The sequence below is a fragment of the Archocentrus centrarchus genome, chromosome 1, assembly GCF_007364275.1.
Source record: "Archocentrus centrarchus isolate MPI-CPG fArcCen1 chromosome 1, fArcCen1, whole genome shotgun sequence".
NCBI classification, from domain to species: domain Eukaryota; kingdom Metazoa; phylum Chordata; class Actinopteri; order Cichliformes; family Cichlidae; genus Archocentrus; species Archocentrus centrarchus.
The window spans coordinates 5,830,081-6,118,438 of record NC_044346.1 but is presented as its reverse complement, the minus strand read 5'-3'; the positions used below and the strand labels follow the sequence as shown (position 1 = coordinate 6,118,438).

Here is a 288,358-nt window from a genome sequence, read left to right as displayed (position 1 = left end):
TCAGTTCTGCCAATTTGAAATCCTTCAAATACACATTCATTTTCATCAAGTGGCATGAGGTTTCACACGGATCCACCACTGGGTTGCATCACAGGATCGTCACAGGATGTGGCAGAAGTTTGTTTTTGTGTTTGCGAGGTATAAAAATCAGACACATTTTTTTTTTTTTTGTGACATATGCAGAGCCTGACACGACTAATGGAGATACTTAAATTAAATTTAATATTCAAAATAACCCTGACTACAAAATGCACATTTGACAATTGTAGTGAGTTTGATTTCTGAAAATTTCCTAATATTTAATTTCGTACGCATCCCTTTCAGTTTAATCACAATATGCACTAAAGTGTTCAGTGCTGTGGGGAGCAGCCAGCTGTGGTGGATTCCTTCTCCATAAAGATGTAAACCAGAGAGTATTACATGCCTCTGAAGCAAGGAGTGTTACTTCTGTTTGCTCATTGCACAGCTGCAGCATAAACACCACCAGACTTCAATAATTTCACCATCATGTTTCACTGGCGGGTTGATCCACTGTGTTATTATTCCACACCTTATACATTTCCGCTTGTGCGTTAAGCACAAAGCCTCTTAATATACAGTGCTTGGCTGAGGCGCAGATATTTTTAACAGGTGAGCAGTGATTGCAAGTTGAAACAGCCTCTGATGATCTGATTAAATTCATGTGAATGTGTTTTTAGGTTTAAGGCCAACTTTTGGATCCCACTGTGAACATTTTCAAATGATTTGTGTGTTCTGAACATTCACATACTGCATGCTTGTTTTGGTCACACGTTTCCTGTGGTAGATATGATCGGATCATTTTGAGCTTGCTAAATAATTTCATGCCAACAAACAACAGTTTTGAAAGAAACTACATTAAAATGGAAATAAATGCTAAATGTGTTTCATTTAATGACTTTGTTAAAATGGGTGAAGTACTTGAACTCATTTGAGTTGTAAATGATTAATCATGCTTCTGTCCATATGCAGTCTTTTCCTTTGTATTTAAAATAATTGCCAATACATTTTACAGATAAAATCTGTTAAATAAATCCAAACATTTATGTGCATATATATATATATATATATATATATATATATATATATATATATATATATATATATATATATAAATTTATTTTTTTTAATTTAAGATTTCTTTAATTTTAATTTTAATTTTAATTTGACCGGGTTGATTAATTTCAGGTGAAAGTGTCCATGGCAGCAGGTCGGGAGATGTGGGGACACAAATGTCTGACTGCTAGAGGCAGAGAATGTGCATTACGTGTTCCACACACCCAAATGCTCACCTCAACCTGCCTCAGGTGTTGAAGTCTAAATATAAAATTTAAATTGGATGAATATCTAAATAAAAGACAGATGTACAAATTTCGAAATCAGTATCTAAAAGTCTTTATTCTCAATTCATTGTGGGTCTCCTTTCACCCTGACATTACCATGCCTCTTGTACCCAGAGTGTGTCTACATCTGATAAAGCTAGACAGCATTTAGGCTACACCTGGAATGCTAAAACGAAGCCCGACTTTACCCTTCGAAAATCCACCTACTTTTTCTCCTTTTGATACTTTTCCTTCCACTGCCAGCAGCTTGGATGAAGTCCTCCCTTTGGGCATTTATGCTGCTAAAATCTCAGTAAGTGGCATATCTTTAGTGTCAGGTGGTAGAGCCGAATGTCCTCTAATTCCAGGGCTGACAGTGCCCTACGACATGGTCAAGTGTCCTAAATTGCTTCCAGTCAAAGTCTAACACCTTGCATGGTAGCGCTGTCACCCTTGGTGTATGTGTGTGCCTGTAAATGTGGAAATTATTATACATTTTTGCCAATTCCCCTGAACTTTTGGGCAAAGGCACCAGTGCCTTTTAGATGGAAATGCATAGAACTTTAAAATAACATAATACTCCATGCTATTATCAACAGTTACTAATAAGTTATTAATTTATTTTGAGCATTTGGGAATTATGTTCTCTGCTAATACTGAATAAGCAGTCAATAGAAATATCTGTTTGGCCTGTGACAGTGATTAAATGTGATAAAACTACTTTGTTTTTTAATATTTCCTGGAGGCCTTGATATGATCTAGCAGCATTCCCTCAGAGACTAGCAGGAACACAGTTTTCTTAGAACAGATACAGGAAGTCTGTGACTGGGAGAGGTGAGGAGAGCTGATGATAAATGCAGTGATAATCGAAAATGTGTGAGGCAGGCTACATTTCAGATCCAACTGGCGTGTATTAGGGTTTAATATTTTCCCGAAAATGACATGAATCAAATCCCGGGAAATGACGAGCCATTTCCCGGGAATCCCGGGAAAAAGTTTATTTATTTATTTATTTTAATTAGGCCTTCTGTAGCCTGTGTCGGCCTTAACCTATTGTGATATTGTAGAGGTAGCTTTCCAGCTATGTCCTGTTATGCCCAGTAGGGGGCAACGTTGGCTTGATTAACGCAATAAAACCTACATCTCGGCATTTGAGTGCTCGAGCTATGCGGTGTTGTATCGTTCCTCAACACTCCCTTAACAAATATAATTCAAATATTCCTCCATTGTACATGGAATTATACCAAGATATTTTACAACTGCTGGTGCAAAACAATACGGTTCATCTCCACAGCATTGATAATGGCTCAGCCACGCTGTCGTGGCGACATCTGTTACACTGTATCTCCACCAGTGGAACGCTGTAATAGTCATTGAAAAGTTAACTACCGTACTACACTATAATATGGCATAACACAGGGCCTTGAGTAATGCACTACGACTTGGTCATTGCCATTCTGGCAACAGCAAATTTATAACACCGTGTCTGAGGGTTAAAGTAGGTTCGCTGTGAATCGTCTTTTGAAAAACTGGCCAATCCTTATAGCCTAAAAAATATACATTTTACTCAACTCCATTTTAAAAGCGAAATATGTTAAAGCAATCTATTTCATGATAATTTCTTCACCCATTAGGCCCGTATCCTAATTCATGGTTGTTAGTAAGCGGCTGCAAACGAGGAAAAGAAACACTCGAAGTTAAACAGATATTTCTTTATTGTTCAGGGCAGGCATATTTTATAGGCTATATAATGCAATATAACAATATATAATAATATAAAATTATATAATACAAAATACCTTAGGGTAAACACATTGCCTACGATTTTAACAAATTAAAGAGGAAAAAAGTACAACTGTGTAATACCTCTATTAAAACGCTTGCGATGAAGGCTGAAGCCTTAAACGGAGGCTGAACGTGCCTGAAATGAAGAGTAATGCTTTTCGCATTAAACGAACCCTTCTCTCAATATTTCCTTAAATTTAACATTCTGAAGCTTTCTTTTCTTTCTGAAAGTCAAATCGACGCGCGCGACTTTTTTCCCGGTTTCCCGTCTAACGTTTCCCGGGAAACGGGAAATGGTTCTGATCGCATTTCCCGGGAATCCCGGATCCCGGGATTAAACCCTAGCGTGTATGGCACGGTATGTGCGAACACACAGGAACACGCAAAGAGATCAGGACAAAAATGTTGATGCAAATAAGCAAACGTACGACCCAGTGCTAATGTGAGCATATTGCTTTGGGGCAACTAATGAACGCTTTGCTTCAACTTTCCTGAAGGTTCTGTAACTCAGAGAATCCGGTGAATATTCCATCATGAGCTATTATAATCAACATGAACTCTAAAGAGCTTTTTTGTGTCCTCTAAAGTAACCGTGAATTCACAAGGTTCCTTAACACAATACACATATTAAATTGGTTTTGTGATCAAGAATCAAAGCATTAGTGAGGAAGAACAGAACAGATACTTGGGAGAGAAAAAAAAAACACGCCTTCTTCTTCAAAAACACGTCCTTGTAAAACAGAAGTACTCCAAAGACAGCAATTCCATGCACACATTGAACCTCAAACTAGTGCATACATGCATAAACAGAAACTGCAGCAAATGAAGTGAGAGAGCTACAGTATAGAGACACAAAGTGATGCACATAACATCACATCTGCTGTGATGTTTGAGAGAACAAAGCCACAGAAAGTACTGTTTGGGGGGTTTTTCCCTATTTTTTTTTTTTTTTTTTTTTATACGACTTGTGAAAAGCAGCAGCAGTCAGACAGTCTTAAATATTTATTTGTGGGTTTTGGAGCCGGATGAGCTCTGACTGCATAAACAGATTAGCTGCCATTCTCTGCAAACATTCTTACATCCACATACTCTACATACACACAGGCAGATCTTTCTACATATACACCTCACTACACACATGCACTTATGTAATATTGCATCCGCAGTCACATAATTGCATTTCACTGTTGCGCTCATACACCAGCGTCACTCAGCCAGAAAGCTCCATTTGGTGATATTCTCAGCATAAGGCAAAGCCAGTCTGTTCTTTCCAAATATTTGACCGTGTCATTGCTGGTTTTCTCGGTGTGTTTGTGCGTGTCTCACAGTTTGCCCTCCTAACCTATTGTCCTCTGATGCCATCTCCTCCATTTTTTGAAACCATCATTCCTCCACCTCCCTTCTTCTCCTGTTCTCCTTCATCTTTTGATATTTTCGTGTTAGCCCCTCCCCTGCTCCCTGTATCTGTTACCTTCTGTCTTCTTGTTTGGTTTTGTGCGCTTAACGTCTTTCTTTCTTCTCTTTCCCCTCTACTCTTTTCCCTTTTCCACCCCTTCCTTTGCAACAATCGACATCTCTTTCCTTTTCTTCCCCCCTTTTCTCTCAGTCATAGCTGATGTGAAACAGTTTTTCCTCACACGTTGGGTAGACCCAGATGACAGTGCTGCCACACAGCCAAGGCGGAAACTGATACGGCTCACAGGCGTTATAGCTGGAGATTGTTTCACTGCTCAAATTTGAGGGAATATGCAGGTGGAAAAAAAAAAGTCCTGTTTTTTAGCTGAAGTCAAAGCAGCTGGGCAGGTGCGTGTAAGACAAAATAAAGCAGCTGTTTGAATTTTCTTTTTTTTTTTTAAGAACAGCTGTTTGTTGTCTTTTTGGAAGAAGAAACCAGACTTCAGTCCATATTGGAAAGAAGAGTTTCTGGCTCATTTAACAACTAAGAGGCTGGCAAAGAGTTTGGGAGGACCTCTGAGATTCAGTCCCATCATTAGACACCTACATATGGCACCAGTGATTTAGTTAAGGCTCGAGTATTTCATATTTAAAGCATGCAGCTGATATATGATTAGGAAAAAGCAGCTACAAGAATTGTGAAATTAAAGTTAGAGAAAGACTTTGGTTATGTTTATTACAGAGTTGAATGCATCTGTCCATCTCCTACACAAAAGGCTGTTTTCACATTACCTGCATTAGAAATTGTAAATTGTGAGGTGGCCAGTTGGGCACAATAATATGTATGGACATCATTTTCAGGGATAATGGGTTTGCTGTAACATTCAGAAGTGAAATCGACTGTGGAAAATATACAGTTGGAGAAGTAAGAGCTCTGATCTAGATGGGATGGTGAAAAGGGTACGAACTCAGAAAGAACAAACGTGAAATTTTGTGAATTTACCATCTATAAGAGTCGCAGGATTTGTGTAAAAATGTGAGCACAACTGATCTGAATTCAGTGTTTGAATGGCCGAGGCAATCACAGGTCTTTTGTAATCTTATTCGTGTGCTGAACCTTATTGTGGCCAGAATACTAAAAGCAGATACAGAGTGGCAGGTGAAACGTAGAAAATTGATCATCGTGTTACATTGCATTGTTCAGCTGGGAAACCTTGGGTCTTGGCATTCATATGCGCATTACTTTCACATGTTTTGCAGACACACACACACACACCCCCCATCCCCCCCAGCTAATGTTAATGACAAATTGCTTGATATTGTATCTAACATAGTAGATAGCTGGCTATCCTTAGCTTGCTGGTTCTCTGATGTAGTCATAAGCAAACATACATGGAAATAAAATGAGGCAAAAACAGAGTTTGTAAAATTCAAAGCAGCTGGAACGTCAATATTTGGGCTTATTATTCAGCACAGCCTGAACTCTCTGAGGCAGCTTTCTTGCCATTTCTTTAAGCAGTCTTCAGGAATAGTTCTCCAGACTTCTTGAAGGACATTCAAAGCTCTTTTTTTCTGTTCTCTGTCAAGATGATCCCACGCTGCTTCAACAATGTTGATGTCCGGGCTCTGGGGAGGAGAATCCATGACTAATACTGTTCCACTGTGTGTTTTTCTATCCAGGTGTACTTTCACTGTACTGGCAGTGTGTTTGGGATCGTCTCCATGCTTGTCAATCAGATGCATTCCAGATGGTACTGTATGGTGAATCAAAATCTGATGGTACTTTTCTGCTTTCATAACTCCATCAGTTTTGACAAGATCTCAACACCACTGGCTGAAATGCAGCTCCAAAGCACGACAGAGTCTCCACTGTGTTTTACAGATAGCTGTACACACTTGCTGTTGTGCCTCTGTCCTATCCTCCTCTGGACATACTGATGAAAGAGAAACTTGAATCCAAATTTCAAATTTGGATTCATCGTGCCATAAGACCTGTTGCCACTAATTTTCAGTCCAGTTCTTATGTAATTTGGCAGTAGATGGATTAACTGGAGGGTCACAGGTTTTGTGTCTGGTATTTGCTGGATTTGTTTCCTATTTCTTAAGAACGTGACTTTAAGATATTGTTCATCAGCTTTAGTTTTTTTAGGCCTGCCACTTCTTTTGTCCTCCAGTTGTCCAGTTTCCTCAAAATTTTTAAGGACGCTCTGCACAGCGTGCCAAACTATGCCAGGTGTTCAGCTAATAGCACTTCAGGAATCACTTCCCTGGTGTAAAGCTACTTTCTTTTGTGCCTTTCAAACTGTGTTATCTTTTGCATTTTACATAAATGCAACTAAAGCACAGATGATGTGTTTTTGCAGCAGGCTGCTAGTGAGTGCCTTAAGATACAATTTAAATTTTCTGTTATGTCTAGACAACACTGAGTTAGGTGCCTTTTTATGCTTGGATAATTCATAGTTCAATGTAAAGTGGTTCAACACACACAAAAAAACATTCCATTGAAAACGATCAGGTAAAATAAATGGACTGAAGATGAATCAAAAACAGCCAGTGCCAACGGAAAAACTCGGAAAGACCTTCAGAAAGGCTGGAAAACTATTGCTCACGACCACTTTTAAAAATGACAAGAATGTCCGGCTCCTTGGAAGCAAAATATAAAGAAATGAGGGGTGACTCAAGACTTTTGCACAGTATTGTAACCCATTCATCACACAGTGAATAAAAATAGACATTTGAAGCCACATCAGGTTTGCTTTTGTCCTAATGTGGACTTTGCATTGCAGTCTGTCTTGTGCTGGGAACTAGCCATTTGTTGACATTAGTGATCAGTGAACTAAGCTAAGTTAGCTTGTGTAGCTCACTGCTGGTGTTATGTGGCAGAGACGCTGACGCTCAGGAGTGCACATAAATGTCACATCCTTATCCAAAATCTGCATAAATTAGTCCACAGGCTGTTAGACTTTTTTTTTTTTTTTTTACAGTCTGTTTATGACAGTCATTATAATCTGCTACTCCTCCTATGTGAATAACAGCAGTAAATTGCACAAGATAATGCATATTGCTAAACTTTTTCACTGTTCATCATCAAATTGCCTGTTCGAAAGCTGAAATACGCTTGAAAGCCACCCTCATTTCTTCCTCTGTCAAAACATCTTCCGCATCTTCCATCTCCAGTCTGCAGTCCAGTTATTTCCTTCTTCATTCTTTTGTCTTTGCCTCATTCATCACACAATTCCTTCTTCATTTCTCGCTGATGTCTCCCAGCTCCTGTTGTCCTCGCTCTCTCATTCCTGTTTATGCCCATGCTGCCTTGCTCTGCATCTCCCACCTCATTTCTCTGTTTGAGTTTATATTCCAATCCGTCATCCTCTTCCTCTCCCTTTCTCTTTCTGTCCATCTCAGCTTCCTCATTCCATTACACTCGGCAGATTTCTCGATCTCGAGATCCATCTTAAACCTCAGACCTCATCCTCTCTCCTTTGCTCTCTTCGTCCGCTTCCCGAGCTCCCTTTCTCACCGGTGTCTGTCTCACTGCCATATCCTTTTTTCATCCCTTCACCACATTCTATATATTCCTAGACACACACATTTATATTCCCAACTTCTCTTAGATATTCAGCCATTCTCTCTATTTTTCACTTCCTCCTTGCTTCCAGTATTTCATGCGTGAATAATCCATGTCAGTTTAATCCTTTTAGCTATTCTCCCCTGTAGCCTAATGAGCCTATAGTGCTACTGCACTGTCACACACACACACACACACACACACACACACACACACACACACACACACACACACACAACAGCTATCAGTATGCTTAAGAACATTAATACCACCTTAACAGGATTTATCTCACTTTGCAATCCCTCTCCATCCTCTCCTCCTCCTCTCATCCTCTCTCCGGTCTGATCTGTCTCTCTGCTCCCCTCAACCAATCAGCGCTCTCCTCATCCATTAATTAATCACACTTATATCTTATTTTAATGCCGTAATTGCCACATAGGCTTTACCAGAACTGACATTTGCTAAGTGGTCTAGAGGCAAGCTCACAAATCTTCTGTTACAAGCCTGCTGGTAACAATAAAGGATGTCCACTTGAGATTTTATGGAGTACATGCGGCAAGTAAGCAGGAAATTTGACTTTGAAACTGCCTGAAAAAGTGGCCTCCACAAGCATTAAGAGACTAAACCGATTCATCCATTCAATAAAACTCTGATATTTGAGCCTAGTTTTTGAAAGTTTAATGGAGAAAACATCACTCAAAGAAATGCACAAAAACGAAAACTACACACATGAAGGCTTTTAAAGGCAGCTCCGTACAAATGTGGTCATCTAACAAGACTGGAAAATTGAATAAAATTGAGGAAAATTACAAAAGCCATAAAAAACGAACAAAAACAAGTCAAACAATTGAAGAAAGGCAGCAGTAAAAACCCTGTAAAGCTTTAGAAACACCACAATGCTTTATGAAGTTAAAATGTTCTTTTTCATGCAAATCAGTGCTTAAAAGCATTCACTGTGGAGGACTAAGCTGAACTCCACCAGCACCAAATATATACCTAAATGGAAACTTCTGAAACCCAACAAACATATTTGAAGCAGATGGCATATGGTGAGTAATTTAGTTATAAATCATATTTATTACAGCAGCAGGGGCACATGAGATACTATGGTGATTATGGGGGTTTGCATGCTTGTCTGTAAATTGTAAACCGCACTGGAAGAAGATAGTAATGTCTTCTGCAGCAATCTGTGCAAGAGCATCGCATACATGTGTGTAAGGGTGAGCGAGTGTGTGTCTCCTGATATGTGACTCTTTGATTTCCTCCATTCCATCACCTTGAAAGTGCTGTCCCTTCATCTGCAGACGCAGCAGCTGCAGGACAGAAAGTTTGCTGTTTCCCTCCATCTCTATTTGTCTCTCGCTGTCTTCTAATCGGTCTCTGTCATCACCCCCCCCCCCCCAATCTCCCCATCCCCTTGTCCATCTTTTGCCTCGCCTTTGTTTTCAACCTCGATCCCTCCCTCACTCCATCATTCTGTCTGTGCTTCCATCTGCTCAATTGCTCCTCAGTGTCATGCGCACAGACAGTTGTCTGACAGCTATATGAATTTTACACACTCACAGAGTACAGTTATGTTCAGCTAATTAGCTCAAATGGCAGCGATGGGCCACATCGCTGCCATTTAAGAGCATTTAATAGCATACTACCATAATCTATGAAACGTTAGTTTGTTTAACACTCTTGACGGGGGAGTGTGTAGAACACACACATTTTAATTATAAAAGTGGTAGGTTTGAACATTTTGTTCATGCTTCTGTTCATTTTCAGCTGGTGAAAAATGTTTGCATAACCCTTAAAGTAACCCTTTCACCTCATGGATGTTATGTTATGTATGTTACAGGTTTATATTAAATACCATCATAGTTTTGACCAGGAGGAAGTTTAAATCGTAGTTTTTTTGGGGCGTGGTGAGGCTGGTACCTGCTTTTTCAGAGCAGCCATTTTGGCATCAAACAGCAGGTTAAAACAGGTGTTACTAATCACATTAATGGAAGTTCTCTTTTATCTCTTTTATTTTAGGCTTAATTAATGTGATTAGTAACACCTGTGTTTGCCTACTACTTTATATAGAAATATCTGTTGTGACATCTGTCGCTTTTTTTTTATCTTCAGTTGTCATACTCGTACTGAGTACTAATTTTCTGCCTTCCAGATAACAAAATGTAGTGAAATACTGATGAGGCAAAAAATGGATCTTCTATTAAACAACCCCAATTCCAAAAAGGCTGGAATGCTGTGCAAAAACTAAATGAAAACAGAACTCAATGATTTGCAAATTTCTTAACTGAGAAAATGCAACATTTGAAGAAAAATATTAGCTCAAATTTCTCAGAAACTTTGGGACAGGACCATGTTTTTCTAGCTGCTCAACAGTCCTGGGTCTCCTTTGTTGTATACTTGTTTCATGACGTGCTTCCAGTTGGCAAAAAGTCTGCTACGAAGCCATGCTGTTGTAATAGATGCGGTATGTGGTTTAGCATTGTCTTGATGAAATATGCAAAGCCTTCCTGAAAAACAGGTCATCTGGATGGGAGCATATGTTGCTGCCTTTCAGCGCTGATGAAGCCTTTCCAGATGTGCATGGTGCCAGTTCCATGCCAGGCACTGATGCACCCTCATACCATCAGACATGCAGACTTCTGAACTGAGTATTCAGAACAATGTGAGGACTTGGTCTATGTGTCTTCCAAAAACAATTTCAAAATTTGATTTTTCTGAACCCAGAACAGTTTTCCACTTTGCCACATTTTAATTGAGCTTTAGTCCAGAGAAGACATCAGTGTTTCTGGATCATGTTCAGATAAGGCTTCTTCTGTGCATGATAGAGCTTTAACCTGCATTTGTGGATGGCACACCAAACTGTGTTCACAGGCAGCGATTTCTGGACTTGCTCAGAGTCTTGCTCGGGTGCATACCCCACACTTGCACACGGTTGCCATCTGGATGCGTGGCCTTGGATCTTCTGAGCTCCTGTGAGGCTGCGGATGGCCTTGGTCCCCTAGTTATTTCTCTCTGCCTCTGGCTCCTGGGGGGGGTGTTGTTGTGGCTTCTCACCCTCATTATTAGATACATTTCATTACAAAGACACACATACACACACCACAACGCAACAAGATTGTGCATCTGTGGGGTTTTTTCTCATTTTTTTTTCTCTTTCTGGTGCTGTGGGGTTTTAGTATGTATTTATTATTATTATTATTATTTTAAGAGCCACAGCAGTTGGTGAACCACTGTATGTTTCTACCTGTGCTCTGTCCCCTTATTCTTATATTTTCTCCATTCTCTCCCCCTTTTTCTTTTTTCATTCTTTGTTCTTTTCTTCCTGCTTGCCTGAACTGGCAATATCATGTTAAACATGCGCTTATGTAAATAATAATAGAAATGAATAAGTAAACAAAAGAAAAACATTAACAAGAGGATCCTATAAGGAACTTATAGAGCTCTTCTTGGAAACGCAAATATGTCGGGACAGCAGTGCATTCAGATCATGATACTAATTGCAAAAGCTGATAGATAGGAGAGGCTTTATAAAAAGAAAGCACTTAGACATGGAAAGTGCTGGTATGAATGTGTGTGTGAATGGGTGAGTGAAACATGCTGTATAAGGCGCTTTGAGTGCTCATGTAGTGTAGAGAAGTGCTATAAAAGAAGCAGTCCATTCATCGTGCCTCTTTTTAATGCAGTGCCAAATGAAGGCCCATCATAAGCTCATATTGATTTGCAGTCTTGTCCGTTGCGCGCAGAGATTTCTCCAGATTATTGGAATCTTTTGATGATATTACCTACTGTAATGATGAGATATACATTCATTTTATGTTGAAGATCACTATTCTGAAAGTGTTTGTAGATGCAGTCTTTTGCAGATTAGCAAAATTGCCAGTCTTTCTAAAATTTCTGAGAAACTCTGCCCGTCTTTATACCCAATCAGGTAACTGGCCTGTGACCAGTTATAATTATTAATTATAAAATGTTCCTCCAGCTGGGTTTTTTTCACCCGTCCATGCATTTTCTTAATTTTCCCGCCTTTTGTTGCCCCCATTCCAACTTTTTTCATGTAATATCAAAGCATTTGATATGTTTGAATAAAAATGGGTTTATGAGATTTCCAAACCATTGCATTGTTTTTATTTACATTTTTCACTGCATCCCTACTTGTTTTGGAATTGGGGTTGTATATACTGTTCATTCCCCAAACATTCTTTACCAACAATTCTATGGGTTGCCAGACTTAAGGTCTCGATTGTGGCCTGCTCCACTGCAGCAGTGGAAGAAAGCGCAAAGAAGTCAAGCTCAGCCACAGTCCCAGCAAACCAGCTGATCTGAAGGCCAGCCCACACCAGCTAAGACCATTCCAGACATCCAGAAGGCTAACCTCATAGTTGCTGCACATCAGCAAGCCATTTTACAACCTGCCTCCACTCCAGCCCTCCTTTCACGCTGTATCTGAGTTCATCAAAGTCATATCGACTGTCTCAGATACCTGCTTTGTTCTGTGCTGCACTACCTGTCACCAGGTTTCCGTGCATGTGTATGGAACGCTGGGCATGTCCCAAAACAGAGACATGTACATGTACAGACTGCAGCTGAATTGAAGTAGTCCCATGTGTGGATCTTGGCAAAAGTATAGCAGGACAATTCTGAGACAGTCCCAGCAGACCAGCTGATATGAATACCAGCCCACATCAGCTAATACATGTCTAGGCCCTGGATTGGAACAAGATGGAAAACAACACCTGGCTCACTGCTCTTCTTTCAAACTCAGCTGAGCACCAATTTGTATTTATTAAATAATAAAAAAAAAAATAAGTAGAGAACTGCAACAACTTTCATCACTGATTGGCAAATTTCTAAGAAAATAAACACTGTCTACTTAAAAATGAATTAACACACTAAGAGCTGATTTTTAACACCTGGTCAAACCCATCAAAAAAACAACATGAAGGTAACACAACTTCAAATGTGTAAATAAGCCCCAGTAAACACTGTAAATGAACCTTATTATGGAGGGACAGCACATCACAGTATTGTATGCTTACAACCCATCCACTTAGGCAACATGAGCAAATTACATCTGACTGATTAATAGAACCTTGAAGGTGTCAGAACACATGTGTCCAAACCCAGTGCAACTAACAGAGGCAGCGAGATTTGAGCGATGTGTTGTTTATTTAATAAGCAGGTCGGCTGGAGCATTTCAATTATTTCTGGGTGCTCGGAGTGATGGAAGGAGGGAGGGTGTGAGGACGACTGTGGGTAAATGGAAGCTGAAGCATGAGAGAAGAAATCTGCAGAGGAACCTGGGTATATGTGTGTGCATGATTGGTGATTGCAGAGGCCCTAATAGATACCAGAAGGGGAGCCATAATAAACACAAGGGAAATCAAATGGTAGAAATTACAGCGCGCTCCAAACATTGCACCGAGCATGTTTGCTATCTGTTCTGTATCCAATTACACAGCGGAAAAATATTTTTCACTTTTTAACCTGATCAGTATTTAACTGCATTGTGTCATTTGCTAGGTAAGAAATTACTCAGTACTGGAATGAGACAGCTGAAGGTTTAGACCGCTATCTCTTGAGCCACATGTAGCCGGCTGGCAAGGAATCAAATCCCTGTAGTACCTTTTCTCCAGCGTCGCCTGCTGAGCCCTTTGCTGTAAATCATCCCAGTCTTTCAAAGAAGAAGAAGAAGAAAAAAAAAAAAACAATCCCACAGGGTGTTGACTGTAATGCTGTTTGAAAAACCCTAACTGCGTTACATTTGTGCCCAAGAGTTCATTCATTATTCAACCTTTGCTGTGCAGTCATGTATAATTGCGTCTCAGGTTGTCGACTCATCATTTATTGCTGATGATGTTAAAATGTAAACTCAATTTCAATCTCTCTGTCTGAGCCTCAAATGCCTCAGAGGCAAAACACACGATGTTACAGAGGACAAGGCTGCTGCTGTGGGCAACAGCCTCTGCAACCCTCACAACACATCAACAGTGCAGCACCAAGGAGCAGCAGCTGCAGAGCACCAGTCTGGCTGAGGAAAACTGCTCAACCCACACATCCCGCTTTGCTGCGTGCCACTTTGTGAAACTCCTGAAGTTAAAACACTGTTTACCTTAATGATGCCGTATGTGTGAAGAAGACAAGGTGTGACAAGTAAAGTGGTCTGTTTTGTGTACTATTTGCTGTGGGCGAGGCTGCTGATGAGCCAGCCAGTGGTGAAAAATGATAAGAAGTGAGTGTACTGCAAGCTAAACAAGCAAGTGTCACACTTATGAAAACAACATTAAGATAAATGAATCATTTGCTTTTTAGTCGTGCCAGCAGCATGAGTCTAGTGATGACAATGCCAGTGCTTTAATTCCAGAGTCCTCACCAAAATATCTCAGTAAAATTATGAGCTGAATCCTATTGTGACGCCTATTCCATATGATTCAGTGCACAAGTTACAGGCAGGGTGTGCCAGGTTGGAAATAAACTGTTTTTTAGTTAAGGAATGCTTTCTTCTGAAGCCACACATTGTTTTTCATTTCTCTTTGTATTTGCATTTCACTATTAAGACATACTGTGCAATTGTTTGTTTTGAAGGTGGTGGGCACCAATTTATAGGCTAAGTTAGGCTACTCATATTCCATTCTGGTGTTCACATATAACACATGATGCTGGCATTAGAGTATACACATAGAGTATACATATATATATATATATATATATATATATATATATATATATTAGGGGTGGGACTTTAACGCGTTAATTTCGATTAATTAATTATGGGGAAATTAACGCGTTAAAAATTTTAACGCATTTTAACGCACTTTGCACCGTGGAACGTTTCTCAGTGCGCGAGTTCCCGGCATACAGATTATATCGACGCACAATGTCTAAATTAGGGGCCGCATCCTGCGAAGGACCTGGCCCACGTCTTTCGCAGCCCACGAACACCACAAAGGCCGGAAGTGAGCAGCTAGCCTTCATATCAGCTGCCGTCACCTCTCCGTAGCTCATGTCGCCTAGCAACCGTGAGTGTGAAGCACAGCTGTGTAAAAGCAGCTGTTAAACGGAGAACGAACTTTTTCTCCTTTTTGTGGTTTAATTTTAAGTCTTTAATTCAAAATAAGCTGTTAAAACAAGCATAACACATTTCAACATCAAGGAATACAGCTGAGAGAATGATTAATTTCCAACTATATCAAGTGAGACATTAATGTTGAATAAAACTATCCAGTTATGATGCTTAACTTTAATTTCAGGAGTTTGCTTATCACAGGAGCACTTCCACCCTTCATTGGTCTGTGTAGTAGACTGGTGGGAAAATAAACTAAATTTTGAAGTTTAAGCTTATGTATATTGATTTATTCATCAACTAAGCTTAAATTAATATTTATCATGTCAAATATTGAAATGCGATTAAAATGCAATTAATTTCGATTAATTAATTACAAAGCTTGTAATTAATTCGATTAATTTTTTTAATCGAGTCCCACCCCTAATATATATATATATATATATATATATATATATATATATATATATATATATATATATATATATATATATATATATGCAAGAAAATAAGGAGAAGCACAATAGGCCCTATTGTGCTTCTCCTTAGCACTGAGACTCTGTCAGGGGCTGTAGTGGATAGTTCATGGAAGGATGGAGGCTGCACCCTCCGCTGTCAATTACCCACACTCCCTCCAGCTAAAACCTTGCTTGGCAACATCAGTGTGTGTGTATTTGGGTGTGCATGCAAATACAATACGTGTGTCTTCTCCTTTGGGCCAAGTTTATATTTACCAATTTTTTTTCTGTCTCTGCCACCATCCATCAGTTTTACCTCCCATCAGCTGGCTGGGCCACCATTTTGATTTAGGGAATTGTCCTGAGAAAGGGGTGGGGTGAGGGGGGGCTTTTTTTTTCTCTCAGAGTGTGCCACAAATAAGGCCGATAATGCCTTAGCTTAGTGTTAATGGTGCAGAAAATTAAATTAAGGCCAAAGTTGGGATAGAAAAATGTCTAAGTGCAGAGCAGGAGGAGCAGAGGGAAGAGAGTTGGGGTAATCGAAGGAAGGAAGGAAGGAAGGAAGGAAGGAAGGAAGGAAGGAAGGAAGGAAGGAAGGAAGGAAGGAAGGAAGGAAGGAAGGAAGGAAGGAAGGAAGGAAGTGAAGTTGTATTGGAAAGATGGAGGGGAGAGATATAGCTATGAGATGATGAGGGAGAGGATGCTTACCTTTAATTGAAAAAGAGGATTTCAGTACAGAGAAGTAGGAATGGGACTGAGATGGGGAGCAGCAGGGTGTTTTAATGTCGGGAGGCAGTTTCGGGAGGAAGATGGTAATTGTCCAGCTCAACTCGATAAAGAGGCCTTTAAAAAACTATTTCATTTTCCGTCCACAAACTCATACTGTTAATGGGATTTCTGCTCTCTGCCCCTGCTGTCATAAACACACACACACACACTCACAGAGTTACAAACAAAAATGGCCTTACTTCACACGTATACCAATTTTCATCACCAAACTCTTATTGAAATAGCCATTAAACACATTAAACACAGCCATGGCCAGTGATTTTTCACACTTGCACACACACAACCACATGCACAAGCACATAAAAACACAAATGGAAATTTTCATCTCGTACCGTGATACCGCCAAAATTATACATTACTTTCATTCCAACAAATGTGAACAAAGCTGAAATAGAATCTGAGATTATGAAGTGTTACATCCTGCTATTTTGCTCATGGCTTTTTAAATTACACAATGTCCTCCAAAGAGGCTCTGTGCTGCTACTCAAACCATGGAATCAGACATTTATCAGCTCCATGGATAAGCGAGTAAACACTCTAACACAGCAGATGTTCTGGGGGAGACAGGTGTGCGCATGTGAGACAGAGAGAAAGCAGCGTGGTCACGTAGGCCTCTGAGGGTGTGCTCGCATCAGTTTTGCAGATCAACCAATCCATAAAAACCCCGAGCTTAGTCATGCTGATGATGTCAGTGGATGTGCGTCTGCAGTCAAATGTATGCGTGTGAAAGTGAGATAATTCTCATTTCGAGGAAAGTGAAAAAAATTCCTGGCCCATTGCTCCAAATGACCATAATCTGTCCAACCTTGATGGGGTTTTTGATTGATGACGGTGACTCAGCAGTTGCGAAAGGTGATTCTGTGTTCTGACATGGAAAAGAAAACACTCCCTTGCCAATGAAATGTGCAAACACTCCCAATCTCATCCTTCACACATGGTTTCCACTGCAGCACTGGAAGAAAGTGCAAGGAAAAAGCACCCAGTAGCACAAAGAAAATCTCACTTATTAAGTCTCTAACGCCTCGTGCTTAAACTAGAAATCAATTTGCGGGTCATTTTGTGTGAGTCATCTTTAAATGATCTTTAGCTTGTTTTATTTAAGATTTAGCGACCAGATCTTTAATTGAAAGACCTAACGGTTAGCATGTATTAGTCCCAGTTGCTACTGGTGACACTGGCTCAAAATACATTTTAGAATTGATTTCAAAATTGCTTTTTTAATTACCTACCTACAAATGTGTGGCATATTGAGCACTGTACCTGTCTGAAATGTTTAAAAGTTACCAAAAGTCTAATAGAGATTAAGCTTTTGTAGCTATATTAGCTTCTCTCTGTTTTTTTCCCCTTAGTTCCTTTTATTTTACTGTTTTCATTCATGCACTTAGGACAATGTGCATGTTTGAGCTTTCTCTCCCTGCTTCATCTGTAACTCTATCTTTTCCTTATGAATTTTGCACTGAATTTACCATGTATAAACTCAAGCTCACTAATTCTACCACACTGAGCTACCTACCAAGGCTCTGGCCTCACCGTGGGGAGCGGATTAGACTGAATGGGCATTTTCAAGTACATGTGAACAGGAGAAGTTTGGGATCAAATTAATGGACATCCTCTACCTAATCACTGTACTGTTGTTTTAATAGCAAAAATGATCAAGCTCCCACAGGTCTTAACTCTGCAGTGTGAACACTGATGAAAATCACCAATCATTTTCTGTTATCTTGGTTGGACATGATTCGTGTTTTTAGGTAAAAACATTTATGATCCTGAACTGGGCACTGACAGCTATTCATTAACCAGTTGTGAGTAACTACCAGGTAGTTGTAAACTAGTCATTTATTAAATTGGGTTGGACCATTAAAATGTGAAAGGATTTTTGCTAATAAATGCGTAAATGAATCACAGAATAACTAGGAAATTTACAATTACGCTAACCTGAAATATTATTTGATCAAATCCATCCATCCATCCATCCATCCTAATGTTATTGGCATAAAATATTGTTCTGGTAAATTTAATCTTACAATCTTCAAACAATTCAGTAAAGAGAATGAAAAAGATCAAATTAGCACAGTTTTTCTCATCTTTGGACTACTTTTTTCCTTTTGTTCTTACTTTTGTCTGGGGTCACTGTCACACTGCTGGATACTTTCCTGCATAACCTAAAGTGTCTATAGGACTAACACAGTATTTAATGTGTCAACCATGTTCCATTTATAAGCGTGTGAATTGGTGGCATTCAGCCTACGTTAGCTTAGTCCTGCTTGAATATCCATTCTGTTTCTCAGGACAGTGTGGCCAAATATCATCGACTTGACATTCCTTTGGCCTTGTAGACTGGCAGCTTATGTTACTCTTATTACTACAGGCACTTTAATGATTTCACTACATTTCAAGTGTAGCCTCAAGCAATGTGAAGAAGAAAAGAAATTTAGTCCTTAATTCAAAACACCTGTGTTGCTGCCGTTGGGCTCTGGAGCGGTAAAAATCTGTTTTCACGGTAGAAAACACGAAATACCAACGTGGTGTTCTTTCTGCAAGTCAGCCAAGGATAGAAATCAACCAACCAGCTATTGTTTGTTTACTGTTCAAAATGTCACCACCTGCTACTATGCATATGTGTACACATAAATTCCCATGTATACAGCCGCACAAGGGGTTGAAACATTATGAAATCTGTATATTTCAGTGTAATCCTTTACACCAGGACTGGAAATGGAGGAAAGTGGTTCAAAATTGGCAATCTTTTTACTTTTATAGATTAGAGAATATGAGAAAGGACTAAAACTAACGCACACAGAATACACTGTGAATGTCACCATCAAAACTACTGTGCATCCATGCACCTAACCATGCTGCAGGTCTTGATACCTTCGTTGAAGAGTCTGACAGCTCATCACAGGCATAATAATAGAAACAGAAGTCTTTTTTTTTTTCATTCTTTGATTCTTTTGAAGAACATGAAACAGCCAATCATATGGCAGCAACTCAATGCATTAGGTACGCAGACGTGGTCAAGACAGCCTGCTGAACTTCAAATGGGGAAGAAAGGTGATTTAACTGACATCGAACGTTGCATAGTTGTTGGTTCCAAACGGGCTGCTCTGAGTGTTTTAGAAACCGCTGATCTACTGGGATTTTCCCAACACAACCATCTCTAGGGTTTACAGCTGGGGTATTCAACTCCAGGCCTTGAGGGCCAGTGTCCTGCAGGTTTTAGATGTGTCTCTGCTTCAACACACCTGAGTCAAATATAGAAGTCATTAGCAGGACTCTGGAGAACTTACTGAGGAGGTAATTCAGCCACTTGATTCAGGTGAGTTGGATCAGGGACACATCTAAAATCTGCAGGACACCGGCCCTCAAGGCCTGGATTTGAGGATCCCTGGTTTACAGAGAATGATCATAAAAAATATGCAGTGAGTGGCAGTTCTCTGTGAGAAAATACCTTGTTGATGGCAAAGGTCAGAGGAGAATGGTCAGAGGGCTTTGAGCTGACAGGAAGGCAATAGTAACTCAAACCACTTGTTGCAATCAAGGTAGAAGAAGAGCATCTCTGAATGCACAACATGTAAGACCTTGAAGCTGATGGGCTACAGTGGCAGAAGACCATACTGGGTGCCACCCCTGTCAGATAAAAGCTGTGTGGGGCTACAATTTGCACAGCAAAAAACTGGACAATAGAAGATTAGCAAAAAGTTGACTGGTCTGAAGAGTCTCGATTTTAGACAGACAGTCATGGTCAGAATTTGGTGTAAACAACATTGAAAGAATGGCGCCATCTAGTCTTATATCAACAGTTCAGGCTGCTGGTGGTGTAATGCTGTGGGGGATAGTTTCCCGGCACAATTTGAGCCCCTGAGTATCATTTAAACATTACAGCCTCCCTGATTGTTGTTGCTGACAGTGTCCATCCCTTTGTGACAACAGTGCACTCATCTTCTGATGGCTGCTTCCAGCAGGATAGCACACCCTGTCACAAAGCTCAAAACATCTCACACTGGTTTTTGAACATGATAGTGAGTTCACTGTATTCAAATGGCCTCCACAGTCACCAGGTCAATCCAATAGGTCACTTTTGGGATGTGGTGGAATCGGAGATCATGGATGTGCATCTGACAAACTTGCAGAAAATGTGTGATGCCACTGTGTCAATATGGACCAAATTTTCTGAGGAATATTTCCAGCATCTTGTTGAATTCATGCCATGAAGAATTAAGGCAGTTCTGAAGGCAAAAGGGGGTAAAATCTGGTACTAGTAAGGTGTACCTAATAAAGTATCCAGTTAGTGTGTAACATAATAGAAAACATTTTTTTTTAATTTAATTAAAATTAAACATTTCTTTTAACCAGTGCTTACTTTTTCTTCAGTCATGAGTTATGTGGCATAACAGATCTTATCCCACATCTAAAATATGAAATATAAGTTCAATAAATCATTGTTGGATTGCAATAAAAAATCAAACAAATATTTGACATGGTGTAAGATGAAAAACTGACTGAACATACCTCCAAGGCTTTGGCTTATTTTACCAGAAATGAAATCTGCTTGCTGCTTCATCTACATTGTTCTTTCTACCACAGAAAGATGAAAATGGAAAATGCAAATTCAGTTTGGTAGCTGGTGGTGGGTCAAACTACACATTTTCTCTACTTACCCAATTCTCTCCCCAAAATATGATGTTTATATTGTTTTATCTTTTTTTGTTTTTTCCACAATGTAATGATATATTCTGTTAAATTTAAAAATTTTTGGTACCACTTATAGAGAGATACAGTGCTTGTATAATGCTATGCTTGTATTTCCAGTCTACCAAACCCGTAAAGAAGAACAAAATGAAACTATTTTTTCTTCTCATTGAGGGTGCATCAATGACATAACAGCTTTTGTAGTGACCAATCACTACAGCAACCCCCAAAATGTTACCTGCAAAAATATTTCCCAGAGTAGAACCACAATGTAAGACTATAATATAATTTGCCCTTTAAACAACCCAGATGACAGATGTTCCTATCAATCTGTAGCTCTCAGAAACCTGTTGTTACCCATATTACTACCCAGTTATTTGATTGTTGTAGAGAGCTGATTACAAAGTTGCATCTAAATACAAATAGACTGACAGGAAGTATGTGCCCAGAGGCTGCAGTATGTTTTTTAAATCAATACTTTCCAGTGAACTGATAATGATGAACGGTTAAACTGAGTGAGAATTTAATTGATTGATGAAATGATAAAGATACTGAATTTACAACTATATGATAACAGATAATAGGATAAAATCCACATACTTTAGAAGCTTGCGTTGAATACTTGCCTAAGGTGATTAATTCATTTTCAAAATGTATGTTAATTAGCATCAACACTTAGACAAAAGTCAGCCCCTACTGACCCATCTTTCATCCCACCTTCTTCGTATATGTTCTGTCTTGTTGCCTGTAAGTACCCATCAGGAGCATCGAGAGTGAGTGTCATCACGGTACTTTGCCCAGAGCCCTAGAAATCATACTCCTACGCAGGATACTACTTCAACTCTGCTTTTTTTCATTAGCAAATGTATCTGGGTAAATGCACATTGTAAGCATAAAATCAACTGAAATTAAGACTTTACAGTTAGACAGGGTCCAGTACAAGGTAGTAACTCTGCTAGCCCTCACCTCCGTGTGAATATGTGAACTTATGATTTTCCACTTCATCCTCTATGTAATCTAACACTGAGTCAAGTAATGGGTATTTGTAGATCTACCTTTCCTTATCATGGGATCATTGTCCCCAAGGCATTGCTTAAAAATAATCACAATCAATTACATTCTCATTTCAGCTGTTACAGGGGAAAACCTCCAAAATAAATGTATCATCACATCCAGTGCTGCCCCGTCCTGGCCTTCTGAGTGTAGTGTGCTGACTGACATTGAATTAATTACCTCTGAGACCCTCAGCTACATATAAGCAATCCAATCTGTGCCAGAGGATGTAAGCGCTTGTAAAAGCAGCACCAAATGTACCTGTTGACCTGTGCTGCAGCATGAACAGCAGCATTCAGGATCTTTATTCTTGCTGTAGCTTAATGGATAGAGCATGACTCAAACAGTGCCTGGGTTAGGAGTTCAGCTTTCCTCTATAGTCACCCACATTAAGATTCTATAAGCAGCTATGAAACTACGAGGAGCTTGGGACCTAAACAGATACAGGCGTGACTGAGAGAGAGGGAAGGAAGGAAGGAAGGAAAGAAAGAAAGAAAGAAAGAAAGAAAGAAAGAAAGAAAGAAAGAAAGAAAGAAAGAAAGAAAGAAAGAAAGAAAGAAAGAAAGAAAGAAAGAAAGAAAGAAAGAAAGAAAGAAAGAAAAAAAGAAAGAAAGAAAGAAAGAATATTCCCATGCATGAGTCACATCCCATCAAAATCAGATTGTTGTGTATTGTGCCCCCTAGGCAGTAGTTATCCAGGTTTTAAGTTTGTCTTTGGACACTGGCTGCTTTTTCATTCATTGTAAATCCAGTCCTTGTACCTGACCATTTTCAAACGAAACCTTTTTGTTTGATGAGCCACTTAACACTGGCCCATGAATCATTTAAGTATAAAAAATTCAAGGGATGAACCAGTGTTGTGTCTACGCATAACAGACAGCTTAGCAAAGAACCAATTTTAAATTGTATCTGTAAGCACTTTGTTACTAGCAGCCGGCCACAAAAGCACATCATTTGTTCACATTTCTTTAGTTGAAACTATTAAAAAATGCCAAAGATAACAAAGTTTGCCATGCATAAAATAATACTGTTTGCACCAACAAGGTGATTCCCGAAGAGTCATTAGCCAAAAACATCTCACCATTGTGTGCAGTCACAGCATCTATCCTTAAAAAAATTAAGGAAACTGGAAAAGTGGAGGACAAAAACAGGCCTAAAAAGCTATCAGATGAAAGTCAAGTCCTTAAGAAATGGGGGGAAAAAATCCAGGGGCAGCACAAATATCAGCCGCAATGAAATTCTCCTCAGCTCTGTAAGATATTTAAACATCTTGCAGCTGATTGTTTTGGTTTGGTGTCTCGACACTATGTTGTTTTAGTTCTGCCTCACAGCCGTTATGGTTTATTATATAATTTCCAGCCACAGCAGGCAATTGCATTCAGCAATAAAAAAAATTTTTTAAAAATGAGCCCACTGATCACTACCTGCCAGGCACCAGCAGCAGGTGGCAAAAAAGTTTGTATGAATAATAATACTGACAATACTCTTTTTTGCTGGATTAACATTTTTGCCTTTCTTTACCTGTCATTTTAACAAAGTAATCAGCAAGTTTTCCCTATGAAGCAACTTATATAATAACTCTGAAGTTTGAAACTCTGAAAAGTCAGTAAATCTCCTGCCAAAGTTGCTGAGTTGGCAGTAATGAGGTGAACTGAAGCACGATGATCACTGCTGAGTGAGGGAAGTGTCAGTTGCTCACATTTATATTGTGCCACATCAAAGCAAATAGCTGAATAAAAAAAAAAAAAAATGCATCAAATAAATAGTCACGTCTCCCAGTACAGCCCTAGAAATTAGGCATCATCCCAGTGTGACTAAGCATTTCAATACATTCTTTGTTCTTTTCTCTCAGCTATAAAAGTCAAATATATTCCCAGACCTGTATCACTTTACTGCTCTGCAATTCCCGGACACCCTCACACTCTTCCTTCCTTCAGAGGGCTAGGAGACCCAGAGCCAGACAGGGGACTGGCAGTCAGGCTAAACCCTCGGGAAGCCTTCATACTCCGGCATAACTTGGCTGGGTCACCTCCCCTGCCTCCCCCACTATTCCTGTGAGGCCTCCGGGAGGAAAGTCACAGCATCTAATGGGCACAGATGGTGCAGTGTCATGAGCCAAGTAATGTGTGAATGTCTGGTTCCACTGTTACATTCCTTCAAAGGCATAAAGTCAACACTGCAGTGCACCATCTCATGACAGCACAAATGCTAATATTGTGCATACAAACAACCAAAGTTTATTCTTGGACAGGCTTTTATAGCTGGACCTTGAAATCAAAGTCTCAAGTCTTTTGTTCTAAAAACTACATCCTGTTTACTTCCCCTTGCCCTCATTCCTTGTACTGATCATTTTGCATGGGCGTGAAACATTGTGGTGACCCAAATGTTCTTCCCTTCTCCTCAAATAGAAATTTTAACCATCACACAGGAATCAGAGTCTACTTATGACACAATATAAATAACTCAAAAAATGCTGCCCAAAACACTGCGAGTGAAATTAAAAATTTATACACTCCTCTCGACAATCATGTAGAGAATCCAGTACAGTGAGGGAAAGGATGGCTATTCACACCCCTGGCATCATTCACACAAAGAAAATAAAATTATTCAATAAATTCTCCATTGTTCCAATTTAATATGCTTTTTAAAATGACACTTTTTCCATGTTTTGGTACCAATGAAGTGTCAATACATCTGAAACTGTGATCAAGCTCTCAAGTCTATACGAAGTACCAAATAAACATATAAACCATAAAATAAACATTTAGTCATATTTAGTGGTAGAAGTCCAACTTCACCAGCCATTCTGCAACTTTATCTTTGAGTTTTGTTTTGCGCAGGTAGTATTGAGCAGGTTTATCTGTTACTTCTGTCATTTCTGAACTACAAGCTACACTATTGACTCTAAAGGTAAATAGCATAAACCATTAGTACAGAGGAGATTAAATTCAAAATGAGGCAAGCTGAATAAGGCAGTGATTAACAGTAAGGTATGTGTAAATAAACATTTACAATATATGTAAATGTGAACACAGAAAGTGTAAAAATGTGATTTATATCCTAGTATGTAGTAGCACCTGTGAATATTCATTTGTGCATGTTCACCTGACGGTTTGTTAGCTCTGCATTCAAGCAAGATGGGCAAGGGAGGTGTGTGTGTGTGTGTGTGTGTGTGTGTGTGTGTGTGTGTGTGTGTGTGTGTGTGTGTGTGTGTGTGTGTGTGTGTGTCCTGTCTGTTTATCTGTGTGTGAATGCTGTGAACCTTTCTGCCACTCTACATCTACCTGCCTGCCAGATGCCTGCTAACAAGGACCTAGCTCCTTGCAGGCTAATACTCTACCTGCCCATCACACACACAAGCACACACACACACACACACACACACACACACACACACACACACACACACACACACACAATCATGCACAGCATACAAACTAGGTGACGACTGAGCTGCTTTCACAGACCGGTGCAAGACTGACTAATCAGTGTGACTCACACATCTCTGCGTGTCCAAGGCTTGGCCTCATGCTTAATGTAGAATGTCAGGAAGTGCCCACACACAAGCAAACACACACACACACACTACCGCAGAGGTGAAACCTATTCTTTATTCTACGTGTGCACTTGTTTTAGTGTCAGTAACATTGTCTGTCTATGGCTCTGAATCTGTCTCTATCAATTATATACCTCAGATAAGACCATGACAGCTCTGTGTGTTGGGTGTTTCTCTTGTTGTGTTAGTGTGTGTGCTTAGGTGTTATTGCTGCCAAAACAGTGCAAATGTCACTTATACTAGTATTGCCCTCTAAGAAAAGTGGAATCAAATGGACTTGGAAGAAAAGCAAAGAGAAGATAGACAGAAAAGAAGGACAAAGAGAAACGGTGGGGTGATAGAAACAGACAGGTGGTGAGACAAAATGGAAAGAGTGGCAATATGGCTCCTTCCAACGTAAGTAACATCCCTTTTATGCCAAAGTAATGCCCTTTATTAACTGACAGACACTTAAACCTCCATTTAGCTATTTCAAGCTAGCAAGGTTTCACTAAATTACTTCTTGGCAGTGAAAACAGCACCAAATCTCATACGTTTTTCACTGCTCTGTATTCTAGATTTGTAACAGCTATCCATGCCCATGTTCATAAACAAGGAACTGGTGAAGACAGTCAAACATCTAGCTTCTAAAAAACCAGGTACCGTATTTTTCGGACTATACGTCGCTCCGGAGTATAGGTCGCACCAGCCAAAAAATGCATAATAAAGAAGAAAAAACATATATAGGTCGCACTGGACTATAAGTCGCACTTTTTTGGGGGGGGGGGGGGTTTGATAGAATCCAAGACCCAGAGCAGAAATTCCATCTTGAACAGCAATTTAAAATAATAATGGATTAAAGAACAGGACGAACACGGTTACGCCTACGTTATGCTAACGTAGCACATTCAGCTACATGACGCACAACGAACACGTGTTCGGTATGTTAACGTAACATTAAGTTATTCAGATAACCATAGCATAAAGAACATACTAACAAGTTAACCAAACCATCAGTCCATTGAATTCTTCATCCTCGGTGTCACTTCTAAACAATTCCGTACACTCCGTAGACGAAGCGCCGCTTCCTCTTCTGTGTCGCGTTAGTCAGACTCGTCGTCAGCTGCAGTTCCAATTATTCCAGCCTTTCTGAATCCCAACAGGATGGTTTGGTTGTCACTGAAGCCCATGTTTTCTTGATCCATCCAATGACTTCCAGGAAAGTTGGGTGGCGCAATCTCCCAGTTGCCGTTAAGCTGTGCTCTCCATCCATCATCCACTGCGCCCACAGGTTACGCAAGACTGCCTTAAAGCTGCAGTTCACGGAGATGTCAAGTGGCTGGAGTATTTTGGTTCATGTGTTATAAATGTCACATATACGTCGCTCCGGAGTATAGGTCGCACCCCCAGCCAAACTATGAAAAAAAGTGCGACTTATACTCCGGAAAATACGGTATTTGAACATAATTACAGCAAAAAGTTGGGCTTAGATTTGCATGGGTATTGAGAAAGAACTTAGGACATGCAGTGAACGAATTCCAGCTAGCACCCACCTTCATAAATGAGCACAGACAAGGTCTTGCATTAAATTTACTTAAATCCATCCGGGAGTTTGCGTAACCCATTTGAATGATTGGGTTAGATAAAAAGTGTGAACAAAAATTAGGAGATTGAATCTAACAAACCAGCTACAAGCACACTGCACAGACTATTTGACATCAGGCTGATGTGTTATTTATGATAACAGGATGCGAAACTAATAGCACATGAAACTCTGATTCACCTAAGCCACTGCCAAAATATAAATCAGCATCCATTACAAGTTAAACAACCTGACACAAGGCTGAGGTGAAGCTACAGGAGCATCCAGAGCCTCTTAAATTCACTATAGGCCTATAGTCAAATTTTTTGTCCCACAACACTCAGCAAAAATGTAAAAAAAATTAACTCCTTCACTAGAAACAATATTTTCCGAAGAGCTTATAATTTCATGTTAGAAAAGCTGTTAGCATCTAGAAGTCCAAAAATAAAGATTTGAAATACAGTTGCATTATTACTATAAACATACTTCACCACTGGCATCAGAGCTCGACTGAAAGTAGGAGGTGGTATCGGTATCTGTTTTTGCTAAAGCAGTTATATATAATTGATGCACATGATCCTGTATGAGCAATTGCTCAGCTGTAATACAGTGATTGAAAAGCCATAAAATATAAAACAATCTGAAACTTGGGGGAAAAAGGAGCACTTGGCATGAGCCATTAAGCTGAATGTTTTCAAGGACGCTACTTTGCTTTCAAATGCCAAGTGCAACCTCAGCAGAGCCTAAACCTTCAAGCCACTCAGTTGATTTTCATGTGCACATCTTTGGCAGGTACAGATGAGTTAGCAGACCAATAATAAAGTGTTTAGCACTGAATATTTAGCAAGCCACACACTGCTGAGCAGACGCTCCTGCTGAATATGAATTCAGGAGCAACAAACTTGCCATCTTGCAGTACTGCAAAAACATGTCAGGACTTGGATATTTATTTAGTGTGTGTCTGTGTGTTTGTCAGCTCTCACTTCATTTAGGCAGAAGCACAGCTCCTGAGAATACTGAATTTAACTTAAGTCCTCAAAGCCCCCTTCAGTTCCCCAACTCTTTCTCTCTCACACACGTTCTCACACCCACACACACACACACACACACACACGCAGACCAAACAACATATGAAGCTATATTAGCCCCACTATTTCCTACAGCATAGATGCATTGATGTAGCTGCTGCTGTACATCTACCACAGGGCTTGCCTCAGCCAGGGTGTCAGCCATAGCACTGGTTTATTTATATCTGCAACTGGGCGAGCATTCACACATAGCTATAACTGGAGAATGCAGCCATGCAGATGCACACTGATACAGTATAGGGCTAATACCAATGGCACAAACACAAGCAAAAAAAAAAAAAAAATGTGTGATATAAACTTACAAAACAGGACATTCTAGCTATTGAATTTACTGTTCCTCTTAATTCAGCACACACTCAAATGAACACACATGCACGTACAATACTATGGCTGCCTAAAGGTGGATACCTTAACAGTAACTCTGAGCGTCTTAGGATGAGCATTGGAGTTGCAAGAATGGAGAGGGCAGAGAATTATAACCTGGCAGTGCAGGAGTTTCTGTTATCCTCATCATAATTTTTTTCAACCCCACAAATACATACATATCCTTGCCATGCATAGCCCTGAATAATTGAACCCACATTTAAACTGAATGTTTGTGGAGAGTGGCTATGAAAATGCATTTAAATCCAACTTCGGCTGTCTCCTAATGGCTGTGATTGCATGATTTTTGGCTTTCAGCCCAAAGAAATGCATGGGAATATTTATTTACAAACAATTTGACTGATGCTTCTATTCACTCAGTATTTTTTTTTTTTTCAATACAGGATAAGGTACAGGGTTCTAGTCTCATAGTCAAAGTAAAAATACATCCAATCTAGCTAGCACTAGCGAAGGGAGGATAGGGCATGTATGAGTTGTCTTCCATTATATGGTAGTTTTAAATACACTGTTTGACAGTTGTCTGCCTGAGAGACCAGTTTATGTATTCCATAACTGAGTAAAACTATAAAACAACAAAGCTGAGACATGATGAAGTGACCAATGCCAGATACATGTTGTGTAGCTAAATTACACATAGCTGGGTAACCACCCCTGTGTTGGTTATTAGTGTAGAATTCTAATACTAGATATACATCTTTGCTTTGTGACACTACATGAATTAATGTTTGCTAAAATCAGTTCTACTTAACATTTTCTATATATTAGAATCATGGCTCATGTTAAATGTGAAGTCATTTAGGAAGCTAGCCAACTAGCATTTCCACTCACAAATAATTCTGCTAGCTATAAAAGGTTAGTCAGGTCTTATATCAGATGCAGGTACCTGTACATAAGTTACAGGTAGGAATTATTCTATAACATAAGTATGGTTGGAGGATGGATTAATTCACTAAAATTATTCACTCAGGACAGTAGCTACTAGATAAAATAGCTCGCAAATTGTCTGTGTTGGCTGGCAAGCTAGCATTAGCTAACATCAGATTTAAACCAGAAAGCAAAACAACCCCACCAGTTGGCTCAAACACCTTCTTCAGCACAACAATAACACATCCCTCATCTAAGTCATATTTCCCTGCAGGCAGACAGGCTTCATTAGATAAAACAGGAAGCTAGTTGGCTAACCTTAGCCTGCTTGCTAGCTAGAGTTGTCACTTGCAAAATGCTATCGGAAGGGGTCAAACGACAGGTTAGACAGCATGACAACAAAGGAATTGTACATGTAAGCCTCGAATTTTGACTCTTACTGTGTGTGTATATATATATATATATATATATATATATATATATATATATATATATATATATATATATATATATATATATATATATTAGCCTAGAATATTTATTGGGCCCAATTATATGTCTGCCATGGTCACACGATACTGTCAGAAAATTATATACAAAGCAGTAACTTGTACATCAACATGTGGTATATCTTAAAGATTAAATGGAGAAAGAATAAGATAATATGGACCCTTTCATTCAGTAAGGTCAGCTGGACACAGACAAGTAGGACAGTCTTAAAATTTCCCATTGCAGGAGTTTAGGAGACATTCTATACCACACACTTCATATATAGCATCACACTACACAGGCTGTTAGAAGCACCCAAGAGAATTGGGAAAGGTATGTTCAGATGCTGGAAATCAAAAATATCTATGAAAAAAGCTGCATAGTTAAATTTGATTAAAAGAGCAGGTGATTGGCCATACTTTACAATAGTCTGCAATATTTTATAGAGTGCATGTAGCTACTGTAAAAAAAAAAGAAAGAAGAAGAAGCTACAACTTGTTACCATACTTTGTGAGAACTTTTCAGCTTTTACAATAGATTTACAAGCTTTCATGCCTTTCCTGTTCACGCTCTGACTGGCCACATCTGTGACTGCAAGTCTCGTGGCTGAGAGCTCATTGCTGGATTTCAGCACCATGGACAGATGTCTGCAAAGCTGAGCTCATCTAGCCGTGAAGATTTTTCAGCACCTTGGACAGAGACACACTCACACCCAGCTGTGAGCGCTCCAGTCTGCTGGGAAACTTTTCAGAACATCACCCTTGATTTATTCAATCTCTTTTCCAACCTTTTTTTTTTTTTTTTTTTTTAAATGGGTCGTGAACAGCTGAAGCCTATTTGGTGAAATACTGAGAGACACTTTGGACAGGCCACCAGTACATCACGGTGCTAACACAGACATGTAGACATTCACAATCATCCCTGTGGGCAGTTAGTATTCAGCTGTGCTACGGTGTGTTTCAATAGTGGGTGGAATCCACAGCATTAGTGAGCAGAACATGCTACCTCCACAGCTTGAAAATTGAATGTGTGACCAAGCCAATGACCAGTGTTGCTGGAAAGTCACCTGCCAAAAATGGCCTCACATTATCTGGCTTTGCTGCTCTCAGACAGCATGTTTTTTTCCTCACCTTTTCTTCACAATATTTTTTTTTTTATGTAGTTATAAATCATAAGAAACAAAATTACAAAATCCATACTTTCTCTCTCTGAACTTTCTGTGAACTGGCCACAGACAATCATACTGACAGTTCATGGGTACAAATAAATAAATAAATTGGGAATATAAGCCACTTCTCTGCCAAGGATAAAAGAACATCACAAAAGTGACATATCTGAAAAAGTGAGACTATCAAACTGAATCTGTCTGACCATGAAACCTTCCCCAGCTGGCTGTAAACATTTGCAGAACCCCACAAGCTGATTTCAGATAGCCCCGGGCAAACAAAAACACTGGCTTTCAATCTGAATAAACTCTTTTCATTTTATGAACATAGCATAGTACTTTTTAAAAAACATAAAATGAAGTGCACCTGATGGAAATTATTTATTTGGACAATCAAACATTTGATCCTCTTTGAAACAGAACCCAGAGATGAAGGTGATACAAACACAAGGGAAAAAGCTTTTCGAGTCATTTAAAAAAAAAAAAAAAGATTATATACAGTACCAGTCAAAAGTTTCAAATAATTCAGACATCTTTTCCAAACTGCTTGTCAGTGTCATCGGCATGCATAAGCTTTGTTTCTGAGGTTCTTAGAGAGCTCTTAAAATCTTGGAATGATGTCATCAGACACTTCAATAGCAAAGAACACAGCAGACCCTTGATGCTAGAGGTTTGAATTTGGCACATTCTATTTGGCACCCTGCAGGAAGTTGTTTTGCACCAAGGAGCCATCAGACAATTAGACTGTGTGAAACTGGAAACGCCACTTGCTTTCAGACTACAATAGAAAAAATAAAAATGGAAAGAAATTGTTGTTACTGTTCAGCAGTCTCCTGAGATGTGATACAAATCGAAATACACAAAAAGGTTTACACTTGTAGACAGTAGGCCTGCGTGAAAGAGCCTTGGGCTTTTTCTTTGCTGTCTTTATACTCTTTCCAGCAGCGTAGTGCAGAGACTGACTGGCTGACTGTGGCTCGATTCACCTTGATCAACCCTGATCAACAATGCGGACAGATCCCCAAAACAAATTTAAAAAATAAATAATGTATTTTAAAACTTCTTGGGCTTCTGGGTATTTCAGCACAATTCAAACCTCCACTCATCTACAGTATTAAAAATACATGTGGCTCATTGAAGGATGGCTTTGCACAAGAGCTCATTGTATACTGCAGCATTCACTGAAAGGCCCTGAGTTTTGAAAAAGTCTCCTGAGACAAAAAGATTTTATCATAACAATAATCCATCCTATCTTTTCAGCCTTCAGTTGTTGTTGTTTTTTCCTTATGCACTATGATAACTTTTTGTTTTGTTTTTTCGTTTTATGTTTTAATGTATGGTTTGGCTTGTTTTCTCACTTGTTTGCTACTAGTTTATAATTATAGGATTACAGTATTTTTTAAAGCCTCCATCCCCACTGCTTCTAAATGTAGCTGCTTATTATTGTTACTTGTGTAAAGTTAATATGCATATACAATCAGTTATAAACTCATTATATTATATAATGAGAACAGTTATATCAACTTGTATAAAGCACTTTTGACTATTCCTGGACAGGACCACCATGATGTCAGCCACCTGTTTGTGAGCTCTGCTTTTTGGGTGCACCCTTGTTGGTTCTTTGGAGCCATAAGTGACCATATTTGGATGAAAGCGTAGATTCTAGCAAACACGAGGAATCTTGGTTAGCAAGGTGCATTCATAAACTGTGCTCCTGCAGTGTACAGACACACATATCAACTAATTAGTGCAAACTAAGAGCCTAATAAAACTCTGGAATTTCACTCAACAAATCTGAAGTCCAAGTTTCTCATAGCAGGCCATATTATCTATTAGATGAATCCATTAAAATGCTCCAAGGCACCAATACCAACAGGAACATGGTGCAGAGGTTCATTTCAGTGACTGGAATTAGTTGAAGTGAGGTGTGCAGTAGCAGACAACAATCAGCTACAGCTCCCCGTGATAGCACACCTGTCAGTCAAAGACATTTAACTTTGAAGTTAACTGTGTCCAAATTAAAAAATCACTACTATACTGTTATTACAAAGGCGAAAATCAATAGAGACCAGATAGTAAACAGGCTTTTTAATGTTGTTCATTTGGGTATTATCAAATGAGTCCATAAGAACTGACTCACTTTTCAAGTCACTCAAATAAAAAATAGTTTTGGGTTTCATTTTGCAGCCCTGTAAGCTGCCACTTGGTCTGTACAAGTAAAGTATGGAGTGTGCAACTAGTTTTTTTTTTACCTTGTATTGAGAATCAGTCACAGGAAATGCAAAATATTGATCATAGAGATTAGTACAGCTGCAGTCAAAAATTCAGATCACTTGTGAATTTATTCATTTGTTTTTAATATTTTGATGGAGTGATGGGACAACAAGGGGCTAGTCAAGTGGAAGAAGAAACTAACTTAAGCTATATTTGCAAATGAGACGCATATACGACCTGAAAAGCCCAGAGCAAAACAGTGAATCAAGATTTATCTAAGTTCATTAAACTCTAAGAATGGCAGAAATTTTTACCCATAATCCCCAAAACATGACATGGTGACATGTGCAGAATGCCCTTAGTGACCGGCCCTGATTGGTGCAGACTACAATTTTCAAACTCTACAATTAAAATGATTGAAAATGTAGTGTTCTCAGACCTTAAGAAGCACTACTTTTTTTTCTCTATAAGTGCTGCTAAGAAATTACAAAGAAAGAGGATCAATGTGAGGCTTTCTTTGAGCACTGTCTCCTTAAATGAAAAAATTCACTCAAATGTGTGCGCAAATTGCAGAGAAGAAGAAGAAGAAGAAGAAGAAACAGCCTTTATTGTCCCACAGAGGGGAAATTTGGGTGTAACAGCAGCCGCAGTTATTAGAAATATAAATAAAGATATAATAATTCACACTATTAAGAAAAGAATATATATAAAATCAACAAACAATATTAACCTTAATACTACTAATAATAACACTATATACAATGTACATGATGTGCCTGTGTGTTGAACCTTAACAGGCCGGACTATTTACAGTATATTATATATTATCCTACATTGTGTAGGTTATTGTGGTTTTTGTTGGGAGCAGTGATGGTTATAAAGTCTTACAGCTGCTGGGAGGAAGGATCTACGGTAACGCTCCTTTGTGCATTTAGGATGCAGCAGTCTGTCACTGAAGGAGCTCTCCAGCTCAGCAACAGTTTCATGCATGGGATGGGAGACCTTGTCCATCAGTGATGTTATTTTGGTCAGAGTCCTTCTGTCTCCCAGTCGAGAGGACATCCTAGGACAGAGCTGGCTTTCCTGATGAGCTTGTCTATCCTCTTCCTCTCAGCTGTAGACAAGCTGCTGCTCCAACATACTGCTGCATAGAAGATGGCTGATGCCACCACAGAGTCATAGAAGGTCTTCAGGAGTGTCCCCTGCACTCCAAAAGACCTCAGCCTTCTCAGCAGGTAGAGTCTGCTCTGACCCTTCCTGTAGAGCGCATCAGTGTTATGAGTCCAGTCCAGTTTATTGTTTAGGTGAACACCCAGGTACTTATAAGAGTCCACTATCTCAATGTCCACTCCCTGGATGTTCACCGGTGTCCGTGTGGTGGGTCTGCGCCTGCGGAAATCCACCACCAGCTCCTTGGTTTTAGCGGCGTTGATCAGGAGGTGGTTCCGCTGGCACCAGTCCACAAAGTCCTGAGTCCACTGTCTGTACTCTGAGTCATCCTCACCTGTGATGAGGCCAACTATGGCAGAGTCGTCAGAGAACATCTGCAGATGGCAGCGTGGGGAGTTGATGGAGAAGTCTGCAGTGTAGAGGGTGAAGAGGAACGGTGCCAGCACAGTTCCCTGTGGGGCCCCCGTACTGCAGACCAGCCTGTCAGAGACACAGCCCTGTGTCCTCACGTACTGTGGGCGGTCAGTGAGGTAGTCCAGTATCCACTCGGAGATGTGGTGGTCCACTCCTGACAGTTCCAGCTTGTCTCTCAGAAGTCCTGGCTGGATGGTGTTAAAAGCACTGGAGAAATCAAAGAACATGATCCTCACAGTGCTTCCAGGCTTCTCCAGGTGGGTCAGAGCTCGGTGCAGGAGGTAGATGATGGCGTCATCCACCCCGATGCCAGGCCGGTAGGCGAACTGCAGCGGGTCCAACGAAGACGACACCATGAGGCGTAGATGGTTGAGGACCAGCCTCTCGAGGGTCTTCATTAGATGCGATGTCAGGGCTACCGGCCTGTAGCTGCTAAGATCCTTTGGATGTTTGGTCTTTGGTACCGGTACCACACAGGAGGTCTTCCACAGTTGTGGTACTTTCCCCAGCTTCAAGCTCAGGTTGAACATGTATCCCATGATGCCACACAGCTGATCTGCGCAGCACCTCAGGAGCCTGGAGCTGATGCCGTCTGGACCAGCAGCCTTTCGCACCTTGATTTTACGTAGCTCCTTCCTCACATGATGAGTTGAGAGGGACAAGATGGAGGTGGGGGATGGGGGTTGTGAGATGGAGTCCTCAGAAGTGAAGGGGGTGGGTGATGGCTGAGAGCTGAGAGGTGTGAGGTCCCAAGAAGAAGAAAGGTTGGCAGTCATTAAAGATGGTGGGGCTGACAGCAGGGGGGACTGGGCTGGGGGAGGGGTGGGTGGCTGGTCAAACCTGTTAAAGAACTGGTTCAGGTTGTTAACCCACTCTAAGTCTCCCACAACCCTAGGGCTTGGTTTGTGGCCTGAAATTGAGTTCAAACTCCTCCAAACCCCACTGATGTTGCTCTGCTGTAGCTGGTCCTCCATCTTCTTCCTGTAGATGTTTTTTCCATCCCTGATTTTCCTTCTCAGATCCTTCTGCACGGCTCTCAGCTCCTCCTTATTTCCTGATCTAAAGGCTCTCTTCTTCTCCTTCAGGAGAGCCTTTATTTCAGAGTTGATCCAGGGTTTGTTGTTTGAAAAACACCGTACCCTCCTGGTGGGCACAGTGTTTTCCACGCAGAAATTGATGTAATCAGTGATGCAGTCCGTGATGCTGTCGATGTCCTCCCCATGAGGGGCACAAAGCTCTTCCCACACAGTGGAGCTAAAGCAGTCTCTCAGAGCTTCTTCAGTCTCCTCAGACCATTTCTTCACTGTGTGTGTCACAACTGGTTCTCTGTGTACCAAGGGTTTGTACACAGGCTGGAGATGAACCAGGTTGTGATCTGAGCCCCCCAGGGGAGGCAGAGATGATGAGCTGTATGCCTCCTTGATGTTGGCATACAGTAGATCCAGTGTGTTGGTATTCCTGGTGTGGCAGGTGACATACTGGGTGAAGGTGGGGAGAGTGGAGGACAGGGAGACGTGGTTAAAGTCCCCTGAGATCAGAAAGAGGGCCTGTGGGTGCTGTGTTTGGAGTCTGCTGGTAGTAGCATGGAGGACATCGCAGGCTGCAGCAGCGTTAGCAGAGGGCGGCACATACACAGTTATCACAATAACATGTGAAAACTCCCGAGGAAGATAGTACGGTCTCATACCAACAGCGAGCAGTTCAATGTCCTTACTGCAGAGCGTCTCTTTGATGGTTAGATGTCTGGAGTTGCACCATCTATCGTTTACAAACACAGCCAGACCCCCGCCCCTCTTCTTACCACTCTCCTTGGTTCTGTCGGCACGGATCAAATGAAAGCCGTCCATGTTTATGTGTGAGTCCGGGGTTAGCTCGGTTAGCCACGTCTCCGTCAGGCACATGAGGCTGCTCTCCCGGTAGCTCCTTTGATGTCGCGTTAGCGCCGCCAGCTCGTCCACTTTGTTGGGAAGAGATCTCACGTTTCCCATGATGATGGACGGGATGACGGGCCTGTACCTTCTCCCCTGGCAACGACGACCTATGCCCGCACGTCTCCCGCGTCTCTTCCTTCTCAGTTCGCGGGGAATATCAAGTCGTTCTGCAGGAGTAGGCACAGCGGAGCGGAGCTAACCATTTATAAGTATGTGGTTCATGAGGTACAGACAGAAAATGGAGCAGCAATGTCAACAGCAGTTTGAGATCTTAGGGATAAATAGATGTCTTTGTTTCAGTGTTAAATCATTGTAAACACAAGTGAGGGTATTTTCTGTTTTAGTCTAAGATGTGTGGTACAGTTTTAATTATAGCAGAAACAGAAACGAGATACAGCAATCACAAGATTACTGCCCATATTTTGCTTTGGGTTTAGCATGTAAAATGAGTTAAACTTCAAACCTAAAGTAGCTCTTTATTGTTATCACTGATAATTACCAAATGTGCGTCTTAACAGACTCACTGCTCAGTTAAATTACTGAGCGGCTCCTGGAGGAACAAGATTTGGTGGAATACCACTTCCTCAAAGGTGCCAGTTTACTGATTGCCAGAAATTGTGCTGAAACCTATTCCAGAAGACAGTCTGCTGTGGATTTTAGCAAACAAAGCTGGTAGATGGCCAAATAAACTGCAATAAGGAAAATTATTCTGTATATGTGTGTGCATGTGCATGCTCACACACAAAGTGTGCCGCACACTGGAGTCTGAAAACAAACATTTTAGGCAGAGCTTGCCTGGAAGCAGAGATAAGCTCAGACTTAAACCTCAGTGGGTGGAGAAGTTTCTCCAGTAACTGGTTAGACTGAAACCAGAAAGTGAAAACAGAAAGGTTATAGTTAAAGAGAGTATATACTTTTGTTTTTGTGCCATTTATCAACAATAACCTGGCCAATATGAAGGCACTCTACATTATGCTGCAGAGTTTAGAGTTTAATGTTCTTTCTTGATGATGAAAATAACTTCCATTTAAAGCTTGACTGTAGCAGCAGATGGGCAAACCAAGCTACTGCCACATCTGTCACATCACTCTTTTAACAGCCATCAATAAAGTACCGTGAAGCTGTAGGAGTTCGTTGCGATACCTGTGTGCTCAGGAGTGGGCGCAGATTTGTCTTTGTTTAAATTTAATCACTCTGTGAATAACTGCTTGAGAAACTAGTTTGTTGAATTAAGTTTGGTGTTAATAATACACAGATTACTGTATCCTGTATTACAGACAACTTCAAAGGTTTGCAGCCTGACTTGAAGTCAATACCCCCCACATCAGACAGACACATCTGAACCTAAGCTGGGCTACTATTGGCACTTACAGCTCAGTTGTAGCAAACTGCTGATTAGGGTCAAAGGTCATGAAGTAGTCTTGATGCGAGTAATGGCACATATTGGGTTGACCAGATGTGACCCAAATGTCAGGATACACCTGACCTCTGGCCATTAAAATGTGAACCTGTCTCTGCGTTTGGGCAGCTACACTCACCCTGAGTTAATGGCATCAATAAAGGCCGAATGTGCCCCTTAAAAAAACTGCAGTTGTAGGCCACATTTGAGACAAATATTAATTGTAGATGCTAGCAGTAAATCATTTTTCTCTAAACTATGACAGAAGTCGATGGATACACAACGTTTAACCAGAGCATAATGTGTACTCCATACATTCATCCATTCATGTTTCTAGCGATTGTTTTGGCAGAGGTTACAGGGTCAGCAGTCTAACCAGAGCTTCCCAGACCTCCCTCTCCCCCATCACATGTCTTTCTGTCTTTCCAGCCCAAAGCATCTCACACAGCAGTCATCCAGGAGGCAGATGACCAAGCAACTACAACTCCTTTTGATGTGGAGGTTGAAGCAGCTCCACTGAGCCTGCTACTTAATAACTGAGTTCCTCACTCTGTCCCTAAGGGTGAGCCTAGACTCCCTTTTGGAGGGTGCTCAGTTCTGGGACTTGGGTCTGCTATCTTAATCTTTCAATCAATACCTGCAGCTCATGGCAATAGGTGAGGGTAGGCTTTGACCTCTGGGTAAAATTTATGCTTAGTATTGACAGGTAACAGATGAGGCACTATGGTGATTATTTCCAGACACTACAGCATCATGGAGTATTAGTTGGTGATAATTTGTGTAATTCGTGTTCTTTATTCTGTGTGGCCATGATAGAAATTAAATGACTGTTCTCAGAATAAACAAATTATTTATGGCTAACAGAACCCCTGTGCCCAATATTTCTCCCTCTTTAAAAATGTATTAACTAATGTGACTAATGTTGGCTCACGGGCGAGACGTGATTCATATTTGGATCTCAGAGTCACACCCGCACAGACCTCTTCTTCTGGTAGCAGCCATGTCTGTGTCAGTCCCTGCGGGGTTTAGCACTGTGACTGTTAACTCTTGGTAAATGTGTGAACACCCTGCGTAGCAGGGCACCATTTTGTGTCAAAGTGTCACAGTGGCAGTCTTTCTTGGCTTTGGCGACAAAAAACTGGGCAAAAGGGAAAAACCCAGGCACCACGTCGAGTCGAACTGCCACAGCTGCAGTCCAAACTGTTCAATCAGTCGGCTTGGCTGAGAAACTGGAGGAAAGCAGCAGAAACCAAGCAACATTTTCTTTTTATCAAAGCAGTTTATTCAGTATTAAGCTAATTCAACTCACAGGACTTTCATAGGAAAAGTAACCTCTCAGCACTACACTAACACTTCCATATCAAAGTATAACATTTGAAAAATGAAACTAGTTTTGTAATTTCTGCATTTTTGTGTGAACTTAAATTGACTCTTCATCTTTTCATTTGAAACTCAACTCATTAATATACAGTACCAGTCAAAAGTTTGGACACACTTTTTAGAGTATATGTGTGTAAAATGTAATGATTATATATTTTCTGCTTTAATCAGGTTAAGATTCAAAGACCATTCTGAGCTCATCTTAAGCTCTCACACATCATCTCCCATGTTGATCGACAGCTCTGTTGGATAATTTCACTATAAAAAGCAGTTTTCATTCTCATGTGTCAGTTCCCAGTAGAGGACAGACTTCAGCTTATTTTTGGATGATGGATTTGGCTTTTAAGTAAATGACAGGAGACTGTTTTGGTCTGATAAACACTCGGCAGTCACTCTTGACAAGTAGCTGGAATAAAAGCGAGGCGCAATGCCTTTCAAATCAGAGACAAAACAATGTGAAGACAAACCCGGACAAGATAAAAAAAAAAAAAAAAAAGGGGGGAGGTTTAAAAAATAGATTAATTGGATGTTTGGTGCAGAAATTTATCATTTGAAACATTTGAGGTCCTGCTGAGTCAGTGCAAATTCACTGCTACACAGTTTTCCACAAACACAATCAAATATAGAAACACACTGTACAATGAGAGTACAAGAATGCAGAGGCATATTTAGACAGTATACACAATATGCGCACACATGGTGCATTCACAGGCTGCAGACAAATAAAATACCTGTCAATATTTCTGGTACTAAGCTGTCAGTCTCCCTCTCTCTCCTCTGTCTGCCTCTCTTTCTCTCACTCACACACACACACACACACACACACAAACAAGCAAACATAGCATGCACACATGTACAGAGTCAATACTCAATCTGTAGTATTTTACCTAGACTTTCCTCAATCCTTACTCAACTCAAACACAAACTCATTCACACATGTACCCACATCTGCAAGGTCAATAACCCTGTGTGCTGCCTGTCTCAGTGAAGCTATCACTAGACCTTTAACTGCCTCCCATCGTACACACACCCCCTCTCTTTCTGCTCACTAAGCAGCCATCACATTCTGTCATTTATGTCAATCATCCGCTATCATGGCTTCCTTTATTAAATTCTTCTCATCCTCATTTCCTCCTGTCACTCTCAGCCTAACTGTACATACAGCAACTTTCTCTCCCTTCTCTTTATGTCCCTTTTTTTTTATTTGTTTGCTTTTTTGTCACTTTTCACTCAACTCTCAATTAGTACTTGAATGCCCGGCTTGAAGTATAACAAGGTGCTGCAGAGAGACTATAAATTCATTCATGCTGGTTTTTACCAGGGCAGCACAGTGGTATTTGCACGTTCTCTCTGTGGCTGTGTGGGTTTCCTCCACATGCTCCAGTTTCCTCCCACAATCCAAAGCCATGCATGTTAGGTAAACTGGTGATTCTAAATTGGTCAGTGGTGTGGATGTGAGAGTGTGTGGTTGTCTATCTCTTATTTAGCCTTGTTATGGAGCAGAAAGTTTCCGGTCTGAGCTTGGGGTGATAAAAAGAAAACTGAACAAAATGCAAAAGAAACCTCAGCATATCCAGTCAAAGAGCTTCCCTTCATTCCCCAGTGACCCTGTTTTGTTGCCTAATGCAGACCTAGTTTTTGGACTTTGCAGTAATGTTCTTGGTTCACTGTAAAGCTGCAAAGGTCCATCCAAGCCTGAAAAATCTGTAATCTGTTAGTCCTGATACATCATGCCACGGAAGCACTCGGTGGCCCAGAGATAAAGTTCTGCTGCCTCGCATGGCATGTCACCTGACCAAGCTGGCATAAGTTTTGAATGCCCACACTCAAAAGTGAGGATAAAACAGCCATTTCAGGACGAGTTTGTTTGAAATTGTGTTGTATATTGGTAAAATTGTGTCATTTCTTTTTCTTTTTTTTTCCTACAAAGTATTCACAGTATTGCAGAATTCTCTGTATTTGATTAAAATTCCCCACATCCCACACAATATGCATATTCTGTTAATATCAAAGGGAATGACTTTAGAGATTCTCATCCTTTCATATGACAGATGCTTTTACCTAACTGATCCCTTTCAGATGGGTTCTGCCAAACTTCGACTCAAAGGGAAGTTGCTTTATTTTTTTCATTAATGTGGTGGGGTTTTTACCTTACAGTTTAAAGAGCCTTAAAATAACTGTTCCTGTCGATTGGGGTGATATAAAGAAAATTGAACTGAATGCAAATGAAACCTGAGTATATCCAATCAAAGAGCTTCTCTCCATTCCCCAGTGACCCTGTTCTGTTGTCCAGTGCAGACCTATTTTTTGGTCTTTGCTGACAAAGGCAGCTTTAGCAGGTTCAGCTCATTTGAGACAAAGTTTAATAAATAGTACGTTCCCAAGTCCAAATCCCAAGACAACAGATGCTAACTCGCAATAATACCGTGTTCAAAGCGGGCAAGGATTCACTTGTTTTTCCTGTGCCAGCATTTAACCAAAACACTAACATATGCTCAAAACACTAATTTATATCATAGCCAAAGCCACGTACTGCTCAAATTTTTGAAATGTAAAACTGATGTACACGGGTCTGTATTAGGGTTTAATATTTTTCCCGAAAATGACATGAATCAAATCCCGGGAAATGACGAGCCATTTCCCGGGAATCCCGGGAAAAAAGTTTATTTATTTTTTTATTTTAATTAGGCCTTCTGTAGCCTGTGTCGGCCTTAACCTATTGTGATATTGTAGAGGTAGCTTTCCAGCTATGTCCTGTTATGCCCAGTAGGGGGGTAACGTCGGCTTGATTAACGCAATAAAACCTACATCTGTACATTGGAGTGCTCGAGCTATGCGGTGTTGTATCGTTCCTCAACACTCCCTTAACAAATATAATTCGAATATTCCTCCATTGTACATTAAATTATACCAAGCTATTTTACAACTGCTGGTGCAAAACAATACGGTTCATCTCATTGATAAAGCATTGATAAAGGCTGAGCCACGCTGTCGTGGCGACATCTGTTGCGCTATATCTCCACCAGTGGAACGCTGTAATAGTCATTGAAAAGTTAACTACCGTACTACACTATAATATGACATAACACAGGGCCTTGAGTAATGCACCACGACTTGGTCATTACCATTCTGGCAACAGCAAATTTATAACACCGTGTCTGAGGGTTAAAGTAGGTTCGCTGTGAATCGTCTATTGAAAAACTGGCCGATCCTTATAGCCTAAAAAATATACATTTTACTCAACTCCATTTTAAAAGCGAAATATGTTAAAGCAATCTATTTCATGATAATTTCTTCACACATTAGGCCCGTATCCTAATTCATGATTGTTAGTAAGCGGCTGCAAACGAGGAAAAGAAACACTCGAAGTTAAACAGATATTTCTTTATTGTTCAGGGCAGGCATATTTTATAGGCTATATACTGCAATATAACAATATATAATATAAAATTATATAATACAAAATACCTTAGGGTAAACACATTGCCTACGATTTCAACAAATTAAAGAGGAAAAAAGTACAACTGTGTAATACCTCTATTAAAAACGCTTGAGATGAAGGCTGAAGCCTTAAACGGAGGCTGAACGTGCCTGAAATGAAGAGTAATGCTTTTCGCATTAAACGAACCCTTCTCTCAATATTTCCTTAAATTTAACTTTCTGAAGCTTTCTTTTCTTTCTGAAAGTCAAATCGACGCGCGCGACTTTTTTCCCGGTTTCCCGTCTAACGTTTCCCGGGAAACGGGAAATGGTTCTGATCGCATTTCCCGGGATCCGGGATTCCCGGGAATAAACTCTAGTCTGTATCTACAGTATTCCCACTAGAAGTTCTTACTGAACTTTGCACTGAAGCTTCAACTCTCCACTCCCGATGGAATGACACAACACACACACACACACACACACACACACACACACACAGTGTTAGTGCTGCAGAAAACACATAACATTAGATCATTCACGTCTTTCTTATAACTTTGGTTTCTGTGCTTGTAAAGCTGCACAAAGCTGCCGAGATCTAAAAGGACCGTTTCAGTTGATGATATCTTCAAACTGTTTCTTCCTTGGTCAATAACATTTTCTGATCAATCTAGAAGGCAGGTATACTTTGCAAGTGATAGCGGTTCATTGCCGGCTGTTATAGAAATGCAGTATGAAAAAATACACTTATAACCTTGATGATAGCTAGGCTTATCACTAGATTCCTTTTGATACTAATATTCTGAAAATTTCTGATGGTATCCTTTTTTTTTTAGTACCAAAGGTAGTGAATGTCTCAAGGCTGCAATTCTTCCAGAACTGATTAATGCTTAACATAACATTTCAGTCTGTGCCAACTAAATCTAAATAAACAGTCTGCCACCACCATGTCAGTGATTTAAAGGGACTTCCATGTTTGAGTGCATGGGATAACTGTTTTGTTTTCTTTTTTTAATGCGGCATCAAATTGCATATCAAGAATTGTGCAGTATGACTACATTGATGGTATCGTGACATGCCTAACATGTCAACAAGACAGGAGTAAAATGTAAAACACAAATGCTTTGGGATTTCAACAAAGAAGAAAATCCAGCTGAGTTGGGCCAGCAGAAAATGATGACTCCTATAGCTGTTATCACCATCAACACCAAGGAGGACCAAGAGCTGAACCAAAAAGTGGAGAAAAGACATCAATTAGTCTTGGCCCCAAATTAGTAAATGCTATGATCATACAGTCTACATGCACAAAACTTGATGTCCTACATGTATGCATTGCGTGGACTGAAATAAACTAATAAGAGTGCAGTGAGAGTGTAAGCATATAGTGTATTGCCAAAAGTATTTACTCAACCATTCAAATCATTGAATTCAGGTGTTCCAGTCACTTCCATGGCCACAGGTGTATAAACCAAGCACCTAGGCATGCAGACTGCTTCTACAAACATGTGTGAAAGAATGAGTCGCTCTCAGGAGCTCAGTGAATTCCAGCGTGTGGTACTTGATAGCCCAGTGTGAATTTCCTCGCTACTAAATATTCCACAGTCAACTGTTAGTGGGATTATAAGAAACAGAAAGTTATTGAGAATCACAGCAACTCAGCCATGAAGTGGTAGGCCATTTAATATCACAGCGGTCAGCGATGCTGAGGGTCATAGTGCACAGAGGTTGCACACTTTCTGCAGAGTCAATCACTACGACCTCCAAACTTCACGTGGCCTTCAGATTAGCTCAAGAACAGTGTGTAGAGAGCTTCATGGAATGGGTTTCCAAGGCCGAGCAGCTGCATCCAAGCTTATATCACCAAGCACAATGCAAGTGTGGGACACGGTGGTGTAAAGGACGCTGCCACTGGGCTCTAGAGCAGTGGAGACGTGTTCTCTGCAGTGACAAATCTGTCTGGCAATCAATGGGTGAGTCTGGGTTTGGCAGTTGCCAGGAGAACAGTACTTGTCTGACTGCATTGTGCCAAGTGTAAAGTTTGGTGGAGGGGGGGATTATGGTGTGGGGATGTTCTTCAGGAGTTGGGCTCGGCCCCTTAGTTCCAGTGAAAGGAACTCTTAATGCTTCAGCATACCAAGATATTTTGGACAATTTCATGCTCCCAAATTTGTGGGAACAGTTTGGGGATGGCCCCTTCCTGTTCCAACATGACTGCACATCAGTGCACAAAACAGGTCCATAAAGACATGGATGAAAGTTTGGCTGGCCTGCACAGAGTCCCTGACCTCAACCCGATAGAACACCTTATAACAGAGACTGTGAGCCAGACCTTCTCGTCCAACATCAGTGTCTGACTTCACAAATACGACTCTGGACGAATGGTCAAAAATTCCCATAAACACATTCCTAAACCTTATGGAAAACCTTCCAGAAGAGTTGAGGCTGTTATAGCTCCAAAGGGTGGGCTGACATCATATTAAACTTATGGACTAAGAATGGGATTTCACTCAATTTCTTATGTGTGTGAAGGCAGACAAATACTTTTGGCAACATAGTGGATTTGGGAAAACTTAAATTTTTTTTGGTCATCTTGGCTCACTTAAAGACATACATTTAGCATTTTATTTCTCAGGCATCAACACTGAAACGGTGATAATAGTTTTCATTTAGATTTCCTGTTGTTTGATCAGCTATCATCACGCAGTAGCATGCTATTTCTGTTCATGCTTTTTTGCATTTCCTCACTGTAACGCTTTAAGAACAGCAAACGTTAAAGCTTTTGTGTTTATCTGTAGATGCTGCCTCCCTGCTGTGTTCTATTAATCGATAACAGTGTGCAGTAACACTGTAATGGATTTCTATGAAAATGTCACGGGTTATATATTACTTTCAGATTGAGCGTGACATCAGGCGGGGATGTGATTTCAGAGAGCACATTCATGATAACTGCCAATGTGCCTGAGCTAGTCAACCACGGTGATTATCTGGCTTTGCGGAGAACATAAAGAGTCAGAGACCCAACCTCTAAAAGGCAATCTCATCACTAAGCCGATCTTGTGTGGTGAATTATACGGCGGAGAGGTTTTGCGGCTAAGATGTATCGAAAAGCATGTTTTAGATCAGCTGAGCATCTGCCGGGATGAGGTGAAGCCACGTACAGATCAAAGAGATGAATGGCTTTGGTAAACATTCATGACTGCTCACAACTACACAGAAAGAGATTAAAAAGGTAAACACGAGATAAAGAGATGCAGCAAATTCTGATGCATTTGGGTTTTTTTCTAAGTTTGCTGATCAGAGTTTAAGGCTTTTTTTCCCTCTATCATCGGCTTAATGAAATGCACAACAAAGAGGTTTGTAACAAGGAGAATCATACTTTTAGAAAGACATTTGTTCATTCGCACAAATCCGTGTTCAGATAAACAGTCCCACACACATGTAAACAGTCTCTGTCACTCCTTATTGCTTCTTCCCTAACAAAAAAGCACAGCGAAAGCATTTCTCAATGCTGTCACCCTGAGCTACCTGCCATCTGAATTAAACCGCAGAGGAGTAGGCGAGATGTGAATTACAAAGCATCACCTGTCAAGGTCACCTCAACTTATTGGCTAACTGCTTTCCAGGCAGTGTATTTTTCTCCTGAAGATGGTTTCCTATGATCCTGCTTTACTGAGGCCTGTCATAGCACTTTGTGTGTGTGAGTGTGACTGCTTGCTATTTAAAGCATCCCTGCTGTGGATTATCTGCAAAGGTGCAAAAGTCTCAACAAAATTAAAGCAGGAAAGCTGAAAACAATATGGAATGTTTGTTTTCCTTTTGTTGTGGAGGAGCCTAATCTTCTTGTACAGGGAATCCAGTCATTCCTATCCAACAGCAAACAGCCCTATCATGCTGCATCAGTGCCTGGTCACTCTGATGTTCTTTTGCCTTGTTAGGATTTGATAGACACCAGTACCAGGATACCAGTGCCATAGACTGTAAATAAAAGACTCATGTCTGAAAAGTAGCATGCCTTAAACCTGCAGAAGGTGTCTTGGAAAAAGACATTGTGTAGTGTACATTCTTCACTCTGACTTAAAAAAATAATAATAACCCTGCAATAAAAAAAAAGAACATTAAGTCTACTGTTGGTGCAGAGATGGGCAGCTCTGCTACACATAAAGCCTCAGTCACAAGGCCCTAGAAACCAGCTCTGGCAGCCCCACTGGTGTCTTCCATGCAAACCATTAGTGATGGCAACAACCTGCTAGTGACCAAAGCAATAGCAAGGAGTTTTTCAGTATAGCACTGAATATTTCGTTGCGAAGAATTTCACACTAGTGACTGCCAGAAACCTCTAGCGACCACTCTCCAACCGGGCTGCAAAATAAACATTACTCCAGCAACCAGTGGTTTAAAAAAAATGGTCACTGACTGGTCTCCAGGCCTGCGTGAATGGGGCCTTAGCAATTAATTTCTACTCACTGGTCTGGCAATGAACATTTTTCCTTGAGATCGGTGGTTGCCAGCTCATCCCAGGGCCTGAGTGACTGAGGCCTAAAACAGACTGTAAAGAAGAAATAACTTTTTGCTCTAAGATTCAGTTGATAAAACCTGACATTTACAGTTGAGCTTATAAATCTGAAAGCATGCATCTAAAACTCCACTGCACCTGTCGTAAAAGTTAAAGTATGAAATTTCTGACAAATGAAAAAGGAAAGATGCATTTTAACAGCTGATTTTGTGGTTTCTGGATTATTGTTGAGGACGCGTAAGCTCGCACAGTGCAGAGAGCTCAGAGAGCTAAAATTCTGAGAAGGCTGCTTTCAAGCAACACATGCACAAAAACAAACAGATATGAATCCATATCCAAGGAAAAGCTGTTTGAACCAATCTGAAGAAAAATTTTGAAACAAAAAAAAAAATATGGAAATTTTAACAAGGTCTAAAACCTCATCAGATATTTGATTGTTTTGTTCCAAACACAGGCTGGCAAAACGTAAAAAGTTCATCTATCCATCGGTCTATTTTCTTGTGCTCAGACTTGAAAAACATGAAATAAGGTTTCCAAAATGATATCAGCTCTTCCTGGTTGGGTGCGCATGGTAAAGAAAATTTAACCCCACTATAACTGGAACTTAAGTCACACCTTAAAATTACATAAAATAATGCTGATCGCATGTTGTGAACATATGCTCTGCCAGCTGATTGCACCCTCTTGCTCTGTACAGCCAACCCAATGAGGAAAATATCACACACAGAGGGGACAGTGTCGACATTAGCATGTCAGGCCAGCAAACCACTGGGGTACCTGACTCAGACACCCTCTCCTCCACACAGTCCTCTTTCATAAAGTGCTCTACAAACCCAGCATTACCGCTAACAGATGAGTTCTCCCATTTCAGTGCAGCTAGCCAACAATGAGGAACCACTCACTGCTTAAGAGACAGAGAGGTGAAAGTGGCTAATATATCCTTGGTTTTTATTATAAGTTATTGCTGCAGCCAGGGGCAGAACAAAAGTATTAAAGTGCTTTTGAGTTTTAGTTTCCTTGTTTTCCATTGAGTTATTGATTCTGTCACTAGTTAGCTAACATAAACTAATGTAGGACTATTACAGATTTGCTGTACTTTAAATTTACTGAAAATTACTAATGAAAATCAGATTTCACTTTTAAATTGTGGTTCAACAGAATTATATTTAAAACCAAACTAATCAAACTGGCCTGGACAAAAATGATGGTTCCCCTAGAAAAGATAATAAGTTGACCATAGGGACATGTCAAACTAAGGTGTGTCCTGTAATTAGTATCATAGGCATCTCTAACTTATAATTAGTCAGTCTGTCTATTTAAAGGGTGAAAAGTCATCACTGTGCTGAGCATGGACACAGAAAGCTAAGGAGAAAGCTGTCTCAGGATATGAGAAAGAGAATTATTAACAAGTGTGGTTAAAGGTAATGGCTACAAGACTATTTCCAAGCAGTTTGATGCTCCTGTAACTACAACTGCACATATTAGTCAGAAGTTTAAGGTCCACAGGACTGTAGCCAACCTCCCAGGACAAAAAGAAAATGATGACAAATTGAAGAGATGGATAATACGGATGGTAACCAAAAAAAAGAGCCCAGAATAACTTCCAAAAGATTAGAGATTAGATTAATGGAAGCTGACTGAGGAAGGCACCACTGTTGAAAGCAAATCATTAAAAAAAACGAGACGGGAATTTGCCAAAACCATATTGACAAGCCAAAAAACTTCTGGAAAAATATCCTATGGACAGATGAGACAAAACAAGCTTTTTGGCAAATCACATCAGCTCTATGTTCACAGACACAAAAATGATGCATACAAAGAAAAGAGCATTGTACCTACTGTGAGACATGGAGGAGGCTCAGTTATGTTCAGGGGCTGCTTTGCTGCATCTGGCACAGGGTGTCTTGAATCTGTGCAGTGTAGATGGAAATCTCAAGGACTTATCAAGACATTTTGGAGCAAAATGTGCTGCCCAGTGTCAGAAAGCTTCAGGTCATGGGTCCTCCAATGGGATAATGACCCAAAACACACAGTTAAAAACACGCAGGAATGACTAAAAACAAAAGCGACCTTCTGTCAACCCTGATCTAAGGCCCTGTTTACACGAGAATGTTTTCAGATGAAACGGTAAAGTGTTGATGCATTTCCGTACATGAGAACAGATTGAAAACGATACTTTCTGGAAACAGGTTCCAAAGTGGAGCATTTTCAAAACACTCCGGTCTCATTTCGTGTAAATGGTGAAACACTTTTTTTTTTTTTTTTTTTGGAAAACAGGGGCACTGACACATGTGCACTACGGTTGCAACTCCTATATCCACACCGCCAACTTGTACAGCGTTTTCAACGTCTTGCATTTTTGTGTAAACAGATCATTTTTGAACGTTTCCGTCTGAACGTGTTACTTTTCAAAAACCTTCTTGTGTAAGTGAGGCCTAAATCCTGTTGAGCATCTGTGGAAGGAGCTGAAGCATGCAGTCTGGAGAAGGCACCCTTCAAACCACCTGGAGCCATTAGCTCACAAGGAGTGACAGGTGCAAAAGTCTCACTGAGAGTTACAGAATTTTCTTGATTGCCGGCATTGCCTCAAAGGTTGAGCAACACAATATTAAGTTAAGGGTACCATCATTTTGTCCAGGCCAGTTTCAATAGTTACAATTGAACTACAATTCAAAAGTAATATGTGATTTTCATCAGTTTCTTTTCAGTAAAATTTTTATTTATTATTACTTCTGTCAGTTTCAAGTCGTTTCAGTAACCACTGTGGGTTACAGAAAGGTACCCACAATTTTTTGCATGTCTGTATGTCCTCATAAGATGATTAGCAAATACAAAATGTTGTCTTTCTGTGTCCTATCACCTTAGCACTACAAAACAACTGCACAGGTGCAGATCAAGCAGAGCTAATGTCAAAACAAGAGCTCATTTCACAGTAATTCACAGCAATCATAAGACTGTAGGCTCCTGAGCCAGAAATCTCTAAAACATGTCTTGAATGTGATTCAGGCTTGTTCTTGAGGATGGGAACAGCAGGTCACAGTGAAGATGCATGTGTGTGTGTGTGTCTCTCTCTAGAATTACACACAGTCCACTGAGATGACATCAACACCCTAAATAATTTGGATAGAATACACCACTTCAACTTTAGTGGTTGGCAAGAAAATGTCCAGTTCCAGGTTACACGGTTCTTAGATTAGATGAAATGAAAGTTAATGATCGCTGTTGGAAATGGGGACAAGGGCCGCAGCAAAAAACATTACACAATGAAAATGCAATATTTCATCTTGTATGTCATTGCCAACAAGACTTTACAACTGATTCATATCTTACGTCAAATGCCTAAAGTATACGATCCACTTATTACTGGGGCATACGTACATAGCTTTACATGGCTCACCAGATTGGACACTCAGAGCACATTCCTTTAGTTTTTTTTGAGGGTTCGACAGGTATTTAGTTACGGTCTGTCCCAGCTTCCCCTACGGGCTTAACAGTATCTGTCTGAATTAGAGTGAGAAGCAGGGAGGAAATGGTTCCTGAGTTATCGTCACACAGAGCTGAACAGTGGCAGACAATTTGCAAGATAAGGTCAGTCGTCCGTAGCCAGACCTTTCTGCATACTTTGTTTAGCACTGTGAAAGTGAGCAGAAAGCGGGTGAAGTGGGAATGAAGTCAGGGGAAATCTCTCCTTTTTCAAATAGAAGCACTTCAACTTAACTTAAGTGACTGTTAGCTGGCATCGGAACACCTTTACACCCAGTTATAACAAGTGAAGTGATTGGTCTAAATGCAAGGACATGATAAGGACTAATACAGAAAGAAATGGGGTGGAAACTAATCTGCCTTCATCACCTACCAGCTGTGGAGTGGAAGTGGAAATTGGTATTTTCCTGTGAAACATCCAGTCAGTGAAAACTAAAATCAGACGGTTCAAGCAAAGGCCAAATAATTTTTCACTCTTCACCAACTCTGGTGTGGAAAGTGGGAATCGTTTTCTCTGTAAAACATCCACTGAGCCAGACTAAGATCAGATAAATAAAGTACGCCTCGTGTTCTTCAGCTATTCAAAATGTAATTACCCAGTGCTGTATCTGTTCAGGTCTGCCTACAGGCATGTATCTGTCTGAATGAGAGGAATGAATAGCAAATGAAATGTAATTGTTCACGGTGAAGAGCAGAGTGTATAAACTGAGAAGCTTTTATTGGAGATTTAAGTAAATGTGTAAACAAAGTTTCTAGACTTTCACTAAACGCATGTACGGTACATGTGCTGTATTTTCAAAAGTTCCAAATTTAGATGTCAAACTAGAAAAATGAATCTGATTGATTAAAACTGCAAGTTTTCAAAGAGCAACATTTATTGATTGCCAGAACTACAATTTGAAATGAAATGTTGGGCATGAAAATAAAGCATATGAAAAAAGATGTGCGTGACGGTAAAAAGTTCCTTTAAATTCATTTGATCCCTACAGAGAAGCAAACTTTTTTTAGGATGCATTTGCACAAAAAAACGCCTTAAATCTTAATTTCCATCACATAGATTTATTTTCCATTGAGTTTCATAGATATGTGACAAAACACTTTTGCAGATTTTTACAGTTCACTAACATTACTGGCTTGACAGTGACACCTTTCAGTACTTTGTCAGTCCAGGAAGTATACACGAAGATGACATCTTTGGGGTTTTTGTTTGTTTGTTTGCTTGTTTTACTGTCAGAGACCAATTGCAAGTAGTTGCAGCAACTAACTAGTTATCCAGAGATTGAGGTTTTGATCTCAAGGTCATTGAACTGGTCGCCTGACGGGAGGCTACCTGTGTGCAAATAATGGCAGTCCAACTCCGACTGACAAAGTGGTGAAGGTTTGCAGATAAGAGCCGTCTAATTTCTAAACACATACATATTCCCAACATGTTGAAAGCAGTCTGTTTCAGTCTGCGCCTATGAGCGCACTCATGTGTGATGTGTCTCTTTTCATTTGGGGACTCATCTCAGGCTGGTTGCAAACTAGTGGCATTCTGGTTCTATTTCTATAAAAAGTCCTATAAAAGTCCAAGCGTCCATGTCACTTTGCTGTGAAATCACCATCCTGCATCAACTGCATCACTATTTGTAGGGGAATTTCAAAATTCCTGTTTCAAATCTATGAGTTTCTGGCTGGACTCTGAACATACAGTAAGTATTTAATGTGAATTTCTGTTTAATGTGAATTTCTGTGTTTGTACATGTATGTCTTCAACACATAGGGACACATTTGTGATTTTTGGCAATTTATGAAAGTTAACTGCCGTATTATCACAAATAGACTTCTTACTGACATTTTATCAGTGTGCCAAAGATGGCGACTCACTGCGAGTGGTCAAAGACCTGGTCCCCATGTTCACTGTGCATGGTTGCATTGGTCTCAAACTACTGTTTTCTCCAGTTGGACCGTAGCTTAAAGGTTTGACTAACTTTGTGGTGACATTCAGTGACAAAAATAGATACCTAAGCTTCTTCTACATCATAACTAACCTATTTCAAAACCATGTCTTAACCCTCAATCATAACTTTAGAGAGATATGAATAAAGGAGAGTCACCCAAAAAAGTTCTAACTTTGATGAAATTTCATTATTCTGATGGTCTCAAACTGCCTATCTTCATCTCACAAAGAGAAGTGGGCAGGTTCTTTTAATGCTAATTATTTTTCACCTTTGTTTTTCTGTGACAAATGACTTCAATCACTCACTTTAATTCCATGAAAGATTTGTGCTTCCCACCTGATTAACTCAGATCCAGCTATTTAAAGAAATTCCTTAATTAATTACAGAAGGATACATGACTAGAAGACAACCCTGGTATCAAAAGTACAGAAAAAGGAGACCTTTCATAAGCCATAACTGGTTTTGACCAGCCACCTGTCCCACATGGTGATACAATGCTTCAAAATTTACCCAAAATGCACTTTACCCTAAACAGTTAGGGTACCTATACTTATTTCTATTGCTCTATGTCATATATAGGAAACTAATTCAGTTTTGCTATTGAAACTATAATATATCACATGATACTGATGATCAAAGATGGTCATAAAAACAAAAAAAAATTTTAATTTTGCTTTAGATTGTGGGTGTAAGCTCAAAAATACTGGAATTAATAGACTGAATTTAAAAATATCTTTAGACACATTTTAGTAATATCAAGGTAAAATATTGCATGGCTTCATTAAATATCCTCACATTATTATACAAAAATACAGCTGAATCTGGGAGTCTCAGCTGCTGATGCACAAAGAACTTCATGTAGTTTGGATGAGCAGTTTTTCAATAAGCTACAACCCACAATCAGCCCATGCTGCACAGCCATGTTTAGAACAGACACTTGGTTTCAGTGAATGTATTGTTACAGCAGTCTTTCTGAAGCCATTTTACCTGCATATGAAGCATTTCAAGTAAAGTTGTATCAAAAAAAGAAAAGCCTGGGTTACAATTTCCCCAAACAGGCGCTGCTCTAGCAAAAATCAAACTGTGGTGACAAGGTGATACATTTTCAATGAAATTGCACATTTATTTTTGTATAAACACTGGTCATTTTATGCATTTGGACAAAGGTTTTTCTTTTTACAATGACAGCCTTGGTACTTGTGTATTCCAAAAGTTGGGTGACAAACAAAGAAGAAACTGTCATTAAGCGTCTTTGTAAGGTGTTGGGCTGCCGTGTACCACCGGAGCAGCTTCTTGCCAGTGCCTTGGCAGTGATTTTTCATTTGTTGTTTAGATGATTGCAGAGGAGAGAGCTGTCTGATATCAGTTAATTCACAACTTAAATCATTTTCATACAACCATTCATTGACCTCACACATGGCTGCTCACATTAGCTCCTCTGTTTTTGCTCACATACTGCACTAAAGCATCACGAGTTTATTGATCCCAGTACTCACTGTTCTTGCTGGAACACCAGCCAGTTGGGCCACACTGACTGAAGCAGTCACCTGCATTGCTTCCTCTTATGGAATCATTTAGTTCTGCTTAACCTTTTTTTATAGTTTGCAGAATGTGGTTGGATGTTAATTGTTTAATTCTACTGTGCAGTGCACCTCTGTGGAAATATCTGCACCTGTAGCATTACTCCACTATTTTTTCAGGTTTCCTCTCATCCAGCTTCATTTTTTAATATTTCCTTTGGATATTTTTTCATTACGAGACAGAAATATCACTTTTCTCTGAATGCCAATGTACCGTGGTGCTCCTTTTTTGCCAGAAGAACAACTCGGACCAACTAAAATGCCTCTAATTGACACGTGTGTCACTTGTACTACTCCTCTGACCTTTGAGAAAACTGTTGTTTACTGCCAGATTTTGAGAGAAAGGATGCAGCTTTTTTTTTTTTTACAGCTCTGCTCCTAAAACAGTCTCTGCATGCTATTGCTTTGAAGTAATTGCAAACCATTCGTCTTCTACAAACATGGTTAATAGATGTAAAAAAAAAAAAAAAAAAAATGTACCATACGAGTCTGTCAAGCCTTAAGAATCTTTTAATGGGATAAGTTCATCACCATTCACTTAACACAGGACCACAGAAACTTTGGAGCAGAATTGAATGCATGTGCTTCAAGGTAAAGAGTAGCAGGAAGGTGTGTCAACTGAAAGTAGCTTTACATCAACACATCAACCATATACGGCCAGTACAGTACACAGTGAGAACAGACTACATAAGACAGATGCTCCTCTAGTGCTGTGATGATTCATTGTCCAGTTTTAGTTAAATCTGCATGAGATTTAACAGAACTAGAAGTACACAGACCTACAAAGGACCACAGTGCATAGAGTGCACATATGCAGGCAGGACTAGAAATTACAGCATTTACCAATAGATACAGCGAGATGTCAGAGAGACGTGACAAAAGAGCGGAGCTGGAGTTTCTCTCACAGGGCCAATTTTAAACTGGTGGTGAGGCTCTATTAGAGCATCAAATTTGCTGTGCTGTGACAGCAAGAGGTGCACTACACAACATTGTCACTTCTGAGTCTGAGGCATTTGATAAACATGGGCCTTAGACTGTGGTGCACAATAATGCACCACTTCAGCTTGAATTTTTGAACACCTCAGGTGTGGAAAAGAACACTTCTATGCTGTAGAACTGATGGCACACTGAAGGTTGTCCTCTACATATTTAAACAACCAAGCTGTTGCCCCGCTGAGTTTATGTGAACACAGAAACAATGTGAGATAAAAGCAAAAAGTAATCTACGAATCTATGATTTTTTTTTTTTTTTTTTGTGGTATGAACTGATTTGATCCTGCTTTGCCGTGATGCTTTTTTTTTTTGGCATGTGAAGTTCTGACAAAGAATTTGGGGACTCATTGTGCAAAAACAATCCTCTAAAGAAATGCTCTGCTTTGTGCTTTGTAGCTATTGTTGCTAAATCGTATGTTTTGCTGCTTGCTTTGTGGAACTCCTGATGCGCTTTGGCTGCAGCTTCAAAAGTACTGTTAGAGGAAAATCAGTTTTGCTCTCTTATAGGTCTACAGAAATAAGAACTAAATACCTGGTTGAGATGTTCACAAATTAGACAGAATATTAATATTATGTAGGCCCCACTTCTGCAAGCAGGTCAGCTGACTAATAAAGGCAGGGACGTGACAACTAAATTTGATTTTTCTCTTGCCTCATGCTCCCTATAGATAGATAGATAGATAGATAGATAGATAGATGATAGATAGATAGATGATAGATAGATCGATATAGCTCATCGCTATAGATCTGATCGCTCGCTCGCTCGATCGCTCGCTCGCTCGCTCGCTGCTCGCTCGCTCGCTCTATCGCTCGATAGCTCGCTCGCTCATTCCCCTTCCCCCTTCGTTTTCCCACTTTCTCTATTGCCACCGTCTTCGCTCCTCTGCCTTCACAGACATAAGAGCTTGAGTGGCATAGCATTGTTAATCCATAGGGTTAAATACAAAGTTGGCCCACCCTTTGCAGCTCTACAAGCTTCAACTCTTCTGGGAAGGCTTTCCACAGGTTTAGGAGTGTTTATGGGAATTTTTAACTATTTTTCCATAATCACATTTGTGAGGTCAGACATGTTGATGATGTTGGACGAGAAGGCCTGGCTCACAGTCCTCCGCTCTAATTAATCCCAAAGGTGTTCTGTTGGGTTGAGGTCAGGACTCTGTGCAAGCCAGTCAAGTTCTTCCACGCCAAACTCGCTCATCCATGTCTTTATGGACCTGCTTTATGCACTGGTGCAGGAAGGGGCCAACCCCAACTCAGTTGCTGAAGCTGTCTCACGGAGCTGCAGCTGCAAGGTGGTCGGTGTCTGTTGTGGTGGCTACCACCCCGAACCAGATGGTGGACACCAGAGATGAAGGGAGCCATCAAGCTAAACAGAGAGTCCTGTTGGGCTTGGTTAGCCTGCGGGACTTTAGAGGCAGCTGATGGGTACCAGCAGGCCATGCAGAATTTGGCTCAGGCAGTGGCCAAAGCAAAATCCCGGGTGTTAGGAGTTCAATGAGGCTGTGGAAAAAGACTTTTGGACTGCCTCAAAGCAATTCTGGCAAACGAGGTTCAGGTTTTTCTCCCATCCCCGAGGTTGAATCTTGTGTTCAGTGCTAAATTGTTGCAAGCATGTTTATGATTTAGATTTAGAAATCATTGAATTTTCAACAATTCTCAGTTTTGTTTCTGGTGAAATTTTCGGATTTCCATGGGCCCCTCCTCTGAGAGGTTCTTTCATTTTTAAAGTCCTGGTAACACTACAGTGGTTGTTCACTGGGGCCTTCATGGCTCTAGCTTACACATCCATCAGATGTTCAGTCACAGATTGTCTGGGAAGTTGTAGACCCGGCTATAGTTGTTTAAGCCATTAATTTTGTTCGTTCAACCATTCATTTGAATTTTTATGGTTTGGCTGGGCACATTTTCCTGTTGGGAAATGTTGTTACCCTCTGCTAATGCTATTGCCATTAGTCTGCTTGGCCTGCACCACTTTTCAGACAGTTGGTACATGTCAAAGTAAGCTTCATAACATCCATAAGAGTGCCAGAACTTCACTTGACGAACATTTTGATGTGTAGAGTTGCAGAAATTTTAAATTGGCGATAATCATATCTGTTGTCGGACTCCTTCTTGTTGCTGCTGAAAATTGTTCTGACTGTATGGCTGTAAGACTGTATGTAATCAACACTGAGACCTTCTTTAAAACACTGCTGCTGACCCCAGGAGGAGGAAAACAACTGCACCAAAGGCCACAGTCGTCTTCAGGGACATTTTATCTGCTTGACTTCACTCTATATGTTATCACAGTAGTTTGTTGATTGAAAAAAAATATTTCCTGGGATTAATAGATTGCTGTATTTTTGTGTTTTGTATCTCAAAGCTCTATCTCTGTTATTTTTGCTCCATTTCAAGTTGTCCTTTACCTTTTCAATTCACCACTTTGCTTCATTTTAGAAATGTGGAGACAGAATCGAGCCAGATAAGCAAAGTGACCTCTGCTCAGCGAGGAGTGAGTCATACCACTTCACATGAGCTTGAAAGTGTTTGCACAAACTGTGAAGTTTGTGCAAACAGAATTTCAGCATTTGACTGAGGAAACTGAAATGTTGTGTTTTCTCATTTCACTGCACTTTTGCTGAACTTCTGCTTTTCTTAAACTTTGTCCCAAACAGGAATCTTCAGTATAAACAGAGTTTTGCTGCATTTTCAACCCTTCAGAAGGAAATGCCTCAGGGCTGAATATTAGGAAATGTGTGAGAAATCAATGCTTTGTGTTACAAAACAGTTTAGTAAAAGGGGCTTCTAAATTTCTGAATATTTCGTGTGTTCTGAAATCCAGAGCAAAGTAAAAACAAAGCAAAGTATATAAAAGGGCTAAATCAGAGGCAGATTCTTTAGGCTAAATTTCTCTTCCTTAGTGGGATATGAAGGTCCTTTTATTTTATCACTCTGCAGGAATTTGCATTTCTATCTATTTTCCAGTCACTTCAAATTCATTTTTTAGTCTGTACTGCTGGCAAAATGGCAGTACATTGCAAAGTTTCAGCTAATAAGACCAACTGTAGAAAGCAGTATTACTGGGAAAACTACCAAATAAAGAGGTGTGTGTGTGTGTGTGTGTGTGTGTGTGTGTGTGTGTGTGTGTGTGTGTGTGTGTGTGTGTGTGTGTGTGTGTGTGTGTGTGTGTGTGTGTGTGTGTTGCATGTACTGTGTGTGGGTGTGAGTGTTTGCCAAGAGAGAGTGAGCAGTCCCGAAGCCAAACAATGACTTTATTCAGCACATCATCAGCTCCCAGCAGATTCACCTGCATTCATCATAAACAAGTTTGAGAGCAACTCAGTGGAAGAAACTTCAGGTCTTTCTGCAGGCCAAACAGAGCAACACGCAGAGGCACGAGACACAGGGAAGTCTGTCAGCCATCGTTTTGCAAGTTGGATTGTGCTGAACTTTTCTGTGACAGATTAAAGTTTCATGTTTTATAATAAAAATCAATTTCGAATTTTTAAATGTTTAATACAAACTTTTTTTCGTCCCTTGGCTAGCAGACACAATGTGTGACAAATTACACCGAAACAGTTTGTGTGTTGATAGTTTGTTACTCTGTTTGGAGTGCTGCATTTGAAATGACCTGCCACTTAAAACAATGTTACTTAGTTTATGCTCGCTCCTCTTCAGTAGCACTAGCCAGATGCTTAAGTGCTGTGGCCACCGATTATTGGCATCTGCATCTTGAACTCCATTTCAGATCATTCTAACTCACTTTAAACCCCTGAGAATAGTTAGATGTTATTTTCAACTCATTGTTGAAGGCAATGTGGTTTAAGTGTCTTGCCTAAGGACACAACGCAGCACAGGGACAGGGGCAAGGGCAACCTTCCGGCTGCAAGGCAAGCGCCTACCCACTGCGCCACTGCCACGTAATAGTGCAATAAATGATGCATGATCTTTTTTCTTCACAATTCTGCATGATATATAATGACTTCTTTCAACATTTCATGCTAATGTTGATCCAAAGTGTTTATTGATTAGGGCTGAAGTAATAGAGTATCTATATTAATATCCATTCGATGCTGACGCCCTTTTGTCATGCTGTATGCTATATGTCAAACTCAACCTCAAGCAAACAAGCATGCGAACACAGAGCAGAGCCAAAAAATAAAAGTATTTCAGCAGAGATGGGAAAATGAGTATTTCTTTGCTGAGTGTAAAGAGGGGATAATACATCCAACTGCCTCAAGATAATCTCTGTTTTCAAAGAACATAATTTGTGTTAACATTTTGATCATGTTGTCTAAAACAACAAAGGCAATGATACAGAGCATGATCTGTTTATAATAATCTCTATTGCTATATTTTCTTATTCTATTTTGACCTGTTTTTCCTGTCTTGTGTTGCGGTTAACACACTCGCTTATACACTGAAAGGTTGCTGGTTTGATTCCAGCTGGCGACACTCAGGACATCTGGCATAAAACTCTGCCCCAAATCAAACATGCGGAGCTACTTGATCTCTGCTGTGGTGACCCCTTGTGACGGAGGGGGCAGTTAAAGTAGCCTTCTTGCGTTGAGTTGATGTAACAAGTAAATTTCCCCAGTGTGGGATCAATAAGGTCTCATCTCATCTTAACTACAGCACAATATGTTGCTTTGAGTCAAATCTGAAAGAGATGGAGCTGTAAAAGGCAAGGTTTACTTTTATATGCCACCAATTTTATGTCGGTAAAAGTAAACTCATAATGAAAGTGCTTTTACTTTCATGTTATGTTTATATTTTAAGGTAATCTAAAAATTGGGTTACAAAAACTGTCAAGGTGATTCTAGATTGGCCATGGGTGTGGAAAGTGGCTGTGAATGGCTGTCTGTCTCTCTGTTAGTCCGTGATTGACTGGCGACCTGTCTAAGGTGTACCCCCACCTGTCATCTTATGACAGCATGTGTATATCCACCCATAACATTTGAATAACACAAACTTAGCATTTATTTTTTTCAGGGACGTTTCACGGTGTGAAATAAAAACAAAATATCACATACAGATCCTGTCTGACAGAAAAATTTAAAATTATCTAGGACATTACACATTTTAAATTTCCACTTTATCAAATGTCACTTGCTGAGTTGTCCTTTCAAAATAATCTCTCATCTTCCCGTCCCCTCGTATTTACAAATGCATCCACTGGACCTTTAGCTAGCAGATGGCTTTTGTGCCAAACTGCACGTTGTGTGTTTGTTCACTTTGCTGAGTCTTTGAAACACTGCATTTTAAATTACCACCCACCCCTGAAAAAATAACACCATTTATGCGCACTCCTCTTCTGTAGCGCTAGTATCACGACCACATCTCTACTGACATCTGCAGCATGAAGGCATGAAAGAGATGAGAGGGGAGAAAGATGTGTGCAGAGTGTGCAGGCGGTACCACAGAGGGAGACATCACTTTCTGATTATTTAAGTGAGCATCTCCATAGCAGCATGTGGACAGAAGATGAAAAATGAATTTGCTTAATATTATTATGTATTAAACTGCCCATTACTTGGTAATTACAGGAGCCAAAATGCTTCTCCAGATCCAGATGTTGCACTTTATTAACTGCTGCCTGTGTATCATAACTACATATTGAATGGCACATGTGTACATTGTATTTATTGTACCCTTTATTCTATCTTTTATGTTTGTTTTTTAATGGAGCATACACCTTTATTTCATGTGATTAAGGGTACTTAGTGTTATCTATAATCTGTAATCAAAGGCACAGGTATGATGGGGATTTTTGCATTTATTGTCCACATGTGATGCAAAAAAATCTGACTAAATATCTGTCGTGAATGACGATGACTCACAGGGTAGAGTGAGTTGTCCACTACTCACGGGGTTGGTAGTTTGATCCTTGACCCCTCCACATGCCAGCGTACCCCTGTCCAAGATAATGAGCCTAAAGCTGCTCCCAGGGGCAGGACATCACTTTGTCTGGCAGCTCCAGTGGTGTGAATTAATAAGTCAGTGAGAAGCACACTGTATATAAATAATAAAGTTACACAAGCACAGAAAATTGCTGTACAGACTTGAATGAACATAAGCAAGTTCATAATTCTAACAATTATAAATATTAGTGTAATGGGGGTGTGCCTTGTTCAGTGGCACTTCCAGTATAGAGGGAATATATTGCATTAGTGTAATTTATTCAATAAATTCTCATACCTCATGCCCCAAGCATGCCCAAGTCTGAGTACCAAATGGATCAAGTTGTCTTCATTCCTACTAAATTTGTATCAGCCATAAGCCTAGGTGTAAGAGAAAATCCCGCATATTTACCACATCCACAATGAACTTTAAAACCTTGATCATTTTCTGTATAAGGCTATCTTTTCTGAGGCTGCTATCCATCATTGTTAAGACTGTGTATATTATATATGTCCAAAAAGGGCTGCAGCAGTTCTGAATACCAGAAGCATGCTACAACAATTCTGAAAGCCTGGAACTCCTTTGTCCTGCCCTGAGGCCATCCCTCTTCCTCACTCCCCCTATCTTACTCTCTATTCCTTTATGCATTCATCTAAAAAGCAGCCAAATGGTGTTTTTCTTGCCCAACTTATCACCACCAGCCACAGTCTGGCTTTTCACAATGGCAGAAAATAAACATTTGGGTGGTGATAAGATTTGTCCTCCCTGTTGCTGAGGTTATTGTTGCAGACACACCACAGAGTTAACATTTGAACGCATCCGCCTCCCCCTACCACCCTCATTCTTTCTCCTCTTCCCTCTCATATTTGTGTTGAGAGAAACAGAAGAGGGGAATGAAAATGAGGAGGGGAGGGGCAGGATTACACAGACTAACACTTTTACAGACGGGAACAAATGCAGCAAACCTGTCAATTCACAGATTCACAGACTGGCTTTGATAAATGCAGAGAAAGGATCAGTGAAGTCAAAAAAAAAAACTGCAATGGGAAAAGCTGGGGTGCATTTGGGATGCAGAGTGATGTTGTTTTGGATCATCAGTGTTGTGGTTTTTCCCATCTGTACCTGCTTTTTCTAGCTAAACATTTAAGGTCAGGGAATAGCTACAGCTGCTCCCACAAAGTCACAACACGCAACAAGACTGGTGAGGATGTTTCCTGACACCTCATCAATCAAGCGCACATTACGCAATGAAGCTTTATGATGTTTTTAGCTTTCATGGTGTCTCAGTTCAAAACTTAACTGTTTTCTACTACTTTCACTGTAATAGAAGAAAAAGCTGCAGATTTGATCCGTCTACGCTGGCAAACAAGTTCTCATCTGAATTTGGTCAAAACCATTATAATCAAAGGAAGATTGGTGTTTCTATCTGCTGTCATTTATATTCACTGACATGGCATTGTTCTTGAACTTTCACCTTCCATGTGCACAAATGGAAAGTCAGAAGCAGGGAGAGCAATGGCAAGACCCCAGCATAGAACAGAATATCAGTGACAATGGAGATCAGAACCAGCATTAAAAAGTGTGGCTGTGGTGGGTTTCAAAGCTGCTTGCAATGAGGTTGGAGACTAAACCTTCTTAAAATCTCAAAAATTGGATCTGCCTGTTGGATGTGTAAAGGATATCAGCTGCCACTGAGATCAGCAGATCTGCTGGGATTGCAGCTAAGCTTAACCTGGTGGCCTTCTCGATTTTTTTCTTGCAGTGCTGACTTCTCCAGTAAACACTCAGGCCTTCGGTTTTCAGGCTGATTGTGGCTTCCTTTCTCGACAACCTCCCCAACTTTGGCATGAAAAACATTCCTTTTCTCCCACACACAACATCAAGACACTGTACCACTGTACCACAGATGCTGAACCAGATGTGCACTTTAAACTCAGAGCCTCTGCTGCAAACTTTACAGGGTTTTACTTTTCTCACAGCATCTGTACTTTTTACTTTTTACTTTTCTCACAGCATCTGTACTCTCCTGTTGTTCATAGAATAATGTGACTGACAAGAGTAGATTGTTCAGAACTGCTTTAATTCATTGTGGCTTAGATTCAACAAGATGCTGGAAACATTCCTCAGAGATTTTGGTCCATATGGACATGACAGCATCACACACTTGTTGCAGATTTGTCAGCTGCACATCCAAAGTGCAGGAGCACCTTTTGGACCTGATGGACCTTAAGGACAGGATAGACAGTATTGAGTGTATTTTAATTTCACACCCCACCCATTCAAATGAAGGGTGAGTGTGTCCAAGCTTTTAACTGAGACTGTATCCATTGAAAATATTCATATCAGAACAGTACAGGTAATAGTTTGATGGATTCACAGTGGGCATCATAATTCTTGCCTTCTGCGTGGTCTCTCCAGGCAGCTCCTTCAGGGAAAAAAAAGTATTTCCAGGGTTGAGCTACATGACCAAGCATCATCATGATTTAGTGGCCCTATTGGCCAGTCTACACCATAGTTTTCATGTAATTGGTTGTAGGGAAACCTGGATTAATGAGAGAACACATGGACATTTTTAATCTGAGTGGATATACACTATATTATGGGAGTCTTCCTTGACTTGTCGAAAGCATTTGATATTGCTGATTTTAAAACTCTTTTAGGCAAGCTGGAACATTATGGTGTCAGAAGCATAGCATTCAGTTGGTTTAGAAGTCACATGTAAGAAAAAGGGAGTAATATGTACAGTACCAGTCAAAATTTGGACACACTCCCCATTCATATGAAAGGGTATTGTAGTACTGTATATATTATGTAAATGCTGCAAAATTTCAAAGTAAAGCAATCAAATGTGGGGTCCCACAGGGATCAATACTAGGACCACTACTTTTCCTTCTGTATGTATGACATTGTTCACTCCCCTAGTATTTTATAAATTAATGTTTGCTGATGATGCAAATCTATTTTTGTCTCATAAAAAACTAGATTATCTCCAACATATTATAAATGAGGAATTGATAAAGGTGGCTGTCTGGGTTAAATGTAATAAATTATACTTAAATATTAGTAAAACAAATGACTTACCTTATAGTGGCCACTATTTAAGCCTCTCTTAAATTACTGTAATGTGACATGGTACAATATTTATTCCTACTTATCTTGACAGATTACGGACTTTACGAAAGAAAGTTATATGAGCTATATTATGGTCCAAGGTAGATGTTTCCTCTGATCCTCGTTTTCATGGTTACAAACCTCTGAAGTTAGCTAAATGTAACATCTTTTATAATGCCTGTGTAATATATAATGTAGTATTTTGACTCAACAAGACTCTATCCCAATTTATTATTCCACTCACACATAAAACAAGAGAAACAACTTTTAAGGGGAAAGAAATGCAAATTTAAGTGCACAAGTTTTACTGTAACCTGTAGAGGTCCACAAATTGGGAATGAGTTTCAAAGTACTATAAAATAATAACATCTTTCTTGGTCTTCAAACGAATTTTTAAACAACAGCTACTACCAAAATATGTTTGATCTTGAACCCTGTGTGGAAAGGACCTTTAAAAACTTGCAATAGTTCTCTGTGTGAGGTTTATACTATTATTGGCACATGCCACTGTCTGGATGTATTGAATTAGTGTTATTTATCTGTTAGGACCTTCAGGGTAATCTTGTGATACCTTTAGTGATTTGGGGTAGCATGGTAATGTATGTTGGGAATTATACAAATATTTCATGTATATTATCTGATGTTTGGGCCCCTAAACTTCAGTTAGCTTTTGGGGAGTCCCATTTCAGAAAATTACTTTATGTATCATTGTATTGGAATTTGTATTTGTATTTTAATTGATTTGTGAATAAATTAAAGAAATTAAATAAAATTAATGAATAAAAATAATAAAAATGAATAAAACTGAAAGTAAGAAAGAGCAAAGGTTCACGACTTTCCAGCCTGATTCTCCTGATGTTGTCCAGTGTTCATGTGTGAAAACACCTTTATATCATTTTGGGTTTTTTTATGGCTTGTGTCAAGCTGTTAATATTAACACAATATTTAAACTTTCAAAGGTCACATTCTGTCTTATCAGAATGTGATACAGTACAGTCCTATCATCCATCCCCTGTTCCTCACCTTTTTCACTCTCTAGATTGTCCTCGCCCTCTCTACTTATGATCAGGCTTTAAACTTTCCTTTGTAAATAAAGCTCACAGTTAGGGCTGGATCAGGTGACTCAGAATCATCCCTTAGTTAATCTGTAATAGGCCTAGACTGCTTTGGGTTTCCCATGATGCACTGAGTGTTTCTGTTCACTCTGTTTATACCCCACTCTGCATTGTAACCATTTGTTATTATTAATCTCTATCTCTCTTCCATAGCATGTCTTTTGTCCTGTCTCTCTCCCAACCGGTCATGGCAGATGACTGCCCCTCCCTGAGTCTGGTTCTGCAGGCTCAGGGTTTATTCCTGTTAAAGTGGAGTTTTTCCTTCCCACTGTCTCCAAGTGCTTTCTCATATTGGGGGGGTCGTCTGATTGTTGGGGTTTTCTCTGTATAATTGCAGGGTCTTTACCTACAATTTAAAACAAAATACAAAGTGTATTGGCTATATTATATATATATATATATATATATATATATATATATATATATATATATATATATATATATATATATATATATATATATATATAGGTTTATATATATATAAACCTTTCAAAATAAAGTGTGTAAAGTGTGTATGAATCATGATTTGTATCAGATTTGTTTGTTTGTTTTACAGCATGTGTACTTATTTATGTATTTATTAGTGTTCATTGTCAGCCAAGTGAAGAACAGTTTATTAGAGCAGTGAATGTCTTTGTGTTGTCTTGAGTGGAGTGCAAGCAGAAGGCTCCTTTAATAGATTTGTGAATTTTTCTGTTTGATCAAATTTCCATTCAGCTTAGGCAACTCTGGTTGATTAGATTAGAACTGATGAATAAGTCAGCATGTCATGTTGTTCCAGGGGTTTGCTGTGTTCCACCTGGATCAACAGTAGCCAAACACAGCAGAAGATTTTATTACTTTTCTGATATCTGGACAAAGTGGACCAGGAAGAACTGAGTGCTATCTGAAAGGACAGAGGTGAAAGAAAGGAGGAAAAATAAAATAAGATTATGCAGGAGGTAGAAATATTTCAGAGTGCCAGGCTTTGGTTCCTGTCTTTCTAACTAAGTGTATGATTGTCCAACAGCAATTTAGTGTTAAAGCCAAAAATGATCACAGTTTCATATCAAGGGTCTGAATGATGAACTGCTAATAAAAGTCAAAAGAAGTACCTAATAAAAGTACTTAAAGATATATTTCAGAATTAATATTTTAATTAGATATTACTGCTATTTCAAAGTTTAACAGCAAATGATTGACTTAAACCTATTCATGGACGTCCCTATTAGGCTAACAGCTTTTCACTGCACTCAAGTTACATGCTTGTTTTGTCTTGTTCGTTCTATTCCTCAAAGCCTTGCGTGTCCTCTAAAAAATTTTTTTTCTGAGCACATTTTCTTCAATGAACAATTTTCAGCCTCAGAACTCTCATTAGCACGCAGGTTTTACCAGCTCTGTTTAATTTTTAGTCATTTAATAAGGCCTTAGTTAGAATTGAATTTGGCTTTGTGAGACCTGTAGATAGCGCTGAACTTTATTTATTATTTCTCATTTTCTCCCATTCTCACCCCCTCCCTACTCTTCTCACCCCCCCCCCTTCCTCTCTGTCACCCTGCTTATCTGCCACTTGCTTTTTAATTCCTGTTCCTCTGATCTGCTCTTCTCACATTGTCTTTGAATTGGATGTGCCCCTGAGGGACCCTAAATCCAATCCACTGCTCATATTCCCTTCAGCATTGTACCATAGCATCAGTTAAGACACACCTTACTAAAGCCACACATAATGGGAAACTTTGCCTACTGTTGAGATTTTTTTTTTCTTTCGCATCTTCGACGTCTTTTACTTAAACTAATTCACACACATTTATTGTGACATCTTGTTAATAGCATGTCAGGCATTTTCATTCAAGCTACTGTTAGTTTATCTTGTAGAACACAAAGAAAAAAGTACTGCGGGATATATTTAAAATTCTGTTTTCAGAGAAGAATACAAACATCGATAAGCCACAAAAGCACTGGCACATGATGTGAATAACACTAATAGTTCTGTGGGGATTTCTTGGGTTGTGGCATTTATGTTAATGTTACTTTCACACAGAGCACCCACCTTACCAGTGGTCAAACTTATGGCAGCCCCACCCCCACCCCGCCCCCCCAGGCATAACACTGTGTCTTGCCATCCCCTAAACTCGACTCGGGACCGACTCAGAACATGAACTCAAGGCTATTACCAAAAGCCTTTACAGGATTTAGGCATAAAGTGTTAACTTCAAGCTTAATTCTGGTTTTTTGGTATCACAAAGGCACTTCTTACCAGAGTTCCTCTTCAAGGTAACTGATGCTGCTGACCTAACATGATCCAGAGCAGGTTATGTACAAGGTAAGAGATCAGCAGGTATGGAATCACCACCTAATATTCAATCAGTTCACCATAAAATAGCATCACTACTCCTGGAAGACCCCTCAGACCTTAGTGACTACTAGTAAAGTACCTTAAGGGCATCTGAAGTCTTTGTTTTTCCCCTCATGAGTATCAGCAAGAAATGTATCTTCTCAGAAGCAACTTTAATCCTTGTGGGGGTTTTTCCTGTTGGCTACAAGCAACTTTAAAATAATTGTATTGTTCTGTACACCTTGTATATGATACTAAAACAGGGCTCCTGTGTTTACTTCTGGACCTTATATGAAATTTGCAAGTAGGCTTAGCTTAAGTTCATGCTGAGTTTGTGTGTTTATTCATAAGGGTTAGGGTTAACCCTACCACAGCCTGACACAGACAGGGCTGCCAGTGAAAGAATAAAGACAAACTTGTCTTACACGCATCTAAATTATTCCATTAAAATTAATGATTAACATTAACTTAATAGAATACTTGACTGTAATTGGTCAGATTCTCTCATGTCTTAATGATAGAGCGGGGATACTGATAAGCCTGTTAACTTAGACAGTCAGCATTTTTGCTGGCTTTCCTTCCTGGTTTCAAACTTGAAATGGGCTAAACTTTATTAATATAGTAACTCTTTTCCAGTGTTACTGACCAAAGTGTTTAAAGCACACATGCAGTCCTTCCACAGATTTCTTCTAACCCACACTCACACTGCTGATATGTCTGCAGCAGCTGTGTTACTTTCAGTTTGTATTATGTGTTTAAACTCTTCATATCTTTATAATATCACAGCTTGACCCTACTTTGTTAAATCAGTTACTCTGCAGCCAGCAGACATGTCCATGTTTGGAATTGTCAGATGCTGCCAGCACAACCCCTTTCATGTAAAAATATTCATAGCTAGATTGTTAAATCTTTCACTTATCAAATTGACTTGCATTTGACTACTTAGCCTGATTGCTAAGATCTTGGGTATGTTGAACTTGCTTTTTAGTATCAATCTCTGGCTCTCTTCTACAGTGTGTCTTTTGTCCTGTCTCCCTCCCCTCACCTCCAACCGGTCAGGGCAGATGACTGCCCCTCCCTGAGGCTGCTTCTGCTGGAGGTTTCTTCCTGTTAAAAGGGAGTTTTTTCTTCCCACAGTTGCCAGGTGCCTGTTCATAGGGGTCATTTGATTGTTGGGGGTTCTCTCTTTGTTACTGCATGGTCTTTACCTCACAATATATATATATATATATATATATATATATATATATATATATATATATATATATATATATATATATATATATATATATATATATATATATATATATATATATATAAGGCAGCTGTTTGTTGTTTGTTGTGACTTGGTGCTACATAAATGAAAATTGAATTGAATTGAATTGAATTGAATTGAATTGAATTGAATTGAACTGAGGCTCCAGATCCAGAGCACTAAGTCAATTTGATTGAATATCCATAGGATGAACCTGAACAAGCATGACCCCACTAAGGGGCCCACCCCGCAACCCACAGAACCCAAAGCATTTGCTAGCACACACCAAAAGACACTCCCAGAATCCCACACCTGTATCCTTTGGGCAGCAGAAGGGGCTCTTGCATAATACCAGGGAAGTGGTTTTGTATGTTCTGGCTATAGAAATACAAGCCAACCACAAAATAAAGCCTACAAATGTAGTAACATACTGTTATATCTTTGAGTTTCTGTTTTTATTTCGCATGTTGCCCCCAGAGAAGTTTTATGAATGACATAAGGCCTGTGGGCGTTTATAGACTTCTACTTGTTGATAGTGTGTCTTATTTCAATGGAGAGGAGAGGAGAGGAGAGGAGAGGAGAGGAGAGGAGAGGAGAGGAGAGGAGAGGAGAAAGTAAAAACTGTAGAAAGGGGGTACTGGTGGAATTACGATGATAGGGAGATGCAATAGCAACAAGAGAGCAAAAGATGATGAGCAATGAGAAATAATAAAAAGAAACTTGGCAGCAGAGATGAAAAAATGGATGATGATGTTGCTGATGATGTTAGTGGTGTTAGTGTTGGTGTTAGTAATGACAAATAAAAAATGAGAAAAAGTAAATGGAGGAGTGAAAATTGTGACATTGTCAGATAAGAGGAAGTAGTCGATGTTGGTGACAGTGCAAATGTTGATGAAAAGCATTATTAATGAAAACGATGAAGATGTTTTTATTCTGTCCCGTCCTAATGTTTCCTATGAGTCCTGTTAAACTGGGCGCTCTTTTCAGTAACCTGCAGCGCTGCTCTCTATCCCATCGCTACATGGCCAAATGAGTCACGCACGCATCATCATTGCAATGAGATGCATAAATGAATAAATCCCACTTGCGCAACGATTTGAAGTTAAAGAGGAAATCTCAATCCCTCAGTCAAACCATGCCACCCTTAGATGCCCACTAGCTCGATTGTCACATCGCATCAGTCATGATTGTTTTCACAGCAGCAATCATCCGTCACGTCTAAATGTGTGCTTGGGATGTGGGGCCATCCGGTAAAATCAAGAGAGAAGAGGAGTGGTGGATGAGGGTGTGTTCCTGGCGGCCAGATGGGTCAACGACTCTCAGTCTGACATAATCCTGATCAGTCGAGATGACAACGAATACCAACGGGGGAACCCGGAGCTTTGTGCGTCACTGCGCATTGGAGAGGCGATAAATCAAAAGGCTGCTAGAAAGCGCTGGTGTAGGGCGCCATCTCATCGCTCTCTCTCTCGGTCTCTCTCTCTCTCTCTCTCTCTCTCTCTCTCTTTCACTTTCCCGCTGAGCTCCTCTCCCCCTTTGCTTTATCGTCTTCTTTCCATCTCCCTTTCTCATGTCTCTCATCTCTTCTCTTTTCCATTCTCTCAGCGTCTCCAAACGCGCACAGTGCTGCTGTTGTTGCTGTTCACTGAGGTTTGTGTTGCATGACTGAAAGAGACCAAATAGCCTCCCTCCTTTCTCCATCACTGCTAATGGAAAACCTATGAAAACAACTACTTTGATATGGAAATTCGAGCAAAGGCGCTCGTTTTCGCGCGCAAAAATACGCACGCATCTTTTTATAGTGATTACTGCTGTGCACCATCTCTGCCTATCACTTTCAACACCTCAGTGATGATGCCACTCACTACACGCGCACATATTCAAAGATAGTTGCCGCTCACACACGAACAACCGTTTCCCCTTTGTGTGTTGGCACCGAGAAACTCCGGCACCACCTCCCCGCTCCGACCGGCTCAGCTGGGATCACTTGATTCGCAGAAAGCCGCTCCAGACCGGAGTGTCAAATCTTTCTAACACCCCCCTGTTCAACAATTGTCCTGTCCACCACCACATAAAACATACACGTGCTGACGTGATAAAGACAAAATTGGAACAGATGCCCAGCGACACTACCAGTTAATAGGTCGCGCAGGCAACAATTCAGCCAAATTTCTCTACACTTCTTAGTCATTCTTACCTGTGTTTGAATCTTTTTTCATTTGTGCTCTGCTCAGTCTCTGTCTCATAGGTGTCTGAGAAGTGGACCCTGCGCAGCAATGTTGGCGGGATAGACCTATGAGCATCTCTGAGTTTATATTCGCCAAATAAGCAAAGATCAACGGACCACAACCTCAACGTGGCAGCATGGTGTCTCTTCAGTGCGCACACAACGCATCCCACAAGTGCAGAAGTACCCCTTCTCCCCACTAACACTAACAGCTGAGCCCAGCTTGTACAGAACACGTCGCGTTTCACTTGTCTTACCTTGATCGGAGTCCCGGTCTGGCAGGAAAGAAGAGGCAGCGTGAAGCTTTACGGTCCGTTCTGCAGCAGCAAAAGACGGAGAGAGCGAGAGTATTATCCCCGGACGTGCGTTCCAGCAGAGAGAGAGAGAGAGAGAGGGAGGGTGGGGGGAGATACAGAGAGAGAGAGAAGTGGGTAGCAAGAGGAGTGATGAGGGTTGGATGCGCGCTAACGCAAGAGAGAGGGGATGGTTGACAGAGGGATGATGTTGAATCGTGGCAGCAGCCGCTCCCAATCAGATACACTACCTGCTGGATCCACTGAAAGGGAAATAAAAAAGCATATCCCCCACCCCCCCACCATTTTTTTTTTTTTTCAGAAATGTCGGGTGCGCCTAATTAAAATGCCAAAGCAAGCCCGATTTAAATATCAGTAATATTCCCAGCGGGACTAAACGCATCTGTGATTTTCTGTAGAGTTTCGGCCGGTCTTGTGTTTATTGTGCTATTTTCATCCTCAACATCTGAGCAGGATTTTGATATTGGTATACTGTACTGCATATAGGCTTTACTTTATTTTTGATTAACTGAAACAGTGATCCTTAAAAAAATTAACACATAGTTCTGCTTGTGTCTCAGTCTAATAATGTGACAGCGGCGCTTATTTTTGACTACAATCTGTCGATTTTAAGAGTCATGGAAGGTTACAGCCCGTTAATATCTCCACAGGCAGTAATCACATGTTTGGTCCCAAATAGTCCCAAAGAGCGTGGGGTGAAATGGAAAGCCTCTCGCCTGTCTCTGTCTCTCTCCATCACTTGTGCAACTTATTGCTTCCCCATGCAGGGGCGAGCAACTGCTTTCCAATCTGGGCACGTAGCAACGCGCCTCAAAAGTGCGCGCCCTTGTGAAGGGGCAGGGAGGCAGGTTCACGCACATGCACACAAGCACACAGATAAAAAGACAGGCGTGGAAAGAAAAGGGGAGCGCCGACTGTGCCGCTGACGTCATTACAAGTCAGCTGTTGAGGTATCGATTTGTTCCCATGTTATTAGCACATGAGAACCGTTGGACGTGTTTGTGGACAAGGGAAACACGCGAAAAGCCTTAAAAGTCAGACCTGTCCTCATATTTCTCAAAACCTGTGACGCACCCCACTGGGTAACACTTTCTCTGGAGCTCCTTCGATCCTCTAAGTTTTCATCATGCACGTAGCAGTGATATTTGACTAATTACCATCACACATGTGATCACATGAAACTCAATATTAACAGTCAGGGGACTTCCACTGTTGTGTGAATGAGATCATTTGAGCCCAGCAATAGACTGCTCGGGCACAGCTACTCTGGGAGCCTCGGGAAATTCAGGATTCCCTGCGCGTGGATTGATTTGGCTAATCTGCAGTTTTGTCAGGTAATTTCGTTTAAGTAATTTGGCTAAAACTGAAGCATTGTGTTTCGTGGTGTATATGGTGCACATTCCTATTAATGTTTAACCACATATGGCGCATCAAACTTGATTTAATGGAAACTAGTAACAGAGTAGGTATCAAACTATGAGGGTCATCGTGGGCCAAATCAACACATCCCCACTCTGCTCGTCTTGTACTGATACTTGGTTAGGAACTGTTTCTTGCCAGTTTGGTATTCCATTAGTGTCAATCACACAGATCTCCAACCAAAAAATAGAAGAGTTTGGGGCTTGGGACCACTTTTTTGGCACTTTACTTTACTTTAGTTATTGTCTCTGCATTTTCTTTCACTGTTTCATGTTTAGGCATTAAATTTGATATTTAATTACACTTGGGTAGAGACAGTTTCTGCTGCTTGATGTCGTTACTGAATGGGTTCGTTAGCTGAATGCTTAACCCCAGTCTGGAGGCCCAGGGTCTGCCATTGTCTGGTTGCTCATTTCCTACAGCCCCATCCAAAATAGCTCTCAAGGTCCTCAAAGCTTGCAAGCCTGCCCACCACAGTAATGTGGCAGACCGTGCTTTATGTCCCAGATGGGATGAAGAGGACTAATAGTTGAAAAATTGAAACACTAAAACTACTTGGTCAGATTTGGTTAAGACTAGGAACTAAAACTGAATTGGGGGGGGCAAACTTCTCCCAACTGTAATAAACATCTACAAAATGTTCTTGATTACCATGGTTAACTACCACAGTTACACCAACAGCATCAAACCCAGTAGGGCAGTTTTTTGTCATGATATGTGTGGAATGCAGACAAAAAACAGTACAGCATGACAACATCTTAAAGGTAGCAAACTCAGAGCTTAAATATACAAATTAGGGAGCGAGAACACAACTGGGTAAAACAAGGCACAGGTGAACAGAATCAAACTAACAAGAAAGGTGGAACGTAAACTTTAGCTTGCAGTCTTGATGAGGCTACGCCCACACGTATATTGTTTTATTTTTCTTTGTTTTGTTTTTTATTGTCTATTTTTCCACTTTGCAAATGCAGATCCCCCCCCCAAAAAACCTGTAAAGCACTGTTAAGAGCATGGCAGAGCAACAGGGGGCGATATAACCCTGACCATATAGAAAAGCTGGTCAATCAAAAGCCTAAAAATAATAATAGGGCATACAATCTGATTGTCAAAGGAGATAAAGTTGACCACCTTTTATTACTGAAGGGCAAAAACTCAGTTTTCTTTGTTCGCACATGAATGTAAGTGAGTTTCTGAAAATCTTCCTCCTGGATGGAGTTTTCAGTCATCTAAAATTCTGTGCACATGTGGCCGAAAGGCCAAAATGCATTTAAAAAAAAAAAAAGTGTATGTGGGGACAGAACCTGAATCTATTTCAGATTCTGACAGGATTCCACCTGAACTCTGCGAGGCCTGCTGAAAAACAGGCTACCAAAGAGCTAACCAGTTTGTTACAATGTGAGGCTGATGGGTGCTGACTAAGTGTCAGTAAGAGATGAGTTGGGAATGGCACTTTTGCCCCAGGGTCCCTCAGCATTTAAGCCCATCTGTGGGTGCAATCCAAGCACAATGCACAGCCTTTCTGTAGAGTTGAGGACACTCAACAGACGTCACTGTGGACATTTTGCCCATTCGTAAAGACTGATTTTAAATAATGGTAATCACTACATAATTCTTCAGTTCCACCTCAATGTTATAATTATGGAGCTTTGCCTTTTGCTTTCCCTACTCCTTGCTGTAGTTTCCTTAATATTCCTTCATGTGTTCTTAACTGGTTTAGTCATCAGTCCAGATGTAAGTTTGCCCTCAGTTTATTTTGTTATATAATCCCAGTCTTGCATAATTAAAGGTTATTGAACTTCTGTCAGATAAATGAGTGATATGACTTTATGTGACTTTTGCAAACAGACCCTAATTTGCTGATGTGATTACAAATTAATTTTTCACTCTCATACAGTGACAAAAATCAGAAAACACACAGTCAATACATGTGTTTTTCAAAATGAGATTTAAGAAGCATGTCATGAAGTGCAAGATTTTCTACACAAGCATGTGTGCATGTACGCACAGAAAGAATGTGGACAAGCCATCAAAAATATCTACAAAAGGGGTCTCTGTGGAAAGATGATTTTATTTCCAAGATAAAATGACAGGATGAAAAGGCTGAATAACTCTCAGAAGCAGTTCAGTTAAAGGAAGACGGTGACTGCTATGAAAACACACACTGGTCGTGAGGGAAAAAAAGGCTTTTAAATCTTACAGAATGTGAGTGTAGGACCTAAACTATGCAGCAGATGACACAGTTTGAATTTTGTACAGCAACTGCAGCATTCAGTCAGCCTTTTCTGCTATATCCTGTTGCAACACACATTCCAGCTTTCCTTTGGATCCATCTCTCAGGGCATGTGGACTAATAGTTCGTAGTGTAATTGCTGCACATTTGTTTGTTTTAGGTGAGCAATAACACCAGAGAGGAGCATCATGGCCTCTACATTTGTCTATTGATGGGGGCAATTTCCCTGCACTTCCTGGCTGCTGTTGATAAATGAATGCCACAGGCAGTAGAGGGCACAGACTCATATGAGCACTGTTAGCTGGTTTATGAAATGGGATTATAAATGGGCAATGCCACAGGAAGTTGTCGTTAATGAAATCAGGTACACTTTTGTATATCTTTCAAGCAGCATAATAAACAGATAGATAGTGTTCGGGATTTTTCAGATCCTCGTGGCTCCTTAAATCGCACTGAAACAACACAAAGTGAGCACGAATGAACAAAATATCCTGAAGTGATTAGAAAATACTTGCACTGCTGGAGAACCACCTACACATACGTGCAGCGGTATCCATCATTGTGGGTCAGTGCATGCAGGGTTTGGCAGCGTGTTATAATGCGGTGATCTCGTTCCCACATAGTTACATACAGAAGGGAATTAAAGCTGCTGCAGCAGCTTGTGACTCATCAGACGTATTGGTGAAACAGTACTTGACACAATGAATCTAAATTGACAGCAAGACAAAGGGAAAGTCAGGAACAGCACTTAATTGCAGCATTTCATTTTACCTGGAACTGTTACTTCAAAGCAGTCGCTGCACATATCTTTGTATTTTTCTCACTGAGTCATATGAATTGCAAAGTGTGTGCCTCTATTTTCACTGGAGGAATTTAACCCTTCATGGCGACATACGGTACTGAATGGCATGATATTTATGAAAGAATGTTGAAACATGTTTTAAAAAGACATCACGTGACAGTTTGCTTCCTTATATAAATCGATTTGGCATTTAATTAATATAGCAACCTGCCTTAAAAATACCCTTTTCATTTGCGTGAGAAGGAAACACACATTAGTTGTGAAAAATACATTAAATCTGAGGGTTTGTTTTACTTAGCAGTCAGTAGTCAAAGCCAGATGACTGCTTTCATTCAGATCCTAACTCTAACTACACTGAAATCATTCTGAGTTCACTTGCTTTTTTTGAACCAGGTCTATCTAAGGTGTTCCTTTCATGGAACAGCATCATCACAGCAGTGAGGCAGAGGAAGAAGTTTTCAGCGCTAGAAAATTTGTAAAATCCTTGCAGTACCTGCCAGCAAGGTCCATCTATAACACCACTGCAGGCAGAGTAAAGAGAGTAGGTGCAATAAGAAAACAACCAATGTGACAACTACCATAGCACGTTGGTGTGAGGGAATGTAATGTGAAGCCTCACAACGCTTAAAACTGTGTTTTACAAGTCTATATACAGCACTGTGCAAAAGTCTTGAGCCACCCCTCATTTCTTAATATTTTTCTGCAAAACCAGGAAATAAAATGCTGTTGTTTATGGGAATGTGCAAACATGAAGTTTATGAGGCAAAAACAGAGTTTTTACAATTCTAATGAGCTTGAAAGTCAATATTTGATATGACCACCTTTATTGTTCATCCTGGTCTTCTAATTTCTTTAAGCAGTCTTGAGGAACGGTTCTCGAGGCTTCTTGAAGGACATTCAAAGCTCTTCTTTGGATGTTTCTGCCTTTTGTTCTGTTCTCTGTCAAGATGATCCCACACCGCTTCAGTAATTTTGAGGTCTGAGTTCTGGGGAGGCCAATTCGTGACTGATGTTGTTCCATTGTGTGTTTTTCTACTCAAGTATGCTTTTGCTGCTCTGGCAGCGTGTTTGGGATCATTGTCATGCTGAGAAATAAAGCCATTGCCAATCAGATGCCATGCACCATCATGCAATCCCAGATGATGTTGCATGCATGGTGCATGCGCTGATGATGCCACGAATTTTCAGTCCAGTTCTTGTGTAATTTGGCGTATCTCCACCTTTGCTCCCTGTTTCACTTCTTCAAGAACGGATTCTTGACAAGCACCCTTATACTGACTATTTCTGATGAGGCTTCCGTAAACAGTGGACACTGGATTTAGACCTGTTTCTGAAGGGCATGACTTTTAGATACTGTTCATCAGCTGTAGATTTTTTTAGGCCTGCCACCTCTTCTTTTGTCCACACACTGCACATCCCCAGTAGGGTTTAAATACCTGGGACTCTGCACCTTTTGGCTTTAGAAGTCCAGTCATTTTTTTTCAAGCTCTTGAGATTACCATGACCTGGTTGACTGAGAATCTACACATACACTGCACACCATGCTGGTATGTGACAAGTTTTCAGCCAACAGTTCCTTGGGAATGACTGTGATGGTGCAAAAATGTTATTTTATGCCTGTCAAACTGTGTTATCTTTAGAATTTTTCAGAGATTCAACCAAAGACATGGAGCAAATGATGTATTTTTGGGACAGGCTGCTTGTAACAAAATGCCTAAAGATCCAAGTTAAAATTGTTAAGTTCTGTGTAGACACAACACTCATTCATTGCATTAGGTGCCTTTGTTAAGTGGCTTAACACAAAAAAAAAAATACATTCCTCTAAAAACATTCAGGGAAAAGGACTGGACTGAAAATGAGGGTCTGCGGATTGTGTGGTCATTTGTGAGCGTTTTGTTGTTATATTCTTTATTATTGTTGTTGCTATTGAGAGTCTTCAGTTCAGTTTTGTTCTTGAATTTTAGTTTCTTAGTTCTTGTGTTTAGTTTTGCCAGTGCTTAAAGACTCGTAATGATTCCTTGTGTCTTAGTTTATTCCATCTCAGTGATTCCCAGTTTAGTTGCTTCCTGTCCTTTGTTTCCTATGCTTTGCTTTTTACATTATTGTGTCCTGTTATCTGTGTTGAGTTCAGTTGTGTCTTACTATCCTTGTGTTTCCACTCTCCCAGATTCCCTCCTGTGTAATTAAAGCTGCAGTGTGCTTGTATTTTTTGTTGTGCCATACTGTATTCCAGAGGCCTGGACCACAATGCAGGATTTCGTCTTATCCAGGTAACTTCAGGGTTGATCCCAGGTTTTCTGTGCTATGCAGGTGGTTCACTTCTTATTTCACCACGGTATCTTATGCTGTGAGGTTTGAGATTGAACAGGTATGAAATTAACGCCTACTGACCAATCAGTTCTCCGGAAAATAGCATTGCATCACCACCTCCTGCAAGATTCCTTTGACCTGTGTGTGTGGACAGTTGGAGATATTGTTTGCAGTCTTTGTCTTTCCCTGATGAGCATCAGTAATAGATACAGATTCCCTGACGTAACTTCATTCCTTGATTTTTGTTTGTTTATTAGTTTGTTTGTTTTCTTGTTGACTGCAAACATTTTTACAACAATTTTATTGCTCTATAAGCATTAATGTGTGGTCCTAAAGCAGAGCGCTCATTTATATTTCCTGACCTTATATCAAATTTAGATCTAGACTAAGCCTACATTTGAATTTGAATCAGATCCTTAAACACCACCAAGGCTGCAGCTGAAACAACAAAAGACTGAAACAGTCTTTTAATCATTAATTTAATTAAAAGCGTGATTATAATCCATCAGAGTTGTGATACTGATAAGTCTGTTGGCTAACACAGTCAGCATTTTTTCCTTTCTTGGCTTCAAATAGGCTGAATTTTTTTTTTAATATTGCAGCTCTTTTCTGGTCTTACGGAGCAAAGCATTTACAGCACTCATACATTCATACTGCACTTTTAATACTAAGTTAATGTACAGTGGCTTTCCTCTCACACACTCTCACACACCGCTAATTTTTCTGCAGCAGCTGTGTTGCTTTCAGTCTGTATTATGTGTTTAATCGCTTCAAATTTTTCAAATATTATAACTTTATCTTCCTTTGTAAAATCAGCCGCTCTGCTGGCAGTGCATTTATCCATTTTTATGGTTAGCCAGATGCTGCCAGTGCCACCCTTTTCCTGTGAACGTGCAGGGGGAAAACCCTGGGTTAACTCAGAGAGTTGAAAACTCGCTTTGTGCGACCACTTAACTTGAGTGAGTGAATTCAGATAAGAGAAAGATACCCTGGGTATGCTAAACTCCTTTCATAGCACAGGGCCCAGCTCTGTTTGCCTCTTGTGAGGTTTCTGAAGCTTTTGCCTGTGCTTTGGGCTTTGATATTTATATTCTGGATCAACAACTGCTACAACAAAGGCTCACCTTGTGTTTATTTCAAGCATGTCTCAGCAGTCTGTAATTTCACCCTCTTCTCCTGTATTTAATGACACAGTTAGTGTCCAAAGTAAAATTCTGAAAGACCTTCAAAGAGCCAGAAAGCTAAGATTTACTCCCCACCGTTTTATTGGATGGTCCAGATTCTGAGGCTATCAATAGAATAGCTTTTCTGCTAACAATGCGGCAAGCAAACAATTGTTTGTCTGCATTATCATTTTGTTTTGTGAATACTGATAATCAAACCACTCTTCAGTTTAATAACTTTTTACACAGTGTTCGCTTGTTCCAAAATGCTTATCCCCTGCTAAATCAATGCACGCTTGTGATTTGCAATAATAAGATCACAAACAGATCTGATCTCTGTTCATTACAAAGTAACTTTCATTCTTTCATTGTTCCCCTTGTTGCCATGAAATTGAAGCAAAGGCACAAACAATTTTTCAGGGGAATAGAAATAACTGTAAAAGTTAAACAGCAAACCGTATAAGAAAGTGTTGTTTCTTGTCATTCATCGCTCTTTCTGCTGTGTCATCTTACACATTCATGTGTGCATGTCTACATTTTAATATCCTAGAAAAAAACTGTTACTCTGCATGAGCCATCTACTCGCTTATTTATTGGAATTGAAGAAGCCGAAGTGCTGAATAAAGCCAGCGATAAAAGGCATCAAACCCTGTCCTAACTGTCCTTCATTTGATTGGTATCTTATCTTTGGATCTCTTACTTTAGCTCTCACAATGCAGATACAGATGTTTCTCTGACAGTGCTTAATGCATTTCAATTCTTCAAATTCCCCACACTTCTGGCCTTTGTCCTGTGAGCACTGTGAGTTGCTGAGCTATTAAACCATGTTGGAGAGAGGGGACTGGCCTTTCCAGTACTGGAGAGATGATTTCTAACTCCTACTCGTGCACTTCTCTTTGGAATTTAGTTGATGTAATTAAATCTGGGAATGATTAAATCAGAGATTGTGCAGTGGTTACTGATAACTGTGACTATTTCTACTATTTCTTCACTTGCAAAAGTATTAGCACTGACCAAAGCTTTCATGGTCTCTCAAGGTTGTTAGCTGTTAATGAGGAATGTTTTAAAAACCACAACACAATGCTTTGACAAAATTGGAATAATGGTGTCAGCAGTGTCAAGACCCTTTGAACAAAATAATAACCTTCCTTTTTACATGTTTCTTTCAGCACTTCCATTCTTTATCCTCCCATTTTTTTTAATGTAATTATCTATTGTACACTTGCTCATGTTTTGGCTTTATCCTTGTAAACATGTTCTTTCTGTGGTGCATCTAAGACCAGGAGTCCTGGGAATGGTCATGAGATTAACAGTGGCCTCATTTATCTTTCTTCCTTGTGCTTCCACTGTTAGGTTTGTCCTTGTTTATGATATTTGTAACTGTGATGCTCAAAACCACAATGGGGATTTTAAAGGATCTGCTTGATATAAATATCTTGTGTTGTAGTTCAGTGCTCTGTGTGATGGTGTACTGGGAGAGACTGGAAAAAGATCATTAAATAGTGAGGGTCAGTGCTGTGGCATGCTTGTTAGGCTTTAGTTAGCCACAGGGGTGGTTTTAGCAAAATGTTTTTCTTTATTGAGTTAGCATGCTCACAATTAATGATTAATACCAAACTCAATGGCTAGCTGAGATATGGGACAGACAGAAAAGTCTACTATTTTCTGTGCTACAAAAACTATAGCAGACCATTGAAGTCTGAAGAATTAAGACTTGAAGAAGTTAGCCCTGTGATGGACTGGTGACCTGTTGTCAAGGCAAAATGAGAACTCTAAAATCTTTTGCAAAATTTTACTGAGCAATGATCCACCAACCACCACACTGCCAGGTCACAGCCTGGCAAAAGGGTCAAATCACCTGAAATATCACATGTAGTCAGTGAAGCCGGGCACCCTGATATCCAAAGTTGTGTTATTTAAAATAAGTCATTTGTCAATAGTGCCAGATTGTAGCTCGAGCCACCTGTCACCTTTATTTCTTTGTGTAGTCCTCGGTGTCCTTTCCTAGACAAAGTGGAAGAAAATTCTCAAGCTATCCCGGGCAATCTCTTCACTATCTCATCATATGCTCGGTGAGCAGACAGAGCGTTTTGTGACTGTGACTGTTTTTCCATCAGGGAGGATTACCTCAGTGCCAGCTGTTTACGCAGGTTCAGACCTGCGGAAAATGTAGTTCTGATGGAATTATTTATTTTTTTTAATGTCAGACATTGCAGTGACTGTTTAAACAGTCTCTAAAACTACTAACTACTTTTGCTTCTCTCTGGCATGGCAGAGGATTCACAGAGGCAGTGTTTATCACAGGGCAGCCTTTTTGAAAAGCCTACTTATGCCATTACATCTCTAGTATTTATTAATATTGTATGGAAATGTCAAGGCGTCAAATCAAGGTGTGGACAAACACTAATAAATCGACTTCAGCTGCAGCCCACCTGGGCTCAGTCACCTTTACTGTACTTTCTAAAGTTTACATGCAGCTCTCCATCCACCAGCTCATCCAAATTTAGTGAACTTCATCTCATTCTTCTGTCATTTCCATGCAGGTTGATATTAAAATTAACAAGGCAAACTTTTCTGCTTTGGTATTCACGTTCTCCTTGGTTTATACTGGTTGCCAAGGCAGCTGACTCATTACAGGCTAGAAATCATTTATCGTGCTGTCTTTGTTTCTGACTGCCAAGACAAAAAGAAAACCTGCAATTTTATTTTAAAAAACAAACAGATTATTGTTTACAAATTACTCAAACTGTGTAGTGTTTAGCCTCATCAAAAAATCCAACAATGGAAGCATAAAACATGACGGTAGCTCAGACGCCCACTGAAACTTACAACAAAGACATTTTTGGACTCTTCCCATTAACTAAATTGATTCCAATTCATAAATCATTTTATCAGAGTGCACTTGTTTTACTTTTATCAGCGATGAAAGCTTTCTTTTCAAAATGAGCCAAAGACCACTGTCATACTAGCACTGGACTACAAAATACACATGGTCAATAGCAGCTATTATTTGCAAATACATTTTTAGGTTACACTATTTATGTGACACTGGGCCAAGTTTGTTAAGGTTATCAAAAGCCTGATTTTATAAAACTAGCTGCCTTTATATAATCAAGGATTCAATCCAACCAACAAGACCTTTTATATTCTTGTATTCATTATCTACCAACCACCAAGCCAGCCTCCAGCCACTGTACATCATCCCATGTTCTATATTTGTATGTCATGTGCAAGGAATTGGGCATCAAGTTCACATGAGCCTTATTAGTTGCTAACTAATTATTCTTTGCCCCATCATCATCATGTCTGCTTTTGCTTCAGACTGTAAATGCAACAATACACCTTTGCTTTTCTATTGTTTGTCATGAACACCTGCTAAAATAAAATGGACATACTTGTGACATCCACACCCTCATATAGGGCAATGCCCACAATATGGCACCAAGCCAAATCCAGGACAAGTATTTGGAGTCTGGGCTTGTTTTCAGATGGGGATCCCTGACCTGCATGGGTATAAAACAAGGCATAGCTGAAAAGCATTCTGCTGGTTCAGCAAGCCCTGACTAGATAAATAAGTTTAAAAGAGGCAGGGGTATGTGACAGATAGATGGATGGCAGGAGTTTGGGACACAGAGACAGTTGAGAGCACATGTCATTGACTGCCCTGCAGATGGACAGCTGGAGAAATGAACTGGACTCACTACTGCCACTAGTGAATAGAGCTCAGTGGTTCACATCACCACTGGGGTTACTACACAAACAAAGAACACATGCACACACAGGAAGGCAAAAGGATATACCAAGATAAATGCACATTGGACTTGAGACTTGATTTGACAATACCTGAGACGAAATTAAGACTTTCACCATTGGTTTAACTTGGCTTCATTTTAAATCAGTCTTGCTGGTTAATAACCACTAAGAATGACTGAACGGCCCTGTGTGCTGTGTAGATGCCCCATGGCAAATATGGTATTTGCAATTGGAAGATCACAGCTTTGAACAACTGGCTCCCATTTCAAGGCACACCTCTATCAAAGGGTGCGCCCTACAAAGGCAGTGCCTTTTTTAACACAGTCCTGACACACTAAACCAACCTAAAGCAGTCTAAGCTGGCTGATCAAACCTTTTGCTTCATCTCATATCTGCCCTAAAGCCAATGGTAAGCTAAAAAGTGACATGAGCAGAATTTTGCAGAGGGACACCTCTTTATAGTTTGCAGTGATACAGTCCATGTCCATAATTCCAAAAAAACAGTGCGATTCATGTTTGGACTATTAACTAGCTACTTTAAATTTATAATATTTGTTTTACCATGAGTACTTGCATACTAATAGGCTGATCTGTGGACAGTATACTATCTATCTGTTTGGAGATATATATATAAAAGTAAAGTAAATTGTTCTTATATGGCCAATTTATGGCCAGGGTTAAGAGATGAAAAAAATTAAGTTGGGATTAATGTTTATTATACTCACCTCCTGGGATTAACATGTTGTCATGCTCACATTAGCTAATTACAAATAACAAATATAGCTTAAGTATATGGGAATATCATTAGCTTTGCAAGTTTTGCATATTGTTGAGAAAAGCCAGGGGAAAACTACAAGGTTGTAACAACTTGTCTTGAAGGGGATATGAATTGTTTTATTTTCATTTTAATTTAATGGCAAACCATACAATAGCTTTCAATGTATATAACACACATACACAGCCACACACAAAAGAAAATTAGCAACCTCAAAAGGCTCTGGATAAGACATAAGTGACTAAAGTTTTCTTAAGGCAACTGTTTGTGATTTGGTTTTATATAAAGTAAAACTGAATTGAACTGAATTAAAATCAGTGTGTAATTTGGGGGAAAAAAACAGAGATTTTTTTTTTTTTCCCCCACAAAAATAATTAAGAAACCAGAGTGCTCCTATATACTTACTTTACGGAACTGCTGCTATGTAATGTTAATAGAATAATTATGAACTTCAGCTAAATGCATTAAGAACTTAAACATATGACCACTGCATTCACAGGAATATTGTAACATATTTTTTTAATGAAATTATGTGCCATGTTTTCCTCTTCACACACAGGTGATCCAGTCAAACTTAGCACATCTCCGTATTGAGGTGGCCCTGTCATCAGTTGCAATGCCAGCAAACTGTGAGCATAGCATTTCTTTAGAGACCCATTCATAGCAAGGCTTCCTAACTGCAGGATCTCACAGACATCAGCCCTGGTGCATAACTGCAATCCAACAAGTTGAATTTAGGAGCTGTAGAACTCACCTGTGAAGATAATTCTGATGTAGATGATCAGGCAAGTGGTTGATGTTCAGTAGCATATCTACAATTTTTCTGTGGGTCTCCTGATACTCTGAGTCCACTTCATTTCTCTTTTATTTAGTTAGAGTGGAGTTTAGTGACTTAATGAAACGTTGGAATGAAACGATGATCATGGCAAAAAAAAAAACACAGCCTTGAACAACTCACCTGCATCACTGATTCTAATTCAATACAAATGAACAATGGCAGATATCACAGCCACATCAGGCACAAATCAACGCATGCTCTTTTTTTTTTAATTCAGCACAGTTTGCAGTATTGCTGGTTGCAAAACTTAGTAAATCACATATGTATGATTAATTTAAATAGCCCCCAAAATTTTGTAGTCTGAAAGCAAAACTCCTTCACATGCCTATCAAGAAGCCCAGCTGCAAAAATACTTCTTCTCGTGTCTTTCAGTTAAAAAAAAACTGACACTGCCCCCTTTTTAGTAAATCCCAGCAGTATGATGGTAATGCCAAAAGAGGGCTTTGCACTGGTACAGACTGTTAGTAAATATAGCTCTTGGGTCTGAAAAGCAGACATATAAGAGAGGTACTCCAAAATATATTACTTCTGTTAGATTTTTTTTTTTTTTAAAGAGCATAAGCTTCTCAAGGAAAACGTAGGAGCTCTCATTTGGAATTCTCTGGATAAAAAAGTTGGAAAGCTAGCCAGACAAGACAAGTGCCTGACACTGTGAACTACAGATCACACACGTCGAAATCCCTGCTCACGTTTTCAAAATCCACCTCATGCAAATACCAGAAAGAGATAATTCTCTTATTTTGCCCCGCTGCAGTTTGCCCGATTTGTGTCCGCCTCAAAGATCTGCAGACAATCTCCTCGTCTGCTTTAGAGGAAAGTAAGTGAGAGTCACTGAAGTGTTGTTTAAACTCCTTAACCCAGTAAGAGGTGCAGGCGGGGAGGTAAGGAGACAGTGAGTGAGGAGGTGTGAGGAGGTGGGCAGTCATCTGACCTCCACGGAGGCCACAAAGTTTTCGGTTCATGCAAAGGAACTTGAATAAGTGGAGGAAACTGATTGTTTTTTTTTTTCTTTGTTTTTTTTGGGGGGGGGGGGGGGTACATTATGTGTCAAACAGGAACATGCAGTGTTACTATTCAGTGTCATTAATATGTATATATATTCAATATTAAATGTCCTTTCTTACACCTCACTGACAGCCCCAAACATACACTCAAAGTGAATCGGGGAAAAAAATCAGAAGAGCTTCATCTTTAATTCAATGAAAAAGTCATCTAGCTGTGATGGGTATTTCATACCAAATACCCATGCAGAGCTTAGCACTTTGTCTCACAGCAAGAAGGTCCTGGATTTGAATCCAGTCTGAGGCTTTTCTGTGGGGAGTTTGCATGTTCTCCCCATCCCTGCCTGGGTTCTCTCCAGGTACTCTGGCTTCTTCCTGCATTCCAAAGAGATGTATATTAGGTTAACCGGTGAGTCTAAATTGGCCATAGATGTGGATGTGAGTGTAAACTTCCTTCCTCTATGTGTGATCAACAGACTAACAACCTACCATGGATGCACCCCACCCCTCACCCCATGAAAGCTGAGGTAGGCTCCAGCCCCACTGAGCAAATGAGTTGGAAAAGTGGAAGAGGATGGATGGATGGATGGATGGATGAAATTATAACTTTTGATTTTTGCTGATGTTTTGGCTGAGTTTTATAACAATATAATAAAATAACAAGAAATGTCAGAATTGTGAAAAGGTCCACTTGTACAGGAGCCTTTTGTCAGGATGCAGACCATTTTCTAAAATTATTTACAATTCATTCAACATGTTTCATTCATAAAGTTGACTCAATTTCCCATGGGATTTCTGCCCTCGATAAAAAGCATTTTACCACAATTATTATGCAGCTGGAAATGGAAAGGCAATTATGGATCTCTATGGTCAATAACTTCCTGCTGTTTGTTAGAAGCCCTGTTTTAGCAGCAGACTGAGCTAATGGTTCCACTAATAATGTTTCTTATAATCAGCCTCTGATAATTGTCATGGAAAGTAAGGTTTAGTCTGCTGCCTTTTTTTAATGCTTTGAAATAATAATTTACATTCTATTGTAGTTATGTTTCCGATAGCTATGTCAAATGCTTAAACCTGAGACCAAACCCTGCCCTTCACTTCCTCAGACCCCCAGCAATGCACCCACTAAACTTGAGGTTAATCATCACAATAACAGATAAACACACAGCTTTCACTTTAAATTGTTATGAGCCTTTTTATATATAAATATTGAGTCAGTTTGGGAGGAAAACATGTTATGGCATCACACAGGCTGCATTTAAAAGAATTGTTTCCTGCATGTTTTATCAATACCTTTAATCCCTGCATCAGCTCGATCCTATTTTAACAGAGTGCATATGGAGTCTTCCAGAAAGCATTATGTAGCTGTACTATGGTACTGAATGGATGATTGAGATATTGTAAGGCAGCACTTAGTACCATACCCAGATGGACCGAGGGCTACTTACAGAAGAGACTAAGATTCACAAATAAATGTTATCACTTCTTTACCTGCTCAAACATTGAGAGTACTGACAGAAATTACAGTTAAAAACTTATAGTTTTCCTTCATATTTAATAATAAAGGAACCTACACTTTAGTCTTATATCTTTTATCTTCATTTCCGTTATTAAATTCATATGTAAGGGCAATTAGGTTCATTACAGATGCACTGACAGTTACAAAGTACCTTGCACTATAGCCACACAGCCCTTGCAATAATAAAAGCTTCATTGTGTATTACTCTCAAGTTCAATCTCAATCACGTCACAGAGATGCACATAGAGGAAATTATATTACCAGGTGGAATACAGATTATTCAGGTCCCTCTTTGTAGATGCCTCTTTAGAGCATCTTTTCCAAAAACTCTTTGATTGTGTTTAAAGTTGTTTAGTAGTACAGCGATGTTCAACTAACACAGCTTCTAAGTCGTGAACAACGATATGTTGGACATACTGACTTATGAGAAATTTACCAGTCTCTAAAAAGATGAGCAAAATAATCAAGCCAATCGATTGCACAACGCATGTGTGTGCATGTGTGTGTGTGTGTTTCAAACGTACAGAATATACATTACAGCGATCACCTAAAGGGATGTGAGCGGACAATAAGAAAGCCTTAAAGGAAACACGAAGAGAGCAACGCGGCTTTGCAAGTGAAAATATATTCAGTTAGTCAATTTGGCATCAGTCATATGAACGTCATGAGGAGACTGTAAAAAATAAACATGACATCTCCGGGGAAAACTGCTTGTGTGTACGTGTGTTATCATTAAGCTATGATGTGTTTCTCCTCCTCCACTTCAAAGAGCCCAGATGACAGCTGGTGGCTTTTTTTGGCTCTTTTCCATTCCTTCTGACAGACATTTCCTTTAGAGCTAAAATATTCAAGCTAAGTCTCCTCTTGCGAAACAGTTTGTTAAAAGTTTCATGTTTCAGTTTCATTTGCATTTTCCATAACATCTTCTGCTGTATCAATATAAATTTCTGAAAATTATTTTCTGCGGTTGTTTCTTTGTGAGCACAGATGATTCCATGGCCATTTTAAACTGGTCTGTTGTTTATTCTAATTTGCATATTTATACTGGAATAATTATAAAGGTGGTTTAGTCAGAAATACAAATGCTTATGAGTTCGAGAGTTTGTGTTAAAAAAAAATTGCTAATTGCAATTTAGCATTTAAAACTTGTAAATAGCACAACAAAACTATTTTCTATATTTATTTTTTTATTGTTTGTTACTTTGGTGAGTAGCAAGTCAAAAATGGCAACCAGTAACAAAAGTCCAAAAAATCCAAACCAGGAGACACACGAGAGAAGAGCAACTAGACAAGGTTCTCAAGCAAGACAAAGGAAGCAAAATAAAAATAATGTACACGAGACAAGAGACTATCAAAATAAAACAGGAAGTAACTAAAACTGGGGAACATCTAACACACAAACACAGACTTAACAGAACACTGGAGGGCAGGGAAACTGAAACTAACTATAAACAATAACTATAAATTACAAATAAGAAAAAAAAAAAAACACAGCCAAAACTGAGAATAAAATCATGGAACACAAAACAGGAAATATGAGCTAGAATACAAAACTCTAAGAGACAAGAACAAAGAACAAACTAAGCAGAAACAATAATAAACAGAACTGAAACACTGAGGGTCAAAGAGCCAGGATCGTGACACTCAATGCTGTCGTATTTTCTACAGCACCAGAAATTCTTTTCAAACAATGTTGTGTTGTCTTTTCATAAATTTACTGTTGCTAAATTTCTAGTTTAAATATATGATTTTATAAATCATTGTCTTACTACATACTGTTTAGAACTATTCTAAATGTACTTTAACTAATGTACTCAGCATACACTGATGCCACTGAGGAGCAAAGCTTGAGCAATACAGGTGAAGAAAAACCACCATAACTAAGAGAAGTGATCATAAAGCAAACAAATCACCAAACATGCTGACAGTTGTTAGAAGAAAAATCACCTATTATAGAGACTTAATGAATGGCTTTGTCAGTCTATAATTGAGTGTCAATTTTGACATTCATGGTCTCCAGAGAAGAATCCTGACAAACTTGTCATCTAGTGCTTCAGTGGGTTGTCATTTAGAACTGGGTATCATAGTATCATAGTATCATAGTATTTTGTACTAGTCCTACACCACGGGGACAAAAGTATTGGACCACGCCTCTTAATTACTGAATTCAGGTATTTTAGTCCTATTGCCACAGGTGTATAAAATCAAGCACATAGCCACGCAGCCATGGGATTACAAACATTTGTCAAAGCATTGGTTGTTCTAAAAAGCTCACTGAATTCCAGCGAGGTATTATAATAGGATGCCAGTATTGCATTAAATCAGGTCCTGAAATTTCTTCCCTCCTACAAATACAAGTGGTATTATTGCAAAATTGGTGTGTTTAGGAACCACAGCAACTCACCCACAAAGTGGAAGATCATGTCAAGTGACAGAGTGGAGTCACCAAGTACTAAGGCGCATAGTACATAAAAGTCACCAGTGCTTCAAATCTCCACTGGCACTAACATCAGCACAAAAAAGTGTGCGCTGGGAGCTTCATACCATGGGTTTCCATGGCCAAGTAGCTCCTGTAGGCGTAATGTGTTTGTATAGTGTTTATAGCAACCATGGAGTTAAAATAAAATATCCATTTATTGCTTAGTAAAGTTCCTAACTGAGTGAAATGACTGTCTAAGCAACAGCAATAATATAAGCTTGTTGAATTCTTTAAATGTTATGGAATGTTGCTTCAATGGTTCCTTTCTTGCCTCCTTTTGCACCATCCTTTACAAAAGGCAATAATTCTATTCAAGATGAAAGCAATGCACTGTTGGACTGTTAACAAAAACAAGTGAGTGGCAGTCATTTTTTTTTTTCACTTATTAGTATTTTTCCATTCATGGTAATGAACAAAACAACAAAGTAAGAAGAAACAAAATGTGCTTTTAGTAGTTCGCAAGTGGACATTTTGTTTTTCACTTAGTAAGGCCCACATTAACATCACAATAAGTAACCCACTGCAGGTGCAGTTTGGACTCATGTTTTCTCCTTTACATCTTTTCTTTACCTCCTGACTGAACTACACTTTTAAGTATGTGTATGTAAGTGTGTGTGTTTCATTGTCCTCCCGGTACAATAAACTCTATTCAACATAAAGTAGATTTATTAACTCAAGAAGGGTTTTCACTTTACTTATCATGACTGATACTAATTTTACAGTAGATTTTCATAGCAGAACAAAAACATCATCCTATGGTAAATGGACTGATTTTTGCAAAGCACTTTTCTGCTCTACTTTGAGCACTTTATACAACACACCTCGTGCACCCATTAACACCCATTCATATAAGCACTTCTTTCTATGCCTAAGTGCTTTCTAGCTAACATTCACACACCAGAGAGCAACTTGGGGTTCAGTATCTTGCCCAAGGATATTTTGGCGTGTAGTCTGGAGCAGCCGAGGATCAAACCACCAACCTTCCAATTAGTAGGTGACCTATTTTACCTCCTGAGCTACAACCACGCCTTATGTATGTTGTATCCTGAAACTTGCAGAATCAAGCAATGACCTGATTTTTATATCAGTATCATTATTATATCAATCTATAGCAAATACAAGCTAAGCACTAAAGGTTTCCTTACTTTCAACCAGCTGTGGGGGTAAGGAAACAGAGTCTACGATGACAATTGTAGATGAACAAATCTCACAAGAACTGAAATACTGCTTGAAATGGTTTGATTTTTCAGCATACAGGACATGCTGGACTTGAACCTCTGGAGGTTAATTTGGATATGTATAGGTTTTTGGCACAATTTCACCTATTTCCCAAAGAGCAAGATGGTGTAATCTCCAGCAGCACCAGTAATATATGGACCACATTCATCGAAACTATACCTGTTATTTCGGCAAATCCCTGAGATGCACTGATCTATAGATAATGTTGTTTGATATAATACAAGTGTTGGTGGAATTTTGACCCCTTTAGAGATGATTTCAGAAAATCACTGCACTGCACTGAGTTTTTTAGTGTTTTCATAGATTTCTATTATCTGTCTTTTTAATTTATTTAGAGCTTAAATTTTTTTTTTTTACTGTGGCACTGCATCTTGAAGTCTAATAGCAACACGTGTATGCTTTCACCCAACAGAGAGAGAAACCTTTCAATGTCACATAAAGTATTCATTTTGGTTTGTTATTACCTTTTTTTTAAAAAAAAAAAACACTATGTGGTTAAAAGATTAATTTTCCTACACTGATATAATAAAAGTGGCTTACATGTTAAATCCATAGTTAGTTGTCTATAAAGCCTCACACTGGCAAACAGTTCATGCTGTGTATCTTTGACTGAAGGATACAAACAGCCCTGACGATTGATGAAAATTGGCTTTTGTTGTTTCCACTTGGCTGCCACTCTCCCTGGAGCTGTCATTTTCCTCATGATGAATCCAGGTGATGCCATTTTATGAAAAGCACAATTATTTTTGAGCAAACAAGCCATCCCCTATTGAGATGTGTTAATCAGGTATAACCCGTTTTGTAATTTTTTAAAAGGAATGTCTCATTTGATTCAACAGTCAAAATCACAGCAAAGAGCAAGAGGAGCACATGGACACAGAGCGCTCTGCCAGTGCCCAAAGAAGCAGCTGCTGGTCTGCAGAGGATCTGCTGTTTTGGAAGGGGAAGTTATGACAGTGATGAAATGAAAAGCACCATTTTTGTGTTTAAAACCAAATCAAATCTATAGTCGAGAATAAAGTTCAGGGATTTAATTAGTGGGGAAAAACCAAATACCATGAAAAAAGAAACCTGATGAAGGTGCCAGGTTCAAATAAAGGAATCACCTAAGTCTCACAAATGTATCCTCTTTAGGACCTTGAAGGTTTTATGGCATTCCATCCAAGCCGATATAATCAAACACTAAGAATAGCAACCCGAGATTACTGCAGGAAGACTCATCATATGGGAGCAATAAATAATGTGCATCAAGGTTTCTGAGATATAATGTTTAATAACAGAAAACTTAATAGATGTATCAATATAGTGCATATAATGGCATGAGGTTAATAATATGGGGGCCATGACTTTCCAATCAAAATTCTGATGCAATTCACTGGGATAGTTTTTTAAAACGGAAAAGTCTTTGTTTACTTGCAAAGTAGGCGTCAAGCCGTCCATTATTTCATCCATTCATATCCTGGCTCCTTATCAAGATCAGAGCAACAGAAGCAGTGCCATCTTTGCAGCCCACAAAACCCTTTTAAGCAATTTCCTCAAACTCTTCCAACAGGATCCCTGAGCATTTTCTGTTCCACTGGAATATCTAATACCTCCAGTGTGCCCAGAGGCATGTACTATGAAGTAATTCATGTGAATGGGTAAGTGTGTCCAAACCTTTGACTGGTACTGATTTTTGGAGTGATATGGATCCTAGTTGAGGGAACACATTTCATATTTGCAAACCTTGGTAATACTGTCAAATGCGAGCATGCAGTCACAGCGATACAAACTGCATTGCACTGTCACAGGATGCTATATGCATTCAGTTAGAAATGCAGTAATTTGCTGCAAAGTCCGTATTACACAGTTGGAATTGCAACTAATAGAGCACGCATTGGAAAATTTATTTGTCTATTTGTCACAGACAACATTCCAGAGACAGGAGTTTTATGTTTTGGCAAGGAAGCTACAGCAACCAAAGCCTGGCCACGTCAAACTTGTTTAAATCCCCTTTCTGGGATTTCTTCCTAGCACACTCTACACCAAAGTCCCTCTAATGCACATATCCAAAGGTATCCTATACCACCTGATAGGAATTTAAGTGACTTTAAATCTACAAAATAAAATGGACAGGCACTATTTGACATGCTTTTTTTCTTTTAGAGCTGTGTTTGTATTACTGTGCACATTAAGTAGCACAACAGACCTCGCTTTCATTTAGTTTCATGGTGCTCTAAACCAGCACATACGAAGTCTCATTACTTCAGCAGTCCTATCAGTGATCCATCTGCTAATGTAGTCAATAGCCACCCAGTCACAGATAACAGCACCCAATTATCATGCTCTGGTCAGCACCATCATTTCACCAGTGTCACATCTGTGGCAGCTTTCCAATGTTATTTGTCTCTGCCTTCCCTGCGCTGAGCTACTGGAGCAGAGCGCCTGGGGAAATTGAAACCACACAGGTGTGCTACCATTGTGGCTCAATATTGTGTACCAGAGGGCTCAATTTGTCTTCTGACACCATTAAGAGAAACACTGACCAACAAGAACCTGAGCAGATGTTCAAAAACTGGACAAATTCCTTCCCAGAACAGCCTATATTCCTATTTTGTACACTTTGGGAACACAATTACGTTATGGCCGTCATTTTGTATTTTTTGATATTTGTGAAAGTGAAGAAAATCGTTCATCCTAACTGAGTGACTTTCCATTAAGTAAGACAGCTCGTAACTTGGCTTTCACTTACTGCAAAGACTGTCAGTGTACACTAATCTTAATACCAATAATTCTATTTATAACAGTTTTTTCCAAATTTAAGGAGGGCAAGTCTAGACATTATAGTTGGTCAACCCTGGGCAATTAAAGATCATGTCAAATTTAGCTTTCACTGATGGCCTTGTGATGTTCTATGGGATGTAACTTAAAGTCAGACCAGCACAGTTATTATAAGTGTTTTCATCATTGCTGTCTGCTCCCTCAAACTGACTACTTGCCCCCTCATAATCGTCAGTGCATTTATCGTTTGAATCTTCATTGTTCTGCTTTAGAACCAGACAAATTTTTACAAGTCACAAATAATATTCCCAACATACTTGTTAAATGATGATGTGGCCTCAGAAACAGTTTCATGATCTGTATTGGAACACTGTTAAACTGAATCATCCTCAGCAGACAAAAAACTAAATAAAAACATTCATCAGGGCTGTAGAGTATCTCATGTTCAAAGAGTCCTTCCAAATCAGCTTTTAAAAACTTGTTGTACACACTGCAGCTCATGGACTCACTCTGTTCAACCAATATTTAAACACTTCAGAAAACATAAATCACTGTCAGGTTAACTAATATTTCGGCTTACAGCGTAAACTCAGGATCATGATTTCGAGTAGCAAATAATTCCAACCACACAACAACATATTAATTTACTCGTGATGCGTGTGTCACGGTCCTGGGTCTAGGCTGCAGTGTTTTCTATTTTTGGACTTTCAGATTCTGTTTTGTTGCTGTTGGTTTGAATTCTGAGTTCTGCTCTGGATCATGGTTTTTGCATTAGTTCCTGTCTTCCTGTGTTCCCTCTGTGTGCCTGACTCCCTGATGTGTCTGTCTGTCTGTCTGGTTTCTGTGTCAAGTTCTCGTGTCTTAATTCTTAGTCCTGGTCTCTGTATTTATTCTTTCCTGTTTTACTTTGACAGTCCGTGACATCTTGTGTTCTGTATTCAGTTTCGCTTCCCTTGTCTTGTTAGTCAGATTCTGTTCAGCTGTTTTCCCTGCTGTGTCCAGTCTCCCTGATATATTGTCTGCGTTTCCCCTTGCTCCTTGTCACGCTGCGTTAATCCTTGATCCAGTGAGTTTTGTCATTTGTTCTGCTAGCCCCATCCAGCTCTGTCCTGAGTTCCAAGCAAATAAAGCTGATGTAAGTTTAGTTCTGTTCTGTCCTGTGTCCTGCTTTAGGGTCCTCAAATCTGCCTGCCACAGTGAGTTCCATGACAGTGTGACGGCGTTTTCTCAAACACTCTCTTGTTCCAGTTATCCCCAGCCACACAATGGCTCTAGTGTAAATTCACTACAGTGCTAAGAAAAAGTATTTGCCCCTTCCTGATGTTGTTTTTGTTTTGAGGTTTTTTGCACATTTGCAACACTTATAGATTTCAGATCATCAACAAAATTTTAATATTAGACACAGATAATCTGAGTAAATGCAAAATGTTGTTTTTAAATAATGATTTCATTTATTCAAGGAAAAAACTATCCAATCCTACCCGGCCCTATGTGAAAAAGTAGTTGCCTCCTAAAGCTAATAACAGTGAAACTGGTTGTGCCACCCTTTGGCAGCAAGAACTGCAATCAAGCATTTCCGATAATTGGCAATGTGTCACCATGGAGAAATTATGGCCCACTTTTCTTTGCAGACTGTGACACAGTATGGTCAGAAATACTGTGTCACGGTCCTGGGTCTGTGACCCCTTGTTTCTTAGGTTATGGGCTTTGGTAGCTATGTTACTTTTATTATTACTTTTTTTGTTTTGTTTTATTGTTTCAGGTGTTCCCCTTATGTATTCGTAGTTAGTTCCTTTGCTTTACACCTTAGTTCTCCTGTGTTCCATCCCAAAGTGTTTCCCCTCTGTGTGGAGTTTCTTTTGTTATTTTTCACAGTGTCTGTCTCCCAGTGTTGTGTCTTGTCTGCGTCCTCTTTATGTGGTGTCAAGTTTGCATTTATATCAGTCTTCTCACTTCCTGTTTTATTTTGACATCCCCTGTCTCTTGTGCCTTGTTTTTTTTTTTTTTTTTTTCTTGGGGTCTACCACACCAGGCAAGACCCCAGGTGTAGGCTGTGCAGTGATGCTCCTGAGACAATCCAGCACATAACAGCAGAGTGCAAGATGCTAGCAGGCAGAGCATACATGGAACGCTGTAACCAAGTGGCCGGCATAGTATACAGGAACATCTGTGCTGAGTATGACCTGGAAGTCCCGAGGTCAAAATGGAATACGCCCCCAAGGGTGGTTGAGGATGACCAAGCTAAGATCCCGTGGGACTTCCAGATACAGACAGACAAACCTGTGATGGCTAACCAACCGGACATTATAGTGGTGGACAAACAAAGGAAGAAGGTCGTAGTGATAGACGTTGCAATACCACGTGACAGCAACATCAAGAAGGAACACGAGAAGCTCGATAAATACCAAGGGCTCAGAGAGGAGCTGGAAAGGATGTGGAAGATGAAGGTAACAGTGGCCCCCGTGGAGCAGTGACCCCCAAACTGGGAGAGTGGCTCCAGCAGATTCCTGGATCCGAGATCTCTGTCCAGAACAGCACAATCCTAGGAACAGCTAAAACACTGTGCAGGACCCTCAAGCACCCAGGCCTCTGGTAGAGGGCCTGAGCTTGGAGGGCAAAATGACTGCCCATAGGGGCGAGCTGGGATTTTCGTGTGTGTGTGTGACACACACACACACACACACATATATGTTGGGTTTTTTTTTTTTGTTTTTTTTTTCAGGATGCCAGTTGCTCTCTGTGTAAATCAATTTTTTTGTGGTTGTCTTCATAATGCTCTTAAAATAGTCTGATCGCTTTGTGTGATGTGAAATTACTGACATGCTTTTCAGTAAGGATTGATGGTGCCTTACTGCTAGTTTGCCATTGTTAAAGCCATTGTTGCTAGTAAGACAGACCAGCCAAGTGGATTGGAACACCTAGTTCTAGTTGTTGAGCCAAAATAGTGATATTTTTGAAGGGGGGGTTCAGAGTGCTACCTACAGACGTGGAAAAGTAGCCAGTGATGGAATTGAAGAATAACCCCAGGTTCACTCAGGAGATTCACAATGCTTCTCCTCCAAACACCTAGTTCAAGCTACAGTGATTTGATTCCTCACTGTCTTACCATCAGCAAACACAGCCAGTTCTGCTCATAGGAACACAAGACTAAAAAAGTGAGGACTGAGCCCTCTCAGCAGAGGTGAGTAATAACTTTGCCCTTCTGATGTGTAGTATTTTTGTAGTCTCTCTTTTGTCATTAACCTTTTTTCTCCATAACACCCTAGTTCAGAGCCACCTGGTGGTGCACCAATGGAAAGGAAAGACATGAAACCATTTTGTAGACTTTTCACATAAATTGTTGCTTTTGGATTTAAAAAGATGAAAATCAAAATTATTTATTATATTTTATATAGGAGCCAAAAACAAGTAGAAGTCCAGCAAATTGTTGGTGGGTGAAAAACTTGTGCAGAGCCTTTAGAAAGGAAACAGATCTTCAATTTTCCCCCAGTTTTAAGGGAAACCTCTGTGTGCATCTCTTTGGTCTACAGACTGCTTTGCCAAGGCCTCAGCTTCATTGAGCTACTTGTCTGTTATAGGCATCATGTGTGATGGATGACCTTGGACATTGCTTATCACTCAGCTCTTTGCACACACTTCCTGCAAATATGATGCAAGGTTCAAATAAAAGAATCGCCTAAGTCTGGCATACATATCCTTATTACGACCTTGAAAATTTCATGGCATTCCATCCAAGATGATATAATCCAGTGCTGAAAATGGTAGCCCGAGGTTACTGCTGGAAAACTCATCATAGACGAACCATGAATAACGTACATCAAGGTTTCTAAGATATAACGTTTAATGACAGAAAGCTCTGAACTTTTAGTAGATGTATCAATAAGGGCCATAGTGCTCTTTATAATGGCGTGAGGTAAATGCTCTGGGGACCATGACTCTCCAGTCAAAATCCCGATGCAATCTCTCAATTCATTGGGATGGTTTTTTTTTAAAAAAAGGAAAAGTAACACAAGTGCTCGTTTACTTGCAAAGTAGACATCAATCCATCCATTATGCCATCCATTCATATCCTGGCTACTTATAAAGATCAGAATAACAGAAGCAGGGTCATCTTTGCAGCCCACAAAGCCCTTTTAAGCACTTTCCTCTCACTCTATCAACAGGATCCCTGAGCATTTTCTGTCCTGCTGCAATATTTAATATCTCTGGTGAGTCCTGGGTATGCCCAGAAGTATGTACTATGAAGCAAGATTAATGGGTTAGTGAAGCACCAAGATGTGTTGGGCCTAAAGCCCAACATACCTGCTAAAGTTTGACTTGTTATATCTGGCTAGATCACCATGGTAACATATGCTGAACTCATACATGTTTTAGGAAAGATTACATTCACAGTTTTGTCCATTAAAAGACAAGTAAAATATCAGGTGTCAGTCCTTGCCTTTTGATGCCTGCCTTTTTTTTTTTGTGGCTTTGCCGAGATACTTCAATATACCCTCCTCCTGCAGAGAAGTCCTTCAGGTACAAGTTTTTCCCACACTTTTCAGCTTTCGTATTGAATTCGTACCAGTTTATGAGAAATTGTTTTGAGTTTTCCTTCTTTCCACTTGCAGCTCACTTTCCTTCCTTCCACTTGAGGCAATGTTTGGCATGCTGATGACATCACCTGCCAAATCAAAGCTTGTGCTGCATAACAGAGGTGGAGGTTCCTTTCCTGTTGGGCTCCTGCAAAGTTAGACGCACAATCACTCAAGTCGAGCTATGAGTATGTGTGGATGCACAGACGCAGGTAGACACACATACAGCCAGGTGGGAAGAACGCTCACGTGCATCAAGTCTTTTCCAAGAAAAAGCTTCTGGTGGGCAGCAAGGCCAAAGATATTTCCACACCACACACAGGCGCGTGCACACACACACACACACACACACACACTATCACAGCATGCATCTCAGCTACAGCAGGTTGAAGCAGCACGAGCGATCAATCTTCACCCTCTAGTGGTTCACCGCACCGTCATCATCCAATTACCAGCTCACAAAACCATGAATCAACCAATCAGCACAGGCCGGGGGCTGTCCAAATATTGCTCTGCACTTGCTGACAGAAAATAAGCAAGAAAAAAAAATGTTGAAGTCGGATGTAGTTCAATAAACTTTTTGTATATTCTGGAGCTTTAGCAAGTATGAAATTCTCAGCAGGTTCTGTGGAAATGTAAACCTTAATAAAAGATGGCAGATGTTTCAGCGAAGTTAGTTTTGCATTCAGTATGTTTCTACAGATTATTGGCCGCTCTTAACTTGCTGAGTTCTGATGATATGTAGTGCCTTTAAAACACACTGAAAGGTGCTTGTGTGTCCGATGTTTTCTCAAAACACATTTTTTATTATATCCTAAAGATCCTCAAAAGAGTGCATATTGTTGTGCTTATTTTAATACTGCACCACATATTTTTTGGTAATGTGTTAAATGTTAATAAACACACAAACACTTGCAAGTGATTTTCTGGCCACTATTAATATGGCCTTTTAGAAAACACTGAAATTGTTTAGACATCTAGAGCTGTGATTCAGGTCACCTCCCTTTTTGAAAGTAAATAAAGTCTCATCTTCACAGCGTCTTTCTGGAAGTGTATCATGACCACACTCAGGCACATTGTGTACAAATAGAAGAAATGCAAGACTGTTACCCTCCCCAGGAGTGGTTGATCAACAAAGATTACTTATTATTAATAATAATACTTATTATTACAAGGCCTGTAATAGCCTGGAACATCACAAAGGAACCCTGGGCAACTGAAAACTGAAATGTCCCTCTCACACTGGCTACTCTTAACAACAGTGGTATGCATTGCAGGGCTGCACGGATGCATAGCAGTGCTACTCTCCCATAAAGAATAGTGCAGTTTGTTGAATATCACATATCACATACACAGGCCAGCTGTTTGAGTAAGGTTGTGTGGAAGGATGAGGCCTAAATAAAACCTTGTGGTTTAAACAAGAAGTATTCTATATGAGGAAAAACACTGCATTCCAGCGTAACATCTTTATTCCATTTGTGAAACATGGTCATGTTAGAGTCATGGTTTGAGCCTGCTTTGCTGCATCTGGGCCAGAATGTCTTGCCATTGTTATAAATTCTGAATTATACCAGCAAATTCTGAAGGAATTTGTCCGTCAGCTGAATCTCAAGAGGAAGTGGTTTATGCGGCAAGACAACAATCCTCAACACATCCACCAAACAATTATCAAAAAATAATAATAATAATAATAAGTTTTGAAATGGCCCAATGAAAATCCTAAACTTAATCTAACAGAAATGTTGTTTAAAAACCTGAAGTGAGCAGTTCATGTGAGGAAACCAACATCTCTGAGTTGAAGCTGTTTGGTGCAGAGAGATTGACTCAAATTTCCTCCAGGCTGATGTGCAGGACTGATCCACAGTTACCCGAAATCTTTACCTGCAGTTATTGCTGCACAAAGTGGGTCAACATCAGATACTAAGAGCAAAGGTTCACATACTTTTTCCACTCAGATAGTTAACATCAGATCATTTTCCCCAATGAATAAAAAGGACCTTATTGATTGATGTCAAAAAGTTAAACTATGCATTCATAAAGTCTAATAAAAAAAATTTTTTTTTAAACTCTTGCAGTTTAGCATCCATCTGGTGAAACCACTGTATCTTTTCAAACAGCACACTGTAGTTGGACCCCTTCTCATTCGGCTGTAAGTGTAGTGAAATTTATAAGCTTTCACTGGAGCTGTAGCACAAAGTACTCTCAGGGCCCATTAATGCTGACATGGTGTCGTACCAGTGGAATTCACTCAGGCAGCCCTCAGAGGTGCTTTATAAAGTCAAGAGTCTTACACACTCTCAACCTAGCAGTGAGTGATGCTGAGCTGCTACACTCTGCTCTGAAGGTTTCTTTATTTAACATGATACCTCATGTCTGGTCAGGGCCTTCCCTGCCCTTCACTCATGCTCAGTGGCACTTGCAGAGTGCTTATTGATATGTATTTATTATTCAGCAGCAGTCATGTGATTAAAAGTGTTAGGGATGCTGGACAGCTCCGCCAATGGCTTGCTATATGTTTGGACCGTGTGTGTCTGTGTGTTAATTCTAAATTGTCTATAATGTGACTATGTCTGTGTTAGCCCAGTGACAGACTGGTGACCTGTCCAGCATGTACCCTGCCTCTCATCCTATGACAGCTGGTATAAGCCCCCCGCCCCCGCCCCCGTAGTCCTGAATTGGATAAGCTGAAAAAGATGTATGGACTAATCCACGCTGTTCTTTTTTTATATTGACCACTTCAGGGTTAGTAATGATTATTCAGTTAGCTTTATAGTGGACTGGTGTTTTATACAGGGTTTTTGTGTTTGTTTGTTTGTGTGTTTTTCCATTTTATGTTTTGTTTTTTGTTTTTTTTACCGTTTGGTAACTTTATGAATTGCTTCAAGCAATGAGGTGATCTTATGGAGTGGATCTTATTGCTGACTCAGCTACAAGCCAGTACCACTGGAGGCAGTTTAGAGAAAAGTAGATTTTGACAGCAATGCTGAGAACTGAAAATAGCAGGTATTAACAGTATATATAATTTGATTCTGTAGCTGTGTTAACCCTGCAACAGGTTGGTGACCTGTACGTACACCCCCACCCTCCGCGACCCTGAACAGGATGGATGGATGGATGGATTTTTTTTGTGATCCCTGGGTTTGGTTCTTGTCCTTTTGTTTTTATTTAAGTATGTGTGATCATGTTCTGTTGCTTAGTTTTGTCCATTTGCTCAAGTGTTAAGTTTCAGGTTTCTAGTGTTTAGTTTCTAGTTCAGTTTTTTGTTATGTAATTCTGGCTCGCTGCCAGTCACTTTATGTTCATCAGTTCCTTTTTGTAAAACTCAGCAATAAAGCTGTTATTTGACTTCTACGTCCTGTCTCCTGAGTCCTGCGTTGGGGTCCAATCCTGCCTGCCACACAGTGTTACATGACACATCTAAGCTTTAGGCAGCAGAAGAAAAGTACTACACATCCAAACAGTAACTCCTTCATGTCAGAATCAGTTTTGTCCTTGAGAATTGAGAATGTCCTTGAGTGAAGTAACTCTGGACTTCTTGCACAGGAAAAGAGCGAATCCTAATGAGCCTGTGCAGAGCACGTGTAATCATTCTAGCTTGTTTGTGCTTTGAAGAACTGAATGTGTTACAGCTGTCCCCGGTCCCCTCTAACACTAGAATCAGCGAGTGGGGAAAATAATACAGCTAAGTGATCAGAAATCACCAAAATGCTCTGAGCATGGTAACATTTAACAAGTAGGCAATTAAAACACAACCTGAGTGAGTGAACAGTAAACACAGTGTAGGATATAGGATAGAACATTTTCTGTATAACCGCAGAAATTGTCTGAATAAGATGTTTGAATCTATGTAAAATTAGCTATGTTTACATGAATACATATCCTTTCCTTTAACATTTCCTGATTAAGGAAAAACATCCAAACTAGATACAGACATGTAAAGTTTAAACCTGTAAATATGGCTCATTTAACTATGTTTCACTTATATCCACGCAGATTTATTTTTTGCCTTTGGCTAAAAGAAACTTCAAAGATTAAGGAGCGTTCAAACATGCTATGCATGTCTTCATGTAAGAAGAACATCTGAAGTTTGAGAAATATTAAAAAAAAAAAAAAACAAGCAAATTTCTGTCTAATTGAGCAAAAATGTGGGACAAAGAAAAATGAACAAAGCTGCAATAAAAAGGAAGGAGGATTCAGAGGAGGTGAACGTGTCAGAGAAGCAGTCAGGGTAAGCCCTGTGGGGAGACACTGTATGAACCTCCTACGGCAAAAAGAGAAGAAGAGTGGAAAATGAGAGAAAGTGAGCAAATAAAAGGAAGAACAGTAGGGAACGTACGGGATGGAAAAAAATGTTTCTTGTTTTCAAATTGCCTTATTACGTGTTGGAATGATAACTTGTATAACCTAGAGGCTTGCTGCTGCAATATAATCTTACACGCACCCACCCACACACTCGCACGCAGTCACATATAAGCACACTGTGTGTAAGCGGTACAACAACTAGGGAAATCCAGCAGTTTACTGGGTCATTGTAGATTCCTTGGTGAATGAAAAATGCTTTAATTTGTGGAGTGCTGGGAGAAGGGTTAATAAGAAAATTCTATTTCCTCTGCAGAGGCATACGGGATGGAAAACTGGATATAGGGGAAGGAAGATAGGGAAACAAGGAAAGATGTGTTACATTAGAAAATCTTCATGTGGCTTATTTTTCAGTTTTGTGTGAAAGGTAAACATATGACGGGAGGGTGAGAAGGAGAAGCTTTTAACCGCTCACCATATGTTCACATTAGAGCACAGAGCTATGTCACGATGCTATATTTGTGTTTTCAATAGATATGTCGTGTCAACTTTTACTTCTGTTGTTATTAATCAGATTTTAAAACTAAGGAAAAAAGAAATGAAAAATGCCCTGAAGGAGATCAAATGTATCCAACGCTTTCAAGCAGGAATGTTTTTATATATATCCATAAAATTATAGGCATGCAAATGAGTTAACCCAGAAAATAAAATACAGATTTTTATAAAGAGCATATAAAAAGTTAACTTCCTGACCAACTGCAGCATCCATTTTTCATTGCTGGGCTTTAAATCATCAGCTCACGGAGAACGACTTTGTTGCTGTCAACATTCTTCAACTTTCTACCCCTAATTTTGCTCTGTCACCAGACTGTTCAGCATCTTCTCAGATCCCATAATGCTTTGCAAAGCTATTAGTGTAATTCAGTATAAGATAAAAAACAAAGGGGGGGTCTTAAAGGTTATGCTTATATCACACAGAGTGGCCAAATAATCACTGGTTCAGAGCCTCGCAAAAGATCCCCAGATGGAACAAATTCAACACAATCTGATTTTTCCAGCAGCCTCTAAAGGCTGAAGTGCTACTCTCCCATAGTGTGCCCTGGATCGGGATTTCATCAGTAACAAGTGAATATTTTAGACGAAAGTAAAGCAGCAAGTTTCCTCTTCAAAAATATTAAGCTTCAAGCTACATAAGCATAAGTACTGTAATAGATTGACAACCTGTCCTGGCTGTACCCCACCCCTGGATAGGCTCCAGCGCCCCTCCACAACCCTAGCTGGATAAGCAGCTAAGAACGTGGATGGATGACTCTTACCTAAAGGTATTTAAATTAAACTTGTTCTGCTATCCAATCTGCTTCAGCAAGTCTCACCAAATCTGAGAGGAGCAGGTCTAATTCACTCTCCGAGGTGCCGCTGCATAAACACAACCTGGCCAGTCCAAAAATGTCCAAGGGGTCTCTCTTCAGTATTTTCTGGCATACAGGTTGCAGTCCGACAAGAGACAGCAAGCCTGTACAAGATCTGCTGGAGGCGAGGCAAGCCAAAGCGGAGTGTAAGGAGTATATGATGTGGAGTTTTAGCAACAAATGCATGCAGCTATAATAAGCTTCAGTGGGAAAATGTATCAGTCAGCACTGCTTCAAGCTAAATCTTATCATACATTCAAATTAGTTGGTAATTCACCTTTATTTGAGGTCGATTCTATGAGATTGTCACAGTTTTATATGACAAACACTGAATGAGCCAATACTGCTGTATTTTTGAGGATAAAATACATCTTTAACATGATCTGCCAATAATAGGGTTATTAATTTAATACCAATTAAACAACAGTCAACATTTAATCTGAAAAAAAGGAGGAGGAGGAGGAAATGAAAGCGCGCTGGTGACATTATTTATTGAAAAGGAGAGAAAATGAGACCATTAAGATTAAATGGTAAAATCAAGTAGGGGGTTAGACAGAGCTTAGCAGGATGTGAAGATAGGTAAAGGGAGGGTAGGTCAAGGGGAGAGGCAGGCTGAAGAAGAGAGGGAAGAAAGAGAAGAGGAATACAAGGAGAATCTCAAGCTGCACTCCTGGGTTCAGCCCGTTGTCATGGTAACAGCAGCGAGGCAAGACGAACGGCAGACAAGCAGATTCGCTCTTTCTTGGTCTCAGCCTCTCTTTATGTGTCTCACCCAGAGATTAGCGGACAGCTGATCCCGTCTCTGGCTGTGTCTGTCTGCTTCTTCCTCCTGATGAAAAATGGATTGACAGCAAGGAGACCACTGGCTACATCGCACATGGACACCTACAGAAGAGTTTGTGTGTTTTTCAATTCCTCTATTTTCTCTGGACTTTTGAACTTGTTCTTTACATTGGCAAACTCATCTTTGAACACACACAATAACGTCTTCACTGGGGAGCAGCACCTCGGAAAGCCAGCAATCTACGTCACCCTCGCTGCTGCTCTGCTACAGCCAGTGACAAATCACTGCCTTGCTGCTGCATTAGTGGTTAATTAAGTGTGTGTGTGTGTGTGTGTGTGTGTGTGTGTGTGTGTGTGTGTGTGTGTGTGTGTGTGTGTGTGTGTGTGTGTGTGTGTGTGTGTGTGTGTGTGTGTTCAGTCTGTCACTGTGAGGAGAAGGGCACGGTCTGTCACTTTTATGGAATCTTGGTCTGTAAAACAGAGTTGTTGCCTTATTAATCTTGACTTCTTTCAGTGCACGGTTACATATTTCATACGTATGCTACATCAGTGAACAGCTGATACTGAAAAGACTACAGATTGAAGACACATAAGACACATAACCAATGAGCTACACCATGAACTGAGTCCTCTCTCTTAAGTTTATACTTCCAAAGCAAAAGAGTTGCATATACATTTACGCGCTTTGCAAAACAATTATTCGTAAATATTAAAAGCTATTCTCATGTAGGACACACGTTTTTTTGTTTGTTTGATTTTTAATGAAAATAACATCAAAAGGAGGCAGCGGAGGTGGTTTGGGTATCTGACTGGGATGCCTCCCGGACATCTCCTAGGTGAGGTGTTTTGGGCGCGTCCTACCAGGAGAAGAGCCCAGGGCTGACCCAGAACAACATTTCTCAGTTTGGTCCCTGTCCCCCTGCTCCCCCCAAAAGAGGTAAAGAAGGTGGCCAAGGATGGATGGATGGATACATGCATGGATGACTACATGGATGGATGGCAAATAGTGTGCGTACTTGTGTGTGCAATGTGTTTAACACATAAATTATTTATGCTAACAGGCACTATAGCTTGAACTCATAACCTGCATCAGTAACTCTGTTCCAGCCCTGAAAATCATAAAGCCCAGCACATAACGGTTCAGAACAGATAAGTGGCTTCATTTGGTTCCCAGAAATGTGTCACATGCAGCTACATGTGCACTTCAGCAGAAGCTAAATGAAAAGCAGCTCCGCAGAGATGAATGTGAGTATCATAAACATGCTCTCAACACAGCAACCTTAGAATCTGCTACAACAGTAAAACTTTACAGCAAGGCCATGTATTGTCATGCTTAGTGGGTTGGTACTAAACCTTGAGAAGGAGGTGGATGACACAAACAAAACAATTGATTTATTGACTCCGTTTTGTATTATCTTTCCAGCCTGGGCTTACGGTTAGAACCAGCAGGCAAGCAGCACTTGACCAGTTAAATCTGAAAAGAGACATCACTTAAAATGAGACTGGAATGAAAGTAATCTTTCACCATATGTCTCAGAGCATCATTCTGTCCCTAAAAAAAGATCAAATCCTGTAATTTGCTGATATCTTGTGGCAACAACAGGCTACAGTAACTGGAAGTTAGAATTGCATTTCTCTCATTTTCATCAGTGTGTCCATGTCCCGTTCACAAAGGCGAGGTGAGAGGCATTTTTTGGCAGTTCACACACGTACATTGTCGATGAGCGTGTGATCCTTGATGGGAGACTGACAGGAGACTAGCAGCATGCCAGTGTAATGTGTGCAAAGTGTGTGCTAAATAAGCTACCCTGGGGTCAGCTTCCCTTGATCTCAGATGCTATGATTATTATTATGTAATGATACTGCATGCATTATTATACACACACACAAATATGTGAACATTAAAAGCTGACGGTAGAAAGAAAACGTGAAAATTATTGTGATTTATCCTCTCAGCTGATAAGCTGTCTCTTGCAAATCACCATTATCGAGGTGCACAATGACAAGGATGTAGAGTGAAGCAGGTTTTAATAACTCCTTTATCAAGGAACCTTCACAATTCATATTATTGGGTCATCAACATCTGTTTGATAAAAACAGGCAAATCCAACGTGTGCAGGCTCCACCAGGTAGTTTCACATTAGCACATATCAGCATATTGATTTCAAACTAAACACGTAAAATGTTACTGAAGTCTTTTCGGTTCTGTTTTTATTTTTAGTTATTATTGTAATATATTACAATATCAATAATCAATTAAAAACGTTATTGTTAGAAACAGAGGTTCTGCAAGCATATAATGGTCTTTGATAATATATTGCATTTGCAACCACAGCGGACACCCCATCTGTGATAAAGGAGAGATAAGCAAGGGAAGTGAAGGAACAGGCAACGGGGCAAAAAAATCAGCGAGCTATCACAAGTTTTCAGAGGAGCCCGAACCTCACTGTGCAGTGAGTGATCTAGCGGTGAAGGGAGGACTGAACAAGAGCTTTATACTGCAGGTCAGTGGAGATGATTAATAGGTGCACCAGCTGAAGAAAGAGCAGGAGCCATCAGAATACCACCCCCCAGAAAAAGAATCCACACACATATAAACGAGAGAGAGAACATGAAAGAGAGAAACCAGGAGGGAGGAAAAAAATAGACAGCGGGTTGCCATCAGAACACAAGGATGTGACAATATCTGTAGATTAAACTATGTAACAATATCTACTGTATTTTTAAAGCTTAATCTTGAACAGCTGCAGCATTAAGACGCTATATGGGCAAATGTATTGAGCCACAGCTCCTAATCTTTGAATTCCAGTGTCTTCTGTCCCATTAAAAAAAGAATAATTGAAATAAACTTATAAAATAACCACCTAGACATGCAGTCTGCATCTGTGAAAGAATGGGTCGCACTAAACAGCTCACTGAATTCAAGACTGGACACCACCATACATATATAATCCACATTCAGCTGTAAGTGGGATTATTATGGAAGCATTTAGGAACCACAGCAACTCTATGGAGGACCAAAACTGACATAATCAGAAATAAAAGCAGAAATATATATATAGTGTATATATCTTGTTTTTCCTTTTCCTTATACGTGCGTTTTCATCAAGAAATGTAAATATAGTGTTTTTCCTTTTCTTTATACAGACGTTTTCATCAAGAAATGTATAAATTTTCTTTTTCCTTTTCATTACACATGCATTTTCATCAGGAAATGTATATATTTGTTTTGCCTTTTCCTTATACAAGCCTTTGTTCTTTTTACATTTCCTCGTCCGCTTTTCCTTTACCACATGTATTTCTGCCTGCTCTTTTTCCTTTTCCGTATGCATTTCTGCCTCATTATGCAAATGAGGAGGGTTGTCTTCTTGCTCCAGCTCCTCTACCATTGGTCAATAAACAGGAAGAAGCAGGATCCATGTGCAGATCGATTGTGCATGTCTGCGCCTTTGGCCATACAGATGCAGCCACCGAAAATTTCCGGCCGATCCGTGACGCGACCTTGGCCGGTCCTTGGCCGATTCGTGGCCGAACCTCGGCCTAAACGCGATCCCCCGCTAATGACGTAGGAATTCCGGCCACTGGTGGGAACGCCCCTAAGCAGCATTTGGGGAAAATGGTGGTAATGTCTTGTTTATCCACCAGGAGGAGCAGTAATAGTGGAAGCGCATTCATTTACAGCCCGCTGTATACTGTACCAAGGATCCTCACATCATTGAACTGTAATTGTAAGTGGAACTGTCCATTAAAAACAATAGAAAGATGAGAGTAAAGCGGTCATTATAGTGGAGCAGTGAGTATTGTCTGGAGGGACGGGCTGGACTTGAAGTTCAGCCCGTGACCTCGGACAGGCTGTGAGCGAAACTGGGTAAAAAAATAATTAAAATAATTCTGATCACCAGCCGGTTTGGCCTGGGAATGACCTGGGAAGCCTAATCCTCTCATCAGTGTCACATTGTTCTTCCAAGTCTTCACAATGTTAAGCTTTTGTTTGTTTATATTTTCCCTTTTATTTTATAATCAAAACTGCGACCAAAATGACTCCTTCCCAAACTAATAATACCGGCAGTCGTTATTGTATGTTGAGCTAGGGTTAGGGTTAGTAATTGCATAATAAGTGGATTATTTACTTCTTTGACTCTCCTCCACCTGCTTCATCAAACCTCAGCAGTAACATATATGAAGGCAGCAGCTGACACAGTAACAGTGAGCGCAGCGCACTGTGCAGTCTAAACTCTGCTCTGATTAATTATAGGAATGTACAGCGAGTCAATCAGGATTGTGAAACGTCAGCTGCAGACCCCTCAGTCTCCATCATCAGATCAATGCCCGGTTCATTTTCCATTTTATAAACAATACTTTAGAGGTTTTCGTGAAGTCACACTGTGACAGTGACGTGCATTAGTGTGTGTGTGTCATCAGTGGCTATAAAAGGCCTTTTCTTAAAGGATAAAGTGGTGTTTGAGCCACAGTTACGGCGGAGCGGCGGCTCCTTGAAATGGGACGCAGCCTTCCTGCGGCAGACAGCTAGCAGCAGGAACCGGACGCGCCAGGTTAGCCTAATAAGCTACTGAGGCGTCCATGACAACCACCATAGCAACAGCCTTTTAAGACCGTTTTAAAAACATCCTCAGAGTTCAAACGAACAAAAATATATGATTTGAAACAATTACAGCTGCAGAGCTGTGGCGGCTTCTTTAAACGTTGTTTACATAGATGATCATGAATGATACGATGTAGCTAGCAGTGTAGCTAGCAGTGAATGAGGTGACGTCATTGTGTGCGCATTTCACAGCTGTCTGTCTCAGTCTGTTGTTGATATTACTCCAATTAACATGTGTTTACTTTCTCTGGACCATCTCAGGTCCACCGTTACAATTTCAGCCTACAAAATGATTTAAATATGAACACACACTCTAACATCAGTGCGCTTTATGAAGTCCAATCCTTAAAATAAATATTATGTTTGTAAACATTCATGTCTCTGAAATAAGTACAGATGTTCATGTTTGTCATTACCATTTTATTTGTTTAGAGAATTGTGAACTTCACATTGTGTATCTAATCAGTCTCAGCAACCTTCAGTCAGAGACTGAGACTGGATCACAGCTTTAACCTCTGCAGAGTCACAGACAGACACAAACCTTCCAAATCACACACAAGCAGCCCAGTCTCATCATTTTTGGATGCCTCTACTGTACACTACACTGTGATCAATATACTAAAAATTATAAATGAAAAGATAACATTCACATAAAGCTGTTTGAAAGTAAAATTTATAGGTACTTTCCAATAATATTTTTAAGAATCTCTGTCAGAGACCAGACAGAGCCATGACTCTCAAGAACCAGAGACTGAAACATGGAAAAAAAAAATCCCTATGAGAAATAAATGTGCAACAGTAAATATTTTGTCCAGTGGAAAATAATCGTTTTGAAACAAAAGCTTGGGATATCATCAAACCAGAAAAATAGAACTCATTTTTTTCTTTAATAACACACCTTAGCATGTAGTAATGTGACACATTTCCAAACAACAATACATAGATTTTGTTCAATGTTTTGATTGTGGCAGTGAAAACACATGTTGCTGTGCACTGAGACCATGAAGCCCACTTCTCTGAAGCAGCTTCTTCTTCTTCTTGGCATCAAAACAGAGGTGGGAGAAATCTACCAAAAGGAGAAAGAACATCTGAGGTGAAACCAGTCAGGACAAATGATTAAATTATATATAGTAGTTCAATACAGCCTCTCAGGTAGCTTTGTGTTGATTTCAGCTCACTGCTCCTGTCTGTGGACCCGTGGTTTTATGTTTGTAACCACTTAACTTCCATTCATCTATTTAACTCAGGGAGGAGAAATGTCAGGTTGGTGCAGGCTGGTGAGTTTAGGAGGGAGGTGCGTTTGGTTCTCTGTTGTCATTATCTGAAAGATTTGGTTCACCCTGTGGCTGGGCTGTATCTGGGGTTATGTTGGACCTGTCACACTTAGCAAGTTTCCCAGGTTGGTGTTTATGGTTTAGAACTTCTAGCTCAGGAGCATCATCTGTGGCTGTGTAGGGTCCCGTTGGTTTTTGCTGTTTCTCCAGATCTGCGTTGGAAATTAGGTTATTGATCTCAGTGCATTCCTAAACAGGCTGAACAAGGTTATATATCGTCACCCTCCTAAAAAAAATGGTCAAAGACATTTTTTTTATTTTATTTTTGTCTAAATTAAATTTTCAACATTCGGTTCAGTTTTTGTGTTTTCTGAAAAGACTGAAAAAATAAAGTAGACCATAATTTTGGGAGGGTGACGACATGTTTCATGGCTAAATAACATAACTGCTGCAGTCTGATGGTGTCAGCAAGATCTGAAGCAGTGGGTGACGAGGAAGAGGAGGAATACAACAATTTGAAGAGATCCCTCAGTCTACAGTCAGCACAATGGCTACATTAGTGGCTGTTTGAGTTTCCTTCCATCTGCTGTGAACCTGAAGCACGGAGAACACAAAACATCTCTTCCAAATCTGGGATCACAATTACAAATATGTTCTTATTAAAGGTGAAATATGTGTTGTGACATGGTTTTTATACACCTGGCGCCCCTGGGTCATCATTGGTAACCCATCCTCACCCCCACACCCATCCCACACACATTCCGATCTACTGGCCCTGTGTACATAACAAAAGGTGGCCTAATGAGATGTAAACTGCCATTTGGAGGCGCTTGGTAGAAAAAGGAGTAGTGTGAAAATGCTGGTAGTTCTAGTGGTCCAAGTTGTTCACCCACTCTACTCTAAGTCTCAGAGTGGGCTTGGTTTGTGGCCTGAACTTGAGTTCAAGCTTCTCCAAACTCCACTGGTGTTGCTCTGCAGTAGCTGGTCCTCCATCTTCTTTCTGTAGGTGTGTTTTCCATCCCTGATTTTCCTTCTGTGATCCTTCTGCACAGCTCTCAGCTCCTCCTTATTTCATGATCTAAAGGCTCTCTTCTTCTCCTTCAGGAGAGCCTTTGTTTCAGAGCCACAGTTATGTACAACAAGTAATACTCAAGTGAATGTTAAACATGTATTAAAAGAAAAATGATTCAGCTCAGCTCACAAGAAACTGCTGGATACTATTCTGGAAATGCCTAATGAATACAAGGCCACTGTGAGCAATGACAAACCTTTAAACATGATAATCAAAAAGTACACATTAAGTATCATTGCTCACCTTTATTTATGAGAATGTCACTTCTCAAAATGATTGCATGCTGTCAGCTCTCATGGGTGAAGTTTGGCTTTGAGGGTTGGAGAAGAAGCTTTCCAGCACCTTTGGATTTCCAATTCAGTTCTGAAAGAGTAAAGACACAAACTACAATGATGTATGAAGCGGAAATGTTTGATTGTTGCTGCAGCACAAAACAGGTTTATAAACTGGTAGCTGATATAGCCTGAAGTATTAAAGATGAACCTCCTCTTCCACAAAAAAAAAAAAAAGATTTAGTGCTTCTTATTGCTGTTCTCAAATCTGCTTCCTCCACTGATAAACAGCAACAATGTAAAACATATTAATGAATCAGTAACAAAATTATGGTGTTGAAAGTAAGTAGCCTGATGCTTCTAGATTAGTGACTCCAAAGCAGGCTGAGTCAAAACCTGAAATGGAGACTGGGTTTGTTTAAAGCTGAGGACAGTGACTCAGTCCCTGCTCACTGACAGGATTTCCAGAGTCTGGAAGCTTCTCCATGATGGGTAATACACTGTAAGTTTCAGCTCATTCTCAGGTGCTGGCAGGTTTCATGGATCCCCAGGTTTGTCACAGAGGATTAAAGGCAGCCAGACTTTCAGTTTTATGTGTGTAGCGCCAAATCACAACAGTCACCTCAAGGCTCTTTCCACAGAAGAGCTGAAGGCTCTGCATCCCATTCTACTCTTAAGTATCATAGGAACCACAAGTAAGCCAGCAGTCTGAAGTATAAACAGACTGCTCTTTGTTTAAATAGTGAATATAAGAAACTTGCTAATATAAGGTTTGTTTACAGTGAATATAAAGAAATCACGGGAACCTCCCCAGCAGCCTAGGCCTATAGCAACATAACTAAGAGAGGCTTCAGGGTCACCTGATCCAGCAACTGTGTTCAGACCAGTATCATTTTATTTTACATTGTGATAACCCTGGGTCAGTTCAGTGCAGATTAAATGAAGCACTGTACTCGCAGATATTGAATATGGATGCACTGAAGCTCATCAGGATATTTATTTGGAATCTGTGGCTGAAAATAATCATTTTACTTAACTAGTAAGTCCAGAAGCTCATATTTCTGTCATAACATTGTTTAATAGTGAACGCTTTCCTACGATATCCGCTAACATTTGCACAAAAGACGGCAAAACCCGCAATAATCTCTACAAATGCATCTCAGAGTTGGGATATCAGCGCTCTCTTACACCACATTAATCTAATTTCAAGTGCTTATTGAACTCACTGCCTTAATAATATCACTATATAAACGCTGTCCATTGAAGTCCTCTTACCTGAACACTGCAGCATCCGCCGGAAGTCAGCGAGCATGGCTTCTGTAGTCCTTCTTCTGTAGTCCTTCTTCTGTAGTCCTTCTTTGTCAGTGATCCTCCGTTAGAACGATAACTACCTTCTCGACTGACTACGAGGTGCAGACGGCCCTTGCTGGCCCATATCTACAGGCCTGAAAACCGCTAATAAAGTCAGTAATTACCTGATAACATCCGAAGCGGGTGAACGAATGCAATTTACCTGGACAGCAACGGGAATACGCGTGACCGTGGTCACGGCCGATGGGGTGATGGGTACTGTAGTTCATTTATTTATTCATCGTTGGTTCATGGATTTAACACAGAAGAAAAAACGGCTTCAGACCACGGAACTCAAAGAAAAAATTGGACACCGAATATAGCACTAACCATAAACACGTAAATATAAATTTAGACCTAAAAAGCCCCACAAATGTCATCGTTACAACCATAAGCAGCACCCCACATTAAATGAAACAAGGAGAAATTCATGTCAAAAGGAAAAGTGGCGCTTAAGGATCGCAATTAAAGGCATAATTCAGCTTCTGAGCTTCCGGTTCAAAAGAAAAGGGGGGAAAAAAGGGGGACAGGGCCAAAAAAAAAAAAACTATACTGCAGCTTAGAAGCCGTGCTCAGAGGCACGAACTTTATCCCACTGCATTTCAGGCAGGTTAGAAGTCGTGCCGAGTAACACGAAAAAAAGAGGGAATTCGTGTTCATGAGCACGAATCAATAGATTAAATTTCGTGACTACTGCACGAACTGCCGTGAGACCGGGTTGGCTCAGCGCAGCACCGCTTCTTTTTTAAACTACTGTATTTATTTACTTATTTAGTTAAAAGATGAAGTGAAACAAAGGAATCTTTTGGTGATTCGCAATGGAAATGTGTGAAAGGTCATACTGACAAAAATTTTAGGCATCTATTTTAGGTTTTCAAAACTTGATACTTCACCAAAACTTTTTTGAATCACAGAACTCAACATTTTTGTTAAGAAGGCGCCACCTTTTGGTGACAGTCTACAATTGAGGGAAAGGGGTGTGTTCATGCTGGAAAGTAGATACGCCCAGGAGAAGGAGGGGGACTTCCAGCCCGACGACAGCCGGACGTCGGCCAGCTGGGGGCTGGACTTCAGCTGGCCGACGTCTGGCTGGATGCGGCAACTTTAGGTGGCTGCATCTGTATGTCTATGGCCATGGAGTTTACACAGTCTAATATGGTTTTAGGATATACTATGACATGCAGACAAGTTTTCACGAACAACACGTTCACAACTGGACAAAGGCTACAAATTCTTCATTGAACATTGAACACAGGTACGTGTCTTTGTCTTTTCTAGCTGTTAATTAATAGACTAGGATAGCATTAGTCAATTTGTTTGCTAGCTAACATTACGTGACCTTTCTGTTTTGCAAATAGAACATCTTTAGGCTCTAATCTTGATTAGATCCTTATAGTATAGACTAGGGTTGCCGCCCGTCACGAAAAATACGCAATCGTTTGTTATTTGGAAGTTAAATGTGGTTTCCCGGTGCTGCCTGAGCGTCCTGCAGTTTCGGTTGCCTACAGACAGACACCTGCGCATTTTTTTACTGTCCACCCGCTACTGCACCACGTCCTAAGAAATTAAACTCTTGCAAAGATACAGACGTGAGTAGGAAGACGCTCATCCCAGGCTGAACAGCTTCAGCGAGGATGAAAGGTGCACAGTGAGCCGTCTGATGTCAGGACATAAACACTGCAGACACACAAGAACCTAGAAGACCAGGCAGCAGTCACATTCATTCATCCCTCAATCATCTAAATGGCTATTTGAAGAACAAGTTATGCTAATAGATTAACAGTAAATAAATAAATATTGTCAAAACATATATATGAGCCCCCAGCTATTCAAAGATGGTAATGCATTTCTAACATAAGAGTGAATAGTATGTATGTAATAGTATGTACTGCTTTTCATATATGCCCTCTATATTATCTTTATAATAAAATTTTACTATTAAAATTTGCAGCAGCTTGAACTATTAAAGGAGTTATTTTTGCATTACAAACATGTACAGGGAGGTGATTAGTGTGACTGTCATAGTTTGCAAGGTCACATGACATAATGAAATCTATGTTAAAATTGACATATCTCACTTTGCAGGTCCTCTTCCAGATCCTCACATCATGGCCAGCAGGGAGAAACTGAAGGACACACGTCCACAACCAGGGATATACAAGCTGCTGCATGGAGTTGAAGGGGATGAGGAGCTTATCCTCTCAATGAGACAGAGACTTGATCATTTCTATCATGACATCTACATGGATGTCTTCTTCAGTTGAAAACCCTGAGGAATTTATTTAGTTTAATGTTGAAATGCAATTGATATGCCTTTCATAAATACATTTTCTCTGCCAATGCAAAATGGACCTAAATTGTGTATGTGCTAATATATATATTTTTTACCATCACTGCTCCATGTACAGTGTTTAATATAATTAATAAATGTTTGCAAGAAACTGCCACAAACCTTGTTTCTTTGTTCCACAATGGAATCTTTAATTTGAGCATTTTTTCTCCTCCATGTGCTCCATTGCCAAATGTGTAAAATGTACAAAATATGCAATTTAAATGTAAAAGATGTACATATGCATATCACTCAAGACAAGCTATTTACAAAACATTTTACAGAATTCTTCACATCAATTCATTCATTAATAGCTATTTTTAAAAAAAGCACAGGTTAGATGTACAGAGAGATTTGATTTCCAACACAGCTGCTTGCAGTAATGAATGTTCATCCAAGAAGTGTGAGTTGTAGGGAGGCTCTGACCTGGTTTGTCTCCTTTCAGACACTGTCACACACTGTCCTCCTCCACAAAGGATTTTAAAACTTGGCCCTCATCTCTCCTGATCGCTCTCCCTCAACAGACACGTATTTCTGTGTCCACTGGAAAATCGTGGAAACTCAAATACCACTAGTTTTTTTGTTCATTATTGGAACAGCATGGCACACTGTAGTAACATCTTGATGACTGACATGCTTGTTAGGTGGGCTGCTGCTGAGAAAGATGGACACAAGAAGAAGGCAAAAAGAAAATTATGAATCACATCAGAACATGGAAATGGTTTGGCATATAGCTTTCAGGTCAATATTTAAAACACTATTCTAAACAACAGTGTTGGAAGATGTCACTGATTTTTACATTAATATAGAAAGTAAACCTTTTAACATTACAGCACTGACAGGCAGCAGTATATATTTTAGCTACCTGTGGCTAAAGTTGATGTTAGCTTACTTTCCAATCAGAGATTGTTTCTTTTATACGCAGATACAGAATGATAAAATGACAATGCTGGATAACATTACCACGGCTAACTAACAAGTACTGTTATTGTTAACCTTACCTTTCGCTATATCATAAAGATGATGAGCATCCGTGAATTTTCCAGGTCTTGTCTCAGACAATTGCAGAAGAATTAAGTCACCTTGCTAGCTTAACTGAAAGCAATACTGTCAGTGATGACTATTTATTGTTTAGTGTAGATATTTTTGAATGAGAGGCTACTGCATTTAGCTGCAGACACGGATAATGAAGCTGACCCATTAGTTCTCCAGATTTTGGAGGAGGTGGCGTGTCGCTTGCACAAGTCTGTACCACACAAGAACTGCTGGGAGACCTGGATATTTGCTGCCCGCTGATGCCTTGGAGTCGTTTTTGCTTGCGAGTGTGTCAGTTACGGATATTGCCGAACTTTTCGGGGCTGCTAAACTGAAGTCAAAGGCGCAGGCATGCACAATCGACCTGCACATGGATCCTGCTCCTTCCTGTTTATTGACCAATAGTAGAGGAGCTGGAGCAAGAAGACAACCCTCCTCATTTGCATAATGAGGCAGAAATGCATACGGAAAAGGAAAAAGAGCAGGCAGAAATACATGTGGTAAAGGAAAAGCGGACGAGGAAATGTAAAAAGAACAAAGGCTTGTATAAGGAAAAGGCAAAACAAATATATACATTTCCTGATGAAAATGCATGTGTAAGGAAAAGGAAAAGGAAAATTTATACATTTCTTGATGAAAACGTGCGTGTAAAGAAAAGGAAAAACACTATATTTACATTTCTTGATGAAAAACGCATGTGTAAGGAAAAGGAAAAAGAAAATTTATATATTTCTTGATGAAAACGCGTGTATAAGGAAAAGGAAAAACAAGATATATACACTATATATATATTTCTGCTTTTATTTCTGATTATGTCAGTTTTGGTCCTCCATACAACTCAACCACAGACCACATAAAGTTACAGAGCGGGTCACCAAGTGCTGAGGCGCATTACGCTCTGCTGACCCAATAACTGCAGGGTTCCTCATCTGCCATCAACATCAGCACAAAACTGCACCGGGAGCTTCATGGCATGAGTTTACATGGCCAAGCAGCTCCTGTAGGTGTAACATGTGGGTGACCCAGTACTTTTGTTCACATTGTGTATGAATGCATTACTGCTATATATGCACTGGTGCATTAATATGAATGCAGTATATGTGTTATATATGCTTTTTTTTCTTTTCATTTTCTTTTGATTTCTTGTAGATTTATACGTATATAATGCATAGTGTATTGTCACTATGGTAACTGCCTTGTGTTGACGAGTCTGTGTTCTTGTTTAAAATGCCAACTTTGACTTCATCTAGTTTGTGCGTTTTCGACTATTCACAGTCAAATTTGAGGCAATGCCACTACAAGGTAAAAACCCAGTAAGAAAACAAATTTGTGGCTGATGGTCAGAGGTGGCAAAAGTACTGACATTCTGTACTTAAGTAGAAGTACAAGTACTTGTGTTAAAAAATACTTTGGTAAAAGTCGAAGTACTGGTTCAACTTCTTTACTTAAGTAAAAGTAAAAAAGTACAGGCTCTGAAATTTACTCAAAGTAAGAAAGTAAAAGTAGCTCTTTGGAGGACGTTTCTACCTGCTATTTTTGTGTAAAGCTGACTGAACCTTATTATATATTATTGTAATAATATAAAATAATACATGAGAACACAAATGTTATTCCAATCTAAATTTTAATTCTAATGAATGTACTCAGCTTGAATCACAATCTGTGAAAGGGAATTTAAACACAGCTCTATTCTCTGTGTCCTCCATAGTAGAGGGTGACTGTGCCTCCACCTAACCACAAACATAAGGATACTCAGGGGTTACAGTGGGATTCAGAAAGTGGAGGAATCCTAAGATCAGCTGTAGTGGCTCTGCATGGGGAGAAGAATCACAGCTTTCTATTGTGAGGTCCAGTAAATGATGTTGGTGTGCAGGCTGTGATCAGCTGACCTGCTGCTGCTGCTCTGAGGTTTACTGCTCTGTGTGGATGAACTGAACTCACAAAGATGTAACCCAGTATTTCACAGCTCTCTGAGCTGATCTCCATCCCCTACACTGACAGCATACAGGCTGTAGAAATGTTGGATTCAGTGAATGAACCTGTAACCTGTAACTCTGACCATGAACACAAAGTGCACCAACACAGAGCTTTACTGTAAATACAGTACAACAAGATAACCTGTTTATTACGTACTAAACTGCAGTATTTTCATACAGTCTTTGAATTACACAAAGTCAGCATACTTCAGTTTATTTTCCAGTCCTTACCTTTAATTCTAGCCTCTCTTCTTCCTCTTCTGTCCTCTTTCTCCATCTCTGAGTGAACTTCTCTCTCTTTGCTCTCCCTGAAATACAGCAGCTCTTCTTTTAGCTAGCAGACACACTGTGTGACAAACTGCACACACTTTGTGTGTTTGCTCATATTTGTTGAGCATTTAAAAACATTGCATTTACCTGACACACGTTACTCCCTTCATGCTCGCTCCTCTTCAGTAGCGCTAGCTAAGCTGTTTATGTCCCGCGAGCATAACTTACGGACTCGGTCCGGCCCGCTGTGACCCCTGATTATAGCACTATAAATGACACATTAATTATATGGGTTTGTGTATTTAATCCCTTTGTACCCGATAAGCCCCGGTGATGGAGGATACGCCAGTATGATTGTCTCTTATATGTTAATATTCCTCCGTTTAGACTCAGATCGCTTGATGACTGACGGCGCACTGACCGAAAACGCAAACTTCTCCCTGACCTGTTAAAAAGTAACGAGTCTGTTTTGAAAATGTAAGAAGTAGAAAGTACCGATACTTGTGTAAAAATGTAGGGAGTAAAAGTAAAAAGTACTCAGAAAAATAAATACTCAAGTAAAGTACAGATACCTAAAAAATCTACTTAAGTACAGTAACGAAGTATTTGTACTTCGTTACTTCCCACCTCTGCTGATGGTAAGAACACTGAACTGTCTTTGCAGCTGCTCTCTATTAAAATAAAATTATGATCTGTGTAACTTTTGAAGAAACTAATTTTAGATTTTTTTCTAAGAATCCCACCACTCCTTCATGTGTCCACCATAAATCTTAAAAAGATGAAAATGAAAGGTAACCAAAAGAAATATATCAGAGTGAGCCAGAATTAATCACCTTCAATGAAGATAATATATGTAAGTAATTTTAAGAGTAAGAAGTCTGAATCAATGTAAAGTGAAATAAATGACATCTGCTTTCATTAACTTCCAAAATTGTCTGCATAACATTACATAACCTTCCAAAGGTGTAAAGTCATGTTGTGTCCTAGCCCCAACAGGCACACCCATGCTACATTACTAACCCTCCATCTGTATCCTTAAATTAGCTGATCATCAACTGAGCTAGTTTTTTTTTTTCCTGTTTTCCAGATTGCCTAAATTGTGTGGGTCATTTTGTTATTTGGATTGGTTTGTGGAGTATCTCTTAACTGGACCAACAAACTTTGTATTAAACACTACCTTTTCCTGCCAAAAGAGTCTGTTCTATTTTTTTTTATTAAATGTCTATAATGATTACAGTGTAATTTGCCTTTACATGCCATTTTTGGATTGTAATTAGGCAGTATTACACACCATTGCCCCTGCCATCATGCTGTGGTGTTAATTCTTGCAATACAGGTGTTCCATTTATTCTGGCTAAACTCTGGTTGGAACAAGTAGGATTCATGTGTCCTGAAGCATGGTTAACTTCTGTTGGTTCTCTTTTGGTTACTTTCCTTCCCTGCTTGGCAAGCATCATCATGATATGATGTGACAGGTTTTTAAACTGAGTTTCTAAAGACAGCATGCTCTAGAGGACTATTTGAAAGTAGCTGTGCACCATACTTTTCAATAGTTTTGCTTCATGCAGAGTTCAGTTTAATTGAACTTTGAAATCACCAGTATCTCTAATGTCCAACCACAACTGGGGCCAATCGCAAACAACATTCTGGTGAACTTCATTAAGAATTCTGCTTGAGTTCAGAAACTGCAAACTTTCTAGGCAAAAGTGCTCATTTATTCAGAATAATTGGTTTGTGTGTCCTTTGTGACTCAACATAGTCGTGATTGTCAGTTCCAGCCAAAACATAGTACATGAATTTACCTCCTGGTGCGATTCACAATTTCTGCTCACTGGTCACTTTGTAATGTAAATATCTAATCAGCCAATCACACAGCAGCAACTCATTGTCAAGATGACCTGCTGAAGTTCTAACCAAGCATCAGAATGGGGAAGAAAGTTGATTTACATGACTTTGAATGTAGCATGGGTTGTTGGTGCCAGAGAGCTGGTCTGAGTAATTTAGAAACTACTGATCTACTGGGATTTTCCAGCACAACCATCTCTAGGGTTTACAGAGAATGGTCTGAAAAAGAGAAAATATCCAGTGAGCAGCAGTTCTCTGGGTGAAAATGCCTTGTTGATGCCAGAGGTCAGAGGAGAATGGCCAGACTGTAAACATATGTGAATGCATCTGTGAACGCACAATGCATTCAAGCTTGAAGCAGATGGACTACAGCAGCAGAGGACCACACTGCGTGCCACTCCCGTCAGCTAAGAACCGGAAACTGAGGCTACAGTTTGCACAGGCTTGCAATTAGTGATTTAAAAAAAAAAAAGTCTAGTCTGATGTGTCTAAATCTTTTGTTTCTTCTTCTGATATTTGGATGGTAGGGTCATGGATCCATCCTGCCTTGTATCAGTGATTCAGGGATCTTTTCTTGGCATACTTTGGGCAGCTTACTACCACCTGAGCATCTTTTAATGCCACAGTCTTCCTGAGTACAGTTGCTGATCATGTCCATCCGTTATGACCACAGTGTACCCATCTTCTGATGGTTGCTTCCAGCAGAATAACATATCATGTCACAAAGCTCACATCATCTGAAACTGGTTCATTGAACATGACAGTGAGTTCACTGAACTCAAAAGGCCTCCACAGTCACCAGATCTTAAGCCAGTAGAGCACCTCTGGGATGTGGTGGAACAACATCGTGGATGTGCTGCCGACAAATCTGCAGCAACTGTGTGATGCTGTTGAGTTAATACGGAACAAAATCTCTGAGGACTGTTTCCAGAACCTTGTTGAATCTATACAATGGAGAATTAAGGCAGCTCTGAAGGCAAACAAGGGTCCAACCCAGTACCTACAAGGTATAACTAATGAAGTGACTAATGAGTGTATCAGAAACACTTAAATGAGTAATGAGACCAATAATAGTGTACACTTCTTATTCAAATCAGCAGTATACACAGTTAAAAGAGAAATGGGGAATCTATAAAGAGTTTGCCGCTTCTTTTCTTTTTTATCCCCATCTTATATGCTTAGTTGCAAACTTTCTCAGTATCGAGAAAATCCAGCCTGCAGACCAGCCCCATGGCAGTGGGCATCCAGCTGTGGAAAGCCTTTCATCTCTGTTCCTAATATTACTCCTGTGCACAAAAATCAGGTTTTTAATTCCTTGCATTTCTTCCCAAAATATATTTTGGGAGAAATGTCATCAGATTCATGGATCTACTTTAAAGAAAAGTCTAAATGTTTCAGAAATAAATTGGCATTTACTCCATTTTTTCTTGCCCAGCATCTATCTGTTGGCCTAATAGCTCGTTATGAGGTTATTTCATGCAAGTTAATCATTTCGTGCAGAACAAAAGACAAAAGAAAACAATGAAGCAGAAAGAGTCCTTCTTGCAGCACAAAGGAATACTAATTTTTGCCTTTCTATTTTTAGCATTAGCTTTCAGATTCACACTAAAAAAAGTCATGTAATGGAAGTTCCTCACACTTAACAATGTCCACCATGGCTGATCAGCTACACAAAAAATTAAATGCAATCACCGAGGAACCACCTATTTTTTCTTGGCCTCAAGCAGGTTTGTTTATATATACACCGCTCAAAAAAATAAAGGGAACACTTGAACAACACAATATAACTCCAAGTAAATCAAACTTCTGTGAAATCAAACTGTCCACTTAGGAAGCAACACTGATTGACAATCAATTTCACATGCTGTTGTGCAAATGGAATAGACAACAGGTGGAAATTATTGGCAATTAGCAAGACACACTCAATAAAGGAGTGGTTCTGCAGGTGGGGACCACAGGCCACTTCTCGGTATCTATGCTTTCTGGCTGATGTTTTGGTCACTTTTGAATGTTGGTGGTGCTTTCACACTTGTGGTAGCATGAGACGGACTCTACAACCCACACAAGTGGCACAGGTAGTGCAGCTCATCCAGGATGGCACATCAATGCGAGCTGTGGCAAGAAGGTTTGCTGTGTCTGTCAGCGTAGTGTCCAGAGGCTGGAGGCGCTACCAGGAGACAGGCCAGTACACCAGGAGATGTGGAGGAGGCCGTAGCAGGGCAACAACCCAGCAGTAGGACCACTACCTCCACCTTTGTGCAAGGAGGAACAGGAGGAGCACTGCCAGAGCCCTGCAAAATGCCCTCCAGCAGGCCCCAAATGTGCATGTGTCTGCACAAACGGTTAGAAACCGACTCCATGAGGATGGTATGAGGGCCCGACGTCCACAGATGGGGGTTGTGCTCACAGCCCAACACCGTGCAGAACGCTTGGCATTTGCCAGAGAACACCAGGATTGGCAAATTTGCCACTGGCGCCCTGTGCTCTTCACAGATGAAAGCAGGTTCACACTGAGCACATGTGACAGATGTGACAGAGCCTGGAGACGCCGTGGAGAGCGATCTGCTGCCTGCAACATCCTTCAGCATGACCGGTTTGGCAGTGGGTCAGTAATGGTGTGGGGTGGCATTTCTTTGGAGGGCCGCACAGCCCTCCATGTGCTCGCCAGAGGTAGCATGACTGCCATTAGGTACCGAGATGAGATCCATAGACCCCTTGTGAGACCATATGCTGGTGCGATTGGCCCCAGGTTCCTCCTAATGCAGGACAATGCTAGACCTCATGTGGCCTGGCCCGCCCGTTCCCCAGACCTGAATCTGATTGAGCACATCTGGGACATCATGTCCCGCTCCATCCACCACAGACTGTCCAGGAGTTGGCGGATGCTTTAGTCCAGGTGTGGGAGGAGATCCCTCAGGAGACCATCCGCCACCTCATCAGGAGCATGCCCAGGCATTGTAGGGAGGTCATACAGGCACGTGGAGCCCACACACAATACTGAGCCTCATTTTGACTTGTTTTAAGGACATTACATCAAAGTTGGATCAGCCTGTAGTGTGTTTTTCCACTTTAATTTTGTGTGTGACTCTAAATCCAGGCCTCCATTGGTTAATAAATTTGATTTCCATTGATGATTTTTATGTGATTTTGTTGTCAGCACATTCAACTTTGTACAGAACAAAGTATTCAATGAGAATATTTAATTCATTCAGATCTACGATGTGTCATTTGAGTGTTCCCTTTATTTTTCTGAGCAGTGTACATAAGTCATTTAAGAGTCTGAAAAGTCTGATACCAAATTTTAGGTCCAGCAGAAAGTTGACGCAACAGTAAGTTTAATCACTTTGTGATATTGCTATTGATAAACAACTATATAAACCTCTCAGATACAGTATATTATTGTGAACTATGGGGCAATAAACCTTATTGCCTCTCACAGACAGCAGCATATTGTTTTTCTAACATAAATTTTTTTTTTCGCAGGATACCCCTGCAATAAGATTTCTTTTTCTGTGGAAACAGGGCAATTACTAATAGTGTCTCCTGGCAGACAGGGTGGCCATGGGCTCGCATGACCCTAAACTTCATTAGTTATCCCAGGCCAGTCCTCTCAACCATTTTCCACAGACACACAGCTGGCCGGTCCAGATGCATCATCACCGTAGCAACAGGAACGTGAGTAAACTGCGCAACATGAGAGCTGGATTGCTGGGATACCCAAAGATGAAGCTGGCATCTGTGGGGCTGCAACAGAGCATGTGCCCATGGGAAAATGAAAAATGTCAAGAGAGATTAGTGTGTGTGTGTGTGTGTGTGTGTGTGTGTGTGTGTGTGTGTGTGTGTGTGTGTGTGTGTGGTGGGCGGGGGGCGGGGGGCGGTGGGCAAAGCAATCTGAAGATATTGTCAGGACTGTATGTGGAAAGCTTTGTATGTATTAGTGTGTGAGGGAATAGGAGTGTGTATGTTTTCATGTCTCACTGACTTGCAGATTTGCCTCTGCTGTGCTTTATATTTAGTATACTTTAGTGTCAAACTCCACCACCGTCTCAAGGAGACAGATCAAGTAGTTTAGATGTATTTTTTGTACTTAGTTACTTTAAGACTCACAAATCAATTATCCAACCATTTTTCAGCTAAAATTTGTTTTCGTTTGAGTTGCTGGTGTTCAAAACCAACATCCAGTGATTTTGAGTATGGCTTATTGTGCCATTTCCTCTGTACATCTACTCACAAGAACTCATGTGCAATGTGCAAAGAAATTCTTTACAGATATCTGATAAAAACTAAAGAGGGTGCTGTGTTTTCAACTATATACATCACTGTATGTATTGGTTCAGTCCCTACAAAAGTTGCATTTCCATTACTCAGTGAGTTTCTGCTGGTTTGCCAGGCAACCTCACACTGATCAAAAGACTTCACGAAGTTACTGCTCCTAGGACTAGAAATTTTTGACCAGGATATGTCCTTCAATGCACATATTAAACAAATATGTAGGATTTGTTTTTTTGCATTTGTACAATATTTCTAAAAATTAGAAACATCCTGTCTCAGAGTGATGCTGAAAGGCTAATTCATGCATTTATTACTTCTAGGCCAGACTATAATTATTGTCAGGCTGTCCTAAAAGCTGAAAAGCCTTCAGCTGATCCAAAATGCTGCAGCTAGAGTACTGACAGGGACTAGAAAGAGAGAGCAGATTTCTCACATATTGGCTTCTCTTCATTGGCTCCCTGTTAAATCTAGAATAGAATTTAAAATTCTTCTCCTCACATACAAGGTCTTGAATAATCAGGCCTCACCTTATCTTATAGACCTTGAAGTCCCATATCACCCCAACAGAGCACTTCACTGTCAGACTGCTGGCTTACTTGTGGTTCCTAGGATACTTAAGAGTAGAATGGGAGGCAGAGCCTTCAGTTTTCAGGCCCCTCTTCTGTGGAACCAGCTCCCAGTTTGGATTCAGGAGACAAACACCTTCTCTATTTTTAAGATTAGGCTAAAAACTTTCCTTTTGATAAAGCTTATAGGTAGGACTGGATCAGGTGACCCTGAACCCTGCCTTAGTTATGCTGCTATAGGCCTAGGCTGCTGGGGGATTCCCATGATGCACTGAGTAATTCTTTTCATTCACCTCTTTTTACTCTGTTTATACCCCCATTCTGCATTTAATCACTAGTTATTATTAATCTCTGTCTCTCTTCCACAGCATGTCTTTTTTCTCCCCTCAGCCCAACCGGTCGCGGCAGATGGCTGCCCCTCCCTGAGCCTGGTTCTGCTGGAGGTTTCTTCCTGTTAAAAGGAAGTTTTTCCTTCCCACTGTCACCAAGTGTTGCTCATAGGGGGTCATTTTGACTGTTGGGTTTTCTCTGTAATTATTGGAGGGTCTTTACCTTACAATATAAAGTGCCTTGAGGTGACTGTGTATTGTGATTTAGTGCTTTATAAATATATAATTAAATTGAATTGAATTGAATTGAACTGAAAATAGTCCCACACATAAAATTAAAGGAAACTAAAGAAAATTTGCTTCAGTTTGTTAAACCAAATCAAAAGTTATGTGTGGCAATTTATTCATGGACTTTAGGATGGGTTAGATTTTTGTTGGGTTTTTTTTTTGTTTTTTGTTTTTTAAATCTGTACATCTTATTATAATTAAAGGCAGGTTTTCTGGTAGGTTTTAGTCCGGAAACAGGTGCACAGTGTTTCAGTCTGCATATCTGATCATCATTAGCAGCCAATAAATTCAGTGGCACATGTCTAGAAACTGCATTGGATAAGCTGCATGCTTATTCTTAAATTTATGCAATCAAACTTTGGCACAAATAAGCCTTCAACAGGAGCAGTATGCAAATGAAAACCCACTTCATGATCAAATTCTATACTTCAGCTGTAAGAGTAATCCACCAGGCAGATTGCCTGCACCCTAGTGATCTTTATAATTCGTGCAGTCTCATAGCCGATCTAAGCAACTAGGAAACCTCTTTGCTTCTTTCCGACAGAACACCTTGCATCAAGGAAAATGGCTGTTTGGAATTTCCAGCATATTTTTCTGTCTACTATATAATGATCTTCTAATGTTAGTCCTGATGAACTAGCCGAGATATAATGAAAACATATTACCATGTTTCATATGTCTCTTATCGCCGGTCTCTGCTATTGTATGTAGATTGTATCTCCATGGTAATCTGCTTCATCCAGATAATTAGGCCTTTGAGCTGAGCCTTGCTAATTTTGTTCTTATTGTTCTATAGCATGTATTCCATGTTTTATATCTGCTTTGGCCATGCAGGCTACCAGTGAAGTCATCACACTGTCGTTTGGCAGTAGAATGGTTTTATTTGAATCAGTTCAAATTGTTCAGTTTGCATAAGCAGTAACACGAATTTTCTACAGCTTTTAGAGTCACAATAAACAGTGAGCCTCAATAAAGTGGAACTTTCAGCGCCGCACTTTGGTGATGGGTATCTGTGGCATCTCATATATGTGTTTGTTTTTGTATAATTGCTGTGTTCACTCACCTTTTAGTTGTTTGTAATCAAAGCATGACTACTCTTACAGATTAACTGATACCAGTAATAAATTGAACTGAAGATGTACTCTACATTTTGTGCTACAGTACAGTCAGAAAGAGCTTGACAGCTGAGGCAGTATTAAAGTGCAGCAAAGACTCCCTGGATCTGCAGAAGTGGAGTAAATGCACTTGTAGTATGAAGGCAGAGTGCAGGAGTGCGATGGACTGTACAGGTCTGTGGAGCAGGCCGCCTCTCCCAGAACAACTAAGGGTTTAGTAAATCTGTGAGACCACAGGTGTTGGGGACTTTTTATCTGCATTTACCAAAACAAAATTGAATTGTACACACCTTTCACTGATAAATCATAGTGTACTAGTATAGAGCCTTATAAACGCAGTGCCAACTCATAAGATGTTTTTAATGTTATATAAGCTAAAACAAAGTGTTACGGATATCTGGGTGAGTTTGTTACTTGGTACCATGTTTTCTTCAGTTGAAAAACCAAGGGGTCTGGGGCCCCGGCACTGGGGCCGCGCCGGCTCCCGGTGGGCCCCCCCTGGCGCGGGGGGGGCCTCTGCTGTCCCGGCCGCGCCGCCGGGTGGGGTGGGTTGGCCTGACGTCGGGATGTCCGGTCTACGCTTTTGGGGCCCTGGGGTGCCTGCATTGCAGGGGGGTGGGGTGGGGGATGGGGCCGCGGTGGGGTGGTTGGGGGGGACTGGGCACTGCATTTCCATGCCCAGGCCAGTATGTCCTGTCGCCTGTTTGTGTCTATTGTTGAGTGAATGGGCATCTAGGAGGAGCGGGCCGCCCTCTGCGGTGGGGGCGAGGGCGCCAACCTCGGGTGCTGCAGTGCTCCGGGATGCTGTCACCGCGGCCCCGGGCTCACCTCCCCCTGCCCTGTGCTGGGGTGTGGGAGGTCGGGGTGCCTATTGAGCCAGCGGACAGCTGGCTCTCTTCTTCCAGGATTCCTGGTCATATGCCCCCCCCCCCCCCCCCCCCCCCCCCCCCCCCCCCCCCCCTCCCCATACACAAACACACACACACACACACACAGAATACACATCACTAACAGATGTAGGATGGAGAGGCCACGTGGAGAGCTGCACCACCACTTGCCTCTCCGTTTTAATTGCACTTTAGTCATTATAACTCACAACACATACACACTTACAACCTGATACACATAGGACCTTTGGGGCAGGCATGTTACTCAGAGGTTGATGAGATGGGCCGCTGAGGTGGCCCCACTCGGATCCTCGTCACTGTCTGTCTCCAAATTTTATTTGCACTTTAGACATGGAGGGTTTTGGGGGGGCAGTGTGGGCAAGCGCTGACGACCAACAGTTGGCGCTTGTGGCATAACTGTCCCCTCAATTTTAACTGCACCCTATACACCTCATTCACTCACAAACATTAACACATAGACCTACAAGTTGGGGAGGAGGAGGGGTGGATGGGTCATCTTACACCCCGATTTCTTGCGTCTCGCCCGGGGTAGGGGTCGGGTGGTTCCTTGGGGACCGGGCTGGTGGCGTCCTGGGGTCGCTGTTGGCCCTGGGGTGGTTTCCACTTGCCCCGCCGTCAGAGGGTGGGTAGCTATGGATGAATGTGTGTCTTTGTGTATTTGTCACCGTCTCCGTGAGTATGGGTGGGTGAGTGAATGTGTATGTATGGCATATCTGTGTGTGGGTAAGTATGTATGGGCATGTATGAGTATCTGTGTATAAATGTGTACACGGGTGTCTGGGTGTGTTTGTATGTATGGCTGGACCTGGGTCTGGGCCTTGTGCCTTGCCTCCTGGCCGCTCCTTGCTGGTTGCCTCCTCCCCCCTACCCCCCGGGGATGGGGGTGCCTCGGGGTTCCTGGGTGGGGCTGGGTGTTCTGGCGTGGGTGCTGGCCTGCCCCCCTTGGGGGTGCGGTGCGGGGCTGCGTTGGCTTCTTCGGCGTGGGGGGGGGCTCTGTGGAGGGTCGGGCGGTCCTTGGGTGCCGTGGGCCCGGGAGCCCTGCCGCCGGCCAGTGCAGGGGGCTGGCCGCTGGGGGGGGGCGGGCTTCTCATCGCCTTGGGTTCCCTGGAGCCCCCGCTCCTCGACTGGGGGGGCTCCGTCTGAGACCACCCTCTCCCGTCTGCTGGGGTAGGTGTGCGGTTGTCTTTGGACTGAGTGGCCGGGGGTCTTCCTGGCTCTTGGTGGGCTGCTGGTGGCCTGGGGTTCCGGGGGCTTTCCGTACCTGCCTCTGGCTTCTGATGGGTGGAGCTGCAGCGTTTTGCCCTCATTGGTAAGTACGGTCCATGACACAGACACAAACATGACACAGACACAAACGCCCACTCAATCACAACTCAACAAAATTGTTGGTGTGCGTAACATGCTTTGTTAGTTTTGTTTTTCACACACAAATTTATTTTTGCAAGTATTGATAGTATTTTTTTATATGTTAAAGTGATGAAGTATCTGATTAATAGACTTGTGCTCTTTCCCCTTTTTTTTTTTTTTTGCTCCCTTTCTCTCTCCCTTTTTCTTCTCTTTATTTTCCTCTTCTTCAGCCTGTCAGCTCTGGCTATTACATAGTATGTGGAAAAATAACTCAGATAAATAAAATAAAGGGTTAAAACATCAACAAGAAGAGCCTATTGAGAACCTATAGAGCTCATCTTGAAATAGCAAATATGTTTGGCACAACAACGCATTCAGATCACAGTTCTGCTTGCAAGATCTACCAGACATGACAGGCTTAAAAAAAAAAAAAAAAAAAAAAAAAAACCAAGTAAGTTATTTTTGAATTCAGAACAAGCAACAAGTAGTATTAATGCTGACTGCATTGAAGTTGTAATTTTAATATTAATACACATTGTGTTTAATCTGAAAATTTCCAAAAGGTTAATAAATGAAGTGAAACTAACTAAAAATCGAAATTTCAGACCAAAAAGACTGCAATTCCTCAAGCTGCCACTTGAGGGTAGCTCCAAAAGCGAATCGAGCTCAATAGACTCCCATATTAAAATCTCCAACTTTACAGCAGTTCAAAGTATGTTTAATATACACTGCTCAAAAAAAATAAAGGAACACTCAAATAACACATCCTAGATCTGAATGAATTAAATATTCTCATTGAATACTTTGTTCTGTACAAACTTGAATGTGCTGACAACAAAATCACATAAAAATCATCAATGGAAATCAAATTTATTAACCAATGGAGGCCTGGATTTGGAGTCACACACAAAATTAAAGTGGAAAAACACACTACAGGCTGATCCAACTTTGATGTAATGTCCTTAAAACAAGTCAAAATGAGGCTCAGTATTGTGTGTGGCCTCCACGTGCCTGTATGACCTCCCTACAATGCCTGGGCAAGCTCCTGATGAGGTGGCGGATGGTTTCCTGAGGGATCTCCTCCCAGACCTGGACTAAAGCATCTGCCAACTCTTGGACAGTCTGTGATGCAACGTGACGTTGGTGGATGGAGCGGGACATGATGTCCCAGATGTGCTCAATCAGATTCAGGTCTGGAGAACGGGCGGGCCAGTCCGTAGCTTCAATGCCTTCATCTTGCAGGAACTGCTGACACACTCCAGCCACATGAGGTCTAGCATTGTCCTGCATTAGGAGGAACCCAGGGCCAACCGCACCAGCATATGGTCTCACAAGGGGTCTGAGGATCTCATCTCGGTACCTAATGGCAGTCATGCTACCTCTGGCGAGCACATGGAGGGCTGTGCGGCCCTCCAAAGAAATGCCACCCCACACCATTACTGACCCACTGCCAAACCGGGCATGCTGAAGGATGTTGCAGGCAGCAGATCGCTCTCCACGGTGTCTCCAGACTCTGTCACGTCTGTCACATGTGCTCAGTGTGAACCTGCTTTCATCTGTGAAGAGCACAGGGCGCCAGTGGCGAATTTGCCAATCCTGGTGTTCTCTGGCAAATGCCAAGCGTTCTGCATGGTGTTGGTCTGTGAGCACAACCCCCATCTGTGGATGTCGGGCCCTCATACCATCCTCATGGAGTCGGTTTCTAACCGTTTGTGCAGACACATGCACATTTGTGGCCTGCTGGAGGTCATTTTGCAGGGCTCTGGCAGTGCTCCTCCTGTTCCTCCTTGCACAAAGGAGGAACAGTGTTCCCTTTATTTTTTTGAGCAGTGTATATATATATATATATATATATATATATATATATATATATATATATATATATATATATATATATGTATATATATATGTATATATGAAAAAAAATATTATCTGACCAGTATTTAGGAGGCTGTTGAGCTCATTTTCTAAATTAACACTACAGGTAAGGAACTTTCCCTGCACTAACTCTGCACTCCCCCAGCATGACATAATTTCACAGTAATAAATTTTCGATGAGCTCTGCAATCATGAGACATTTTCACAACACTGGAAGCCAGTAAAATTAACTAAGGCAGCCCTTCAGTTATCTTTGGGTTGGATTTCAGTACCAGCGGCACAGTAGTCTTTATGATATCTGTACCCAGACCAAGATATACTTGTTATCCAATAAATAATTCAGACATTTTAATATATTTTATATGGATGACACAGCTTCTGTTTATTTGTGATTTCCTTTGTGCGGTGATAACTGTACAGGTCCCCACAAATCCATAGAGACAACTTTGAGATAACTCTAAAACCCAATTTGGTATTTTAATTGGATTTATATAGTATCAAATATGGGCATAACAGCCAGTAGTAAATTAGTACATGACATCAGACCTTGAGCAGTTAAGGAGCATTACTGCTGGGACAACCAGCAGCTCTTAGGTCTTCATATCTCTGGAAATGTCAGAGCAGATAGTTACTGTCTCATCTAAAAAACTGTCAAAGCTGAATTAAATATTTTTGAATTTTTTTTTTTTTTTTTGTAAGCCCTCCACTTCGATACAGGTCAGGTTGAAAGTTCTAGACATGGCCTCTTTTACTGACAGGTGTGCCAACACAGACAGGCCTTCTCACTTCCACTAATCTGAGACTGAACTGGACCTCTGCACCATGGTGGCACTGTTGGGGCCTAACAGTATGGTTTACTGTGTGGTACAGGAAGCCATATTTTAATACTAGCATGTGGACAAAATCCATTGCTGAGGTTGCAAGTTACAGGTGAAATACATTCTTTTTGTTTTACATGTCTTAATAATAATAAATACAGCGACAGTCAAAAACTTTGGACACACTTACTCATTCATATGAATGGGGGAGCGTGTCCAAACTTTTGACTGCCACTGTATAATAATAATAAGTCAAATTTTACAAGTCCACTAGTGTTTTTTCTTTGCATCACACTCTTGACAAAAGAGAATCTTCACCGGCTGATTGTGCTGATAATTCTGCTACTGTGAGTGAGGCCTGTAATCAAGAAGTAGCTACAGAGGAAATTATGGGGTTTTGTGAGGTGTTTCTACATTTGTGTAGACAACTTCAGTGAGCTGATTAGCACCAGAGTGAACACACTGTGTGTTGATTGATGTGCTTCATGGAGTGTTGCAGCATTGCAGTGTGACACTGATAATTCCTGGACCACAGTGTGACTGTATGTGACTTCAAGAATTTTTGACTTGACAGACATTAATCTGAACAAATGTGTAGCGACTGAATGTTGTAATCCAGCAAGTTACTGTGAAAGAGCATTTCTGTAAGCCAGAGGTCCCCAACCCCCGGGCCGTGGACCGGTACCGGGCCGTGGGACATTTGGTACCGGGCCGCACATAAAGAATAAATAACTTATGCCTCGCCCGGGGTCGGGGTCGGGTGGTTCCTTGGGGACCGGGCTGGCGGCATCTTGGGGTCACTGTTGGCCCTGGGGTGGTTTCCGCTCCCATCTTCAGAGAGTGGGTAGCTATGGATGAATGTGTGTCTTTGTATTTGTCACAGTCTTCGTGAGTATGGGTGGGCGAGTGAATATGGTGTATCTATGTTTATATGTGTGTGGGAGAGTGTGTTTGTGTATAAATGTGTACATGGGTGTGCTTGCCGGTGTGCGTGTGGTTGTATGTTTGGCTGGACCTGGGTCTGGGCCGGTGGCTTGCCTCCTGACCGCTCCTTGCTGGTTGCCTCTCCCCCCCTGCCCCCCTGGGGTGTGGGTACCTCCTGGTTCCTGGGTGGGGCCGGATGTTCTGATGTGGGTGGTGACCTGCTCCCCTGGGGGCTGCGGCGCGGGGCTGCGTTGGCTTCTTCGGCGTGGGGGGGGCCCTGTGTTGGCTCGGGCGGCCCTTGGGTGCCGGGGGCCCTGGGGCCCTGCTGCCGGCCGTGCAGGGGGCTGGCCGCTGGGGGGGGGGGCTGGCTTCTCGTTGCCTCGAATGCTCTGGTGCCCTTGCTCCTTGGCTGCTGGGACTCCATCTGAGACCTCCGTCCTCCGTCTGCTGGGAGGGGTGTACGGTTGTCTTTGGAATGAGTGGCCGCGGGTCTTCGTAGGTCTTGATGGGCTGCTGGTGGCCTGGGCTTCCTGGGATTCTCTTTGCCTGCCTCTGGGTTCTGATGGGCGGGGCTGCGGCTTTCTGCCTTCATGGGTAAGTACATTTCATGACACAAACACATACACCCACAAAATAACACAAAATGGTTGGTTTGTATAACTATTCTTCTTTTATTTTTATTTATTTTTTTATTTTTTTTTTTTTCCCCACACAATCTTTAATTTAATCTTAAGTTTAACAAGTGGCTAACTATTTGGTTTACTTACTTGCACTCTTTCCTGTTTCTTTTTTCTATTTTCTCTCCTTTTTTTTCCCCTTTCTTCTTCTTCCTCTTTCCCTTTCTCTTTTCTTTCTTTTCTCTTTTCTATTTCTTAAGCCTGTCATTTCTGGCACAATTTGATAAATAGCACGTTAAACATAATTCAAATAAAATAAAGGATTACACAGTAACAAGAGGAGCCTATAGAGAACCTATAGAGCTCATCTTGAAATAGCAAATATGTTTGGCACAACAATGCATTCAGATCACAGTTCTGCTTGCAAGATCTGCCAGACATGACAGGCAAAAAAAAAAAAAAAAAAAAAAAAAAGAATAAATAACTTAAATTATTTCCGTTTTACTTATTATCTGCGCCTAAACTATATTTTATTTTGAAAAATGGGCGGATTCGCTCCGTTACTTCCCTCCATGACTTCCTCTTGACGTGTCAAGACGTTTCTGCTCACATGATACGTCACCGCTAAAATTAAACCCAGAAGCTTCAGGCCTGTCTAACGAAATCGGTTGGTTGACCTACATAACGCTTCTTTAAATTTTTTAATTGCTCAACTAGAGTAGAAAAGCGCTATGTACGAACTAGTCCATTTACCATTTTAATTTATCAACACCGGGGATAGCAGTGAGGTAGACCCAGCCATCAAACTGACTCTCCAGCGCTTGACACCGCGGCTCTGCAGCCACGCTCCATGTGAAATCGGCTGAACCCAGTCAAACCAGAAGCCAGCAAAAATGAGTATCAGAGAAACAAGCTCAGGGGGCTTACACTGATTCAGTGTTATGGTGAGTTGTATTTTTCATGCGCTTTATACAGTAAAAATCACCTAAGTCGAAGTCGCACAAATCGGGTTTTCGCTCTAGTTGGATGGCATCTGCAGGTCCTGATTTTTCCTAACATTAATTCCAATAAAATCATCACATAAATCCGTCGGATATTCACCTACCTCGGATGAAAAATCTGGTCCCATTGTAATAAATTTCCAGTTAAATGTGATCGCATAAACTGGATGAGTTTAATGCTAAAACCCTCCTCAGCTCCTGTCCGCCCACTTCCATGCATCGGCTCATTCATGCACAACTACACACACTCTAACAACGCCTGGAAATTGTTTTAGTGTTTATATCAGTTCATTTCACCGGGGACAATCGTGGCAAGTGTAAGCTACAAACTTGCACTTACGAGTAAAATTTCAGATTATAAAATTTGCAGAAGCAAATTCATAGATGAAGCAGAAGCCATTGCAGCGAAATTCGATAATAGACCCCAAACTGGGCCATTTGAATCCGACTGAGGTGATTTCTACTGTGTTTGTTTTTGCGGTGTATCTTATTTTGAAGGCATGTTTTACCATGGCTCTAACAGCTGACCAGGGAGCGCTGTGGGCAGAGAGCCTGTTATTCATGTTGAGGCGGGATGTTACGAGAACGCTGCTGATAGAGTTGCATACGAATACAAAGTGGATTCCCGGTTTTTATTATTATACGTAGAAAATATCACACTTGGTTATGGTCGTATCATTTATTTTGACGTATTTATTCGCCACACCTTAAAAGCCGGTCCGTGGAAATATTTTCTAACACTAAACCGGTCCGCGGCTCAAAAAAGGTTGGGGACCACTGCTGTAGGCTGAATACTGAACTGCTAACTGTGTCCATATTGAAATTCGTCATTGCTATTTGAATCCGGTTTGAATCAGCACGCTGTTTGGATTCCTCCATCAGCTGATGCAGGATATGCAGCAGTAAACTTTCTCTAATATCTTTTTTATCTCCACTTTACCACCAACACCTGCTATCACTCTAGATTTACGCCCCTGATTGTATCATATTTAGATTTTGATTTATTGAGTTCTTCACTTTATTTGTATTTTCTTTTTAACTGTATTTGTATTTCCTTCTTTAATCCTTCCAATAATTTTTACCTTTCCAAGCTATTTTGTTCTGTGATACTGTATTTAATTTATTGAGTTGTTTCTCGTGTTTTGGCTGTTGTAACACAGTAACTTTCCAACTTCTAGGACAATAATCTCATCACTAATTAAATGACGGATATGTCTGTGCAATGCACCCATACAGTTTATCAGTGTAGCTCGCTGGCCAAGCTTACAGTTCAAAATGTGTATTCCAAAACCACTGTGTCACATCACAGTGGCTGCATCCATATTTGATGCACATCATATGGCTGCAAGGTGTGAGAAGAGGTCATCAGTGCTGCCTATGTGGAAATGTGCTCACAAGGTCTATGGAGTCTTTATACAGAAATGTGTCATAATGTGTACGTATTTTGAAATCAAACTACTGACTTACAGAATCTGCTTTAGTCCATAGATGTTAACATTCACGTTCAAAGTTGAACTTCACTCTGTTATATCCAGTAACTTAAGAAAGCATAATACCAAAATTAAAGCTTGCAGTCTTGACATTTTATTCATAGTTTGACTGTAATGAAGACCAACCCAGGAAAGGAGGACAAAGAGTTCCTTTTGCTGCTCAGAATAAGTTCTTTAGAGTTACCAGCCTATGAAATCACCAATTAACCACCTCAAATTAGAGCTCACATCAGGACTTTCCAGAGTTCAATCGGCAAACACCAACACATTCATCCTAATGCCTCTAATACATCTATTCTCTCAGAAGCCCCAAGTGTCAAACAGATATGCACAAGGTGCTCTTTTTCAAGAGTTGTTCCAATGTTCAAAACATTGGAACAATGAGTCAGGGCTGTGGCTTAAAACACAAACCTCTCAACTGAAACATCAATGTTCTTGTTCCTTTTGAGAGCTCAGTTTTTTGCAGAGTACTTTTCGGTCCTGAACAGGCATCCATATATGACAAGGTGGGAGTTTGGCCAGTCTTGTTATTGCAGCAACCAGTGAGTCATGGCAACAACATCAAAGAACACCTGGTGTGTATGTGACGCCACAGGCTTTGACACAACAGCAATGTTTGACATCCTGTGAATGAAAATAGGCCACACACACATCTCAGCATCAGCTGCTTGATGGAGACTGTGAATTAAGCTTTTATAATTACTAGAAAGAAACTCTACTAAGAGATACCAATGAGAAGAATAATGTTAGGCCAGTGGAAATCTGCATTTTGGTCTGATGAGTCTAAATTTCATCATTTTTGGTTCTATTCCAAAAGTCTTTGTGAGATACGAAGAAGTGAACAGATTTTATTTGCATGTGTGTTTCCATCTGTGAGGCATAAAGATGGAGGCGTGATGATCTTGAGAGCTTTGCTGTGGGCCATTTATGGAAGTCAAGACAAACTTAATTACACCATTACATATGGCGAACAGGGAACATTATTTTCAAGATAACAAGACAGAGCACACCTCCAGGCCCTGTAAAGGCTATTTGAATAAGAGAGAGTGACGGCGTTCTGCATCAGATGTCCCAGCTGCTACTATCGAGTGTCCTCAGCCCACTGTAGCTGCTTTGAGATGAGCGCCAAAGCAACAAAGTTGGAAAACTTCAAGTTAAAAGCTCATGAAAGGTGAGAATAAAGAGCGTGTCACGTCTTTACTATTCTAGCATGTGGAAAATAGTGATACATTTGGTATTTCCAAGCTTTTTGTACTACAGTAATATCGACATATTCTAGAATGTAGAAAGAATTGAAAGTGCTTAAACTAAAGTATATGTAAGAAAGTTTTTTCAGTTTAATTTTGAGCTGCCAGCTGTACATTGTAACATCAGTTCTCATGTCCTGCACCACTCAGGTAGAAGCTGCCGAAGCAAAACACAAGCAGAGAGGCTAATCCTCGAAAATCCAGCAGAATCGGAGTATTTTGTATTAGACTCTCCTGCTCCCGGATTAACTTGAGCTGAAATGAAATCTGAAATTGGCTCGTTGAATACTTGCCTGCCTCTCAGTGGTAAATGGGGTAGGAAGAGGACACATAGAGAATAAACACACGCAATTAAAAACACAGCTTGACAGTTTGGTTTTTACCAAAAGGAGCGGCCAGTCTGACATGATGTACAGCAAAGAGTAATTTTACTATGAGATTCAAAGTACTGAGAAAACATATTTCTCTTTATGCTCTTAACTCCCATCTGTTTTTCCTTCTCCTGCTTCTCTGTTTACTTTGTTGTGATTCCTTCTTTTGTATCCCTTTTCCATTTCTCTGCATGGCTCTTTCTGCCACGCTCCACCTTACCTCCCCTCCCTTCCCTCATTTCATTCAGAGCAGCCTGAGAAATCTCTAGAAATCCACTCCCTCTATTTCCCACATGTCACAGGTGATCAGACTCTAAATCTATCCAATTCACCAATCACACAGGAACTCACCGTGACCATTTGGTTATGCTGACAAGCACGTATGAGCCTGTTTCAGGCACCAGAACGAGGCCACGTGTGCTACCATTTGCATTCCCTGTGCCTCTGAATCAAGCTTCCTTTCTCTCTATTCATTAGAGGGGGTTTGTTGGCAGGCTGCTGCCTCTTGGTGGCTGCTGAAGGTACGCTTGGTGCCGCTCACAGCTGGAGTTTTGTGTTTCGTGGGGCTTTCATAATGGGAGAAGAATTCTCCTGGCACCCTTCACCATCTGTCTCAGAGTCCCCCCCTTCCTGCCTCCACCTTTACCTTCATCTTCTCTCGTTTCAACTGCCTCACAGGTGTTCCTTCTTACCACTAATCATTGCTTTGTAAAAGGCCTCAAAAAGCTCCTCTATTTGTAAGCCAGGGAAACCGTCAAGGTTAAACACTTTTACACCAATAATGTGATGGCTTTGACCAAATGGAGAACAATTATTGTTAAGCATAGTGTTAGTAAGTTGTACAGAAGTTGTGCACCACTTCAAAGGTAGGATTTGCCAAAGAATTTGACCCACAAAGGCAGGACTCTCAGAGGACGTAAAATGGGTCAGTCTAACCTCAGAAATTTGTCATTATGGTTTAAAAGTATCCCTGGCTGGATCACCAAGCAGCGTCTGAAACTCCCTGCCTCAGAGCCTTGCCATTGTACGCATAATGAGTGCTGCATATAAATTTAGCAACTTCTTAAAACTGGCAATCCATGAGTCAAGGTTAGATACTATTTGTGTCACTTTTCTTGACTACAGCCCAGTCCAACGCCACAGGCTGTGCAAAAAACTTCCTCTTTATCCCTTTTTGTCTGATTTTGAATTGGGACACAGCAGCTATCTGCCTTTTAATCTCTCACACTGTCCTCCTACATTCTTCCATGATCCCTTTTATGTTCTTGTCAAAGAAGCGTCTTCTTGTGTTGAGCAAATGAAAGGAACATGGAGTTTTCATTTGATCCTTGTTGCACTGTACATGCCCGAAATGTTGCTGCTTTGGAGCATGGTTGATTGTGAGTTGCTGCTTCTGCTGCCTGCTGTGATCGATTTTCAAAACCAGTTGCACTGGGAGGTTTGCAGAACTATAATTCAAAGAGTTTGTAAAAGTGTTGTGGAACTGTTTTACTGGTGAGCAAAGCCGAGTTTACTGGTCAGTCGAATCTTTTCATTTCTGTTTGTTTGTTTGTTTGTTTGTTTACAGTACGTAGGAAGATTTTGCCGTGTTGTAGCTCATCATACTGTAAGTGAACCGTTTGTTGCAGAGTCACAGGTCTGTGAAGTAAGTTGTTGGTGAGAGGTGTCAGCATAGTTAAAAATGCCCTGCTTGAATAGAAATCATATTTACCCTTACATATCCCAAATAAATCCATTCTGTCCTTTACCCCTGAAGTCATTACATTAATTGAACATTAATTAATTGGCAGCTTCAGACATAATAAAGTCAAGATTTTAGTTGCTGCACCACCCTGCCTTTCCTTTCAGCTGAGGGTATCCATGGAGATTGTCACTCAACACATCAGAAAGAGACCCCCCCCCTCCACACACACACACACACACACACACACACACACACACACACACACACACACACACACACACACACACACATTCCTGCCCCCATGCTTAACACACATTCCTTTTCTTTCGCATGACAGAGACCGGAGATGCTTTTATTTCTGAAGTGGCACACACGCACGCTGTTTTCTGCATCCAGCTTGTCCATCTGTATTTGAAGCTGCTGATGCGATAGCAGTATTTCACATTTAGAAAGTGCATTATCACCCTTAATGGCTGGTACCAGATTATTCTCATGGGTAAAATTTGCTCAGCAAATTAATTTGATAAACTGGAAAAAAATACTAATGCCCGCATGAGTAATCTAATTTGATTTAGAATTATTTTTGATCAGACAGTGAATATGTGGGAGCGTGATATGTTGTTGATCTGGCACTATAATGCCTATTGTGAAGAGTCAGTAGATTAAATAACAATCATTTTTGCATCATTTAGGTTATGTGAGAATACTGGACACTTTAAACAAGTTCAAGTTATGAAGCTGGATAGTTTTCAATATTAGGTATATAGCACTGGGCTGATTTACCTAGTTAAGGTAAAGTGGGCATTTATTAATGTAGTTATTAATTTAATGTTTTAAGTTTGTTTTGTTTGCCATATTACAATCTCATGCTGTGGCCTGTGGTTGAAAAGCAGCCATGAAAGCGAGATTGCCCATTGTGACAGTATTGTGCAAAGGTCCTCCCCTCGTGTCTTTGTATTTTGCTTCCAATGAGTCCGACTGTCTTGTAATTTTAAAGTGGTCTTGAGCAAGAGTTCTCCAGGCTTTGGGCTTTGACTGCTTTATCACTCATTTTCAATCCGGTCCTTGTGCCTGACTGTTTTCAGACGAATGTTTGTTTGTTTGTTTGGACCTATGAATCGTTCAAGCATAATAAAAGCACCTAACTCAAGGGATGATCCAGCGTTGTGTCTGATGGAGCAATGAATCCAAATTGTTGTGATTATGTACAGAGGCGGTCAGGAGAGAGGTACCAAATGTCTACAGCAATCTGTAAAACACGGCGGAGGCTCTGTTGTGGTTTGAGGCGGCACTTCAACCACAGGGATCTGGTCAAAATTGATGGAATTATGAAGTAAAGTACCCTCAGATTTTGATTCACCATGTAATACCATCTGATTGGCAACAGCTTCATTTTTCAGCATGACAATGATCCCAAATACTCTGCCAGTGCAGTAAAAGAATACCTGGATAGAAAAACAGACAATGGCACATCAGTCATGGATTGGCCTCCCCAGAGCCTGAACCTCCACAGTTTTGAGGCAGTGTGGGATCTTCCTGACAGAGAATGAAACAAAAGGCAGCCAACATTGAAAGAGGAGCTTTGAATGTCCTTTGAGAAGCCTGGAGAACTATTCCTGACGACTACTTAAAGAAATTACAACAAAGCGGCCAGAGAGAGTTCAGGCTGTTGAAGAATAATAGAATTTTTCTGCCTTATTTACTGTATTTCAATGTATGTTTGCACGTTTCAATAAATCACTGCACCTATTTCCCAAAATATAAAGAAATGAGGGTTGACTCAAGACTTTTGCACTCTACTATATATATTATATATCATATTATAGTGAAGACTGTTAGTTAGTTCGATTTGTTTCCAGCTTTGTATTTACCATGCACACAACCTCTTCTGACTCTTGGACAGAAAGAAAGCATATTCCTTTACTGCTCTTCTAAGAATTTAACATAAGTCAATCAACTTTGTCCACTTTGGCGCATCTGTCCTCTGTCACGCAAAACAAACCAAAAAAGTGATGGCAGTCATATCCGCCATGCCTGATGTCTTTCCATTAAATTCCACTCATGCGGGATAGGAGAGATAGTAAGGCAGAAATATGAAAAGATTGAGGCAGCAAAATGGTGAGTGACAAAACAGCTGAGGCTGAAAAGCAAAGATGGGAACAGATGAAACAAAAATTGAAGCGATGAAATGAAGAAATAAAAAGAATAATGCTGAGAAATCACAAGAGAGAGGAGGCCGTGGATGGCATACAAACACAAATAAATGAATGACACGGAGAGAGATTCAAGCAGTTGAAAGGCAGATACGGCACACAAACAGACAGTCAATTTGCAATATTACTAATAATACTGGTATCTGATATTGGCATCAGTAAAAACAGAGCTGGCAGACACGTGAAGCCCGTCTCTCTTTTAAGGTTTTATTCTTTTAGAAGAGAAATTGTCTCGGCAAGAATTCACAATCTAATTTGCCGCTAACTTCTTAAACGCTGGCAACTTCAAAGAAATGGACTTCTTTATCATTAGACTTTTGCAAGCAATCATTTAGACAATGTATTTTTAACATTCTATGCTATATGCAGTATTACATTGTGCATTAGATTATTTTTTCAATAGGGAATTATTTACTGGACAGATAAGCCTAGTTTATTTATGCATGCAGTAAATGTTGATATTGATCTATACTGGATCCATATTCCTCCCACAAAGCTGAACACTGTTTTCCAAAATATCATTGTACAGTATGTTGACGACACTATAAGAAAGAGGTGGGCAGCGTTTTTTCAGCGGGCCTGACTGACATGGATGAAGTGAGCAACGTGTCACACATTAAACAACCAAATAGCAACATGGCACGCACAGTGCTGAAATATGTTTTGCTAATATGACATGTAATCAGTTTATATGCTTAATATATTTATTTTTTATATGCATGTCTGCATAAACTGATGGATTAAAATATAGACATTCACAGGTAGAAATTCTGAATATGAACTGGGATTAACTCAAATCATCTTGTGTCTTGTTGTGATCTGTGTACCTTGAGTTAGCAAACATAAATACCGTTAGAGACCTGAATTTTGAAAAACTTGGCTAATATTTACGATTTATGAACACATTTTAGTATATGCAGTGTTTCCCACACACAGAATTTACTTAGGACAGCCACCCAGATTTATAGCCCTGAGACAAGGACCTGATTGATTTACTAGTGAACAGTCTTTACAGCCTTATTTCAACAAGGTTGCAGTGGCCCAAAGCGCGGTTCATTTCACTGTTGTGGAGGTACCCAGAGAGCATCATCCTGTGGAGGGACAAACCCATAAACTCAAATGACTTAGACTGCAGCTTTTTCTGCTTTGGAGCTGTGAGCTACTGGGTCACTCAAACCAGAATGTGCAGCAGGTAGAGACCCAGTTCTTGTATCACTACACTGGCTCAGGCTGCAGGGCAGAACAAGGACTGCCATCGTAAACTGCAGGTAAAAGACAGTGGAGTTCGAGTCTGTCCAAGTAATGAGAAACTCAGTGAAGAGACGGCTGATACTTGCTCCATTATTTATGGTTACAAATGAGTGTATAGTATGTATATAGCATGATTTACCTGTGTATTCAGAAAATCATAGGTGAGCTTCCCTTTGTTTCTTTCATGCCCTCTGCACATGTGGAGCAGCAGGTGCTGATGGGTTTATGATGTCATAATTTCACAGATAATTGACCAGTTCGCTTGTGTGTATCAGTTACATTAGGATATTTGTTTATAAAAGATTAATATAGCAAAAGAATAAAATAATACATTTTATTCACTCTGTTGATCATTTCTGCATTCTCTGCATTGGTGCCTTTATTCTGAACCACCTCCAGCATCATTTCATTATTCCCATGAAGCCTTTCTGCCTTGGCGTCTTTTACAAGGCCCCTTCATTTTAATGTGATGGACGGAGTGGATGAAACAGTGTTCCTGTGACAGCTCTAACGCTCTGCCTCCAATTGACCTGGTCCCATACTACTACAGTTAGTCCCGTTTATGGACAGTGGAAGCCATAAATCTATGGTACAAAAGGACAGAGTCAAGCACAGCCAAAGAGAAGAAGCACAAACGCTACACTTGGGCTTCCAAATCCTGCATGCTGACTTTGTAAACTCCAACAGTTCCAAAATATAAATTGAAATAAGGAACCTAATAACCTTGACCTGATCCAAGACTGCTACAAACACTGCAGCACATTCTTCTATTGTTAACTGTTCCCATTCTTCTAGATCTTTGTAGCATCAGCTTGTCTATTTGATTGTTTCTCTGTATTCTCTATATTGAATGGAAAGGCTGTTCAGTCAGTGGAGACCTAAAACATATTGATGCACATGTGGGTGTACCACTCATTACTGGGGCTCAAAACCATGTGCAGTCTAAGCTAATCATATTCTAAAGCAGACACAAATGTGATTCTAATCACCTCAATTAAAAGTAGGGCCTCATTTATGCAGACAGGTAAAATCCATTTAATTTATTGTTTCATGGAGTTCTTCTGGGCTAAGATACGTTTATGCTTCAAATCCTGAGAAACAAACAGGCTGATAGACGGTCATATTCTCATTGCTAGAGGACCGTGAGCTGTTGGCAGTGATGTCCATGTACTTATGGCCGGTGGGGATCTGAAATAGCTCATGTTTATAATGTGTAACAAAATACAACTTCCTGTTTGAAGAGAAAGCTTAGTTTACATAAATATCAGGTCCATCCCATCGCATCGCAAACAGGAGCTCAGGTCTGAGCAGGTTCATAGGTTTTTGTTTTGTTCGCTGCTGAAAAATAAATGATGATTAGGTTTATTTATCGTCAGTTATTCAGGATCAAATCGATACTGAGTGACACTCGGACTATGATTCATGCTTTTATGCCCTCTGAGTTAGATTATTGTTGTGGTTTTCTTAAGAGGTATCAATCAGAAGTCAATTAATAGAGTTCAAATTGTTCAAAATGCAGCATCAAGACTTCTTACAGAACCAGCTAAAGTGACCATATTAAGCCAGTTTTAATGACTCTACACTGGCTGCCAGTTTGTTTTCGAAATGATGTTAAGATTTAGCTTTAAAGTCCTTAACAGCCTGGATCCAGAAGACATAGTGGAGTTGCCATCCATGTACCAACAGGTGCGCAGCCTGAGGCCGTGTGCTGTAAGGGCTCCTTGGTTGTGGAATGATCTGCGAACTTTAGCTTGCTCCGTCAGTGTCTTCTTTTAAATCACCGTTAAAGACTCTTATATTGTACTGTAAATCTTATTATAGATTGTATATCTTTCACATTCTGATCTTGTCTCTGTTTTATTCCTTTAATATATGAGTTTATGTGTTATATCATAGCTGATAGGATAACATTGCTGTTTAATCAAAGCCGCTGACAGCTCATGGTCGTGCGGAGGAGCTCCTGTAGGATTGTTCCTGTGTGTCTCACCATCAGTAACAGACTAAATTCAATCAATCTGATCAGTGAGCTATAGAGTAGAACAGGGGAACTGTGATGAGCTTTAAAGCTAGCAGTCAGTATGTGTAATCAGCCTGTACTTAGTGTGTCATCGGCAAGTCTTACCAGCCTTTTAAGCTAAATTTAGCTGTCACACCTAAAATGAATATGCACCTGAAACGCTGTTGGTCAGTAGGTTTCTCATAGGATGCTCACTGTCCTGAAACTGCTGTGGTTTGGCCACAAGTGCAGTGCTTTAAGCCTCATAAGCCTCTCTTATGATGATGCCAGTCTTTCAAAGACTGAGAGAACCAGCTGCCCCACCAGGTTATAACCTCCCAAACGATTCAGATCGTCCTCACTAAATGGGTATACCACTAATCCAGTCGAGGGTTATTGGTCATACATGTTCTAAAAACTATTCATCATCTTTGTTCTCATTTAATACACCACAGCCATTCTGAAGAGCATGAGTAGAAAAATCCCTCATTCGGTATCCACTGCAGGAAATTGATTTTACATTCGAACTTTCAGTCTGCATTGAAATGCTCATGTTGTTTACTTGAAACAGATTGGTCTCAGCGTTCTCCTGGAGATGTGTTAAAGTCACACAGTCGCACTTTTCCATCCACTTCACAGAAGGTCAGTCCCAGACGCTTTCAACAGCATATCTGTATTCATCACGTCTCCATTCACAGCAAACAAGCAACCCGCGGGCAGCCAGCAGAGCGGTGTCATCTCTCTGCAGGTACTCCGTGTATGGCCTCTGGCTTTTATTCCAACAACATTTGATTGTGTGCATATCATAGTGACATTTGCATTCTACCCCTGATCTGTCCAGCTTGAAGAGATTTGCCTGCAAATGTGGGCTACTTTTTCTCAGCAGGCATGTCAGTTGTGATCTTCTTCATACTTTCAGCAGTTTGTTGTTGTTTTGTAAATCTGAAGCAGAGAAAACTGACCCAAAGCGAATGAATGGAAGTTATTTTACTCGTTTTAGTTCCGGTTTTCAAGGAGCACAATAACTGTGGAGAAGGCTGAGTAAATAAATAGAGGGAAAGGATGAATTGAGGGGTGGAGGGAAGAATGGGAGGAGTGAGAGAAGGGCGGATAAGGAGGAAGATGTGGCTCACGATGGTTCATTCTGTGCAGACTTCACAGGAATGAGGACAGCGTCCCCTTTATAATATTAAAGACAGCGCATCAGCACCCCCTGAGGTAAGTTTAGGTCTTGCAGGTAAAGCCTGTCATTTTAATCTTCATTAACTTTCAGTGATAACAAAGAAATTAGAAAAACAAGTAAAGATCATTTCAATTTAAACTGCAGAGAGAATCTCTGCCCACATAGATTTGTTAAATTTTCTCTCTTTTTTTCCCATTTGCCAGGAAAATAACAAAAGTGCTCACGTCTCACATAAAATATTCCAAACAAAGCAAAACAAAAAAACATACATTTCATGTACAAATGTGATTTTAGCATTTAAAACAGATTCAAAGTAGAAGAAGTCTGTACTTCGTACTTTTTTGTAAGTCCCAAGTTTTGACTGGTTGTGAGCTGGTATGATCACTGAGTGACCGCACAAAATGAAGAAAAAAACTGCAGTTCTTTAGGTAGCCACTTGAGTCACTGACCTAGATAGCTCAGCTGTGTTTGTGGGGCTAGTTCCTTATCTTACAAATAATGAGGCCTGCTCTGGGGTGTAGCTCATCCATGATGTTTTTTGAGAGTGAAATTTTTGTATTTATTTGTATGGTACTGAGCACTAAAAAAAAACAGTATCTGTCTATGTAATGCACCCATAGACTCTATGGATGTGCCTTGCTAACTAAGCTTGCTGATACCTCCAACATCTTGTCTAAATACAGTCATTTCTGGCTTTAAAAGGCCAGCACAACACTGGCCGTGACGTGAACCGTGGCTTCAAAATGGGCATCCAAAAACCAACCAGTCTATGTATACAGTCTATGTTGATGAGTCTGTGTTGATCATGGTATGGGAGGTGTTGTTGAGAACCAGCTTCATAGTGCGTCACCTTTTTTCCTGCTTCTCCAGTTATGTTTTTCTGCATCCCAAACTGTTCCATCAAAACGAATCTGCACATAAAACAATCCTCAGGTACTCAAGTACTGCATCCAGCTGGATTCCAGCATTGTCTCAGATGTTTGGATGTTGTAGTCTTTAGCGGGTACTCATGGGCACCAGCTGGTAAGGGGATACAGCATGCAGTGGACGGTCTTAAACCTGCAGAATGCAGAAGCAGTGATTAATAACTCAGAGCTGTGATTCTGAAAGCTATTAACAGGCACTATTAATGATGCTGGAGAAAAAGCCTTTTTTTTTTCAAACACTGCACTGGGTCAATTGGGATTAAGATTTTCAGTAATACACTGAATCATTCTGGTTCCTTCCACACAATTTTTTCCAGTGTGTTCACAAAGAAAAGCTTCAAAGAAAAGTTTCAGAAAGCTGCCGAATATCTACAGCAGCGCATCTGTGTTTCTGAAGTGTTATGCTCATTACCTGCTGTGTGACATAGCAGTGGATTTCATATTCAATAACAAGTATAGATTATTTTATATATTTTATATATTTCATATATGCCAGTGCACCTTTGGCTTGTCCAGTATGTGCTTTGGTGGGTTTTTTAATTATCTTAATTTTTCTTTGTTGAATTTTTTTCAGTACATACTGTATAAACCCTAGACCACTAGGTTTTCCTAAAGTACTGACTTTGTCACAAAAAAAAGATAAAAGATAAATATTGCTTTAACCATGCTAACAAAAGTTCATTTCTGAAAGTCAAAACTGTGTTCAAGCTAAGATATAAAAGAATGAAACAAAGTCAACCTTATGAAAGTCAGCCACACTTGACAGAGTGAAATCTACTGTGCTGCTCATTGATGTTAGGAAGGTGAAAGCTTGCTATTTATAGTATGCATGGAGCACTGGGTCAGCTGTTGATTTGCATGTCTAAACGCTTTTCTGTGGCTTTGTACTTTCCTCTAATAGCAACTGCAGAATGGCTCCTTTATGCTACAGACACACAAGGGAAAACAGTGTTTGGAGACCAAAATTATTGCGACTGTCTGCAATGACCTTGCAACCTCATTGACTTTGAAATGGTTGCTTTGATGCAGGTCTTCAAAACAGCAATAAGATGGAGTCAGTCTGCTATCAGTCTGCTGTCAGTTTGCAACTGAATGGAGTCAAGTTGGCAATTATAAGCAATCTGCTTGTGATCATATGACAATTAACTGTGATAAATCAGCAAAAGTTGCAGATCTGTTGCGCAACTGTTGCTATCTAGAAATTCACATTAACTGTTTACATTCAGAGTCAACAAGCCTGAAACTCAAAGGTTAAACAGAAGTTCCGAAATTCCTACACAAACGGTGACATAATTGCTGCAGGGTGGCAATTTATCTGCAAAATGACAGAGGAGGTCAACAGCTTTGCTTTTATATAGGAATATAACCAAAATAAAAGCAATTGGCAGCCAGTTAAGTTGAGCCACCTATCACAAAGAGTTGCGTTGCAGACAAGTTGCACTCGTCAGTGCAGACTGCCTCAGATTGACTGCATCGTGACGGCAATCTGTCTGCATTTGTAAATTTGATGGCAGTTAATTGGAAACCTTTGCCAGTCTGCCTGAGTGGGACTGCAGTCAGTCCGAGTTGAACCACAATTGTTTGGAGACAGGTTGCGTCCCACCAGACAACCTGTGCAATCATCTTGCATTCAAAAATGGTGGCGGGCAAGAGGTTGTGGGTTTCTCGGTGAGCAGAAATGGTCATCTGCAAGTTGCAAAAGTAAAATTCAAATATTTGAAGAATTTATATTATTTTTATTTTTTTTTACATTGGCTCAACCTAAGATTGACCTGGAGTAACAAAGCATGAAAAAAAAGTTCAACATTTTGAACAGACAGATGGACCTGTGACCTACGCCTTCAAGGCTGCAGGGAGGTTGGAGACAACTGTGTGTTAAACCAGAGGATGAGAGCAAATGGAAATGCCACTGTGAAGCATTTGCGGTGATATGTTCTTACAGCTGAGGATGAGAAAGACTGGGAAAGACAAACACATCTGTTGTTCCATTATGTTACATCAAATTGCTTTTATCTCTGAGTGAAGATAGAACAAGATCAACTGGAGCTAGAGGGTTGTCATGCCTTAACGTAAGATCGTGTGAGATAAAAAAAAGACAGAGCTGGGATTTCTAAAGCAAATGTTTTAGTAAATAAGAATCTTATCATTAAAGACACACAGTAAATCCAAATCAGAGGTATATAAGCCTAAACTGAAATTGTTTATGGAACAATTTTAAACTGAGAGAAAACATTGTTGCCCCTGGGAACCATAATTCAAAATGCAAGCCCTTGATCCATGGTGTCTTTGGGGGCTCAGTCTTCAACCTCCTTTAATCTGTTCCCAGTTGACCAAATAAGTGACAGATTCAGTGGTTCAGGAGGTAGAGCAGGACACCTACTAATCAGAAGGCTGGTGGTTTGATCCCTGGCTCTTCTGGTCTGCATGTCAAAGTATCTGGACCTCCAGTACCTGGACCTGGATTTTTATGCTTGTTTTTGTCCCCTTCTATGGCCTCCAGTGGTTTGAGGGATACTAGTCACACTTCTCTAATTTGAACATAATCCTACTGTTTGAATCATAGTTGCCATCATGCCCTCATAATGTCCTGGGGTCATCTTTGACCCCAAATGAAATCTGCTGCCATCAAAATATCTTTTTTATTCATCAAATGATCTGAAAATAATAGGGGCTGTTCAATACTATGCTTTTTCCTGATTAAATAAATTTGAAGTTATTTGAGTGAATTATGTTTTTTTTTATTGAATTTAATAACATCTGTTGTCCTCTGGGATCACAATGACAGTCAAACCATTGTATGGCATTCAGGAGGTGAATATTATAAGCTGTTGGCGTGTGATTTTCCCCACAGTCAGTCATCAAAAAATAGCATCTGTAAAATGTCGCATAATCCCATTTTTTATTAAAAACCCCACAAACTGATGTTGTTTTTATCATTAGAGTTTGATCCATCAGTCTTAAAGAGACATGTGATTATTTTATGTCATTCACGTGCAGATTGAGCCAATGGAACACTAAACACACTGATGTAAGCAAGGACATGTTGCTCACGACTCCTCATTTACAATGAATGAAGTGAGAAACAAACCTGGAGGGTCATCCTCCTTCGAGAAGCTCCCTTTTACCTCAATGCTGTTCATCTTGTTCTCAAATATCCCATAGCTCAGTGTCACCTGCAGAGGAAAAAACACGCAGTAAGAAGAAGTGCATCTGCATGGATGTCTGTGTATGAATATGCCCAATACTACCTGCTGTGGTATGCTTCTCTGGCTGATGAGCAGCAGGTTTTCCAGGTGCGAGTGAAATAAGGGACAGTGGACCATGGAGATTCCCAGTCTCTTCTCCACAATGAAGCCCACGGTGCAGTCATCAGGAAGACGGATCTTAGCCGATGTTTTCACAAACTGGGAGCCACTGAAATACACACAGAAGAAACCCCAAATAAATAATTTGTTTGTTTGTTTTTCAATATATTCCTACATAATAGAGAGTGTATTTAGATTTATTGTGGGAGAAAGTTTGCACCTTAAACTGTCCAACTTGATCCAAAAAGATGTTAGCGATTTTGCATGGTCGGGCCCATTAACTATTTACTGTGCATATTTTACTGCTGACCTTTTCCAAAGAACTATAATTTTTTTGGATTGATTCTCTACCTCTGCCTCTACCCATACCCCTGGGCAGCCATTAGTCTCAGCTCTTTGAGAGAAGTATAAATACAAATGCACAGAGACCTGAAATCTACTTTAGACTGGTGATTCATCGTTTTCATTATTTAGTCGGCTTTATGTTTTGATCAAAGTCATGTTACTTGTTAATGCAGCTGCAAAAGAAAATCTCTCTTTGTACTTAATTTGTGCATTCCAGTGTTGACTAGACAGCAAAGCAACAACCTTAATGCAAGAAGTCAGGAAATCCCATTTGTTTCTATGTTTGACATTTGCATTTTGCTATATTTTTTATTCTGAATTTGTTTTTCGGCGAAAAAAGCTGGAGAATGAAATGGTTTTAGACTTTTTTGGCTCTCAAATCACAGCCTTAGTCATATCACTAAGGATCTAGCATATAATGTGAAGTTAAATTAAATAATATGCCATATGTGACAGATCGTCTGCTTCATTCCAAGCAAGCTTCATGTCTGTTGGTTTTAACACAGACTGTACATAAAAGATGGGCACAGCCACTGTGACATCATCCAGTGATTGGTGATGTGCCACTGTGAAGTCTCATGCTGAGTACTTTGGCCACCACCAAGTTTTTATCTTTATTTTTTTAACTAAATATTACAACCAAGGGGTGGATTTGAGAAACCAAAAACATGAAGCAGTAATACAGTAGTAACAAGAAACATAGTAGCCAGTAAAATATTAACTGAGGTCATAAATCAAGTGAGCAGAACATAGGGTCATTTTTCTATATTTGTATATAAATGGATGTGCAACCAGAGGAGTCGCCCCCTGCTGGTCATTAGAAAGAATGCACATTTTAGACAGTTTAGTACTGGATTCACTTCTCAGAACTGGAGGCTTTGTTGCGTGGGCATTTAAGACTTCAGCAGTCCAACAGTTTGGAGCTTTTTTCATATTTTTTAGCTTCATAACTGACTAAATCATGGGTGACAGTTTTGGACTGCAGGCAGGCTACTTTAGCACCCAGGCTCTTTCTCTGTGGAGCCATACTGTGGTAAAATATATTACATAAAAAGTGGTTTGGCATTGTCTTGCTAAAATAAGGAAGGTCTTAAAAAATACATCCTCCAGCTGGCAGCATATGTTGTTCCAAATCCAGTTTATATTGTAAAAGTGACAGACCGTGCCCTTCTCCTCACAGTGACAGACTGAACACACACACACACACACACACCACACACACACACACACACACACACACACACACACATTATAAATACCTGGCCCATGGAGACATCTTTTCTGCCAGTCTTCGACTCAGACAGAAACCTGCTCCACCTGTTGCAAACCAAAACCGCACCTCCCTCTGATAGACAACACATAGAAATATTATTAGGCACAGTACTGTATATACACAATCACAAACTAATAAAGACTGCACTGGGCATTGTGTGAGAATAAATGCTAATGTTTCAGTGTTCCAGCAAAAATCACACAAAAAAGGAAACAAAGAGGCTTTTGCTGCAACACCATCTGACAATGCATTACACAGAACAGTCACTGAAGCACTGCGTTATTCCTGCTCTGGTAACTTGCAGTTATTAATCATTGTAAAGTACCACGTGCTGTGCAGAAGGTGCAACTCTGGCTGTGAAATGTGAGTCATGAAAAAGGTCCCATTTAGAGGCTTCAAACTCACTGTAGATGCTATTTCCACAAAAAGGATATTTGAAACACATTTTATGTGTTTTGAATCAATGAATTAAAATATGTACAGTACCGGTCAAAAGTTTGGACACACCTTCTCATTCAATGGTTTTTTTTTTCCTACAGTGTAAATTAATACTGAAGTCATCCAGACTATGAAGGAACACATAAGGAATCATGTAGTAAACTTAAAAGTGTTAAACAAACCATCCATCAATTTTCTTCCGCTTATCCGGCGCCGGGTCACGGGGGCAGCAGCCTAAGCAGAGAAGCCCAGACTTCCCTCTCCCAGCTCATCCAAAGGGACACCAAGGCATTCCCAGGCCAGCTGAGAGATATAATCTCTCCAGTGTGTCCTGGGTCTACCCCAGGGCCTCCTCCCAGTAGGATATGCTTGGAACACCTCACCCAAGAGGCGCCCAGGAGGCATCCTACTCAGATGCCTGAGCCACCTCAACTGGCTCCTCTCAGTGTGGAGGAGCAGCAGCCCTGGTGAAGTCCAACACCCACAGGAAACGAGTCCGACGTATTGCCGCCTATACGGACCAAGCACTCGCTGCAGTTGTACAGGGACTGAATGGCCTGCAACAACGTGCCAGACACCCCATGCTCCCACAGGACCTCCTGCAGGATACCCCGAGGGACGCGGTCAAATGCCTTCTCCAAGTCCACAAAGCAAATGTAGACTAGATGGGCAAACTCCCATGCACACTCAAATATCCCCGAGAGAAAACAAAACAAACCAAAATATGGTTTAGAGTTTAGATTCTTTAAAGTTTTGCTTTGATTACAGCTTTGCACACTCTTGGCATTCTCTCAGTCAGCTTCATGAGGTAATCACCTGAAATAGTTTTCCAACAGTCTTGAAGGAGTTCCCAGACATGCTGAACACTTCTTGACTGTTTTTCCTTCACTCTGCGGTTCAACTCATCCCAAACCATCTCAGTTGAGTTTAGATCAGGTGATTGTGGAGGCCAGGCCATCTGACGCAACACTCCATCACCCTCTTTCTTGGTCAAATAGCCCTTAGACAACCTGGAGGTGTGTTTGGGATCATTGTCCGGTTGAAAAACAAATGATGGTCCCACTGAGCGCAAATCAGATGGGGTGGCATGTCGCTGCAGAATGCTGTGGTAGTCATGCTGGTTGAGTGTGCTTTTGAACCAAAAATTTCAAATTTGGACTCATCAGACCAAAGTACAGATTTCTTAATGGTCTAATGTCCATTCCTTGTGTTCTTTGGTCCAAGCCATTCTCTTCCTCTTGTTGTTCTTCCTCAGAAGTGGCTTCTTTGCCACTTCACGCAGTCATCTCTGAACAGTTGATGTTAAGATGTGTGTTCTGCTTGAACTCTGTGAAGCATTTAGCTGGGGTGCTGCTAACTTGTGGTTTCTGAGGCTGGTAACTCTGATGAACTGATCCTGTGCAACAGAGGAAACTCTTGGTCTTCCTTTCCTGGGGCGGTCCTGATGAGAGCCAGTTTCATCATAATGTTTGATGGTCTGCGACTTGAGGAGACTTTCAAAGTTCTTGAAATTTTTGGATTGACTGACATTTCTTAAAGTAATGATGAACTGTTGTTTTTCTTAACTTAGTTGAGTAGTTCTTGCCATAATATGGATTAGAACATTACTAAAATAGGGCTATTCACTGTAAACCAACTCTACCTCTTCACAGCACAGCTGATGGTCGCAAACACATTAAGAGGGCAAGAAATTCAAGAAATTAACTCTTCACAGGCGCAGCTGTAACTGAAAGCTGTTCCAGGTGACTGCCTCATAAGCTGACTGAGGAAATGCCAACGCTGTTATCAAAGCAAGAGGTGCCGACTTTGAAGAATCTAAAATATAAAATATTTTCTGGTTGTTTAACACTTTTTTGCTTACTAAATAATTCCATATTTCTTCATAGTTTGGATGACTGTAGCATTAATCTAAATGCAGAAATTTTTAAATAATTAAAAAACCACTGAATGTGTGAAGGTGTGTTCAAACCTTGACTGGTACTGTGGACAAATCTTCATTATAGTTATACACAGAAAGAGAATTCCACCTTCAAGCAGAGAGCTATTTACCTAAAGCTTCAGGTACGTATGTTTAGGTTTATCTTTAGAGATGTGTTTACTTCTCTTACAGTTTCTTATAGAACACACACACACACAGCATAATAAATCACCATCCTTATCTGGGAATACAGAACAAATCCTTAAAACAGAAAAAGCAGAACAAACAAAATCTATGTTCACAGAAATATACGAGACAAATACACAGTGAATATTATAAATATTTGCCAGTATCTCACACACACACACATGTTAAGTGTGATAGTACGGAAGCACTAAATAAGAACCAGTCCATTTAGCATTCACACATACACACACGATGCCTGTGACATATCTGAAGAAATCAGAAGAGGGAAAGTGCCTCTATCTCTGAACTTAAGTGTTAATATTTTTTTCTTTCAGATATGGATTCATCACTCTGATTTCCAGCCTGTTATGAATAGTACATATTTATCTTCTAACTCTGAGCCATTTCTCAAGCAAATAATGTGTTTTTTTTTTCTCCTGTTGCTTAAATTGCTTAGTTGATCTTTTTCCGGTGTAAATGTGGTGCCTTGTTTTCCTGTTTGTCACAGCAGGCGGATAAAGAGTTTAACTCGTAGAGCGAGCTGTAATTACACAACTAATTGGAAGCTTGTAAGATTCCTTCCCCTTCCTTCACTTTTTCTCCTATTTCCTCATTCTTCACTAATTTTCCTGTAAAATTTAACCCTGTGAAAAAAATTTGCTTGCTGTTTCTTCCTTTCATTTGCTTTAATTTCCTCCTCTCTTTATCCTTTTGTGAATTCCTTGTCATGTTTGTCAATCCTTTGCATTGTTCTTGTTTCCTTCCCTTTTTCTTTAAATAGGCAGCCCTTCCTGCACATCTTCAATGTAACTTATTTTCCTTTCTGACGTTCCTTTCATTTTTTACAATTATTTGCCTCTTCCTCTTCTTTTTTTAACTTCCCATTCCTTCCCACTCCTTTCCATCTTTTTCCCCCCCTTCCTCCTATCATTATCTTTGCCCGCTCACAATCGTGACGGGAAATTAAAAAAAAAAAGGCAGCACGATTGTAAGAAAATGAGGAGACAGAGAGGAGCCTAGCATCGCTTTTTGTTTTCCCCAAAGAGAACAGAAGAAGGAAGGAAGAAGGGAGGGGAAGGGAGAGGAAAAGCAAAGCAAAAATTAATAAAGATCTATTCTTTCCCTGCAAATGGCTGCAATCAGGGCAGAGAATGTGACACGAGGGAGATGGAGAGAGTCGTTTCAAGAAAGAATGAGAGGAGAGAGCTGAGAAGTGCAGAGAGAGATCGAGTATGACGCGCTATTCAGAGAGCTTGCTGGAGTCAGGATGCTCTTAACTCAATAGCTGCATTAATTCTGTAACTCAATAACACACACACATTTAGCCACACGCGTACTGCACACTCTGGTACGCACATATGTGGATAGCTGCATGTGTATTCATGAGATGAAGCTACTGACCTCAGGGAGTCCCTCCAGCAGTGGAGAGTGAAATGAAGAAAAAGAATGGATGGTATGGATTTGAAAGGCAGCAGTTAACCTGACTCGGTTGCGTTTTGACACAAAACAGATAGGAACACACTTCAGCTTTGTTTTACTGTTTAATGGTGGCTGCAGAAGACCAGCAAACCAAGAGATCAAAGAGAAGGGAAAGAAGAAATCTAACATGGATAGACGAGAGGAGGAGGAAAGCAGGGAATTGTATAAGCAATGAAAAGGGAAGATAACCATAAGAAAAGAGAATATTCACATTTTGTAGCTTTGGCCATCATTTGGCCATCATCATCATGATCATCTAAAGGATGAAACAACAAACTCTCCCTACTTTAAATAATCTACACAGACTCCAGCAATTCTTGACATGGACAGTCTCTTCTAGTATCAGCTGTTTTTACTTGCTCTGCGAAAAGGAGGAAAACACTGGATGCTTCCATTCATCCTTTTTTTAGTTTTCTCTGGTGATACTGGAAACCTTCACTTTGAGGTGACCCAGCCTCTTCCCTTTTCATCAGTAATATTTCATTTCTTCTCACTGCCATGTTGATTTGAACCTTTCCATAAAAATCTTATAAAACATGAATCTGTTACTTATTCGGTATGCACACTATAATCAACAGCACCGGCATGCACGAGGTCAGCAAATTATATATTTAACATAAAAAACAAAATATTTTCACGGTAGTAAGAGGTATGCCCATAACAACCTTTCTAAATGTGTTCTAATTCTCTAAGTTTACTGAGCATGAACGAGATTATTTTTAAAAAAAAGACAAAAAGCTGATGTTTAATGCATTGATGCATGACATTTATCAGTCTCAGCAACAGTGACATTTGACATTTAATCTACTAATCGAACTGAGCTGAAACAAAATGAGTTAGCATTAATTCAGCTGAAATTTCAAGATTTAATGTCGCACTTGATTACGTAGTGCTAACTACCTGCTGTATCACTAATTGTGCGTTGGCTCATACTGAACAGTGGGACAGCTTATGTGCATCTCTGCACACATGAGGAATCCAGACTGAGACACCAGGAGTTTATTCCCACTTTGAGTAAGAACTAGGGTTTAATCCCGGGATCCGGGATTCCCGGGAAATGCGATCAGAACCATTTACCGTTTCCCGGGAACGTCAAGACGGGAAACCGGGAAAAAAAGTCGCGCGAAAGAAAAGAAAGAAAAGAAAAGTTGTACTTTTCTCCTCTTTAATTTGTTGAAATCGTAGGCAATGTGTTTAGCCTAAGGTATTTTGTATATATAATTTTATATTATTATATATTATTATATTGCATTATATAGCCTATAAAATATGCCTGCCCTGAACAATAAAGAAATATCTGTTTAACGTCGAGTGTTTCTTTTCCTCGTTTGCAGCTGCTTACTAACAATCATGAATTAGGATGTGGGCCTAATGTGTGAAGAAAGTATCATGAAATAGATTACTTTAACATATTTCGCTTTTAAATGGAGTTGAGTAAATGTATATTTTTTAGGCTATAAGGATTGGCCAGTTTTTCAAAAGACATTCACAACGAACCTACTTTAACCCTCAGACACAGCGTTATAAATTTGCTGTTGCCAGAATGGCAATGATCAAGTCGTAGTGCATTACTCAAGGCCCTGTGTTATGTCATGTTATAGTGTAGTACGGTAGTTAACTTTTCAATGACTATTACAGCGTTCCACTGGTGGAACGGTGTGCATTGTGGACAGTGCAAGTCGCTGATCCTTTATCAATGCTGTGTGGAGATGAACCGTATTTTTTTGCACCAGCAATTGTAAAATAGCTTGTTATAATTCCATGTACAATGCAGGAATATTCGAATTATATTGTTAAGGGAGTGTTGAGGAACGATACAACACCGCATAGCTCGAGCACTCGAATGTCGAGATGTAGGTTTTATTGTATTAATCAAGCCAACGTTGCCCCCTACTGGGCATAACAGGACATAGCTGGAAAGCTACCTCTACAATATCAAAATAGGTTAAGCCCGACACAGGCTACAGAAGGCCTCCTAATTAAAAATTTTAAAAAATAATAAAAAAACTTTTTCCCAGGATTCCCGGGAAATGGCATGTCTTTTCCCGGATTTGATTCATGTCATTTTCGGGGAAAAATATTAAACGAATGAAAAAACAAGCACATCCACTGTCCACAGGTTATATCACACCCAAATGTGCACACGGCCATCACACAAGAGACCTGAATGCCATCAGGAAATGTTCTGTGAAGCTATCATTCATAGCTTCATATACAGCTAAGATTAGCGTAGCCTTAATTAGTGTTCATGAGCGGACAGATATCAGCTGGTAAAATTCCTAATAAGTCATAACATTCATAACAATCTCTGTTTTAAACTTCCCTTTAGTTTTATGATACCCTTTCTAATGAGTAAAGCCAGTTAACGGGAACAGTAGGATAATAAGATGCATTAGCTATCTTAATGGTTATAGCTTTTGTCTATCCATCCATCCATTTCTTCCACTTATCCAATTATGGATTTGGGGGGGGGGGGGGGGGGGGGTGCTGGAGCCTATCCCAGCTGCCATGGCTGAGAGGCGGGGTAAACCCTGGACAGGTCGCCAGTCTGTCGCAGGGCTAACACGGAGGGACACAGACCCAGCTTTTGTCTAAAAAGATTTTTAAAAATCGAACAAATGAATATAAAAATTCCCTGCGCTTTGGACTAACAGTGGCTCGGCTTGAGCTTGTAATAGTAAAACTTGAAGAAACCCTGCATTTAATCTGTTTATTGCATCTGAATAGCAATAAGGATGGCCTGATTAAACTTGTTAATGTGTGATTTCTTGAATTTGATCCAAAAACTGTTTCCAGTGAGGTTCAAATTGTAAATATTCCTGGTTGAAAAAAAGGCACAAAAGAGTTGGTCACTCTGTGGGAGTTAGTTGAAGCAATTACCTTTCAAGGAGAAGCTGCTTACTATCGCTACAAAACAGAAAAGAAAAAAGGACAGAATGAAACGAGGGGAGAAGGAAAGAAAAAGAATCCAGGGACTAAGAAAGCATAAAAGAGAGAAACTGTAGGCTTGATTCAATAAAAGGAGCGAGCCAGTGACATAACAGTAAATAAGTAAACAATGAAAACAAAGGAGAAGAGAAGGAATTCAAGATGGAGAAAGATAAAGAATCTCAGAAGGCTGCGCTGCAAGAAAATATAAATCTGTGGAGGGTCATCCTGCAGTAATGAATTATCAGCCCACATTATTAAAATTCAGTTCAGAGTTTCAATGTGCTGCTGTCATTCTTTTGGTCTGATGGCCAGTTTCAGTCTTTAAAATGAGATAAATGTACTGACCAAGTAACTAGAATCAAACCAAACATGTTTTTTTCACCTTTTGTATTATTTTGCCTCATGTACTTTTTCTTCAGTGTGCAGTGCAGAGCGTGCCTTCAGCATGTGAGTGCTGAGATTGACTCTGCCAAGAAACTTAAAGCTCATGAATGGTCTGGTACCGTTCTGTTGCCCTCCAGCAGTTCATGAGCAGTGATGGGCTTATCCAGGCTCGGTTTACCCACGTAGATGTCACCTTCCTGGGTGAAGGCTGAGAGAAGGGAGAGGAGAGCCTCCGGGTTTACGTAGTTATCATCGTCCACATGACAAAACCACCTGAGGAGCAACCGGGGCAAGAAAGAAAAAAATATCCAGTTAAAATGTAACTCTGGTGCTTGGTTTATAATAACAGTTTTCCCAGCTTCGCTCCATTTCTCCTGCCGACATTAGCAATCAGGCAAATAAAAAAAAAAATCTGAAGACTAATTTTCTTCTTGCTGGTCCACTCCTCCAACAGAAAATGAAATCTTATGCTCACTGGAAGGGGGAGTGGAATTCTTCAAACCATGGGGAAAAGTGTGATCAATGGTAGAATATATATATATATATATATATATATATATATATATATATATATAGCCAGTGCCAGATATTTCATCTAAATAGAGAATTGACAGCCACTTATCCACATAGTTTACAGCAGGGACAGAAAAGCATTTGTATGAGTCCATCTCCTGCTGTTTGTGTTTATAGACATCACTCTAATAGGCTTTACCTCAAGTAACCACCAAACACAGACCCAGAGCCTGACTCAGCATGTAGTCTTTTAACAGTCTCACCAACTTGTAAATGTGACTATTAAATTCATGAGATCAGGTGAGAGAACGGAGAGGAACAACACCTGGAGTCACAGCAGTCTGTAAACTACTCATATCACAGTTTACAAGGTACAGCCGTGTGTGAAAAAGGATGTTTTCACAAGATTCTGTGCAGTCCTGTGAAAAACTAAGAAGTGAGGGTGCACTTAGGGATTTAAGAGTGGAAGTAGCAGCCAGGTGCTGATGATCAAATGCACCTGATTAATTGATTATCAGCAAGTGTGTTCACTTCTGTAAAAGATGGTTTAGCAGTTTGCTGGTCTGGAGCACGTTAACACAATGCTCAGGAAGAAGGACATTAGCAACGATCTTAGAGAAGCAGCTGTTGCTTCCCATCAGTCTGGGAAGGGTTAAAAGACCATGTCCAAACAATTTGAAGTCCATAATTTCTACAGTGAGAAAAATTATTCACAAATGGAAAACATTTGAGACAGATGCCAATCTTACCAGGAGTGGACGTCCCAGCAAACTGGACCGTCTCCACCTGAACTAAACACAAGACTTCTGGAATAATGTCCATTGAACATAATGTCCATTAAACCACACATAGCATATGAGGACAAACACCTCGTACCAATTGCCATGTAGAGTGATGGAGGGGTGATAATTTGGGCTTATTTTGCAGCCACAGGATCTGGGCACCTTGCAGTCACTGAGTCGACCACGAACTCCTCTGTATACCAAAGTATACTGTTGGACAGATCTGAGGCCATCTGTCCAACAGCTAAATCTTACATGAAATTAGAATCTGTAACAGGACAATTGTCCCAAGCATCCCAAAAAATTCTACAAGAGAATGGCTGAAAAAGAAAAGAATCAAGGTCCAGTCAAAGTCCAGACTTCAACCCAACTGAAATGCTGTGCATCAGCGAATGCCATCAAACCTCAATGAACTAAATCAAAATTCCTCCAGATTGTTGTGAGAGACTGACAAAGTCACAGAGAAAATGATTACTTCAGGTTACTGCTGCTAAAAGTGGTTCTACGAGCACCTGAATTATGGGGTGTTTTTTACTGGACTGCATAGCGTCATGTAAAAAAACTTTCTTTTTCACATGAATGTACATTGTGAACAGAAACATTAATGTAGCTTTCAAAGAATCCAGAAGAGAAATCTCCCCCAAGAGCAAAATCAAACTGAAAGCCATCACGTTGATTTGCTGATACTCGTGTCTTGCTGACGTTCACAGCTGCATGCTGGAAGGCACACTCTTAATGCAGCAAATATGTAGGTGAAGGTACTTATTGCTTTTCTTGCTTTATTATGTCCATAATGTGAATTAGCGTGGAGTTTGTTCAGGGCTCTGGTAGGAAGCCAGAGACATCGACTGCGTCGGCACTCTTGATTGAGACATTAATAAAGTATGACATGAAGGAGGAAAAAGCTTTTCAAACCTTTTTTTTAGGCAGAGTCGCCAATTTATTTAAGCAGTGTTTTTCAGCAGATTACTTGAAGTATTTTTATGTCCCATTTACTATTAGAATTAAAGTCATGAGTCTTTCCCCATTTATTTTGATAGGGTTCTTAAAATACCTGCCCAAGCTTCTGCTCTCAGGCATCATGAGAAGGATGTTGTTGTGCCTCAACATGGCCTATGGAGCCAGATATCATGTTCCTTTCAGAGTAAACATAATCTTTTTGTTAATGATGAACATATGAGTTACATATTTTATACAATACATAGACTACTTTTAACTTGGTGGATCATTTCTATGTGATACTGTCACAAAATATCTGATTTTTTTTTTTATCATAGATCTGCTCCCTTTTAGAAGCTTTTTTTTTTCATCTAGATTTGTTTATGTCCTCATAGCATGAATTTCTCTGTGAGTGATCGAGCTGTTTGATTTTTTTTTTTTTCCTCTGCCATCTTAATGACTGGACATGATGTCAGAGCCTCATTCCAAACCAAACAGGCTCGTGCTGCAACATCAGAGTCCAAATTACAAAGCTGCTGGTACCAAACTCAAGTGCTGCCTTGTTTCCTCTGCCATCCTAATTGCTGCCCAACAACAGAAAAGGCTTCCTTCCAAACCAGACATCCTCGCTTTTCCTCTTGAGCGGGACTCGAGTGAAGCTGGGGAGGTTTGTAAATGTGCCTTGGAACCAATGTGAAAGCATTTTCATTGGCATTCTAATAACAACACTGTAGTGAACGCCTTAGTCACCCCCCACCAAACACAAGCTGTTAAGTTTCATTCATTTTTCCATTGAACAGTATCAACAGTATAATCAATACTTTATATTGTACAGCAGAGTGATGCAGTGTTGTCGCATGCATATTCAAGTTGCTAATAAAAAAACTGAAGTTTCTTGGTAATATTTTCACCTTGTTTCTTTCTTCTTCTGTGACTATGCAAACACAAACAGCTAATAAATACAGCACTGACACAAGGGTAGCCTGCGCGGCGTGCTAATGCAGTGTTAGAGACAAAGCATGAAATTGGAAAAGATGCAGACGAGGCTGCAGGGGATCATACATCATCTTCATTTTGGCGTTCATTAAGTACAGATTGTATTATTTTACTTTTGCCTTAGCGCCCCCAGTTAAAAAGTGTTATGGTTAGCTGTCAGAGACGAGGGTGGTTCAAATAAGCTCAGTGAACACAGAGGAGGCCCAAAGCTGTCTGAGTAAAGGTTCGAGCTGCAGCAACCCAGCGCACGGTTAATTTGTCTCAGAAGTGATGGTGAGTGAATAATTAGTTTGGCAGCTATTGACTGCACATTCATCTAATGATGTTTGCCATTACAGACTGTGTTCATACATTTATCTAACTAACTGAGCCATTTCTCTATATCTGTTTGTCAGTTTTCCATCTATCTCAATATCACCTTCAAACTTGACGTGTATTCTGCTGAGGACACGAGTGAGGGGTGGGGAGCCACATCTGTAAGCAAAATGCATCTGTGGGTTGAGCAGCAGAGTTGAGTATGTGGGCTGTGCCCATGAAAAACCTGCCAAATCTTCTCTGTCGATGCCAAACAGCTTATTCTGCTACCGACTCTTGTTTTGAGCTTATGGCACCCCAGGTGCTGACAATCAGGTGCTTGATTTGGGTTAAATGTGGCATCGTTTAAGGGGAAATAAACAAGCTCCCCAACACTATAAGAATTTATTGCCAAGAAGCAAAGAAATAATCAAACACAAATTTCCTTACTTTTGTGCTAAGCTTATCTGCATAGAGAATAAAAAGCCTGCCTCATTTAACAAGACCGAACAGTTTAGAGATCTGCTGGCAACACAAAATGACGAGGCCAAACAGGAGACTGCAAACTTTTTCACAGAACTCAGACAGATACAGATTTGTCCCCCCAAAAAGTTAAACAACCAAAAAACATTCTTAGTGTTGAACCCAACAAGAGAAAGGAGGCCCAGACAGGCTGAGCACAGCAGGTGTAAGGCTGTACTGGCCCACATTCATAGAACACTACAAGGCCAAAGACAATCTTTGAGGGGAGGGTCAGTGCCGTCTCCTGGCTGAGCACAGAGAGACTACATCAGTACTCCAGGCGCAAAAGGACATGGATAATGAAAGAAGCCAGGAGCGTGGGGAAATTTCCAGGCTCCTGCAATCAATTAGCACCCTGAAGGAGAATTTGGTGCAGAGGGGGAAAGCCACAGATGAATGGATGAGAAGACGCATTAATTTAAAACAGCAGATGGAGGAAAAGAAGGAACCAAAAAAGAGATATTCCTCCTCTTTCAAAGAGGACTCCAAGAATTCTTACACAGGTCTGACCTCTGAACTTAATCTTATTAATATTTTTAATAGTATTTATATTGATATAGGTAAACAGCAGCACTCTAAGAAAAACATACTACTCCTTTAAATGCATAAAAAAACTCACACCTTTCCTGTGAGTTATGAATTTGACAATAGTGAACAGCACTAGTACTTAAAATGATCTATTAATGTACCAGTTATGGTCAATACATTCCTATTAAAAAAAAAGTCTTCAAAGATTACCATTGTAATAAGTGTGGCTGTAATAATTCTCACCTCCATATATGCCTCTGTAGCCCTGGAAGATAATTTACCTCTTTGATTTCTCGCTGCACTGCGTGCTGCTGTAACAGTCTGATTTCCCCATGGTGATCATTAAAGTTTGCAATCTTAATCTGATCTTTAAAGCCGGTGCAGGCAGCGTGTTAGACAAACCGTAATCTGGCTCACCTCTTGTTTGAGGCCATGAAACCGTCGTACTCTGCAGACATCTTGCAGGACAGAGCCTGCTGACTGTGGTCTGACTGGCAGCCTGTTACCACCATGTTATAACCTGAGCAGAGAGAAAGAGAGACGAGAAAGAGACCAGGGGGTGAGATTTGGGTTTTAGTTATGTTACTGGATGTTGTGTGTGGTTGCGTGTATTGATGATTATATCATTTTTGCACTGTGCATTATTTTGCCATCTGTTCTGTTGCCTGATCAATGCTGTCAGATTAATAAGTGATATTAGAAAACAAAGGGAAAGAGAGAAGGGAGGGAAGTGCCAACAAAGGAAAGGAAAATAAATTCAATACAGAACAAGTGTCTGATAGAGAGTGTGTGAGGAAACAAATAAGACCAAAAAAAAAAAAACTGACATAACCAAAAATAAATGAAACAAATATGACTGCTGAATTCATGAAACTAATTGCATGAGTCTACAGCTTTAACAGCCTCCACTTTTCATTTCACATTATTTTGGACCCAGATTGAAAGGATATGCTGCCATTTACACACAAGAGCATTTGTAAAATAAATAAATAAATAAAACAGTCACTGATGAAGGGTGATGAGGTCTGGCTTGCAGTCTGTGTCTCAATTGCCCAGTTGTCATTTTACTCGGCGAAACAGACTGGAAATGAGAGGCCAGATGGAAATAGAAGCATCATTGCAGGCAGAATGTGTGCAATGCTAGAATGCAAAGTTGTCACAACAAGCCAGGGTCATCTCTGTGGTTTAGGGTTTAATATTTACGAATAAATAATTAATGAAGTTACTGCTGTTGTGCCACATGAGTAAATGCATGCCCCTCTCTCTGTATGGGTGCGCTCATATTCATCCTGCTACTGTAGATAACTCTATGAAGCTCTTAGGGGAAAAAAAAGAGTCCTACAAACAGCTCAAAGCAACAAAGGCAACTTCAGCTCCTGTGAGGACTGTTAAAAACTTAGACTACATTCATCAGTGGTGAATCTCATAACATCTGGGTGCATCTGAATTTATTGCTGCTCTACAAATATCAAAATTTTTTACTTTAACTTAAATTCACGTTGCAGATCATTGGTCAAGTGTCCTTTAACAGTCTGCCTGCAGTCTCCTTTTAGTATCAGCTGTTTACCACAGTGTGGGCAGTGGGTTTGACACTGGATGTAAATGGCAGACTTTAAAGAGCCGCTCAGGAGCAATAGCAAAATATTTCAACTGGTGATGCCTAAGGCAGCTGCCCCGTTATCCTATGCCAAACAAAGCCTGAGGTAAGACTTATGGGTCACTTCATCTCATTCCTGTGTACAAGCCAGGATTTGAAGTCTCCCTGACTTCCATGGTGATGTCTTTGTGTGCTGTGGCATTGTCATGTTGAAACAGAAAAGGATCTTCCATGCATAAGGCTGTGTGCTGCAGCATCTATCCAAGATGTTCCTTTATTGGAACTGAGAAAAACAGCCCACATAATGAATAAAAGACCGAAACATTTGTATGTGTCCACATACTTTTAGTTTTTTAATGAGAGTCAAGATTGCTGCTTACCTTCTGAACTCAGGTCTGCATCCTCTGTGTCTGTGAAAATGAATGTCTATGCAACAAAAAAAAAGAAAAAGGAAAAAAGGGAATTAAAAACATGAGCTTCGATTAGGCTACATCTGTCTTCTTCTCAACATCTGTAACAGATCGCCCTGAAAGCACTCTCATTAAAGAGCAAGAACACAAACATCATATACTCACGAGGATCAATGGGATCAATTTGATGGAGCCAATACAACGTGACAAAAACAAGGTTCCCTCCTCCGAGCTAAAACAATGAGTCATTATACACAGACACAGCACACACACACACACATATGTTGTCCATAGTGGTCAGAGAATCACGACACTGCTGCCTCAGTTTGTTCTTTGGCAAAGATAGATAGATAGATAGATAGATAGATAGATAGATAGATAGATAGATAGATAGATAGATAGATAGATAGATAGATAGATAGATAGATAGATAGATAGATAGATAGATAGATAGATAGATAGATAGATAGATAGATAGATAGATAGCTGGACAATACTGACATCTGGTGGTGTGAAAATGTTCAGCTTTTTTTGCCTTTTGCCCCTTAAGGATATTTCAAATTCAATATTCAATTCATTTTTATTTATATAGAGCCAGTTCACAACAACAGTCACCGTATCCAAGTCTGTTACCAAAACATGGCATCACATGTGATGATTCTAATAATGTGTTAATCATGAGGCCTAAATACAAAGTATCTGCTGACTGCCTTAAAAAAAAAAAATTAAGAATCATCTTTTTTTTTTCCCACTGTAAAACTCACATTCTGGGAATCTCAGAAAATCCATAAATGGCCGGCATTCTGCATTAACCTCATCTCGTCGAAACTTAACTGAAAAGATTCTAATCTGTATGGTGCATGAGCCACGGAGACTGAGGACGTTTTCACTAATGGGTTTGAACAGGAAACCCTAGAGTCACACTCTATCTCCACAGCCCATCAGGCTGAACAATACAATTTGTTCAACTTTCTGTGCCTGTAAGGCACTAAAAAAAATGCAGACAGCGACAAATCACCTGTTAGATGAGATAAATTTGCTCATACTCTATAAACAAATTTACAGAACTGCCCTAGGCCGTGCGTATGAGCAAATGATGGTTTTAAAAAATAGAAGCACACATCTTTAAACTGAATACTACTAATAATTATTACTATTATCCATCCATTTACTACTTCTAATCCAATTCAAGGTCGTGGTGGAGCTGGAGCCTACCCCAGCTGTCAGTGAGTGAGAGATGGGTACACCCTGGACAGGTCGTCAGTCTGTCACAGGGCTAACATACAGAGACACAACCATTCACACCTGCAGCCAGTTTAGCTGTAGGGTTGCAGGCTTTTCTCATACATCACCGCTGCTTCCATCATTTCTCTATCACACTTTCTCATGATACAGAAAAGGAGGTGTAGCAATATGTAGATTGCAGCTCCACTAACATTTGTACAGCCAGTAATCCAAGTGCATGAAGATGTATGAAGCCTGACCCGTTGGCTGGTAGGAATTATCTGTACAATCTTGATCTTACTACTGGAAACTTTGGACATATGAGCTTCCACCACAGAGAGATTCTAAGTGTATGAAAGCACGTGTCAGCATACATGTGTCTACGTGTGGGTGTAGGATGTATGAAAGACATGCAGTAAGAGCTGAGCCCGGACAGGCAGGACCTGCTAATAACTGTAACCCCTGGATTACATGATGGGATTACATAAATAAACCCAGGTTTGCAGTTTTTAAAAAAGCTAAACATGTGTTATTTGATCTGGTGACAGCGAGATTTCACAAACACCAGTGAGAGAAAGACGTGCAGGAGACTGAAGACAAATGAACATGTGACTGAAAACTCTGTTCAAGGTCAACAGATGGCAGCAGATCTACTGTCACACCCAGACTCGTGTGCTCCTTTAACTTCTGCTTTTGTGTAGCTTTGGGTTAAGGGTGGGATTAGCAATGTAGTGCAAGGGCAGTAAGGGCATCAGAATGCTTTATGTCAGTAGGTCCTTTCAGGTGTGAAGGAAGCAGTATGGGATAAAAACCTGCTTAGATACTCACATTGCAGGGAGTTAATGTCTCAAAAAAGACTGATAATCAAAGGGCGTGCCTATAGACTGCATGTAAAAGGTGGACAAGGCAATCCTGACATTGCCCGCGGGTTAATAAAGTCTCGTTGCTGAGGCTAGAGTTGTTGCCTTCTTGGAGGTTTGGCATCAGGCATGAGAAGTGAGGGTAGCTCTGAGACAGTCAGTAAATCCAGTAACTGAACCTGCAGCTGATAATGTCACATAAGCTTTCAGGGAACTGTCCCCCCGATGTTAATTTGTGATAAGTGTGTGTTTAAAAATGTATAGGCCCACTGTGTGACAGTTTTACTGGCTGTGATTATGTGCGTTTTTGTCTATGTTTACATTAAAGTGAGTCTCCAGCTGCATTCAAAGAGAAAGGCTTCATCTATTCTTAAGTACGCAGTTTTATTATAGCATCCTGCTCCATCAATCAAATCATATTATTCTCTATCTTTCTCGCCCTCTCTCTCCCTGCCTTGAAGTGACATCAAACAGCCTCTAAATCATCACTTTGGTCATTTTAATACAGCTGGAGCTCTTCCCTCCCTCGCTAGTTCTCCCAAAGGCCTATTTCAACCTTTTTTTTTTTTTCTTTTCCATCCCCTCCCTGTCATCGCTCCATCACTGAAGCAGGAGAAGGAGGAGTAATGAGATACCTGGGTCAATCCTCCCTTCCACTATCACCACGACAACCACCACCACCTACGCCACTAAATCCTCTCGAGAAAAATTTGCCATTACAATTAGTTTCCTCTCCTCTGGTCATAACTCAGGCTAAAGCACCTGCACTGAAATCAGCCAGCCTGGGACGAGGAACTAAAATGACACAGCGTGGGGTATGAGCGGCTCGTAAACAGAGTTTGCAGGGACGTTTCGCTGAGGTCAGGCAAGAATGCATAAATCTCAACTTGTTTTGCACACTGTTAAAGGGCTATTAAGTAAGATTTGTGCTACCCCATAACAGAAAATGACTGCAATACATCTTAATAAGAGCCCTGATCAATATTTCAGTGATTCCTTTGTAGTATGATGAGTATATGAGGATGGCTTTCAAATCAGACACCTGGATCCTCGCTGTGTTCAACTGTGAGATTCTGAGAAGCTTTGAAGGGAACTTTGTTGAGAGTGGAGAAAATAATGGTTCTGTCATTTTTGTAGCCCAACTGATGCTGATACCAATAACAGCGTTTAGGAAATAAAAAAAAACATACAGTATACATTCACGCAGTATGCTTGAGTTTTTTTTTTTTTAATTAAATGACTGGAAAATTTTCATTTCTTATTAACTAACAGCCAAGTTAAAGACTTTATAAGAAATCACTGTTTGATGCCAAGCCATCATCTATTAGTGTGATGCTGTGTGTGCTCAGAGCTCAGCCTTAAAAATCCCAGCCATGAGGCTCCCGGCGCAGAGCGTTTGTCCTGATGTTAATGCCAGAGGAGGTTTGGATCGCTGCAGTTACTGAGCCAGCAGAGCGATGGCCACTTTCATACACTATGCACATAAAATTTGTGGTCTGCCACTTTGTGGCAAAATGTTTCCACTCTGCAATAAAACTAATGACAGCTGATGGTGGAATATCTAGGATAATATTATGAACTGTCTTCGTCCTATTATATCCTATTACAGTGCCACGCTCGAACTCAGTGCACTCAAATGTTTGTGAAGGCAGACTGCATGGCCAGGTGCTTAATTTTATACACCTATGGCAATCGGATTAAAAACACCTGAATTCAAAGATTAAGCGGTGGGTCAATACTTTTGTCCATAATTGTGTACATGATGACGCCATTCTTAAATCACATGATGCTTCTTTTGCATTAGATCAGGGATCCTCAAATCCAGGCCTCGAAGGCCGGTGTCCTGCAGGTTTTAGATGTGTCCCTGATCCAACACACCTGAATCAAATGGCTGAATTACCTCCTCAGTATGCAGTCAAGTTCTCCAGAGTCCTGCTAATGACTTCTATATTTGACTCAGGTGTATTGAAGCAGCGACACATCTAAAACCTGCAGGACACCGGACCTCGAGGCCTGGATTTGAGGATCCCTGCATTAGATCCTTTGAAGTTTTCATACCACCATATCAGACAACATATTTCAATACAGATATATCTGTGATAGGTCGGTGTTTGCAAATAATAAAGGTTAATCAAGATATTCAAGCTTCTTTGTCATTTCTGCAGTTATGAACAGCAACAGAAGCGAAATGGTGTTTCGCCTGGAACGAAGCTGTGCAAATAAGTGCAAATAAAGTCAGAAACAAACTAACTAAATTAGGAATACATTAAGACATGAAACCAGCTGGTCAAGCTCTAGTAACCACATGATTCTGACCATGTAGACTTTTCACTGCCATTCACATCATGTTATTTACTTAGCAATCCATTATACTAGTGTCCAAGCAACATGGTTTACATGCAAGGAAACTGACTTCAAGACATACCACTTTCATTAGCATGTGTCAGTATGGGCTAACAGACAGTTTAGTTTAGCATAAAGGCACAGGGTCAAACAGCTAGCATTCAAAATCTAACATCAATTGTTGCATAAAATTAATATTTATGCCACACGCAGCAACAATTTCATACCAAAAAACTTCCAGGAGACATAGCGTCCCAGAGTTTAGGTGCCACTGTAATGCAGTGTGGACACAGAGCACTTAAGCAGTGGGTGGATGGGTGTGTTGTTGTTCATCAAGTAATATGTAAGTTCCTCTCAGGCCAATAATAGCATATGAGATATATTTGAAGTGCTGGTATTGGAGGTGCACATTTGCACATAGATCCTGATTCCAGTCCTTGTGCCAAGCTAGGCTACTAACTTTAGATCTCTAATCCTTACACTCCGTCCACACAGGGAGCGATTTGCTCATTGTTCACTTTGCAGTTCACAGTTGGTCATTCCAGGCTCTGGTTACTACCTTGTCGTGTGTCAATCGATGGCATCCTGGGTTCTCATTGGTAGTTGCTTCAGTGAGAGAAACTTAACTGAGGATCCACTCAGTTTGCATTGCCAGTTGATATTTTGCCTGTCGTCACTTTGAGTCACATGTTATTGAGGCCGTTTAGTTAAGCAATAAAATGTTCTGCAGGCGCAACATCGCTGCTGCTCACTTCCTGTGTGGACGCAGCTTTACACTTGATGTGTGCGTAGTAACATTTTGACAAGTTAACTGAAATATTAAAAAGAAGAATATATTGCCATTAAAAAAAGTGCACAACCTGAGTCACAGATCACATTATTTTATCAGTGGATTCATTTTTATGTACAAAATTAAAGGCATACTATAAATGTAATCGCAATAATCAATTCTGAGTAGTGAAGTGAAATACCGGTGATTTACATTGCAGCACTGTGTATGCATTACAGCATAATTAATTACCTTTTGTATATTGGTGTGGATTTGATGATGTTTAACAAAAAAAGCACTCAATGTGGAAATATGTTTGTGATCCAATATTTAAACAGACATTTAAATTCTGGCTTAATCTGCCAGGGAAAATAAAGCTCTGTGATTGTTCTATTATTTATTTTTCTCTATCTTGTATCAGTTTTCACTTTCATATGTTTCTTCATTATGAATTATAACAAAAGACCTGAAAGGATTTAAACTAATTTGCGTAAAATTTTAAAAAGTTTAAAAAAAAAAAAAAAAGAAATGTGAAATTATTTAATGAAATAAAATGCAGTTAAATTGACTGACAACTTGGAGCTTTAAGCACTTTAAACCTCAAACTGACTTGTATTGACAGAAGCATTACAGCTCGCGATGACCTTTCACATTCAACAAATAACTGCCTGCTCCTCTGAGGCCAGGCACATCAGACCAACAGCGGTACAGACGGAGGAGCCTGAACTCCAAAATACCGACAGCTAAAAAAAAACATGTCAGAAACATTTGGGGAATGCAGCTGGCAATTAGAAAGCAAACTCTTTATTTAGTAGAAATAATAGAAGGACAACATATCAAATGTTAAAAATGCTCATTTCTATTTGACATATTTCAAAAATGAAAAGACAGGGACACATTTCCCATTGTGTTACATCCCAGGAGTTTGGGAATATGATTTTTTTTTTTTTGTAGTTTGGGGCATTCTTGGTTGCATTTTTTGATTCATGATCCTCCAAATGTTGACAGATCTTAACTGTAAGATCTGCAGGTCAGTTCAGTACCAGGACACGTTTACTTTGGATACATATCATTGCCTTCACTGAAAACAACATCTGGATGGCAGCATGTTGCTCCTACACCTATGAATTGTATATAAATTTTGGGGGGTGGGAGGGGGGCACTTCTGTATGTGCTGATAATAAGCTGGACGGTCCTCTTTGGACAGGTAGAAGGCAGCAGTGTATTTCGCTCTTGTTAATACATGAGCTTAATTTCTGTTTGTGGATGCAGTAACATACTGTGTCTCTGTCTTTGCTGGCATCAAATCCAAAATGAGAATATATTTAACAATAAAAAAGAAATTAATAAATGATAGTTTTGTTAAATGCAGGAATTTTATTCAATGTGCAAATCATCACTCTGCACTATTTGCTTTTTACACAGTGTTATAACTATTTGAGAACTCTTTGACGTCCTGCCTTGAAGTCCTGAGGAGCTCTAACTTTTCCCTTTGCACCACTGCAGATCAAAGTTCTCACCTTTTAATGTGAGATATCTCAGCATCTACTGGAGGGATACCCACAGAATGTTTAAGGCCTGCAGATATTCTTGGTTCACAGACGTTGAATTTTAATGATCTTAATCCTCCTCACTTGTCCTCTATGGCACCGTGAGGCCAAATTTCTAACTTTCCCAATACTTCATTTCAAAGCGTGTTACATCCCCTCCACCCTCAGCTGTACTTTGTGTTTTGTGCTAATTTGTAAATGTTAGCATTATAGCATTTTTAATATAATATATTGTTAATAGAATGGCTACCAAATGGCAAGACTTGCTTCTAGAAGGGTTTTGCCACCAGTGAGCTGCTAGCATCACTGTAGATTGATGTTCCTCTGTTACCTTTCCTCCAATGATCTTCCTCAGCTATTAAAAATGTTAGCCATCGCTCTGTCCACTTAAATGTGTTTCCACTCATTAATTCTGATCTTGGTGCTGCAGGATGTGATAGAATTTGATTTTGAAGCTCCACAGTTGGATGGGGGCCAAGATCATATTAGAGATTATCACTATATATTTACAGTTCTAGGGCCTCCAACAAGCTGCTGTCACAGGGACAGTTTCTGTCCGCATCCAGCTCTAAGCGGATTAACTTCAATATATTGTGGAAGCCGCTGCCAAGCTGGTTGACTTTTCACCCTGTGTGTGCGTGCACGTGTGTGTGTGCGTGCGTGTGTGTGTGTGTGTGTGTGTGTGTGTGTGTGTGTGTGTGTGTGTGTGTGCGTGAGTATCAGGTTCATTCTGTTCTGCAATCAGCCTCTCCACTTCCTGTTCTATGACTAGCTTCCGTTTTAGTATTGTTAACGGAGTCACTACACAACGGCTGCTTCCCCTCGGCTGAGACAACCTGCCTGCACAGCTTCCTGTGTATGCATGTGTGTGTGTTCTCTTCTACTGTGGGGTCTGTAGTTGCATCTTTGTGTCACTGTGTGGCTGCAGACATGCACAGATATATATATATATATATATATATATATATATATATATATATATATATATATATATATATATATATATATATATAAACAGTGTGTGTGTGTGCAAGCACTGACAAAGCTAATGAAATTGTCTGTGTTGCATTTGCAGTGAGAAAGAGGAAGAGTAAATGGGGAGAGATCATCCTCTTTCGCTCGTAGATTCGAGCCTTTTATTTAGGCCAACGCGTCTTTAAAAAGTCTTTCTGCACTAACAGAAATGTGTTTCCTCAACTCTTTCATCGGGTGTAAAGAAGGAAAGGAACTCTGTTTGAAGAAGCACGATGTGGAATTAAATGGCACCACTGTATTCAGTGTATGCACGTATTTAAACAGAAGTCTTCTGAAATTCTAAATAGTAAAATTGCTCACTGCTCCTTCCTGAGTGATCCCTGTGCTGCGTCTGTGTATCAGTGCTGTCAAAGTCAATTTTTGGTTTCCAGAGATTCACCAAGGTCTGATTTTAAAGGCCAGGTTCAAACAAACCAACCATCTGCAGACTGATGACATTGAACTATAAGATATAGATGATAAAGTTTTTGTGTTTTTCTTTTTTTGTTTGTTTATTTTGTTGGGGGGGGGGGGGGGCATTACTGCCACAAATATATATATAGCTGGACAGAGCATTACTGAGAGGAAAGTGAGGCAATGTGCCTGTAACTAAAGCAAAAGAAATCACTTGGATGAGGGAAAAAGATGGGAAGGAAATCCACCACATCTGTTTGAGATTCTGCACCACAAGTACCAGCAGTGCTGTATGTGCAAAATCCTGGATGCTCTGTAGCAAAACACTTTTAAGCCCAATACCCAGTACCACAAAGGCCAGGCTTTTCAACAGGTTTGTTACTTTATGCTACCTCACAAAAGCCCAGCACAAGACACCACAGTTAACATACTAAACTAAACCCTTACACAGGCATGACATGAGATACAAACTGGCCAGACTGGAAAACCAAAATACAACTGGTTTGTTTGTTTGTTTGTTTGTTTGTTTGTTTGTTTGTTTGTTTGTTTGTTTGTTTGTTTGTTTGTTTGTTTGTTTGTTTGTTGGGGGTGTAAGACACTTGTTCCACTAGTACACTGATAAATAAAATATAATATAAACTAAATTTAACTTTATGAGCCATGAGACCTGCGGCTCCAGAGCAGAAAGGAAGTGAATGTTTTCACTTCGTCTTTAGGCTTCCAGCACATGGTCTGAGGGGTCACATGTTTACTTTTTTATGAAATATTTGTATGAAATACTGACTAAAACTGATGAGCTCCGGCTTTACCTCTAACCACTAAAATCCTCACTCGGTTCTGCCAGTGTATGATTACAGTACACGCACATTTAAGTTCGTCAGTCCTCTCGTTGTTTTGTTCACCGGTTTTGGGTCATCAGTTTCCTTTGATTGCGTAAGAACCTAAGAATAAAAAGTTCGGGACGATGGGACGGGATGTTTCAGCCTATGTTTTTACTGGTGGCCGTTTAATTGGATCAGCAGCTACTGTGTGATGAGAAGTGTAAGAAGGCAGATATAACAGACAGACACTCACGTGCGCTTTGGTTCTGGAGATCCAGGTCTCCAAAAGAAGCGCGAGGCGCGTTCTGTGGAACCTGCCGGTGGTTTTCACAGCTATGTAGATGTCCTCCAGCTTTAGTTTCGGCTGGCTGACATGTGCGACCTCAGACACCGAGTGCCCTTCGTTTCCATGAGCAAATATAGTTTCGCCACTGCTTCTGGTATTTTTAGTCGGGTTCTGCGCGTCCTTGGCCGAAGAGGCATCCTGCTGGATGGACCGGTGGTGGAGCGCACCGGTTGATGGATGGTGAACCACGGTGAGTTTGGGAATGCTGCTGGTTTGTAGCTGAAAATCCACGTAGAGAATGATGAAGAAAGTAAAAATCAAGACAAGCAACCTCCGGCGTATCCATCTGTTACGCATGGTAAAATAACAGAGAAGTTCATCAAAGACTGGAAGTCATTTAAAATGTGTCCTCTTATTTAAAATCAGCGTCATTTTTTAGTCGGGTTCTGGGTTAATTTCGTAGCGGGTGCACCATCACTTCTTCTTCTTCTTCCTCCTTTTTAATGATTTCGTCACAGTTCCTGAATAGCATAATTAACTCATAATTCTCACGAGTGCAGCTTAAATATCACTCATGTCAGTCATAAAGTCGATCAGGATCTAAAACTTTGTCGGCTGTGAACTCGTCGGCAAAAAGACGTATTTCCTCTCACTTTATGTAAAAAAAATAAATAAATAAAAAAACTCAAAGATATATTTGACTTTGCATGTGCGGCTCTGCGCTGTCTCTACTGTCAAACTAGATGAAACAATGAAATTTCCTGCCACCGCTGTCAAAATAAAGCACAACAGTGAGCATGATAACGCACACATCCGGTTACAATCTGAGAATAGGAGCATAAGCATGCATCATATAATAGCGGACAAAACACACTGAATATCTCGTTCTTTATACATTTACTTTGATTTTTGCACATTTTTTTTTCTCTTTTAGATGTGCTATTAAATGAGTGAAATAGATTTTTTGAGGCAACACTCATTATGGCAAAGTGTAAAAAAATGTTTGAAGATTTCTTTTGCAAAATTCCTTAAAATGAACACATCAATTCTGTCATTTACAAGCGTATTCAGACCGTTCAGTAAGTCATCTGTATGTATGGAAAATGAGCTTCCTGTCATTGTTTGTTGGTTAAAGGAAACCATCAGGACTGACACCCACGATAGACTTCTGCTCTGTCTGTCAGAAGAGCTTCGACACAACAAGATATGCTCCAAGAACAGGGGTGGGTGTTTCTAAATCAAGTGATTGATCAGGGCAACCAAGTCACTCCCCACTGGATGAGGAACACCAACTTTGATTGAGGGATGCCCACACTGTGTTCAAATCACTGGTATGCTACCTTTGTAACATACAGCTGTGATAGGTATACTACAGTAACTGACAAGGTGAAAGAGAGCCTTCAGAGGGCTCTGGGCTGCACTTTACCATCTTTTTTATGTATTTATTTATTTGCAGTGTTTTTTTGTTTTTTTAATAGGTTAAACATTCAAAAACACTGAACTGTGACTGAGTGTTTTCCCCTAGAGAGCATCAGTGACATGGCAACCCATATTTCTGGCCAGAGTGTGATGATGGAGGAAATCTCAGCGAGGGTCTAAAATGGAAAGGGTACATCCTTTTCTCAGTATCTTTCATCATTGCTCATAAAAAGCTGAAGACAGAAACGGAGAATTTAACAGTATGAGGACAGCCTCGCCACTAACGCTGTACGCTTGTTCTACAGATGGCCTGTTGGGCTCCTTATATTCAATATTTTACTTACTATCAAGGGAGATTTCTTTTTATTTATTTGATTCATTTGCACAAAACAATCCAAAATAAAAGTCGTAGCTTTAAAGCTGCTTTCTTTTTCTTTTTTCTTTTTTAGCACTAAACAATCATAAATAGCCCTCTGAGGAGTAGCCACAAGTGGTAAATAGATAAACATTTGAAAAAAAAAATGTGTCTTTTGTTCTAAAGTTCACCATTGCTGGTCTGGATGAAAGTTTCGGCTTTTGAGTAAGGGTTGATACTGAGGGGTTTCTGAAGCAGATTTTATGGCAATCCCAATTGTTAAGGCATTTACAGTAGTTCAAAACTATGAATGTTTCCTCATCAGTGCAACTTGAATTTTCTGTGGACTTCAAATGTGTGCACAAAGCATTTGCTAGTCCCTCCTGTAGACAGAGATAGTCTTCCGCATACAGCAGTTGCATGAAGTAATTAGTTTTCTTTACCAGTTGTATAGTTAACACTGTTTTAGATTTCATTTTAAAGGGATACAGTTGCCATTGTTGACCATTTTGTGTGCTGTAGTTATCACAGAGATTTGTCTAGAACTTGAGTGGGTTGGTGTAATTGTGTGATTCAGTAGGCAGGATTAGTTTTATACAAAAAAACTCTTACTCTTGTAGGAGTCGATGGAAGGAGACACGAGCAGGTATGTAGTCTCAGCTTTATTCCGTAAAAACACACAACAACTAGCACTCCAAATATAACTCCCTCCAAAGGAGGAGTCAAGCCCTTTTATCCCAGGCCTCTCTCTCCCGCCTTTTCCAGCTCTATTCCGGTCTCTCTCTTCGCAATAAGAGCTTGGGGCATTCTGGTGTGAAATGTGCATATATGTGGCCACCACACAGGCCCCCCCTGAACACACAGAATGGCAAACAATACAATAATAAAAACAGCAACCATTTTCAACTCAACATAGCAAAAAAATAAAATACCACATCAAGAGTATCTCCTAGGGGGTTTAACAAGGCGGCCGCTACGGCTGTGCTTGGCGACCACAGGTGGTGAAAACGAGGGAGGGGCATAGCCCCGACCACGGCGAGACTGCCCCCTCGCAGGGGAAAAAACAGCAGCTGGGGGCAGGTCCTCCGAGTGAGGCATAGAAACGGGAGGACGACCGCGGCGCGGAGGTTGGGCCAACTCAATAGGACCATCCGGAAACATGTGAGCAGGCTTAAGGCGATCCACCGAAACCCGCTCCTGACGACCTCCCAGCTCAACCAAAAAATCCTTAGGTCCCACCTCTAGCACACGGAATGGACCATCATAAGGAGGTCGAAGTGGAGAACGGTGCGCGTCATGGCGGATAAAAATGTACTTGGCAGACATCAGGTCCTTTGGCACATATGACTGTGGAAGGCAGTGATGCGCCGCTACTGGGGCCAAAAACCTATCATTCCCCGGGAAAACCGGCCCGCTCCTTTTGTCGACCCCCGAAGCAGATGCACCAGGAAGGAATTCCCCTGGAACCCTCAAAGGCTGGCCCAGGACCAGCGCGGCTGAAGAAGACTGCAGGTCCTCCTTAGGTGTCGCACGCAGGCCCAGCAGGACCCAAGGAAGGCGGTCAACCCAGCTGCTGTCCACCAGCGCAGCCCGTAAGGCAGCCTTCATGGTACGGTGGAACCTCTCGCAAAGGCCATTGGCCTGCGGGTGGTACGCGGTAGTGCGATGGAGTCTGACGCCAAGGTTCTCCGCCACAGCAGTCCACAGCTCAGACGTGAACTGAGGACCCCTGTCAGATGTCAAGTCAAGCGGTACGCCAAACCGAGATACCCAGGAGGAGACGAACGCACGAGCAACATCTGCTGAGGTGGTTGACGCCAAAGGAACTGCTTCAGGCCACCGAGTCGTCCTGTCCACCATTGTCAGGAGATGGGTGAAACCCCGGGAAGGGGGAAATGGACCTACCAGGTCTACATGGACATGTTCGAACCTTCTCTGGGATATGGGAAAGTGCTCCAGAGGGGATTTGGTGTGTCGTTGCACTTTGGCGCGCTGACAAGCAACACATGAGGAAGCCCACGCCCTGACCTCTTTCCGGAGGCCGGGCCACACAAACTTGGCCCCTACCAACTTAACTGAGGCTTTAACTCCTGGGTGCGAAAGAGAATGAACTGCCTCAAAAACCCGCCGACGCCAGCAAGCAGGAACCAAGGGGCGAGGCCTGCCCAATGACACGTCGCAAAGTAGGGTTACGCCACTATCCTGAAATGAGACATCTTCCAAACGCAAACTGGACTCGGCCACCTTAAAAGCCTGAATCTCCGTATCCATAAGTTGGTCGGCAGCCATGGCAGAGTAGTCCACTCCCAAATGCACAGAGCTAACCTGCGCCCTGGACAGACAGTCAGCCACCCGATTACACTTGCCGGCGACGTGCTGAATGTCAGTGGTAAACTCTGAAATAGCAGAAAGCTGCCGTTGCTGCCGTGCAGTCCATGGTTCTGAAACCTTTGCCATGGCAAATGTGAGAGGTTTGTGGTCTACAAAAGCGGTAAAGTCACGGCCCTCAAGCAGGAACCGGAAATGACGCGTCGCGAGAAAAAGGGCAAGGAGCTCCCTGTCAAACGTACTGTACTTTCTCTCCGCATCCCGAAGCTTCCTGCTAAAAAAGGCGAGGGGCTGCCAAGCACCACCCACCCATTGTTCGCACACGGCCCCGACTGCAAAATCGGAGGCATCGGTAGTAAGGGCAACAGGCGCCTCGGGAGACGGGTGGGCCAGCAGGGCAGCGTTGGCAAGAGCAGCTTTGGCACTGTCAAATGCCTGCACCCGCTCAGGTGTCCACTCTATCTCTTGGTTGCCTTTCTTGCCCTTAAGTGCATTGTACAGAGGGTGCATGAGGTGAGCAGCCCGGGGGATGAAACGGTTATAAAAGTTCACCATCCCCAAAAACTCCTGCAGGGGCTTCACTGAGGAAGGGCGCGGAAAAGCAGAAACTGCCTCCACCTTAGCGGGCAGGGGAAACGCCCCTTGGGGCGAAACGAGGTGTCCCAAAAACTCTATGGCCGGCAGACCGAACTGGCATTTAGCTGGATTCACAATCAAACCGTGCTCACTGAGACGCTCAAACAACTGGCGGAGGTGCACTGAATGCTCCGCGGCGGAAGGGCTGGCAACCAGTATGTCATCCAGATAGACGAACAAAAATGGCATACCACGCAAAACGGAGTCCATGAGGCGCTGAAACGTCTGTGCCGCGCCCTTCAGACCGAAGGGCATTCGCAAAAACTCGAAAAGGCCAAAAGGAGTGATAACCGCGGTCTTGGGCACATCACGCGGATGGACAGGAACCTGATGGTATCCCCTCACCAAATCCACCTTTGAAAAAATAGTTGCCCCCGCAAGATGAACCGAAAAATCTTGAATGTGGGGAACCGGGTACCTGTCATTAGTCGTCGCATTATTAAGGCGCCTAAAATCCCCACAAGGGCGCCACCCACCGTCAGCTTTAGGGACCATGTGCAACGGGGACGCCCACGGGCTGTTTGAGCGGCGCACAATACCAAGGCGCTCCATGTTTGCAAACTCCTCCCTGGCTATCGCTAACTTCGCGGCATCGAGCCGGCGTGCACGCGCAAAAACCGGCGGACCCACAGTGGTAATGTAATGCTCCACCCCATGTTTAGCTACGGCTGCAGAGAAGGTGGGAACCGTGAGGGTGGGAAACTCGGCAAGCAAACGCTGGTACTCATCACCTGTGGCAAGCATGTTAGCGAGGGGCAGGGGGCCAGGACTACCAAGTGTACAGGGGTAGGTATCAAAAGACACAGCATCTATCAAGCACCTATTAGCTACATCGACCAACAACCTGAAAGCACACAAGAAATCAGCGCCGAGTATAGGTACTGACACAGACGCTATCACAAAGTCCCAGTTAAACTGACGTCCCTTGAAACACACAGTCACCAACCTCATTCCATATGTGCGAATGGGGGTACCGTTCGCCGCGTCCAGCAGGGGTCCGCGACATTGTCCCAAGGCGTCCGCAGCTGAAGCCGGCATGATGCTACGCTGAGCACCCGAGGCCACAAGCAGACGGCGTCCCGAAGCAGTGTCCTCAATGAAGAGCAGCTTGTCCGAGCTGCCAGCGCACACAGCTGCTAGTGAGCACCGGCCCTCTCGTTTCCCTGGTGCTGGAAGGTACACGGCGGAATGCAGCGCTTCGCCTTCACTCCATACCGGCGATGATAGAAGCAGAGCACGCTCTCCGTCCTCCGGCGCTCTGCGACGGCGGCCACAGCACCAGCTTCTCTCGTCTCCGCCCCTTGTAGAGCCGCACTCGGTAAAAGTGCATGCACACCGGAATGCCTGGATGCCAGCAAAATCTTGTCCGCCTCTTCAGCTAGCCCGCGGTAATCCTTGGCCCGTATCAGAGCGGAGCTGGCTAGCGCGGTGCGCACGGGAGGGGGGAGCTGGCGCAGGAACAGATGCGTAAAGAGAAACGAAGCGTCGCCCGGGCCGAGCAGAGCCAGCATGTGCTCCATCAGCTCGGAGGGTTTACCATCTCCCAAGCCATTCAGGGATAACAGGCGATCAGCCCGCTCTTCGTCTGAAAGCTGATAAATCCGCAGCAGGTTCTCCTTCAGCGCTCCATACTTGCTAGCAGGCGGCGGGTCCCGGAGCAGTCCCATCAGCCGGCGGGTAGAAGCAGAGTCCAGCGCCGCGACGACATGGTAATACTTGGTGTCGTCTGAGGTGATCCCGCGGAGGTGAAACTGGGCCTCCACATGCTGGAACCAAGGCTCTGGATCGTGCTGCCAGAACTCCGGGAGCTTGACCGTGGCCGCAAAAATAGCGGGAGAAACGGCGGCGGCTGGTGAGGAAACGGCGGCGGCTGGTGAGGAAACAGCGGCCGCGGCCGTTGAGCTGTCGTCAGCAGACATGTTCTTTAGTCGGGGTCACCAATGTAGGAGTCGATGGAAGGAGACACGAGCAGGTATGTAGTCTCAGCTTTATTCCGTAAAAACACACAACAACTAGCACTCCAAATATAACTCCCTCCAAAGGAGGAGTCAAGCCCTTTTATCCCAGGCCTCTCTCTCCCGCCTTTTCCAGCTCTATTCCGGTCTCTCTCTTCGCAATAAGAGCTTGGGGCATTCTGGTGTGAAATGTGCATATATGTGGCCACCACACTCTAACATTCCCCATCGCTAACCCCTCATTTAGGGCTAAGGCTTTGTTGTGTTTTATAGCAACTGCAAAACAAATATAATTTCAGAAACTACAAGTTAATATTTTTCAAATTAGGTTTCATACATAAATTTGAACTGTAGCTCTTCTTTCCTCAGCTTTCCATTTATATCCCAAATAAGAAAACTATCCATCCATCCATCCATCCATCACCCACAGGAAATGAATATGGACTAAGCTCTCACTGCAGTTATGCAGCTGCCTCCAGAGTCCCACAGGCTAACCAAACCCTTATAGGATTCCTTCTTCAGCTTGATGGGCCCCTTCACCTCCGATAACCACCATCTGGTTCAGGGATTACCACCACGACAGGCACCAACCACCTTGCAGCCACAGCTCTGAGCAGAAACCTCAACACTGGAGGTGCAGAACATGGTCCATTCAGACTCAATGTCCTCAGCCTCCCTCGGAATGCTGTTGAAGTTCTGCTGGAGGTGGGAGTTGAAGATCTCAGGAACTGGGGCCTCTGCCAGGCATTCCCAGAGCACTCTCACAGCACGTTTAGGTGCGTCAGGTCTGTCCAGCATCTTCCCCCGCCACCTGATCCAACTCACCACCAGGTGGTGATCAGCTAACAGCTCAGCTCCTCTCTTCACCCAAGTGTCCAGAACATATGGCTGCAGGTCTGATGATATGATTGACCTGCGATCTAGGGTGTCCTGTTGCCACATGCACTTATGGACATCCTTATTTTCTAACATGGTGTTTGTTATGGACAAACTGTGGTTTGCACAGAAGTCCAATAAAAGACCATTTGGGTTGAAGTCTCCCAGCAGGACGATGGAGTCACTGGATAAAGTACCCCACCCAGGAACTCCAAGAAGGGTGGGTGCTCTGAACTCTCATTTGGTGCATAAGCGCAAACAGCGGTCAGAACCCATTCCCTCGCCCGAAGGCACAGGCCATGTTTTGAGGTGAGCCCGACTATATCTGAACCTCACACACTAGCTCAGGCTCCTTCCCCACCAGAGAGGTGACAGTCCATGTCCCAACAGACAGTATCGATATCCAGGGATCAGTTCACCAGGGCCTCTGCTCTTGGCCACCCTCAAACACACATTGCCCCATTTACTCTCCATTTATCTCTCAACTGCTGCTAATTAAACTGTCTAATCTAATCTAATCTAATCTAATCCAAACATTTGATAAATATGAAGACAACATTTTTATTTTAATTTATTTTTGTCTGTTGTGAACCTTTTTCACATTATTATTTGGGGGCCTATCCTACATTTGTCTGAAACAGAAATTAAATAAAACCAAATAAGATGCACCTTTGAATTTCTGGAGAGGAACCATCACTCTTCCACTAAAAATCTGTAGCTCTCTCTGAGCTGACAGCAGTTCAGTGCTGTATTCACTGTCTGCTGTTCCCTGGGCTGCTGTCTCTGGAGACTGTCGCCAAGAGAGAAAGAGTTTGATACAATTAATTCACCTCAGACCCTCATCACCACCTTTGTTTATTTGTCCTTTCTCAGCGTTCTCGCCTTACATCCATCCCTTGAACCCTCCCTCCTTTCTCTCAGTCTCTCTCGCTCCCTCTCTCCCTCCCCTCTTCCACTGACCAAATGCTTTCCTTTTCCCTACTACTACCCCACCCAGGGAGGGCCAGCCCACCCCCAACCCACTCCTCCTAGTCCCACAGGTAAACCAGAGATGCCCAGAGCACACCCTGGCCAGGAAAGACCCACGATCGCCTTACGGCCTAGCTGAAAAGTGCTCTTTCTAAGTAAGTACATTGCGGCCCCACTTTGAACAAAGAGCCAGGGGAGTCAAGGGACCAGACCCTCTTTCAGTGCTTTGTCTGTCTGCCTGCTCTGAGCTCTGAGTCAGACAGAGACTTGGACTGGACTCAAGAACTGGTATTAGAGGGGGGGGGGGGGGGGGGGGGGGGTCACAAATACACAAATGAGGAAGCCTTACCACTTACAATAAAGCATGGGCATTGATAGTTATAGGACAGGTAAGCATTCATTTCACATTTAAATTAATCTGAACAATATTAGATTAGAAATTCATGTTTTTAGACACAGAGGTACAACAGACAAATGTAGAATAAGATGTCTGCACGTCACTAAAAAGGGAGGCTTACTGAGACGGCTATTTCTGTCCTAACGTTGATAGCCAGAAATTCCCCATCAGTGCTTTTAACCAGATTAGAGCGCTAATCGTAGGTCCCACTGACAAACAAAACCCCACAGAGGACACCACTTAACTCCAGAGGCAGGTAAAATGACCTGACCTGCGTGTGTGTGTGTGTGTGTGTGTGTGTGTGTGTGTGTGTGTGTGTGTGTGTGTGTGTGTGTGTGTGTGTGTGTGTGTGTAGCTCAGGCAGAGCAAAGCTTAAGTACCTGAAAATTCTCTCTCTTAACTTTCAGTCTCCTGCTGAACTGCTGCTGAAATTCAATTCAAAATCCAAGAACCATCGCATCACATCATTCAACAACCCAATATTTTTATAACAGCCATCGTTTAAAACCCACAATATTTCAGATTAATTTAATCTTGATGTATTACAGCAACCCGACCTATGCACACTTTCGCTGCAACCGAGGCATCAGCCATGCCTTGTGCAGCTTAAAGAAATAAATGTAAACTAAGACATTAGATGTTAAGATTTTAAATATTTTCTTGTATTCTCTGACACTGAAGTCAATATATGGTGGCTGTAAAGGGGGAAAATGTTTCTGGTAAAATGGCTTTTTATTGATTCAAACTTGGATTCAAGCCTTTACATTGAGATTGTGTTTCAAAATAACATAAATATTGTGTATTACCATTTATAGCTTTTATTATCATGGTTAGGGACTAACAAGTGATTTAAAAAATAAAGGAGATTTACTGAATTCTGTACAAGCGCATACACTGTGCAAAAGAGCTGTGAGCCTGTGCTATGGCATCCGGTCAGAAGAGGGCGCTAATAAACCTTCTATAATTGTTTCAGAGGTCTGAATGTTTCTGTATATCAGGCAATCCAATGGTGTCCCTGGAGTCAAGTGACAAAGACGTAGGCACTGCCGTTCATCTGCAGCACAGGTCAAACAGAGGGAGTGTGTCTACAGCTCCAGTTCCAAAAAAGATGGGACACTGTGTAAGATGTAAATGAAAACAGAATGCAGTGATTTCTGAATATCACAAACCCATTTTGAATTTGATGGCAGCCACACATCTCAAAAGAAGCTGGAACAGGGTGAAAAAAAGGCTGGGAAAGTAAAAAGAACTAAAAAGAAACAACTGCAGGAATAATTTTGCAACTACTTTGGTTCATTGGCAACAGGTCAGAGAGATTCTCAGAAGTAAAGATCCGGCTGGAATTCAGTTCAGACGAGATTTAGACAACGTTTGTCTCCCAGAAGTCCAGCAACATTTTTCACAGAATTCCAACTTTTTTGGAATTGGAGTTGTAATTTCAAGTCTTTTCTTCCATTCACTGTACCAAACAAATCCAGCTGGTCTCCAGGAATGCAACAGCCACTTCAGTAATGCTTTAAAAACTATAAACCATCACAAAATTATTTGCTGACATAAATCTCCATTCTCTGACATCTGAAATGTTTGTATATGAAACAATTTTCCTCTGCAGTCTGCAAGAATCAAGATCAAGAAGTTTATTATCATATACACCGCAAAACATAGTGGTTATGCTGAGCAATGAAATTCTTACTTTGTGAGTACCCTTCACACAAGTGAAATAAATAACTAACTTACGTATTTGTTGACTCCCTAAATTATACTCAGTCATTAAAACTTTGAGATGCCCTGCTGTAATAAAAATGATAAAGAGGGTTTTCCATGGATGACGACAAAAAAAAAATGTTCAGGCTGGATGTAAATAATTTCACTGATTTGCATCACACACTGCATGCCCTCCTTCACCACATCCATGAACCTCCTCTGAGGTCTTCATTTGTTCCTTCTGCTTGTCCAGTACATCCACTTTCCCTCCTCTGCACATGTAAAAACCATCTTAGCCTTGCCTCTCAAACTTTGTCTCCAAACTGCTCACCCTGAGCTGTCCCTCTGATGTACTCATTTCTAATCCAGTCCATCCCGGTGACTCCCGGTGAAAATCCTAACATCTTCAGCTCTGCCACCTCCAGCTCAGCCTCCTGTCTTTTTGTTAGTGCCACCATCTCCAAGCCATACATCACAGCAGGTCACACTACCACCCCTGACACTCATCCCCACCTGCTCCACCCTGACTTCACTTCACCTCTTGTGCACCGTTCTATTGCTTTGGATGGTTGACTCCGCGTATTTAAACTAATCCACTTTCACTGACTCTAGTCCTTGCATCTTCACTGTTACATCTGCCTCCCTCTCATTCACACATGGGTATTCTGTCTTGCTTCTCCTGACCTTCATTCCTCTTCTCTCCAGAGCATACCACCACCTCTTCGGTCTCTCTTCCACCCGCTCCCTTCTCTCACTACAAATCACAGTGTCATCTGTAAACATCAGAGTCCACAGAGACTCTTGCCTGACCTCGGCTTTCAACCTGTCCATCACCACTGCATTTGGGTCACAAGCTATAGTGTCTTAAAAGTTTTTTACCTTTACATACGTCTGGTGGAATAACAGCATGTTGCCACTAGGTGTCACTGTCACCCAGAGATGGGACGTAAGTAGATTTTTCAGGTATCTGTACTTTACTTGAGTATTTCTTTTTCTGACTACTTTTTAACTTTAACTCCCTGTATTTTTACACAAATATATGTACTTTCTACTTCTTACATTCTCAAAACAGGCTCATTACTTTAGGTTTAACGCCTCTAAGAGAAGTTTGCATTTCCGGTCACTCTGCTGTCAAACATCAAACTGATCTGAGCCTAAATGGAGGAACAATAACGCATAAGAGACAATTGTCATCCCCGGGGCTTATCGCATACAAAGAGATTAAAGAGGCAAAACTATGTCATTTATGTATCATTTATAGCGCTATAATCAGGGGTTACAGAGTGCTCGCGGTACTTCAGCATCTTAGCTAGCTCTACTGAAGAGGAGCGAAAATAAAGAGAGCAACGTGCGGGCAGGTAATTTTAAATGCAGCGTTTCTAAATGCTCAACAAATATCAGCAAACACACAAAGTGTCTGCAGTTTGTCACACAGTGTGTCTGCTAGCTAAAAGAAGAGCTGCTGTGTTTCTAGGGGGAGAGGAAAAGAGAGGGAGAGAAGTTCACTCAGAGATGGAGAAAGAGGAGAGGAAGAAGAGAGGTTAGATTTAAAGGTAAGGACTGCAAAACAAACTGAAGTATGCTAACACTGTGTAATTCAAAGATTGTATGAAAATACTGCAGTTTACTGTGTAATAAACAGGTCAGCTTGCTGTACTGTATTTACAGTAAAGCTCTGTGTTGGTGCACAGAGGCTGTGTTGATGGTCAGAGTTACAGGTTACATCAGTGCAGCAGAGATGAGTTTGAATCAAAGCTGCTGATGCTGAGATTCATTCACTGAATCCAACATTTCTACAGCCTGTATGCTGTAAACCCAGATTTTGATACCACTTAAAAATATTGAGATCACATTACTTAAAATTGCCTAGAATGTGAACATTACTTGTTAATGCTGAGTAGACTGTACTTTTTGATGGTCTATCTTATTGTAATCATGTGTTTGAGTTCAACAACTATCATCAAGTTTTGCACCTGCTAAAGATCTGGTTTATACCAGTTTTAACAGAGTGGATTGATGCGCAGCTGCATGGTGGCGTGATGGTTAGCACTGCTGCCTCACAGGTAGAATACCATCTAGAAGGTCTGGGTTCAATTCCGGCTTGGCCCGGGCCTCTCACTGTTTGGAATAGTTGACATTTGGTGTTTTTGTTCACAACGCTCTCTCGTATTTATTGTTCCATGGACAAATGTTATTTGTAAATGTTAATGTACCAGCATTCAGCAGGGCTGAGTTTTAGCATGTTTATTTACCAAATTTTAAACAGACACAGTTCAACACAAAAAAAAAGATTTGTGTTGCTGGGCAGCATGGTGGTGTGGTGGTTAGCACTGCTGCCTCACTGGGGTTAGGTTAATTGGTCTCTCTAAATTGCCCACAGGTGTGAATGGTTGTCTGTGTCAGTCCTGCAACAGGCTGGTGACCTGTACGGGGTGTATCCTGCATCTTACTGCCTTGTCAGCTTGGATAGGCTCCAGCCCCCACCACTCCCACACAACCATGAAAAGGATAGGGGGGGGTTGATTGATCCAAAGACATTTTATTTTTTCATGAACTATAAAAGATAAGTTTGGTCAATTAGAACATGCAGTTTAGTTCAATTGGAAATGGAGTAGTGCTTACTTAACAGGCTGAGTTAAATAAACTGTTTCATTACTTAAAAAATTTAAGGCAACGAGTTACCTTGGTTTTTTTTAAGTAGATTCAACTTATCTGGGTTTACAGTGCATGCTGTCAGTGTAGGGGATGGAGATCAGCTCAGATAGCTGTGAAATACTGGGTTACATCTTTGTGAATTCAGTTTATCCACACAGAGCAGTAAACCTCAGAGCAGCAGCAGCAGGTCAGCTGATCACAGCCTGCACACCAACATCATTTACTGGAGCTCACAATAGAAAGCTGTGATTCTTCTCCCCATGCAGAGCCACTACAGCTGATCTTAGGGTTCCGCCACCTTCTGAATCCCACTGTAACCCCTGAGTATCCTCATGTTTGTGTTTAGGTGAAGGCGTAGTCACCCTCTACTATGGAGGACACAGAGAATAGACCTGTGTTTAAATTCCCTTTCACAGTTTGTGTCCTACATAACAGATTCAAACTGTGTGCATTCATTAGAATTAAAATTTAGATTGGAATGATGTTTCTATTCTCATGTGATATTATTTTATATTATTAAAATAAAATATATAGAGGTCCAGTTAGCTTTGTACAAAACTAGCTGGTAGAAACGTCCTCCAAAGAGCTACTTTTACTTTTTTACTTTGAGTACATTTCAGAGCCTGTACTTTTTTACTTTTACTTGAGTAAAGAAGTTGAATCAGTACTTCAACTTTTACCAGAGTAGTTTTTAACGCAAGTACTTGTACTTCTACTTAAGTACAGAATGTCTGTACTTTTGCCACCTCTGATTATGGCCCATAGAAAAGTACAGATCTGGGCCATATTTAGGTCAGTGATGCTACCCCAGTTTTACCTGTTTTATTTTTTATTATTTTATGCTTATGGCTTTTCTATGTCGAAAACACTCGTCCACGAGCGTAACAGGTGTTGTGATTTCCGCTATTTGCAAAAAAAAAAGATTGGCTGTATTTAAACTGTTGTAAATTCCCCCTTGGCCTAAAATTTGCAAAACATATGTCAAACAAATCCCTCATGAATGATATCAAGCCATTTTGAACGAGGAACAACAGTCCTGTCACAAGGCAGAGGTTACGATCGCTTTTTTGGCAAAGTGACTTTTATAGATCCTTTGTTTATCAGGGTAAAAACTGTTACTGACATTAAAAATGTACTTTTTTCATAGATCTGGCCAAATATAACATCACCGTTCTATAAAGATATTTTAAGGAGCCAAAAAGGACTGGATTGATGCAATAATGCAGAGTCATAAAGAAACTTGCAAAACAGGTCATTCCTTCATTTTATATATAAACCCTTCATAAATCCTGTTGACTACAGTCTATTTTTAAAGAGAAGCAAAGATATTACACATTTAAAAAAAACATATAAAAACATCGGAAATCCCTTTTTGGCAGACGATCACTTTTGGCACAACACTGGCCAGAGGAGGAGGAGAAAGAGGAGATCACAAGGAAAACAGAGGATGACAGAGGAAGAAACAGGTGTGTGTGTGTTTGTGTGCACGGCAGTTTAATTTAATATAAGGTACTTTAGAGGTTTTGTTGAAGTCTGATCCTCCAAACAAGTTGGCTTGGCCCATCAGACATTTGTGCCTAGGGCTAGCCTGTAAGTCTGTGATCAGGGCATGGCTGCTGTCAAAGTATCTGTTTCACTATCATCTCTAAGGCGTCATTAGATAAATAGCATTGAGAACTCAGTAAAAGTTTGCTATGCTGTGTCTGTCATTCTCTGTTTAGGGTGAAATAGTATTAAGTGAATGTGCGCTGTTTGAGTGAACTGATCCTTTAATACGATGCATGCCTGTAAGACAATGCTGCGGGTAGCAGTATGGTGTGTAAACTAATGGGAGGTATGACTTTGCGGAAGGGTGTTCCTGAATCCTCACCGCGCCTCTTCACAGTTTAGTAGAAGTCAGGAAATGCTTGTGTTATTATCAGGGACGGAGTGATCGGGCGGCTCAGAAGCTGTCCGAGGACGGAGGAGATTTGACCTCTGAGATGGCTCAGGCAAATATCTCGGTGACGGAGAGCCAGTTCAGGTGTCCCATCTGCCTGGATATCTTGAAGGACCCGGTGTCCATCCCCTGCGGACACACCTACTGCATGACATGCATCAACAACTACTGGGACCGGGTGGACTCGGGTCAGTTCAGCTGCCCTCAGTGCCGGGAGACGTTCAGCCCTCGGCCGGTGCTGCGGAGGAACACGGTGCTCGCCGAGGTTGTCGGCAAACTCAAGCTGAACGAGTTGGACACGGCGCCGGAGCTCTACCTCGAGGGAGTCGGGGAAGTGCCGTGCGACTTTTGCCCGGCGGAGAGTAAGCTGAGGGCGGACAAGTCGTGCCTGGTGTGCCTGTCGTCTTTCTGTAAACTCCACGTCCTGCCGCACCGGGAGGTGAGCACTTTGCGGCGCCACAAGTTGGTGGCCGCGGTGGAATGCCTGGCGGAGAAGCTGTGCGCTCAGCACCGCCTGGGTCTGGAGCCCGAGGGGAGCGGCTCCGAGGCGGGGGCCGCGGTGGAGTGGAGCGGGGACTGCCTGCTGTGCCAAGCTGACCAGGAGGAAGCGCCCAGTGTGGACGCACAGAGAACCAGGAGACAGGTACTACTGAGAGAAACTCAGAGGATTTCATATCACACGAAGTTAGGCTACTGTTGCTACCCAAGGCTACTGTTCTGACCCTCACAGGAAAGCGTCTGTCTCTCAAATTGTCTCACCCAAACTTTCAGACCCATTATTTGATCAAACAGACAGGAATGAAAACTGGTACAGGTCTATTCACTTTTCTTCCAGATAACGTTTATTGTGCTGAACTGAAGTTACAGAAACTTCCCACAAAATTCACTGCAGTTAATAAACTGCACAGTGCCACTTTAGTTTGGATGAAGCAATCACTGGATTAAACAGACTGAATACTATTGCACCGTAAGGCCATCTACAGCAGAAGCTGGCTGAAGTGATGTCATAGATAAAGCTAACTGTGTTCTGTACCAGACATACTCAACACTATTAGCTTGCAGTTGTTTGTCCCAGTCTCAGATTTAATCTGCAATCATTAAGTTAGACCTTTCACTGGAGAGGGTGCTTACAGCCTCTTTTAATGTTTACATATTTGGAATATCAATTATAATTAAAACTAATATTTTATAATGCACAGCATTAATGCATTCTAACTGGATAATTAAACTTGAGGAATGGTCCATTATTATATTACAAGTCATTTGTAATATATGACTCTGCATTTGCCACCTCCTCACATGGATGCTTAGGCAGGACCTTATGATGTCACACACTGGGTGCCATTAAGTATAACTTTTAAGCATGCAGGGTTAATGTTGTGAGTTGATGTATTTTAACCGAAACCAAAATCTGGTTTCTCCTAAACTTAAAGCAGTTTGTCGGTGCCTAAACCTAAGCAAACTGCAGCTTCCAGCTTCACGGTCTTGTGATTTATGCCGCTCCACCTGCCTAATTACTCTTTACAGCAAGTACTAACATCAGTTTCAACTTTATAATAGTATCTAAGTAATGTTAATAGATGCACTGCACAGTATTTATTAGCAATTTCCAAAGACATAAAAACATCAGTTGCAATTTTACAGTAACCATCCAGATATTGTTCAACAGTGGTTAGCAAACCAATTAGAAATTACCTATCAATTTACCATTTATTAATATATTTACTGTGAATTGTTACTAGCCTTTAAAAAAATAAAACACTTGTAATAACAGCTGTGTTAACTGACATATTTTACAAAAGTCACCATAGCTTTCACTACATGGCGCATAATTAAAGAGAACGCAGTTAAAAATAAATGGTCCTCTCAAATATCCGAATGGACGTCTGTCTTAGTGTCTAATTGTTTGTCTCTCCATCTGTTTGTCTGTCAGCTCCAGCTGCAGGAGTCTCAGAGGATGGTTCAGGGCAGGATACGGATCGGAGAGAGAGAGTTGGAGGAGTTCAAACAAACCTTGGAGTCTCTCAAGGTGACACACAAACCCACACACACACACACACACAGTATGTTGTCATGATTCTGTGGTCTGTGGGTAATTCTTGGTACTGAGAAATCAGCTGGTACACCTGGAACTTACCTGGAATGTGTTAGCTGTTGTCACCCAACACTTTTACCTCAGCAGAAAGCACAAAACCACAACAGTAAAGACACCTCTGTCACTGATCAGTAGAAAACTGCTCACTGGGTAAAGTTAAATTTATGCATAGTGGTAATTGGTCTTTTAATAGCCTAAAAAGATGACTTTTCACACTTTAGTTTCAAGTAGTAAATGTAATCATAAAGGGACGTCCTTTAAAGGGCAGTGAATGGCCAACCAGCTACAACATAGGACACAGTGTCCATGGATAGTACTGGGAATGTTGCAGAAACAACTGCTTTGGCTTTGACCAAACTAGTCTAGCAGTCTCCAACATTGGCTTGCCGAAACATTTGACCATTCTTCCAGATGCAAGAAGCTTGATATAAGGCAGATAGTTTTATAGCTCACCATCCCTTAAAGTGGCAAAGCAACTCTAAACATGGCAGCAAATTCTGGGATGTCACATTTATTTTCATGACAGCGGATGGAAAAACAATATTTCAAAATTGAAGTGAAAATCTCAGTGGTTCTACTTATATGTTCAGGATGTTAAATTTTTTTCATGCTTACTAAAGGGAAGATTTTAGGAACATTTTGTTTATGTCCCGAAAGTCGTCTTTGTGGTTCTCCGACTGCTGAGGTTATACTCTCACTTTGTGACGATGTGATCTTAACTTTCTAATTATCTGCAGTGTAATGTTGTAATATAACAAACATAAACAAACTGGAATATTCTCTTTAACCCTATATGAGTAGCTTTGATATGCAGTGTTTAAAATAAACTGTTACTAACGTTCTGCAAATGTTCAGGCTGACATCACTGTTAGAGAACATCATGCCAGGTCCCCTCTGTGTGGCTACTTACTACAGACTGTATATAAAAGATAGACCTAACCACATTTGCTACAGCGATGTCCATCTTATGATGAGGATAATCCTGCTGGTTTGTGAACTCCACGTTTTGAAGCCTCAACATTAGATATTTAAGTTACTGTACTTGGAGCACTAAGTTATGCTAGCAAGCTGCATCCATAAACTGTACATGTGTACCTGCTAATTGGTGCTAAATAGCAGCCTAATAAAACACTGGAATTTCCTTCACCAAAACCCAAACCCTCAGGAAGACCAACAGCATTAAAACACACAAGAGGTCCAGTTTAGTGACTCAGATTAGCAAAGGTGAGGGCTAATACTGCTAGCTGTGTTGGCACACTTGTCAGTCAAACCCACCTTGCCTCATTAAGCCCTAAAAAATTCCAGTTAAATGAGTAATGCATAAAATTTACATCCCACTCAGTTATTATAAAGGTTGAAATTGCTATAGGGTTTTTAAAAGTATTTGTGCCATAGACATGCTAATTTTATTGTTGAATTTTGACCGCGGGAGTCTCGATAGATTCGCGGAGGCAGCCTCATGCGGCTCATATTATTCTGTTTCTTGTAAGAAATGTTGTATGACTGGATGAAAATATAAGGATGTTTGAGACCCAGTGAAATAAGACTTTTTCTCACTTCTTATGTAGAGAAAGGATGATAGAGTGGGACACTGGAAAACCCACAGTTTCACTTTGAAGTGCAAAGTGAAGAGATGACAGGGTTGTTAATGTTCCCATCAAAGATTCGTGGAGTTTTCCAGACGATTCCACTCTCTGCTTCATGCTGTCTTTATGTAAATGCTCTGTTTTACTCTGAATCCTACTCATTTCTATTCCGGTATGTGTGTGTATTTTAGGTGTCGGCATCTGCCGTTCTGGAAGACAGCGAAGCTCTGTTTGCTGATATGGCGCTGTGCCTGGTGAAAACCAAGGCGGAGGTGAGGAGCAGGAGATAGAAGCATACGCTCCATTATCACCAATATTTGCAGCACTAGCAGCTCCGAGGAGAATAATGCGAAACCTTCGTGGTTCTGTTAGGCACGCTGAATGAAAGCTTCTGTTTGTGTGCTGTAGGTCCGAGCGAGGCTGGAGGCGAAAGAGCGAGCGATTGCGACGAGAGCTGAAAGTGACATCGAGTTGCTGGAGAAGGACCTGGAGGAGCTGAGGAGGCGAGACGAGGAGATCGGCCAGCTGCTGCAGTCTGAGGATAATGCCCATTTCTTACAGGTGAGGGGGAAGGCAGTATGCTGGATACAAAGGAGGACCTATTATATGTTTCCTTATTTTCTGTCACAGTGCTGTTACAGTGCGGGATGCTGATATTAAACATGGTTAAGGCTTATAATAATGATGCATACAAGTGATCACTGTGAGGCAGAAGAGGCTTCAGACTGCTCTAAACACTCAGCTTCAGACAGATTTGATTACTCGTGGTTTCATATGAGATCAGACATCTCAGGTTCACAGCTCTGCCTATGAGCACAGAAGCCCCTCCCATCTGCTGTCCAAACCTTCTGTTTGTGAGGGGCAGCCAATTGGAAAGAAGAAAGCTTAAAAGGAGGATGGCCTAACAGTGGGAGGAGCTTACAAAACACTTAAGACAGAGTATGGATTGTGTGGCTGCACCAAGGGTTAATATAATATGTATATAATCTGTTTTTGAAGTTTGAATCATGTAAAGCTACCCTAGTAGGGGACATAGGAATAGGCACAATACCTTTAAAGGGGACATATCATGCAAAATCCACATTTCTAGCCCTTAAATACATTTTGTTGTGTACTTTGAGTGTGTAGGAGTGCAGAAAATGAAAATGCATTCTCTCCTGGTGCTGCGTAGATATCTTTATATTCTTTTTGGGTCATATTTTTCAGGCTGTCCAGTTTTCTCTATTCCCTGTTACATTTTCTTATCTGTTACGTCACAGTATTTGCTGTGGAACTGCTAAACAAAGTCATGGACTTCCAGCTTACCGATTTCATGAATCTGCCATTTTTTTCTCGCAGCGATTTTGTAGTCCAAGTTCAGTTATGTCGAAGTTGCAAGTAGACAAGTTAAAATGTTCGGTTGTTGGGTTTATTATCCCACACGATTCCTTACATCTCCCCCGGCATCAGAGCTCACTTTGAAGTGCCTGTTTCTCTGCCGGTAGATAATCACATCGCTGCGATCAAACTACAAAAATGGCTGAACGTGCATATTTGCAATTTCACAATATAGAGCAGATATCATTTTCTCTGTTAAACTGACCCAGCTTCCATCAATCAATCACTACAGATGAGATTTGGGTTTCCTGCTAGGATCAAATGGTCTTTATGAGATTTTTAATGTTGTATCCCAGGGTCAGACTGTCAGTGTGGTAACATCTGGAGGCATCTCATTGAGGCTTTTGTGAACGCCAACACACAAACACAAAACTCTGAGAAGAATCTCACATTTGAGACACGGGGGGCTATCAAATGTTCTGAATTCTTTCCAAGAAAATCATCAACTATCCAAATGGCTGCTGATTAATTATCTTTTAATTAACTCATCAAAACACAATTCGTTGCAGCTCTGCTTTAAAGGACGTTTGCGCATCAGCCACTTTTACCCTCGTTCAAGAGATTTTCTGTCTCGGAAAAATAAATCATTAGCAGCTCTTGTATTGGATTTTCTCCCATTACAGATAATGCATCCCGGAAGCCATAAGAACTCACCTGAGAGAGTACTTAGAAAGATCCAGAGTCATTAATGTGTAAAGTAGTTATGAAGCAGGAAGGATGGATGAAAGGAGAGAATGAGTCAGCAGTGACTAGTGGAAAAAGACGGTAACTGCCTAAGTGGTGTTTTCAAATTTAATTGTACAAGGAACTGAGGGTGGAGGGAAGGCGTCGGCCTGCATTTTCCACTCTCTGTCTTTATCGCCTCAGGCGGCTCCGCTGCTCTGCATACCTGTCGCCACTGCTCAGGACTCCAGCGCCCTCAGCCTGCCCACGGACGCCTTCAGTGGCGCCAGGAGGGCCCTGTGCCACCTCCGCAGCCACATAGAGGAGGTCTGCAGGGAGGAGGTCGACAAGATCACCCGCACAGGTACATAGCGTGACCTAGACTCAACAGGATGGACCTCAAAGAGGCTAACGCAGTGTAAATTTAGATCACAGCACAAGTCCGTTTATGTATTTGAAATTCAGAAAGCATATATGAGCTATATATGCCCTTTAATATATTTTCTCTTCCAGTTAATGAAGACTACAAATCTGGTGGGGAGTATGTAAAAAGTAAGCACAAGAAACGCAATACACACACAAACACAGCGTCAAACCTGAGGGGACTGATTTTTACCAGGTTGCAGGTTTTGACGAGACATTTATCGCTGCGAGGGAAGGTGGAAGTGTTAATTATTGGTGCTTCAGAGGACGGGACGAGCTCTGCTCTTTCCTAATCTGTTCATTTTGGTGTGACTGGAAGCACCGTCTTCCACGTTATGTTAGAGTTATCTATCGTCTTAATTAGCTTCTCTGTCTCCTGATGTGATTAAGGGATTCCAGCGCTGATCTGTCAGTCCTCAAGTTTTTGCAATAAATATTTAATTGCTATAAAAAGTATAAAACAGCTTTCTCCTAGCAAAATGATTACATTATAATTCAGTGCGTTAAATTCTTTGCATCACGTCAAAACACCTGCAAACTGCAGACATTTTTTTTCATGTTAACACTCTGAGATGGTGGACACATTAAACATGAGCATGCTGGCATGCTGCTGATAGCATTTATCTCAAAGTGCTGCTGTAACTGCAGCCTCACAGGCTGCTACCATAACTGCAGACTTCTAGTTGCTTCATTTTTTTCTTTTCTTTTTTTGCCTTTTTGTTGGAACTTCTTCAAATGTTTGTGCTCAAAATGTTTAAAAAGGACATTTGGAAATGTATAAAAACTGTTTCTGTGGGGGGGGTTTGTTTGTTTGTTTTTTTCTTGTGATATTGTTTTAAAATCAAATGTCATTCATACCATCATATCTGTTGTATTGGGGAGGTGGCCGAAATCACAGTGTGGAGAACTCCAAACCTCAGCAAATGCAACTATCTGCAGGGCAACATGCTGCAAGGGGTAAGTGGAATAATATAATATAATATAATATAATATAATATAATATAATATAATATAATATAATATAATATAATATAATATAATATAGTTGTAATCATTTTCTGTATAACTTTATCAGTCTCTCACATTGTTATGGAGGAATTCTCAGTTCATTGAGGTTTGCTGACATTCATTTATGCACTGCTCTCTTAAAGTCCCACTGCACCATTTTTAGTCAGGTTGAGGTCTGGACTGTGACTGAGTCACTGCGACACCTTGATTCTTTTCTTTTTCAGGCATTCTGTTGTAGATCTGTTGTTTTCAGACAGATGTCCTCACATTTGACACTTGGTCAGCTCAATGACAGCAAAGTGCCCAGGAAAATGCAAAACAAGCCAAATCAGCCCTGCACCACCGTGCTGATAGTTAGCATGAAGCTGATGTGCTGTGTTTGGTTTTCATCAAACGTGGTGCTGGGCATTAAGGCCAAACAGCTTTACTTCGGTCTCATCTGTCCAGAGGACATTGTTCCAGTAGTCCTGTGAGTGTGTTCAGGTGCAGCTTTACATGCTGTCATGTCCTATTTAGAGAGAAGAGCTTTTCTCCTGGCAACCCTTCCAAACAAGGCATGCTTATTCAGTCTTGTTCTAATTGAACTATTATGAACTTTAACATTTAACATGCCAACTTCCTTATTTTGTCATTTCTCTGAGCACCGCACAGTCTGACCATTGGCTGAGGTGGTCACTTACTGATGATCAAACAATCAAGTACATTTGATTAGCAGCACCTAGCTGCTGCTTACCCTCTTAATTCCTATGGAAGCAGCAAGGATGTACTTAGTTTTTCCACAGGGCTGCGTAGAGTCCTGTGGAAACTTTCTTTTTCACATAACTATAATTTAATATAATAGGCTCCAGCCTATTAAGAAGATGGATGGATGGATGGATATATAATATAATATAACCATCCAAATGTCATGACATCGCTGTCCCTCCCTGAGTCTGGTTCTGCTGGAGGTCTGTTCCTGTTAAAGGGAGTTTTTCCTTCCCAGGAGAGTTTTTGGAAGCTGCTGCATTGCCCACTGTCAAGTCTTTTCCTATGAGGAAAGACTTGACACTGTTGCCAATCATTCCTCAGAGGGGATTGTCTTATTGTTGGGGTTCTCTTTCTAATACTGTAGAGTCTTTATCTAATGGTATAAAGCACCTTTAGGAGGCTGTTGTGAATTTCCGCTACATAAATAATATTGAACTGAATTGCTTTGGTGTGCGCTCCCAGATGGAGAGCTGACTGCTCTGAACGTTTCTGCCTTCTGTTGAATATCAAGGCACTTGCTTTGTTGTATTCAACGAACCAAAGAAATACAATTATGACTCCGGTACTTATGAAGTGACATGTGATAAGAGGCTTATTCTCTTTAGGACGAGACAGGATATTAACATTAATGGCATCCCCGCTGCGATGTTAGTTAGCTCCATGCTTCTTTTGATTGGCAGATGTAGTTCAGCAGAACGTAAATAGGTCCCATGTGAAGCCTCAACAATAAGGTCTGTAACCAGATCATGATTTCAGGAAAGAGACATTGCAGGTCCCACGTCTGGTTTCACTGCATTAAAGAGAAAGCAGCTGCATGAAAACACTTCACATCACGGTGGTGATCTTAATGACAGACCACTCCACCACCATGCTGTGAGGCCACACGGTGGTGGGTTGGCTACCACTGTTTGAACCCTGCTTGAGGTGTATAGAATAAAGTGTTCTATGAATGCATGTTGCTTTCAGTGATCAATAAGACTAATAAAGCACCATATAAATGGAAGTACGATAGCATTACATGAGTTGAAAAAGAGAGTGTGTAGAGTTTGCAGCCAGAATATTCAGCAGTGCAGACTTTTCCGTCAGGTCCTTTGTCATTCATAGATTTTCCTCTGGCATGGTTGCAGTCTGTTTCTGTTGCTCAGAAATCACAAATGAATCTCCCAAAGTCACACTAATCATGATGGTAAATGGACTAGTTCTTATATAGTGCTTCTCTACTCTGTCTGAGCACTCAAAGTGCTTATACAGCACGTTTACATTTACCCCATTCACACAAGCACTTCCATGATTAACCAAGCTAAGTGCTTTAATTGTTTAACATTCACACACATTCACACTCCGCCTTGCGTCGCAGAGCAACTTGGGATTAAGTATCTTGCCCAAGGATACATTGGCATGCAGCCTGGAGTAACCAGGAATCGAACCGCCGACCTTCCAATCAGTAGGTGACCTGCTCTACCTCCTGAGCTACAACCCCATGATAACTTCATTACTAGCAGCATTACAAATTTAATAAATACTAGTAAAGGTTAAGTAATGCGTTTAATAACTAATTAGAAACTTACTTTGAGTACTGCTGTTGCCTGAACAGCAATGGTCAGCCATCACGATGAAGGGCCAACAGCATGAAAACATGTTTACTATTCCTATTTAACCTGGTTTAAAAATTTTTTTAAAAAGACTTCCTTTGTTATCGTGAAAAGTTTTGTGGTGTTCTAGTAAATTTACTAATTCAGGAGCACTTCTTCTCTTTTTATTTGTCTCTTTCCAGCAGTGCCGGTGTCGTTCCCGCTGTCCTCTTTGTCTCTGCAGTCGGCTGATCAGAGGATGAGGGCAGCTTTCCTCAGGTGTAAGTACTTCATCGTTCTTCACTCAAGTTTGACTCGTAAGCATGCTTTTTTTAGTGCCATTTTCACTCTCTGGTGCACCCATTCACAGTGACCATCCCACATGTCATTTCCCATCTTGCTTTGTGTCCTCAGTCTTTGCTTTTTGTTCTTCCCGTGCTTCTAATTTACCAAATAGTGAGAATCCTGCTGGGAAATCTGAAACCCCAGTGTAGATCCTCATCAATGATGGATGGTCATCTACCATATTTATGACATCCTGGTCTATCATTAAGATCAGCACCTTGTTCCAACACAAGTGAGCCTACTGACACAATGACAGCATGCCAGCACCTTGTCAGTGTTTAATAATGCATTTGGTCAGTGGAGGATTAGTGTGTGTGTGTGGGTGTCATTTTTGCCCACTGTGCCAAAATGCCACCTGAAATCCTGGAAGGCTTAGCATCTATTGGTCAGTCCATGTCAAACTCAAATCGAGAGCATGGGAAAAACTCAACAACCTGACAGAGTGAACAGGAGCCAGTTTAATTCTCAGCTAATTGTAGAAAACACAATAGCACCTTTTCTCCTGATGGCAGCTCCAACACTTCATTCTGACAGAAAAAATTCATCAGAGAAGAGGCCGAATTGGAATTTAGCTGATTGGTCATCGTGGCCATATTGGTGTTTTGAAAACAGATGTGATGAGCGAGGGGTGGATCTGACTGTCAGACTGCGTGCTCATTTGCTAACAACTTATCAATCACAGGTTGTCTTTTCTATGATTTTGGCTCATTCATTGGTGCAGCCTTCTTGTTTGCAGTGGTGACTGACAGGTTGACAGATGAGGTCAGGCAGGAGTCTCTGTGGACTCTAATGTTTGTAGATTACATTGTGCTCTGTAATGAGAATAGGGAGCAGGTGGAAGAGAGCCTGGTGAGGGGGAGGTATGCTCTGGAGAGAAGAGGAATAAAGGTCAATAGAAGCAAGAATACATGTGTGTGAATGAGAGGGCGGCAGGTTTAACAGTGAAGTTGCAAGGAGTAGAGGTAGATGAGCTTAAATAGCTGGGGTCAACCATCCAAAGCAATGGATAATGCACAAGAGAGGTGAAGAAGAGAGCACAGGCAAGGGTGGAGTGGATGGAGACAAGTGTGAGGAGGGATTTGTGACAGAAGGAAAGCAGCAAGAATGAAAAAGAAGGCTTATAAGATGGTAGTGAGACCTGTTATGAACTATATTTTGACAAAAAGGCAAGAGGAGGAGGTGGCAGAGGAGAAGATGTTAAGATTTTCACTGGGAGGGACCAGGATGAACGTTTAGAAATGAGTACATCAGAGGGACAGTTTGGAGTCAAAGTTAGAGAGACAAGCCTGAGATGGTTTGGACTTGTGCAGAGGAGCGATAGTGGATATACTGAACATACTGAAGATGCAGCTGCCAGGCAGGAGGAGAAGAGGAAGGCCTCAGAGGGAGGTGCATGGATGTAGTAGGAGGACATGCAGGATGTTGGTGTGATAGAAGAAGATGCTAAGGACAGGGTGAGATGGAGGCAGATGATCCACTGTGGCGACTTCGAAGTAAGAAGAAGAAAAAGAGTGCGTGATGCAAATCAAAGAAATATTTTACATCCAATTTGAGACTTTTTCTTGTGATCCACTGAAAACACACCTCATCATAAAAGCATCATGAAAGATGCTTTCTGTTAGAGCAAAGTATCTTGAATTGATGTTAAAAATATAATACAATTCGGCCCTTTAAGTTACTTTTTTCAAAAAAATAACTGCAGGCCGGGAGTTTGAGACCCCTGCTTTAGACCATTTGTTTGCTTGGTGAGCTACACTTGAAATCTGGCTCTTCCACTCAGGACAGGTTTTGTTGTTTGCTCCCAGCACTTTAAATGGTCACGTTTTTGTCTTTGTTTCCTTGCTCTAGTTTCATGTCGTCTGTCCTTGGACCCCGATACAGCTCATCCCACCTTGGTTCTCCTGGAGGGGTCCCAGGGTGCTCATTGTGGTGAGGAACCACAACCCTACCCCCCTCATCCCCAGCGCTTTGATTCAGTGGCACAGGTCCTGTGCAGGGAGGGCCAGTTTGGCGGTGCCAGCTACTGGGAGGTGGAGTGGAGAGGCGGCGGATGGGTCGACATAGGGATCACCTACCGAAGTATCGGACGCAAAGGTGGCGGAAAGCCCTGCCTGCTCGGGCGCAACGAAAACTCTTGGCGACTGAGGTGTACGCATGCTGGATATGCTGCGTGGCACGACAACCGTAAGACCACGGTCGCTGCACCGCCCTGCCCCAGGATCGCCGTCTTTCTGGAGCGCCAGAAAGGAGCATTGTCCTTTTACAGCATCTCGGACTCCATGGTCCTCCTGCACACTTTTCATTGCTCGTTCTCTCAGCCGCTATACCCAGCCTTCCGCCTGGACCTGGACTCAACTCTCCTCATCTGCCCCCAAGAGGGAAGCTAACTATGCCCCCATCCTTATTCATCTACTGCAGGAAAGGGCTCTTTACTCTGCTAATTAATATCAACAATATAATGACTGGGTGGTCTTTTTAATTTGATTTTAATATTCTCTTTGACTGCTGGCAGGTTGAGCTGAACAGTACAACTGAATTTTTAACAGCATGCATTTTTTTACAGCGTACTTTACGATGTAATTGTGGGAAAAGCTGTTGTGTCGTTAACATCGGCTCAGTTCTGCGTCCATGTTGGCAAAAAAGAGTTGAGACTCCGAGGAAAATGTACGTTAAAAAAATAGTTTTAAAAAAAATAATTTAAACTGGATGTACCAACATGTGTATATATTCTTTTTTTTTTTTTTCTTCAATTTGAAGTTTGCAACAAATTAAACATATATCCTCATTTTGGATTTCCTGCTAGCTTCAAAAGCCTGAAGAGTTGTTAAAGTTGCTAAAATGACCTGGTTCCACAGGTCAGAAGTGAAGTGGACAGGAGTTCATCACGCTGTAAAAGACTGCGTGGGCAAACATTTTTATAATTTAAGAACGATGTTTCTCAGTGTGTTTGTTGGAAAGATTGTCTGGATTTCATCATCTAAGGCGCACAATAAGCCATTTGTGCACTTGGCATGGGTAACTTCCACATGTGTAAAGGCACCGTTATCGCTGGCTGATAATATGCAAGTAAAAGTTTAAGGACAACACATGCTTTTCATACAGCCAATATTTTAAGGGATGTCTTTGCTTATGTAAAGGTGATTTTTGAGCGTATTTAATAGAAAAAAAGAATGTTGTACTCATCATTATACACTCATTAGTGTGTAATTACGTCTTCCAACAAACTGATGCGTTCTCATAATCTTAGACTGAATCCCTTAAAATACACAGGAGCAGGCATTAGTTTTTGGAAGCCATAATCGCTGAGTGTCTGAGCCTCCTCCAGAGTAAATAGAGGTCAGGGGGTAAAACCTTAAAATACCACAGAATATTTAATTTATCATTTGACAAAGACTCCACATACAAAGTGCAATATGCTGATATTTTATAATGTTTAAATATTTTGTAATTATACCTGCGCTTTTCCCTCTGTGACAGATACCTGCTGGGAGAAAGGCTTCATGCAACAGAAGTGAAGCACAGTCATACTGGGCTATATAAATCCAGTTGATCTGACTGGAAATGTGTGGGACGGTGCTTCCCACATATTTTTATCTAATAGTAAATCAACAATGCAGAAATACTAAGTTTCTCCCTCCTTTGTGTTTGACATTATTTCCATTGAGTCAACAATAGTTGTACATTTATGGGAACGAAGGATTTTTATTTCTTATCACTTACACTAAAGTGACATGGGAAACCTGTGGCCCTCGTTTTTTATAAATCTGCAGAAGTGACCTCAGTTTCAGATACATGAAAGTGTTATTTTGTAGCTTAGTAAGTCGTTTTCTTTGGATAGTGTCTGTCATGGGTTTTTTAATGTCTGTAAATGTTGCATTGTATTAATCTTAAATGAAATGAAGGAATAGTTTAATATAAAAAAAATATGCTTGCACAATTCTTGCCAGTCAAATTTGCCAAAAATTTCTAAGTGATATCATTCGAGCTTATGTTTACAGCCCATATCCACTGACAAGAAGACTTTAAAGTGAGGGGAAAGTGACTTGATAAACCCATGACTGTTCCCAGTATGCTGCTGCTGTTAAAGAAAGCCGGATAAGCTGGGAAAGTTGCAGCACTATAAATATGGATGCCTTTAAAGATGATGCTGTGAATAGTTTGAGCTAACTCCGCTTGTACGAACTCCTAAACAGGCAGGCTGTTCCACTTCTTGTGAATTTAGTCTGAGTTCTGTCCCACCATCCCTGCCTGATTCTGTGATGCTGACTCTGTGGAAATCATACGACCTGTTTGTGGACGCCTTGTTTATCTTGCTGCTGAAGCTGTCTTTATGACTTTTGGTCAAATATTTGGGGGCACTGGTGTGCTGCAGAAAGAATCTGGGACCAATCAGGAGCCTTTTCTGGTGGTAATGTGTGATTATTAAGAGAGATCCACGCGCCTAAAACTTTTGCACAGAACTGCAGCTGCTAACGCAGCATCACTTTGACTGTTTTGAGTGGGAAAATATTAATTCTGATGACTTTGCTTCTAAATCTATTATCATTTCTAATCAATTCAGATCCTATCAAATCACATATCAATTCAGTAAAGGTACATTTGAAAAAAATCTGACTTTCAACAAAACTCCAGGGTGACAGAAAAACATGTGTAATTACTCCGCTACTAGGTCTGCCACATTTAATTGTAGCATGAAAAGGGTGTTAAACGTAAAGATTTCTTAGCTGCAAAAGTGTCCTTGTTACCGGATGCCAGACTGTAGCCACTGCCTTTCTTGACCTATAGCAGTGTTTTCTTTTTAAAAGGTACTTTTGAAGGATTATGATCACTTGACCACACACTGTGCAAGACTTTCCAAGCAAACAGGTATACAACAAATATATATATATATATATATATATATATATATATATATTCCACAGTATGTGATGTGATATCATGACGTCTGTAAAATGAGCTTTCTTGGATGTTTGCCGTCCTGTTCACTCGCTGTTTTTCCGTTACTGTTCTTGTTTATGTGACTAAAATATGTGTTGTTTTACCAAAGATGAGTTCATTTCACAATAAACTGATCCACGGGGGTCTAAACATGCAGTGAGTCTGTTTTATATAAAATGAACGCTGAAATTAATCATTGGAGATGTTTGAATTCAGTGATTGCAGACATTCCTGGGACAATATTGTTTTTTGTGCAATAAATTCTATATTTTATGAGTTCCCTTCTCATAAATTGCCTTGACCTTTGTTTAAAACACTATTTTCACTTGTAAGGGAGATCCATTTCTCAACAGCTGGTATAATTATTAACATTTATCTTTCTAAAGGAAAAAAATCAAATCTGTTAATCCAGTGTGAGTTACAGTATTTTATCAAACTGGCATCCTGAATGTTGATAGATTTGCTTTATGGATGCAGGCCTGTTTCTAGAGTCTGGCACAGAACTTAACACAGCTGACACTGGCTTCTCTGTAACATGGATCAGCTTCTGAAAGGCTTCTTAAACCATGTGAGGGAAGTTTAAGATGCAGCGCCCTGTGAGTTTAGCTCCAAATGCATCCTCCTGTGACCTAGGGACAGGGACCTATTTATTTTCTTACTTGTCGGCATTTTAGCTACAGCTACAGTACACGTGTGCCGCTTCACAAAAATGGGGAGACATTTTAGTAACAGTGAAGGGGGAAAAAAGCAGCATGAATTATTGCAGTGAGTGGGATCCATACAAAGGTGGGTTTTATTGTTTCAGCAGTGTTCAGTATCGCTTTAAAAGGTCAACCTCTGGAGAAAAACATGCATCTGAACACCAGGTAAGACGGCACACCGGGTGCCATTTGTGTCCACTAAGAACAGGAAACCAAGGTTACAGTTCACAAGATGTAACTAATGAAGTGGCCACTGAGGATGTTCAGTGTGTGGTGTTTTTTTGTTTTGTTTTTTCAGTATTTTATCCACCAATGGTTAGACCCCAAATCCAGACTGCTGCAGTAAAACTGCAGACAGACACAGACAGTGGTTACACATTCAAGAAGAGCCTCTTGATGTAGATGCATAATGCAGATAATCAGGTTTTAGTTCATTAATTAGTAGACTAATGTTTTATTATAGAAGCAGGTTTGCGAACATAAAGTTAGAATCCCTGGACTATCAGGAGAACTCATTGACAAAAAGAGCTGGCCTCAACAGCATGAGCAAGACCTTAACCCCTGATAACATGCAGTAAACTGGTTGTATGTTCACATACTGTTAAATCAGGAAAGGTAACCCATGTGGCCTCTGATGAATGTTCAAAAAATCGTTCCTTTTTTTTTTTTAAGACGTCTAAATATTGAAAAATACTGTGGAAAATGATTAAACACTTATCAAAACACATGTCAGTAGATTCTGAAGAAGCCACCAATAAATGTGAAACTCTGCATTCAAAAAGTCCCACTTTGACCATGAGTGAGGACAGAAGCACTCATTTCAGATGATTTCATTTGATTCAACAATAAATCTGTAAAGTCATAAAAATGTTATGTGGAAAGAAGGACTGTACAGCTGCTTTGATGAAACAATGATGAACATTTATCAAACAACAGAAACAGCAACATTTCATAAGCACTTATGATACAGTGGTGAATTCTTGCATCTGTGCGTGGGTGTGAGGAGCTTCCTGAACCCACCGACACAGAAGTGCATGTTGACAACTCCCTCCGTGCAGGCAGGTTCTGGACCCTCCTCATGGTGATCGAAGAGGGCGGTGCTGGGGGCAGCTCGGTCACAATCCCACCGATGAGTGCTGAGAGTGGTTCTTTGGTCTTCTGTGCAGCTGTTTCCAATCTTAGGTGTTCTGGGATTGATGAGGACCACTGTGGCGGAAAACAAGAAAATAATCATTTTTAACACAAAAATTTTCCTTGTTGGTGGCTGCAGCATATTGTTGCATACAATGCTGCTGCTATAGGACAATGGTTTATATCAACTACTACTGGTAGGATTTGATCTTCAAAACAGTTTATGTGACTTGAGGTGATAACTTACATAGCTGGAAAAACAGCGCCACTCTCCAGTTTGTCATGTGGTCATCCGTCCTTCTCTGCTGGTTGGGTAAGCTCGTCTCCTGGTGGGTGAGTGTCCGTCTTCCACACTGGTGGTTCAGTCTTGGGAGTTGAGAGTCTGAAGATCTGAATGTTGGGAGGGGGCAGCTGTCTCATTAGCCACAGGGTACACCTACAACAAAAGAGTACAGCAGTCAGTACAGTGCACCATCTTTAAACCTTTTCATTTATTTGTGTTGACATAAAGTATTGGCTTACCTTTGTCTGGCATGGCGAGCTTCACTTGGGAAAAATACATTCAAGTATAACAGTGTAAAACATGACATGTAATAAATCATACTTAAATACTTAAATTTGGTCTTAACAAGAGCAAGAGAAGTAATATTAAACTGCCTTTCAACAGGCAAACAGGCAATGCCCATACTTCCTCATACTTACCTTTTTCTCACGCATTATGTGATAACATAAGAGCCTCAGCAAGAATGGCCTCTGCAGGGAGGGCCTCAGCATGGAGGGCCTGACAGCATTATTGCCTTTGGTTAACGGTGGTTTGCAGAGCTGTCGCTTTAGAACGCTGACCTGCTGATCAGTTTGGGTCTTTCTGTGTGGAATTCCCACGTTCTTCATGGCTCTCGGTGGCTTTTATCCTGTTGCTCTCATACTTACCTTCCTATCATTCTAATCTGAGTCGCTGTCATCAGATTTGGGGTACCTAAAAGGCCTAAACCAGTGTGCCCTGTTTCCCACGGAGTTGAGTCCTGATGATGTGGAAGGAGCGGAGTCCCTGTAGCTTTCCTCTCCATGCCTGTTTGTGAAGATGCTGGGTGCTGAGGGCTGAGACTCCTCTGGGTTTTCCTCAATACTTACCCTGGCCCTCTTTGAACTTACCTCTTCAGCCCAGCCATCTTCTCTGCTTCTCTTTGCTGAGGTGCTGAGGCCTGAGGTTGAGGGACCGGCTTCTTCTTGTGGAAGAACATCAACAGGAACATCAACAGGAACATCAACGCGTTCTCGCCAGCCTCGCCAAAACTCTTCTGGTGGGAACTGTGGAGCACCAACAGGAACATCAACGGGTCCTCGCCAGCCTCGCCAAAACTCTTCTGGTGGGAACTGTGGAGCACCAACAGGAACATCAACGGGTCCTCGCCAGCCTCGCCAAAACTCTTCTGGTGAGAACTGTGGAGCACCAACAGGAACATCAACGGGTGCTCGCCAGCCTCGCCAAAACTCTTCTGGTGAGAACTGTGGAGCACCAACAGGAACATCAATGGGTCCTCGCCAGCCTCGCCAAAACTCTTCTGGTGGGAACTGTGGAGCACCAACAGGAACATCAATGGGTCCTCGCCAGCCTCGCCAAAACTCTTCTGGTGAGAACTGTGGAGAGCCAACAGGAACATCAATGGGTCCTCGCCAGCCTCGCCAAAACTCTTCTGGTGAGAACTGTGGAGCGCCAACAGGAACATCAATGGGTCCTCGCCAGCCTCGCCAAAACTCTTCTGGTGAGAACTGTGGAGCACCAACAGGAACATCAATGGGTCCTCGCCAGCCTTGCCAAAACTCTTCTGGTGGGAACTGCTGGATGAGAGGGGAAGGAGGTCCGATGTCTTCATTCTCAGGTCCATCAAGACTCTCTTCATCATCATCCATGGTCTCATACCCCGAATCTTCACTGCTTTCGTCGGACCACTCGCCCCAGTCTTCCAAATCACTTGATTCCGATGACTGGTCTTCCTCTTCATCCTCCTCTTCATCCTCCTCTTCATCCTCCTCTTCATAACCAAGGGGGAGGGGGAAGTACTCACCATCATCTATACTTACCCACTCAACATCAATGATCTCTTCCTCATTAGATGAGAGGTCGACTGGGAGGTCTTCATCAAGGATCCTGACCACCTCAGGGAGTCCTTCTTCTGCGGGGCGCTGAATGATGGTGTCGACACCACCTGTGAGGAAACAAGTTTAAAATAATCTTAGAAACACAATAAACACCCACTGCTAAGGCAGCATATACAATATGAATTACTGTGCAGGCCATTGTCTGTTAGTTTGAACAGATGATGACAGAGGAGTCATTTTAGGCTACATTTACATCAGATTGAATGATAATTAAATATTCTAAATATTAATATTAATAAAAAGGCTTTCCAATGTCAAGTTTGTTCACAATTATTAAATGAGGCACAGATTATTTTAAATCAGAGGTCAATCAGAGGTCAAGTTTTTCTGAAAATCTTGTGACTAAGGTCAAAGGTAAATGATGGACATGGAAAATAGGCCCTTTGTGTCATCTCTGTGGAATGGAAATTATGGAAAATATAAGTGCCAAAAAGTGACTATTTCGCTGATTTGATATTGGTATCTGCTGTAATCACTGGTTGGCCTATGATCTGTTAAACTCTTATCAAACATATATCTCATTATTGATATCAAGTCATTCTGAACCAGAAACAATATTCCTGTCACATGGTAGAAACTGCAATCAGCTTTTGGAGAAGTCACTTTGATGTATCATTAATTCAGGGTAAAAAAGTGTCACTGACATTAAAATGTCTTTTTTTTCTGAGTGATCTGGTCAAGAGGGCAGCAGAAATGGCAACAAATATAACATTACAGCTCTATAAAGATATTTTGAATAGCCAAAAAGGACGGGATTGGTTATAATGTAGGTACAATAACGCAAAGTCATGAAGACAGGGGCTCTCGAGGCATGGAGTTAAAGAGCCCAGAGCTCATTATTGTACTGCTCATGCCTTTGTCTATATATATGGTCTATATATAAAACCCTTTCACAAATCCTGTCAGCTGCAGTCTGTTTATCAATATAAATACACAGAATGATCAGAAATGGCTTTCTTAAACGTTCATATTTAAACATTCCATCATCTCCGTGGTGAACAACAACTGATTGTTGTTTGCATTGTTTGCATTTTTAGAATTAAAATTCTAAAAATGCAAAAAATCAGCCCGGGATGGCCTGGGCGCCATCTTTGTTTTATAATTTATATGTAAAAATTTTGTGATTTGAATGTTGATGCCTTCAAACCGAAATATCAGACTTTTTAAATTCATACATCAGTCCTTAATAAATTCTACACCTGTTCCAGATACTTGAAAACAAACCAATTATTTAACCAATTATTTTTGAGGGAAAATCTTGGAATAAAATACTCCCCCCCCCCCCCCCCCCCCCCCCCCCCACACACACACACACACACACACACACACACGCACACCCAAAAAAACATTTAAAGTCTGATATCCGCACATAATTAGTAAACGATTTTAATGGAGCGATTCCATGAATAGCAAAATGATAAAACTAATTTGGACATTAACCTGCAGGGTTGCTGGAGACCTGCTGGCCCGTGGGCATCAGCAGGTCTCCGCCGTCGGCTCGGGGTCCACTGTGAGCCATCTTTAAGATGCAGTTTTCCCAAGATCGAGCCAACGATGTAGTTCTCTTAAGCTTTCCGGTAGGTTTGTTTGCCAATAGTTCACTTTCCACGGATTGGGTTTGGAGCAGGTGTACACGAGTCCAAGTCCAGGTGCAAAGGGGCCGAATGTTCGCTCCGCGGCCTTTATATACCCTCGGTGTGCGTGTGCGCGTGCGTGCACGTGACAGAGCTTTATCTTATGAATGGAGCTGGCTGAAATGTAATTTATAGTAATTTGTAGTTACCGCTTTTGACGCCCTTTATGTAGCGTGTATAGTAATTATGTGGGTATTGTGTCCAGAAACAAAGGTAAATATTAGAAGGCAGTAACTCAGAGTGTGAGTTGCTTGCTTGAGTGGATGATAATAGACTTTGACATTTTCTTTTTCAGCGGTAACAGTAACTTTAACAGCATCGCTGTGACCAGAGCCGGCCGAGGCATACAGTAGGCGACATATGCGGCTGCATAGGGCCCCCTGACCACCAGAAAGAAGAAACTATTCCAACTCTCCAGATTTGTACAATTATAACAATTGTACAAATCTGGGGGGGGGGGGGGGGGCTGCTAACAAGGCTCCTTCCCTGGATAGTATGCATATTAAGATTCTTTATTTCTATTTGCACATTTCCAATTAATTAAATTCTGTTTGACAGCTCTCCTTTTTTACACAGCAGCATATAAATGAGAACTAGATATAAATTTCACAAGCACACACAGGCTACAGTGGACAGATGAAATGATTAGATATGAGTGTAAAGCTGTGTATTTCACAGAAATGCCAGTACAGCTGGGGTTTACAGTTGTATTGGCATTGGATGAACTGCAGACCTTTTTACCTGCCTAACTGATAAAGAAATAGCTTAGGCATAGACAACAACTGTCAGTCAAACAGGAGATGGCTCGCTTGAATATTAGTTTGTGTGGAGCGAATCATGTATCTGCGCAGATGCGCTTAGTTTTGCCAGCAGTGCCTTGAAGTCAGAACCGAGGGAAAACATTTCCGGGCATTTCCGTAGTTTCTGCAACCATGTGGTTTTTCGGGAGACGGGCCGGTGGTCACGTGACCCAAGTTAACATAAACAGGTGTCATGTGATTTTTGGGTTATTCCCCAACATGGCGCCCGGGTCGCAGCAGCTGGCTGTTTCTCTCCTGTTTATCCTCAGTGTGGTTTTAAGTTTTCCCCTCGGCGAGAAAAACAGAGACGCTCCCGCCTGCGGATACGAGGTTAGCTCCTTTTAGATTGTATGTTTTTTTAAAATGTAATTTATATGTGCTGTCAAACATTCCTAAACGCTGAGTGAAGCTGCTAGTTTCACTCACACGCCTCATGCGCTCGCAATGAGGAAGTTACTGTGATGAGAATATGAGCTGAATGAATATTTGTCGACATTGTTTCTCTTGTGACAGCAGCAGAGTGCGGTGTACTGTGTGTGCTCATAGTGTGTTTGTCTGTGTGCAGTCTTGTCATGCCACCAAGCCCAACATGCTGAACGTTCACCTGGTCCCTCACACACATGACGACGTTGGCTGGCTGAAGACTGTGGACCAATACTATTATGGAGGTCAGCCCGACACACACAGCACACTGTGACTCTCTTATTCAATCTCCTGCTTTGCATTTACTTCAAACACTTGAAGAGAAAAGAATGGGCTGCATATGTTTCTGTTTACTCTAGAAGTTCTGCTGATCCAAGTCAATCTATTCTATTGACTGGCACTGAATACCTTCCTGATAGCTGCTACAAGAGATAGTGGGTCTTGTGACCAGCTGCTGCTGCTGCTTCACTGCCCTGTAATGTGTTTTTATTGTTCATGTGCATGCTGCCAGGATTTTATTTGAGTATGAACTAAAGTGACAGCCATCGCTGGCATTCATATCACTGTCAAGCATCATAAATTACTTGCTTTCATAGAATATGCATATGGACACTCATATTAAACTCAGTTTGAGGCCATTATTTCTACTCTTGGCTCTGTATGTCACTCCTTACATTGTCATCTTGTGCCCCGTGCACTTGCAGTTCAGAGCTTTGGTTTAAGAGGGGCAGCCAGTCATCAGAAGTTTGACTTAAAGTGAGCTGGAGAATGAACAGAATAACCCCCCCCCCCCCCCTTTAATATATATTAGCCAGAAATAAACAGATTCCTTATGTATGATGGTGTTTAATAATGTCTCATGTAGGGCTGCAATGATTCATCGAGTAACTCGAATAACTCCATTATAAAAAATCATTGAGGCAAATTCTTTGCTTCAGTGCTTTGTTCAATCCATGTAAACCTGTGTGTTTCTCTCACATTTGTGACTAAAAATAGACCTGCAATAGAAATGTATTTAAGAGCACGCCTGTAAATTTAATAGTATTAGAACATTACACCTAAGCAACCCGCACAGGTCTGTCCATGCAGACACTGAAGAGCAAAGAGGCATTACCGAGACGTGAGCGCCGGTGGAGTGAAAGAGAAAGTGTGTTTCTAGCGTTCCAAACAGCGGTGCCTGTTCCTGTAATCACCATTTAAACCTTTACTGGGAAACAACTGGAGGACGCCTTCATCAACCCACCTGATCGACAAGCACAAACATGAAGAAATGTGAACTTTGTAGCTGCTCCCATGCACGACTGTTTGTTTTATACAGCAACAAATCTACAGCAGAGCTATAGTAAAAGTGCGTGCATGCAGTCTGATGTATGTAAAAATATTGCTGGGCAAGTAAAACTCTGAACCACCTTTAAATTACACTAAATTATTAACATCTACAGCAGGGCTCTTCAACTCCAGGCCTCGAGAGCCCCTGTCCTGCAGGGTTTAGATGTGTCTCTGCTTCAACACACCTGAGTCAAATATAGAAGTCATTAGCAGGACTCTGGAGAACTTGACTGCATACTGAGGAGGTAATTCAGCCATTTGATTCAGGTGTGTTGGATCAGGGACACATCTAAAACCTGCAGGACAGGGGCTCTCGAGGCCTGTAGTTGAAGACCCCTGATCTACACCATCAGAACTATTTTCTGCAGCAGGAAACGATGCATCAAAGCACAGGACAGACCTCAGTTCTGCTTTTCTTCATTGCAGCTACCCCATCTCCTTTAAAGGCTTACAGACACACACATTCACTCATACACCACCACCAACACCACACACACACACACGAGCACACACCAAATTGACCTCATCCAGGAGATCCAAGACTGTCCGAACTCTATTTCTGCCTTCTACTAACTCAAGAAATCCCTCCAAAGAGACAGATTTAAGACTGTTTTGGTTTTATGTATACCTCATTTTATTGGCAGCCTGTCCAGGGTGGACACTGCCTTTCACCCTGTGATACTGCATTTGTTGTTTTATTTTTGCATTTAAAACAAAGTTTTCTTTAAAAGGAAACTGACTTTTTTGTTCTTTTAACAGATATTGTATGCAATGAAACTATTAAAATGTGCCAATTTCTAAGATGTAAATGTTGTGCTCTCTGTTGCTTACTAAGTTAGTGAGCAGTACTTCTACATGTCTTCTGTGTCCTGTCCTGTTTGTTCTGTCACTTACAAACACTGTTATAGTTTTGTGCTTTTAGTGCGACTGAGTGACAAGCTTGCATATTTTAATGTCACATGTTGTTTTATAGCAAGTTGTGAGGCCATGTGTTTTGCAGGTGACCATAACTTGATATTGACTGTGGTGCTGTGTAAGCAGAGGTCATCTGCTCTGAGGGTGGTTTGTTTGTTTGTGTGTGTAATAAATGTTTGGACATGTGCATGAATGCCAATAAGTGCATATAATCTCTTGCTATTAAAGCACACTAGTGTAACTGTGACACAGCAGCTAAATCCTCACAGCGTTGATTCCTGCATCACAAAATAACATCACTTTTGCCCCAAATCTGTGTGTGTGTGTGTGTGTGTGTGTGTGTGTGTGTGTGTGTAGATCGCAACAACATCCAGCATGCTGGGGTTCAGTACATCCTGGACTCAGTGGTGGATCAGCTGTTGAAGAATCCAGACAGGAGGTTTATCTATGTGGAGACGGCTTTCTTCTACCGCTGGTGGAAGCAGCAGAGCTCCAGCATGCAGCAGGCAGTCAAACAGCTTGTTAATGAAGGTACAGATGATTCAGTACTACTGCACAGCTGCATTTACTCTGGGAGGCTTTCAGTGCATGCTTACTAAATGCTGCCTCCTGCAGGCCGTCTGGAGTTTGTGAATGGTGGGTGGTGTATGAGTGATGAGGCTACCACCCACTACAGCGCCGTCATTGACCAGATGACCATCGGCCTGAGGTTCTTAAACGAGACTTTTGGACCTTGTGGTCGTCCCCGCGTCGCTTGGCACATCGACCCTTTTGGCCACGCCCGGGAACATGCCTCCATGTTTGCTCAGGTAACAAAGCATTAGAGGAGATTTATTCTGCTCGTTTCTAGCTCTTTATTTTTATTCTTCTATTTTGCATGATTCACACTTCAAAATTCAAATTTATCTTATACTGGGCTTCTCTTCACCTCATCCACTGGCACACTGTACCTGCTACACTGCTCTAAAACTTTGGCCATGTTTAATATGAGCAGTATAAGACAGAATATGAGGATAAGATTAATTGGTCCCCTTAAGGAAACCCTAATCTCCAGTGAGACTTAAAAATGGGGAGAAATTCTCAGTTTTTAAGAAGTGAATTGAGGCAAATCAGAGTCAGAGGATAGAGCTCATGCTGAGATAGGCTAGCTGCTTTCCCATTCCCACCCTTTGCGCTAAGCTAAGTAGCTGCTAGCTGTAGCATCATAGTTAGATATGGTGCTCTGCAACAAAGCAAATGGGCATATTTCCAGAATGTTGTGTTATTGCATGAAACAAACATAATTTATTTCACTGGCTTTCCATTTGACTTTCCCCTGACCGTTACCTGTCTGTATTTTTGCTTCAGATGGGATTCGATGGCTTCTTCTTTGGTCGTCTAGACTACCAGGACCGGGCTCACAGGATGATGGAGAAGGAGCAGGAGCTTCTGTGGAGAGCCTCTGACAGCCTCACGCCCCCAGTGGCTGACCTCTTTACTGGTGAACACAGTTCCTGTCCTGCATTGTCACCTCAGAAACAGAACTGTGAAATAGTTTTTTAACCCTTTGTCCCCTTGACTAACAGGGATCCTTCCCAATGGCTACAACCCTCCTGAGGGCTTCTGCTGGGACCAGCTCTGCAGCGACCCGCCAATCAGAGACGACCCTGATCTTGAGGACTATAATGTCGATGATGTGGTGGCGCGCTTCCTCCTCGTTGCCAACAGTCAGGTTGGACACAGTCTCGCGCCGGCACACACAAACAGTATCTTGCTGTTCTTAAACTTGTTTAAACAACATAATGGGGAAAAAAGTTAAACCCAAAGAAAACAACACTTTTTAACTGCTTTTCTTTTTTTTTTCCCCAGCTCAGATTTAGCTCTGGCTGGATAACATGACGTGTAAATATCCAGTAGGAAACTTCTCTTTTAAGTCATGTCAGCATATCTTTATGCAGTTTGTGGAATAAAACATGTTCCCCATAAACTTTCTTTTCTTTTATGTAGCTGTCATGATTACACTCATAAAGCCATCCATAGATTGTGTAATTCAGTGTCCTCCTTTAATAACCCACTCTCACCAGTTTAGCTGTCGTATAAATGTGATATATATAGTGTGAGCTGTGTTGTAGCAGAGAGGGCTGAAGAGTCGTGTGAATGGTTTAATTCATATTTATAGATTGGCCGGCGAGAATAATCCCACATTAGGCACCCCTCTCTCTCTTTTTTTTTTTTTTTTTTGTTTAATCTGTTAACCATCATTTCCTCTTCCTGTTTCAGGCTTTGGTCTATAAGACCAACCACATCATCATGACCATGGGCTCAGACTTCCAATATGAGAACGCCAACCTGTGGTACAAGAACCTGGACAAGCTGATCCACTATGTGAATGCCCAGCAGACAAATGGCAGCAGAGTCAACGTGCTCTACTCCACGCCGTCCTGTTACCTGCAGGAGCTGCACCGAGCAAACCTCACCTGGTACTGTGAGCTTCAGCTGAGCTTTGAAATGTTCCTGTTGGAGCGACGGTGTCAGTGTTGCGCTCTTGTAAAAGTGTGTATTTTGCTGTCAACTTACATCCTTCTTTAATATCCAGGTCTTTGAAGACAGATGATTTCTTCCCCTATGCAGACGACGCTCATGATTTCTGGACCGGCTACTTTACCAGCAGACCAGCACTGAAGCGGTATGAGAGGATCAGCAACAGCAACCTGCAGGTACTCCGAGGTTTGCTTTCTGCAGGGCGATTCTGCTGCGTGCTCAGCATTATATTTTGCATTGACAAAAAGACAGCAATCAAAATTCTGCAGTTCTGAAATTGTAAATATGTAAATGTGAATTTAATTGTGGCAAGTCACTTCAGAGTTTTCCAAATTTATACTAGTGCGCTCTTTTTGTTGTCATTTTGTTTTTTTCATAATAGACTTGTAACCAGCTGGAGGTACTCGGTGGTCCGACTTCCAGGAAAGGACCCTTTGGGAAGGGTGACAGCCAGACGATGAGTGAGATTTGATTTTTATGTCTTCTTAGTGGGTTCTGCACGAGTTCTAAATTGGCCCTAGATGTGAGTGTGACAATAAATGATGGATGTGATGGACTAGCAACCTGTTCAGGATATATGACACCTGGGATAGACTCCAGCCTTCCCACAATGGATGGATGGTTGTGGGAGAGGGGGAGGGAGGGGTGAATCTAACAGTTGTATTTATGTTACTGAATTCGATCGGATGCCTGACAGAAGATTGACTGACAGCTGCTGTCATTGGTAGAGAAAGCCATGGCTGTGGCTCAGCACCACGATGCTGTTTCGGGCACAGAAAAGCAACACGTAGCAAATGACTACGCCAGGAGGCTCGCCAATGGCTGGCAACACTGTAAGGTACGCCAACATAATCTATATATGCTAAATTTATAATTTTCTGTACAGGAAAATGTATGATAGTATCTCTACTATCATACATTTTCAGTTCCAACTTTTCTTGGATGGGTTTCTCATCTGTCGTTTCTCTCTCAGGTTTTGGTCAGTAACAGTCTGGCTGCTCTCAGCGGTTTATCTGCTGAGCGAATCTACTGTGATAACCTCAACATCAGTGTGTGTCCTCTCACTGAATCCAGCAAGAAGGTAAAACAGACGGCACACACAAAATGGACTTTGAAGGGAACCTGTTACGCTCATTTCCAACTCATCTTTATTTTTGGAGTCTACTAAAGTAGTAGTAAAATGAATGGGAAACATGATTTGCATGATTCATCTTTGGCTTGGTGCATCCCCCCTTAGTTCATCCAAACAAGCTATTTTAGCATCTGATTATTTAAGGCAACTTTCTGATTAGCAGCCACCGGCAAAAGGTTTGAACAGCAAGTGGGTGGAGTCAATGTGCTCACAGCTGCGTGGCTGAGGTGATCGTGTTGGGGATATTCCCCTCTCAGTGATGATATGTTCAGTGTAATTACAATAAAACTATTAATAGTAATTATAATTATTATAGGCTTGAATGCTCAGTCTGTCTTTCTCTCACTCAGTTTTCAGTCAATGTGTACAACCCTCTCGCTCGGCCCGTCACTTGGCCCATCAGGCTGCCGGTCAATGGAACGGCTTACAGCGTATCAGATGCTAAAGGCAAACCTGTGGACTGCCTGGTGAGTGTGTATGGCAGCAGTAAGTATGAGATCATCCGCAACAAGCTTTGCAGGCAGTGGCACAAGATGTAGACTGATCCCACCCCAGAGACTTTAGAGGGTCCCTTTAGGTGCAGTCTTGTTTTTACTCTGCATCATTTATACTGAAGAATGTTACAGTGCTGTGAAAAAGTATTTACCCCCCCCCCCCCCCCCCCTTCCTGATTCCTCAATTTTTGCATATTTGTCACACTTACAGGTTTCAGATCATCAGACTAATTTTCATATTAGACAAAAATAACCTGAGTAAATACAAAATGCAGTTTTTAAATGATGATTTTATTCAGGGAAAAGCTCTACCCAAACTTACGTGGCCCTGTGTGAAAAAGTAATTGCTCCCTAAAGCTAATAACTGGTTGTGCCACCCTTGGCAGCAAGAACTGCAATCAGTGAGTCTTTCACATCACTCTGGAGGGACTTTGTTCTACTCGTCCTTGCAGAATTGTTTTAATTCAGCTACACTGGAGGGTTTTCGAGCATGAACGACCAGTTTAAGGTCATGCCAAAGATCTCAGTCACTCTGTGTTTGTGTTAAAGGTGGTTCCAGTGTCAGAGGTCACTCACGGGGTTAGGAGACGACGGGGCTTTGCGGTCAACGAGCTGGTGTTCCAGGTTCAGGCTCCTCCTCTGGGCTACAGCACGTACACGGTGTCACTGATCCAGGGTGGACCTCCGCCTGCATCTGCACAGCCCCGCGGACCCACAGTGATCCAGAATAAGGTCTTAACACAACACGGAAAGCAAAAAATTCACGTTTTTAATTTTGGATTTTCTTCTGAAAAAGGAATTGCTTCTGTGTCCACGCGATCTAGTTCCTACAAGTGACCTTTGACCCCGACACCGGCCTCCTAAGCGGCCTCAGTAATCTAGAGACCAAACAGAGCATCAAACTGACACAGAATTTCTATTGGTTAGTGTTTCTGAAAATAACTACACAAAATGAACACAACAAAACTTATTTTAAAGTTCAGCCTGGAAATGATGTGCTGTTCAAATATTCCAGGTACAATGCCAGTGACGGGAACAACGCAGGGAGCAGGCAGCCTTCCGGAGCCTACATCTTCAGACCCAACTCCTCCACACCTTTTATCATCAGCAGGACGGCCAAGACGCAGACCATTTTGGTAGAGATCTGTCTGTGTTCACATGCAGCTCAATGACAGGATACAGTATTCTTTGGTGTCTCTCACAACATGGTTTATGTTAATATTATTATTATTCCATTTCTTTTTAAATTACATTCTGCTGTGTCATTTTATGGGTGTCAGAAAGTCGATGCTCCTTGTGTACTTTAAACATTTCTGAACGTGAGATTTTTAAATGTGCCAGAATGTTTTACTTTGCTGTTGAGACGCTGTATTGCAGTCTCTGAAGAATACCAGTATTAAAATGTATTTTCTGTGTATTCTAATCTTGTACTGTACTTCTGTACTTGTACTTCAGACCTCAGTGGTGCAGGAGGTGAGGCAGTGGTTTGCTCCCTGGGTGTCTCAGGTGGTTCGTCTCTATGCTGACAGCAGAGCTCTGGAGCTCGAGTGGACAGTCGGACCTCTGCCGATAGAGTGGGTGTCATATGTACACACTGCATATGTAGTGTGGCAGTTTTTAAAGAATACAGGTTGTAGTCAGTGAGTGTTTCATTGGCTGATTTTGTGTGTGTGTGTGTGTGTGTGTGTGTGTGTGTGTGTGTGTGTGTGTGTGTGTGTGTGTGTGTGTGTGTGTGTGTGTGTGTGTGTGTCTTTTGACCTTAGCTGTGAAATTAACAAAGGAACTCTGAGAGTTTACAGCAGAATCTGATTTCTGTTTCCAAACATTCATTTGTTTTATTTAGCTTATATTATGAATTCTTTTTGATCCTAAGATTCCATGCACGCCCCATGGGGAATAGCTTTTCTCTATACATACAAACATAATGGACCTGAGCTGCATTTTAGTCATTTATTTGTTCATTTCTTTATTTTGAAGAGAGAGAAATAACAGTGAGCAGTCTCAGCCAAAATGCACCCCCCCCCCCCCCCCCCCCCCCCTCTCAACTCATAATTGCTCACTTCATCCTTTAGTGACAGCTTGGGGAAGGAGGTGATCACTCGTCTAGACACCAGCATCAAAACCTCTGGATATTTCTACACTGATTCCAACGGCAGAGAGATGCTGCAGAGGAAGTAAGACATTTCTGAAATGGTTCTGAATGCACTTTAACCTTTTAGAATTCTTGTAGCTGTTACTGATGGTAGTGGACAGACTATATACAAAGTAAGGCAGTTGTACAAGAGAGAGTTTTACATTAAAATAATCAAGCTGATGTTAAACTCACCTTATATACGGAAACTTGGATAGCTGTGTGTGTATGTGTGTGTCCCACCCCCAAACAGGAAAGACTTCCGGCCCACCTGGAACCTGAAACAGTCAGAGCCCATTGCCGGAAACTACTACCCAATCAACTCACGTGCTTATATCAAGGTGTGTTTGTTTCCAATAAGTTTCCATTCAGAAGGACAGGCAGCTGCTCTCCAGCAAATTCAATTCAATTTCAATTTTATTTATATAGCGCCAAATCACAACAAACTGTCGCCTCAAGGCGCTTTGTATTGTGGGTAAAGACCCTACAATAATACAGAGAAAACCCAACAGTCAAAACGACCCCCTATGAGCAGCACTTGGCGACAGTGGAAAGGAAAAACTCCCTTTTAACAGGAAGAAACCTCCAGCAGAACCAGGCTCAGGGAGGGGCAGTCATCTGCCGCGACCGGTTGGGCTGAGGGGAGAGAAAGACATGCTGTGGAAGAGAGCCAGAGACTAATATCAATTAATGATTAAATGCAGAGTGGAGTATAAACAAAGTAAATAAGGTGAATGAGAAACAGTGCATTATGTGAACCCCCCAGCAGACTAGGCCTATAGCAGCATAACTAAGGGATGGTTCAGGGTCACCTGATCCAGCCCTAACTATAAGCTTTATCATAAAGGAAAGTTTTAAGCCTAATCTTAAAAATAGAGAGGGTGTCTGTCTCCCGAATCCAAGCTGGAAGCTGGTTCCACAGAAGAGGCGCCTGAAAGCTGAAGGCTCTGCGTCCCATTCTACTCTTAAGTATCCTAGGAACCACAAGTAAGCCAGCAGTCTGAGAGCGAAGTGCTCTATTGGGGTGATATGGTACTATGAGGTCTTTGAGATAAGATGGTGCCTGATTATTTAAGACCTTGTATGTGAGGAGAAGAATTTTAAATTCTATTCTAGATTTAACAGGGAGCCAATGAAGAGAAGCCAATATGGGAGAAATATGCTCTCTCTTTCTAGTCCCTGTCAGTACTCTAGCTGCAGCATTTTGGATCAGCTGAAGGCTTTTCAGGAAGCTTTTAGGACAGCCTGATAATAATGAATTACAATAATCCAGCCTAGAAGTAATAAATGCATGAATTAGCTTTTCAGCATCACTCTGAGAAAGGATGTTTCTAATTTTAGAAATATTGCGCAAATGCAAAAAAGCGGTCCTACATATTTGTTTAATATGTGCATTGAAGGACATATCCTGGTCAAAAATGACTCCAAGATTTCTCACAGTGTTACTGGAGGCCAAAGTAATGCCATCCAGAGTAAGTATCTGGTTAGACACCATGTTTCTAAGATTTGTGGGGCCGAGAACAAGAATTTCAGTTTTATCTGAATTTAGAAGCAGGAAATTAGAGGTCATCCAGGCCTTAATATCTTTAAGACATTCCTGCAGTTTAACTAATTGATGTGTGTCATCTGGCTTCATTGATAGGTAAAGCTGAGTATCATCTGCATAACAATGAAAATTTTATGCAGTGCTTTCTAATAATACTGCCTAAGGGAAGCATGTATAATGTAAATAGAATTGGTCCTAGCACAGAACCCTGTGGAACTCCATAATTAACCTTAGTGTGTGAAGAAGACTCCCCATTTACATGAACAAATTGGAGTCTGAGATAAATATGATTCAAACCACTGCAGTGCAGTACCTTTAATACCTATAGCAAGCTCTAATCTCTGTAATAAAATGTTATGGTCAACAGTATCAAAAGCTGCACTGAGGTCCAACAGGACAAGAACAGAGATGAGTCCACTGTCAGAGGCTCTAAGAAGATCATTTGTAACCTTCACTAATGCTGTTTCTGTACTGTGATGAATTCTGAAACCTGACTGAAACTCTTCAAATAAACCGTTCCTCTGCAGATGATCTACTACTCTTTCAAGAATCTTTGAGAGAAAAGAAAGGTTGGAGATTGGCCTATAATTAGCTAAGACAGCTGGGTCAGCAAAGAAGCCCATTAAACTAAAGCTTTGACTGGTTGTTCTATAAATTATTCAAAGTTTTGTTTTTTCTTTTTTTCAAATCTGGAAATGCTGACGTTTTATTTCACTGGCGTGTGTCTTCAGGATGATGTAGACCAACTCACTGTGGTGACAGATCGCTCTCAAGGAGGGGGAAGCATCCAGAATGGTTCTCTGGAGATTTTGGTGAGACATAAACTCATAGCCCATCACTATCAGCATGCAGACCCCTTCAAATCGCACACGGGCAGTTCATATTCAAATCCCTCTACCCACCTTCCTCATCCTCAGCTCCACCGCCGGCTGCTCTACGATGATTTCCGTGGTGTTGGTGAACCTCTCAATGAGACCTCGCACATTTTCCCAGAGGGGCTGGTAGTCCGCGGTCGCCTCCTGCTCACCCTTGATCCCCCGCAAACTGCTGCTGACACGCACCGCCCCCTCGCAGAGGAGACGGTGCTGCAGCCACTGCTGACCTTTATTAATGGAGATCTGAAGCCAAACACTCAGTTGGAGGTGAGTGAGGAGAGAGGTGTGATATAGGTTATGTAAACGAACTGTACTTAAATAGCACCTTCCTGCTCAATTTGAGCACTCAAAGCGCTCTACAAGACTCAGCTGAGGTGGTGTGTGAAGAGGCATGAAGAATCAGGTGCTTAGTTTGTCTGCATAATAATAAAATGAATAGCTTCAGGATTTTGAACAGTTGGTCAGACATTTGACAGGGAACTGACGAAAATATTGATGGGCATCTAGACCAAAAAATTATGGAAGATGGAAATGAGTCAACAATGAAGAAGTGTTAGTTACAGGCCTAAAAACAGAGGGTCACTTTAAATGTAGTTAAAGCCGTGCTCTATAGACATTAAAGGTACATCAGTTTGCTGGAAGACATAATTACACACTAATCAGCCTATATTTGAGTACAATATTCTTTTTTTCGAGTAAATGACCTCAAAAACGTACTTACTGTGGCTTTCAAATATCATTTGTAGCTTTAGCAGAACGAAAACCTAACATGTGTTCATGTAGTTGCTTTAAACAGCTGAGAAGAAGCGTGCCGTGTAGCTGTTTTTGTGCACATGCACAAGGACACACGTGAACCTGGCGCACATGTACATCCTCACGGCGGTAACTCTGCAAGAAAGGCAACAATGTGCCAGCATAGGCTTGTTTCTGAGACTCGTTTCCTAGTCGACTAAACGGGAATAAACACGCAAGTAACAAAGCCATTTTAAATGTGTTATTAACATACTTCACTAATAAAGTCACAAAACTGTGCCATGTAATATGACCTGTGTTTGAAATGTTAGTGCGAGGAGCAGCTACTTCTTTCCTTGCAGGCTGACATCCAGACACCTTCCAAACTGTTGGGTGTAAGCTGAAAGGTTTGGATCAGTGCTATGATGTGGACTGTAGAAACTACAGTCTGCAGCTTGTTTTGAGTCATTGTCTCCAGCTGTCTCCTGTATGAGCTCCTTTTTCTGCTGCTGGTTATAACCCATTTCTGTCCTGCTGTGTACATATTTGCATTTTTCAGACATCATTTCACTAGCTCTCGGGGGAACTGAGCTAATCTTTGTTGCCTTTAGTTCCAACTGCTGCTGACATGTTTAGTCAAATTTAATATTAAGGTCTTCCTAGTAATTCTGTATAAAATGGGATCAGAACATGCTAAGTAATGTAGTTAGCATTACAGATAAGATTAAAAAAAAAAAAAAAAATTGAGCAGTCTTTGTCTGCCTTTAGTTCTCAGGGCTTCTGGCTCCGCTGCCCCCTGCTGTCCACCTCCTGACACTCAGTCAGTGGGATGAAGACTCAGTGCTGCTGAGACTGGAGCATCAGTTCCAGAGCTGGGAGAGCAAAGTGAACTCTGAGCCTGTCACAGTCAACCTGCAGGTCAGACATTCAGAAACACCTTGTGTATGATTATCCATGATCCAGTCATCTCTCTGTAAAGTACAAGGAAGTGAAATGTGGTATCTTGATTCGAGCTAATCCCAAAATCTTTTCTGTCTGTGCAGAAGCTGTTTTCAACTCTGGAGGTTCTGGGAGTGGCTGAGCTGAACCTGTCAGCTAATCAGTGGAAAGATGAGATGAAACGTTTTGACTGGACACCTGAGAAAGGTACAGGACACTAGCGTCTGTGCTTCCCTTCACTGCTTCAGTTTTGAACATGGTTCCATTACATTTGGGTTGGGATAACATGGAATAACTGCAGGTCATCCCAGATTCAAAGCTGGATTCCAGCTCAGCTGCTGCTTTCAGCGCAGCTCCTGCGCTGCGATTTCACCCCAGACCTCCAAATTGCACAGAGAGCAAATATCAACTTCTGTTTCAAACGTACCTGAATTCAATGGGATACAACTTCACCCTGTTCCCAAAAATGAAAAGGAGCACATGCTAACTAAATTATCTGGGTCGACTAGAATTCCCTTCGGCTAAAAATCCAGTGTTTGTCTGAATACTGTGATTACAGGAAAGTCTATTAAAAAAAGATTAGGTACTTTTAGATTAGTCATGTGAGACGCCTTACTGTCAAAGGAGAGTCCATGGGGTGTCTAAAATGACACCGGTCCATCCTCTGTGGGACAGGAATGTGCTCAGCAGATTTATGGATATTCACCTAAATTTTTTAGCTCATCTGGTTGAAAGTCAGGTGAGTGTATCCCGTGGTGACGCATCTGTCCGCAGTTCACAAGAATCACTGCTCCTCCTACAGTTGGTCAGAATTTAGTCAAACTTGGAGGAAAATCAAATGAAATCATGTCCACAGCCCTGATACATCATCTGGCTTAGTTTCAAATTAACCAGCTCATGCTGTTCAAGTGAGCTAGTTCTAACCCGTCTTAAACCTCTGTTAAAAAAAGAGCGCACACCAAGAAAGAGTCTCCGGAAATGATCAGAGCAAATGACCACCAGGAAGCCCACGTTTGGGAACGTTTGGCAGCTCACCAGCACCGGCTTCCTGCCGTTCACTGAAGGACCGCTCGGCTGCTGGTCGTAGGGCTGTCTTCAGCTTAAACAGCAGAAATCCAGTGATGCCTTTTAATTCTATAACTGTAGTAATAACTGCAACATTACATCCATTCTTAGCCGCTGAGACCGTCTCCCTGCAGGCGCTAATTAAGCAAGCAGGGAGCCGTAAAGAGTCATAAATATGCTGATATGGTTCATAGCTTATTGTGTACTACAAGGTGTTTTAGGAGTTTAACAAGACTGTTAGTGGTTTAACTCAAGAGTTTGTTTTTTTTCCCCCTTTTGTGAGGAGAGTTGGTTTTTGATCATTGACCTGTGTCTAAAGACTTAAACCAAAGGCAGTTTGGGGGTATTTGTGGAAATTATGTTATTTATGGTTCACACGCTGTATCTGTTTTTCAGAAGAAAAGCCTCTGCTGAAGACGTATGAAGACCCCGCCACGTGGGAGGTGACCTTAAGGCCAATGGAGATCCGAACTTTCCTACTCAAAGTCAACCTTAGATAGCCACTCACACGCTTGAGAATTTATGGGATTGATTATTACTGGAGTTATCAATGTAATGACATTCCTGTGGTGGCTTGCATGGGCTGATTTATAATGAAAAATGTTCTGTGAAATATGAGAAGCTGCCTACGAAGCCCAATCTGGTTATAGCTCCAGAAACACCTTCTGCCTTATAAAAAAGAAACTGAATCTTTAAAGATGCATTCAGGCTGACACTGAATGTCTGAACATGATTGTTTTTAAGACAGAATTTCCTAAAGCTGCCTTTAAATGCATCAAATCAGACCCCAGGTAACATTTTTAAGAATTTTTTAGTACATGATGTTCCAGTAAAGTGTGTGCAATAAAGTGTAACCTTTGAATTTCTGAGTCTGTATATACTTAATTTTTCTACTGATCATCAAGCAGCTAATAAAAATCCATCCTTCCTTGGCTACATGTGTGTTTGTGCCACAAATCTTCTGCATAATCAGTGAAGCAGGTTTTACCTCCTGATAATCTGACATCGGAACAGATGTGCTGTTGCTGCAGACCTTTTTCAGTGACAGCCGTCTGTGCCTGCTGCTGTGCGAGGACGTTAAGCCTCAGATGGTGTGAAAAGCCAAAGGGCTGCAGAGGTGCTACATAAGCAAATGTTTTTGGAGCAGAAATATTAAAATAAAGTTTTATGTTGAGTTGCCTTTTTGGTATGACGTGCATCAAATCAGAGTCCATGCAGTGCTCCATGTGACTATTAGCTGTAAATTTACCAAAAAAAAAAAGATTCAGAGACAAAGAGTGCATTTAAAGTCATAGCAGTGACTTTATTGGTGTGAACACATGCTGACAGTCAGGAAAAAAGGGGGGGGAAGAAAAACAGTCTGGAATAAAACTAAATCAGAAATGTTATGTACATTAACTTTTAAAAAAATCCAAAATAATCTGCCTGAAACGTCATCCTGCCCTGTGAAGGTCCATTCAAATTCCACAAATAAGATTATTTTAAAATAAAATTGAATCATTCCATTTTGTCTTCATTTGTCTGCTGCACATTGTGGGTATAGCAGCACTCGTCTCCGTGCGTACAGGTTCCCTGAAAGAAAAGATAAAATACTGAGAAAAGTCGATGTAATAACGTCTAAACAGCCAGGGGTACATTTTGGCTGTGGCTGGTGAAGCGGCGTGCAGCTTCTCTGGCAGGAAACCAGCAGTGTGTGGCAACCTGCCAAAGCAACCTATGGAGGAGACTAATTCATCAGCACAAGCCTGCTGTTTCATTTTCCACCCAGGACATGAAGACTTTACAGGAGTAATTAGTATTTAGGTAATTGCCTGCCTTTAATTCAGAGGGACTGTGTGTGTGTGTGTGTGTGTGTGTGTGTGTGCCAACAATATGATAAAGAACCTGCCATGCTGGAGCGATCCTCACCTGCAGTGACTCAGTCAGCTGCTGCAACAGAAACAATGGCTTCTGCTCTGATTTTACTGCGCTGTGCCACAACATCATTCAAAATGTTAGACATGCAGAAAATCCCAGAGACAGATTTTTTTTAAAGCCTCCTTTGGCCACTTGGGGGCAGAATTTTATAACAAGGTGAACAACCTATGAGCAAAAAGCTACATCTTTATACATCCATTCTGGTGGTGGTCAACCAGAGTCGTGTTTTTGCTCAACTTTACCGGGCATATTTAAAATGTGTTCAGTAAATCTGACCTGTTTGAACTTTTTGCAGGGGAAGTTCTTGAGCTGAGACGAATCTGTGATCTGGTTCTTCCTCTTGTTCTGGCACTTCTTCCTCTTGTCTTGGAGGTCAGAGATTCCACCACTGGAGGAGAGAACAAAGTTAGCAGTGAATCGAGGAGGCAGTCTGATTAGAGAGAAGCGTTAGAAGGAAAGAGGGAAAAGGTGAAGGTGACAGAAGGAGGAACATGTAAAAGAAATAAAGCAAAACGGAAGAAGGTCCCAGTGAACATGAGTGCATGGCTTTTTTTGTCCAAAGTGAACTGCTTACCAGTAGTTTAAGTAACTAATTCAGGGTGTTTACTTGATCTAAGTATATTTGTGACTTCTGGAAACCTTTAAAAACTACTTGCTCTTATGGTTACCCAGCTTTGGCCCGAGCTTTGGGTCCCCAGAAGGCCTGAGGATTCTCCTGGAACCGCGTCAGGTGGCGCTTACGGGACTGAGGGTTGGCATCCTCCCTTACAGTGAAGCAGGCCTCAAAGCTACACACACACACACACACACACACACATATATATAAGTACTATAGGTCTGCAGGTTAGGCGCTGCATTTTTCAAAGACAGTAGAATCATCACCTCCTTAAAGTGCGATTAAACCAATAATGTTAAATGACGACTGAAAGTGGCGGGACTGGTCTCACCTGGGCTCAGTGGAGAGGATCTTGAATGCGGGGCTGGTCGGAGATAATTTCTCCCTTTTCACAGGGTTGATTTTCTCCTAAAGCAAAACAACAAATGTCCTTTAAATTATGCATTCCGAGATTCGGAAATCCGCTCATCTTCATTATTTATTTAACGTCGACATTTCCGGGAAGGTATGGAAACCTTCGAGCAACAGCAGCTTTTTTTTTTTTTTGGTAAAGTTTACCCAGCACCGCATGATGTCCCAGATGGCTGCAGGAGGAGCGTCTGTTTTGATGGCATTTTTACAGGCGTGAGAGAGGGAGACCCTGTGACCAGCGTGAAGGAGAGCAGACCTGCAGAGAGAGAGAGAGAGAGAGATGAGCTGATTTAGTTTGTGACAAATGCAGGAGGAAGAAGGAAGATGGGTTCCTCAACAGACCAGACAAACACCAAACTGTGGATGAGCTAGAGACCTGGAGAGAACCTGAAACAAGACATTCATTCATACAGGGATCGAGAGAATAACCAAAACAATAAGGTGAAAGCTGCCACAGACTCACTGTTAGATATAGATGGTTGAGGAGAACTTTAAGGGGGGGGGGGGGGGTCAGTTATGCTAATTTCTAACTCCATAATATTTCTTCTGGATTTTACTGGAGCTTTGTGTGACTCATAGTTCAAAAATAACACATTTATGTTACACAGGGCCTTGGTGCCTGTTTCAGCTGCCTTCCCCCTCCCTTCAACACAACTTTCTCCTTACTGGCTGACCCTTGCAAACAAAAGGTTTAAACAACAGGTGGCTTATTTGAGTCAGCGCTGTGTGCCAGAGAGTACCTTATCAATGGTTGACATATTGTATGGTCAGAGATGCTCCTCTGCATACCTTGGTTGCAATGAGTTATTTGAGTAACTGCTGCCTTCCTATCAGCTCAGTCTGGGCATTCCTCTGACCTCCAGCATCAATAAGGCATTTTTGGACAGAGAGCTGCTGCTCACTGGGTTTCTTTTTTCTTTTGGACACCACTCTGTGTGTGTGTGTGTGTACCTAAACTGGAGCAGGGGTGGAGTATTACAGTGTACTGTGCTGCTCAGATTGTCCACGGTGTAATAAAGCGGCACATCCTCCAACTCCTGAAACAAAGAGCACATCACAGGTGATAAAGCATCAGTCTGAGAGGAAACTGTTCACATTCAGTCTCACGCAACAAAAAGCCAGCTAATAAAGCCAACTGCACCCGCATGACAATACCATTAAATGGTACCTGTTCCAATAATGACGGCATATACGATAAACAGGAGAATGAGTACCTCAGTCACCATGCTCAGCATGCCCTCGATACGTTTAGATGTCCCAAATCTAGAAGGGTTCCCCGACACGGCAGACAAAACTTTCTGGACAAACTCCAAGTCGTGGATGGGCTCTGCCCAGATAGGACCACCCAGCTACAGAGAGGACAGGCACAGGGTTCAAAGGGTGTTTCACATATGCTGACACCGTCACAACCATAAACCACCAGAGAAGATTAGGCAAAGCTCACATCTGGGCATGCTGTTAACCTGTGTTCTCACAGAACAATTGTTTAAAAATAAAAAATAAAACAAATAAATGTCTGCTAATTTTACATTTGTACCTAAATACACTATATTATATATATCTGGCTGCTTAGCTCTGTTCTGGGACCTGTCTCTGACCCGGGTTAAGGAGAGAAAAAGAACTGGATTTTGCTCAGTGGTCCAAAGTCCTCTTTTCTGATGAAAATAAAATTTTGCATTTCATTTGGAAATCAAGGTCCTAGAGTCTGGAGGAAGAGCGGTGAGGCTCAGAATCCACGGTATGTGATGATCTGGGGTGCCGTGGCATCTGCTGGTGGTGGTGGTGGCGGCAGTTGGTCCACCGTGATTTATAAAGTCCAAAGTCAATGCAGGAGATTTTAGAGCACTTCATTATTCCATCTGCTGACACCCTTTCTGGAAATGCTAATTTCCTTTTCCAGCAGGACTTTGCACCTCCCCACAGTGCCAAAGCTAGTACCAAATGGTTTGCTGACCATGTTATTACCGTGCTCGTTTTCAAGCCAGCTCCTCCAACCTGAATCTACGGAGTATTGTTAAGAGGAAGATGAGATGAACCCGGGACAAAAATACAGACAAGCTGAGGGCGGCCATCAACGCAACCTGTGCTTCAGTAACACCTCAGCAAGTGCCACAAGCTGCACGAATGCAGTAATTTGGGGTTATAATAAATATTTAAAAAAAAAAAAAAAAAAAAAAGTGTACTGCAACTCCTATAAGCCATAACCATCAAAATGAAAACTTTAGTACTGCATATACACTTTATATCAGGGATCCTCAAATCCAGGCCTCGAGGGCCGGTGTCCTGCAGGTTTTAGATGTGTCCCTGATCCAACACACCTGATTCAAATGGCTGAATTTCCTCCTCAGTATGCAGTCAAGTTCTCCAGAGTCCTGCTAATGACTTCTATATTTGACTCAGGTGTGTTGAAGCAGAGACACATCTAAAACCTGCAGGACCTCGAGGCCTGGATTTGAGGATCCCTGCTTTATGTGATATTCTCATTGAGACGCAGCAGGATGCTGATGGGGTGTGTTTGTGTGTCACCTGATGTCTCTGTCCACAGTGCTCACACTCTGGTCCAACCGGTGGCCCGGTGGCAGCAGAATACTTCATGCTGAAATCCAACAGAAATCAACTTTACTGCACGCAGTGATCCTCAAAGCAAACAACAAACAGCATCCTGAGCTAAGTGCTGTTTAGCTACCCTTCCATTTAAGAGTAAAGCATTAGGCCAAACCGATCCATCTACAGCTCCTCACTAAAGATAAGGTTTTCTAACCATGATGATTTTTAAATGGACCTTTTTTCTGCCTCAAAATGCTGATAATTTCCAGAAATATCACAAAACAAAGATCTGAAATCAGGGTGAAGACTTTATTTTTAAGCTGCAAATTGATTGATTTGCATCCAAAACATCATTAGAAGCAGCAGTGGAGTGTTTAGTGTCTCACTGTTTTCCATTGCTTGTTCTCCTGCCCATTCTCTGCAAGTGGAAAGACCCACAGCCGACACAGTTGTACACCAGAGCCTGTTTACTGCAACACAGAGAGACGGGAATCAACTACAGTGTTACTTTGTGTTTTTGTGTACTGAGCACATCAGTCACATATAAACTTACCATCACGTACCCAGATGTGTTCTATTATTTTACTTTTATTCCTTCATCTTACAAATCCTTCGACTGGCATTAGTTTTTGTATTTGTCGCTGCAGTTTCCCAGTTTCAGGATCACTCATCTTTCATCAGTACCTTATATATCAGCCTTTGTTAGAAGACAGTGCATGAATGTGTGTGTGTGTGTGTGTCAGTGAGTGAGCACCTGGCTGAGTTTTTGACCGTAGCCTGTCCTGTGAAGACGCGGACAAAGACCCGAATATAAAAGTCGACACTGACGGAGAGCAGGGGCCGGATGTATCGCTGGTACACTCCTGCCCTCTGGTCCAAACTGTGGAGGATGATACGCAGAGCCTGGAGGTCAAAGGTGGAGAAACGCACACATTCAGAACTGTTTTCTTGTTGTAAAAATCTGTAAAAAGATCAGAGAGATCTGTTTACAGGGATGAGAGAAAATTACAAGTTGAACAAAAAGTTTTATTCAGCTACAAAGGATTCTTCTTCATCAAAAGGTTCAGCACATTTATATTCTATTACTGCCTTTTTAGACAGAGTATTCCAACTGCACACAGAAAATGTGCACGTTTTACTACTGTGTGGAAAACTGCTGTGTGCAGCATGACATCGGATCATGTTAACACATGAGATGGTACAAAAAGGCCATTTATCAGAACAACAAGCGCTTCGGCTGCGCTGTGAACACATTCAACAGTTGCTCTTTTCCTGTATTTCTGCCACAGCAAATATTCAACAAGTACACCAACGGCATTTCCTACACAAAGATGCTATTTGGACGGCTGCCCAAGTATATTGTGCAATTTATTTTTATCCTTCTAGATCCCTCTGAGAAAACTGGGTGTTTGATTTAGATAACTGGACAATCCCCCTCACTCTTATTTTGAAATTTCAGTCATTGCTAACCAGATACCTACAGGTCTTCCTGTCTCATGTTGCCCTACAGGAAGGTCACTGTTGTGGCACTCGTCATGCCACTCCCCTATCCTGAGTCTCCGATTCTGACAAACTCAGCTGCTAGCTGGAGGAACAACGTAGACTGGAACTGGTGTCTCTAAACTGAACAGGGAATACTGTCACTACCTGCAGTCCAGGTAGTGACGGTGGAGCTGAAGTTCGCCCACGGGAAGAGGAACTCATGGAGAGGCAGCTGATCATTGCTCTGCTATTTACTGTCACAAAGTGTACACTGAAGGATAACAACCTCAGAAGATCACAACAAGAACAAAATGTTGGCTTTTAATGTCACAAAATCTCACTTGGCTAAATTGTTGCCTGTGACGACCCTTACAGCGTTACTGTGACGCTCAGATCCATTCTGTAAGCACACAATAATGTGAACATGATGACATGTCTGTACATGTACAGATGCACATATCATTTTCACATTTTTGAGAGACACAGAGAGAGTGTGTGTGTGTGTGTGTGTGTGTGTGTGTGTGTGAGTGTGTGTACTCTGTGCCCTCACCATTTCATGACAGTATTTGGCTTTGATGGAAACTGATCCATATTTGCTGTAGCAAGTCTCTCCGCTGTTTCCTGCCATCACAGCCATGTCTGTACATGTTATACACAAAAGACCTAAGAGAGACGGAGACAGACGGAGACCGCCAGTGAAGACGACAAAAGAGAAACTTGGGAAATATAACAGAATGCCATTCATAATTCAGAAAGTAAAGTAACCCTCAGTTAACTGTCTAGATGTGCACAGTGGGTGATGTTATTCATATCAAGGGGTTTCAGTTAATGTGTCAAGTGGGCTCTCAAGAAAAAAAAAAAAAAAAAAAAAAAAAAAACAATATTCTGTGCTTTGTGACAAGCAAAGTCATTTTGACGCTTAAATAGGATAAAAACCAAACAAGATTTATTTCACAATCATCATCTGACCCACTTCTGATCCAGCTGTCGAACCGATTTCATGCTGAATTTTGAAAAATGAACTGAATTCACTCCCTTAAAGCTGCACAAACTTCTTTGAAGGGGATTGAAACACAGTATTAAAAACAACTCTCGTGGTGTCAACTTTTCAACCAGTTAACATTTAATCTCTCTCTCTCACACACACACACACACACACACACACACACACACACACACACACACACACACACACACACACACACACACACACACACACACACACACACACACACACACACACACACACACGTCTGTAGCCTCTGCCTCTTGAATATCTGCAGTAATTGTTATCTCCAATTTTAACTTTCATTATTTCAAATTCATGACTGAGAGCAGAAGAGCTGATGGGATGACTGACAGATTGAACTGCCCACCTCCTTCGCTGACAGCCTGCACAGCAGCATCCAGAAAAGAGGCGGGGCTACCGTAGGGGTCCAGATCAATGACATCATAGCGATCCTTCTTCCCTCGCATCTCATACATCAGGATGCTGTGCATAAAAACAGGGAGAGGAAATGATTAAAAAAAATAAAATTTGGATAATAGAGGCAAGAAAAAAAGGTGATTCCTTCAGAAAAGCATGAAAAGGAATTAATTAAAGGGGATAAAAGGAGAGAAACGTGAACAAGGAGGAGGAATGAAAAAATTAAAGTATGGGAAAAATACAAGATGGCACAGAGGACCTGATAAGAGTGTCTGAGGTACAACAGCAGAACACGCCGAGTAATCGTACCTGGCATCTCTGCAGCTGGGCTGGAGCAGGTGGCTCACTCCGTTGTATTGGGCATTCCTGGCAATCAGGGCTGCAGCCTTCACAGAGAAGTCATTGGCAGTGACGCTCTGCAAGCCCGGGACCTCCAGAGCAAAACGCACCGAGCGCAAACCTGATGCTGCTAGGCCCTCCAGGACACGAAGACCATGCTGACACAAAAGGTTTGAGGAAACACACATTTTTGGTCTTATGGCAGCAGCAGAAACAAGTCCTAAACACAAAATTTAAACATTACTGGCCTACAATTACAATATGGCAAACCTGTTAACACAGAGTTGCTGTTTTTTATACATACACAAAATACAAAACCTATAATAAAAGTTACAACTACATTCACTGAGTTGAGCCTCTCTTTGGTCGCTACCAACTCATGATGGGAAAAAAAACTCTTTAGCATCAACATTCCTCACTGTGCTTCATCAATCAATTCAACAATCAATCAATCAATCATCAATTCTGCAAGAGGATAGAGAAACTGGCTGAAAGGTGCTCAAACAGTGCTGAAGTGAACTGCAAAGTGAGGTGTTAGTGCTCTACGCACTCATCACTACAACAAGTCTTTTTTGGTACAGTCATGTTATCAATGATTCTATGAAAAACTTGCATTTTTATGATTAGTTATGCAGAAAAACTCTTTTTCAAAAGGTCAATTCACAACAGCTGTAACCAAAAATGCAAAAAAAAAAAAAAAAAAGAAAATAATACTTTGTATATAATACATATTTCCACAAAAAAAATGTATTTATTTGAAAGCTGGTCGCTCTCGGGAGATCTTTTTCTTTAATGAGAAGTAATCAACTCAAAGTCAAACTGCTAATTAAAAATGTGAGCGCTGTATTTAGAGAAGGCTGGGATCACCAACAACTGTTCCAATTAAAAAGAAAAAAAATACTTCAGTCTAATGACACTAATGAGATTATTTCAACTTCATGAAATATTTTGAAGTTTCTTGAAAATGATCTAATTGCCTTCTCTACCACTTGAGGCTACCAAAGTGTGAAATTCGCCTTTATCAGACCATTGTGCACTCGAACTGCTGCATATATTTTTAGCCTGGCAGATCCCTCTGGCAGCGTTAATACCTGGCTGCTAGACACAGAAGCCCATTATAATAAATAAAAACAGCACTTGTTTTGTTTTTGCCACGTTTTCCTTTGACTTCAGGTTTCAGTCACTGTTCACGTCATTATGATCCAAAGAGCCTGAAGTCTTTAATGTCATGTGTAAGGTGTTATACGTCAACAGCGTGACAAATTTAACTGATATCACTATGAAAATTCCCCAGTTGATAAATTACATTAACAACATACATTTTTGTATTACAAGTTTATTAAAATCTGATCCTTGCTTCATTTTATTGGAGTCAAAGTTTTTCAGATGCAAATAAATCAGGTTCTGGACTATATGCATGAACAAAATACTCTCAAACTGACGAGTGCTACCAAATTGGAGATTTCTGTTCAGAATATCATAAAAAAAATTAAACAATAAGTACTCCAAGAGTGCAAACCTCCGCCGTGGCAGCTCACTCTCCAGGCAGCATTTCCTTTTAAGGGAATAGTTTTGTATTTTGTATATATTCATTTTTTCTTTGTTCTTTTTAAACATACTTTAAGAAGGTTGTAGTGCAGTAAAGAAAAATAAATAAATCAGATATGTGTAGCATGACAGATTTTTAATCTGATTACACAAACATGTTGAAGTAGGTCATGGATAACAGGTACTGATTTGTAAATAACTGGACATGAATAATTTGAGCTTATTATATATTATTATACTACAGTATATTTCTAACTAACTAAGCAGCTCATTCTTTCGCTTGACAATACTTTAACTGGATACAAAGTTGCAAAGGGCCTACTCCATGCAAAAATGACACACTGCATCTGCCCTTCCAACACAGCACAATAACACAAGTCAACAAATACAACATTTACTACTTTAAACTGACACTTGTTATTTTGCCATTATTACTATTCCATTACATACCATACATACCATGTACAGCACAAGATGCACTCTACAGACACTTTATTAGGTACACCTTTTAGTACTGGTTTGGACTCCCTTTTGCCTTCAGATCTGTCTTCCTTCTACACTGACAGATTCAACAAGCTGCTGGAAACAATCTTCAGAGATTTTGGTCCACGGTGACATAACATTACACAGTTGCTGCCATCAGCTGCACATCTATGATGTGACGCTCCTGTTCCATCACATCCCATAGGTGCTTTATTGGACTGAGATCTGGTGCCTCTGGAGGCCATTTGAGCACAATGAACTCACTATCATGTTCAAGAACCTGGTTTGAGATGATTTGCTTGTGTGATATGTTGCCTCAGTTTCCTGTTCTTAGCTGACAGGAGTGGCACCCAGTGTGGACCTCTGCTGCTGTAGCCCATCTGCTTCAACATTTACAGTCACAGATGCTCTTCTGCATACCTTGTAACAAGTGGTTCTTTGAGTTACGGTTGCCTTCCTCAGCTCAAAGCAATCTGGCTACTTTCCAACATCTGGCATCAACAAGGCATTTTCACCCATCTGCTCACTGGATATGTTCTCTTTTTCAGACCATTCCCTGTAAGCCCTAGAGATGGTTCTGTTGGAAAATCCCAGCAGATCAGCAGTTTCCAAATCACTCAGACCAGCCCATCTGGCACAGACAACCGTGCCACGTTCAAAGTCACTTAAATCACCTTTTATCCTCATTCTGATGCTTAGTTTGAACTTCAGCAGGTCATCTTGACCATGTCTACATGCTTAACACATTGAGTTGCTGCCGTGTGATTGGCTGATTAGACAAATTGCATTAACAAGCAGCAGAACAGAAGTACCTAGTAAAGTGACTGGTGAATGTAAACATCTGAAGGAGTCAAACACACACTTAAGCCCAGTTTATAGTGGTGTTCTTAGGGAAAAAGTCACTTATCAAGTTCTCATTTGTGCACCTCTGTGTTAGCTTAAAGTCTAACCTGTCAAATTTGCAAGGAGAAATTTATGTTTCCATATTTTTTGAGATACTAGAAATGAAAATACACATGAAAGGAAGGTACAGAAAGGCAGAAAACTCCATATGTATTAGCATAAGACAAAAAAGTCTTTAAATTCTATGTTTCTATTCACACATTCTTATGTGGAGATTTGGCAGTCACAGCAATAAAAATCTGCTGGTGTGCAACTGCACTAAAAATCCCTTACTTACCTCACATTTCTCCCCCACAGTTGCCTTTACAGCCGGCTCCTCTGATCCATTTTTCTCCTCCGTGTGTACGTCGGCCTCGTTCGTCTCCTCTGACAGAGAGACCACCACCCTCTCCTTTTCCCCTGGCACCACCACCTTCACCCCCCGCTGAGCCAGCAGCTCTCTCGCAAACTCTGTGATCACAGCACATCTGGAAACAAGAAAAGGATTCCTTCTTTCTAAATGTATACTAAGAGGTAAAGATGATAACAGGGTACAACCAGAGCAACAACAATTCTCAGGAATTTCTCCTTCAAACGCGCCGTCTGTGATTCCCTCCACACAGAGACCAGTTAGCAGTTAGAAAAATCACAAATCAGTTTCTTGCAGATGTGAACCCATTTTTCCAAAGATACTCAAGTCAAACTGCAACTGGAGATGAACTGGAGATGTGATATGTGTTGTCCTGCTGACAGTAAACTTTTACCTCCACTAAGAAGGTTTTAGGTTTTCAGTCCTGAGTGTTACTCTGTAGTAGAACCTCTCAAAACTACCTAACAAAAAATAATGGCAAATTTAATTAAACTTGATGGCTTATGAAGAACAAAGAACTGGTTAGTTTTTGATCCAGTGGCCAGTGGACACGCTTTAGGTAGTTTCAAGTTATGCAACATTCATCCTGTCAAAGGACCCAGCCTGTGGACTGCAGGCAGGCCAGTTCAGCACCCAGACTCTTTACTACGAAGCCATGCTGCTGTTATAGCTGTAGTATACAGTTTAGCATTGTCTTGCTAAAGTATGCAACACCTTCCCTGAAAGAAAACATCACCTGGTGGAGAGCTTATGTTGCTCTAAAGCCTGTGTATACCTTTCAGCATGGATGGCGCCTTTCCAGATGTCCAAGCTGCCAGTTTCACAGGCACAGATGCACCCCCATACCATCAGAGATGCAGGCTTTTGAACTGAGTGCTGATAACAAGCCAGATGGTCCCTCTACTCTTTAGTCCAGAGGTTGCAGTGTCCATGCTTCCCAAAAAGAATCTCAAATTTTGACCACACAACAGTTTTCCACTTTGCCTCGGTCCATTTTAAATGAGCTTTGGCTCAGAGAAGACAGCAGCATTTCTGAAGTATCTTTACATATGGCTGCTTAATCTGCAATTTTTAGACAGTTTGGTGAACCTCTAAGAGTGCTTTTTATTACTAACCAGTTGCAAATGAGTCCAGTGAGTTACAAAATGTTCCTCCAGCTGTTACAGCGTTTTGTTGCCCCATCCCAAGTTTTTGGAGACACACTGTTGCCGTTAAATTCAAAATGAACTAATATTTTAGTAAAATCTTTATGCACTGCATTCTGTTATTTACATTTTACAACAGGATCCCAATGTTTTTGAATTTGAGATCGCATACTGCTGTGTCTGTGTTGCTCTGCCATCAGGTGTGAAAGGAGCCTGTACAAGGTGGCTGGCTAATTAATTAATAATTAATTAATTAGCAGTTACTTTGACTGAAATCCAGGGAGGAGCGAAGACTTCAGGACAGACTGGGTCTACACACAGTCTGTCAGAGCTCTGAAAATGAGGAAACTCCATATGTGCAATGCATATGCTGGGAGAACAAGCTACAATTACTACCTGCTACAATTCATTTCACAGAGGTATTATCCTTGTGCTTATCGACATGCTGTATTTCAACAGACGTGTCACAGTTGATGGGAGTCTTTTTAATTTAAATTTTTGGAAGGTACACTTAAGGCTACAGCATAGGTTACAGTACCGGGTATACTCACGTTAAATCTCTGTTGAACTCCTGGACTGGGTTATAAAACACCTCATTGGCACTAGGAAACAAGATGGCTGCCTTTCCCTCTTTAACAACCGTCTCTCCTGGTAACAGTCCTGCAGACGGTGTCTTCTCCTGGCCACCTGTAGCATCAGTGGCGGGCGGGCCTGTGCCATCTGCTGAAGATTCAGCAGGTGAGGTTGTAGGGTTAGTGGTGGGAACTTCAGTTTCCATGAATCTCACTCCCCTGCCGGCAGCCACAGCAGCAGCGCCACCAGGACTCCACTGAAATGCCCGCCTGGCTGAATGAGCGTGAGAAGAACGCAGGTGATGGGAGACGACGAAGGGGAACAGCCGGGCTGTCCGCACTAGCATAAATGCACAACGGCTGCAAAAAAACACACATTGAACATGTCTTAAGATGAAAACATCTCTACAGGTATGCTGATTTAAAAAAAATAAATAAAAAAGCCTTCACAGTTTCCTCAACTTAGATTTGAATCACAAATATTGTCAATCGAGAGCCATTAAATGTGCTTTTTTTTTTTTTTTTTTTTTTTTTAAAGGAACCACAACCAAGATCAGTACTGAGCAGGACATGCTGAAGCTCAACAAACTATCCTGACAGTGTCCTCATCACCTGAGCAAGAAGGCTCACCGAGTGCTCTGATGAGTATGTAAATGTGGCCTTTGCAGTCACCAGAATACTACCACCACAATACTACATCAGTAGAGCACGACTGATGCAACAGTCATCCGACTTTGCCTATAAGTTCATCAACAATGACACGAGTTTCCCTTTTCAGTAGTACTCTACTGCACTATATGCATACATTTTTACTTGCAAATATATCAGGTGCTGTAAAAACAACAAAATTACTTCCTGTTTTTGACTGTAAAGCCTGCCTCACTGAAGAAACCGCCTGTCTCCACCACAGGTTGGTCTTTTGAACATGACAGAGTAAATGTTTCCCCCCCAATTATCTTGCTTTCATAGTGACTGGAAGCCAAAAATGTCCGCTGATATTAAAATCTGATAAACTGCAGCCCTCTATCATGGAAGCCAAAGTGCTCATGTAGAGGCTTCAAAATCTGTCCTAAAGCAATGGCTGATATCATGGGGGCTGCATCCATGTTTTACAGGCAGCCTATAGAAACTTTGTATGATGCAGAGTTAAGGCCACATTAGAGCAGTGCAGGAATTTTTTCAGGTGAGTTCATAGCAAGCGAGCGGGTCTCATGTATTCTAGCTCCTAGAGGCTCTATCCAGGTACCCTACCCCTACACAAATCAAACTAAATATTCCCAGTAGCAGGAACACATCTGAGGCATGTGTGAGAATGGGTACCTTCAGAAAACATCCCGACTTCACTCTCCTGACAGTGTCTGGAGTTCATGCATACAAACTGCTGTGAAGAATCAAAGGTCTGCTAGTACGTGGTGGCCAAGCACTCTGTATGCTGGTTTTCCCTCAGTCATAATGTTGGATAAGTAAGTGATCAGTGGCAACAGCACATTAGCTGTTCTCTAATATAAGACAGTATTGTATAGTGTACAGATCACCGCTGGGTGATTCTGTTGAATAAGCATTTGTTATTCGCATCGTTTTTTTCCCTCCAATTAATCAAAAAAAGTGTAGTTTTCATGAGCCTCTCGTTTTTCCCCACTTTTGTTTGAGCTTTAAACAGTAAGTCAATTTTCAAAAATGTGAATTTTATGTCAGCGATCTCACCACTTCATATTTCATATGTGCGGTACACACAAGAGCCACAAATGAGTTTAGTTTCATTGAAGTGTGACTTAGCGCATTTTTACACTATTTATAGCAAATTAACCTGCAAATGTCGTCGTTCCAACGTGCACGTACGTTTATGATTCCCATCAAAAGCTCAATGATATTCTTTCCGTCCCTGAGGAGGTTTTGACTTTTTAAATGGCTCACACAGCTGCTGCCGAGCGGAGCTCAGCCCCACTCATTGATGGATTAAGATTCTTTTAGCACTTCAGTCTGCCCGGAGAATAAGTATGAAATATCCTCTGAAATGTACCTTTAACTTACCTTCACCGCTTTTAGCCTTTAGTCGTTCAATAAAATAACAATGAGTTAATTTCTGCTCCGTTAAACTGGAGCGGCAGCCTATGTTTAAGTTGTCAGTAAATCAGCGCCGCAAACTAATTAGCATGCTCGCTGGCTAGGCTAAATAAGCAGGGTTAAACGCTTTTACCTGTGTCCTCTCCTGTAATAGACACTGCTCTCCTGTTTTGCTAAATACGTTATGTCCAAAAGCAGCAGGCAGCCCTAGGCTGGCTGTTTACTTGCTGCTACACTCCGCTTGCAGTCCGCTCTCACGTTAGCACATGGAGGCTGCCATGTTTGAAGCGAGCGACTGTACGGAAGCCCGCGCGGCCAGAAAAGCGAGCGCTTAAAGCTGGTCCCCGCCCCCCTTCCTCCCTCCCTCCGCCTCCCCTCCGCCTACAGCCGTGTAATGTCAGGGAAACGGTGTAACGTGAGGACACACGAGGGAGAGGGTCTATCGTTCTGCTGCTGAGCAAACTGGCCTACTTTCCCCCCGCAGTGAACATGCGAGGAAACTGGAAAACACATCAGTCTGCTTTCATGAATAATCTAATTTAATCTCACCGTGCCTGAAGTTAGTGATGCATTCTGATGAAAAGGCTAAACATAGCCTATGGATTAATTCAGACCTATGATGAGAGGAGATAAAAAGTGCCTTAGAGAGAATAAGGTCAGCGCGGGTCAGTGCTGTGCAGCTGCAGTCATTGTGCGGGAGCAGTCAATGAAATGTAGGTCGTTATTGCATGAGAATGATGAGACAATTAAAAGCTTGCATTTGTGCTGTTCTTTCCATTTTCTTGCATTAAGGATGCTGTCATACTCGGGGTAGTGTGCTGAAAGGGACAGCGTTAGACATGATTTATATATGTATTTCCTGCCAGGAAATTCATATTTAGTTAAATTTTATTTCTATTGCAGAGAGCAAGGGTGGAAAGCAGCATAGTTACACCAGCTGCGAGGGCTTTTTGCACAATATCAACAGTGCAGTCCTGAAGAGGGTTTTGTGCTTCTGTGGCAATCTAAGTACCGCACAGCAAACCTCAGCCTGTTAATATTCCAGCAGATAAAAATGCCATGTTTATTCAGAGACTGGGAAATAGCAGTTCTTAGCAAGTTTGAGCTTCCTTACAATGAGCTGGACTTCATAGAACGTTGGGTATTATTTCAGATGCCTGTCCTTTATTTGATTAGCTGATATTCCCACTACATTTAAAATGGAAAGCTTATACTTTGTATAAACTTGTTATAAATACATAATGTTGCACACACTCACCGAAGACTTTATCAGGTACACCTGTTCAACTGCTTGTAAATTCAATTATCTAATCAATCACATGATGTCTATTCAATGCATTTATGCATGCATTTAAGCATGTAGTCATGGTCCTGCTGAAGTTCAAACTGAGCATCAGAATGGGGAAGAAAGGTGATTTAAGTGGCCATACAGGCTGGTCTGAGTGTTTCAGAAACTGCTGATCTACTGGGATTTTCCCACACAATCATCTCCAGGGTTTACAGTGAACGGGCCGAAAAAGAGAAAACATCCAGTGAATGGCAGCTCTGTGAGTGAAAATGTCTTGTTGATGCCAGAGGTCAGAGGAGAATAGCCAGACTGATACGAGCTGATAGGAAGGCAACTGTAACACGAATAACCACTTGTTACAGCCAAGCTGTGCAGAGGAGCATCTCTGAACACACAACATGTCAAACCCTCTGAGCTAAGAATAGGAAACTGAGGCTACAGTTAACAAAGGCTCAGCAAATGCAACTTGATTTCTGCTGCAGCATTCGGATGAGAGGGTCACAATTTGGTGTAAACAACATGAAAGCATGGATCCATCCTTCATTGTACTCAAACGGCCTCCACAGTCACCAGATCTCAATCCAATAGAGCACCTCTGAGATGTGGTGGAACAAGAAATTTGCATCACGATTGTGCACCCAACAAATCTGCAGTATCTGTGTGATGCCATCATGTCAAATATGAACTAAAACCTCTGAGGAATGTTTCCAGCACTTTGATGAATCTGTGCCCAGAGGAATTAAGGTCAGTCTGAAGGGAAAACAGGGGTCCAACCTGGTACTAGCAAGTTGTACATAGCAAAAATGCCAGTGAGTATAGGTAGCTGCTAATTAAATTAAAAGTGTACTATAATTTAAAAAAAATGAATTTACGTTTGATGTACTAGTTAATGGCAACAATGTTAGCACAACTCAACAGCTGTTCTTGCCTGATAATAAGGAGGCTACTTTTGCTTCTTTTATTAAACGTCCGCATGCTCTACAAATACTTATGTAATCAATCAATCAAGATTTATTTGTCACATACATGGTCGTACACAGTACAACTGGCAGTGAAATGCTTTAGTCTAGTCAAAATCAACTACTGACTGCAAGCAAAGGAGAAAGATGAGTTTATAATCTGATCACTGTGAGGTTCCATTTGAGCCAAAATGATGTTTTCATATTCAATTAGATTTTCACTTTTTATTGGATTCAATTAGATTAAAAATCTTCTGCATGTGCTAAGATAAATGAACTGAATTCATTACAATGTTTCACATTTGCATTCTTGTGTATCAGTATTAGTATAATACTAATAGTTAATAAAATAATAACTTCAGTAAACCAGTTGAAAAATACAGATCTAACCTAAAAGTATTTTTCCAAGTCTACTCTCATACCCCAAAACAAGTCTACGGGAGTTGGTGAATTTTTCTGAGCATTAAACTCCTGTCAGTACCTACCTCATACAGTAACTCTGGCTCTGGTTGCACAGCTGATCATGTGTTCAGCTGACATACAGAGGGCATGCGAGCATACTTGTGGCACAGAAGAAACCCTGTAGCTCTCTTGTGTCAGTTTGGAAAAAAATAATGCAGAAGTGGTTAGACCTCGTATCCCATTTTATTCATAAACAGAAGTTCAGCTAGCTCTCGTGGTAGAGAGTAAGTTATGCCCGATGACCTTTTATGGTAAAGATTTTTTTTTATGGCGTTTGTATTTGTCCTGGTTCAAAGTATTTTTATAGGCTGCAGCGTGAACAGTGGAGCTCTCTCACACCGAGTGCACGAGTTACACTGTAAAGAAATATATCGCGCATACAGCAGGCTCTCTCGCATTCACTGTCATATATCTACCATCTGTTTATTGAATGGTTTGCACCCAGTTTCCATAAAATGGGACATGGTTGACTGTAAATGGAAAAAAAAAAAAAAAAGAAGAAGGTGGTTCTGCTTCTACTGTGTGCACACAAGCCTGAACATCTGGATGGGGGCGCTGTGACAATGAATGCCCAGAGAGCGTGGCGCTATACATCTGACACAGGAGAATTATAGAGTTAATAGTATTTGGCATGACAGGGAGAGAGAGCGGGGAGCGCAGTGCCGTGCCTGAATGCAGTCTCATCCTGTTTAGTATTCACTGTGCGCAGCGCCTGGAGGCCCCGGAGGGCTCACCTGCCCGGAGTCTAGACGCACTCTCAGTACACATTAGACAGCGGGGATCGAACCGCCGGCCCGGCAGGCTTTCACGTCCGTGCGGTGTCGGGCATTGGAGGGAATTGGTTCCAGCACCAAAGACACGCCGGTGAGTGAGTGGTGTTGAGTGGGAGGACTGGTGGGTGGGGCTCAGACAGTCGGGTCGGCTGGGGACGCTGCCTGTCTACCTGCCCGCAGCGGCGCGTGGGCTCGAACCTGTGGTCCGTTATTCCTTCAGATGTAATCTGATTACCTCCACTTTTTATGCCGTTAGGCTACATCTGTCGTTACATTACATATATAGTTATTTCTGTCTTTCTATGCCTTTCTATCTGCCTTCCATATTATTTCTCTTATTTTAACCATCATTCAAAATTGAATAAAACCTCGTTATTATTATTATTATATTGTCTACAATAAAATGAAAAAATATGTAGACAACAAATGATATACATTTCTACATGTAAAAAAAAAAAAAAAAAAAATCACAGTATTTGTAAATGCAGCAAAATGAACTTTCCTCCTTATCCTTGTCTACAGTGAGTGGAAAACAAACTGAATGTGTGTGTGTGTGTGTGTGTGTGTGTGGGGGGGGGGGGGGGGTAAGCCTATAATTTACCCTCAACTTGTATTTAAGGGCTTTAGAGACAAATGAAAGATTTTGTGAGGTTTGTTTTGATTACCAGCCAGGTAAACTTTGATTTTACTTTGGTTTTAACTTATTAGACCATGCAACTTTTACTTTTTTTAATATAAAGACACTATCATTTTAGATTAGGCACCTATGAACTGCTGACATTATAGCAGATACAAGGTGAAATCTTGGACAAAGTAGCCAATAAAATAGTGCAGACAGCCTCTTTATCTGTCTTTCTACCTGTCTGTCTGTCCATCGGTAGCTCTGCGATCCGTCTGCAACCCCTGGGAGAGTTAAAAAAAAAAAGAAATAAAAAAATCCCCGCTCTGCTCCTCTGCGTCCTCCTCCTCGATAGCTCCGCGCGCTTCTCGCCCGCACGTGTGTTTGCGTGCGTGCACGCCCGCCCTCCCGCGCACGTGCAAAGTATGTATGTGTATGCATGAATTGTGTGCGTGCTCCGCTGCTGGTTCGCAGCGTACAGTCACAGTGAATGAGTGTCTGTAGTGAGGCGGAGGGAGACACTAGACCGCTTCTGCGTTGCTCCTCCATTGAAACACTTTCCAGCGGAATACAGCCAGGGGTGAGTTTCAGTGCGGTGGGTCACCGTGTGCAACGGTTCGGACTCGGCCCGTTGGAGGGCGACGGGTTGGCCAGTTGTCCGTGTCAACCGCTGTGTGTTTGAATGTGCTTAAATTTCTGCGGGTGAATTTGGATAGAAGGGTGGCGTATGGTCTTCGGCGTTTTGTTGAAGTGGAGGTTAGGCTATTGTTTTTTTTTAGGGGAGTGGGGTGGTAAAGTTGTGCTGGCTACTATGGGGGATGGGTGCTTGGGGACAGACCAAAACTTTAACCACTTCACACCGGCTCCACTCACTCGTCGCCGCGGGCTCCCCCCTGGGCGAGTGTCTTCTTGAGACCTCTGCTCCTCTTTCTCCAGCATTCCTGAACTTTCTCAAAAACTACCTGAGGTTTGAGGAGGGAGTGCATTTTTTCCCCTTATAACTGCTGCATTTGAAGAACGCTGGTAGTTGCTTATTTGTCTAATATCACGGTATAGGCTGCTGTCGGTAAACGGGTTAAGATTTTACAGCCAGCCCCCTACTTTCCTTTCCCCTCCTCTCCTCTCTTCTCTCGCCATGCCGGATCCATCCGTCTGTCTCGCCCACAGTTGCAGCGCATTTGTGTCCCGGGATGACCTGTTGATGTCGGCTAAAGATGGAGTGCCAGGATCGCCCTCCGCTGTAGACCCCCCTCTTCTCCTTTAAAAAATACCTAAAGAATCTGAGTTTATCAGAGTGAAGATAGCCCCGTGTGGTTCCCGAGTCCGCTTTCTGGCGGAGATGTAATAAAGCATTAATTCGCTGTGATATAGCATAAGCGACATTTTGGAGGGGAACAACGCGTGTCTGTCCCATGTCGGTAGCTGCCATTCGGCCGGAGGAGGAGGGAACTCGGTCTTAACGGACATCACACCGCGCTGGCACGGAGCGAGGGGAGACGGGAGAGCACGGAACTGCTGAATATTTTATCCCCCTCTCGACTATTTTTGTGCCACATTTCGTGCCCCTGTTCCCTCAGACGATAAACGTGTGTGTTGAGGGGAGTTGAAAACCAGCACTGACATTCAAAAATAAAAGAGAGGAGCTCTCTCTTTTTTTTTTTTTTTGTCCCTTTTCCGCTGCCGCCTCCCTCCCTCGCTCCCTCCCTCCGCTGAATGCACGCACACACCGGCCCGGGCCAGTTGAGGACTCCCAAATCCTACCGGGCATCGAGGCTGGCACACGGCGGGGCACCGAGAGCTCTCTGCCCGCTCTGACTGCCCTGCTGCACCGCTGGTTGGCGTGCTCTTTCTCTCTGAGGCGTCCGCCAGCGAGACTCTGCGAGACTTTCATGTGAGATTAATTGATGTATAATTAATGTGTATAAATGATATTTCGTTTTTGAAGTTTCTGCTCTAGTCGTGCTCAAGGGAGGCTACAACTATAGCCACATTGTAATGCCTGTCTACTCACGAGTGTCGGTAAATACAGCATTTTCAGCTGTGAACGGCTGCAGACTAAAGGCCACCCGAGGCTGGCATTTATTACACGCAATTTAAAGGCTTGTTTGTGAGTTGTATGTTTGTGTGAAGTGTTTTACTTCTGCCAGTGTTAGCCTTAGCTTTAGCCTGCTACTTGCTAACAGGCCACCTTTAACCTCCCCAAACCAGGAAACTGAATATGATTAGGCAGTGATTGATGTTGATATCAAAAGCCCGTGTTCACATGGTTGCTCGGGTTTATTACGTGGCAGCAAAATGACTGCAGTAATCAAGTTTGGGTGTTTGGGCATTAGCAGGAGCATGTGGTTAGTCTGCATAAAGCACATTTTTTGGTGCTGGAAATTAATTTTAAAAGTTACAGAGGACTGAAACACACACACACGCAGTCACACACTTTTTTTTTGGAGACAGAGCACATAATGGGGCACATGGGGACTACAGGGCAAAGGTCAAGTGGTGTGAGTTAACTCCCCTTTTAGGTTTCTTGGAAATTTTTATGACCTCTGACCTGTGAGGAGGAAAAGGTGCCTGGTAGGATATCCCTGTTGGGCACGTCAGTTGTGTATGGAAATCAAATTGCATGAAAGAAAATGTTGGATTTTAATATGTTAAAACTTTTATCTGGAATGCTGGCATATTATTGTAATTATCAGCAACTGTGCACACTGTGACTTGAATACTGTGGGGGGGCTTTTTTTTTTTATTATCCAGCAGACATGCTTTGTCTTAGCAGCTGCTTATTATTCATACAATTGCACATATTTTCACCTGGAAACAAACACAGACATCCCACTATTGGTCGCTGAGATGCTCCGCTGGGACATTTGTCAGTTCAGTTGCTTTGCTCAAGGCCACGGCAAGTGCAGATGTTAGGGCACAGATCATGCATTTTTAGTGCCACACAGAGGTCAAAAACAGGTCATTTTTAGTCTTTCTTCTCTATCAAAACACTGTCTTGTAAAGACAACAACCCATTTCCCAATAAGATCACTGTGTTCTTATTAAAGTAGGAGTAATGCATGTAAACAAATCCTGGCTAGGGCCCAAATTGCACTGAGTAAATATCACTCTGAGACACTACAGTTGAATTTTAATTGCATTTATTCAATGCATATTGATTTCTTTACATCGACACAAGCTGTCAAGCCACAATAATGTGTCCAGGTACAATAGCAGGCAGGAACTAACTTTCTTATAGCCAAAGCATTATTGATTAAAAAAGAATAGGTAGGAGAAAACTAACCTATATACAAATGCGCTCTGTAACAAAGGGCTGATATAATGAGACTGTTTTTCAGAACAAATTGTACAGAGTGCTCCCAATCCAATAATCCATCTGTGATCATAATTGTCCTCATACAGAACGGGACTGCACGATTAATTAAGTGTAATTACATAGTGGCGCAGTTTACACAATTAATAAACATAGTAATATTTAGCGATTTCCAGGCATCTTATTGCACTTTATGTTGTGGCTGCTATTTAAATATATATGCTGATAGCCACGGCTGATATTTGCTCTATGAAGGTCACAATAGGCCACATTAAAACAAATATTAAAACACCTTTGGTGGGATGTGCGGCAGTGGAGTTGTTTTACTCTTCCCTTTCAGCCCACTGTCAAGGTTTCCATGCCTGCATCAATCAGATTTAATTGGTTACTGTTAATTAATTCTGATGGAATTCTGATGGCCCCCCTATTCTCAGTGCTGCCCTTATGTAGGCGTAAGGCAGGAGCTCAGGACTGCTTTAGTCCAATTTGTTCACCTTTTATTTTTCAGCCAGGGAAGGTTTGCTGAGCGTGCATGCCACAGCAGCACTCTGCTTCACATTCACACCTGGAAGCTTCACAGTACCACCACTGCCTTTTATTTCTGGCCAAGGAGAAGCTCAGGTGAAGGAGTTAGGGTTTAAAGGGAAAAATCCACCCCCAGATATGGTATCGTTTTATCATTTTGATGGAAGCCATTCCAGGAATGAGGTTAGTTTGTGAAAAGCTGTAATTTTCTTGTTTTGTTAACCTTAACTTTGCAAAAATGTCTTTGTCGAAGTTTTCCAGAAGGATCTCAGTGGTTAAAGTGTTGGTCATTTTTGGGCTGCATGCTGAATGTGTGGTCATAAAGTGGTTTTGAAACTAGAGACATTGTCATGTGTCTTGGCTTGTCCTTATGATAAAGTTATAGCTGCTGTCACCACTTCAGCGAAGTTAAACATATTGCTGCACATCACAGTTGTGGGGTGAGTCTGGTCATATAAAAATCTGCATGTCTGCCTTTTACCCACTCTCAGTTTTATTGTGAAAGTGTAGATGCAAAAAAAATAAAAATAAATCTGCCCTTCGTATTTTAGAGAATGACAACTTAACTTTATGTAAATTTTGTTATGGTCACTTAAACAATTGGTCAACTTTGTTAGCTACAAAAGCAAAACATGGACATATATGAGGTTCATTATATTGGTCTTTTTGTTGCAAATTGGTGGTGCTTTCAATCTCTGTGTTGGTTGCTAAGAAATGTTCCTTTGGGCCACCTTTGCCTGACCTGTTGGTGATTATAAGCCTTTTAGTGTCAAATTTTCTTCAAAGAGCAGTGCTCTGGAACATCTGGTGGTAGCTGCTGCCCAGTTTTTTTTTCATGGGTGTGCATGGTTAAGGTGTTTTATGTTTTATGGCTACTTCTAAGGTCACTTTCAGGAGGTCTATTTGTTGGATAATTTTTTTTGAATAACAAAGTCAGTTGTATAGTAGGCAGATTATGTTTTCTATTTGGAGGTGGCCATTGCATTTTAACCAAATCAAGCTGGTTGTTGGCTTTCTGAATGAACTGAAGGTGGCTGCCTCTAGCAGCATGACCCGAGGGAAAAAGCTGTCTAGCATAGTCACAACAATGTGTCAGTTATAGACTTTGCACTGTGTCATGCTTGTTTGTAAGATTTCTATCCGTGTTTGTAGACCAATTTGTGGTGTAAGCCATTGTAGTGCTATTAGGGTTGTCACAGTACTAGAATTTAAAACTTGCCCTTTTTCAGCTTCAATCTGGGACTTTAAACGTAACACTTTTTTAACACAAATAGTTGCGATACTGGCTGTTAACGTTACAGATGGGCAGGACTGCTAACATTTGCTGTCTAGCTCCAACATTAACATTATTTTATTATTAGCCATAGCTGCTAGCCGCTACCTTAATGAGAGCTTAACGTTAACCTCAATCGGCCAGGTTAACGTTTCAACATGTCCTCTGATTCAAACGACCACTAGAGGTCGCTTTATTTCATTTTAAAACATAGACATTGGTCGTAAAACGTACCAACTTCAAGGAGGACGGGCTCTAACATTCATACGTCAGTGTCATTAAAACGGGAGCTTTACTGACCTCACAAAATCTCTCATAAAATGTGGTTCAGCGGTGTGAACATCAGCTACTGCTGAAGCTGAGAAAAGCTTAAATTGGGACTCGCCCACTTTGCATCACCAGTGGTTATTGTACTCGTTTTTGCTTGAAGTTGCTGAATGTCGTTGACTTTCTTTGGTCTCTGGTTGTCACTTTGCAGCTTGTCACTTTGCAGCTAGTCGCTTGCCGCGTGGACATCCCTTAAATGGGCAAACTGCACAAAATCATTCAGAATTAGAGTGCATATTCAAGATATAAAATCTTTAACCCACATAAAGGCGAAGTTAGTGATGTAGTTAATAATGCACCCGCAAGGCTGCCACTTTCAGTAGCCTAAACTATGTAATGTGTGGTTATAGAGGATTTCTCTCAGGGGCTCTAAAAGTCCAATGGTTACTTCTCTAAGGCAGAGGTACAACTCCATTTTATGTCTTTGCCTCTTGCTGTACGTGATTCATCAGTAGATTGTCTTTAGATTTTCTTTTGTATAATTGCTGGTTTTTCCCACAAGCTATGCTACTGCAAAACATTCACTTTCTGTCACCAACTGGACTCCACCCACAAAACACGTATTTGCCATTTATGAGCATTAGAAAGGGCTATTGTGCTTGTGATAAGTGGCTACGGAATTTCCTGTAAGGGGATACATTTTATTTATGATGGCTATAAGCCCTCTGCCCTTCTTTGTTCACTTGAGGCTGACTGGATAAATACTAAACTGTAGTGCCGGGGAAGTAATGCATCAGCATTTCTCATTCAGCATGTGTCAACAAATCACTTGTTAAATCAGATCATGACTAATTATTGGAGATACTTGATGTTCGACTTACTGTTGTAAGAATGGCCTCTGGGTTTAGAAAATCTAGCCTATGGTGGGAGACTTTGGCCAAACACAGACTGGGTGAGAATACAGTAGTATAAAAATCAGAAAGTAAGTCTGGGGAATCAATCAAACTTTATTCTGGCCTTCATTGATTATGAAACAGTGTGATCATTTTGTCTTGTTAATAAGCCAGTGCAACACTTGTCCATTAGTTTTTCCGCTTCCTAAGAGCCCAGATTAACTCCTTTCCAGGCTGGAATTTTTCACAGTTTTCCAGTTCACATCAACTAGAAAATTATAATTGAAGTTTAATAAAATCAGTTGTTCAAAAGGCATTTTATGAAGTTAATTTAATGCACAACGGGACTTTAATCCTGTGCGAAGCCAAATGGCATGACATACAGAAGGTGTATCCCCGTGGCCTTCTAGTAAACAAGGGAGGAGAAAAGCTGCCTTTTTATAACATCTGACTTTTGTCAGTTTTGTTGTTGTTGTTTTTGCCTGTTTTAGGTTTCTGCTTGTTGCACTTTTAAACTATTTTACATATGATCCATTTTATTATATAAAATGTAGTGGTATGTTCTTGGTTATAAGGCAAAATACCCCACATTCCAAATAATCATCAGGCTATTGTGAGATGGTAGCATTTTGAATAATTTAATATTTACATGATATATATCATGTGGAAGTGCTCCTGTGATAAGCAAACTCCTGAAATTAAAGTTAAGCATCGTAACTGGATAGTTTTATTCAACATTAATGTCTCACTTAATATAGTTGGAAATTAATCATTCTCTCAGCTGTATTCCTTGATGTTGAAATGTGTCATGCTTGTTTTAACAGCTTATTTTGAATAAAATAATTAAAATTAAACCACAAAAAGGAGAAAAAGTTCATTCTCCGTTTAACCAGCTGCTTTTACACAGCTGGGCTTCACACTCACGGTTGCTAGGCGACATGAGCTACAGGTGAGGACAGATGACGCTGATATGAAGGCTAGCCGCTCACGTCCTCCCTTTGCGGTCTTCGTGGGCTCTGAAGGACGTGGGCCGGGTCCTTCGCAGGATGCGGCCCCTGAATTTGGACGTTGTGCGTCGATATAATCTGTATGCCGGGAACTCGTGCACTGAGAAACGTTCCACGGTGCAAAGTGCGTTAAAATGCGTTAAAATTTTTAATTCGTTAATTTCCCCGTAATTAATTAATCGAAATTAACGCGTTAAAGTCCCAGCCCTAATATATATATATATATATATATATATATATATATATATATATATATATATATATATATATGTATATATATGTGTGTGTATAGTGGTTCTAGGAACTTGCATTTGGTGTTGTAAGCCAGATCATATAAATGAATAAAGAAAACTCATTTGCAGCCCAAGTGGTGTGATGGTGAAGAAACTCACAGTATACTTTTTTTATTTTTAACCTGCCCGGTCAAGGCAAAAATAAATAAATAAATAAAAGGTGCTAAGCATGACTCTACTTGAAATAATCACTTTGCAGACAGCACAACCAGTTATCTTTCTGTGTGAAATGAACTCATGCTCTGGACCGCTTCTTTCTCTCTGCCATAACTCAATTTTTGTGGTCACAGTAGACACGTGTGTGACATTGTTGATTTGCAATCGATGTGCATTTATAAAGGAATTGATAAGCTCAGAGGCATGCAAATCTGATGCTCTGGAAAAATTTGAAACTAGTTCCCAAGTGGCACAGGTTAGTTCCCATGAGGGCAGACCTGCAGGATATCGACAGCAGTTAAGATGAGTTTCACTAGTTTTCTGGGCTTTCAGAATTTTTTCCTTTTACTCTTGGAGGAAGAGCATTTCTTTTTTAAGCACCCCCACTGCAGCAACTAGGGAGGGTTGAAGTTCTAAGTGAGCGATTAAGATGATTATTAAAGAGAACAGTTATTTAGACCCCTTTCCTGTTGGCTATTTAGAACCCCTTTCTTTGGGGGCTTTTTTAAGATCCTACTTCAGGGTAGGTATTTCACAGCACAAGTGGAACCTTTGAGTTATTTAGGCCTCAGTCATACAGGCCTAGAGACCAGTTGGTGACAACCTGGCAACCTCTGCTTACAAAGGAAAAATGTGCATTTCCCGACCAGCTGGAGAGTGGTTGCTCACTGTAGCTAGATGAAATAAGTTGCAAAGAAGGTGCTGCACCAAAAAAAAACTCCTTGTGATTCTTTTGGCTGCTAGCAGATTTCTGTGATTGCCTGTAATTTACATGTAAGACACCAACTTGTCTGCAGACATTAGATATTTACTCTCTCAGCTGCAAAGAAAATAACAAGTGTGACCCAAACTTTCAAAGTAAAAGTTAAGCTTTTGGAATGTGTTGGTGGCAGCAACAAGGAACAGCTTTTACTTTGACAGTGAATGTTCTTCTTTTCCAGTTTGCATCATATTATTCATAGTTTGCCTACTGCTTGTTGAGTACTTTGCAAGTGTTTGCAGACAAATTGGTGTCTTCTAATTTCACACTAGTGATTGACAGCAACAACTCACAAACTGGTCACAAAACACACATTTTTCCCTCTGGACCAGAAGTTGCCAGATGATTGCCTAGTTGATCTCTAGGCCTGTGTGACTGAGGCCTTAAGTATTATGCTGATTGATCGATATATAAGTGTACGTTGCTGCAGCTCTGTTGACCAGCAAAGAAAATCCATGTAAACTTCTGCTGTGTAATATCAACATATCACCATTTAGCTGATAATACAACCAAAAAACACAGAAAAGGGCCATCGGGGAAATCCAAGTTTTATTAAGCATGTATGGAAGAGTGTATAAAGACAATGCAATGTTGCTCAATTTTGCTTGCATTTCATCTTAATTTGCTGTGTTGGGTATCCACCCTCAGTGAAGCAGTGTAGGGAGAAAATCAAGTAACTATCGCAGGATTAAAAGATAGTAAAAGAGCTGCACCGACTCAGCTCCACTATTCTGTCTGTGTCACATGTAGCAAATTGGCGTTAAACTGGGTGGATTGCTTTACTTAGAACTGGCATCTGCCTCCACCTCCTTGAGCTGGTTGCAGTTTCTGGCCTTAACAACAACTTTTCTGGCTCAGACTGTTCCTTTCCAGCTCTGTTTTCATAATGAAACACACAACAAATGCACAGCTCCTATCACGATATCATCTATCTCATTGTGATGTCAGCTACCAGCTGGTCGTTATGTCTTGTAAGTAATTTTATTGGTGGTATAAATGCAGACAGAAAAAAGCCTTTTCAAGATAAGAAGGTCTTGGAGCAGCTCCTCAGTGGGCATTTGCTAGAGCGCCACTAATATAAGATTTTTAAGACTGATAACAATTTGGTGATTTAAAAATTTGATATCCCAACATATCTGCCAATATTTTTTTTTTTCATTCAGACACATGAACTATAAACAGATTTCCTTAACATTTGTTATTATTTATTAATTTGGGTCCCACGGTACCTCTGACCTACCTAATTAAGCAATATCAACATAGCTAAATATTTATAGTTTAATATAATCAAGGGTGAGATGGTGTGGACATGTGCAGGGGGGGATAGTGGATATATATATATAATGAACAAAGGATGTTGAATATGGAGCTGCTGCGCAGGATGAAAAGAGGAAGTTCACAATGGAGGTTCATGGATGTAGTGAAGGAGGACATGCAGAGGGTTGCGTGTGACAGAAGAGGATGAGATGGAGGCAGGTGATTTACTGTGGGAGAAGAAGTTGATGGATATAATTTCTTCACCGTGACCTCTGAGTGTCTGCTTCTGCATCGGTGTACACACTCCCACAAATTTATGAGGAGAAGCAGAGTTAGAAAGCTTGGCTTGGTCTGAGATCATATTGTTTCCTGTTAGTGGTTTGTTTGGGTTTGTAGCCAAGATAAGAGCTCATCATCATCATCTACTCACCACGAGCTGCGCTCCAAATACTTGTCGGTGTCAGCTAAGCTTGGCCACCATCCATCACTCAGAGGCCACGATCCTCTATATAATGTATTTGTTCAGTAGAGTCGTGACTCACCTTTGTGCTCTCATCTGTTTACTTCTGCTCCATCATACTTGGCATTAGAGTAGTTCTGTGTTTGTATTGTGCATCTATAAACAAAAAAGGGGCCCACTCTAAAGTGATACCTTCAGTCATGAGAAATGCTGATTTTAGAGCTAAAGTCCTCCATTATTTTATTTCGCTTTGGTAGCTTGACAGTTCCTCCACTTTTGATCACAGGCTTCTTTGTTGGATGGTGACGAAGACGAGTGAAATAGATGAGTTATGTAAGAGAGTGTGTTTTGACTGGGATGCAACGACAAGAAAATAACAAAGTAGGCCAAAAACCACCAAAACAGTTTATTAACTGTGAATTAGATGTAATGAAACAAGGATTTAAAAAAAAAAAGAAGATAAAGGCTTATATAACTGTTGCTGGTGGCCCCAAATTCTCTTTCATTTGGAAGATAGAGTTTTGAATTAAAGTTGTTTACCAAATACTTAATTCATTAATCATCATACACTTCACTCACCCCATTTCCTGATTTTAAGTCTCATTCGTTCCTCCTTAACTCTGCCTTGCCTGTTTTTTGCACATTTTCCAGTTCTGTGCTCTCTTGTCTCATAACTCATTTATATAGTTTTCTCTACTCCTGTTATGCTGCCTCATCTTATCCTTTCTTTTCCGTCACGTCGCTCTTTTTTTTATGCACCCATTCCCAATTCTCCTGACCTTCCCATCAGTTATCCATATGTCCCCATCATCCCTTCATCTACCTTTCTTCCAGATAATTCCTCCCCCTCTATCACCCACTCCTCTCTTTATAACCTTCCAGCCTTCCCATACTCAAACTTGTTTCTACTTCCTGCAGACCCTGTGGTGCTGGGCAGAGCGTTATGGCTCAGACGCTGCAGATGGCGATCCCTAACTTTGGCAACAATGTCCTGGAGTGTCTGAACGAGCAGCGGCTGCAGGGCCTCTACTGTGATGTCTCCGTGGTTGTCAAGGGACATGCCTTCAAGGTCAGGATGAATTTTTTTTCTGGACTTCATTCAAACTAAATAAAGCTAATAAAGTTTTTAGGAATATTATTACTATTAAAAGAATCAGTTAAAAGTAATTTGTGTTTTAATGTCTCCGCACCGCTTACTGCCACGACCAAAGTCTTTCTTGTTGTCTGTGCATCCATCCATCCCTCAGTGCTTTAATCTCTTTACTTTGAATTTCTTCAGATTTGGCAGAAATGTGCACTCTCTCTAAAGTATGAAAGTACCTTAGTGTCACACTAACATTTCAAAAAAGGTTTTTGCTTCTATCTCAAGAATTCTTTTAATGATTATGACAATATTTAACACAAATGTCTTATAGGATAAAATGAAGGAGGTATCACCCAAATGCAAAAACATCATAACTGAAAAAGAAGAGGCGAGATTGTGGCCATATTTCATCAGTTTCAAATTCCTACACTGCTGTTTTTAGGGATGTAGTCGTCTGCTATTTGGATGCTGACTCACAAAGCTAGAATGGTATCAGCGTCAGTGAGGTGATCTGTGTCTGTTCTTTGCAATTATTTCTTTGTTGTTCTGTGTTTACTGCGCTACCAGAAAAGTTTCATATGTTTGCAGGTATTTGATGCTTGCTTCTCCAGTAAGTGTTTCTTTGTCTTTGCAGTAACTTTTGATTTAAGCGCAGAGTACGGTCAAGAACCGAAAAGCTTTGACAGAGACGATGCTTTCACCAGCCCTTCTCTCGCGCTCATTCTCAGCCGTTACGTTCAGTTTAACACTTATTGGGGAGCTTTTATTGCACTCAACTAATATAATTTAATTTAATCTGTCTCTTACGGCTCCAATCCACATGCTGATTACTACAAGGAAATACCAATTCAATAAATTTATATTTTTGGGGTGTATTTATTTGCTACATTTTATTTTACAAAGGCAGGAAATCAACATATAAGTGGAGCCTGATTGCCTGTTGCCTTAGACACAAAGAATAATTCCCAGTCTCTTCCTCGGAGCAAAGACAGAATTAATTTGACACTGGTATCTGATACCTACTTGGTAAATGGAAGATATCCCAACCACAAGGTATCGTATTTGAACTGGAAAGATTTAGGTCAGTGCAACCCTACATTTGAATCCAGATGAGTTTGGATGTAAAATGCAGCTTGATTGGTTGATTGAGGGACATGACGGCATGCTGGTAATTTGAGTTCCTCGTATTTCCTTGTTGCCAGAATGTGCAGATGAACTGCCTGGAGTACTGTTGGTGCATGTACTGCAAGGAGTTTGGTTAGAAGCTCTTGGTTAGACAAAAAAGTATGCCTCAGGTCAAAAACTGTGAAACATTTTTTGAGCTTTCTTTGGCTACCTCTCTCTCATTAGTCAGAAAATATTTGGTTTGGGACTGTTTAGTACAATCTGAAATTGTAAGCTTAAGACAGAAATTTTGGTAGTGTTTTAGTTATTGTTGAGCAATGGGCAAAGGTTCCTTTACAACTGGATGCAATTTTCATACTTTCCAAAGAGAGGGAAAAACGCCCACCGGAGGATTTATCAGTCTTATTCTTCCTGTTTGTTTATGTTTACTGCCTTCTTATACTTTCAATTCAATTCAATTCAATTTTATTTATATAGCGCCAAATCACAACAAACTGTCGCCTCAAGGCGCTTTGTATTGTGGGTAAAGACCCTACAATAATACAGAAAAAACCCAACAGTCAAAACGACCCCCTATGAGCAAGCACTTGGCGACAGTGGAAAGGAAAAACTCCCTTTTAACAGGAAGAAACCTCCAGCAGAACCAGGCTCAGGGAGGGGCAGTCATCTGCCGCGACCGGTTGGGCTGAGGGGAGAGAAAGACATGCTGTGGAAGAGAGCCAGAGATTAATATCAATTAATGATTAAATGCAGAGTGGAGTATAAACAACGTAAATAAGGTGAATGAGAAACAGTGCATTATGTGAACCCCCCAGCAGACTAGGCCTATAGCAGCATAACTAAGGGATGGTTCAGGGTCACCTGATCCAGCCCTAACTATAAGCTTTATCATAAAGGAAAGTTTTAAGCCTAATCTTAAAAATAGAGAGGGTGTCTGTCTCCCGAATCCACTTGATTCGGGAGACATACTTGACACCAAACATGAGCAAGTGCAAATCTCCTGATATGGATCTTGATGTATACTGTTTACTGCATCAGAATTGATGTATTTTTAAACCCTTACGACTTTACTTCCCCTGCTGTTTACCCCTCAGGCCCACCGTGCAGTGCTGGCAGCCAGCAGCTCCTACTTCCGGGACCTGTTCAATGCTGGGGGGAAGAGCTCGGTGGTGGAGCTACCCCCGGCCGTGCAGCCCCAGAGCTTCCAGCAGATCCTGGCCTTCTGCTACACGGGGCGCCTCAGCATGAATGTTGGAGACCAGTTTCTGCTCATGTACACCGCCGGCTTCCTCCAGATCCAACAGATCATGGAGAAAGGCACAGAGTTTTTCCTCAAGGTAACCTGATAATGAAGCAATCACAAGTAGTTATTTAAACATTTCTTAAAGTTGGATGTAAATGTAGAAGATGCATGCATCCATAGGAATACTTCTGTGAATATGAGAATTATTTAAATGTAATCAAAATGAAGCACACATAAAAATAGAGGTTTCTATGTGCTGCCGCTGCGTTACCTGTTGTGCGTGACATTATGCATGACATTATATTGTGATGGGGGCGTCTCTGTTTGTAGACACGTTCTTGTGAATCGAAAATAATTGAAACATCGTACTGACACTACAGGTTCCTGCTATAGTAGCAGATGATCTGATTAGATCTGGAGTGCCTGGCTGCATAAATTAGCATATTAATGAGGGAAACTGATTTCCTTGAAAGTTCCACTTAACACCTCCAGACACAGAGTTGATAAAATGCCAGCTATGTGTTAAAAAGAGACATATGTAAAAAAAAAAAAAAAATAGGAGCAAATACAACAGTATTTGATACTAAAAAAAATCACATCACATTGTTTACTACTCTTAAAATGTTAGTTATTTTGTTTACTCCATCAGCTACTCTGGCAGGAATACCGAGACCTAACTTTGATAGTTGTTAATACGATGATCAAACAGTGCTAAAAATTAAAAATCTTTAAGTTCCCACTATTGTTATAGTGTAAAATAACCATGACATCCATGCTTGATCAGTAGAGAAGTCACAACAGTAAACACATATGTGAAACAAAAGTGAAAATTTCACACATAAAGCAGAATTCATTTCAGCATTATAACATGGATAATATCAATTTTGACTTCCAAGAATTTTCATTTAATTTTCAAAGTATTAGGCTGATAGTAGCTAAATGCTTATGACCACAATAATGTCAATAAATTACCCTTTTAATCCACGTATTGTTCAGATATTACTATTTTATTGCTAAAATATTACTATAGTATTCCTAAATTTGTGTTACAGTAAATGTATTTTCCCTTTTTTTCTTTGTTTCTGGCTTCTTTGTGCCATCATACATAAACTTCAGGCGCAAATTACTTTCGCCATTTTCATAAATTGTGTATTAAAGCTTAGCTAATTATTGCTAAGAAACATACAAACAAAACTCACCAAAACTGAAGCACAAGCTTCTCGGACAGCCTGTGCCTTACAGTACTATTTGTTAATTACTTCTAAAAAAATGCTTCAGGAGGCACCAACAGCATAAAGTTGTTGTAGAGGTCCAGTATAGTGAATTGAATTAGCTGCTTAGCCATGACATCTGCAGCTTCCTGGGTCAGTATATGTCAGTCACAGCAGCCACACCGCTTACCTTTAAGCCTTAGCACTCACCCGACAGTTGTTATGAAGGAGGAAATTATCCAAAGACTCCAGAGCTGATTGTTCTAATTGCTTTTCAGTAATTTAGTATTTGGGTTTTTTGGGGGTGCTCACTTTTAGAGCCAGCCTCATCTGGCCACTAGAGGCACTGTTCTGGAGGACGTGTTACGCCTCTTTTCCACTACTCAACATGACTCGGCACGGTCTTGTTTTGTTTCCATTACAATTGAGAACCACCTCAATGTGGGTCGATATAACAACGTGGGTAGTAGTCTCTTGACGTAATTTGTATGCGACTCCAACACAACATGACAGTGGATTAAATAGAGGAAATTGTATACCTCCTGCTCAGTCTATAACTTTATCATTTCTCGTTGCTCCATCTAGTTCCCTCTGGATTCTCTCATCTGCCACCAAGCACAGAAATGTCTGCACCTCCTCATTCATCCACGGTGTTGGTTTGCGTCCCTCCGTTTTCGGGTTTTAAAAATGACGTGGTTGATTCTGGTGAAGGAGTCACTCTCATGACTCAGTTAGTGACGACACTCCCTGGCCAATCAGTGGCATGCTGTTTTTCTATGTCACATTTTGGAATCGCCTTGAATCACTTGGAACCCCGGCTGAGCGGGTACTAAAAAAGTACCTGGTACCTGGTACCAGGACCTAATGGAAAAGCCTGCAAACTGTGCCAAGTCGAGTTGAGCCGCGCTGAGTAGGTACTAATGGAAATGCGGCATTAGTGTTAAGTCTTTCTACCAATACTCAGTACTACGGATGGATTTTAGTAGATATCAGACATACAGTTTGTTGAGGTTTATCCTATTTTGAAAGGGAATTTAAGAATTTTAGTAGTCTAAACACAAACTAATGGCATAAAATGTTTTGTAGATATTCATGAAACTTTCATATCACCACATTTGCAGGTCTCCTCTCCAAGCTGTGACTCCCAGGGTCTCCATACTGAGGAGACCCCACCCTCCGAGCCTCAGAGTCCCGTCACTCAAACAGTGGGAGCAGGCGGGGTCGGCATTGGTGCTGTCACTGTAGGGAGGCCCGCCTCTTGTCTGACGCCCCTTCCCCTTGTGTCCAAGGTGAAGACTGAACAGACAGCCACAACACCTCAGCCAGTGCCACAGCCACAGCAGGTAGGTTTGGTCTGATGGTTGTAAAACATGCAGGTGTTGCTTTGGTGAAGTAATAAGTAGCCCTTACCTTTGTGTAAATGAAGTAAAGAAGTCTGGAAAAAATAAAACTGTTAGTCTGTAGCAGCATCATTTGAAACGGGGCTCTCGAGTAGGTGTTTCTATAACTTTTAGATTTCAGAGACATTGCTAGATACACAAGGCTGCATATATTTCTTTCTTTTTTTTGACAAATCATGACCTGAAGGGTATTTTTGAAATGAAGTAAGAGTTCAAAAACTTTCTGAGGAAGGAACATGAATTTTTTTAAAGGTCAGACTCCAACATTTGAACTAGTGTTATGCAGTCAGTCACTTTATAAGGGCTTCAGCTCTTACAAAGTGACTCATTATTAGAGTCAAGATGACCCTAATAATGAAGTAGAAGGGAGATAAACAAATGTATGTATTGTCACATTACAATGGCTTTGGTTGTTAATTTATTTTCGATGCTGGATATATTTTTATTAGGGGTGGGACTTTAACGCGTTAATTTCGATTAATTAATTACGGGGAAATTAATGAATGAAAAATTTTTAACGCATTTTAATCGCACTTTGCACCGGAACGTTTCTCAGTGCACGAGTTCCAGGCATACAGGTTATATTGACGCGCTCGAAGGACCCGGCCCACGTCCTTCGCAGCCCACGAAGACCGCAAAGGCCGGAAGTGAGCGGCTAGCCTTCATATCAGTGTCACCTGCCCTCACCTCTGTGTAGCTCATGTCGCCTAGCAACCGTGAGTGCGAAGCACAGCTGTGTAAGAACAGCTGGTTAAATGGAGAACGAACTTTTGCTCCTTTTTGTGGTTTAATTTTAAGTCTTTAATTCAAACTAAGCTGTTAAAACAAGCATAACACATTTCAACATCAAGGAATACAGCTGAGTGAATGATTAATTTCCAACTATAACAAGTGAGACATTAATGTTGAATAAAACTATCCAGTTATGATGCTTAACTTTAATTTCAGGAGTTTGCTTATCACAGGAGCACTTCCACCCTTCGTTGGTCTGTGTAGTAGACTGGTGGGAAAATAAACAAAATTTTGAAGTTTAGGCTTATGTATATTGATTCATTCATCAACCAAACTTAAATTAATATTGTTAAATATTTAAATGTGATTAAAATGCGATTAATTTCGATTAATTAATTACAAAGCTCCTAATTAATTCGATTAATTTTTTTTAATCGAGTCCCACCCCTAATTTTTATATTATACAACATCTTATAGTTCTAAAAGATTATTTTCAGCTGTACACAAACTGTGGCTAATTAAGGTTTGGACCATCCATAAACTTTTGTTTTTACCAGCACATGTATTCATTAAATTTTTTTTTTTAGCATTTTTGGCCACAGCGGCTTTTATGGGCAGTGGAGAGAGACAGGAAATGGGGGAAAAATAAGTGGGCAAGTTGGCGACAGGCCGGGAATCAAACCCGCGCCACCCACACCGCAACGCAGTATATGTATGTGGTCGCCAGCGTCACCACTAAACCACCCAGGCACCCCCATTACATTTATTTTTTACAGTGAATTTTTCATTATCAGTGTGAGTGTAAAGTATTAGGGTGAAACTTGCACACTAATTACAGGACTGTAAATGTATAAACTCAGCACAAATAGTAAAGAAATTTGTGTTTGATTGATTATTTCTTTATCGTATCAATGCTTCTTGCCAGTAAATCTCATACTGTTGGAAAGCCTGTTTATTTCTTTTTAAATGGAGCCACATTTTAAAGGAAAATGCATTTGTGGGTTGAGCAGCAGAGTTGAGTATGTGGGTTGCGCCCATGAAAAAATTGCCAAATCTTCTCTACCAATGCCAGATAGCTTATTCTGCTATTGACTCTTTTTTGGTGTCATTTATTGGTTTGGATGATTGAAGTCTGAAGAAACAGGGCATTTTGCCAAGTTAACAGTTTATTAATTCAACAAACAGGGGCCTCAGCAGCATGTGGAAGAACCATACACAGCCACATAGCCTGGCACCTCCTCCTCATGCTGGTCACCAGCTTGGTCGCACACTTCTGTGGGATGCATCCCATTCTTCAACCAGCATTTGTCACAAGGCAACCATTTTGGTAGTGTTGCTCACTGTGGCATGAAGAGCACACCCAAGGTGATCCCACAAGTGTTCAATGGGGTTGAGGTCAGGACTGCAGGCAGGCCATTCCATCCTCTCCACTCCCAGACTGTGGAGAGGATGGGAGTGGGATTGCCACTGGTTACAGAATCACATTTTGATATCTCTGCACTGAGATTGTCTCTAAAGATGACGAGCCTGATTGTCAGCACCTGGGGTACCAGAAGTTCAAAAAAGAGTCAGTAGCAGAAAAAGCTGTTTGGCATTGGCAGAGAAGATTTGGAAGTTTTTCATGGGTGCAGCCCACATACTCAACTCTGCTGCTCAACACACATACTCAACTCTGCTGCTCAACCTACAAATGCATTTTCCTTACAAATGTGGCTCTATTTAAAGGGAAATAAACAAGCTTTCCAGTGGTAAAAAATTTATTGCCAAGAAGCATTTTTACAACAAAGAAATAAGCAACCGAATACAAATTACTTTACTTTATGTGGCAAATTTATATATATTTTAAAACTATGTGTATACATGTAACAGAGAAACTGGATACACTCGTTTCTTGTCAACGAAAGTGGAGGAAAACATCTGCTGTCGGCTCCAAAAATAGTTTTCATGTGATGGCATGTGCTGCTAATCTGCATATCACTTTAGGGACAGGATGGCTATGCTGTGAGAGCAGTGTGATTATCATCACATATTTTTGTCAGATGTAACGTATATATACTGGCAGGAGATTTGGAGGCCTTTAGAGGATTGATATTGTATTTATAGGTTCTCATACACAAGCCATATAGTATTTTTTTAAATGATGCAAATCAGGTAAAGACTTTCAGAGATCATAAAGCTTGAATATGGAAAAAGAAAAATTCCAACTTGAGTGTGATATTCCCCAGGTATGATGCCATGTACCAAATCCAGATTAACTTTTTTTTTTTTTTTTTTTACAAAGAACAAGTCTCTGTTAATATTATATCCAAAACATATGACAGTGTTCTCACTCATTTTCCTAATGTAATGTGCTGTCAGAGATCAGGCATCTCAGTATTTTAGGCACTTCAGTCACCCATCATTTATTCAGATATTTACACAAAAACAAACTGAAGGACCTAACTCAAGATATTTTCTAGATAATTGAATTCTAAAATGGGCCTCAAAAAAGATGCTGGAAAAAAAGGACATGTTCACCTTCATCCATTTAAACACTTCTTTGAGAAACTAATGACCATCAGGACCTGGAATTTTGCATAATTCCAATTAAGAAGTACATCTTTCCCTCTCAAATCTGAGATGGTCAGGTAGGAGGCATTTGATGGACTGACATGAAATGACTAAATGTTTTTATCTGAAGCACATTGCATTTTATTACAGTTCATCTTCAGTGTTTCAAATAATGAGCACATGCACTCTGTTTCAGTTGAGGTTGGCACTGCTAGTCTAATATATGTAATAAATATATGCTTCCAGAACCCCCAGTGATATTTGATACTCCTTGAGATGGGAAATGTACCATTTGTACTCCAAGCCATGAAGCCATGAAATGACATTTGTTTATTGCTGTGTTTTATTGAGTGTTCCAGTCAGGCGGTGGTTTTTAACTAGTGTGTTTCTCTCTTGCTCAGCCGGAGGGCTCTCCCTACTCTGTGGTCTGCACCCCTGTGGCCAAGCGGCTATGGGAGGGGGGTAACCGTGATGGAGGAGGGGGGTCTGGAGGGGGTGGGGGAGGTGGGATGAGGAAGGCTGCACGCTACTCTTCGTCCTCCTCTTCCTCGTCCTCTTCCAATACAGTAAACCAGGATGCCATTGGCCGCGGACCCACTGCTAACGCTTCTGTGGTGGGCAGTGGAGGCACCACTTTAGTGGGAGGAGCTGGACTCAACAGTAACCACAACAACAATAACAACAACGGCGGGACCCCCGAGGGCACGAGCCCGGGCACCCTGAGCATGTACACCAGCGACTCGCCCATCAGTTACCACGACGATGAGGAGGAGGATGATATAGCAGATGAGACTGAAGAGCAATACAGACAGATCTGCAACATGTACACCATGTACAGCATGCTGAACGCCGGAGCAGCAGGTAAGCGCTGACGGCAGGATGAATGCATCAGTGTGTGAGTTCATTCCAGGGTTACTGTGCAGCTCTGTCTCAGAGTTTCCCCCTCTGATCTCTGAAACTCTTGCTGTAGCGTGTTCACGAGTACGGATGGTAGAAAGTTTGTTTATCCGACCTTCTCAAGATGGGGGATGTTAGCGAGAGTGAACTGTTCAAAACACTAAAACCACTGAAAGTTGCGGTCCTGCTTTGAGTTTATGAATTGTTTATAGTGTATTTAATCACAAGTTTGAGGACGATCACATGGTGGTTGGGAATGATGGTGCATAAAATTGGTTGAACAGTATTTGTTACATGCCAGGAACTGAAAACTGGGGCACATTGAGGTTTTCTGTTTATTGCATGTTTTAGGATCAGAATTGACAATGAAAAGTTAGAAGGAGCAGCAACAACAGCAGCAAATATGAAAATTAGTTACAAAGGTCCAAATAATACATAATTTTTATATCATCATAAAGACTCATTAAAGCTGCATGAACTCAGATTATTAGTAGGACACATTAAAAAAACATTGAAAGTACATCCAAATTAAAAGCATGAACAGGATGTTTTAAGATGAGAAAATAAAGATGACCTGATGCAAAAGCTCTAATAGATCTCAGAAAAAGATGAATACAGAGAGATTGATAGTATTGATATGAGCTGCATCCAACTTATTCAAAAATCCCGAGGACAGAAAAAAAAAAAAATCACATAATGTCTAAGTGGACCTAAAGATCTTCACTGCTTTGCCAAAAGTATTTGCTCATCTGCCTTCATAAGCATATGAACTTGAGTAACATCCCATTTTTAATCCATAGGGTTTAATATGATGTCAGCCCACCTTTTGCAGCTATAACAGCTCCAACTCTTCTGGGAAGGTTTTCCACAAGGTTTAGGAGTGTTTATGGGAATTTTTGGCCATTCTTCAGAAGCACATTTGTGAGGTCAGACACTGATGTTGGACGAGAAGGCCTGGCTCACAGTCTCCACTCTAATTCATCCCAGAGTTTTTTTCAATTGGGTTGAGGTCAGGACTCTGGGCCTTTTTCCACTGACCCGGTGCCGGTGCCAGTGTTTGAACTGTTCAGCGTTTTTTCCACTGGAAGCACACTTGGTGCTCTGCCGAAAAACGGGTTCAACTCCAGCACCGCAAGCTAGCTTGTCTACAACCGAGAACGCATGACGCAAGCAGCAGAAGGGCATGACTCTGCCATCTCGATGTAAAGTTTTCTACCACTATTTCACTGCATGGTGTGTATTACATGAGAAACGTGATGCGAATTTCACGGCCGTGAATTAAGTTGGGCCCTGAGGCTGAACTTGCTGCTTTGTATCAGTTCATATCATAGATAAAAATACGCACAGTACGTGCTTGTCATCTTGCTCATAATTGCTGTCTGTGTATACCTTGTGCCGCACACAGATGTTGCAGTACTTTTGTTTGGACTGTAAAATATGTTCACAGCAGAAGGAAGGGGAGCGTTTTCTACCACGTTTGTGCCCTTTAGCTTCCGTTTCCAGATGAGGATCCGCCCACACTCATACCTAAAGGATCAGCTCGCACAGCGCAGTGGAAACGCAGGCCCTTTCTTAAGCAGTTTGCTGGTTCATTGAAACCGACACCAGCACTGGCACAAGCACCGGCACCTCGGCAGTGGAAACGTAGTATGTGTGCAGGCCAGTCAAGTTCTTCCACACCAAACTCACTCATCCATGTCTTTATGGACCTGCTTTGTGCACTGGTGTGCAGTCATGTTGGAACAGGAAGGGGCCATCCCCAAACTGTTCCCACAAAGTTGGGCGCATGAAATTGTCCAAAATATCTTGGTGTGCTGAAGCATTAAGAGTTCCTTTCACTGGAATTAAGGGGCTGAGCCCAACTCCTGAAAAACACCCCCACACCATAATGCAGTCAGACAAGTACTGTTCTCCTGGCAACCACCAAACCCAGACTCATCCATCGGATTGCCAGACAGAGAAGTGTGATTTGTCACTCCAGAGAACACGTTTCCACTGCTCTAGAGTCCAGTGGCAGCGTGCTTTACACCACAGCAGCAGAGTGTGCTTGGTGATGTAAGGCTTGGATGCAGCTGCTCGGCCTTGGAAACCCATGGAGGTCTCTGTGCACTGCTCTTGAGCAAATCTGAAGGCCACATGAAGTTTGGAGGTCTGTAGTGATTGACACTGCAGAAAGTTGGTGACCTTTGCGCACTATGCCCCTCTGCATCCACTGACCCCACTCTGTCATTTTACGTGGCCTACCACTTTGTAGCTGAGTTTCTGTCATTCCAATTGCTTTCACTTTGTTATAATACCACTAACTGTGTAATATTTAGTATTGAGGAGATTTCACAACTGGACTTGTTGCACAGGTGGCATCCTATCAAATTCACTGGAATTCACTGAGCTCCTGAGAGCAACCCATTCTTTCACTAATGCTTGTAGAAGCAGTCTGAATGCCTAGGTGCGTGGTTTATACACACCTGTGGCCAAGGAAGTGATCAGAACACCTGAATTCAATGATTTGGATGGGTGACTGAATACTTCTGGCAATACAGTGTGTCTGAGAGCAAAAACTGTTTCAAATAGGTAGGACCATTAAAAGAAACACATTTAATCCACAATGATTCTTAATGTCAAAGGTTTTGATCATGATTATTATGATTATGTGACTCATTTATTTCTCGTGTCCATGTTTTTAACATTTGAGAAGCTGAACACTTTTCTGAATGCTTCAGGAGGGTTTGTGTCAGTTCTGAAAAACTGTTGCTACTATATTACATATTTAAATGATTTCCAGCCCTGAATGTAAAAAAAAAAAAAGTGATAACACCTGAACTTTCGCTTTCCTCAGTTGTTGGGGAGCGGGTCGAGGCTCTACCAGACTTGGCCCCAGACTCAGGGGGCGGGCGGGGAGGCAGAGGGGGGCGGTCTCGGCAGGACCTGGCATCGCTGCCCGCCGAGCTCATTAGCCAGATCGGTAACCGCTGCCACCCGAAGCTGTACGAGGAAGGAGACCCGGCTGAGAAGCTGGAACTGGTGAGCGGGACCTCTGTGTTCATCTCCCGCGCCCAGCTCATGAACTGCCACGTCAGCGCTGGCACCCGCCACAAAGTGCTGCTCAGACGCCTGCTGGCTGCATTCTTCGACAGGTCAGTGTCTGAATGGTCTTGGAAGGTTATTTTAGTAATATCTATCAACCATGTTATTTTGAAAGTTTTGATGGTTAATCATAAGGCCAGGATGAGGAGTTGGTGTTGATGGGCACTGACAATGGATCAGTTTTTTTCTTATTAACATACATAAGTGTGAAAACATGAATTTCAAATGACTAAATTAAACTAACTAAAGTCATATTTCACACTGCTGAAACAATCTCTCTTAAAGATATATGTGCATTGTCCATAAAATTATTGTACGTCTTGATGTGGGGATTTTTTTGTTTTGTTTTGCTTTTAACTTGCTCAGGAGCACTCTGGCTAACAGCTGTGGAACAGGCATCCGCTCCTCAACTAACGACCCCAGTCGTAAACCTCTGGACAACAGAGTGCTGCACGCTGTCAAATGTGAGTCATGCAGAAGACATGCAGCGTTTGATACTATGCATAGTGAGAATTACATGCATAGACTGTATATAAAAGATGGATGTAGCCCATTGTCACCCATTGGTTGTGAAACCCCATTTTGAATCATCAGTTTTACCATTTTGATCACCTCTGTCTTTTTATTAAAGCCAGAACTGACCATATTTGAACAAGAGGGTGATGTGCTCAGTTATATTGTAGGGTCACTGACACTGGAATTTCACTCACTGGTTTCCCCCCCAACAGTTTCAAAGAAATAAATTAGCCATAGAGGACAAAACTGGGAGTGGGAGTCTTTAAGACTTGCTTTCAGAGCCACCTTCAAATGGCCACTCAAGTAGTTGGAGTTTTCAGCAATTCCACATTGACTACATTTTTCAGACACTGTTGCTTATTCAAAATTAAAATGTAAAAACCAGTGGGTGAGGTCATGCTGGCTATGGTCATCTTTTATATCCAGTCTATGATTACATGTTACTGAGATTTTGGAACTGCCAGCATGCAAAATTGCAGCTTTGGAATTTAGACTCTAAGACCACCAGGGTCATCATCATCCTTTCTTCTTCTTCCTTTGCATTTCTGTGCCATATGGTTTTGTTTTTTTAATTTCCTCTTATTCTCCCTTTCTATTCTCTTTGCGTTGCCCAAGTCTACTGCCAGAACTTCGCGCCGAGCTTCAAGGAGAGTGAAATGAACGCCATTGCGGCTGACATGTGCACCAATGCCCGTCGCGTCGTCCGCAAGAGCTGGATCCCCAAACTTAAACTGCTGATGGCCGACAGCGACGCCTACTCCGCTTTCCTGGCTGACAGCGTGAAGATGGAGGCTGACGCGTTGGGGACAGACCACGGTTTTGACCCCGCCTCACTGGAAGCTGTGGCTGCAGCAGCAGCAGCAGCCACCAACAACAGCGAAGCGGGAAGCGGAGCCACGCCAGCAGATGGCCTGCAGGGGACAGGAGGAGATAGCAGCACTTTGTTTTGAGTGAGTGAACGGACAGATAGATAGAATGGACAGATTGATGGAAGGAGGGGTGGAATATGTCTGGGGTGATGACAACAGAACGATGGCCACGGTGGTCTTGATGAAAGTAATCACTCCTCCCCCTAGCCGCTATGTGTTCGGGGTTCTGTTTCTTCTCTTACACCTCTGTTGGTCAGTTTGTTCTGCTTGCCTTCCTTTATTTGTCCACGTTTCTGTCTCTCTCCACAGCCCAGAATGAATCACTGCAGTTTGTTCCTGAATGCTCTTCTTGTGGAGAGAGATGGAAAGACATGGAGAAAGGTAGCAGAGGGAGGTTCCCCCCCAGTTCCTTATCCTTCTGCAACCTTTAGAGACCTGATTGTTTCAGCCTTTATTTTTTATGTTTTTAAGAGTGTGTACTGTCACTAAAGCCCTTTTCTTATCATAATCAATCATAAACATTCCCTGGGGGAGGGGGGCAGGGAGGGGTAATCCTGTTTGGAGAAGGTGACAGTTCCTTCTCCAAGCTTCGGTAACACTGTTGTTTTGATATTGAATGTATGCGTGGTGAAGCATTCGAAATGCAGCTGAGTGAGCTTGTGCCGAGCCCTTTTTGGTTTAGTTTTTTTTTTGTTTTGCTTTATTTCATCTGCCAGATGAAAGCTTCTCTGAGAGCACGGGCTTGGTGAGGTCAGGAGTTGAAATGAATATTAATATGTATATTGGCATGGTTTATGATCTCCTCGACCTCAGCCTGCTCTTTAACCCCTGCTAGGCATGCTGGGAGGCTTACCTACTGGTCTTTATAGAAATGCTCTGACTTGGACAGCAGCATTTTGATTGGCTGGTGAGTGATTTGTTAGCTGGTTTAGTGGCTAATCAGAAACCTTCACCCCCCCCAACCTTCCCCATTTTTGACCGTTAAACTCTTAAAAAAAAATATCAGTTTACTTTTTCTGTGTTAATTTTTTCCTTTGTGTGTGACGTTTGCCAAGACTCCTGAAAGAGAGGAAACTTGTTACCGATGATTGTCAAAGAGTTTGCGTGTGATAAATGCACTGTTATTTCCTGCGGTATGAGTACAATCGAACTAAGTTTTTCTATGTATCAGAATGAGAAAAGGGGGGTGGCTTTATTTAAAAAACAGGCAAAAAAGAGAAAAATAATACAAGCTGGAATCCAATTTCTAAGTTTGTTTAGCTCCCATTTTTTTTAAAAATCAGAATGAAAGTCGAGAATTGTCTTAAAGCGAGTTTCTGCCTGTGAGCTTAGTGACATATTGAGTGTGTTTGCGTGCGTCTGTGTGTGTGTGGTGGTCTTTTCATGTCAGCTCATGTTTAAATTGATTTCCCTGAGAATATTAACAGAATCAGCTTCCTCAGGCTCTGCCGCCTGGATGTGTCCTCGCCTGGCATAAATAAAGGTGCTAATTCAGGCAGCGGTACATGGCGAGGAATATGGCTCTGTGCGTATGTGTAGGTGTGTGGTTGAATGGCGGCACAGTTTGCATCGGTGCTGCAGCAGAGTGTGAGAGAGAGAGAGAGAGAGGCAGGCCAGACTGAGTGTTTCACACACGCTTGGGCGATCCATTCACCCATCACTGCAGTGAGCACACATACATGCGCTAATACGCATTTGGGGGCTGTCAGCTGCATCAGGTACAGTACACCAGAGCGATGTGGGAATTAAAGGGGAATTGCATCGAAGCATGCCTTACATCACGTGTAAGCAATCAGCTCAAATACATGTTGTGTTTAAGGAGGATGCAGCAGAAGTGTCGCTGCACTGACTCCAGAGTTCTGCGTGTTTAAAAGTTAAATTCCTGCTTTTATAAGTGCTTTATAAAGTGGCAAAAAGAAAGCTGCTAAATGATAGAAATCAGAGAAAAACGTTGGCATAGAAACAACCCTGAAAGTCGTCACAGTCATGTTTACTTTTGGCACTTGCGTGTGTGAATGGTAGCTTTCAAGAAAAAAAAAAGAACAAAAGTGCAGAAGTAGTTTTTTTTTTTCTTTTTAGAAAAAAAAAAACTGGCCTTCATCTTTGGCAGTACAGCTGAATGCAGTCATCAAGAAAACCCTGGAGAGGGCTTTCTGCTCTTGTTCAGGTTGAGGTTGAATGCAGGTCCAGACGAACTTCTGATTTAGTCCCACTAAATCATCAATCATCAATGCCATTGTGATGCTTCAAATGGATGTTCAGTCTGTTTTTACACCAGCTTTTAATTTCAGTCTTCTAATCTTGTTCAATTCAAAAGAGTGGCAATTGATAACCAATAACTAGAGCTTGACTGATATATTGGTTGGCCAATATTGGCCTGACAGCTGTATATGTAACTCCATATATGCTGTTACTCCTTATTTTGACTGGCTCTGTAGTGTAGTGGTTTACCAATTTGCCTAACAAGCAAAGGATACCCAGTTCAGTCTTGGGAGGAGACACAAATCCCTTGGGGGTTGCGTCAGGAGGGGCATCCGGCGTAGAAATTGTCCAAATCAAATATTCGGAGCCACCAGCTGTGGTGACCCCATGTGACTACGGGAGCAGCTGAAAGTAGCTTTGCTCCTTATTTTTGCAGAAGAGGAAAAACTTCCTTAATAAAGCAGTTTAGAAATAGTGTTTTTGCATAGTTTATTCAACAGAGCGGCCTGGACTCTATTGTTTACAATATTCTTGGTACTCTCCAAGTACAGAGTAGCATCACAGCTGAGCAGATGGTGGCGTGGAATCGAGCAGTACCTTCTAGTTAAGTTGATAACTAGTTTGTGAAATATATTTTTATATCATGCAGAGCACAGACTTTGGATGGTTGCTGTGGGGTTGCTGAGAGATGTTCCTCACTGAGTGGAGTTCTCGTGGGAGAGAAAGATCTGTGATTCTGAAGTAGCCCTTCACTATGAAGACTGAAAAAGTACTGATACTGTGTGTGGAGTGGTGCTGACAAGAGACGGGTGAGGTGAAATCATATTAATGGAGTGGTCAGTATCACATTACTCTAAGTTTAATCAAAGCTTGCCAACAATTGTTAAACCAAACCTAATGAGAGTGAAAGAGGAGCTTTTTATTTGAGGCAAAGATAAGTCAAAGTTAAGAGTAGCAGGCTTCCAAACACAGACTGATTAAGACTTCAGCTGGATGGATCAGCTCCATAGATCAGCCCGCTGTCACTGACAGGATCAGACCAATATCAGACCCAAATATCAGATTCTTGCATCCCTTATATCTCAATTTTCATTGTTCCCAAAAAACCAGTATAGTCAGGCTCTACTAAAATCTTTTTTTCCACTTTAAATATATTATTTCCCCTTTTTAAGTTTCCATTTTCTCGTGTGTTAAACACATTGTTGCATTGGGATTCTGTTGCTTTATATTTTCCACTGTGAAACTGGATTTTTTTTGAGCATGCCAAAACCCAAACAAGACACACACTTTATTTATTTTTTGTAATCAACTAGACATTTTACACCTGAGCATCATTCAGATTCTTAAAGATTATGTGGCCTGTGTTTTAATGACAGAAGAAACCTGAGGCACCTTAATGCTAGCGAGGCATCAGAAGTGGGCAAGCGGAGACATTTGAACTGTTTAATATCATTGTCACAGTTTCATATTGCTGTTGTGGCTCTACCTGCCACCCACACACTCACTCACACACGCAAAGAGTCTGTAGTTAGAACGTCTCTTAAGCAAAATACAGAAACAGTGCCGAACAAAATCTGAGTGTCAAACCAACCCAGTAAAGAACCAAAAACAAACAAAAAAATGTGTTGAATCGAACCCATTTTTATAGATCAGTGTTATAAAAAAATTGCCTGCTTTTTACAATCTGTTTTTTGAAAAAAAGATGTTTACATGTTTGTTTTTTTATATACATATTTACATGTAAATCACCTTTTTTTATTTCTTTTTTTTTTTAAAGGCTATCAGTCAAAGAACCCTTAGTCCTCAGACAAGCACCTGAAGGCCAAGAGGGGTAAGTGGGGAGGTGCCTTACCCCACCCTCTATTCTGGAGCACATGGTACGATCCGCAGAGACTTTACCAAGTTCATTATGTGAGGACAGAACAAGTGTGTGACATAAAGAAAGAAACAAAAGTTAAAGAGACTGTGAGAGGGCATGCAGGAAGGCTGGGGAGAAAATAGGAGACAGTTTGCACTTTTTTGTTGTGTTTTGTTTTTGTCCCCCCTCCTCGTTTCCAGCGCTTTGTGTAAAAGCACTGCCTTAAATGAGGGAATCAAAAAATCTGGGTGAGATGGAGAGGGAAGAAGAGGACAGTCTAAGCCTCTGTAGAGAGGAGGGACGGATGAAGAGCGGGGGGAGGAGGGAGGGGAGGGTGGTGGCTGGGACGCTCGGATGATTTGGTGTGAATGCATGCATGCATACGGCTGTGTATGTATGTGTGAGTGCTTTAGTGTGTTTGAGTGCTTTAGTGTGTGTACATCTGTGGGCGAACAGAATGTGTGGGTGTGCTTTTAATGTGTGTGTGTGTGTGTGTGTGTGCACACGCATATTAATGTATGTATGCAGTTTTTTCTTCCTCTTCTCTCGCTTCCCTCTATCTCCATTTATGGCATGTTAATGTCTGCCTCCTCACTAGAAAGAGCTTTTGACAGTGGTACTGTGTGTGTGTGTGTGTGTGTGTGTGTGTGTGTGTAATGCGCATGCCTATGCCAGGCTGGGTCTGCGTCTCGATCTATGTGCTGCATACGTGTGTGTCTGGCTTCATGGGGCGACTGCGCATGTCTGTCACTGTGTGTGGGTGGTTTGGGTGCTCAGCTCTGCAAGGTCTGTGTGTGTGTGTGTGTGTGTGTGCGTGTGCGTGTGTGTGTGTGTGTGTAGGTGGGTGGTATGTGCACAGAGGTTGAGATGAGTGGCTGTTTGTTTTTGTCTGCCTCCGAGAACAGCATACATTTTTTTCCCCCTGCTTCTCACACACACACACACACACACACACACACACACACACACACCTGCAGGGTCACATATCCATAGCACAGCATCTGTACCTGTGTAACATATCAAACCTGCAGATGCATTGTGGTCATGCTGCCTGTCTTGACCACAGCTGGACTTTTACTGGACATTTTTTAACATAAAAATCACTTAATAGACTTCTACAAATTTCCTCCCTAGATATCGCGTTGCTGCCTTTTAAATGTCCTGTACTCTTGCATGGGACGGCAGCACAACTGCAGCCAGGACTCCGACACCCCCTCCCCTCCCCTCATCTCCTGATTGTTTTTTCCCTCCTCAGTTCTCCTCTTCTTCCCTCCCTCTTCCCTCCCTGTCCTCGCCTGTCTCTCTGTTTTCCGTTCTCTTTGTTTACATCTTTCTGTCTCGCCGCCTCTTTATGTATACATTTCTCTCTCTCCTTTGCTGCCATCTTACGATGCTTCCCCCCCCCCACACACACACACACACACAGTGGAAGCAGCTAAATAGTGTGGGTCCCTTGTTGCTTCATTACGTGAACCATCATTTCCATCGACTACTGCTTCATTTCTGTCTCGACTCCATTTTCTTCACAGAATGCAAATCCCTGCCAAACTCTCCCCTCCTGTATATCTGTATCCACTTCTGTGTGTGGGTCTGTGTGTGTAAGTCTGTATGTGTGTGTGTGTGTGTGTGTGTGTGTGTGTGTGTGTGTGTGTGTGTGTGTGTGTGGGTGAGCTGTCTATAACAACAACAGAACAGGCTGCCAAATATGTTGCTGCATGCGTGCGTGTGTGCATACATATGAGCTATTCGAATGCAAATCTGAAACTAATTGGGCGTAGGTACATTTGACCAGGCACGTCAGCGCTTTGTGTGTATGTGCGTGGGGACACTGTGGTCCGACTGTATGAGTCTTCTTTTGTTTTAACCGCACCTTTTAATAATCACTCTATTGATGAGGAAGCTCTATCTGTCCCCATATTCCCTTGGCTGCTGTGGCCAGCCAGTCAGAGTGTCCACATGAGAGACGCAGCCAATCATGAGGTGAATATCAACCAGACTGTTGAACCAAGTGACCAAGTGAGAAATAATTATAATTATCTAAGACTTGAGCGGTAAGGGGAAGAGGAGGAGGAGGAGGTGGTGCTGCTGCTGTTCTTCTTGAGGAGGAGATGTTTGTTAAGAATCTCCCAGGACAGACGAGGCATTGCGGCATTCTGCCGTCACATGAGCAGAGCCTCAATCCAGACAAAGACACAGGAGTGAGAGGAGAGAGAGAGAGAGAGATGAGACTAATGACAGGGAAGAGGATGTGGTGGTTGTCTCTCTGTGGCCCTGTGCCACCAAGATAAATACCTAGGTGCTTGTTTGTTTATGTAGTGTGGCATTTTGCAGAAGGGCGGGGTTGGGGGTTGAATGAATAAGTGGTAGATTTGCCTAAATCTCTTAAAAAAGAGCACTCATTTAGTGGACATTGATGGGGATCCAGATAAAGATGTGAGCTTTCAGCACCTTTCAAAACAAGCTGCCCCCCCCCCCCCCCCCCCCAGTTAAAATTGCACTAATTTTTTTTAAAGAGTTTAATAATATTTGTCACTTCCAGAAGCAGATTTGGCACACACTTTAAGCACTGCAGCATGATGGTGTGACAGTGTGAGGCCATTTGAGCTTGATGTAAAGGGGCACAGTACAGTGATTAACAACTCTATCTACATGTGACCTCTTAATGAAATATCACCTCTAAATTCAGTTCATCACAAACGGTGTCTAAGAACCAGAAATGATCAGTCGATCAGATTCGCTGGCTCCCACTTCTTTCCTGGTTCCAAATATAAAGATTTGCTTGTTTTGTCCTGTTCTCTGTGATGCTAAATCGAATATCATTGGGTCTTTGGACTGTTGGCTGAACAAGGCAGTTTAAAGGGCTCTGGATGCACCACTGTATCAATATTTGCCTTGTTGACCGCATTGGCCCATCTGCAAATAAGATGACATTTCCCGGTGGCACAGGCCAATATTTATCTGTTGGTGCATCAATCTTGCACTGGCTAAATGTTCAAAGATGGTGTAATAAAGAGCTGAAAGACTTAAACTTTTAAGTTCTAGCTTATAATGAAGAGTTATTTGTTGACCTGGCACAAATTGGAGCTTCTAATTTTTTTTTCTTACTCCTACACACCTGTCATTCATTCAGAGATTTTGAATTGGTTACAAATTGGATATTAAACAATAAAATCCAAATAATAGTAAAACCCAATTCATCTGCCATGTAAAGAACAGCTCTTAACGTTAGCCACCGTCAACATTGTCATCGAGGCTGTCCCAGAATTTTACAATTATGTGCATCCGAAGTGGCATCAGTGAGGAAAATTCTAGTTGTAGCCCATCCTACAATGATTCAAAATTAGGAAAAAAAGCAATAATATGTGTAATTATGTAGCAGAGATAGGTTTTGTTACCCTTTCATATCAGAACATCCTACAGGGGATCGTAGGTTGGAAGATAGTTGGTTGCTTTTGGACCGCAGGAACTTCGAGGACGATGGAGGACGCGCCCGACTTCACTTCACATCATTGTTCTTAGAGCTCCAGTTTTAGAGTCTTTTTTTGGCTCCTACTAGGAATGATGTACTTCCTCAGCATTCGCGGAGCTTTCAGCGTGGGAAGTGTAATGTGATTAGTCAGGATGTAATTGCACTTTGATCAATTGGATGTTTGAATGCAGAGGCACCAAACAGCATTTTAAAAAAAGGTAAATACTGGGCAGCTCTTAACATTGGCCTTAAAAATGGAACAAAATACAGAGACATGAACCAACAGTGAAGTTCAGATTTTATTGAACCTATATGAAACAAAGAAATCCAGCATGATTTGAATGCATCTGAGCATAAAACATAATCCTTGCTACTATTTCCCTTCAACTTGCTGCTAGGCATCCACAGTGAAGCAATAAAAAGGCTGGAACGGGATTACAGGAAAATGAAAGACCACAGCAAGAGGTGACTGTAAATTACCAGCCGCTGGCCGGCTAATACATCACTTCAGAGTTTGTGTTAGTGGTGCGAATGCAACCAGATAAAGGGATTGGTGGGTCTGTTCCAGGGGGAGGGGGATTTCTCTGGCGGGTGCTTGCTCGGAGTCGCCGGAACAGTTTGGTCCAAAAGCAGCTACTGAGGCAGCCGCTGACCTCCGGTGTTGTTTTAACACAGTCTGCGCGGTCTTTAATCACGTAATAGAGACAAGCAGGAGAACAAAGTGCAGGAGTCGGGATTAGAGGGAGGCTTTTTGTTGGAGTTTCTGCTGTCTGATGGTGCTTGACCTGGTCATCTGGAGCTTTGGGTAGTCAGCTGGGTGCACAGGGGTTCAAACTGGGTTTCAGAACCCGGCTTTTCAAGATGAATTTGTGGGGATGCACCGACATACTGATGACTGATATTTATTTGTTGTGTCAGATTCATTTCTGTTGGAAAGATGTTCAAAAATAGACTGAAGAGCTGTTTTAACAGTGCGATTATATTTTATAATGAAGACTTTCTTTTGGCTCAAAGGTTAAAAAAAAAAAAGAAAGAAAAAAATTGGTTTTCTGAATCGTTCATTGGACAAATTTAAAATTTTAAACGAGCATCGTCCAGAATTTCACAGTTGGTGCATCCCTGTAAAGTTGGTGTACTTCCAGCGCACACAGCTAAGTGATATTTTTATGAATATCTGTTTGTGTCTGTTTTATTTACTCTTCAGTTTGGAGGGAATGTTACAAGCAAGTAGCCGCTACTGAGAGAAGAAAGGAGGCGGATTTTCAAAGTTTTGAATCCTCTTCTGACCTACGAAGAGCAAAAAAACTGTATGAAACTGAACAGTAAGCCTTGGACATCTTAGTATGATGGGTTGTTAATCACAGGCTATGGTTTTGTTTTGATTTTTGGGACATATAAGATTCAAGGCTTATCTGTGACCTCTGACCTTTTAATATTATGGCAGGTTGCAGTTTTTGCCCCTTTGTAGGGCAGCTATGCCTGAGCACAGTTTTCTAACTAAAGGTTGAGTGGGGCCAGAGCAAAAGTGCTAAAAGTTGTTTCAGTTTTACAGTTTTATTTTGATTTCATCATGTTTGTGTTGCTTTTTGATTTCTTTTGTGTTTTATTTTTTGTTTTGTTTTCTACATTTGAGCAAGCGTACTGTAGTTGTTGAAAGTTATTTTTTAAAGGAGATGCTACTAATAAGACATTAACACCTGTATGTAGAGTTGACAAGTTGTGTTTAAAAAAGAAAAAAAGACAAAAAGAGGAAGCTGGTTAGCTGTAAAATAGTTTAGAGAAAGAGAACCACATATTTTTGCATTGCGATTGTTGTATGATTGAGGTGCTGTTGGGCGGGGAGGGTTGGAGAGGTGGTTTAATGCTGGACCAGATATTTGGTTTCTACTGTACTGCAGCTGTTGTCGGGACAGGATCAGGACAGACTGAAAAATGGCTGGACAGCGGAGGCAAACAAAATAGTGGCAGGCTCACTTCATTTTAAGGCTATGTGTCTGAATGTCTGTTTAAAAAAAAGTCCTTTCATGGATTAAATCTTATTCTCTATTGTCTGCTCATAATTCAGATCAATTTCTTTGCCAAGCCTGCATAAACTTACGCCAGAAATCGACCCAAAGTAAGTTTACTTGACCTGGTTTTAGGACCAGTTTTTCCACAAAGAATAAGCTATCCTTGCTTGAATGTTTTTTTTCCTCTTTAAACTGCCACCTGGTGGCTAAATACAGTTACTGCAGCTCAGAGAAGGGGGGGCTCGGCAGCTGCAGTAAGTGCCAAAACCACCAGATGGGAGGATCCCAAGAAACAGTGATCCCACAAAAGCTATGATTGTAATCAAAGAGTCTCAATTACTGTTTTTATCCGAGCACCTTAACAGCAGGCCTGTCGGAGGCTATCGCTGCTCATTTTACAAATCCTACTCGAACCTGCCAAAATGTCCGTGATGCCAAATAAAAGCTGCCAGCAGATTGAAATGTTGCTGACATGACTTCCAAAAGAAAAGAGCACTGCAGCCATTTTCCTGCATCCCTCCTCCATCCACGAGTCAGTCCATATGTTCGTCATTCCTGATCTCTGTCTCGGCATCCGATCCACAGCGAGGAACAAAAGTGACAAGGAGAAAGTAGAATCATCTTTTTTTTTTCTTTAAAAAAAAAACAAACAAAAAAAGCACCTTTGGGCAAGAGCTCAACTGTCGAGGAGAGCCAAAGCCCTCTGCACCTTTCCGAGCACGCTCACTGTGTCACTTCCTGTCTGTGGTTTGGATGTTGGCATCGGAAGAGGGACTTTTGTTGATGTAGGGGCTGGCAGTTGTAGATGCAATGTGAGGTTTGTTTGTTTTTGGGGGGGTTTTTTTTGAAGGGGGGGGGGGGCCTTATTTTTATTGTTTTTACATTTTTGTACTTCCCTTTTTATGTTGTATGGATGTTTCTCTTTTTTTTCTTTATGACATTTGTAAACTAAAAATGATGAAGGCGTGCTCACTGACCTTCCTCCACCTATGTGGGAAGTGGGCGAATGGACCGCGGGGGGGTGGGGTGGGTGTCAGTTGGGCGAGGGTTACCAACAAAGGGTGAAGTTTGGTCTTGCTGATTCAAACAGGGTTCCTGCACAGATCTGGAAGTTGAAGTGAATAAAGGGAATCACAAAGGAATTAGAAAATTTACCAATAAAGGTGTGATCGCACAACAGGAATTTGATGGTTTACTGGTTCAGGGTCGATCAAGATAAAGTTTAGAGTTTGAAAATAAGCAAAGAATTTCTATATATTTAAATTATTAAGAACTTTTTAAAAAGTTTTTCTTTTCAAATGTACATCAGCATCTTTTTAGGCTAAAAATTCCATCAGACGCTTGCAGTGTTTTGATATATCTGATGCATGAGAACTGTGTGATCTGTTTGACACTCGTATTCACCTTTTGTTCAACAAATTTTTTGATGTGCGGTCAAGATGTGAAAGGAAAAATCCTCCCTCGAGCAACTTCTTTAGCTTTGGTTTTGGTCTGATGTTTGAACATTTAGGTTTTATAGCCTGTGTCATAATTCAGATACCTTTAGTACACTTCCACGCTGTGCGGTACGTAGACTTACTTCGGAGCTGTGCTGTTAGCGGAAAGGATGATTCCAGCGTTTCGCTGCAGTTTCCACGCTATGTAACACTTTTTAAAAAGAAAAATTACAACTTGTTGCGACTCTGACAAATAGTATTACATTCTTTTACAGTCAAGACAACAATTTAACAGTCATAAAACCAAACGAGCATTAATGCATTGGAAAGAAATTGTGCCATTTAGCTAGCTAGCACAGCCATCAGTGTCTGCACTAATGATGCTAACAACCAAATTTTTTTACAGTCAGGACAGTTTAACACACAAATACCAAACAGTGCATTGACATTGTACATGTAATATTAATGTGTAATATTAATGTGTAAATAATTCTGCTGCTGTTGGCTACCTAGCTAGCCTTAGCATCATTATCTGCGCTAACATCTCCAACAAGCTACAGATTGTTTGGTGTCTCTCGCTTGTGTTCAGTTTTGAGTGCATTTGTCAGTGTGAATGTGCTTTCACACTCACACGTGTAAATGTGTAAGTGTTTTGTGATGCAGCGGTTAAAAAAGAAGGTAAAGAGTTTGAAGGTAGGGAAATAATTCTCTGAGGGCTTGTCACTATTTAAATAAATTTGCACTAGTGCAGGTTTAACGGTGAAAAGCAAAGGTTTCTCTCTAGGCTGTGTGGATTGTAGACTCACAAAACCAAAGTACAAAGCCATAACATATTACAGGAAGAGAGCGCATTCTGGGACATGCAGGAAAACAAAAAGAAGGCCAAGATGTGAATCAAAAGCAGGATATTTTAACACGTACTGATACCAGTTTGACATTTAGAAATCGAGGGTGGATTTTTCCTGTGCAGGGGCCCTGCTGAGACCCCAGAGGACCGTCAACAGTTGTGTTGTGTGTTTAAAAACGGGCTAAACGTGAGAAGAGAGGAGAGTGGGAAGTGGACGCAAAATGAAACAAGATTGTAATCCTGATGTGAAGATTGTCTCTCGCCTTCCATCCCTCCCGCTCTGCTCATCCGCCTTCCTCCGCGTCGCGGACCTGACCTCCCTCACCCCGCTCCCGACCTTCCACGCGGTCCTCAAGCTCCACGAGTCTCTTTTTCCTGCTGTCTGCTGGTCTGTAGTCTTCTGTCCAGAAACATTTACTCTGCTCTTTCCCAAATCCCCACACACCAGAGACAACTCACATGCTCACAGGCGCATAAATATCTATATATATATATATATACTGTATATGTATACATGAATACAAAACAGGCAAACCTCTAAGATGCAGAAGCTCGCACTCGCACCTGCACGCTCTCTGGGTGTGTTGCAGGACATGTGTGCGCGTGTGCGTCTTCGTGTCGCTGATGCAGTTACTTTAAAAAAAAAAAAAAAAAAAAAAAAAAGTACCAGTTTACCTCGGGAGCTCTCAGCCATAGCAGACCTTAATCCCCACAGATATCTCAGTGCTGCGAGCAGCTTCTGAACTGCTGTGGCTGCCGTTACAAAGCAGGTACATACTTTTTTGTTTTTCAGGAACAAACCCAGGAGCCTCAGCAGAGTGCTCTCGGGCCATTTGAATGCATACAGTGCAGGGTTTTTACAGAAACGGGACGCAAGCTGGGAGTCCATGTCAACACAGTCTTACCTCAGAATCATACTACAGAAACGGGGGCGGGGCTTACATATGATCATGGCAACCGTGAATGACTCCTTTTTTTTTTTTTTTTTTTAATTTCTTCTCCTTGTCTCTGGTGTTGTTGGGTGAAAATCATCTGCAGAACTTTCTTTTCTCCTTTTTTTTCTTCCACTATAAATATTATAAATATATAAACTGTACATTATGACATAGAAGCACTATCAAAGTTTGATTGTTAGATGTGCACTCGCAGCATGAGATATTATTCTTTATTATTCTTCATAGCCCAGAAAAATGAAAAAGTGAAATGACAGCTTTTGGAAGTTTCAAAATATATATATATATATATATATATATATATATATATATATATATATATATATATATATATATATATATATATATATATATATATATATATATATATAAATATATAAAAAATAACAGAAACAATGCAGTAGCATCTACTGATGTCAAAGAAAATACCCGACCTCACCCCCACCACATACACCCCTCCACACAGACCTTTACCCAAGCCCTGCCCCCCTCAAATCCATACAAATGATTGACCAGATGCTCCCTAGAATCAGCCCCGCTGCCCCCCCTGCCCCGCCCCGCCCCTTGTACATGCCAGTGTTTCCCTCATGTGTTCCAAGTGCCAATAACTTTGTGAATTCCTAACTGTGACCCAGTAATAAAGATAATTGCACATTAACTACTGTAAAGAGAAAAAGAAACCAGACTGATTAAAAATGAGGAAAAAATCTGAATATCTTAATAAAAGGTTTGTAACAAACAGGACTGACCTTATAGCTGTGTTGTGTCTTTATTTGCCCGTCTTTACTTTTGTCCAGAATGCGTCACCTTCAAATTCCACTTTGTGCCACAGACTTCATTATGGGTCTGAAATGTGACGCTACTGTGGAGGTGCTTTAAACCTGCAGTCTTTTTAATGGTCAGCAGAAACTTATGCATACTTGTGAACACTAACCACGTGACAAACTTGTGCGACATTTTGGACAATCATGGTGAAAATGTAGGAGGATCATTTGAATAAGGCAGCTGGGGCCCAGGCCTAAGGACCGGTCCGTTACCATCTGGCCACTGCCAGTCATGAGGTTAAAATCAGTATTCCCCAATTGGTTGTGAGTAGTTGCTGGAGGTTGATGGCAGTCGCTGGGCAAATGATTGCTAATGCTAAAAATGACTAATGATTAAATGCAGAGTGGTGTATAAACACATTTAGAGTGAAAAGGGGCTGAAGAAGACACACTGCAACATGGGAAGCCCCCAGCAGCCTAGGCTGCTCTTACAGACCTCAGAAACATGGTCAGATAACCAGACTCCAACAGAGCACTTCACTGTCAGACTGCTGGCTTACTTGTGGTTCCTCGGATACTTAAGAGTAGAATGGGAGGCAGAGCCTTCAGCTTTCAGGCGCCTCTTCTGTGGAACCAGCTCCCAGCTTGGATTCAGGAGACAGACACCCTCTCTATTTTTAATATCAGGCTTAAAACTTTCCTTTATGATAAAGCTTATAGTTAGGGCTGGATCAGGTGACCCTGAACCCTCCCTTAGTTATGCTGCTATAGGCCTAGGCTGCTGGGGGGTTCCCATAATGCACTGAGTATTTCTTTTCATTTACCTGGTTTCACTGTTTATACTTCACTCTGCATTTAATCATTAATTATTTATTAATCTCTGTCTCTCTTCCAAAGTGTATCTTTTGTCCTGTCTCTCTCCCCTCAGCCCCAAACCGGTTGTGGCAGATGACTGCCCCTGCCTGAGCCTGGTTCTGCTGGAGGTTTTTTTTCCTGTTAAAAGGGAGATTTTCCTTCCCACTGTCACCAAGTGCTTTCTCATAGGGAGTCGTTTTGATTGTTGGGTTTTCTCTGTATTATTGTAGGGTCTTTGCCTTACAATATAAAGTGCCTTGAGATAACTGTTGTGTTTTGGTGCTATATAAATAAAATTGAATTGAACTGAGTAAGATGCTAAAGTAAAACATACCAGATTTCATCATCCATAATTACGTCCTGTTTTTTTTCTGGGTTTTACTTCTCAGTGTTGCCTTTGAATGAACAGTTTCTCAGACACACCTTGAAGATGTGCTGCTGCTGGACAGTCAAACATACAGTGATGTTCTCTATAATAAATGACCTTAATAGGACTTCTAATCAACAAGGTCAGTTTCATACTGGACTTGTAAGTGGCCGGCTGCAAGGCGAGTAGAACAAGCACAAACAAGTGACTGGCTATGGAGCCCCCCTGTGGTCAACTGAAGAAACGAAAAAAAAAAATGCTGTGTGTGAAACTGCACTCGTGGAAGCCTGATGTGTGTCCACAGTTTTCCAAACTACTTCTTTCTTCAGAGAACAAGGCCTTCCCAGCTGCTTCCAGCTTGGCAGCCATTCTTTCATCGTGCAGTCCACGCCCAAAGACGGCTCAACAGGTGAGGTCAAAAACCAACAGCATTCTTTTTTTTGTTTCTTTTTGTTGTGCGCCTTTTGCTTAAAATGAAATTCAAGCTGCAGGGTCACCGCTTCGACACACTGTAGGTAATCTGGTGCACATACTTGGACACACAAGTCCAAGTGGTTGGAACGTGGCCTCCAGGGATGGATTTAAAATTTGTCCCCACATCTCTGAAATGCTCCACTTTTTATTCTCTTAAAAAATAAGTTATTTGAAAATCTGTGAGCTTTTTTTTTTTCTTAGCCACCTTTAGATGGGCTCCATAGCTGCCTTTTGAAAATATCTGGAAATAAATATAAATATGTTTAAACAAGCAACAACAATGAAGTCCCCAGGATGAAACCATGAAGTCTGAGGAGGCATTTGTGTGCACAGGTAAGCAGCTGCATCTCCCCCTCGCACGCACGCACACACACACACACACACACACACACACACACACACACACACACGAGGTTCAATGCTTTATTACTCGTTGTCATGGAAATACTGTACCTCCACATGCTATTGTATGTTTAATACCGCAGGCTGGTGGAAAAGCATCTGAAGCTGCATTTAGACACAGGAGATGCACAACTTTTGCCTTTGGATTTGTTGCAGTGTGGAAAACAAAACAGGTGCTATTAATACCATTTTCTCAACATTCAAGTGTCCCAGTTCCTGTGTTGTTTTTTTTTTTTTTGTTTTTTTTAATTTGAGCTTTCTCAATTGATAAATAACACCCATCCTGAAAGGTGGGTTACCATTTGTCACAAGAAAACAATCTTACAGTCTGAGCAGCTTCTGGTTAACTTTAATAAAATCATCAGCTGGTCTCCCAGAGTTTCACAGGACGTCTGAAACATGCATGAACGTGTCGGTCTCCTGACTGCTCTCTGGTTATTTTAAGAAATATGTGCGGTTCATAGAGCCACCGGGGACTAGCGCCGCGCTCCTCACAGCTAAAGTAAATGTAATTTTACATAATGATGGCTCTGCGGCGCTCAGAACATGCAGGGATTTTTCCATTTTGAAAAGTGCTTCTCAATTAAAACACGAACATCTGCAATTTGGTGAAAGCTTTTATCTGAGGAACAAATCACAAGACGGAAGTCAAACTGCTGCACTCAGACAAACGGCTGAGACGCAGAGCCTCTGCACAAGTGTCTTAAACAAGACCAACACTCGGGACGTTATTAGGTCATTTCAAGTTTAATGAAACAAAACCACAATGAGCTATTTAAAAAAAAAAAAAAAAAAAAGAATCTCTGGATGCCAGTAACAGAACAATCGTGTGATTCACTTTATGCAGTTTTGTTTTTCCTTCACTTGTTCTTCATATAGTGTATGTGAGAGGAAAAGTTTACAATTTGCCACCATTGTTGCCCTTTTTCTTTAGTAGAGGCAGTAAAGAGACAGTGACACACTTCAACATGTGTGCTGTTTATCAAAAAAAGAAGAAAAAAAAAAGGACACAATGGCTACCAGTACTGTACTTTACACATTCATATCCAAAACCCCTGAACTTACCAGTTTCAATACATAGTTGGTCAGCCATACAGAACAAATACAAATGTCATCACTGGCACTTTGACTTTTTTGTTTCATTAGCAATTTTGAACCACAGGTCAGCCCTCAATCACCCTGACATTAATCATACTGTTGCAGTACACTGTTCTGCTGGGAAGCCCTGGGCCACAGGATTCATGTGGCTGATATTTTGACCATCCACCTAGTGACACTCCCAGAGGGTAACAAACCCTGCTCAGGAACCCTTGAGGAACACAACTAAGCGCCCGCTCTCCCCAGATCTCAATCCCCCAGAAGCCCTGTGTGCATGCCACGATGGGTCAGAGCTGATCTGGCGGCACGAGGGGGTTCTACGCGATATTAGGGAGGGGGTCTTAATGTTGTTGACGCTCACTGCAATTAAAATGTTTTCTCTTTTATACCAACTTACTGCTAGTACCATTAAAGCTGCATCAGGCAGAAGCCCCTCCTACCAGAGGCACACAGGTTTACCATGCTTCAT

The 288,358-nt window shown here is 41.2% G+C and overlaps 6 protein-coding genes across 10 annotated transcripts; 3 read left to right on the top strand and 3 right to left on the bottom strand.

Annotated features, from left to right (window-relative positions):
- Positions 1 to 146,566: 146,566 nt before the first annotated feature.
- On the bottom strand, positions 146,567 to 176,536 carry mfng (MFNG O-fucosylpeptide 3-beta-N-acetylglucosaminyltransferase). Its single transcript, XM_030733395.1, has 8 exons — positions 175,792 to 176,536; positions 166,514 to 166,559; positions 164,954 to 165,056; positions 160,082 to 160,235; positions 152,613 to 152,698; positions 150,952 to 151,117; positions 150,792 to 150,876; positions 146,567 to 147,836 (listed from the first exon to the last, which is right to left on the bottom strand). Exons 1-8 carry the CDS (start codon positions 176,179 to 176,181, stop codon positions 147,715 to 147,717), a joined length of 1,152 nt encoding a protein of 383 aa, XP_030589255.1. The 5' UTR covers positions 176,182 to 176,536; the 3' UTR covers positions 146,567 to 147,714.
- A 13,985-nt stretch (positions 176,537 to 190,521) lies between these two features.
- LOC115785361 (E3 ubiquitin/ISG15 ligase TRIM25-like) lies at positions 190,522 to 205,730 on the top strand. Of its 3 annotated transcripts, XM_030736915.1 has the most exons (10): positions 190,522 to 190,584; positions 191,041 to 191,700; positions 192,991 to 193,086; positions 194,930 to 195,010; positions 195,147 to 195,299; positions 196,983 to 197,142; positions 197,292 to 197,330; positions 198,084 to 198,158; positions 200,731 to 200,808; positions 202,721 to 205,730. In XM_030736915.1, exons 2-10 carry the CDS (start codon positions 191,101 to 191,103, stop codon positions 203,257 to 203,259), a joined length of 1,821 nt encoding a protein of 606 aa, XP_030592775.1. In that variant the 5' UTR covers positions 190,522 to 190,584; positions 191,041 to 191,100; the 3' UTR covers positions 203,260 to 205,730. The 3 variants fall into 3 exon arrangements, with proteins under 3 accessions (XP_030592775.1, XP_030592785.1, XP_030592768.1); XM_030736925.1 differs by lacking the exon at positions 190,522 to 190,584 and having other exon boundaries at positions 191,002 to 191,700; positions 200,734 to 200,808; XM_030736908.1 differs by lacking the exon at positions 190,522 to 190,584 and having other exon boundaries at positions 191,002 to 191,700.
- Positions 205,731 to 208,356: 2,626 nt separating this feature from the next.
- On the bottom strand, positions 208,357 to 211,470 carry LOC115789221 (uncharacterized). The gene is made up of 2 exons (XM_030742531.1): positions 211,243 to 211,470; positions 208,357 to 209,849 (listed from the first exon to the last, which is right to left on the bottom strand). Exons 1-2 carry the CDS (start codon positions 211,319 to 211,321, stop codon positions 208,585 to 208,587), a joined length of 1,344 nt encoding a protein of 447 aa, XP_030598391.1. The 5' UTR covers positions 211,322 to 211,470; the 3' UTR covers positions 208,357 to 208,584.
- A 967-nt stretch (positions 211,471 to 212,437) lies between these two features.
- man2b1 (mannosidase, alpha, class 2B, member 1) lies at positions 212,438 to 227,265 on the top strand. Its single transcript, XM_030742524.1, has 23 exons — positions 212,438 to 212,566; positions 212,802 to 212,904; positions 215,261 to 215,434; positions 215,519 to 215,712; positions 216,251 to 216,383; positions 216,469 to 216,614; positions 217,163 to 217,362; positions 217,479 to 217,599; positions 217,806 to 217,884; positions 218,152 to 218,261; positions 218,397 to 218,504; positions 218,906 to 219,022; positions 219,599 to 219,781; positions 219,874 to 219,971; positions 220,065 to 220,185; positions 220,505 to 220,623; positions 221,122 to 221,223; positions 221,434 to 221,521; positions 223,458 to 223,538; positions 223,644 to 223,868; positions 225,102 to 225,251; positions 225,377 to 225,479; positions 226,734 to 227,265. Exons 1-23 carry the CDS (start codon positions 212,456 to 212,458, stop codon positions 226,835 to 226,837), a joined length of 2,970 nt encoding a protein of 989 aa, XP_030598384.1. The 5' UTR covers positions 212,438 to 212,455; the 3' UTR covers positions 226,838 to 227,265.
- A 386-nt stretch (positions 227,266 to 227,651) lies between these two features.
- Positions 227,652 to 242,450, bottom strand: trmt1 (tRNA methyltransferase 1). Its single transcript, XM_030734003.1, has 16 exons — positions 242,273 to 242,450; positions 240,055 to 240,435; positions 238,287 to 238,476; positions 235,046 to 235,233; positions 234,687 to 234,802; positions 233,861 to 233,973; positions 232,583 to 232,731; positions 232,215 to 232,298; positions 231,808 to 231,877; positions 230,496 to 230,630; positions 230,233 to 230,318; positions 229,429 to 229,537; positions 229,202 to 229,278; positions 228,923 to 229,042; positions 228,531 to 228,642; positions 227,652 to 227,909 (listed from the first exon to the last, which is right to left on the bottom strand). The coding sequence occupies exons 2-16, from the start codon at positions 240,420 to 240,422 to the stop codon at positions 227,835 to 227,837; spliced, it is 1,992 nt and encodes a 663-aa protein (XP_030589863.1). The 5' UTR covers positions 240,423 to 240,435; positions 242,273 to 242,450; the 3' UTR covers positions 227,652 to 227,834.
- Positions 242,451 to 247,948: 5,498 nt separating this feature from the next.
- Positions 247,949 to 275,515, top strand: nacc1b (nucleus accumbens associated 1, BEN and BTB (POZ) domain containing b). 3 transcript variants are annotated; one of them, XR_004020005.1, is made up of 10 exons: positions 247,949 to 248,131; positions 257,363 to 257,513; positions 259,748 to 259,990; positions 262,229 to 262,450; positions 266,191 to 266,650; positions 269,523 to 269,820; positions 270,137 to 270,234; positions 270,902 to 271,236; positions 271,465 to 271,536; positions 274,007 to 275,515. XR_004020005.1 is itself a non-coding variant. In XM_030730463.1 (9 exons), exons 2-8 carry the CDS (start codon positions 257,388 to 257,390, stop codon positions 271,234 to 271,236), a joined length of 1,782 nt encoding a protein of 593 aa, XP_030586323.1. In that variant the 5' UTR covers positions 247,949 to 248,131; positions 257,363 to 257,387; the 3' UTR covers positions 274,007 to 275,515. The 3 variants fall into 3 exon arrangements, 2 of the variants coding, with proteins under 2 accessions (XP_030586323.1, XP_030586203.1); XM_030730463.1 differs by lacking the exon at positions 271,465 to 271,536; XM_030730343.1 differs by having other exon boundaries at positions 271,465 to 275,515.
- Positions 275,516 to 288,358: the final 12,843 nt, after the last annotated feature.

Excerpts from the sequence above, each read along its gene's own strand:
- LOC115789221 (XM_030742531.1), bottom strand. The coding sequence starts at position 211,321 with ATGGCTCACAGTGGACCCCGAGCCGACGGCGGAGACCTGCTGATGCCC. Across the intron at positions 209,850-211,242 it reads GGTCTCCAGCAACCCTGCAG|GTGGTGTCGACACCATCATT; the intron begins GTTAATGTCCAA and ends GTTTCCTCACAG.
- nacc1b (XM_030730463.1), top strand. The coding sequence starts at position 257,388 with ATGGCTCAGACGCTGCAGATGGCGATCCCTAACTTTGGCAACAATGTC. Across the intron at positions 259,991-262,228 it reads GCACAGAGTTTTTCCTCAAG|GTCTCCTCTCCAAGCTGTGA; the intron begins GTAACCTGATAA and ends CCACATTTGCAG. Across the intron at positions 269,821-270,136 it reads CTGGCTGCATTCTTCGACAG|GAGCACTCTGGCTAACAGCT; the intron begins GTCAGTGTCTGA and ends TAACTTGCTCAG.
- trmt1 (XM_030734003.1), bottom strand. The coding sequence starts at position 240,422 with ATGCTAGTGCGGACAGCCCGGCTGTTCCCCTTCGTCGTCTCCCATCAC. Across the intron at positions 234,803-235,045 it reads CCCAGCTGCAGAGATGCCAG|CATCCTGATGTATGAGATGC; the intron begins GTACGATTACTC and ends TTTTATGCACAG. Across the intron at positions 232,732-233,860 it reads CCAAATACTGTCATGAAATG|GCTCTGCGTATCATCCTCCA; the intron begins GTGAGGGCACAG and ends TTTGACCTCCAG.
- LOC115785361 (XM_030736915.1), top strand. The coding sequence starts at position 191,101 with ATGGCTCAGGCAAATATCTCGGTGACGGAGAGCCAGTTCAGGTGTCCC. Across the intron at positions 193,087-194,929 it reads AAACCTTGGAGTCTCTCAAG|GTGTCGGCATCTGCCGTTCT; the intron begins GTGACACACAAA and ends TGTGTATTTTAG. Across the intron at positions 195,300-196,982 it reads ATAATGCCCATTTCTTACAG|GCGGCTCCGCTGCTCTGCAT; the intron begins GTGAGGGGGAAG and ends TTATCGCCTCAG.
- mfng (XM_030733395.1), bottom strand. The coding sequence starts at position 176,181 with ATGCGTAACAGATGGATACGCCGGAGGTTGCTTGTCTTGATTTTTACT. Across the intron at positions 166,560-175,791 it reads TCTCCAGAACCAAAGCGCAC|ACATTCATTTTCACAGACAC; the intron begins GTGAGTGTCTGT and ends TTTGTTGCATAG. Across the intron at positions 160,236-164,953 it reads TTCATGGCCTCAAACAAGAG|GTGGTTTTGTCATGTGGACG; the intron begins GTGAGCCAGATT and ends GTTGCTCCTCAG.
- man2b1 (XM_030742524.1), top strand. The coding sequence starts at position 212,456 with ATGGCGCCCGGGTCGCAGCAGCTGGCTGTTTCTCTCCTGTTTATCCTC. Across the intron at positions 215,713-216,250 it reads ATGCCTCCATGTTTGCTCAG|ATGGGATTCGATGGCTTCTT; the intron begins GTAACAAAGCAT and ends TTTTTGCTTCAG. Across the intron at positions 218,505-218,905 it reads TCACTGAATCCAGCAAGAAG|TTTTCAGTCAATGTGTACAA; the intron begins GTAAAACAGACG and ends TCTCTCACTCAG.